Genomic DNA, 288358 nt, shown 5'->3' with positions numbered 1-288358 from the left:
CTCTTCCTCACCTCTGGTGATTGCTGTCAGTCTGCATCTCTCTTGTCTCTGCCTTCGTCTTCACAGGCCTCCTCCCTGAGCGGCTGTCTTTACACAGCTGTTTCTGACAAGGACACCGCCATGTTGGATCAGGGCCCGCCTTAAGGCTATGGCCGCATTTTAACCAGTTACCTCTGCAATGACCCTGTCTCCAAAAGGATCACATTCTAAGGTACTGGGAGTTTGGACCTCAGCATATCTTTTGGGGGACACAATTCACACCATAGCAATGCCTTATAAATATCTGGTTAGCGAGTGAGAGAGACAGGTGGGCACAGGCTCTTGGCAAGATTTGGCCATGAGGAGACTGACAAGGAGATCAAAGAGAGAGAACCCAGAGGTGATTTTCAAATCACTGCTGCTCCTTGGGAAGACACTGCAGTTACCCTCCTGGAGTTACTGAGTCACGGGTGGAGAGCAAGGCACATGAATCTGGACTAGCAAAGCTTTCACGTACCAACACGAACAAATGAGATCAAATGGACGTCGAGCCGTCCGTGGGCCAGGCAGAAAAGGCAGGAGACCTACTGGGCCATATCCTTAGTGACTGACAGTTGTGACATGGGTTTTCATCAGGTGAAATTCAAAGATGTCCTGCTTGATGAGACGGAAAGGTTCTCGATCACTAACCACTGATTTGCGGGAAAGGACTCTCTCTCCCAGCCTTATTCTTTGGAGAATCTTGATCAAAGAAAGAGAGGTGCGATAAGGGGCAGATGAAGGGGTGTTGAGCTTCTAGAATGTTCTGGGGACCCTGCTGGTAGGCATTGACTTGTGTGAGCTTGTGAGGAAGGGAGGAACAGGAGTTCAGTCACTTGCCCCTGGTCTCCCAGTGGCCAGGGCCCCAACCAAGATGGACACCTGCACTGTTCTGCTTGTCCTTCCAGCTGGCTCAGGCCCTCACTGCAGTCGCCACTAGAAGAAAGTGTCTGGCCAAGGCCCTTGTGCCCCAGTTCTACAGTGTGAAGGGTCAGAGTAGATGCCTCTGCCAGAGGTCAAGGAAGGCATCATGGGAGGACATTCACCCCACTTCCTGCTGGCTCAGCTTCTCTTGCAGAGGAGTTACTAAGCTCCCCTGGGAGGCCTAGAAAGGACATCGGCAGCTGGAAACAGGACTTTGCAGTGCAGCAAGCTGAAGCCCAGCTTAACCCTAGGCAGAGTGCCCATGGGTTCAATTCATGCCACCCTGTGCCAAGGGACCCCGAGTCCCCCACACGGTTAAAATGGAGAGCCAGACCCTGCTCTGCATTTGCAAATGGCGCATGGTGTTTTCAGTCCTAGTGGGAACAGGAGGGGAGGGAAGTGGAGAAGAAGAGGGTCCAAGCCCAGCATGCACTGTACTACCACTCTTGTCCACATGGGGCTTGCTAAACTAGGGACACAGAGCCCCAGCACCAGGGGTTGCAGGGATCCAGTGGCCTGGGGCTTCCTAGTGGTCCCAGGTGCTGGCCAGGTAGCACCCAGGACATAGGAAGTCCTTTGACTCAGGAGTGAATCCAGAGAACCAACAAGAAACCAATCCCAGACTCCACCTGCCATACTTTTGGGGATGCTGTGGGCTTGCCGGAGCACTGTCTGGCTTTTTCTTGTAAATCCAGTTGTTTGACGGTAAAGTTGAAGCAGAGAAAGTTGGCGTAAGTATAGCAGAGGCAGCCTTTTGTGGAGGTGGATCCAGGATCCAGGACTGCTGATTTCCTGCTGCTCTCCTATAAAGTGGAACAGAATATTTCTGGGGCAGGATTATTTCCCAGCATGGCATCCAGGCCATAATAGAGACCCCACCAGAGAAGTCGCTCAGAGATGCCCAAAGTGCATTATTGCCTCAGTCTGAAAGTAGAGGTGGGCACCCCAGCTTAGCCTCCTTGGTTCCATCTGTCCTGTGGATCCCCCAATCTCAGAAAGAGGAACCCTCAGCAATGCACACAGGCAGGGCTGGCACCTGTCCCTAGGGACCAGAAAGGAAGCCCAAGGGGATGGAAATCCCAGCTCCAGTACTACAAACCCTTCCCAAATAATCCAAGTAGGACAACTATTGTTGTCTAGGTGCTATTTCCCCCCAGACACTGTGGGATCCTTCATTCAAACTGGGTGGATGCATAGATATCCAAACACGTCCACTGTGTAGCGTGTGGCGTGGGTGTTTGTGCAAAGGGACTCATCAGGAGAGCCTCCAGCCACCTCCAGAGGAGATTAGGCAGTGGTGGGTGATCATCCATGGGTGGGTGGGGAGGGCTTGCTGGCCAGGGAGGGTCTGCTGCTGCTCTCCCTGGGGATCCATCCCTCTTCTCCCTGTTCTGGATGCTTCCTTGTGCCTTTTCCAGATGCAAGTGCTCAGTGGACCCAAGGAGTTTGGTCTGGGTGACTGAGCCAAGGCTGTGCCAAGTTACAGTGTATTGTCACCTCCGTCACTGCCCTGGGGCTCTGAGGGCAAGGGATGGGCGGTCCCTCAGAAACCTCCTTTCTGGCCCTGTGCTAGATTCTGTGGACAGTAAGATGGGAAAGACCCAAGTTCCTTCCCTCCTGAGCTCCCCACCAAAGAAAGGAAGATGGAAACATGAACTGTTAATTACAGCACATGAGGCTGCTGCAGGGCTTCCTGAGGAGATCAAGGAGGACTTCATGGAGGAGGACACTTTTGAAATGATTCTAGAAAAAAAAGTTTTTTGAGGAACCGGAGATTGAACCCAGGGGTGCTCAACCACTAAGCCACATCCCCAGCTCTTTTTTTTTTTTTTTTTTTTGATGTTGAGAAAGGGTCTCTCAAGTTGACTGGGCTGGCCTCAAACTTGCAATCCTCCTGCCTTAGCCTCCCGAGTCTCTGGGATTATATTTGTACACCACGATGCCTGGCTAGAAATTATTCTTTTGTTGTTTTATTTTGAAGTGACTTTAGACTCAAAGAAAGTTGCAATGATACTAGAAAAAGATTCCACACATACTTTATCCAAATTCCTCAAGTAACCTTTGCCTTATCTTCTCTACCTACCTACAATTAAATACAAATGAAATTGACGTAGATAGGATATCATTTTTAAAACCCACAGACCTCATTCAGATTTCTCCAGTGGCCCCAGTAATGTCCCTCAAAGCAAACAAAAAATGCAAGATTAAATGTCCCATCTTGTTAGTGTACTTGAATCTGGAACAGTTACGTCCTAGTCCGTCTTTGTAGTTTGTGACCCATCAGTGTTTGAAGGCTGCAGGTTGGTGGTTCTGTAGATTGTTCCCTGATCTGGGCTTGTCTGGTATTCCCTGGGCTTCCCTGCAGGTCACACATTTTTTCAGGAATTGCCTCAGAAGGGATGTGTCTTCATGTCAGAGGGCACCTGGTGGATCTGTCCCACTGATGGTGATGCTCATTTTGATAACGCGATTAAGAGAGTGTCTTTGGGATTTGTCTACTATAAAGTTACTGTTTTCCTACTCAAAATTAATAAATGGGTGAATTTTTTTTTTAAAAAAAGCGAATCCATACTTATTCTTGATAGCAAATTCAAATAAAAAGCAAAGGCAGCTCCTCCAATCCTGCATCTCAAAGCGAACAACAATTTGTTGTGCATCAATATTCTCCCTGTATGTATGCATATTTTTTTTAACAAACAAGAAGGGTAGCCTTATATTTGTAACTCACTTGTTATGCTCCTTACAGCATAAAATTCTAGTATTTGTTGTTCATCATAGATTTTTGGGGGGTGGTGGGGTGGTGGAGATGGAGCCCAGGGCCTCGTGCATGACAAGTTCTCAACCAGTGAGCTACACGCCAACCTCTGTTCACATCATTCCTGACGACTTGTGTTTCCTCATGACTGCTCAGTATCTCTCCCCAGCATCTCATGGTGCCAGTAACCATGTCCTAAAGGACAAATGAAAGTTAAAGAAAGGACTGTGTCATGTGGCTATGGAAGGGTCCATGTGTGGACCTGCCCAGCTGGGCTTGAACTCTGGAAGGATTGGGAACACACGGAGGGCCCTGGACCAGCGAGCTTCTTGCAAACCCAGAAGTCAGTGGAGGCCTTTCAAAGTCCCTTTCATTTGGGGGAAGTTTCCGGTGGTGGAAAGAAAGTTCTGGAAAACTCCAGAACTTCATTGGAGCCAGAACTGGACTCCGGCCCTAATGGGCATCTTTCATTATCATTACCCCCATTAGCGCTTTATTGTATTAGTTATAGCTAATTTACATTTTACTGAAGCATTGAAAACAGATTGCAGATGTTTGGAAACAGATGTTATCCTAACGTTAAGGCAGAACCATGAATATTTATGACGATTATTGCCTGGATCAAATTACCTCGCCTAAACCCAGAGGCAGGCGTGTTCTAACAACTTTGGCTGGCAATCCGGTGGGGAAGACAGAAAAGTATTGATGAACTTTTGGGCGCACTTCAATTTTCCTTTACGTGGGATACATTTTTTTTCTGCCTTCCCAGGGACTTGGGAACAGAGATTGGTTGTTAGGGAACCAATTTAGGGATTTTCCTGCAGCCCCTATACATTGGCCAAGTCAGGATTTTCCATCTGGCTTTTTCCACCCTCTCCTTGGAGAAGGGTCTGCCAAGCTCTCTCTGACCTCCGTGGCCACAGCCACTTCCCAAGTGGCAGGGGAAGAGCGGGGCTCTCCCTGCCCACCTTCCAGGGGGCTGGGGGGTGGCACCAGAAGCTAGTTGGGGCTTTGGGGACAAGCAGAGTTGGCAGATGTTGTGCAGGAGGCCAGGAGGGGCTTTCTTCCCTTGGCACCCATGCGGGCACGATTGCTGGGAATGGTGCGGTTTCTTGGCTGTCATCGGGAGACCCCACCTTGAGCCTAGGAACAGTGTTGAAGAGCCTTTGCGAAGTGTCGCGGGTGAGGTGATGCTCCTCCCAGGCCCCCCAGAGTCCTTCTACCATCTGGGTACCCCCCACCTTGTGCATTTACCTTCAGCACCTGCATCTCTTCTTGGGCAGCCTGCCTGCCCAGGTGCAGAAAATCAAGGGCCAGGATGCCGACTCCCTACCTCACCCTCTTCCCCCCACCCCACCTCTCTCTCTCTCTCTCTCTCTCTCTCTCTCTCTCTCTCTCTCTCTTTTTGGTACCAGGGATTGAATCCAGAGGCGCTTGACCACTGAGCCACATCCCCAGCTCTTTTTTATATTTTATTTAGAGATAAGGTCACACTAAGTTGCTGAGGCTGGCTTAGAACTCGTGATCCTCTTGCCTCAGCCTCCTGAGCTACTGGGATTATCGTGCCCATCAACCCTCTTCTCTTAACAGATGGTTAATTGGGCCTGTGGTGGGCAAGCCTAAGGCTAACTCACTCTCTAGAGCCCTTGAAGGAGCAGTCTGAAGCCCGGGGCCAGACTGGTCCGGAGACTGGCCCCTCTCAGAGCATCCCTGCCAGGTGGGTATCATCAGCTTCCTTTCCTTCCAAAGGAAACTGAATCTGAGAGGGGTGGAGGAACTCACCTGGGGACATTTAGTCATCTAATCAACCTTTATCAACGCCTCCTACGGTGTCACCGGCTGCCCTGGGCATTTGGGAATTAAGAGCAGTCAGTGGATACTGTCTCTGTCCTCCTGGTTAGACTTTATGGGATAGAGCTGTTGACACACATTTGTCCCTCAGTGCTCTCAGTGGATGGATCAAGGAAGCCCTGGAGATACCTGGATTCACAGGGGCTCACATCCCTCATGTGAGATGATGCAGCATTTGCTTCTAATCTGCATGAACCTCCCATGGACTTTAAGTCATCTCCAGATTACTTATAGTGCGTGATAAGGGAAATCCTACACGTAAAGAGTTTTTATAAATAGTTTTAAATAGTATTACTTAGGGAAGAGTGACAGGAAAGAAGTCTGAATATGTTCAGTACAAGCACGTTTTCCCCCAAATGTTTTCAATCCACAGGGGATTGACTCCAAGGACACAGAACCTGCAGATACACTGGGCCAACTCCTCCCTTTCTCTCTCTCTCTCTGTCTCTCTCTCTCTCTCTATATATATATATATACACACACACACACACACACACACACACACACACAATACTGCATGCATACTTCCTGAGACAGTGTAAATACAATATAGACAGTATACTATTCCAGTATATGTTATGAATATGGAAATGTATAATAAACATATAATTCCAAGTTATGGTAAGTGCTATGGAAATTCCCAGGCTGCCCAGGTGAAATAAGTGGAATAGAGGTCTCAGGGACAGGGACAGCATGTGCAAACAGCCCTGGGTGAAGGAGCTCAGGGCATTCTGGGAACTACAGCAAGACTGGAGGGGGGCCAGATGGTGGGGTGCTGGAGAGGCTGGCAGGGGCCAGGTCATGAGGGCCTTGCCCTGACACCATGGGCAAGTTCTCATTCTGAGAATCATGGGCAGCCACTGGCTGGAACTGCTCATGGTGGAAGAGGCCAGATATTGAGGCAGTGCACGATTTATTGCCTCTGAGGACAAGGCTCTGGGGCAGGACCCTGGATAGGAGAGAGTGTCCGAGAGTGCGTCTGACCTGGCCATCTCACAGGGACTCAGCCCAACCCTCCCTGAGACCTTGCACAGAAATCATAAGAGGGCCGGTCTCCAGGTCCCCTGAGAACAATGGTTCTCTAACTTAGTTACAGAATAGGTCACCGAATTTCCAGGAATGGGCTGAGTATGTGCATTTCTCACAAGTTCCCAGGTGATGCGGATGCCGCTGGTCTGGGACCAACTTTGAGAACCATTGCCCAGGGCCGTTGCTGACCCCCACCCTAGGGAGGCAGCCCCTGCCTGAGGTTCTGCTCAGGATCCAGCCATACCCTGGGGTCATGAGCACAGCAGTATCCCCCAGGGGAAGGCAGATCTTTTGCTAGAGTAACACTTAGAACTGACCAGAGATGCAGAGACACAGAAGATGTGTATATGCATTAAGAGGTTTACTCCAATTAATTGGCTGTAAGTGTGGAGTCCAGGGGCAGGAAAGCAAGCAGGCAGGATCAGTGAGCATAAAGGGAAATGGAAAATCATGAGAAGCGTCTTGTGGTGGCCTTCCATGACAATATCAGATCCTGCCAGCAGCCCCCTCCTCCCTGAACCTCCTGCCAACTCCAGCCAGGGAAAACTTTTTGATGTTTTGATTGTTTGAGGCAAACAGTCAATCTGTTCAAGAGATAAGTATCTTTTCACCAGATAAATGAAGGCTTTGGTGGATGATCCCTTCCAAACACTTAAAGACCCTTGGTTAAACAGGCCTGCAAAGGACTGACCCTGGGAGTGTGAGAAGAACTGGAGCAGGTGGCTGTGTAAATAGAAGCAGCAACTTATAAAGTGGCTTAGGGCACAGCGCTTCCCTTTGAGAGCTGTTTCTTTAAAATAAAAGCCAGCACTCTATTTGCAAATCATACAACTAGAGGCCGAGTTCAGGAATTTCATGTCATACAGCCACTAAATAGCTTGGCAAATATGGTGCCTTGTACGAAGTTGTTTGTGTTAACACTGTAAATATACAGCTAGCTGCTATAGTTACACAGCAAGTAGAGGCTGCATGTTGATAGCTGTACAAACACAGTTCCCTGAAGTGCCTGTTTGTCCAACTTCTGTATTTGTGTAGCTAGCCCCTGTATTTTCCTAGTAGACGATTCTCTGAAATGTTCACATAATTTGAGAATACTTGAAACAGCCCTGGGCAGCTCTGCAAATACAGTCATTCATTGATTTTTACAGGTCACTATTATTTGCAGATTCTGTATTTGTCAATTCAACTACTTGCTAAAATTTCTTTGTAGCCTCCCCCGCAATCAATACTCACAGGGCTTTCCTGGTCATTTGCAGACATGTGCTGGGTGGCGAATTCGAGCCCTGGGGTGTGCGAGTTCCCATCTGAGATGGGACACTCTGCCTTCTTGCTTCAGCTCTTGAATGGTAAACAAGGGTCCTTCCCACAGTCTATTTAATGTTACGGTCTCCACACTCTTCGTGCTGTTTTGTGTGTGATTTTACTAAATAGCTCCCAAACAAAGCTCTTGGGTTCTGGCTAGTGATCCTCAGCACAAGACTGTGTTGTGCTGTTTGGAAAAAATATGTGTGTTAAATATGCCTCCTTCAAGTGGGAGATGAGCACAGTTAGCCATGGGTTTAATGCCAATGGGTCACAATATAGATTAAATAAGGTCACTTTAAACAGAATCACTCAAAGAGTGAGTCATGATTGGTTGACAAAGCCTTGTGACCAGAAGTGATCAGAGAGCTAGCTCTGTATTTCCCACTGGAGTAACTCTTGGAAACCATTAATTCATGACAACATAGACCACAGCTACTGAGAGACAAAAATCAACTGTATATAGTTGATGTCATGCATCATAACTATATTAACATAATATAACTGTGTATTATAACCATAACTTCTCTGTTTTATTTATAACTACTATAATATTGTTATATATTAATTACATTATTATATATTACTATATGTTATGATTATAATATATTATTAATTATATCATATATTAATTATAATATATTGATTATACTGTAGTTACATATTAATGATATTATACTATATTGTTTTATATTATAGCTATAACATATTAATTCTATATTAATACATATTAATTCTATTACAACCATAATACATGGTTATATTTAGTAATAAATTATCCTATCCCACTTGCTATGTGACTGGGTTCAGGGGCAAGAATTGATCCAATCAGAGTAAAGTTTGATTTAAATATGATTTCTTAGTGGTAGAGTTATCAAATAAATTACAACAACATCAAAATCTCACAAAAAAGATGACCCAGGATGTCCAGTGAATTGTTTCAATGTACAACAAATAATTTTTAGTGTAAGTATATCTGAAATATTGCACATGATATTCTAAAAGTCATTTCTTGCATGTGAAATTCAGATGGAACGGGGCTTACCATTTTTTTAATTTATTATTTTCTAGTGTATTTTTGCCAAACTTGGCAACTCTGTCCAGATGCAGCCTGGCAACAATGCTTCCTGTTCAGGTGTCTTCTCAAGAAAGTGCCCCTTGGCGAGGCTGCAGGGGGAAAGGGGGCAGTTAGGCTGGGGGTGATTTCTGGGAGAGCCTGAGGAGTCTGTTGCAGGGGACAGCTGCTGGCACAGGGCAGTCCTTCCAGGGCAGTGTCGGGCACAGGCTGTTAAAAAGCAAGCTGCACAGACTTAGTAGAAAGGCTCCAGCATGCTTGGGCAGAATACCTGCAGTGTCCACCTACAGCTTCTGTCCAGTAGCAGGAGAGAGACCCGATAGTGACCAGGGCCTGCATCCTCATTTTCTGCTGCTGTATCTGAAATGACAGGCACCTAGAATGAAGAGTGGTCCTCAAAATTCCTGTCCACTAGAACCTCAGAATGTAACCTTAATGGGTACCATGGACTAAATTAAATGTTCATGTCCCTTCTGAATTCCAATGTTGAGACCCTAACTTGTTAAATTGATGGTGTTAGGAGGTGAGGCCCTTGGGAGGTGATTAGGTCATGAAGATGGGGACCTCATGATGAGATAAGTGCTCTAATCAGAAAAGACATGATAGTGTTTACTTCTTCTTCTTCTTTCCACCAGATGAAAATATGAGCAATCTATTAATCAGGACCAGGGCCTTCACAAGGAACCCAACCTCGCTGGCATTTGATCTTGAACTTCCAGCCTGCAGAACTGTGAGAAACCAGTGTGTGTGCCCAGCACTCAGTCTATAATATCTTGCTATAGCAGCCTAAACCAAGACCTTAGGACAATAGGGTCTTTGCTGATGTACTTTGCAGAAATTAAGAGTCGGTCACAATGGACCAGGGCAGACCCTTCATCCCATGATTGTCCTGTAAGAAGGAGACAGACATAAGGAGAGACAAAGAAGGCCATATGAAAGACACAGAGCTCAGTGTCATGTAGCATGATCCAAAGAGTGTCAGAAGCCTCCAGCAGCTAAGAGAGTTCCTCCAGAGGAAGCAGGGCCCTTGATTTTGGACTTCTAGCCTCCAGACCTGTGAGCAAGTATGTTACTGTTGTCTTAAGCCACCAAGTTTGTCCTTTGTTGCAGCAGCCCTAGAACATGGAGGCACAATCAAGGATAAAATTGCCAACCAGTGAATTTTGTTGTTTCAACAAGATGAAGTTTCTCTCATAGCAGAAGTGGCCCAGTGGATACCTACTTTCCAAAGTACTATTTCTGGGGAAGGTGCCAGAGCCAAGTTCATAAGTCAAGTGCCAAACAGCACATGGCAAGTTCATATCACTGTAGTACCTATAAGCTCCATTGGTACAGAGGGGTTCCCTCCTGGGGGGGTCCCCTGCCCAGGCCTGAGACATGGAGCAAAACCCTCCTTCTACCCACTGTGAGAGTCTTGGGCTCACATAACTCTTCCAGTGTCTAATTTTTATTGCATTAAGTAGTTGATACCATGAGAAGCCAGCAAGGTATTTTGTTTTATTATTGGAAACCACAGGCTTCTCTTTACAATTGGTCAAAGCACGGGGTTTAGGTGACCTTGAACACTCCATCTCAGAGTGCCCCCACCTGGTGCCTTCTTCCTCTTTCCTGGAGGTGCCTCGGATGGGTCTGTAACCTGGGCTCTAAGAGTGGCCACATTTTGTCAGAGAGGTACTGGGAGGGTAGGTCAGGGTCAGAACAGGAACTCCAGGGCACCCATAGCCCTGCCTGGGACTCCCTGCATCAGACTCCTGTGAGCAATACATGCTGGATTCTACCGTTTCTTTCCCTCCCAGTTCATAAGCAACTGTATCAAGAGTCTGCAATGCGTGAAGTCATCAGTGAGTACTGAATTTTAAATGACATCTCTAAGTAACAGCCACAAAGCACCTTAGCAGGTAAGGAAGCCTGGGTCAGTCCTGATGGACTACCTGCATGCTTGCTCAGCCGCCCCAGGAGACAGGGCAGGAAGCCCTGATCAATCACTGGTGGAGACTGTTCTCTTGCCTGGCAGCACGCACCTGTGAGAAGTCCCCAGCGCCCTGTCCACGGAGACCCAGAACCCGTGCATGGAAGCACATGAAGGGAGATTCTTTTCCTTTTCCTTCTGTAGGCCTGAAGAGTCTGAAATATTTATACCATACTAAGAGCAAGAGACTTCAGGGGAGGGAAGGCAAAGAGATCTGAATTCCAGGTGTGGAATAAAACATGCAAAAAAGATGGAGAGTTTGCATGGGACCAGTGGAGGCTTCATTTGAGAAATCTGTTTGAAGTCCACAGAATGTAATCAAGAGATTTGAAAGTTGGGGGTCTTGACATTTTTTTCTCTTAGAAGAAAAGGTTGTTTAAAGAGACCTGGATGTTTTGGAAGGGCATGAGAGATAGAGCTTCATTTTTGCTTCGGCTTCCTGTTAATTACATAACCTTGGGGAGGTTAATTACTGCCATGGAATCTGGTTTATCATCTGTCAAATCAGGATAATAATTCCAGTATCTGGATTGCTATGCAATTGGAGGAGCTAATTAGGGAGTATCAAGTCCCTGGAGGGGTTAATCTTTCCAGAAGCTTAGGATCGGGAGTTGTATTGACTTTGTATTTGTAACCGGGAGTTTCCCAGGGTCTTGCCTTGGATTTCATCCACTCTTTTTCATTCTAGAGTTGCACAAACAATAGGAGTTTAATATAAGGAGTTGTTAAAAAAAATATAAGGAGTTGTTGGGTTGGGGATGGGGCTCAGTGGTCTAGCTTGCATGAGGCCCTGGGTTCCATTTCCTGTACTGCTAAAAGGAAAAAAAGTTGCCAATTTCTTAGAAGAGAACTTTTAGAAATCTTTTCATCCAACAGTCCAAATAGTCATTTCTTTTAAAAAGGCCATACAAATAACGAACAAGTATATGAAAATATATTCAACATTGCTAATCACCAAAGAAATGCAAACCAAGCCAGGAGTGGCGGTGCAGGACTGGAATCCATGACTTGGGAGGCTGAGGCAAGGGAATCACAAATTCAAGGCCAGCCTCAGCAACTTAGAGAGACCCTAAGCAATATAGCAAGATCCTGTCTCAAAATAGAAAGAGCTAGGAATGTGGCTCAGTGGTTAAGCACCCGATGGGTTCAATCCCCGGACGAAAAAATAGAAACACAAAAACCTCAATGAGATATCAACTCATCCCAATAAGAAGGTCTACTATCCAAAACCAAATAACAATGGAGACTGCTAAAGATGTGGACAAGGGACACTCTCAGACACTGTTGGTAGGAGTCTAAATTTGTATGGTTACTATGGAGAATAGTACAAGAGCTCCTCAAACAACTGGAAGTGGATGTACCAATAGACCCAGCAATCCTGCCATTGAGTATTGTTTTTGTTGACTTTTGTGTTGGAGTGACCAAAATACCCAGCGAGAACTTAGAGGAGGGAAAGTGTATTTGGGAGCTCATGGTTTCAGAGGTCTCCATTGTAGAAGAGTTGGCAAACTCCATGGCTCTGGGCCCAAGGTGTGGCAGCACATCATGGTAGAAGCACCCTGCAGAGAGAAACTGCTCAGCTGGTGGTGGGATAAGGAAGCAGGAGGAGGGGTAAGGAGCCACTGGGAAGACGCACTTGTACCCTGTGACCTGCCTCCTCCAGCCACATCCCACCTGCCTACAGTTACCACCCAGTTAGTCCATTCAAACCAGGATGGACCCATAAGGTGACAGCCCTTGCAATCCAATCATTTCATCTGAACATGCTTGCATTAATAATGTAGGAACTTTTTGGGGGTACATGTCCAGAGGAAATGAAATCAATGTATTGAAGAGATATCTGCACTCCCATGTTTATTACAGTACTAGTCACAACAGCCAAGATGTGGAATCAACCTAGTGTCCACGAACAGATGAAGGGATAAAAGAAATGTGTTCCATATACACAATGGAATACTATTCAGCTATAAAAAGGATGGAATTCTGTCATTTGTAGCAACGCCGTTGGAGCTGAAGACATTACATTGAATGAAATAAGGGAGACAGGGAAAGACAAATACCACCTGTTCTTCTGTATATGTGGAGGCTAAAATTGATCTCACAGAATTAGAGAGCAGACAGTGAGTGCCAGTGAGTGCCTGGGAAGGGTGTGGGAAGGGGCAGCGGAGGTAGAATGGCCAACAGGTGCAGGGTGCAGCTGCGTGGGAGAAATGGCTTTGAACGTTCTGGAGCCTGGTAGGAAAGCTATGCTGGACAATCGTTAATTTGACTGTTTCAAAATAGCTAATAGAGAGCACTTTGAATGTCCCCAACACAAGGTAGGATAAACATTTGAGGCAATAAATAGGCCAAGGACCCTGATCTGATCAATCACACTGTATCGAAATGCCACATTGTATTTTTTAATATGTGCAATTACTATGTGTCCATTAAAAAATCTACATGACTCCATGGTAGAGGCTTGCTCAGGGTGCCTGCATCACCATCACCCCCATCACACGTGCACATGAAAAATAAATAAAATAAATATTATCAGGAAATAAAAAAAAAGAAGTCCTTTTGCAGAACTGCCTGCCTAACAGCGTGTCTTTCTTTGCAGTCTGTGACACAGGGCTGCCGTCCTGGGGCAAGCCTCCGCACAGTGATGGACAGTGAGGAGCTGACAGTGGCCCTGTGGCTGCCGACATTTGATCCTCTGAGGAGGCAACACAGACCCTTTTGCCACGTGCCAACTCTCCAGCTCTTTGAAGCCGTCATGATGACTCCGTGGAGTGTTCTCTGTTCAGTGTGGCTCCTGAGCGTGGTCAGAGGACCCTCCTCATCCTCCTGGGGGGCTGATGAAATTCAGGCTTCAGGAGTGGAATTTTGTGCTTTCAGATTCAAGGACACCATGCAAAGATCCATTTTTGGAGCCATTCCATTTACTTCCTGTTCCGTTTGTCACAGAAAATGGATCCAAGTTACTTACAAGTGAACTGAGTCCAATTCAGTGATTTCTTACCATGGTGGGTTTAATTCAGAAATCAATTTATATCCTTGGTGGAGAATGTCCCCTGCCCTCCAGTCCTTGGGACCAGGATAATTTGGAGAGGGGAGGGGGGGTGGGAGGCACATGCTGAGGGAGGGGGGTTCCACTTCTCAATGACCACGTGGGTTGGGCCTGTATAACACCTAAAACTGCCATGTCCTGTCCTGCCTTCATGTAGCCATGACCAATGCTACTTTGCCACTCTATGCAGGGTCCTTACTGACCTCCTCACATTCTGGGATAGAGCTGATCCCTCATTCTCCTCCAGGCCATCCCTCTGTCGCAGCACGTCTTACAGGCTCATCTTCTCCGCCAGCAGGACCTCCTTGGGGCTGTCTGTAACCCTCTCAGGCCTAGATGTCACCCGCCACTTTTCCACGTCCTACTGTCACGCCAGGACCTGTGGGATTGTGCTTCTCTGGACCTGGCTCCCACTGTCCCCTGGCTCACAAGAGGATATACTGAGGAAATAGCTCTGCTGTGCCAAGAACTGGCCCCAGGGAGTCCAGGGCAAGCCTAGCTTCCTCTCTCTGCCCATTGGTCAGCCATATTGTTCATGACTGCATTCTCAGACAAGCCGGGGGGGGGGTCACGGGGGGGGGGGGCCCTGGCAATGGGTGTGCGTGAGCAGGGGACAGTGAGTATTTCTGCTACCCTGCTTTTCTACCACACTACTTTAGAAGGGCACTTGGAGGAATCTTGCCTGAGGTTACTGGGGACTGGGGACAAGTGTCAACACACACACACGTTTTCATGTGACCCTCGGCTGCTGCACCCGTGACTACATTTGCTGTCTTCTGGGCAGAGCAGCTCTGTTGATAAATGGCCTCTTCTCCATATCTGAGCCTATCGATGAGGAAGTCTATTCCAGGTCACTTTTGCAATGACACTTCCCTCCGAGCCCAAGGATGAAGCCCCTACCAGGCTAAAAGTTGTTCATATGCAAATAGTCTTCTCTGGAGTGGCAGAATGCCACTCTCCAAGGGCTTTGAGAAAGGACAGTTCCGGGGGTTGAATGGCAGGTTAATTCAGATCCACAAATTAATTTTGTCTCTTTGTATATCAAGGGTGTGTGAGACTTATTTAATTCGAAATAAATGTAATTATAGAAATGAATGAGCTATCAAAAATTTAAACATATGATCCATCAATATTGGCACGATGTGAGTGGCTGGTTATTATAAATAAAACGGGTCTTTGGCAATATGGAATTCAATTTCCCTCACAGTGTGTCTCATTTCGTCTTGACATCTGGGTTAATGCTAAATTACAATCCTTAATTTCCAGATTGGAGCTTAATTTGTAAACAGGAGGTTAACGTAAATAACCCCTCCAGCTGTGGGGTTTCTGGGAGCGCTGGAGGAGAGACTTCAAGGAGCAGCCGTGTGTGGTTCTGTGGCCCTCCAAGGTCTCTTGCCTAAGTCAAGCACTGAAGGTGGGGATCATGGTGGCAGTGCCTTCTGGGAACCAGGTGTTTCTAGTGCTGCATCTGTTGGGTGTGACCGACGGAGTCCCAGGCAGTGGGGAGGAGACAGTGGTATCCCAGTGCCCTGGGGATAGGACTGGGCTCTGGGACCTGCGACCCACACCAGGTGGTCACTCCAAGTGGGATTTACATAGTGCCAGAGCTCTGCAATGCCATCCTGCCCACTGACCCTCAGTGAAGGGGACTTCATGACCCCACTCAAGGGCAGGTTGAGACCAGCCAACTTCTTGATGGGACCTATGGAAAGACACTGCAGAGCAAGAGAAAGGCAAGTCATTCTGAGGACTCCACAGAGGAGGGAGAGGGCTCCTGAGAACTGTCTAATGCAAGTCAGGATAAAATCTCAGCAAACCATAAGCAGTCCCCAGGAGACGCCAAGGGGGCTGCTCCAAGGAACAAGAGCAAGAGAGAGAAAGCTGGGGGAGAGGGAGGCGGAGGCCGAAGTCAGCAAGGTGTGAGGGAGGGCAGGAAGGGACCCACATGCCAGAGGGAAGGAAGGTCCCCACCAGAGACAGGAAGGACAGCACGAGTTAATGACTGGAAGATACGTTTAGCAAGTGACTCCAGAGAGCTGAGAAAAAGGAAAAAATAGTTGCAGATCCTACAAATAACAGAACTGAGAGCACTCCTGCTCTGGAGAATGGCAAGTTGAGGCCAGCCTGGGCGACTTAGCCAGACCCCATCTCAAAATAAAAAATAAAAAATAAAAAGCACTTCGGATGTGGCTCAGTGGTAAAGTATCCCTGGGTTCAATACTAAGTCCTGCTTAATAATAAATAATAATAATAATTAGTAATAATTGTTATTATTAACAATTATTATTGTCGATGATAATTAATGATAATACTAATTAATTAAACACAACAAAATAAAATAAACAAATAAATAATCTTTAAAAAGACATTCCTAAGGAAAGAAGACCCTTCTGCTAATATTCTATGTACCCCTTGGTCAGCTCTTCCCATCTCCCCATGCTGTTTTATCTTACCCATTGACCTACTGGCAGCTGCCATGTTTATTGTTGATCCTTGTTTATTGATTGCTTCTTATTAATCTGTAAGCTTCCTGCAGACGGGAATTCTATCTAGTTCCCTATTAGATCCTTCAGGTCCCTGGAGTAATGTGTGATTCTCAAGAAATAGTTTTTGAGCAAATAAAATAACGTGGAACTAGCAATCAAGTGTATCATTAAAAAAAAAAATTTCCCAGCCAAAGAACTCTGTATGTGGCTCAAGAAAAAGTCATCTGAAAGCAAAACCAATCACGAAAGCCTGTTGTGAATCTTTTTGGATCACATTTTGAAGAAAAACATCCTTAAGCACTTAGGCAGAAGAGGAGAAGGGTTACATTTCAGGGAACAAGAATCAGGCTGGCCTCGGAGTGCTCTTCTGCAGTGTCAGATGCCAGAAGGCAACAGAGGTTGAGTAGGCAATTTTGAAAACGGTTCCTATGCAGCCTGACAGGTCACATCTAGACCCATCATCTGCCAAGAGTAAAGACAACTCAAAGAGTGCTTGTAATGTGCAAGAGATATAGAGGGTTGGATGCAGCTTCGCAAACTGAGATAGTCAGTCACAGACACACCATTGAGGTTACCCCCCAAGCAGATTATTTATCAAACACCAGGGGATCCCAGGAGGCTGGGAAAATCTGGCTGCAGCAGGGCACCACCGTGGCTTCAATAACATGGTAGAGAAGGCGCCCCCTTCCATAAGAGCGTCTGAGTGACAGGTAAAGCAAGTGATGTAGTTATGCTGGTGAACATAGACATCCTGGGGAGAAGAACTGTCTTAACTGACTGTAATATAACCCACTGGAAACTCCTCTCCTGGGGGCAGGGTTTAATAGCACCCTGGGAAGTTCAACTGATGATGATTGCAACATAGTAACAGTAATAATTATAATCATGATAACAAGGAGTGAAAGTGGGAGAGAACAGGTAACACTGAACGGGCTGTCATCGTGCTGAGAGCTTGTTTTCTCATTCTCATTACAACATATTTAGATCCATTACTTATCTTTTATTCCCATTTTGCTTTCAGGAAAATTGAGGCTCAGGAAAGTTATATAATATGCTTAATTCACATGACTGGAAAGGAACAGACTTGGATGCAAGCCTACAGAATCTGCAAAATGCATGTTCTTCCTAAGTGCATATGAAATATTTATGAAGATAGAACAATTTGCTAGATCATAAAATAATCTCAATAAAATTTTAAAGATGAAAATATCATAGCATGTTTTCTAATAACAATAGAATGTAGTTAGGAATTTTTTTAAAAAAGGAGACTATTCCCAAGGATTAGATATTAGCATATTTGTAAATGGCCAATAGACTACAGATCAAAGAAAAATAAGAAGGAAAAATTTTAAAAGTTTTTGGACTGAATTATAATGAAGATATAATATATCAAAATTTGTGGGAAGCACCTAACCTAGTACTTAAAGCCAAATTTCTACTAGAAGAAGCATAAAAGTACTAGAAACATGTTAGAAAAGAATTAAAATCAATGATCAAATTAGTCACCTTAAGTGTTTTTCTAACTTAAGAAGTTAGAAAAACATTGATTCTTTGACAAGATAAAATTGATAAAACACTTGCAAGAATGATCAAGGACAAAAGAGAGAGCAAGTGAAAATTACCACCATCAGAAATGAAAAAAGCAAAAACACTGCATATAACAGATGTTAAAATGATAAGAAGGGAAATAATCTGAACAACTCTATATTAATAATTGACAATAGATGAAATGAACAGATTTCAAGCATGTCTTACCAAAACTGACTCATTAAGAAATAGAAAATCTAAACACTCCTATCTCAAAGAAGAACATTTATAATTTAAAACTCTCTCCACAAAGGAAACTCCAAGTCAAGATGGTTTCACTGGGAAATTCTATAAAATAGTTAAGGAAGAAATAATGCTAATTTGACGCAAACTTTTTCGGGAAAGAGAAGAACAAGAAACACTAAATTGTTTTATAAAGCCAGAATAACCCTGATACAAAGGCTGACATTTGACATGAAAATAAAAAAAATTGTAGAAACAACTTTCCTTATGAATTTAGATACAAAAAATTCCTTGCACCTGTTTTCTAAATGCCATTGTGGCTAATCACCACAAATGTTGGCAGCTTGAAACTGTACAGGTTTACTCTCTTACAGTTTTGGAAATCAGAGTTGGAATTCAGCTTGACTGGGCTAAACCCCCAACAAAGGATCCAGGGGAGAATTTTTCTTCCTTCCTTTTGCCAATTCTAGGGCTACCATCTTTGTTCTTCCTCCTCAATCTTCAGAGTTAATCAGCCAAGGAGTCTCTTGCTTCAATTCTCACCTCGCCTTCTCTTCCTCTGGGGTCAGGTCTTCCATCTGCCTCCTACTTGTGAGGTGCCTGCCTGGATAATCCAGGATTATCTCCCCATTGCAAGATCATCAACCTAATCCCATCTTCAAAACCCTCTTCGCCACAGAAGGGAACAGAAAAGGTGCCAGGGATGAGGATGTGGGCACCTCTTAAGGGCTATTATTCAGTCATGTCTTACCAAAACTGACTCATTAAGAAATAGAAAATCTAAACAGTCCTATCTCAAACAAAGAAGAACAAAATATTATCAAATCGAATCCAGTAATATATCAAAAGGTACTAATCATGGTTAAATAAAAATTGATTCCAAGAATGCACAACTGGTCTGACACTTGAAAAATCAAACAATGTACAATGAGAGAAATTTCTGGGGTGATGGAAATACTCTATATTCTGGCTGAAGTGTTGGTTATACAGGTGTATGCATGTGTCAAAACATATCAAATTTAACACTTAGGATCTGTCCATTCTGCTGAACTGAACATTACCAGAAACACAGCAACAACAAAAAATAAACAGAAGTCAGAGAATCATTCAAAACATTGGAGTACTGACAAGTAGGTGAATAATGGTGCCTTCTGCATCTGTGAGGACAAGTGGAAGAGAGTCAGGTTTGGAGGAAACCAAGACTGTCCTTGTGCACACGTTCCATTAGAGGAGAAACCACGTAAAATGTCCATCAGGCAGCTGCCTGAGGTAATACAAGAAGGACAGATGAGCTTGTGGCTGGGTGTGTGGACTGGGTGGAGGCCAGGTTGATTGCAAGGCTGACAGATTCTTCTGATTAGCCAGTAACAGAGGAAGGTGCTCTGCTCCTCCCTGAGCTACTTCCTTGTCCACCTCTCTTGCCCAAGGAAATTATGGATAGTGACCACTGAGCTGCCCTTCCCTTATCTCTGACATGGCTGCTTTTGGTGCCACAGGGAACCACAAAGCTCACGTCTCCACCCTGGTTCTTCACTCCTTACCCCATGTGGTGTAGCCATTGGGGAGACCACTCCCGTGAGCACATCTGCTCCTGTGAGCCCACCCTGGTACCACCACAGCTCTTTTCCTCACACCAGCTCCCCATTAAACTTAAAACATGGAGGGTTGACACACTGATCAGATATGAGACTTTGTATGTCAAGTGGGTCCACACAACCACTCTTTCTTTCAACACTTTATTTGGAAATAGTTTCAAACTTAACAGAAAAGTTGCAAGAATATTACCAAGAATACTCATATTCCCTTACCCAGAATCACTCTTTCCCTTTGCTTTCTCACTTTTGCACATTCTTTCTCTAAATGCAGAGTCCTTGATCTTTGTTCTTGATGGTTATGTTATATAACTTCACTGTGACCAATGGATGCATGCAGAACTAGAGCTCTGAGGAAAATACAGGATTTTTTTCATGTAAGCTTCTGGTTAATATATATATATATATATATATATATATATATATATATATACACACACACACACACACACACACATATATATACATATACATATATATATACATTCTGGTTATTTTATATATATTCTTTTTTTTTTGTCAACTGATCAATCCATAACCTTGTCCCCCCCCCCCCGCCCCCCGTGGTGTTGAAATTGAACCTAGGGCCTGTGCATGCAAGACAAGCACTCTACCAACTGAGCTATATCCCCAGCCTGCCTTATTTCTTTTTGAAAGATATCTTGTACTTTATATTATGGATTCATTTTCATTGAACTCAAGGCCAATCGAACTACAGTTCATGCCTGACCAAGTCCATCCCATGCACACATCTTCTCCATGAGGCACATCACAGCCTTCCTGCACTTAGGAACACTAGACTGCACCAGAGCGCGATGCTTGGAGGCTGCGTTAAAGAGTGAAATCACCAACAGAAAACATAAAATGTGTAAATAGACCATGGAAAGAACATTTGTTCATAGCACGAGAGTGAAAACAAGAAGGCCTTGTTCTACTTCAGCTGAGAATGTGTACCTTGTGCCAGTCACATTTTTCACCACTGCCGTGCACACTGGTAATGACCACAAAAGCCCCTGAGTATTGGTTTAGGGGTTACAAAGAAATTTCAGTGAGTAGAATATTTTGCATGAATGATGAAGATCTACTCTGTGTGCGCGTGTGCACACATATACACACGTACATGTGCATGTATAGGTATCAGTTTTCAATGACTGCTATAACAAATCATCACAAACTTTGTGGCTTAAAACAACACAAATTTATTCTCTTAGAGTTGTGTAGACCAGAAGTCCAAAATCAGTTTCATGGGGCTAGAGTGAAGGGGTGAGCAGGCTTGTTCCTTCTGGAATTTCCAGAAGAGAATTCAATTCGTTGCCTTCTCTAGCTTCTGGAGGTCACCCATGTTCCTTCACTTGTGGCCCTGCTATAAATTTGGATTTGGAATGTCCACCAAAACCCAATATCCCTGGCTTTCTGCTTTTGGAAGATGTAGAACCTTTAAACAGTGGGATCTAGTGGGAGATTTTAGGTCACTGGGAACATGTTCTCAAAGGGGATTGTGAGACCCCAGTCTCTTTCTTCTCTTCTCTTTCTTTTCCCTGCCACAAAGAGGGCAGCTTCCTCTGTCACGAGGTGCTACCTTGCCACAGGCTCAGAAGTAATGGGGCCAACTGACCGTGGACTGGAACCCCTAAAAATAGGAGTCAAAAGAAAACTTCTTTCTTGTTAAGTTGATTTATCTCACGTATTTGTTACAGTAACGGAAAGCTGATTAACACAGACCCCTACCTCACATCTCTACAATGCCTAGTGTCGGTTGTTACATCTCCTACCACTCCCTCCAATTTCCTGCCTCCCTCTTAGAAGGCTCCTTTTAATGTGATGACATTTAGGGCACACCTGGATGATCCCAGACAGTCTCCCCATCTCAAGATCTTCAATTTAATTGCATTTCAAAGTCTCTTTTTCCATATAAGGTAAGATTCACAGGTTTGGGGGACTAAGATGTGGATACTTTAGAAGGGTGTGATTTAGCCTACTTTCTCTCTCTCTCTCTCTCTCTCTCTCTCTCTCTCTCTCTCTCTCTCTCTCTCTCTCTCTCTCTTCCTTTAGGTAAGTACATGTATACATACACACATAGATTTTTTTTCTGATCAACCTGAGGGTATTGCATATATCCTGCCCCTTTGCCTATGAATACTTCTGTATGTGTTTCCTGAGAACAAGGTTTTTCTCTTACATCACTGCTATGGTTTGGATCTGGTCTGAGTGTCCCCAAGGGTCCCCAAGAGTTCATGTGTTAAAATTTAATCCTCATTGTGAGGCATTAAGAGAATGAAAATTTAATCTGACTACAGTGTTTGCAGATGGGGGCCTTATGGGGTGATCAGCATAGACAAGATCATCAGGGTGCCGTCCCCAAGATTGAATCCTGGTGGCTTTATAAGAAGTGGGAGAGATCAGAGGATACACATAGTCCCTGTCTCTTGTCACAAGACACCCCATGCCACCTTGGGACTCTGCCAGCAAGAAGACCCTCCCCAGAGGTAGCTCCTTGATCATGGACCGAAACCATGAGTCCAAATAAACCTCTTTTCTTTCTAAGGTTACCCAGCCTCAAACATTGCATTCAAGTAATGAAAAGTGGACTAATACGATAGCTATAGTATAATTAGCAACGTGAGGAACTTTTTAAAAAATCTCTTTATTTGGTTTATTTATTTTTATGTGGTGCCGAGGATTGAACCCAGTGCCTCACATGTGCAAGGCAAGCGCTCTGCCACTGAGCCACACTCCCAGCCCTCAGGAACTTTTTAAATAGACAGAATATTTAATCTACCATCACATGCCAATTTTGTCAGTTGTTTATAGCTGCATTTCTCCTTCATTGTAGGATCCTGCCTCGGATCACATCTCTTTGTCTCACATACATTAGAAGATATCCACAGCTCTTATTTTTCATGACATTGGCATTTATGAAAGATACAGGCCTTTTTAAAATAAAAAGAGGGGCTGGGGATGTGGCTCAAGCGGTAGCGCGCTCGCCTGGCATGCGTGCGGCCCGGGTTCGATCCTCAGCACCACATACCAACAAAGATGTTGTGTCTGCCGATAACTAAAAAATAAATATTAAAATTTAAAAATAAAATAAAATAAAAAGAATCTTAGAACGTTCTCATTTTAGGTAAGATTCAGGTGATGCCCTCTGGCTGGAATACTGCACTGATGGTGTTGGGTTCTTCTCATTGGGAGGGCACATTGTCGGCCCCTCCTGGTGATATTACTTTCCATCATGCCAAGACGTGGCAGCAATTCTCTACAAGTTTCTCGCCCCTTGCAACAAGTAAACAATCTAGGAGAGATGTTTTAGATCTTGCAAAACTCTTCTCCTTATCAAAATTACCCACCCTGGATTTAGCATCCAGCAATGCTTCTTGCCAGCAGCAATCTTTACCATGACAGAATCATGATTTTCCAGCTTAGGTGCCTCCAAATCAATATGCAGCGGTCCTCTGTAAGCAAGAAGCCTGCACCCTACTCACCACCATTTAGTTATTTCATTTCTTTTTAATTTCTTGTCAAATTTTTCTTTTTGTAGTTGTAGATGGACAGCATGCCTTTATTTGACATTATCCAATGTCCCCTGGGGGACAAGGTTGCCCCTGGTTGAGAACCCCTAGTGTAGACACAAAGGTTCCTATTCCAATAGTTCATTCATTCTGGTGCCCAACCGGTCCCTGATTTGGCCAGCAGGAGCCCCATCAGGGATACTCCTGGGTTCCTGTGGATGTCCCCTTCATTTTTTCCAGCCCTCTCTCCCTTCCTGCCACAGCAGAGGTGCTCCGGGCTCAGCTTGTGGCTTCCCTGTCCATCTCTGGCCTTGGTCATTTCTCCAAAGAGACTGACACAGTTGTCTTGACCCTGCTTTAAAGCTCTGGAGAAATGTCATGAAGAATTTCAAACTGCATCTGGGGACACTCAGCTCTGCCCCTCGGCTCTGCCCGAAGAACTCATCTCACATCCTGCATCCGGCCCCTCAAGCCTGGTCTCTGGCCCAGACCTGACTCCTGCCTTGCAGATGGGCATTGCCGATACGCTGGGATTGGGCTGAGGTCTGTTTCGGGTCATGCTTGGTGATATTTTTGAAAGCGGTAGCCTTAGTGTTTATTTTTTCCCACATATTTTTTTATTGGTGCATTACATTGAGTGTTTGTTTTTTAGGGATCTATCCAAACAACTCATGAAAGCCACTGTGTTAAAATGCCCTGAGCCTCAAAATGAGAAGTGCTCCCCGCTAAATTTGTAGGTAAATGATAGTTACTCACTTAGCTTGTCTCAGCACAATCTGCCTCCGCCCTGGGCAGCCTGAGTCCTGGCTGGCATGTCCCCTAAGCATGCCGGGCCTCTTTCCTGTTCATCCCAACCCAATTTACTACCATTTGGAATTCTTCTGTCAGAAGTCAGAAAACAGCTGTTCTACGTGGTAGGGTCTCCCAACCTGTCATTAGCACATCCCGGGGGCTGAGTTCCCTGTTCCCTGTTGTACCAGTGAATATCTTACAGAACTCTCTAGATTCTGAGTCTCTTGAAGACAGGGTCTCTTGTCTTTTTATTTCCTTAACATTTTACTATTAAAAATTAAAAATGGAAAACAAGTGGGAATAACGGTACAATGAATACCTGCAAACCTTTCTCCTGGATTTGAAAAGTGTTCACCGTCTGTTCTATTTGCTTCTGAAACCTGATCAAGGATCAGTAGATATTTTTTTTTATTGTTGGTCGTTCAAAACATTACATAGTTCTTAATATATCATATTTCACATTTTGATTCAAGTGGGTTATGAACTCCCATTTTTACCCCGTATACAGATTGCTGTATCACATCAGTTACACTTCCATTGATTTACATATTGCCATTCTAGTGTCTGATGTATTCTGCTGTCTATCCTATTCTCTACTATCCCCCCTCCCCTCCCCTCCCCTCTTCTCTCTCTACCCCCTCTACTGTAAATCATTTCTTCACTTGTATTATTCTTCTCTTACCCCTCATTTCCTCTTATATGTAATTTTGTATAACCCTGAGGATCACCTTCCATTTCCATGTGATTTCCCTTCTCTCTCCCTTTCCCTCCCACCTCTCATCCCTGTTTAATGTTCATCTTCTTCTCATGCTCTTCGTCCCTACCCTGTCCTTGGTTACTCCCCTTATATCAAAGAAGTCATTTGGCATTTGTTTTTTAAGGATTGGCTAGCTTCACTTAGCATAATCTGCTCTAATGCCATCCATTTCCCTCCAAATTCTATGATTTTGTCATTTTTTAATGCAGAGTAATACTCCATTGTGTATAAATGCCACATTTTTTTTTATCCATTCATCTATTGAAGGGCATCTAGGTTGGTTCCACAATCTTGCTATCGTGAATTGTGCTGCTATGAACATCGATGTAGCAGTGTCCCTGTAGCATGCTCTTATTAGGTCTTTAGGGAATAGACCGAGAAGTGGAATAGCTGGGTCAAATGGTGGTTCCATTCCCAGCTTTCCAAGAAATCTCCATACTGCTTTCCAAATTGGCCGCACCAATTTGCAGTCCCACCAACAATGAACAAGTGTACCCTTTTCCCCGCATCCTCTCCAGCACTTGTTGTTGTTGGACTTCATAATGGCTGCCAATCTTACTGGAGTGAGATGGTATCTTAGGGTGGTTTTGATTTGCATTTCTCTGACTGCTAGCGATGGTGAGCATTTTTTCATGTACTTGTTGATTGATTGTAAATCCTCCTCTGAGAAGTGTCTGTTCAGGTCCTTGGCCCATTTGTTGATTGGGTTATTTGTTATCTTATTGTCTAATTTTTTGAGTTCTTTGTATACTCTGGATATTAGGGCTCTATCTGAAGTGTGTGGAGTAAAGATTTGTTCCCAGGATGTAGGCTCACTGTTTACCTCTCTTATTGTTTCTTTTGTTGAGAAAAAACTTTTTAGTTTGAGTAAGTCCCAATTGTTGATTCTAGTTGTTAACTCTTGCGCTATGTGTGTCCTATTGAGGAATTTGGAGCCCGACCCCACAGTATGTAGATCGGAGCCAACTTTTTCTTCTATCAGACGCCGCCGTGTCTCTGATTTAATATCAAGCTCCTTGATCCATTTTGAGTTAACTTTTGTGCATGGCGAGAGAAAGGGATTCAGTTTCATTTTGATGCAAATAGATTTCCAATTTTCCCAGCACCATTTGTTGAAGATGCTATCCTTCCTCCATTGCATGATTTTAGCCCCTTTATCAAATATAAGATAGTTGTAGTTTTGTGGATTGGTTACTGTGTCCTCTATTCTGTACCATTGGTCCACCCGCCTGTTTTGGTACCAGTACCATGCTGTTTTTGTTACTATTGCTCTGTAGTATAGTTTGAAGTCTGGTGTCGCTATACCGCCTGATTCACACTTCCTGCTTAGCATTGTTTTTGCTATTCTGGGTCTTTTATTATTCCATATAAATTTCATGATTGTTTTATCTATTTCTACAAGAAATGCTGTTGGGATTTTGATTGGCATTGCATTGAACTTATAGAGAACTTTTGGTAATATCACCATTTAGATGATGTTAGTTCTGCCTATCCATGAACAGGGTATATTTTTCCATCTTCTAAGGTCTTCTTCTATATCTCTCTTTAGGGTTCTGTAGTTTTCATTGTATAAGTCTTTCACCTCTTTTGTTAGGTTGATTCCCAAGTATTTTATTTTTGGGGGGGGATATTGTGAATGGAGTAGTTGTCCTCATTTCCGTTTCAGAGGATTTGTCGCTGATATACAGGAATGCCTTTGATTTATGCGTGTTGATTTTATATCCTGCCACTTTGCTGAATTCATTTATTAGCTCTAATAGTTTCTTTGTAGACCCTTTTGGGTCTGCTAGGTATAGAATCATGTCATCTGCAAATAGTGATAATTTAAGTTCTTCTTTTCCTATTTTTATGCCTTTAATTTCTTTTGTCTGTCTAATTGCTCTGGCCAGTGTTTCGAGGACTATGTTGAACAGAAGTAGTGAGAGAGGGCATCCCTGTCTTGTTCCAGATTTTAGAGGGAATGCCTTCAATTTTTCTCCATTCAGAATGATGCTGGCCTGTGGCTTAGCATAGATTGCTTTTACAATGTTGAGGTATGATCCTGTTATCCCTAATTTTTCTAGAGTTTTGAACATAAAAGGATGCTGTACTTTGTCGAATGCTTTTTCTGCATCTATCGAGATGATCATATGGTTCTTATTTTTAAGTCTATTGATGTGGTGAATAACATTTATTGATTTCCGTATATTGAACCAGCCTTGCATCCCAGGGATGAATCCTACTTGATCATGGTGTATAATTTTTTTGATATGTTTTTGAATCCGATTCGCCAGAATTTTATTGAGGATTTTTGCATCTAGGTTCATTAGAGATATTGGTCTGTAGTTTTCTTTCTTTGAAGTGTCTTTGTCTGGTTTAGGTATCAGGGTGATGTTGGCCTCGTAGAATGTATTTGGAAGTTCTCCCTCTTTTTCTATTTCCTGAAATAGCTTGAAAAGTATTGGTATTAGTTCCTCTTTAAAGGTTTTGTAAAACTCTGCTGTATACCCATCCGGTCCTGGGCTTTTCTTAGTTGGTAGTCTTTTGATGGTTTCTTCTATTTCCTCTATTGTTATTGGTCTGTTTAGGTTGTCTATATCCTCCTGACTCAATCTGGGCAGATCATATGACTTAAGAAATTTATCTATGCCTTCACTATCTTCTATTTTATTGGAGTATAAGGATTCAAAATAATTTCTGATTATCTTCTGTATTTCTGAAGTGTCTGTTGTGATATTGCCTTTTTCATCCTGTATGCTAGTAATTTGAGTTCTCTCTCTTCTTCTCTTCGTTAGCATGGCTAAGGGTCTGTCGATTTTATTTATTTTTTCAAAGAACCAACTTTTAGTTTTGTCAATTTTTTCAATTGTTTCTTTTGTTTCAATTTCATTAATTTCAGCTCTGATTTTAATTATTTCTTGCCTTCTACTTCTTTTGCTGTTGTTTTGCTCTTCTTTTTCTAGGATTTTGAGATGAAGTATGAGATCATTTATTTGTTGGTTTTTTCTTTTTTTAAGGAATGCGCTCCAAGCAATGAATTTTCCTCTTAGAACTGCTTTCAATGTGTCCCATAGATTCCGATATGTTGTGTCTGTGTTTTCATTTAACTCTAAGAAGTTTTTAATTTCCTCCTTGATGTCTTCTAAAACCCATTGATCATTCAGTAACCTATTGTTCATTCTCCAAGTGATGCCTGATTTTTCCTTCCTTCTTTTGTCATTGATTTTCAGTTTCATTCCATTATGGTCAGATAAGATGCATGGTATTATCTCTACTCCTTTATATTGTCTAAGAGTTGCCCTGTGACATAATATATGATCTATTTTTGAGAAGGATCCATGTGCTGCTGAGAAAAAAGTGTAACTGCTTGATTTTGGGTGGTATATTCTATATATGTCAATTAAGTCTAGGTTGTTAATTGTGTTATTGAGTTCTATAGTTTCCTTATTCAACTTTTGTTTGGAAGATCTGTCCAGTGGTGAGAGAGGTGTGTTGAAGTCTCCCATGATTATTGTATGGTGGTCTATTAGACTCTTGAACTTGAGAAGAGTTTGTTTGATGAACCTAGCTGCACCATTGTTTGGGGCATATATGTTCATGATTGTTATGTCTTGTTGGTATATGGTTCCCTTGAGCAGTATGTAGTGTCCCTCTTTATCCCTTTTGATTAACTTTGGCTTGAAATCTATTTTATTTGATATGTGTATGGACACTCCTGCTTGTTTCCGCAGTCCATATGAGTGATATGATTTTTCCCAACCTTTCACCTTCAGTCTATGTATATCTTTTCCTATCAAATGCGTCTTCTGTAGGCAGCATATTGTTGGGTCCTGTTTTGTGATCCATTCAACTAGCCTGTGTCTCTTAATTGGTGAGGTTAAGCCATTAACATTTAGGGTTATTATTGAGATATGGTTTGTTCTTCCAGCCATATTTGTTTATTAATGTTACTAAACCTTATTTGTTTTCCTCTTTGATTACTTTCCCCCCTTTACTGTCCTTCCTCCCACTGCTGGTTTTCATTGTTGTTTTCCATTTCCTCTTCCTGAAATGTTTTGCCAAGGATTTTTTGAAGAGATGGTTTTCTAGCTGCAAATTCTTTTAACTTTTGTTTATCGTGGAAGGTTTTAATTTCATCTTCCATCCTGAACCTTAATTTCGCCGGATACATGATTCTTGGTTGGAACCCATTTTCTTTCAGTGTTTGAAATATGTTATTCTAGGATCTTCTAGCTTTCAGAGTCTGTGTTGAGAGATCAGCTGTTATCCTGATTGGTTTACCCCTAAATGTAATCTGCTTCCTTTCTCTTGTAGCTTTTAAAATTCTCTCCTTATTCTGTATGCTGGGCATCTTCATTATAATGTGTCTAGGTGTGGATCTCTTATGATTTTGCACATTCGGAGTCCTGTAGGCTTCTAGGATTTGGGATTCTGTCCCATTCTTCAAGTCTGGGAAGTTATCTCGTATTATTTCATTGAATAGATTGTTTATTCCTTTGGTTTGGAGCTCTGTGCCTTCCTGTATCCCAATGACTCTTAAGTTTGGTCTTTTAATGTTATCCCATATTTCTTGGATGTTCTGCTCATGGTTTCTTAGCAGACTTGCTGAGCTGTCTATGTTCTTCTCAAGTTGAAATACTTTGTCTTCATTGTCTGATGTTCTATCTTCTAAGTGATCTACTCTGCTGGTAGTATTGTCAATTGAGTTTTTAAGTTGGTTTATTGCTTCCTGCATTTCTAGGATTTCTATTTGTTTGTTTTTTATTACCTCTATGTCCCTGTGTAATTGATCTTTTGCTTCCTGGATTTGTTTATGTAGTTCCTTGTCAAAGTGATCTTTCATTGTCTGATTTTGCTGTCTCATGTCTTCCTTGAGACTCCAGATCATCTGAAGCATGTATATCCTGAACTCTTTATCTGACATTCCATCTGTTGCAGCTATTACCTCTTCTAGGGTTGAGTTGACCTGCATTGCTTGTGGTCCTTTCTTTCCTTGTCTTTTCATACTGCTCGCGTTTCTTTCTGCTTGGTGAAACTGTTGTGTTTTTGAAATTTTCCCCCTATTTATTTATATTGCTCTTGTATAGTTGGAAAATCTCCCTTGCATGGCGGGTAGTGGCTGTGCTCCTCCTCTAATTAGGGTGATCTGTCTACCACGCTGGTCGGTTGCAGGTCTTCCCACCCTGCAGGCGCGGGTGACAGCTCTGCTCTGCCCCACTCCAATTGTGGTGATGTGTGACGTGTCTACCACGCTGGCAGGCCTCTAGGCCTGTTCCGCCGGTGGGTTGCAGGTCTGCCTACCTTGCAGGCTCGGGCGGCAGTTCTGCTCGGCCCCCACTCCAAATGGGGCTACCTGACTGTCTCTCCAACGGGTCGCTGGGCCTTTTCTGGACACAGGCGGCAGCTCTGCTCCACCCCCACTCCAACCAGTGTGACGTGACTGCCTCGATGCTACGTGTCCACCATGCTGGCAGGCTACCGGGCCTGTCCTGCCAGTGGGTCGCAGGTCTGCCTACCTTGCAGGCTCAGACAGCGGTTCTACACAGCCCCTACTCCAAATGTGGTGACTTGGCTACCGCGCTGTCGGGTCGCTGGTCCTGTTCCAGGAGTAGGCGGCTACTCTCTTCGGCCCCAGCTGCAGTTGGGGTGTCGTGATACCACGCCAGCGGGTCACTTGGCTTGTTCTGGGCGCAGGCGGCAGCTCCCCTCTGCCCCTCTGGCCCCCACTGCACCCAGCAGGACTCGGACCGAGAAGCAGTTACCGCGGGGTCCCCATCCCTGGGCCAAAGCCGCTCAGGGAGCCAGAACCCAGCCTCTCCGAGCCCGGTGCACGCTCCGCTAGAAGCAGGCTCCAAGGAGCGATCTCTGTGGGTTCCCCAGCCCTAGGCCAAAGCAGCTCCGGGAGCCAGAGCCCAGCCGCTCCAAGCTCTCCAAGCTCAGTGCACACTCTGCTGGGGGCAGGCTCAAAGATGCAGACCCCACGTGTTCCCCAGCCCTGGGCCAAAACTGTTCCAGGGGTCAGAACCCAGCCACTTTGAGCTCGATGCACGCTCCACTAGGAGCTGGCTTCAATACGCAGTCTCCGCGGGTTCCCCAGCCCTGGGCCAAAGCAGCTGCGGGAACCAGAACCCGGCCACTCAGAGCTCGGTGCACGCTTTTCTAGGAGCGAGCCCCAAGGAGTATTCTCCACAGGTTCTCTAGCCCTGAGCCTGAGCGATCTGTCTGCGAGATGCAGGCAAATGCCAGCCTGAAATCACCTGTTCCGTAGCTGAATGAGCTGAGATCAGTAGAAAACAGGGATGATTCCATCAGCTCTCCAAGATGGCGGCCGCTGTCCTCCTCCGTGGTCTGACCGGTGTCGAGAACCGAACTGGACCGCTTCTCTCCTCCGTCTCAAAGCCATAACTCAGCACTAAGCACGGCCATTACGTCGCTGGCAGGAGCCCCCAGAATCTGCATCGCTGCACCCCCGCTCCGGCACCTCGCCGCTTCCCAGCGCGCGCCGCAGACTCCAGCCGCGGGGTTATCCGCCGATCAGGCAATCGGTATTTTTTAACTGATCTTTTAAAGTGACATCAGGACATTTCTCACTGAAATACTTCAGTGTGTCTCCTAAGAATAAGGGCATTTTCTCATAAAGCTATTATCCCACCTACAAATTGATAGCAATTCTCTGGTATCTTCTGACACCTAGCCCTCATTCAGTTTTTACTGAGTCAGGACTGCCTGTTTTTGTCTGGATTCAGTCCAGATGTATTTGGTTGCTGGGTCCCTTTGGTTTCTTTGGATCTAGAACATTCTCTCTGCTTTTCTGAGGATGTCAGCTTCCTGAGGAGCTAGGTCAGGTGTCTTGCAGGAAAGATTTGAAAAGTTCTCATCTGGATTTGAAAAGTGCATGCGGGGAGCTGCAGGCTGGTGCTGGACAGACAGACGCTGTGGGTAGACCCTTCCCCTGGAGCTAGGCTGAGGCTGCCTCCTGCTCACCCAGGGGCCTTCGGCTGTTCAGCCAGATACCGACCCACTGTCTCGATCCCACCCACTGTGCCTTCATGACCCCCGGCGAGGCTGCTTGGTGGTCCATGCGTTCATTCCTTGGGAGATTTAATCTGTTTTATTGAATTTTCAGATTCTAAAATCAATAGCCATAATAATGCCCAGCAGAAATAAAATCCCGCTCCAGGTATTTTGCCAAGCAGAGCTGATAGTTACGCAGAGCAGGGTTTCCCCTGACGGCTTCAAATAGCTTAATAACTCTGCACAGGCAGTCCATTACCCGGAGCCGTGCAGCTTGGGCCTGCTGGGGATTTGCTGCAGCCTGCATGCAGCGGGAAGGACATCTGGGACGGCAAGGGCCTGGGTCTCAGAGCATGGGAGGCCCGGCCTTGGTGCAAGTCATCAAGCCTCTCTCTGATGTCCTACTTTGTAAAATGAGGGTCATAGTAGTATAGGACCTCTCCTCATTAGACCGCGAGTCCCCTCTAAACTGCCAGCACACCACTGTCTCAAAGGTCATTGTGAGTTGGAGATGACATCATGCCCAGTGCTCAGCTCAGAGTCTGGCCGGGAAGAGGGCTGTGATTTTAACCCTCCGCCACCTCCCACCCTCATGGTACCCCTGGAAGTGGGGTGAGCGATGTGCTTTCCCCACAGGAGGGCAACGTCCAGGTTGCTGGGATATCAAGCCATTTTGTGAAATTCCTGTCACCTAACTGTGACCCCTCTGGCCTCTGCCCTTTCCGTCAGCAATACCAACCATGTGGCTGGCGCTGGGTGCCATGGAAAAGGTTCTGGATCCTGAGGTCCTCCCTACATGCACCTTGGGGTGGCTCTGTGCAGGACAAACAAGGACCTGGCAGTGTGCAGGCAGCTGGCCTTACACACCTGCATTGGAAGGATGATGGGGTAGCCAGCACCCTGAAGGACGCAGGAGGTGAACTGGGCCCTAGACAGCAAGGGAGGCACAGGCTGAACCGACAGCCCAGGGGTCCTGGGAATGGTCTGTGCCTGGGAGCAGGAATCTACTGGAAAGTGGGTCCTTCCAGATGGCCGGAAGGGGTCCTTGCTTTCATTTGATCACATGGGCAGTAGATGCTGAGATGGGAACTGTGTTGAAATGCTAACAGGGGTGGTGAGATCTCCCCCGGATACAGGTGGTTTATGGGTACATAGTCTATGAAAAAAAACACAAAATAATACAACATGAACCAGAGTGCTGGTTGAGTGGCAGAGCGCTTTCCTACACGTGGGAGGTGATGGCTTTATCTCCAGCAGCATAAAAACAACAACAAACCAATAAAACAGGAAAAGCTGATCTGCTTTGTATTGTTAACAATTCTAAAGGCCAGCGGAAACATTTCCCTCTGTGAAAGATTCTTTGGTTGGTTCAAGATCTGAACAATAACACTGGTTGCATTTTTACAGTACATAGCTAAGCTTCAGAGGAGCAAAGTTTTATTTATTTATTTATTTAAATATTTATTTTTTAGTTGTAGCTGGACACAATACCTTCATTTTATTTGTTTTTATGTGGTTCTGAGGATCAAACCCAGGGCCTCGCACATGCTAGGCGAGCACTCTACCGCTAAGCCACAACCCCAGCGTCAAAGTTTTATCAATTATTCTTTCACCAACGTTGGGTTCCACATGGAAGAGGATTTGCAGTCTCCTGGTTGGACAGTTAGCTTCTCTCTGTTCCGACCCCTTTCAGGTGCGGTTCCTGTTTCCGGTGGCCTTTGGCCATGAACTCCTCGTGATTCCAAAGACAAAGACCCAGAACTTGGAGAGCAGTCAAAATTGAAAACAGGGATTCCAGTCCACGGCGAGATGTAATGTTTTCACTGGGGACGTGCAGGCTTTAGTTCAGACAGGAACGATTTGAAAGTTCAAAAAAAATACCTGTAAGGTCTAAATGTATATTTTTGGTGGTAAATTGGCTATTTCAAAATTCCATAATAATAAAGTGAAACAGTACCTCACTGTATGACTTAGTAAGTGGCTAAATTGTACACCTCACAGACATTTTGGAAATTCACTTATGAAGTAGGAGACAATTAGATACATAAAATAGTAAGACCTCAGCCTGTCGTTTGAACCAAAGTTCGAACTGGTGGGTGAAAAAATCATGAAAAAAAGTATTGAATAAATAGTTGAGTTTTTTCGTTTTAGGTAATATAATATTTTTTTTCTTTTCTTTTACTTTTTTCTTTCCCTGAATGATTGCATGTAGATGATTTGTGTCATACAATAGCAAATATAAAGCTAATATATCCAATATCCATATACAGAACAGGATAATGTTTATGGCAGGGGAGGGCAGGTGACAAATGGCCCACTTGGTGACAGACACAGTTGGTCCAGCACATGTAGGCCTTAAAAGGCCAGCTCCCGGGTTGGGGATGTGGCTCAGTTGGTAGAGTGCCTGGCCTTGGGTGCACAAGGCCCTGGGTTCAATCCTCAGCACCACCACACACACACACACACACACACTCACACACACACACTCACACACACACACTCACACACACACACTCACAGACACACACTCACACACACACACACTCACACACACACACACACACACTCGCACACACACACACACACACACACACACACACACAAGGCCAGATCCCTGGGTGTCTCCTGTGCTCGCTGCAGGACCTTGGGGAAGCCAGGGGACCTTGCTGAGCCTCGGTTTCTCTGCACAAGGCTGTTGGTGGCACCTGCAGGCATGTCCCTGAACCCTGCTGGCTCGTGGTGGAGGGGGAAATTGGGCTCTCAGGCCCTGGCAGGAGAGCGGTGGGGCTGACCAGGGCTTGGGCTCTGGCAAAGGGCAGATCTGGTTTCTCAAGTCCGCCCAAGTGACTGTGGGCAAATATTTATCCTTTTAGAGCCTCGGTTTTCTCAGCGGGAGAAGGAGGACGGAGGAGGACGTAGCAACCTGCTTTGAAGCTCGTGGTGAGGGGTCATTGGAGTAACTCGTGTGGGGAGCCTGGCCCAGCCCCAGGCCCTGGCAGGTGAGCAGGCCACACTTTGGGGGACAGAAGCAACTCTTTGAGGAGTGATGGGAGACTCTGGGGGAGGGGAAGCAGGGAGCAGGGTCTGACTTCCTAAGGGGTCTCCAGGGAAGTCCTGGGAAGAGGACCACCCCACCCTGTCTGGACCCGGCTGCCCTTCCCACACGTACTCTACCCTTCCCGCTGTGCGCCAGGCTCTGTGGCCTCCCAACAGTACATCCTGGACCTGGCCGTCCATCCGCATCTCTGAGCATTCCAGCCCCTGGACTTCACCTCTAGAGAATCTGATTCCATACAGATGACTGGACACCAGGATTCCCTGTTGTTTGCTATGGAGGTAAAATTCACGTAACATAAAACAATTTATTTTAAAGCGCACTTTCACCTGGTGCAATGGCCTACACGTGTGGTCCCAGCAGCTCGGGAGGCTGAGGCAGGAGGATCGTGAGTTCAAAGCCAGCCTCAGCAAAAGTGAGGTGCTAAGCAACTCCGTGAGACTCTGTCTCTGAATAAAATGCCAAAAAGGTCTGGGGATGTGGCTCAGTGGTTAACTGCCCCTGGGTTCAATCCCTGGTACCTTCCCCACCAAAAAAACTTTTAAATGCAATTTATTATACCCATCATTTATATCTTGTTCTAAAATGCTTCTTTTACCTTAAAAGAAAACCATGAGCAATCACTCTCCATGTCCCTTCCTCTCAAGTCCCTGGCAATCACAAAGCTGATTTCTGTCTCTCTGGGTTCTTCTGTTCTGAATAGTTCCTACAGGACAGTGTGTAACCACTTGTGTCTGACTCCTTTCACGGAGCATAATGGTTTCAAGATTCACCATTGGTAGCATGAACCAGCACGGCCGGCCTTTCTTTATTTGGCTGAACACTATGTTGTAATGGATAAACAAATTTTCTTTTTTTTTTTTTAAGAGTAGAAGGGACAGTGGGAGCTTTATTTTATTTTATTTTTTTAAGAGAGAGCGAGAGAGGAGAGAGTGAGAGAGAATTTTTAATATTTATTTTTAGTTCTCGGCGGACACAACATCTTTGTTGGTATGTGGTGCTGAGGATCGAACCCGGGCCGCACGCATGCCAGGCGAGCGCGCTACCGCTTGAGCCACATCCCCAGCCCAAACAAATTTTCTTCATGCTTTCCTGAGTAAACAGAGGTTTGGGGTGTTTTCATCTCTTGGCTATTGTGAATGATGCTGCCGTGAACATTCATATGTAAATTTTTGTTTCAGTACTTTTTTCCTAGTTCTTTTGGGTCTATGCCTAGGAGTGAAGTTATTGGGTCCCATGATAATTCTCTGTTCAACTTTTTGAGGAACGGCCAAACTATTTCCAGGGAAGCTATTTCGTTTTATATTTCCATTAGCAATCTAGGAGGGTTCCAATCTCACTATAGCCTCACCAACACTAGTTATTGTCTTTTTATTCTATTCATCTTAGCGGGTATGAGATGGTATCTCTCTGTGGTTTTGATTTACATTTTCTAATGACTAAGACATTGAGGATCTTTTGTGTGCTTAATGACTATTTGTGTATCTTCTTTGGAAATGTTTGTTTGGATCCCTTGCCTATTTTTAAAATTTGTTATTGTTGAGTTGTAAAAGCTCTTTATATATTCTGGACAATAAAGCTGTCTTAGTCCATTCTGGCCATGATACTAAAATGTTAAAAACTGGGTGTCTTGTGAGCCACAGAAATATAGTTCTCACTATTGAGACTGAAAGTTCAAGATCAAGGAGCCAGCAATGGAGTGTCTGGTGAGGGTGACTTTCCTGGTTCACAGATAGTGCCTTCTAGCTATGTCTTCATATAGTGGAAGAGGTGGACTTTGGTCTCTTTGGCCTCTTATAGAGGCACTAATCTCATTGATGAGGACCCCACCCTCATGACCTAATCTCCTCTCGAAGACCCCACCTCTAAGACCACCATATGGTGGATTAGGTTTCCATAGGAGACTGGGGAAGACATAAATATTCAGTCTACTGAAGGTCCTTCTCAGATGAATGGTTTATATATATTTCTCCCATTCAGTGAGTTGTCTCCACTTAATTGTGTTCTTTTAAGCACAAAAGTTCTGAATCCAGATGAAGTCCAATTTATATATTTTCTCTTTGGTTGTGTCACAGCTAAGAACCCAGTGATAAACTCAAGGCCTTGAAGAGTCACCCTGTATTTTCTTTTAAGAGCTTTATAGTTGTAGCCTTTCCAAATACGTCTGATTCCTTTAAAAATATTTTGTGAACTGTAGGAACTAGTGTCATTTTGGTTTTTTTGCCTGTGAATATCCAACAGTCCCACCACCATTTATTGAAGAGGATATCTTTTCCTCCTTGAATAGTCTGTTAAAATGCATCGACCACAGATGAATGGATTTATTTCTGGACTCTTAATTCTATTCCACTGATCTACTTTTACGCCAGTACTCCTCTGTATAATGCCTGTAGCTTTGTGGCAAGTTTTGAAATTAAAATGTCTGCATTTCCACCATCCCCAGGAACAAGATGGAGAAGAAATGACCTGGTGTCAGACCATTCACCTGCTCTTGTTCTGGCTAAGATGAAGTTCTACCTGTTGCAAAGTGACTCATCTTACCCACGATCTCCCCCATGTTGCTCCATCCCATTTCTGAGTGCTTCCAGCAGGGCCTGTGTGGGCCAAGATGGCGCATCTGTGAATGAGGGGCTCTGTGTCTCCTGGGGAGGTTGACAGGAGACCACTGCGGTGCCCAGGTGGGAGACTTGTGCTTCCAGCATGGATTTAACAACCCGGGACGGAGCCTCTCTGCTAAGGTGCCAGGCGCAGTCTCAGCCCACCCAGCCAAAGGACGCGTGGTCCAGTTTGATTTGGCAGGAACCATCACTTGTCACCTGCCTCTCCCCCAGAACTTTATGGTCAGTGGGTGACGTGAGGGCCCTAGCCAAAAGGAAATGAGTCATTTTATTTTATGTCATTTTTCTAGCCAACTTATTTAACAGGGCGATTCCTGTTTTCCAATACCTGGCAGGTCAGCAGGCGAGGCTGAGCCCGTATAGCCATAGTTACACGTGTGTGCGACACACACACACACACACACACACACGCACACACGCACATACATGCACGTGAGCTGTTTTCTAGCTTTCGGATTTCTTAAGCGTGAGGTCATTTGCCTCCCTGGCCCTTGCTGGGTGTGGAGTGCTGGGGCGGCCCATAAATCGTCCCGCCCGTAATATAAAACACAGCCCTCATTGACAGCGGCGGGCCTGCTCCTTGAGACCACTGCCAGCTCATAAAGCAGAGCCCAGTGTCACACCCGCTGAGCAGAGGCAGTAAAAGGCACCGGGGGAATTACCTCAAGCCCCAGCAGCTGGCTGCACGGTGGGGTGCCGGCAGCGGGACCAATGGGCCCCCCATCACCTTGTAAAGCATTGCATTTGGACAGAATGCACCCCCTCCCCCTGCCTCCCTCTCCCTCTCCTCTTCCTGGCAGCTTCGAGAAAGTTCCTCCCCACTTGCTTTCATCCCCCACCTCCCACACTCCTCCCTGTCCTTCACTACTCTCTGCTCCACCACAGGCCAACACGACGCCCGGCTCCTGTCACCCGTGAGCTCATTCAGCAAGTGCCAATCACACAGGGAGTCCCCCGGTCCCAGGGCTGGGGATGGAACCCAGGGCCCTACACATTGCACGTGCTAGGCAAGTCCTCTTAGCCACGTCCCCAGCCCGACACGGTGAGATTGAAGCTCAGCTGTGCTATAGGAAAAGAAGTACAGCCCGTAAGAAGGAGGGGTGGGGAATTATAATTTTACATAGGGTAGTTGGGATAGCAAAGAATGGAAGGAGGTGAGGCGTGAGTCCTTTGGATAGCTAGCAGGAAAGCATTCCAAATCATAGGAACAGCCAGTGCAAAGGCCCTGGGGTATACTGTGCTGGGTGTATACTTGGGACAGTAAGAAGTTCAGATGGGTGAAATGAAACCATAGAGGAAAGAAAGGCACTGAGGTCTTAGATGGGGATGGGACTTGAGCTGGGTGACAGAGGAGCATGAGGTGGGTGCTGAGTAGAACAGTGACACCATTGGAAAGGATTGCTCTGGTTGGAATGAGAATAGACCGTGGGAAACAGGCCAGGGGTACAGGTGGACCAGTCAAGAGGCTCAGGATGAGATGGGGATCCGGCAGCGGCACCTTCCAGAGGGTGCCGCATCATGGTGGAGACAGACAGACGCAGCTCACCTGTGTCTGAACACCACCTTGTGAACTGGCTTCAGCCTAACGTGGAACCCCGGGGGGGTTAGGATGGCAGGGGACGGGTCCCTGGATGTTGTCTGAAGTGACAGCCAAGGACTTTCCTGAATGACTGGACGTGGGATGTGAGGGGAAGACCGGGCTCCGGGTGGATGCTGAGTTTGCTCCGACTCCTGGGATGCAGGTGTCTCTGCTGTCACCAGCCTCCTGGAGATGCCACCGTCCCTCGGAGCCTGGGTAGCTCCCACCCTGCTCTCCTCCTCTGTGTCCTGTGCCTTTCTCAGAAGCCCTGGTCTGGTCCCTGATGGGGGGCTGTCTCCAGGCCTGCCCCCGCTGGGGCTCCACACTCCCGGGTGAGCACACCATGCTCCCAGGTCTCACACACAGCTGCGTCCCGGCCCCAGGCTCTCCCTGGACCATGACAGCCCATCACCCAAGTCTCCTCCGGGTGTCTCAAAAGCACATTCAGATGCAGCTCTCCAGCATGAGCCTTAAATGTCATTTTCTGTGACAGCCTCTGTAACGCTGTCTGGCGCTGCTCCCTCTCCTGGAGTCTTGCACTATGGGCTTCCTCCTTCCCCAGCCCCTCTCACATGGGGCCCTGCCCTGCTAGCCACAGGGCTTTCTTTAGCTACTTATCCTTCCTGCCCCAGGACCTTTGCACAGGCCCTTGCCTGCATGGAATACCTTCCCTGCCCTGTGTGGTCATCCCTCAGACCTAGGCTCAGCTACCACTTTCTTGGAGGGTCCTCCCTGGACTCGTGTCTGACTCAGGGGTTTGATGGTGTCTCGTGGCAGCATGAGCCTGTCCTGTGTGGACCTGAGAGCTGCAGTCGTCCTTCGTTGGTGCCATGATGTGACCAAGGTCAGCTGTCCCCGTCATTTAGGCCTGTTTGCTCACCACGGTCTCACCATAGCCAGGGGAGGACTCGGACCCTCCCGGCTCTCATCTCTGGCTGCCACTGGACAAGGTCACTAGAGGTGATGTGGCTCCGACCTGTTATGGTTTCCATCTGGAATGTTCCCCGAGGACGCGCGTATTTAAAGGCTGGGTACCAACAGAGCCGCGTGCAGTGGTGGCCATCCTGTGTGCCCCGAGGGCTCGGACCTCATCCGTATATGGCTCATCTGATGCAATAATAACCTGAGGGGATACTTGGGGGAGTGGGGTGGGGATCTAGCTTGCAGGGCCCAGGGAGTGTGTCCTTAGGGACTGTGTCCCCCGCTGGCCCTTCCCCACCTGCTGCCTCCTGGGGCCAGGGGCTGACAGCTTGCCTCCTGACACCCTCTCGGTGATGTTGTGCCTTGGCGCTGATCCATCATGGGCTGGACTCTCTGAGACCGTGAGCCAGAAGGAGACTCTCCTCCTCTAAGTCGCTTTTCTCGGGCGTCTGTGACAGTAACAGAAAGCTGACTAGCAATCCATCTTGTAGGGCTGTCGTGGGAATTCCAGAACCCAATTAGTGCAACGGCAGACACCTGTGTGTGTGCGTGTGTGTGTGTGTGTGTGTGTGTGTGTGTGCACGCGCGGGTGTGTGGTGGGAGAAATGCCTGCTCCAACTCGTCACATGCCCGGCCTTGACTTCTCCATGGGTACAGTGAAACCCCTGGCCCTGGGACTTGAATTCTGGCCATGTCACTTGCTGTGGTCCAAAGGATGGGACAGGAGGGACCGGGCACGGTCCAGGCCTCCGGGACCCTGCCAGTTCCTGTTGATCCTCTTAAGCCATTGCCATTACAATTGCCACGTTCACTGCTGCCCTTCGAGCTTGGCCCCAGGATGACTACCCACGGAGCAGGGCCACCGAGCCAAGCCCACCCAGGCCAGCCAAGCCCGGGCAGCCCTGGAGGTCAGTGCCAATGAGCGACCCTTGTTGTAAGCCCAGGAGTTGGGGATGGTCTGTTTCCAGCACTTTGTGGCAATAGAGGACCTGTCCTGAGCACAGCCCCTGTGACACAGGAAGCACTCCTGACAGTTCCCCGTCGGCAGAGGCTCTGGCACGTGCCCAGGCTGCCTCTGGAAAGCTGGGCCAGACCTGCAGAGCTGCCTGCCTCTCACGAGGCTCCAGTAGGGACGAGGGACCACGGGGACGGATGGATGATTGACAGGTGAATAGATAGACAGGTGATAGGAGGAGAGATGACAGAAGACAGGTAATAGGTGACACAGAATATAGATGGACATCTCAAGGGTAGACGGGGAGCCTACAGGAAGGAAGGAAGGAGAGGTAGAAATGTGTCTGTGGCCGGCGTCTGGCCTTCTGTAGGGTGGGTCTGGTCAGGGGCCCTCTGCGAGCCTTCGCCTGTGTCTGAGGCTGGCCCTTGCTGGAACCTGGCATCTGCACACGGGCAGGTGGTTTGGAAGGAGGGTGGAGGAGAGCTGGAGACAGCCAGGACAGGCCGAGTCCCTTCGTTTCTGTCACCTCTGGCCTTGGTGGACTGGGCACCTGAAGCCAGGGCACCCCCGGGGCTAAACACGCACCCTGACTCCGATGGCGGAAAGAGGAGCCGGGGCAGGAAGAGACATCACCGCCCAGCTAGGGGCACCTGGCTGTGCCTCCCGGGCCCCCACGCCAGGTGCCCACTGGTGTCTTTCTTGCGACCGGTTCTAGCCAGAAACACAGAGGACCCTGGATTCCTGTGACTGCAGTTCAGCTTCACCAAGTTGACACATCACAAAGCCGACAGACCTCACCTGTACCCTCTGGACCAATTCTGGGGACAAAGTTACCGACTAAGTTCTGCCATGATGTGGCTGATGGCCAACTTCCAGGGGAATTCCTGTCCCAAGTCTACAGGCACAGGAGTGTCTGCGATGGTGGCATCTCAGAAGGAGAAGGAGGGACAGACACACCTGCAGAGGTGTGCCATTTTATGAATTGGTTCTCATTTCATCTTTGAAATGATATTTGGGGTGGACAATTTTTCAGTCTTATCTAGCAGATGAGGACATTGGGTTCATGCCTCTTACCTCTTCCTATAGGCAGGGTCCGTATAGAGAAGAGCAGATGGAAAGCAGAAGTCTGTGGGTTTGTCTCATTGTGTTTAGATTCACGTTGCCCTAACGTCTAATGATGTTGAACATCTTTTCATTTGCTTATTTGCATCCGTATGTCCTCTTGACTGAAGCATCTGTTCCAGTCTCTTGTCCATTTTAAAAGTGCCCATTTTCTTACTGTTGATTTCCAAGAGTTCTTTATATATTGTGGATCCAGTTTGGTTGAAAATGTGATGAAAAAGATTTTCCTCCAGTTGATAGCTTGTCTTCTCATTCTCTTAACTGTGTCTTTTGTAGAGAAAATACTTTAAATTTTTATAAAGTCCAACTTCTCAATTTTTTTCTTTCATGAGTCATATTTTGGTGTCACGCATATGGGATTTTTGGTCTGGGTCATAAAGACATTTTTTGCTATGTTTTCTTCTAAAAAATATGATTTAGTATTTTTAAGTCAATGTTATAGTTTATTTTGAGGTGATTTTTGTATAAAGTCGAGGTCAAGGCTGTTTTACCTGTGGATATCCAGTTGTTTCAACACCATTTGCTAAAAAATCTATCTTTTTATCACTGTCTTGCTTTTGTATTTTTTTTAAAAAAATATTTATCTATTTTGGTTTTTGGCGGACACAACATCTTTGTTTGTATGTGGTGCTGAGGATCGAACCTGGGCCGCACGCATGCCAGGCGAGCGCGCTACCACTTGAGCCACATCCCCAGCCCCCTGCTTTTGTATTTTTGTCAAGAATCAATTGTCATATTTTTGCAGGTCTATTTCTGGATTCTCTGTTCCAGAGGTTGGCAAATGTTTTCTACAAAGGGGAAAATAGTAAATATTTTAGGTTTTGTGGGTCCTGTGGTCCCTAATTAATTTTTTTGTGATGCTGGAGATTGAACTCAGGACCTCAAGCAGGTTAGGCAAGTGTTCTACCATGGAACTCTATTTAAAAAAATAAAACACTTAAGAATGTAAAGACCATTCTAAGCTCATGGTCTTCCCAAAACAGAACATGATCAGATTTGGTCTTGGACTACAGATGACCTGTACAGTGTCCTCCAAAAACTCGAGTGTAAGACAATGCGAGAGAGTTGGAGACGTATGTGAAATGACTGGGTTATGAGCCCCGTGGCCTAATCAGTACCCTAATCTGCTGATAGGGATTACCTGGGTGGTGACTGTAGGCAGGTGGGGTGTGGCTGGAGGAGTGGGTCACTGGGGGTGTGCCTTTGGGGTATATATCTTGTCTGTGGCCAGGGGAGTGCGCTCTCTCTCTCTCTCTCTCTCTCTCTCTCTCTCTCTCTCTCTCCCCCTCCTTCCTGATGCAATGTTCTGAGCTGCTTCCACCACGATGTCCCGCCTCCCCTCCAACCCCGAGGAATGGAATCATCCATCTGTGGACTGAGACCTCTGAAGCCGTGAGCGCTAAATAAACTTTTCCTCCTCTAAAATCGTTCTTGTCAGGTCTTTTGGTGACAGTGATGGAAACAGCTGACCGAAACAAGCCCTCCTCTGCTCGACTCTATTGATCCACCTCTCTGCCATCACCAGTATCCTCCTGGCTTGTCTCGGGCAGTTTTATAGGAAGTCTTAAAACCAGGCTGGGTGAGTGCTGCAGTTCCACTCTCCTTCTCTTAATTGGGGGCTTTTAGAGCATTTGCATTTTATGGGATGATGGATAGGTTTGGACTTGGTCTACCATTTGTTTTTTGGATTCTCTCTGTTTCTTTTTGCTGTTGCGCAGACCTTGAAAACCCCGCTGGACCACATGCTTTTTACTTTCAACTGCTGAATATATGTTTGACAACTCAAGAAGAAAGAATGGTCAAGGACTCACTGTTTCTGTTGCTCATCCTTCAATCCTGAAGATCTGACATCTTCCTTCTGCCACTGAGAGCAAGTCCACGGGCAGCGCATCCTGGGGTCTTCCTCGTCTATCTCTGAGTGTCGGTTTCACCTCCACCCACTGAAGGATGTTGTCCTGGATTTGGAGGGCTGGGCTGGCATTTCTCAGGTTTTTTTTTTTATTATTCTTAGTGCTTTAAAATATTTCACTTTTTTCTGGCTTCCATGGTTACTGAAGATGAATCTCCACTCCCCTCCTGCAGACTCCTATCCATCCTTCTAAACCCATATCAGATCGTATTTCTCATTCAAACTATGCTAATTTTTTTAATATTTACTTTTTAGTTTTTTTTTAGGTGGACACAACATCTTTATTTTCTTTTTAAAATAAAATAAAGGATCGAACCCAGTGCCCCGCACGTGCCAGGTGAGCATGTCACCGCTTGAGCCACATCCCCAGCCCCAAACTATGCTAATTTTTAAGGTCCCTCCTTTTTCCTTCATAGCTGATCCAGATCACCCATGAGAAGGGGGAGGAAAAGAGGGAGGGAGGAGAGAGAGAAGGACGAAGAGGAGGAGAGAAGGAGGAAAACAAGAAGTCAAGACTGACCACATTTCAGAAGCCTCCGATAACCTCTGAGCTCCGAGAAGGTTCCTGGAATTACACTAACTAGTAAACAAGGGTCCCGTGTATGGAAGAAAACCCACGTGGAGGGCTGGGGATGTGGCTCAAGCGGTAGCGTGCTCGCCTGGCATGCCTGCGGCCCGGGTTCGATCCTCAGCACCACATACCAACAAAGATGTTGTGTCCGCCGAGAACTAAAAAATAAATATTAAAAATTCTCTCTCTCTCTCTCTCTCTCTCTCTCTCTCTCTCTCTCTCTCTCCTCTCTCACTCTCTCTTAAAAAAAAAAAAAAAAAGAAAACCCACGTGGAGCCGCACTGGGTCTCCCAGGCCCACCCTGTTTTGCAGGAAACTCCCAGATGGCTCAGTAAACAAGAGCAAGGAAGGAGAATATTACTGCGGCTCATTCAGCCAACCAGTTGGACAGGCTTGGGTCGCATGGGCACCTTTTCCAGCAGACTTCAATGCTTGTACCCAAAAAGAAACATGCTTCCGTGATGGGGCTTCTGGAATGGGCACAGGCCAGTGGAGTGCATCTGGAGCTGGAAGTGTCCCCAGAGCCTGTCAGCTCTTGGTGACAGTGGCTTCACTGTGGGAATCTGCTCTGAGGCCTTTGGTTCCTGCTCAGTCCCCAGCCTGCCTGAGCAGTCATGACTGGATGGATCCCAAGGTGCAGCAGAGTGCCAATCCCAAAACTGGCCTGCAGGGGACACAGGTAACAAGGCCAGAGAGATCCCATACACCGTCTACCAGGGGGCAGTGTCACAGAAGAGACGCTACCAGGGGGCAGTGTCACAGAAGAGACAGTGCGGGTTTGGGAGAACCGACAGCGGTGTTTAGGCACAAAATCTTCTTCGTGGGTATGTCCCTATCCACCTCTTCCTTGTCTCTGAGGAGGATAAGAGACACATCATTCTGATCATTCCTCCTCTCACAACATTTCTGGGCTGCAGTTCACGTGGTGTCGAATCTGAGATTGTTTTTCAGACTCTCTTCTCTGGCCTCTGGCCTGTGCCCTTCTGGTTGGTTGTAGAAGTGGCTGAGGGAGGGTGGGACAGGGAATCTCAGTGGGGCTCTGGTCTCCTGCTCCCAACTTCACGGGATGAATTCCACTTTCAACTGTGTTCTTTACCTCGTATAACCAATTCTATGAGCCCAAGTTTCCATGACTTGTAAAGTTTGGAAATCACCTGACTAGATGACCCAGGTAGCTATGCCCATGGTCCTCTGGGCTCATGCAATGGATTCTATGGACATGCAGACTTGGAAAAGACCACTGGGCACACCAAGCTGTTGGAGACTCACAGTACTTGTGGACTGCTGCAAACTGCTTGATGATCATTTAGCTGGGAGTAAGGAAGGAGAAGTCCTGATTGGTACTGCCAGCTGATTCTCATGCTGTAAATTCTTCCAACACAGCCAGTTTCAAGGTGTCAATGTGAAATCTCTGAATACTGAGGCAGGAAGAGTCGCACACGTGATCTGGCTTTGGCACGTGGCTGGGTGGGAGGTTGCCATGTCAGTCTTATTATGGGATGTGGAAAGTTGCTCAGATACCGGAATTCCCTCATCGTGGAAGTGTACTTTGGGTTCTATTGAGATTCTGGAACTTACTCATGTGACTTGCTTCCTGCTCCCACCTCAGGCCTGAAGATGTCCAGCAATCCTCCAGCCCCACAGAAGCAAGAGCTGAACTGGCTTAGCAAGCCCAGCCCAGGTAAGCCTACCTGGGTGATCTTGGAGATTCCTGAGCTACATTGCTGCTTCTTGTTCTGATTTTATTAGATGACATTAGTTGTTAATCAGTGATTAACTACTGATTCAGAAATTGGTACCTAGAACGGGAAGCTTCTGTTCCTAAAATATGTACAGTGGTTTGGAACCAGGCAAAGAGGAAATTTGGTGGAAGAGGGAAAAATGGTGCCCTGTGTTATGTGGTGAAGAATTGCTCAGAAAAATTATTATTTATCTGGATGGCAGCTATGCTAACCACTATACCAGAAAGCTATTAATTTGGGAGGGAGAAGATGGATCCATAAATTAGTGGAGTTGGGCAGGATGGTTTCCAGACAGAATAAACATCAACTTCTTTGGGCTGTGAATAATAAGGTACTACAAGCAAGAGATGAATTCAGAAAAGGAACTGACCAGTTTGCAAGCACAATTTAGAAAATGGAACTATTTCCCTAGTCTCTTTAGCCAGTAAAAGATTCTTAAATTATGATCTGACCTGGGAAGCAAAGACCAAATGCAGAGAGTGCCAATGATACATGCCTTAGAATAAAAGATAAAATATGGGTGTGCTCTTGATTGTAATGTCCTGTGTCTTAAGGTTCTTGAAATGAATAAGGTGCTATTTAAAATGATATTTTAGCAAGAATAAGGTGCCTAGAAAGCATAAGGACATGGTTCACAGCAGCCTGATGTTGGGACATCAGTCATCAAATGTTAAAGGAATTGTAGGTACAGCTTTTGGCACATAGATTCAACTGAAATCAAATACATAGGAAACCCACATGATGTTTGAGAGAACACAAGGCAAATGCATTGCTATTGTGGACTACAAAGGGACCAAGACTTTTTGAAACAAAGAATTGCAGGCTCCCAACTTGTTACACACAGGCAGGAAGGGGTTGAAAGTTACTCCTCTGCCAAAGGGCACATTTTTTTCTCCACCCATTTATTTTTTAAAAATTTGTTCTTTTTACATATACATGACAGTAGAATGTATTTTGACGTATCATACATACATGGAGTGTAACTTCCCGTTCTTGTGGTACATGATGTGGAGTTACACTGGTCATGTGCTCATATATGAGCATAGGAAAGTTATGTCTGATTCATTCCACTATTTTCCCATCTCCCTTCCCTTCTCTTCATTTCCCTTTGTCTAATCCAGTGAACTTCTGTTCTCCCCGCAACCCCCAGTTATTGTGTGTTAGCATCTGCATATCAGAGAGAACATTCAGCCTTTGGTTTGGGGGGATTGGCTTATTTCACTTAACATGATATTCTCCAGTTCCATCCATTTATGGGCAAGTTCCATAATTTCATTCTTCTTTATGACCAAGTAATAGTCTGTTATGTATATGTATCACATTTTCTTTGTCCATTCATCTGCTGAAGGGCACCTAGGTTGGTTCCATAGCCTAGCTATTGTGAATTGAGCTGCTATAAACATTGATGTGGCTGTGTTACTGTAGTATGCTGGTTTTAAGTTCTTTGAGGATAAACTGAGGAGTGGGATAACTGGGTCAAGTGGTGGTTCCATTCCAAGTTTTCTGAGGAATCTCCATATTGCTTTCCAGATTGGTTGCACCAATTTGCAGTTCCACCAGCAATGTATGAGTGTGCCTTTTGCCCCACATCCTTCCCAACATTTATTGTTACTTGTCTTCTTGATAATCGTGAAGGCACATTTCCCAATGTCCCTTTCAGAAGTTGAAAGGGTGATGGAAGATGATCGTCTCAGCAGCGGAAGCCGGAGTGTGGAACACTATGGGCTCGGTGTCACTCAAGGGGATGTTCCACTCCCAGAGCAGGACGCTAGCCATATGTGATTAGCAAAGGCCTCCCCTCTTCCCCTCCTCAGATGAGCATGTCCCCTGGTTATCCATCCCACTGGGTGTTGGGTGTGGCATGTGCAGGGTGTGTGGGTTGGATAATTTGTCTTTTTTAGTTTGCATGTTTCTGGATCAAAAGCCACATCCAGAATGGACGTAGACCATTCACCATCTTGAACTTCAAGCCTGAAGCTGATTGCACAGGCTTTTGGAATCTTGAGCATATTTTACAGGTGGGACATGAATAACCATCGCTGAGGGCAGACTGTGTAACCTGGGCTATTATTGAGAAATAGCCCCTCTTTCCCCTCATCTCAAACTTCCTGGCTTCACTGATGGCACGTTTGGCCCTGGTACTTACTTTGGCCAGTTCTGAGCAGAGATCTAAAGAGGACCCACTTCTGCCTGCGTGCTCTCCTCCTGTGCTTCTGCTGGTGTTCTGCCCCTTGGGGAGGATGAGAGTCACGTGGGGCAGAGCCAAACTGCCCCAGCTAAGCCATCTAGCTTAGCTGACCCCAACCAACCCCAGAGGCAGGAGCCACATCAACCAAGTCCGTTGGGATCAGCCAAGCCCCAGAAGACCCAGGTTCTTGATCGAAGTCAGCGTTCACTATTGCGTGGTGCTGGGTGGGCTTCCAGGGACAGTGTCTAGTGGCACCGTGGTGTCAGAGTTAACAGATACAAAAGAGAGGGCTCCGCTGAATAATCTTAATGGGCTTCTAAAGACTGGGGGTCACCCCATCTCAGGCAGGACAGAATATTAGGGGGACCTGCTGCTCTTCTGCCAAACCACAGCACAGATGCTTCCAAGGAATAAGTAGCAAAGCAGAGAGTGTGGGCCCAGCCACGCCAGATGCGGTCCTCCCACCAGCCCAGCAACCACTCTCACGGAGAAGCAGGGAGACGGAAGAGGGAGGAGCAAGGACGGGAGTGTGGCTCTTGCTGTGTTCTTTCTTTCTTTTTTTTTTTTTTAATTTTTAAGCACTCTCTGTTTTATTCTTTTTTTTTATTGGTTGTTCACAACATTACAAAGCTCTTGACATATCATATTTCATACATTAGAATCAAGTGGGTTATGAACCCCCAATTTTACCCCAAATGCAGATTGCAGAATCACGTCGGTTACACATCCACAATTTTACATAATGCCCTATTAGTAATTGTTGTATTCTGCTACCTTTCCTATCCCCTACTATCCCCCCTCCCCTCCCCTCCCATCTTCTCTCTCTACCCCATCTACTGTAATTCATTTCTCTCCTTGTTTATTTTCCCATTCTCCTCACAACCTCTTATATGTAATTTTGTATAGCAACGAGGGTCTCCCTTCATTTCCATGCAATTTCCCTTTTCTCTCCCTTTCCCTCCCATCTCATGTCTCTGTTTAATGTTAATCTTTTCTTCCTGCTCTCCCTCCCTGCTCTGTTCACAGTTGCTCTCATTATATCAAAGAAGAAATTTGGTATTTGTTTTTTAGGGATTGGCTAGCTTCACTAAGCATAATCTGCTCTAGTGCCATCCATTTCCCTGCAAATTCTATGATTTTGTCATTTTTTAGTGCTGCATAGTATTCCATTGTGTATAGATGCCACATTTTTTTTATCCATTTATCTATTGAAGGGCATCTGGGTTGGTTCCACAGTCTAGCTATTGTGAATTGTGCTGCTATGAACATCGATGTGGCAGTATCCCTGTAGCATGCTCTTTTAAGGTCTTCAGGGAATAGTCTAAGAAGGGCAATAGCAGGGTCAAATGGTGGTTCCATTCCCAGCTTTCCCAGGAATCTCCAAACTGCTTTCCAAATTGGCCGCACCAATTTGCAGTCCCACCAGCAATGTACAAGTGTACCCTTTTCTCCACATCCTCGCCAGCACTTGTTGTTTGACTTCATAGTGGCTGCCAATCTTACTGGAGTGAGATGGTATCTTAGGGTGGTTTTGATTTGCATTTCTCTGACTGCTAGAGATGGTGAGCATTTTTTCATGTACTTTTTGATTGACTGTATATCCTCCTCTGAGAAGTGTCTGTTCAGGTCCTTGGCCCATTTGTTGATTGGGTCATTTGTTATCTTATTGTCTAATTTTTTGAGTTCTTTGTATACTCTGGATATTAGGGCTCTATCTGAAGTGTGAGGAGTAAAAATTTGTTCCCAGGATGTAGGCTCCCTATTTACCTCTCTTATTGTTTATCTTGCTGAGAAAAAACTTTTTAGTTTAAGTAAGTCCCATTTGTTGATTCTTGTTATTAACTCTTGTGCTATGGGTGTCCTATTAAGGAATTTGGAGCCTGACCCCACAATATGTAGATCGGAGCCAACTTTTTCTTCTATCAGACGCAGAGTCTCTGATTTGATATCAAGCTCCTTGATCCACTTTGAGTTAACTTTTGTGCATGGCGAGAGAAGGGGATTCAGTTTCATTTTGTTGCATATGGATTTCCAGTTTTCCCAACACCATTTGTTGAAGATGCTATCCTTCCTCCATTGCATGCTTTTAGCCCTTTTATCAAATATAAGATAGTTGTAACTTTGTGGATTAGTCTCTGTGTCCTCTATTCTATACCATTGGTCCACCCGCCTGTTTTGGTACCAGTACCATGCTGTTTTTATCACTATTGCTCTGTAATATATTTTGAAATCTGGTATCACTATACCACCTGATTCATACTTCCTGTTTAGAATGGCTTTTGCTATTCTGGGTCTTTTATTTTTCCATATGAATTTCATGATTGCTTTATCTATTTCTACAAGAAATGCCATTGGGATTTTGATTGGCATTGCATTAAACCTGTAGAGAACTTTTGGTAATATCGCCATTTTGATGATGTTAGTTCTGCCTACCCATGAACAGGGTATATTTTTCCATCTTCTAAGATCTTCTTCTACTTCTCTCTTTAGGGTTCTGTAGTTTTCATTGTATAAATCTTTCACCTCTTTTGTTAGGTTGATTCCCAAGTATTTTATTTTTTTTGAGGATATTGTGAATGGAGTGTTTTTCCTCATTTCCGTTTCAGAAGTTTTGTCGCTGATATACAGAAATGCCTTTGATTTATGCGTGTTGATTTTATATCCTGCCTCTTTGCTGAATTCATTTATTAGTTCTAGTAGTTTCTTTGTAGATCCTTTTGGGTCTTCTAGATATAGAATCATGTCGTCCGCGAATAGTGATAATTTAAGTTCTTCTTTTCCTATTTTTATGCCTTTAATTTCTTTTGTCTGTCTAATTGCTCTGGCTAGTATTTCAAGGACTAAATTAAATAGAAGTGGTGAGAGAGGGCATCCCTGTCTTGTTCCAGATTTTAGAGGGAATGCCTTCAACTTTTGTCCATTCAGAATGATGCTAGCCTGAGGCTTACAATAGATAGCTTTTACAATGTCAAGGTAAGTTCCTGTTATCCCTAGTTTTTCTAATGTTTTGAACATAAAGGGATGCTGCAAATTCTTTTAACTTTTGTTTATCATGAAATAATTTTATTTCGTTGTCATACCTGAAGCTTAATTTTGCTGGATACAGAATTCTTGGTTGGCATCCATTGTCTTTCAGTGTTTGAAATACATTGTTCCATGATCTTCTTGCTTTCAGCGTCTGTGATGAAAAATCCGTTGTTAACCTTATTGGTTTACCCCTGAATGTAATCTGTCTCCTTTCTCTTGTAGTTTTTATATTTTCTCTTTGTTCTGTATATTGGATATCTTCATAACAATGTGTCTTGGCGTTGGTCTACTGTGATTTTGTGTGCTCGGTGTCCTGTATGCATCTTCAATTTGTATATCTGTTTCCTTTTTTATTTCTGGAAAGTTTTCTGTAATTATTTCATTCAGCAGGTTACTCATTCCCTTGGTTTGAATCTCTGTACCTTCTTCTATCCCGATGACTCGTAAGTTTGGTTTTTTTATGTTATCCCATAACTCTTGGATGTTTTTCTCGTGACTTTTTACCAGCCTTTCTGAGTTGGCTAGACTCTTTTCAAGATGATATATTTTGTCTTCATTATCTGACATTCTGGCTTCTACTTGCTCCACTCTGTTAGTGATACTCTCAATTGAGATTTTAATTTGGTTTATCGTTTCCTTCATTTCTAGAATTATTGTTTGATTATTTTTTATAATCTCTTTCTCCTGATAGAGATGCTTAACTTCTTCTTTTATCTGTTTATGTAATTCATTCTCAATGTGTTCTTTCGCTGCTTGAATTTGCTGTCTCGTATCCTCTTTAAGGTTCCATTCCATCTGTCTAAGGTGTTCCTTGAGTTCTTTATATGACCTTTTTCTGGTGACTCTAGGTCATCCTGAATATTTAGGCTGTCCTCCATTGTTTGTACTCCTTTTGTTCCTTGCTTTTTCAAGTTGCTCATGTTACTTCTTGTTCTGTTTGACTGATGAATTACTGTTTACTCCTATAAATTTATTTGATGCTTGGGAGGAAAGGTATTAGAAGGGAAGGGAAGAAGTCACTAAAGAGAATGAGAGTAAGCAGGTAGAATTCAAGGAAGGGGGGATGAGATAATTGAAAAGAAATGAAAGACAAAAGAAGAAAAAAAATAGGAAATAAAAAAAGAAAAAAAATTAAAAAAAATAAAAAAATTAAAATTAAAATTAGAAGAAAAAAAATTTAAAAAAATTGTAAAAAAATTAAAAAAAACAAGAAAGAAAAATGAAAATGAAAGAAAAACCCAAATCAAAAAAAAAAAAAAAAAGAGAGAGAAAAGAAAAAAAAAACTAATAAATGCAGTCTTAGAGTTTGATTAACTTCTCTTCCAGTAGGTGGCGCTGTGCCCACCAGGTCAAGTTTCTCCTGTCAATACGCGGGAACCAATCACTGTGCAGCAGCTCCTCCCAGACTGGGCGAGTCTCCGATCCTGAGTGCCTAGGGCCTCCTCTTGTGTCTAGTCACTTCCCACTTTTCCTCTAGCCAGGCCCCTCTCACGGGTGCCGCTCACCACAATACTGGCTACACGCCAGGTCTGCTGCTCCCGGGAGCCCTGTTTTCATGAACGACTGGGCATACTCTTCCAGTTTGCCATTCCCTCAGACCCTAAGTTTGTAGAGCTTGGGGCTGAGAATCCTCAGCGAATTTTACTTGCCCTCCGGTAGCCACGCCTCCGGTAGCTGGTGCAAGAGACCTCAGCTGTCAGCACTGGTGGGAGAGGTAGTTCCGCGCCACGGGTCCCGCGCCACCTCTGATTCCCTGGGTCTGGCTATCGTGCTCACGGGAGAGCTGGGAGGTGCCCTTACAGGAGAGTTGGGAGGGGCCCTTAAGGTTTCCCCGATGTGTGGAGAGGGAAGGCTAGGGGATTACACACCTGTAGCCGCAGGTTTTAATGAAGTTATCCCCTCTGCCGCAGTCTGATGACCTTGCTGTGTTCTTTCCACCAAGAACTTTGGCCACAGAAGAGGTGGCTCCTTCCCTGGGCACACAGTGATAGCTTTGGTGTGCTCTTAGAGAAGAAGCCAGCGAAATTCTATTCCCCCTGGGTGTCTCCTCCACTGTTTGACCATAAGACCTTGCTGCATCCCATCCGTTTGGATCTGAATGCCCTCTAAGCCAGATGATGTCCCATGTGGTTTTGGCTTCGAGACTGCCTGACCTGCGGCTAAGGTTGTTCTCAGGGAGAAAAGGAGGGAGTTGAAGGACCTGCGCTGGGAGATCAGAAGCCTGATCCTGCAGGAGGTGCCCTCTTAGCCCTCTACCTCAGGGCTTGCTCTCTCCTGTTTTCCTGCCACAGTTCCTAAATCTGTCCCACCCCCAGGCTGGGCCTCATACCTCCTTCTGGATTCTCTGGAGGTTATTACAGTGGTTCAATGGTTCTTTATGGCTGACTGCTACTCACGGCTGCTCCCCATGGTCCCTTCTGCCCAAGGTGGCAGGTGGGTATCCGGGTTTCACCTGCCTGCCCTAACTCTTTCCTTGGCCTGCACCAGGAAACACCGCTTGCCCAACACGGGGCCCGATTATCTCCTTGCTGCCACCCCCACCCCGGCACAAATGGGCTCCATCATGCTTACCCACCACGGGGAGGTGTCTAACAGGGGAATGCTGGGCCCACACCTGGATCCCGCAAAGCCGCTTAGAGGTGCAGACCAGCTCGCTGGAAAAACAGCTAGATATTCATCAACCCTGCCCACACCCACCCCAAAGGGACAGGCAAACAGCCCGTAAATGCCTCAGAATTAAACATCTCTTGGCGAAGGTGGGAAAGTCAATTTTGACACTGTTAAGAAAAAATACAGCCTAATTTCCGTTCAATTGCACCAAATTTACTGCCCAGATTCTCATTAACGACTGTCAAGGGAGAAGCAGATAGACAAGATAAATTATGAAAAAATTACTTTTTTAATGTACAAAAAGACTTATTTACAAGTTGAGCGTGTCATCTCAATTCATAGCATGTAGAAAAAGCTAAAAATGTTTTGGAGATATAAATCTGGCCGGACGACTCACCTACAGTATATTCAGGGACGACGTTTTCTTCACAAAATATATACAGGTTGGGGACGTCGAGCACCGGCCTATCCCAGGAAGGGAGCCTACGCCACCAGAGCCACACAGCCCTGGCGGAGGCTCAGGGCTGTCATTTGAAGTTGGCCTCATCTCTGGATCTTAACAAGGAGTTTTGCTATCCTGGGAAACAGAGGGCCCAGTTAATCAGCGCTGGGCCCTGTCCACAGACTGTCAAGAAGTTCCTCTCAGGAGCCAGGGTCACAGCCAGACTGAAGCTATGTGGCACAGTTGCTTTGGCTAGGTTGCCAGGAATTCAACACGAGAAGGTTTGCGGTGCGTGCGCACAGCGGGAAGAGGCACCGGTTCACCCTATGTATGATCAGGAATGATGTCTTTTTGGAGTCACTTCCAAATTCCACTTGCAGGTGGGGTTTGGTCACACTGAACAGGGAAAGTCTGTGACCATCCCTCAGGGTCCAAGAGTCAACCCCTTCACCCTCCCATCCCCACCCAAACACCATGCAGGACATCATTTCTCTGACAAATAACCAGGGAGGGTAGAGGTCAGGGAATTCAGAAGTTATAGGGGGTGCTTGTTGTGGCCTGGCGTAGACCACTGATTGGGCTGCTGGTGACTACTCACCAGCATGCACCACGTGCAGGAGGCTGGGCACGGCTGCCCCTGAGCCTAGAGTTATCCATGGTAAGGTGGGCAGACAGTGCATTGGAGAAACAGGACTAGGTAAACATGCAACTTCTTCCTACCGGGACACCTCAAGCTGCCGTGTGCCCTGGACTCCTCGAGGCCCGGTCTTCCTAACCCACAGCAGCTCCAGCAACCCCGAGGTATTTAGAGACAAGCGTTCCGTTAGGAAGGGCTACATTCTACATGCATGAACACTGTAAACACGGAGGGGACAGGCCGGAGCAGCGTGCTCCAGGTAATACACCTGTTCTCTCCTTTTTCCTGGTGACACTTACATATTCTATTCAATCATATATACGTGGGCAATCTGCCGGTCCCAAACATGGCTGCAGCAGGTAGAGATTCCAGCTCTACCAAACCTGGAGTTAAGATGTGTTTCCAACACATTTGGATGGAATGGGCTTTTTTTTTTTTTTTCCTCTGTGGCAAAGGAACTCAGAGACCTCAAGGCTGAAGTTTATTAGAAGAATCCGGGTAGGCAGGAATTCCTTTTCCTTACAGGTGGCAGAATGAGAAGCCCAAATTCCTTGAGTAGAAGATCCAGTATGGCTTTCAGATTCAAACCCCACTGTGGCTCCCCGACCCACTTTCTGCATGCGCTTGGGAAGCCCTGGGCCGATGGAATCCCCCATTAGGCAAATGACAGCGGGGAGCAGCGAGAACCCAGTGGGTCTCACAAACACCAAAGGCTGACAAGCACTGTGTACAAGAGTTTTTCATTCTTTTCTTTCCTATGGAGACCTTTTTTTTTAGCATTCAGAAAAATAGTCCCAAGGACCAGAGGATACTCACGAACTTTCTCTTCACACATCTTTAGTCTAAACCATTGGCAAAAAACCTCTCAGCCCTATTTAATACTTTTTTGGAAAAAGAAAAACATGAATGCCATTCCCATACTCCGGGGAAGTGAAGAATCCCTCTAGCTCTGCTCTGCACCAGGGTCCCGGGCCTTAAGTCATCATGTTCAAGAACTTGTTCTCCTCGGCCAGGCTGGTGAGCATGGAGCTCATGTCCCCAACGGCCATGTTGCTGATGCCCGTGGGGATGGAGGGCAGAGTCAGGGAGTTCCGGGGGGTGGTAAGGCGGGAGGAGTTCTGGGAGAGGCTGTGGAGGAGGCTGGGGCTGAGCGCACCCGAGAACAAGCTCGAGTGATCGCCGTCATCCATGATGGCGTCGAAGTCGATCTGGGGGGCCTCCAGGAGCTGGGAGTCCACGGTGCTGGACACCTGGTTGACCCCTGGGGAGGGCAAGGGCTGGGGCTGGATGCTGTCCGGGCAGGTCTGTGGTGCTGGTGGCTGGGGCCGCATGGCTGGGCAGCCTCCGTGGCTCTCCAGGCCCCCATTCTGTTCGTACATGTGGATCTGGCCATAGTAGTGGAGAGTGCTGTGGTCCTGAGCACCGCCTGCATCCTGCGGAGGTGGCTGAGGAGGCAGGGTCACCATGGTGCCCATTGCTCCCTTGGGCACAGCCTCTGCTGTCTCCTGATTGACTGACAGGGCAGCCATGGCCTGGCTAGTGGCCCTGGCATAGGCCAACTGCTGCCCAGCACGTACCCCCCGGTGGCGGCCGACGGGGCTGGGCTCGAGGGGTGGCCGGGGTTGTACTAGGCCAAAGTTGGATGTGGCCACCCCCATGGTGCTCTGCTGGGACTCCAGGAAGCCGGGTTGGTGGGGAGGCAGAAGGCTAGAGCCTTGGCGGTAGCCCTCCTGACTCAGGGGGCCTGTCAGGTGGTGGCTCTGCTGTGGATAGCTCTGGGCTGGGTGAGGTGGTGGTACCCCAGCCAGTGCTGAATTGGGGACCCCAATTTCCCTGTGGTGGCCGCCCATCATGGAGGGGTTAGAGGCAACTTCCATCTGCTGAGGAAGCCCCAGGTGGCCTGGCTTGGCTGCCATATTGCTGCAGGATTGGGGGAACTGGTTCAGGGCCCCACCGGCAGTACTGGGGCTCAGCTGGGGGTGGGCTTGGCCATAGTTGGTGTGGGGGCTCCCTGCAGAGGTCATGCTGAGACACTGACCACCTGTGGCTGGCTGTCGCAGTGGCTGCATGTAGTTCACCCTGGGTGCAGACGGGGCTCCACTATGGGGCTGGAGGTGTGGCTGGGTGCTGTCCAGGCCCCCAGGGCTGGGCTGTAGACCTTGTGGACTGTACCCCGGGTACTGGCTGAAGGCTGGCTTCTGCTGTACTACAGCCAGATTGCCCTGAGAGAAGTGCGGAGGCTTCACCTGGCTGGGCAGGGGAGCATCCATGGTGCCAGAGCTCACCTCATTCCACTGGACAGGCATGTTATTTTTGTTCAGGTTGGAGGGTGCCCCATAGCCCAGCTGGCAGCCTCCCATTGCGGGGCCAGAGGGGCCCCCATTGGAGTCTGCAGCCACTAGTCTGCGATGGCCATGCATGCCTGGGCTGGGCAGTTTGGGGTTCTCAGGGAAGCTGGTGCTTTCCGTGGGGTACACCTGCCTTGTGCTCTCCTCCAGGACGCCACTGGTGTGTGCCTTGATGTATTGCACCACGTCATCCGGCAGCACCAGGTCATCCTCCGGCAGTCCCAGGTCGGACTCGGGCCCTGTGCCGTCCATCCCCGTGGCCATGGCCTCCATCATCACGTTCTCGCTGATGCTGGGTGGCCTGGGAGAGTAAGCGGTATGAGCCAGGCTGCCGTCGGTGCTCGGGTGGCTGGGCAGGCGGAGGCCTCGCCTCTCGGTGCAAGGTGGCAGTGTCCCCGGGCTGACGTTGTGGGCGCTGTGGAAGCGCTGTACCCGTGGCAGAGCTAGGGCATCAGGCCGCCGCACGGGGTCGCTGGCCCGTCTTGTGCCGCCGCCTGGTGCTTCATGGGGGAAGGCGGGCAGAGCCCCCAAGTGGCCATGGCCATGACCTTGACCGTAAGCCGGTCCGTCGCTGCCACGCCGGGGCCCTAGTGGGTGTGGGAAAGTGGAGGGCAGCGCCCGCTCAGGTGCATCCAGCAGCGCCAGCCTGGTCCGCAGGCTCATGCGCTCCAGGCCGGGGAGCGGTGTGGGTGGTGGCCCTCCGGTGGCCGCCGCGTACTTGGCCCGCAGGCTGTACTGCTGCGCAGGCGTGAGATTGAGCAACCCCGGGCCGCCGCCGCTGCACTGGCTGGCCTCGCTGGACCTCCGCGAGGCGTCCGTGGAGATGGGGTCGTAGGAGTCCGCGGAGCTGGCGTTGTGGGGGCGGCCGGCGCCCAGGGGCGAGGCCTCGCTGGAGCGGCGGCTGGAGAAGTAGGGGGAGATGCCCGAGGAGCGGCGGCTCACGGTGTAGGCCGAGCTGATGGTGCTGGTGGAGCTGTCTCGGCGCTCCTGCAGCTGGCTCAGCATGGTCACCTCGTTCGCTGCCAACTCAGACAGCCGTGGGTTGGGCAGCAGCCCTGTGGGCCCGCCACCCCCAGGGCCGCTGAAGTTTTCCAGGCTGGAGCCTGTAGGGGAAGCAGAGGGGTCAGTTCTGGGGCCCAAGAGCAGGGCTCTGCCTACTTGGGTGTACCGAGACAGTCTGCTGAGCCTGGAGCCCTAGGAGAGGGTGTGGCATACAGTTGGCACTCAATAGAAGATTTGCAAATGAAAGGGAGGGTAGGAATGATAAATGAACAAATGGTGGCATTTATTGCCAGGGTGAGTGAGTGAAAGCTAGGAGGCCTGCATCTTAGCTCTGTCACTGCCTGGCTACCTGTGGATTCTGATAACTCTGCTCTTATAGATAATGCACCTCTTTAAAGGATTGCACCTCACCCCAGCAATGGGGATTGAACCCCAGGGTGCTTTACTGTTGAACTATGGGGCCATCTCAATAGACAAGAGTAGCATTTTTTTTTTTTTTTTTTAGACAGGGTCTTACTAAGTTGCAGAGGCTGACCTTGAATTTGCAATCCTCCTGCCTCAGCCTTCCAAGTAGCCTGATCACAGGCATGTGCCACCTTCCCTGGCTGGGACCCGGTTATTGTCTAGAGGGGATTAGGGCTACAGTCTCCTGTATCATCCGAGTCCACAGATGGGGGTTGTGAGTTGGGAACCCCCCGAAGGCTACTTATAAGGAGGGCCCTGAGATCCATACCTGTGAGGGGAAGGAGAGAACGTGGGGGTAGTCAGAGGAACAGTGAGCCTAGGTTGATCTCAGAGGAAGGTCAGGATCTCCAGTGGCTCTTTAGTGCTGCCCCAAGTTGGGCCAACATGGCTGGTCCCTTACACTCCTGCAGTAATCACTGATGGATGTAGCTACTCAGGGAGGGGTGATCTTGGCTGTCCATAACTCAGGAAATTCCATAAGAGTTCAAAGTGAACATCAGCAGTCCCTCCAATAGTTGGGACAGCAAATATTCCTTAGGATGGGTGTATCACAGTGTCCCCAACAAGGGGCTGTCAGTTCCTGGAGGGCTAGGGGCCTGAGTGCCCAGTGCCTAGTGCAATGCTGGGCATGCAGTTAGCACTCAAGACTTGCTTGCTGAAGATCTCTTCCATCTCAAAGCACAGTTCGAGCAGAGTGCCACCTCCTCTAGGAAGTCCTCCTGCTCTTGCCCAGCTAGACAGGCTTCTCTTTCCTCTGCACTGCTCTATACTTAGCTGTGTCTTTGGTGTCCCTCTGTAATACAGGGGTAGTCCAGTGGCAGGGCTTGCAGTGGTGGGGACTTTAAACGGTGAACACTGTCTACAGCAGGTGCTTAATAAATGACTGGAAAAGGAAGAGGATGATGTGGGCGCCCAAGGTCTGCCTCTTTTTAGGGGGCTGCAGGGAAGCATCATGGTGCAATTGAAAGAGCATAGGACTTTGGAGCCTCAGGGCTAGATGGTCTGACCCTTGAACTTGATTCAGTTGGGGACGTTTTTGGCTTTCTCAGTCTCCTTCTGTGTGCAATGTGCTGGTGAGTGCTGGGTGGGAGTGGGTCTAGCTGGTGCAGCCCCAGGTTCTCTCCCACCCCACCCATAAGCCCCGGGCATCCACTCACCACTTGCTGGGAGGGGAGGCAGCTTGGTGTTCCGGGTGTGTGGAGCTGGGCCAGCCCACGAGCAGGAATCCTTGAGCGACTTGAGCTTCTCCCTCTTGAGCTGCTCGAAGCGGTGCATGGTGGTCCTGTGTTTGCGCAGCTGCAGGCCACCAGTGGAGGGGGCAGCCAGGGCTGGGGCGTCGGCCCCTGGAGGTGTGTCATCCAGCGATGTCAGGTCTCCCAGGCTCCCGGGCCCCGTCCCCGGCATCTCCACGCCACTGTCATTGTTGGGGGCACTGCCCAGGGGAGAGGGCTCGCTGCTGCAGGATGACTGAGCCCCGGGACTGGACTGACACAGCTATAGGGAGGAGGCAGAAGTCAAAAGATCAGAGGGTATGCAGATACACCTCGTCCTGCGTCCACCCTGCATCCACACCACACTCAGGCATGCTGGGACCGGGGGCGTGGGGGGAGGAAGGACAACATCTCAAAGAGGAACTTGTAGACCATCGCTGTGGGTCTACGTGAGATGGTCAAGTCACTTCGCTTCGCTTAACCTTGGCCTTCCCAACTACAAGATGAACCTGCCTGCCTGCTGGGCACCTGGCATGTGCACAGGTCCCCGGATGGCAATGAGAGAAGGTGCTGAAGCAGCCCCAGTACCAGCGATGTACTCAGGATGAAGCAGAGGACGAGCCAAGAGTTGTTCCTTGTACTGGCTGGGGCCATCTCAATAGGCCAGAGGCAGGTGTTAGAAAGGGGAGGGACACCTAGGATGCAGCCTTGACTGAATGGCCGCTGCCCTCCCTCTGTGTTGAGGTGGAGTAGGGCAGAGAGCTCATGACCAATGCACAAGTCAAGAAAGACAGAGAACTCGGGCTGCACCCGCTGGGGCTGGGGATGGGACCCGGATGAAGCTCACCCTCTCACCCTGGATGCAGCACCTCAGGGCTCATCCGGACCAAATGCCCCCAAATCCCAGCCCTTTCCTTGGGAAGCTGTGATGCTTTCTCCCATTAGGGCCCAAGTTTCCGGCAAACAGGGTCCTTCTAGGTCTTCTGGCCCATGGCACTCCTTATTCTCCTGTGGCTGGTCTTCAAGACCCTCTATGTTGGTGCACCCCCCTCTGCAGCCTGGTCTCCCCCCACTCTCCTCCTGGCCAGTTGTTCTGCAGCCACTGTTCCCCCAGCCCACTCCTGCTGCCAGCCTTTACCTACTCTAGTATTCCCACGAACAGTGCCCTGCCGTCTGCCTCTCCAAACCCACGGTCTGGGCCCAGGAGGCCTGGACTGACAGGTCAGTGTCCACCTGGGCAATGGTACCCACGAGAACCCCGGCCCACCCTCGCTCACCCCTGCCCGCCCCCACCCCCACCCGAATCCTCTGCTCACCTCAGTACCGTCTATCCTTAGGGGAGGTACAGTTGGGAAAGAGGCGGAGACAAAGAACAGGTGGTTAGAACAAAAGGAGCAGAGGCCAGAGGGGAAGGACGCAGAACAGGACAGAGGGTTGGGGACCCCCAGCAGCCCTCTGGTGCGGGTTGGAGAGGCAGACACGCAGAGACCACCCCCACCCGGCACAGCCCAATGTGGGGAGAGGGCATCCTCAGCCCCGCCTCCAGCCCTGCCACAGCTGCCCAGCAGGAGCGAGGTCACAGAAAGGGACCTGGACAAGACAGGCTCCATGTGAGGCCAAGGCAGTTAAGGGCACAGAAAGCTGAGTTGGGGAGAGGAAGGAGATCATCTCACCCTTAGGTGGGGGACCTCGGAGCAGAGCCCATACCCTCGCTGGGTCCTGGGTCCTGGCCCAGCTGTGAAGTACCCTTTGCAGCTGGGTCGCCGGGCTCTGCTTACCCCGGAGCTCTCGGTCTTGATGGCTTTGATGTGCAGGCAGTCTTCCACTGCCTGGCTGCTGCTGCTGGCCTCAACACTGTCCTCAGACCCCCGGCCACCAGGCTCAGTGCTGGCCTCGTTGTCTCCGTTCTCCTTGAGCAACGGGGCACGGAGATGCACATCGTTGCGCTGTTTCTTGGTGACGTGGGCGTCTGGGCCGTGGACCGTTTTCACATGCTTCCGGAGGGAGCTGGGGTCGGTGTACCTCTTGGTGCAGCCTGGGATTTTGCAGATGTAGGGTTTCTAGGAGGAGAACCAAGACTGTGTCATGGGTGGGAACACGAGGACAAACTCCCCAGGGGTGCACTCCCTGTCCTGAAGCCATCCCAGGCCATTGGATGACCTGGCTGGCACCACAGGTGGGCACTCTGCTGCATTTGCAGCCAGTGCCCTGTGCCTGGAGCATGCCAACCGCAGGCCCACAGCAGCCTGGCCCCAGCGGGCTGGGTACCACCTTTTCATGCAAATTAAGTGCATGGTCAAGGGTGCACTTTCCATAAGACACTGGGGCACTGGTGAGAGAGAGACTTTGAAAGGGACACACATGCCTCCCTTGGGAGCCAGCACCAGCACCCTGAAGAGGGGAGATGGGTTCAGAGAGGAAAAAAAAAAAAAAAAAAAAAACACCTTACTGATAAAAGGTAAAGACTGGGCTCACAGCTCCCCTATGAACACACCCACATACAGGCACACCCCAGCCACACCCACACCACTCTAAGTCCCCTCCCACCATCCCCGCCAGTTATACATTTACAATCACGCACATCCGCCCCCATTCATACCTACACATACACACTTGAGCCCACATACACACAGAAATACACACACACACACACACACACACACACACACACACCCTCCTTTTCAAGGCTGGTTCTTATTTGTAGATGCCTTGCCAGGTCCAGAGGCCGTTGGGAATTCCTCTTAACTTCTTACAGGCATTGAAGCAAGGTCCATTTGGGGCCTCCACCTTATCTAAGCTATTAGAAATGCTCTTTATAAAGTCTGCCCAAGTCACAATGATTGTATGGCTGGGCCGGAATTGGGACCAGGGGTCGAAGACCCTGAAGGCACCTGCTGATTTCCCACCCTGGACTCTCTCAGCCCTGCCAGGGCTCTGGCTACCCAGGGACAAAGACTCTACCCTGGGCCCCAATGACAGGGAGCTCAGGGTCACAGCAGACTCAGGCAGCACTAGCGGGTAGAACGTGTCACTATCAGCCACGGGGGCTGCTGGAGCAGGAGCAGCTTGTGGAGCTCAGATGGCATCACCACGGCAGCTGCACCACTGCAGGCATCTTCTCTTTCAAAAAAGAAGATAAAGCACAGACAGGGAGCCTGGCGCACCCAGGTCCCTGAGGGGTGGTCTGCATCCAGGGATGTGCAGCAGGTAGTGGTGGAAGAGGGGCCCCCGGCACCTGGCTACCTACTGCCCACAGATAGCTACACATTGCAGGCGGCGCTTTCAAGCGCTGGTCCGCGGGCCCCAGTGCGCAGGCGCGGCGTGGGTACCTCGTTGGAGTGGGTGCGGTTCTGGTGCTTGGCGCGGTCCGAGGCGTTGGAGAAAGCCTTGTTGCAGCCCTCGTGCTCGCACACATAGGGCTTCTCCCCAGTGTGGGACCGCAGGTGTGTCTTCAGGTTCTCCAGGCGAGAGTAGGCCTTCGAGCAGCCTTCGAACTGGAAGGAGGTGGGGAGGTCCGTGAGGGCAGCCCAGGTCCAAGGCAGGGGCCTCCACCCCAGTCCAGTACCGCTCAGCTTGTGCCCAGAAGATGGATTTCGTCAGTGCTAACAGTTAACATGTCTTGCCAGAAAACTGGGAAAGGGGCAGAAATGTCTAACAAGCTGACTCAAAATGGATCAAAGACCTATTGGAAAAGCTAGACTATAAAACTAGTGTGTGTGTGTGTGTGTGTGTGTGTGTGTGTGCATCAAAATATATGTTTAAAACTATCAAATTCTTGGAAGAAAACGAAGGGGTAAATCTTTGTGACCCCGGATTAGACAATGATTTCTTAGATACAATAAAAATCTAAACAACCCATCATTAGATTTCATCAAAGATAAACTTTTGGACTTCAAAGGGAATTATCAGCAAAATGAAGACGACTTTCAGAATGGGAGAAATATTTGCAAATCATAGGTGTGAGAGGATCTATTACTTATATATATAAAGAACTCTTAGAATTGTTTTTTCCCCCCACTGGGTACTGGGGATTGGACCCAGGATAGGGGGGGTATATGATTATATGTCCAACCCTTTTTATTTTTTAATTTTGAGATAGCATTTTGCTAAGTTGCTGAGGCTGGCCTTGAAGTTGGGATCCTCCTGCCTCAGCCTCCTGAGTTGCTGGTGTTACAGGTGTGTATCACCACACCAGGCGAGAAGTCTTACAACTTATCCATAAAAAGGTACCGCACACTCACACAAAGAAAACCAAACCAACCAAGAATACCCCCCAAACTTAACCAAAGTGGTTTCTAACCCTTCATTGCTCAAATGCCTCCAGCTGTGACTCACCAAAGATGCTTTTCTGCAGGGTGCTATGGAGGTGGCTTTTCTGCCCAGTGTCCCAAGTTAATCAAAGTGGACTGTGCTTGGAGCTCACAATCAGATGGCCAAGGTGACATCAGCACACCTGTACCCCCGTTACCGAGTTCCTCGTGCCCAAACAGTGAATTTGCTAAGTTCTGGGCAGCAGTGGACCAGTGGCCTCCAGGACTCCAGCCAGGCAGAAAGCCAGGGTGGGGACAGACAGGATGACTCACTGGCCAGACCTGTCCCCATGCTGCTGCTGAGGCCTGTACCACTCAGTTCTGCCTGTGGTCTCCAGGCCACCACCCCCTGGCCTGGGGACGTGGGTCCTAAGGCTGCTGTGGGAGGAGGGTGCTCACCGTGCACTTGTGGGGCTTCTCGCCCGTGTGCCGCCGCATGTGGACCACCAGCATGTACTGGGCCTTGAAGGGCTTCTGCTCCCGCGTGCAGGCCTGCCAGCGGCACACGAACTCCTTCTTCTCCCCGTGGATGTGCTCGTTGTTGATGTGCTGCACGAAACAAGCCCCAGGAGCCGGTGAACCCAGATGCCCGCACCATGGACCCCCAGGGCCACTGCCGCATTCGGCTCCCAGACCCCTGAATTGTGGCTGGTTAAAAGTGCTGTGTGTGTGTTGTGTGTGTGTGGGGGGGTCTAAGTGCAAACTACACACTGGTTTCAAAGCCTCAGTAATTTAGTGAGGCCCTAAGTAATTCAGTGAGACCCTGTCTGTAAATAAAATACAAAAAAGGGCTGGGGATGTGGCTTAGTGATCAAACGCCCTTGGATGCACTCCATAGTACCTAAATAAATAAATTAGTACAGGCAAATTAGTACAGTTTTCAAAGACTTAGACTGGGAAAAAATGTACAATACTTGATTAACGTCGTTCTATATTGATGGTATTGGTGATAGGATAATATTTCAGCTATTAAGTAAATAAAATATATCACAGGGTAAGCATCCTTAATCTGATATCCAGGTACAACACTTTCTGAGAAACAACTCAATGGCACAAGTGGAAAATTCCACACTTGATCTCACGGGATGGGTCCCCGTGCACTAAAAATACTATATAAAATACTATATTAAATTACCTTCACACTGGCAGAAGGTGTACACAAAACAGAAGTGAATTTCATGTTTAGACTTGGATCCCATCTCCAAGATATCTCATTATGTATATGCAGCACTTCCAAAATACAAAAAAAATCCCAAACCTGAAACACATCTGGTCCCAAGCATTCTGGAAAAGAAAGGTTCTCTCTAGTTGTTTTAAAGTTAACTTTGCCTGTACTAATTATTTATTTAGGTACAAGGGCGTTTGATCACTAAGCCACATCCCCAGCCCTTTTTTATATTTTATTTACAGACAGGGTCTCACTGAATTACTTAGGGCTTCACTAAATTACTGAGGCTGGATTTGAAGTCACGATCCTTCTGCCTCAGCCTCCCGAGCTACTGGGATTACCGGTGTGTGCCACTGTGCCCAGCTTGCACTTTTTTTGGGGGCGGGGGAGGTGCTGGGGATTGAACTTGGGGCACTCGACCACTGAGCCACATTCCCAGCCCTATTTGATAGTTTATTTGGAGACAGGGTCTCACTGAGTTGCTTAGCACCTCACTTTTGCTGAGGCTGGCTTTGAACTTGCGATCCTCCTGCCTCAGCCTCCCGAGCAGCTGGGATTATAGGCGTGTGCCACTGTGCTCGCCTGTACTATTTTTAAGTGCTTATAGGAAATGTAAAATTGCATATATGGATGGCATTTGTGGCTTGCAGTCTCCTTCTCCCGGACAATGTAGCTTGGTCTGTGTGACCTATGAAGCTGAGCATCAGGCACGAAAAGCCATCAGGCACCTGTGCCCTGTTTAAAGGCTCCACTGTTTATTATACACCTCCACTGGAGCAAGTAAACTATACAGCATTTGAACTTCCAGAGAAATCCTCTCCTATTAGCCTCCCTTTCTATTTTTAAAGTCTTTCAAATGATCAAAATGCTTCCTGACAATGCCTTTCATTTTTTCTTATTGGTTTACTTAGCAACAAATTGTTAATAATAGAGTAGGGGCTCCCGCTCGCCCATCCATCTTCCCAGGGAGCACAGAGAGGCAGAGCTGGAGAAAGGGGCCCCTCCTCTCCCGCAGAGCAGCCCACTTTCTCCAGAGCCAAGTGGAGGTGGCCACCTGCAGCTACAGGGACAGTCCTGGGCCTACAGCCTTTCTTTCTAGGTGGTCAGGATTCTATGCCTATTCTTTGTTTTTTTTTTTTTTTTTTTTTTTTGGTACCGGGTATTGAACCTAGGGGTGCTTAACCACTGAGCCACATCCCCAGCCCTTTTTATATTTTATTTATAGACAGGATCTCCCTGAGTCACTTAGGGCCTCTCTGAGTTGCTGAGGCTGGCTTTGAACCTGTGATCCTCCCGCGTCAGCCTCCTGAGCCACTGGGATTACAGGCATGTGCCACCATGCCCGGCTTATGCCTGCTCTTTGGGATACATCTTTTGTGTCCTCACCTCTGCACTGTGGCTTGAGCCCCCTCCCATCCCGAGATGCTGACCCTTTCTTCCTTTAATCATATCTGATCTGTTCCACAAACCACAGCTCCAAGCTGCCTCTTCAACAGGGATCCCAAAGAGGTGGTACAGGTTGAAAGTTCATGTTGGAGTTTCAGAAGGGATTAGATGAGACCCTGAGTTGCAGGTTCTGTATCAGCTGCAATGGGTTTGGTGGTAAATTCTGGTGTCCTGGGTGACAGTGTTGGGAGGAGAAAGACACCTATGGTATTTGGGAACAAACCACATTGGAAGAAGCAGAGAGAGTTGGTGTGTTCTAACTGCCAAGTTCACATTACACCTGACTACTACCATAATGGATGCTGCTGTCTAAGAGTCTGAATGGGGACAAAGAGATATACCCTGAAGGACACACTGACTCTGTGGCCTTCTTTGCCTAAGCTGTTAGAATCTGGACATAGCCATCCACCTATACCCAATACACTGTGTATCTGCAAATGGTCTCCAAGAGGAAATTACTAACTCTTTCCTCCATAGGAGAACCCTTTCTCAGGTTTTAGAGTCAGACTTTATTATTAGAGAGCCTGGCTGGTTTAATTAATCTGATTTCCCTTCATGCATTGGCTGCTAGGACGCTTAGGACAGGAAGATGTCCGTGTGTGATCTCGAGCTCCGAGCACTTGATTTTAATACGAACTCTCCTCCTGGCTTTACTCTGTTGTTCCCTTTGTCCTGATTTTCTCATTCACTTATTCTTTGACTCTTGGGTTACACATGTATTTGGAAATCATCTTATGGGAAACAGGCAGAGCACAAATAAGTCATTATGCCTCCCACTCACAGAGGATGCAGCCCCGGATCCTCCTGGGGCCTCCCCCATCAGCCTCTTATTGCAGCAGAGGCACCAGAGGCTGCAGGTCCAGTGTGGCGGGGGCTCCGCCCACCGTGCGCAGAGGCTGGGACGTGGGGTGGAGGCTTACGTGCACCAGCTGCTCCTGGGTGTCATACTCCTTGCTGCAGTCCTCCCAGTGACAGTTGGTCTCGTAGATGACCACCTCGGCCTCCTGCTTACAGTCGTCCCTGTCCAGGTCTTCCTTGAGGTCAGCCAGCTGCTCCTGGGCGGGGGGGGGGGGAGCAGATCACACCCTCATGAGCTGTGTCTAGCACGTGATCCTATTAGCCTTGTGCAGAATGCCAAGGACCCTGAGAAGATAGAGGTGTGGACACACGTGCACACACACGGACATGTGCAACACACACACACACACACACACACTCATCGAGAAGATCCCCGTCCATAGCTCTTCTTATCAGCAGCTGTCCTTTCTCTAGTGCTGGCTTGTCACCACCAGGTATTCCGTCACCTCCTGCTTCTACTGACAGCCAAGGACAGCAGAAAGCAGGGCAGCGACTTTTGTTTATTTGGGTTGGTCTCCACTGTGGGGAGCTGGGGTGGGCTCCGTGAGCTTTGGGAGGAGGAACATTTTTTATTTATAATGTGTGCAGGGCCTGCTCCTGATGGAGGTGTCTGGCTTGGAAGTGTTACTCTCCTGTTGTTCCTCTCTGAAGGGCTCGGGAGGCACCTGGATTTGCACCAGGGCAGTGCTACTGTAGCTGCGCACTGCTCAGCAGAGGGAATGCCTCCAGAACGTTCTCCCTGCACCGCTCTTAAAACGTGGTCTGCATTCTCGTATTACGGCTGGGAAAACTGAGGCTCTGGAAAGGGTTGACCTCCTGGAACCCACAGCAAGACTGCAGCAGCCTAGACCTGACCTTGAGTTGCTCACGTTATTAGAGCCCAGGAAAGCCCCATTTCCAGGTGGGGCTTCCTCACCCCAGCTGGTGCTAACCCAGAGCTGGCCCAGGGGAGCCTCTGAGTCATGGGGACAGACCAGAGGAACCTGCGGGGGCAGGGTTGGGAGGGCAGGAAAGATGCCCCAGGCTGACACAGGGAGGGCCCAAAATGTCCTGTTGAGGACTTTCTAATACACCACTCATTTATCAGTCAGGCTTGGAACAAAGCCAGGTGAAGAGGGGACCTTACAAACACTTGCTTGATATTTCAAACTATTTTCAAAAACAGCAGGAAAAATGTTCTGTCTTTCCAAACAGCCTCTGGGGACAGCATGCCCAGTGCAGGCGAAGGGGAGCATCTCTTGCCATGGTCAAGAGCCCTAACGTACCCTGGCTCCTGAGATTTAGCCAAACTGAGTCCATTTCTAGGAGCACAGAAATCAGCAGAAATGGCTCCCGGCTGTGGGGTGCCGATCACCTCTTGGCCTGACTTTTCCACAGGGGACTCAAAGAACTCTTCCTAACAAGGCTCTCGGCTGTTTTCAGGGTAGCTTTAAATAATGCACTCTCTGAAAGGAAACCAGCACTGTACCTGGGCTGCATGGGGACCACGGGACAGGACCCTCAGGAATGCCTCCTCCTGCATCTTTAGCAGCGGAGGGCTGCTGAAGGGAGACCGTGGAGAAGGGACCCCCGGGTCTCCTAATGCCACTCCTAATGCATTTGAAGGAACACTGGGAGTATTTTGCCATTTCCAGACACTGAAGCCTTGGCGCACTTCAGACAAGACCCAGAGAGGCTGGTGGGCTGTCAAGTGGAGGGAAGCTCCCAGGACACGACCACAGGTCCCTTGGCGACGCTGGCATCATCCTTGCCTGCAATTCTGAGCGCTTCGGCAGAGCAGAGATTCATTGTGCTGCATTTTTCTGCCAAGGCAAAGCCACCCGTCCACCTTGCTGTGAATCAGGACTCGGAGTGACAGGAGGACCACCCCCTCGTGATAAAATGCTTTCCTTCCACGGACATCCCCAGCAGCTGCTGAGCGGGGAGGGGGCTCTGTGCGGCCCACCTGGACTGGAGGGCGGTCCCAGGCGCCCCCCCACCATGGCGGGTGGGACATGGGCCTCCCAGGTGCTCAGAGCCTGACTCCCACCCCGCCGGCCACTCCAACCTGTTTATCTTCCCTGGATATGTGCTGTCTTCATCCATTTCAACGACCCCTTATGATGGCCAGCCTCGTGAAAGCCATGCATCATGTAGAGACTGGTTTTGGTGTCAGCGAGGGGGAGAATTTGTCACCAACCCCTGTTTGTCTGACAATAACAGTGCCCGATATTTCATGAAAATTAAGTGCCCAGAGCATGCCCGATGGTTTACAGTAGTGATAAAGGATGGTCCAGCAGATGTGGGGAGACAGGGATTAGGAGGTACCACGCATCCTTGGTGGCCGACCTGGGGATTCTGTAGGAACAGATGGCAACTGGGTCACTGTGTGAAGGCTGGGTGGGCCAGGTGGATCACCTTCAAGGTCAGCAAGGCCCTTTGCATGACTGGCTCCTGCTCCAAGAGTATGGATTCTCTGTCTGCCATCTTGGGGCATTAGAATAAGTGGCACAAAGATCTTGGCCATCCAACAGGCCAGCCCCAGGCTGTAAGCTGCTGGTTCTCACTCTTCCTGCCAGAAATCATACTTCCTTCCCTGTCCCAAGATGATCCAGGAGCTAGGCTGAGTGTCTGGGCAGATGAGAGTCCAGTGACCTCGGAAAGCCAGTGGCAATGAAGGCGACGGAGCGGGGACGGAGTTCCAGGATGAGGGCAGCCCAAGGAGCCTGGGCCATTCAGGGATGTAAGCAACACATTTTGGCTGAGGCTTTATGCTGCTCAAGATTGAGGCATGGGGAGAAGTGGCCATAGCAGGGGACAAGGTGGAAGGGTAGGTGGGAGTTTGTTCATTCATTCTTTTATTCATTCATTGATAAACATGTGGTATGTACAGGTTGTGAGGCAGTCATGGCTCTGGGAACCATCTCGCCCTCTCTGATTGGTTCGTTCGTTCGTTCATTCATTCATTCATTCATTCATTCATTCATACAGCCACCCATCTACCCACCCTCCATTCACTGGTCCATTCCTTTTCATCCACAGGTGAAAGGCCCAAAGGCAGCCAACCCAGGAGAGCTGGCCTGGTCCCAGCTCAAGACCAGTGAGAGTGGCCATTGGGTTACCTGTGTCAGTCCCACTGGGGAGGCTGGCCGCAGGCCCTCGGCTTCAGTCTTGACCTTGCTCCGCTTGTGAATGGTGATGGGGTTCCCGGTGCTGCTCACAGCCGACTCACTGCTCTGCTTGTTCTGAGAGAAGGAGCAGAGGACAGTCTGTCACACAGGTGCAGGATAGGACACCCTGAATTCGGATCGGACTCTACTTCTGACACCTCCCTACACAGAACACATGGGCCAACCCTGTGTTTGAAGCAGCACTCCAGCACTCCAGCCAGGGGCACTCCCAGGAGAAGGCCAGACCTAGGCCACCACCACCCCCCTTTCCTTGAGCTGGCACCTCAGCTTTGCAAGGGGTGGGGGACGGTGAAAAAGAGACCCCTTTGGAGAATGCTGGAAACCCTTGCTCGTGTCCTGATGAGGTTCAACTTCTCATATTTCCAGAGCAGGGGACCCAGGGCCTGGCTTCTCAGCAAAGGGCCAGGGCTGCAGTCTCAGATGACACTTCAGAAGCCCATTGTAACTGTCTGGGGAGGTGCTGGGCCATCTGGAACCCTGGGATGTAGAGGGAGAAGACATGTGGCCTGGGATGGTTGCTTCCCCTCTAGGATTGTCTTCCCGAGTACCACACAGGACCCAGGGTCCACGGGGTGTTGTGTGCCCACAGGAACTTGTTTATATGCGGAGTGGCCCAGCTTAGGTGACAGGTCCCTATGTGTTGATGAGATAGCTCAGGCTGAGAGAGGTAAAGTCGTTTGCTGCAAATCAGGAACCAGGCAGGGTCTGACAATTCCAAAGCCTGTGCCTGTCTGTTATACAGCCCTGTCCTTCTAAAGCCACATCCCTAGCTGCAAATTAAGACCTCACTGGCTGCCAGATATTGATGGCACCCAGGGGTGCCAGGTACCTTGCTAGGATGCCCACGCAAGGCCTAAGGCCGATTAGAGAGTCAAGGTGGTTGAGAACATTCTGGAAACAGATGCTCTAAGATGAACCTGCACGAACATCATTACAGTTGGTTCATTCTTTCATTTCACACGCGGTGCGTGGTGTGCCTACACAGTGCCGGACCCCGTGAATTGGAGGGTTCTCCATCCACTCATTGTGTTTACTGGACCAGAGACAGCAGACCCCAGAGGTTGAAAGCTTGCCATGGACAAACCCCAGGGTTCTCCCATCATTCAGCCCCTTGTATCCAGAAGACATCTCACCAGCCATCCCGGGTCCCAGAGTCCTTTCACCAATTTCCAGCATGTGTGGGCACTGAATGGCCCTTGCAGGGCCAGCTGAGTATATGGTGGCCACCTCTGCTCCTTGGGCCCACCTACCTGGTTGGCATCGCTCACACAGTTGCTGCCGCTGCTCAGCTGGGTGGACACAGCACTGATGGAGGTGAGGGCCATGGGTTGCTGAGCCAGGAAGGTGGGCGAGGGCTGGATCAGGGGTGGCGTGTGTCCGAAGGCGGAGCCCAGGCCTCTCTGCTGGCTCAGGATCTGCTGGTAGGCCACGGGGTTGATGGGGTGGGGGAAAGTGAAGGCTGGGCTGCAACGGAGAGGAGGTGGGGGGATGGGGGAGAGGCAGGGGCCTCCGTTAGGCTGAGACTTCCTGGACAGAGAAGACCCTGCCCAGGGCATCGAGAAGGGCATGGTACGGGCTGCACCATCCCCAAACCAGCGGCGGCTCCCCTTTCTTTGCTTGTCCCTTGGGCCTTGCATGCTTAGCTTCTGGGGTGCAGCCTTCACCCCCCTGGCAGGTTGTCCCCCTGCAGATGCCAGGCTCCATTTCACCCCCACATCCTTAGCTGTCATCGCCCTGGTCTGTAAGCCCCTCTTCCCAAAGCAGGACACTGAGGAAATGCTGGTGACTCTGGACAACCAGGCCATCAAAGACATGGTGGTAGCCTCCTGTTTGCTCCTTCTAGCACCCTAGGGCCGGGGAGCTGCTGCCCTGTGTGAATCCCTTGTGACAGTGCTGTCCGTGGTGACAGTCTCCTCTGTTGGCACGCTTGGTCACCTCCTGACTTCTTCTGAAGTCACAAGTGCTGATTCACAGATCAACCTTTGCTCCTCAGGTTCGAAGTGCCCACTGAGAAGCCAGACCCTCCCCTGGGGGACCCCAGCCCAGCTCCCCGTTCTCGGTCCTCGGCCTGCCAGCAGGGCTCACCTGAGGGCACCGGCCGACAGATGCCCGTAGGAGCCGCTGGCCGCGGAGCTGCTGCGGGAGTTGTTGATGTAGGCCACCAGGGAGTTGGGCGAGGTCCGGATCATGCGCTGCAGGTCGAGGCTGGCATCGGAGAGCGGGGAGATGGACAGCGCTCGCTTGCGGCTCAGCCGGGGGGTCACCCGGGGGCTGGAGAATCGCGACACTGTGGAACAGCCAACAGGAGTGAGCATCACTGGGATTGGGGGAGGTCTGGGAGCGAGGCGGACATACAGGCAGGGGACAGGAAGAGCCCACGAGGTGGTCTCCTGGGAATCTCAGCTCTGCCCACCTTGCGGCTGTGGGTTCTTGGATGGACTCATAATGTCCCCCAGTCTCGGTTTATTTATCTGTCAAATGGAGCTGACCAGATTGGGGTGTTGTAGGGAATGGAGAGGTGGTTTCTCCCAAGAAACAGGGCATGGCCAGTGTCTCCAGCCCCCTGCCCCTTCCAGACCCACACCAAGGGCAGTGTTATGATCTGTGGTGAGCTGTCCCCCCAAAGCTCACGTGTGAGACAGTGCAAGAAGGTTCAGAGGAGAAATGATGGGGGCTGTGAGTCTTAACCCAATCAGTGAATTAAACCCCTGAATGAATCCCCTGATTAACTGGGTGGTAACTGCAGGCAGGTGGGGTGTGGCTGGAGGAGGTGGGGACTGGGGCATGGCTTTGGGTATATATTTATATCTGGAAAGGGTCTCTCTGCTTCCTGATCACTGTGATGTGTGAGCTGCTTCCCTCTGCCACTCTCTCCCACCATGATGTCCTGCCTCACCTCAAGCCCAGAGAAACGGAGCCAGCCTTCTATAGACTAAGACCCTGAAACCATGAAGCCTCAAACTTTTCCTCTCCTCAGTTGTCCTGGTCAGATCTTTTAGCCACAGCAGCAAAAAAGCTGATTAAAATCGTCAGCCACAGCTATGTCTAGATCTGTAGGTCCCCCAGAGGGCCAGGTGGTAAAGCCTTGGTCGTCCCCAGTCTGGCGTCACTGGGAGGTGGTGGAGGCTTAAAGAAGTGGGGCCTAACTGGAGGTCTTTAGGTCACCAGGGGTAGGCCCCTGAAGAAGGAGTGAGACCAACCTCTTCCTCTCTTTTACTTCTGGGACATGAGGTGAATTGTTTTGCCCTGCTATGTGCTACCTCGCTACAGGCCCCAAAGTAACGGGGTCAGTGGGTCATGGACTGAAGCTTCTAAAACTGTGAGCCAAAATAAACCTTTTGTTTTCATAAATTGATTATTTCAGGTATTCGTTACAGTGCCGTGAAGCTGACTGACACAGTTGCTATTCTGGTTTCTAACACCCGGCTTAGTGTTGCCTGATTTTGAGTTTTATGTGAGTGAATCATAAATTCTCTTTCATGCCTGGATTCTTTCATCCACATTATGAGCTTGTGAGCTGTCTCCATGCCATGGCAGTAACTGGCTCATTCCCGTTGCTGTAGAGCAGCCCAGGGACAGGAGAGTGAATGGAGGTAGGTGTTCCAAAGTCAGATTATGCTGCAACTGGGATTGCACTAAAATTGGCCCCCCAAACACACCCTGGTAGGCCACTTTCTAAGCTGGGCCCTGGACGGCTACCCTATGCTCCTAGCATGATGCCTGGGCTCTTGGCTGGCTCTCTAGAACCTGTGGGGACAGCAGAAAGGACATGTGCAGGAGCAGCAGGCAGGATAGCATGACAACACATGAAGCTCTCCATGCTGGAGTCCCCAAGGCTGCAGGGACGTGCTGCTTTGAATGTGCACACCACACATGCATGCCCCAGCCGTCCCTCCTGTCTGCTCTGGCCACAGGGCACACTCGGCTCAGCCTCCTGCTGGTGTCCCAGGGCCTCTTGTCCCTGCACTCCTGTGACACAGCCCTGACCCACTGGCCCCGGGGCTATGCTTGCTTGTGCATGTGCCACCTGCTGTCCCTAGAGCTGTGGGGGTAACAGGGGTGATGCCTGTGAACCTCCCCCTCCCCCTCCCCCCAGAAGGTGAGGAGACTGCACAGAGTCCACATCTGCCAATGGAGAGGCTGCAGCCCTGGGGTTGCGGATCCAATGGGGGATGGCAGACACGGGGGACCATGCACCCCAGATTGGCCCCCATCCTAACACGTGTGTGAGTCTCTATGTCGTGTACTTTGTTTTCTTTTTCTTTTCTTTTCTTTTATTGGTCCTTTTTAGTTATACATGACAGCATCATCCCATTTTGGTATCTTTAGACAAGCAGGGTCTATATTGTGCTCTAATTCAGACCCCAGGGTCTCTCCTTCCCCTTCCCTCTCCACACCCCTGCTCCCTCCCCCTCTACTGATCTTTCTGGAATTTACCATATTTACTTTTTAGATTAATTTCTTGGGGCCGTACACTGCGGTGGGAGTCACTGTGGTACGTTCGTATAGGGACACAGGAGAGTCATGTCAGATTCATGCACTGTCTTTCCTTCTAGAAGGAGACGTGGTTTTGGGAAAGCACCCGTTGCAAGTAAAAGCTGAGCTACTCAGGAGACTCTCTCTCTACACAATCTCTACCTTTGCTTTTGTCAGCTCAAGATTTTTTGGTTTTGGCTATTATTTTCCCTATGGGGACAGCTATGGGGGTGTTCTGGTTAGACTGTGTTCTCAGAAAGCTTATATATTAGAAACTTAATCCCCAAATCCATATGTTGGTGGCATTGGAAGGTGGGACCTTAGGGAGGGAATTAGGGTGAGATGAGGTTCTGAGAGTGACCCTAGCTAGTATGCAGGCTCTGTCCGGCCATCTGAGGCCCTTTACCATATTATGATTCAGCAAGAAGACCCTCATCAGATGCCAATACCATGCTCTTGAACTTCCCGACTTCCAGAACTGTGAGTTCAATCAACCTCTATTCTTTATACATTTTCCATTCTCAAGTATTTTCTTATAGCAACAGAAAATGACCAAGGATGAGTAAGTACACAAAAGGTGCTCCATAGATGCTTCTGGGGACGCTGCTTGCTTGGGTCCCACAGAAGGGCTAGAGCACAGCAGGTGGAGGAGAGCAGGAAGGATCCCAGGCCACACATCTGACTTAGAGACAGGGAGCACAGGGGACCAGGGAGGCAGTCGCACTCCCCGGCCAGCTCTGAGGCTGGGCCGCAAACATGACCCTTCCATGTTTGAAGGAGGTCCCCAGACACCAAGCAGACACCCTGGCCAGTCAGCATTCAGGGCCAGCGTGCTCCTTGTTGTCAATTCTTGAGTGACTAATAGCATACGGGCCGCCCCTATCCAGCGACACTGAAGCCCATGGTTTCATTTAACAGCCAACACCACCCTCCAATATCAGCTTTGCAGATAAGGAAACGAGGCTTGGGAAGGTCGTGACTTGCTCTAGGTCCCTGAGGATTTGAACTGGAGTCCAAAGGAACCCTGCTGTGGGGCTTCCCTGGAAACACTGCCTGTCTTCAGCAGGTTTGGGAGAAGGCCAAGGTCAAGAGGACACTCCTCCCCACAAACTCTCAGCAGCACTGAACAGTGAACTTGTCAACAGCGGGCTGCCTGCTTGTCCTCTGCTGTCTGAATGGCAGGTCTGCCGCAGCGGGTCTCCACCCTCAGCCTGCTCGGCCCTCACGCCCCTCTTGCAGGGCTGAGCTTGACAGGCCACAGCCAGGAAACCCAGGCGTTGGCTAGAGGCCTCCTTTCTTCGTGCACAGCTCGACCTGCTGAAGTGACCTCCTGAACCCCTTTTTAAATCCCCTCTCTCTTGAACTCCACTCCCTGCCCAGGGCCAAAGCTTGCTCGAATCATTCCAGAGCCTCTAAGCTAACTGCCATTCAACTCACCTTCCTCACTTTGGCAAAAGAGAGCTTTTCAGCTTGCAAAGCAGATATACCCTAACCCTCCCCCTAAAACCTTCCAAAGCTCCCTAGTGCAAAGTGGCCCTTGGGGCTTGGTCCTATCCCTCCAGCCTCCTCCTCCCCACTCTTTCAGTCACCTGCTCAGGAACTTGGTTCACGCAGCATCTTCTGCCCACCAGTTCTTCCCTGCTGGGCGCTCAGACCTCTTCCAAGGGGTCACCTCCCCCAGGAAGCCTTCCCTGATCTCCACAAGTGGGGCAGCTCCTCCCTGCAGGCAGACCCTTCAAACAAGGGCCGCACAGGAATCTACACCGTTTCTGTGGTTGACAGCTTGCTTCTGTCTCTCCCCCTTCATGAATCAGGGACTCAAGTTCCCCCCTGCCACCAACATGGAATCCCTGACACTGGAAATCCAGCTGGCCCACTTGCCACACAGCCGTGGCGTGTTGAGGGGCAGCGAAATCACATCACCCAAACTCAACCCTTCCTGAATGGCTCCGTGGACCGGCCTAGGTCCTGCTGCAAGCACTTGAAAATGTTGAGCATGTTAATCCTCACACCTGCCCCTTTAGGAAGGGGCCCTTATTGTCCTCACTTGACAGAAGAAAAACAAAGGTATCGGGAGGCTAAGTAACAAGCCCAAGGCCACACAGCTACGGGGACAGAGACCAGGACTGAGACACAGGTGCCTGGGTGCCCAAACCACCTTCCTATGCCCAGGGTGGGGACCAGAGGTGTCTTAGGGAAGGGATGACTATGGAGGATGGACAGACAGACACACACACTCATACACACGACACAGAAACCCAGACAACCTGGGCTGCTGGCCCCCAAGCCTGTCACTTCCTTGGAGCACATCACTGAATCTCCCTGGGCCTCTCTTTCCCCATCTGTACAATGGGAACAGCGTGGCTTATTGTGGCAAAGAGTTGCCTACGACCCTCAGATGTTCCCAGATGAAATGGCTAATTAACATAGCTTCTTCCAGGGCTCAGAGGACTATCTGGATGGGCAGCGTGAGTGAGTCCACAGTTAATGACGGTGGAAAGAACAGAAGGTCTAGAAAATGATGAGTAGCCACAGCCGTCCCTCCACACCCACTTCTCGGCTTCCATCTGGGGGGCCTCTAAGTTTCTCACTTCTGATTTCCGGAGTCTGCTCCTGACACTGCTCACTTCTAAATCAACACTGGATCCTCCCCAGGATTCCTGTTACTTGCAAATGGGAAAACATGAGAGGGACACAAAAGATCTAGTGTCTTCTAAAATAAGAAATACACATATCTTCATCATGCATTTAAAAAAAAAAAAGATTTTGCTGCTAATATGTGGATTCCCACCCTCTCGGGTGCCCCTAACAAGAGGAAACAGGGCCAAATCTGACAGTGACATTCATCTTTGCTATTCCCCCCCCTCGAGGGAAATGTGTTTATTAATGCGCTTCTTCCCTTGATAAATTACTAAATAGGAAGAAAAGCCTGGCACTCATTTCCCGTGGTTTTGCCTGTGATTTATGGTGAGGGGCTGGCAGAGCCACCGCATCCATTCATCTGTGGGTGTGCCTGTTCCAATGCTGGTCAGCCAATGGGTGATCAGCCACCAGCCCACCCCCAGCTGGGTGGATGCCTGATACTCCCTGTTCCTGTCGGCACCTGTCTCTGGGCCTCGTCCCCCCACCCTTTCCTTTGCTCATTCATGTTTTGTTCATTGAGTCACCAGACCACAGGGCAGCACTGCAGGCCAGGATGGCCCTGCTTTCAGGGAGCTCACTGTCTAGGTGGGAGATGAAAATGGTACCCAGGCAGGAATCACAAGATACCACCTAAGCAGGATCACACTAAAGAATCCCAGAGTGCTCCGGAGACAGGGTTGCTGCTTCCCTGGGGGCCACCGGAAAGGCAGGAAATGCAAGATCCAGGCCCAGGCAGACCTGGCTCTGTCTCTCTTGATGCCTCCGCACAGGGTCACTTGGGACCAACCGTCTCTGAGCTAATTCTTCAGGCAGAACATGGGTGGGCACCCACTTCAGGGCTGCCGTGGGCTGGTAACCAGTGCATCCTCTGGCTTGGGTGGTCTTCTGCGGAGCCAGAGCTGGGGATCCCCTGGAGACTGCAGACCCAGGAACCTGGGTGGATGGGCAGCAGGAGGGAGGTTTGTTCTGCACAAGGACATAGGAACCTTCTCTGGTCTCCATGTCATCGTTAGCATGGGGCTGAGGCACCTTCTCATGGGGGATGGCAGAAAACATCCTTATGGTAGGGATGTTGCAGGATGGAGCTCCTTGGCTAAGGCGCATTCCCTGCACGGCAAAATAGGTCCCCATCCAGATATTTTCTAGACTCACTGGGGACATTTCTAAGGAATGCACCTTGAGGACCTCAGCCCGCCCCACAGTGAGTGGCAAATGGGGAAATATGAGAGGGACACACACCTCCCTTGCCCCCTCTGCTAGGGGAGCCTAAGGAACCCAGGCTGGAGCCCAGAGGCTAAAGCTCAAGGCCACCAGAGCCATTTCCTAGTTATGTGACAGAGGCGAGAGAAACTCAGGCTGTGCACTTCGGGCTCTCAGGGAAGTGGCTCCACAGGGCTGGTCTAGCAGAGCTGTGCGGGTTTACCAGATGACCCATACCCACGTAGCATCTTATAGCAGCCCTGGCCTCTAGCAGCTCTGCCCTCTGGGACCTGTGGCCTGGTGTCATCTGCCCCGGGTCTCCCCTCTGTCCCAGGCTGGGCATGCACTCTCTGCCTGACTTGGGTCCCTGGCAGCCCCTCTGCTGCAACTCCTACCTCTCTGTGCTATGATCAGTGTAGTTGGTTTTTGCACACCACACCCGCCCCCCAACCCCACTGGATTCTCCAGCAGCATAAAAAAACTGGTGTCAGAACGGAGGTGACATCCGAGTCAAATTAGTGTCAATATGACAATAAAATATACAGCTCAGAGGAAATATGGGCTGTAAACAGGCAGCATTTCAATTGGAAACAGTTCAATCTCCTCCATGTGGTGGGGGTGGGAGGGGAGGAGGTGCGTTGAGCGGCTGTTGTTAAATCACCAACATTCAACAGCATGACTGAGAAAACTCCATCTTAGGGCCCAGGTGACAACCGGTGCATTCCCCACTCTCCAGAGAGCCACTCCACACCAGGATAACCTTGGCTTCCCTCTCTGGTTCCCTGTTCCCTCCCGAGTGGCATGGCTTTGGTCTTCCTGCTGTAAATCAGGTCCCTGAAGAAGAGGGGAAATGGGCCTTCCCCTCCCCACCAGGGGCTGGGGCCCTGCGCCTGCACCTCGGCCCAGGAAGTGCCCTTGGCCTGGCCCCTGTCCTGGGCGGAAGGTGGGGCATGGAGTCTGAATCCCACGGGATGCCCTCAGGGAGGCCTCACTGCCCGCAGCCTTCCCTGACCATGGGCATTTGCACAACCTAAGTGACATCATTGTAGGTCCAGTGGAGACGGAGACAGGGACCTCCCCCTAGAACATGATCAAGGCTCCTGCTTCAGGAGATATGATGCTTTTACCTTTTTGTTTTCACATGGTTCTGGGGATTGAACCCAGGATGATATATCACTGAGCTACACCCCCAAGCCTTTTTTATTTTTTAATTTTATTCTGAGACAGGATCTAAGTTGCCCAGGATGGCCTCACACTTGCCATCCTCCTGCCTCAGCTTCCCAAGTCAGTGGGGTTACAGGCATGGGTCACCATGCCCAGCTTGAAGTTCCATTTTAAGATCTATTTATTGAACCCCCAAAGGTGAATTTATTGAAAACATTAAATATGCAATCATGCAGACAACTCTTGGTTAAGATAAAAATGGTGCTATGGTTGACACATGACCCTTCCCAGACCTGCATGCCTGGGACCCACTGAAAATCCAAAAGCAGGCAGGGCCCACCCTGGCTCCCATGGATCATGGAAGGGGAGGGGGCTGGGGGACACTTCAGAGGCAGATCAGGGCTCAGCGGGACTTGTGCCTGGGCTGTGGGCATCAGCATTGTTTGCAGCATCTTACAGACATGCACCCGAGTGACACTTCCACACAGACATTGGGGCTGAGCAGAAAGCCTAAGACATTTGAAAAGGTGGAAGCGAAAACTGTAGCTCTGGCTTAAGCTGGCTTGAAAGGGCTGGGGTAGGGTTGGTGGCTCAATGGTAGAGCACATGCCTGGCACGTGTGAGGCACTGGGTTCGATTCTCAGCACCACATGTAAATAAATAAAATAAAGGTCCATTGAAAACTAAAAAAATATTTTAAAAAAGAGAAAGGGTTGGGGTATAGCTTAGTGCTAGAACTCAGTGAGTTCAAAACCCTGGGTCCAATCCCAGCACACACACACACACACACACACACACACACACACACACACATATTGAGAGAGAGAGAGAGAGAGAGAGAGAGAGAGAGAGAGGGAACATGAGAGCGAGCTAGTTTTTGGGGAAAAAAGTGCATTAAGTACTGAAAGACAGAGGAGATAATTAATCCCAGGCTGCTTTGATTTCCTGGAGTTTTAATGGTTTGGGAATTACAGGAAGGAGTCACCTGTTCCTGAAATCCACAGTTATGAGCTCAACTCCCCCACCCCGCCCTCCCCGTGCCTGAGCCAGAGCCAGGGACACCCTGCTCAGGCTGACTCTGGAATCTGGAGGTGCCTCCCGCTGCATCTTCAAGCTAATCAAGTTCCCAAGGCGGATGTGGAGGGGAGGAAGGAGCACGGGGGCGTGTGGCTGTCCTGCGGCCCCTGACGTCAGCCAGCCGGGAGCTCTGAGCTCTTCCGCCCACCCATGAGCTCACCTCCGCACTCCTCTGGCCTTGGCCTTCCTGTTTCTCAGAGATGCTCAGCCCCCAGATGCTGCCCAACTCCAGGCTCCCTGGAGGACAGAGTTGCTCCCCAGCCCCCTCCAGGCTGCCTGCCAGCCCACAGCTGCCCTCCCACCGGAGCCGTTTCTGCCCTAATTAGCCTGCATCTCTCTCTTCCAGGCTCTTTGGTAACTGCCACTCCCTTCCTCCCTGGTCCACACACAGAGGGTCTGCTCCCTGTCCAGTGTCCCCCCACCCCCGACCTGCTGGGGCTTGCTGCTTTGCTAGGCCAGGTGCCTTTGGGGTGCCTTGGGTCCCTCCTCGGCAGTAGAGCTGGTGGCCCAAGAGGGTTGGGATGGATTAAAGGGAGAGAAGTCCTAGGACACTCCCAGCCTGCAAAGCAGTAGGGCCACAGTGGGGAGGTGCTGGGGAGCCAGGACAAGACCCAGGGAAGTTGTGCCAGACAGTCCGAGTCATCGGGAAGCTGTGCTGGGAGGGTGGCAGGTGACAGACTGCCTGGGGAGAGGAGACTAGCTGCACTTGGCACACCTAGGGGCCAGGATGGATGGGGAGATGGCGAGGAAAAGCCATCCGGATGCCTTCAGCCTGGGCTTATGCACCAGAGGGGGACAGAGGTGCTGTAATGATTACAGAATTCTGCAAAAGGGGGTGGATTTGAAAGAGAAAAGGGTGCTGGTGGAAAGAGATCACAACTAGCATTAAATGAGCACCTACTGTATGCCGGGCACCAGGCTATGTGCACACATACCCCTCACTCAGGGGCCTAATGTCATACGGCCCTGACCCCATGCGGCTACCACTACCTCTGGCTATGTTAGTGATGACCAGGTGGCGAGCACTGGCCCGGCCCTCCTCGCCCACTGCCTTACTCAGCAGGTCAGCTGTCCTCTGCCTCGGCCCGGACTGTCCTGTGCCTCTAGACTGAGCCCTGGCACAGTGAGCCCAGATGCCCGTCCTGAGGCCAGGGCTCGGGGACTGGTTCTATGCTGTGTCGCAGGGAAGAGCAGATGATTCTGTCAACAGCAGGGCTGGGGATTTCAACTGGAGGCTAGGGACATGTCACCTGATGTTAGGACCCAGATTGCCTGTGGTATAGTAGGGAGCCTAATTCCAGCCTCAGAAGGTGGTAAGGGAGCTACCCAGGAGAAAATGCATGAAAACAAAGTACAGTTCTCACTCCGATTCTCACTCTTCCTACTTTGCATACGGCTCACATGAAGCAGGTGCTCAGGTGGCTGAAATGGGCAGACAAGCCTGGCTACCCATTTTGGCCTTTGCTGCTTTTTGGGGGATACCTGCTTGACTTGACCCTTCTCAGCCATGGTATCTTTGCCCGTCCCCTTTCCAGCTGGCCGAGTGCCACCCTAGGCCTTGGAAGGAGGGGATCTGGTGTTTGGGCGCACCAGCATTGGCTACCTTTGCGCACGGCGTTGCTGTGGTTTGGTTTCTGTTCGGGGGGGGGGCGGCAGCATGAGGTACACCTGATCCCCCAGACCCTCACCTGCTGCACCTGGAGGGCTGGTTAAGAGAAGGCAAGATACAGATGACATGTGTGTGCCCAGAGGGGCCTCGTGATCTTAGAGAGCTGCGGGCGTTCCCACTCTATGCTGTGTGCCTGGTCCTGGATGGCACCCACCCTGGGGAAGGCACAGAGGGAAGGGATCAAATGCAGGTGGCATCCCTGGGGCATGCTGTGGCCTCTCCGCAGGGCATGGCAAGGATGGCCTGGGACTGTGGTGCTCGTCCCCAGCAAAACTTTGGCTGGGGGCTCAGGAGACACTCAGGGTGGCTCATGACCCCAACCATATCATCTCCAGAAAGACTGGAGGTGAGATCTAAGCTCAGGAGTAGTGTCTCCGGGAGGGCTCAAGCCTGCACCTGGACAAGGGACCACCTGAGTCCTGCAGACCACCCTGGCCCCACAGTCCACTGCCAATTGGATGCAGTCACATGGCCCTGTAGGCCCCAGAGCTGCTCTCAAGGATGGCCATCTCCCACAGGCCTCTGTCTTCCTCTATTATGGACCATTAGGGAGAGAAAAAGCCACCCTAGGAGGGCTTGAGGAGACCAACCTGCAGGAGCCAGCGGCCTGGCCCCAGCTGTGACTTCCTGCTCCTCTGCCTGGCCTGGTAGCTCTGGGCAGGCTCCAGGAGCAGCAGGTGGAGTGACTCTGACAGAGGAGGGGTGGGCACCGAGCCCTTGGACCTTCCTTTCTTCCTAGCAGAGGCTCATGGCATCTGATAGGCCAGACAGGCACCGAAACCTCATCTATGCAAGACCCCTGCCTCCCTCCCTGCCAAACAGGCCCTCCAGCAGCCATGGGTCTCAATGACTGACAACTCCAGCCTTCCGTCACTCAGGCCCAAGCCCCTGAGTTGATCTCCACTGCCTTCTCTTTTCAACACAATTGATCTGGAGAAAACCTGTGTCGGCATTCATAATCTATGGGACCCCTGCTCCTGCCTTTCCCCAAACCAATTCTCAAACCTCTCTTGACTCCTCTGGGCAGCCTCTGCCTACTCTCAGGGTCCCATCTTACTCGAGTGAAAGCCAAAGTCATCACCAAAGCCTCACTAGGCAACACAACCCACCCCAGAACACCAGCCTCATCTCCATTCCTGCCCCTCCCTGGCTTCCCACCAACTATAATGAACCTATGACCTCTTGGCTGTTTTTGGAGCTCAGCAGGCACATTGCTGCCTCGGGCCCTTTGCACATGCTGATCTTCTGCCTGGATTGCTCTTCTCCAAGAGTTGCACACAGCTCATCTCTTCCGATTCTGTGCTTCCTAGCAGGCATTTCTCAGGCTTTCTTTTTCGAAATGGCACCCTCACTTCATCCCAGCATTCCTGTCCCTGTTCCCCACTTTGTGCCTCTGTTTCATTTCTAACTGGCCATTTCAGCACACTGATTCCTAGGAGCGGGCAGGGTCTGTTTCTCCCATGACTCTGCAGGTTCCGCAGAGTTATGATGTCCACCATGCCTGACACCATTCCGGATCTTGGCCACTCAGTGTCCCCGTGAACTGCAAGTGTGGCAGGGGACTGCCCTCTGCAGTGTCAAGAGGACCCTGTCAGGCCCCCCGGTCCTGCCTTGCCTGCTCCCCCCCCCACACACACACCGTGGGTCCACCCCACCGGCACTCACCGTCCACTGGATTGAGGTAGTCGTGGAGATGGGGCGCGCTGGTGGCACTGCCGCTCTGCATCAGCAGGTCCCCGTAGGGTGCGGGGTGGCCCGCCATGAGGGTCATCTGGTGGTAATAGTCGGAGGGGGTGGTGCCCGGGGCAGGGAGGCCAAACAGCCCCCTCTCCTTAAGGTGCTCGTGGGCTACTGTGGGAGCGAGGGAGAGAGGCGCCGTCAGAGTCGGGTGCTGGCCCCGCCTTCAACTGCCCACCTGCCAGAACACTCAGGGTGAGATGGCCACCAAGAGTCACCATCTGGACAGCACAGGCTCTCTGTCTGCCAATGCCCGCCAGCTCCCTGTCCCCAGCGCCTGCCTCAGGGCTAACTGCTCCCACCCTGCAGTCAGCTGTGCCCAGGGTGAGGAATCAGGCAGGGAGGATGGGATTCAGACTGTGGGGGGCTGGCACTGGGCGGGGGGTGGCACTGGGCAGGGGGTGGCACTGGGCGGGGGGTGGCACTGGGCGGGTGGCCCCAGCAGGGAACAACCTAGAGCAGGACACCAACAACAATCAAGGGTCCTGATTTTCCTCGATGTGCAAAACCCGAGGTACCAGCTCTGAGCTGGCTCCGTTTTTCATCAGTGACATGGGGGTGAGAAGGCCCCCCACTGATACTGCTGTGGATGACAGCTTGCTGAGCACCTGCTGGGACTGCAGCAGGCCCGGTTCTGAGGGCTCATGTGCATTCTTTAATCTCAACATTAGGGTCCAGGAGGGTTCTGTCGTCCCCACTGAGCAGACAAAGACTCTGACCCCTGAGCAGCTTAACAGTGTGCAAGGTCACATGGCAGGGAGGTGACAGAACTGGGATGGGACTCTTGGTTGGAATCTAAAGCTCAAGATCCTAACCACTGTGCTTCACAGCCTACTACTAGTCTTGGCCAGGACCCCCACGACATCTCGTAGGCCTGTAATGAAGAGATGAAAGCAGCCCGTGGTAGTTGCCATCTTCCTGTCTCCTCCGGAGAGTCCTGGCCTCCTGCTAGGCTGACTGCCCCATGGCCCCTGAGCATTCCAGGGCAATCTGTCCTTTCTGCCTCCCACTGAGGCCCCTACAGAGCTGATGGCTTCTGCCTCTTCCTAGGAACCTTTTATGGTGAGTATTAGTATCTTGGGGCTGCTATAACAAATAGGCACAAACTTGGGGCTAGTTGTGGTTAAAACAACATGATTTTTTCCTCTTACAGCTCTGGAGGACAAAAGTCTGAAATCCAGGTGTCAACAAGGGCAGGTTCCTTCCAGAAGCACTTGGGGGAAAATCTATCCCTTGCTTCTGGTGACTGGTGGCTTCCTGGGCTTCTGGCCACATCTGTCCCATCTCTGCCTCTGTATTCACATCACTGTCTCCCCTGGGTGTCTCGTATAAGGACACTTGTCACTGGTTTGGGGGTCCATGTAGGTAATCCAGGATGATCTACACATGATGATCTACTTACTGACATGCACAAAGCCCCTTTTCTGAGTGAGGTGACACTCAGAGGTTCAGGGATGCAGATATGGATATATCTTTGGAGGGCTCCATTCAGCCCACCGTGCTACATGGGAGTTTCAACACAAAGGTAGCATCTGGAACCTGGCCTGCTTCCTCACGATCCCACCAGGCCACCACCCGTGGGGTCATCAGGAGCAATGGGCCCACTGCCCCACAAAACAGCAAACGGGGGTGGAGACAGCACAATCTCCAAAGACCCCAGCTCCCCAAGGCCACACAGAGGACCCAGGCAGAGCTGAAGGCTGGGCTTTGATCCTGAGGGACCATCCCAGAGATGCCACACTCTGGATGGCCGTTTCCAGGTCCAGTGGCTGCATTCATTCACCTCGTGTGGTTTGTCCTTGGGGAAGGACAGGCAAAGCACAGACTTCCTTCCTCCTGGAAGATCAGCCCGCAGAGTCAGGACGGAAGCCTCATTTTCACTGTGAAATTCCAGCATCTTCTCAGAGCCAGGCCTTAACGTAAGTTCCAGGTCACACCCCAGAGGTGGGGGGGGACATATTCTTCGAGGGGAGAGTGAAGGTAACAATGGCGGGACCCCTGGGACCATGTTTCCCAGATCCTTTGCCCACAAGGCTTACAAGTGTATACTGCAAATGTCCTTTGGCTTGGAAGTGACTCTGGCCTCAGAAGTGATGTCTCAGCTGGACATATTTTGAGCAGCTTGGCTGCTCTCAAGGAGGGGGACCACTAGAGGGTAGTGAGGTAGTGAGGACCAGTGGGTAGCGCCCACACCATGCTAGGGGGTCAGTGCACTTGTTAGGAACACTGCATGCTGCATGAGCAGGGCCAGCTCCATAAGGTGCTTTTTACTTTCCTGTGTGTGTGTGTGTGTGTGTGTGTGTGTATTTGCACGCACATTGGTGCATGTGCGTTTGCACTTATGTAGCAATGGGGTGGCGGGGGGACAAGAAGTACACAATTTTAGGTCTGAAAGACATATTTGTACCTATGACCCTGATCATTTGGGAGTGGCCATCTGATCTCTGACCTGGACCAATCTATCCTCTTTCTCAAGCATCTGAACTGACCAATGCAAAGTCACAGGTTCATTGACAGAGTGTCGGGGCCGGGCTACCATTTGCAGGCCTCCTGTGTTGACTTGCAAAGGGCACAGGAAACAGAGATGCCGGCAGCTGCCAGCCCCGCTCTGCCTCTCTTCTGCTCTCTCTGGGGTTCCAAGAGACACCCCTACCACAGCCCGCTTTGCTTCCTACCAGTTTCTGCAGCAGGGGCCTCACCTAGGACAGGACCTAAATATTGTCAAGGTTCAGCACACAGGGGCTGCACACAGGGGACTCTTTAATGAGCATGAAAAACAATGGACCCCCAAATCTCCAGGCTTATTTACTTAAACCATCCATGTTCAGAGGTAGTGGGGAGAAAGTTGAGCCTGGTCACTGTCCCAGGGGACTGAGGCTGGAGAACCCAACATAAGTGATGCATTGACAGAGCCACCGGGTACCCACCATACCATGCCCCGATGCCACAGCTGCTCCTCCCGGCCCCCAGCCCCTACTCACCATCCGCGGGGCTCAGGCCCCTGGCTGCAGAGATCATGGAGAGGGTGGGGCTACTGTGCACAGACCGGAGGTAGTGCTCCATGTGGGGGTTCACGTAGGGGTGCGGGGCATTGAAGGGGGACTCCCCAGGGCCAGCAGGGTGCGGGGAAAGCCGGATCAAGGAAATGTCAGAGATGACAGGACTGCCGCTCAGGGTGGGAGGCCTGTGGATACAAAGGACAAGGTTCTCAGCAAAAGGATGCACAGGGAACCCTGCCCAGAACCCAAACGCAACCCGAGCAGTCTTTGATTCTCAAAGGAAGACTTTCCAGAAAAAAACTACACTTTTTATTTTATACGCTGACATCCTCTGGTTGCCTCCAAATAAGAGTTGGAACACTTAACCAGTCAGCAGCCAGTGAATGCAGACCTCAAGCTGCATGCTGGTGCGGCCGCCCACCCACCCATCCCGTGTGGGCGAAGGGCATCTCTCTGCATGCTCAGCTGGGTTTGCCGAGCATGCACTCTGCTGGCCACACACGTCTGAGCTGTATCTCTGCCTCCCCGGTGCCTGTCCAGGCCAGCGCACGTGCATGCACATGCACATCATGTTTGGAACACAGAACATGAAACACTAATGCCAGGCATAAAGTGCAAGTGGACCCCATGTTCTTAGCAGAACGTTAGAAAGAGGGAGGGGATTGGTGATGTCCTGCAAGTGCAGAGCTTTGGGTCCAGCTGGACAGCCACAAGGGACACACTCTGCCACAGGATGAGCAGGGAGAGAAAAGATCAGGAATCAAGATGAGTTTTGAAGCTGGTACGATGAGGAAGGTTTGGAACAGCGTTCTAGCTCTGCCTCCTTGGAAACAGGTCTCACGCTAACAGAGTCCCTGCCTCGAATGTCCACTAATAGTCAAGGAGGCACCTGGCTTGGATCCTATAGCAGGAGCTGGCTCTGGCCAGTCCCTATGTCCCCTGCTGTGTTCTCCAGGTGACATCTGTTCCACTCAACATGATGACAGGACTCTTTACCCCCAAGTCTGCTGGCCCAGGGCTCCATGAAGCTAAGGAGTACTTCCAGATTATCTACTGCAGAACTCACACCTTAAAGACGAATCAGAATTAATGGGCACGTGGCTGCAGGATCACAGTGAAGTCAATGGAAACTGCATTTACCAAGAGCTCCTCTTCAATTTTTTTCAGAAAATTGGGAGTCTCTGTGATTTACATAGTGGAAAGACGAGTAGGTGGCAAGACTCAGACAAACCTGGGTTAGGATCCCAGCTGGATCATGCTGAGCAAGTAGCCTGATCTCTCTGAGCTCTAGTTTCCTCATCTGTAAAATGGGGATGATGATGTGTCTATTTCATAGAGTTGCCATGAGAATGAGAGCCCCGCCAAAAAACAACAACACTGTGCCTGAAACCCAGCAGGGGGTCCCTAAATGAGAGCTGTTTTGGTATTAGAATTACATTCAGAGGAGAAACCCAGAAGCTCCTGGGAGCCCGCCACATCTCCACCCTGGATCAGTCCTGCACGTGTGAAAGTCACGGTAAGAACTGGTTACTTCAGGGAAGGAATGACCCGTCTGTCGGCTGAGCAAACCACAGATAATTACTGATTATGTTTGATAATAGTGCATAAAAACTGGGCTGACATCCGTGTAAGCCAGGACCCAAACAGGTGACATCCAGATGTCTGCACATCTGGGCTCACCAACTTCCCACTTGGAGGCTGCTCTGCAGGGCCTGGAGGTAAGCGTTCCGCTACATTCTTTCCCAGCTTTTGCAAATGGGATTGCACTGGACGTGCAGATCCAAAAAATCTGTCCAACATGTTTGTGTTTCTCCCACATCAATCCCTGCCCTCAAATGCCTGCTGCAGCCTGTGGCTGTCCCGGAAGCCCCTGCCCCGGGCATGAGTGCCCGTCACCTCTTTGCCAGCCAAGGAGCACTCTTACAGCCTCAGCGTGGTGTATCTGTCACCCAAGGTCCCTGGGTTCTGCCCAGGAGCAGGCTGTGTCTAGAGTCAGTGGGAAGCCCATGCCTGTGTGTTGGGCAGAGACTGAGCCCTGCAGAAGCAGCCCATGGAACATACCAGAATCCCCCGCCACTAGATGTTCTTTCTCAAAGGCCACCTCTAGAAGCGGCAAGGGACTTGTGACCAAAGTGGTACGGGCTTGAGAGATGGCTTTATTCCGGCAGGCGTTGCTAGGTGTCCCCAGGAGAAGAAGATGATACACTCTGGCCAACGGCAGACCCTGCCGGCTCTGGCAGGTGACAGTGGCAGGATGGACTCTCACATTCCTGGCACAGGTGTTTTGTGAAGAAACCACTCAGAGAACATCACCCATATGGCTTCAAGGGTCAGGCAAAGGGAGAAGGAAACAAGTTCTGAAAGGTTGGGTGTGGTGTGATAAAAGGCAGGTGTCCACTAGCTGGGAGGACAGTTGGAGAGTCCCCTGTCCTCAGATTCCTTGGTCCTTCTCAGGCAGGGCAGTTTTCCAGAGCCTGCAGGAGGCCACCTGGGCTTTAAGGACACGGTGGCCTGTGGGTACTGGGGCCAGTGGTCCTAGGTGGCTTGTCTGCATCCCAAACCCAGGAATGCTGGGCTCCCTGGTACAGAGGCTGGACTGTGGAGTGTGCCAAGCACAGTGGAGGCCCTGAGACACCTGGTGACCGCATGGGGCTTTTGAGCAACATGTTGAGGCCACATGGCAGCCCGGGTCCGTCTGTCTGAGGTGACCCAGATCCCACTGGTCACTGGAGCTTCCCCCAAGCAGGAGGCAGGAGTGAGATAATATGCACACCACTGTCCATGTGGATAGCAGCTGGGTCCAGAAGTGGCAGGCGGCACCTGTGTCTCCACACGGAGGAACTGGGATTTCCGTCTCCACAGAGCAGTGGCCACCACTGGGGGGAAGGGGGTCTCTGCCTCCCCTTTTCCATCATTGCCGAGGAAACAGAGATCCAAGGTCTTCCAGGGCACTGTCCTCTCCCAGGCCTGGCCTTAGTGGAGTGCCTGGGACACCCTGCAGGATCGTGCCCCATGTGGTCACAGCACCCCCAGGGAGGGAGCACCAGTAGTGTGTCCGACTCCAGACCAACGCCTGCACATCACCAGGAGGACCTGGCGTCCAGAGACAGAGTCACGTCCCCATGCCACACAGCAGAAACAGGCAAGCAGGGGTCTACAGAGTTGACTTCACTTCCAAGATGGCGCCCTTGTCCGGCAGAGAACCGCCAGGCAGGACCCTTTTCTCTTGGTGTGGCTAGGAAGGATGTTTGGGGACCGTGGGGAGACAAGTCAGGCCCAGATAGCAGTCTGATTAAAAGTGTGTAGAACAAGCAGTGCTGGTAAAAACGCTGGGCCCAGAAGGCCGGGCCTGGACCACAGCCCACCCAGCAGAGGCAGAACCAAATCCTCTCCTTGGCATGAGTAAAGCAAGACGGGATTTGGTTCTAGACGTTGTGGGTCTGTGAGGTGGGACCTTGCATCTGGGCATGGCCTGCCCTTCAGGACCACTGGTTCTCTCTCTTCAATGCATGGTACCACCCAGGGTTCTGCATGCACGCTGGGGACATGAGCAGAAATCCGTGCCATAGGGACTGCATCAGGAAAGACATCTCTGAGTGAACCTGAGCCCCTGCTTCAGGCCAGACCTCAGCCAACTCCAGACCAATGCCTGCACATCCCCAGGAGGACTTTCTTCCAATTCCACACCCTTGTGCTGCTGGGGCCCCTCCTTGGTCCAACCCATGGCCTGTCCAGGCCTTGAATCATGGCAGAGCCAAGGAGGCAGTCTTGGGAATGGGAAGAGGAGCAAGCTGTCTAAGGTCAAGATGGCCACAGTGTCCTGTGTCATAGGTACACACGTGTGCACGCTCACACTCCCAGGCCACGAGCAGGCGACAGACCAAGGAGCTGGCCCATGTGCAAACAGTCTGGGCTGCCTGATGCTCCCTCCATGGCCTCCTCCCTCTCTGGTCAGTTCTGTGCTCATCTGGGCCTGCTCCATCAGTGGTCATCTTTCCCATTGAGCTGTCCTGAGCACTCGCTCTGTGCCCAGGGACTCGTTCAGCATTCAGAGCCCAGGTAGGAGAAGCAGACCACGAATCAGGGAAGCACAGAGCAGGGCAATGGAGTCTCTAGCAGAGGAACAATTCTCTAACTCTGTCCCCAAGCTTTGGTATCCTTTGCCTGCAGCCTGTGCAATTGTGACATGAGATGAGCCAAGTGCGGAAAGTGTGATGTACAGCACCAGATGCTGGATAGGTGGAGGGAAGCTTCTCAAAGTAGGTGATATTTGGATAGGGTTCTAAGGGATCAATAGGAGTTCACTAGGAAGCACATCACGAATAAAGGAAGCAGCGTGTACAAAGCAAGGCTGGAATGTAAGACCATGATCATGCCCTGGGTGGTGGAGCACAGCCGACAGAGTGCTCTGGGCTGGGGCTATGTGGGACATGTTTCCTTTCCTCTGCTTTGTGCAGAAAGCCATGCAACCCAAGCCCAGGTGACCAGAGAGATTTATATCCCTGGGCACCATGATTAGTTCAAAGATAGACATGTGCCCAAGACAGCCGGTTTGGCTAGAATCACGGGGAAAGAAGTTCTCATTACCCACAGGGGCTGCTAAACTGGTCAGAGGCCAATGTGGAGCTGGGAGTGGGGGTGGGGGTCTTAAAGGAGAGCCCAGGAAGGAAATGCAGCAGATAAGAGCTGAGACACAAGAACCCGTTTCTTGATGTGAGCCTCTGAGTCTGGATCCAGCCTTGCCTAAGGCTGGTACCCCTGGCTTTTCCAGTTACCCGAGCGGAGGCATGTTTGTGTTTGTTTAAACCACTCTGAGCTGTCTTAGGCAACTGCCGGGGCCCGTCAAGACAGGCTTGGATCAACACACCCGACCCCTGACCTGGCGCTCCTCGAGGCAGACCTGAGCCCTAGTTCAGCGTGGGGCCCGAGGGAGCAGGGAAGGGGGCCTGGGGATAAAGCAAGCCGAGGCCTAATTGGACAGCACCATGATCATGACTATGTCAAGTCCACTGAACGCCTACCACGTGCAGCACAGCTGATGGCCGGCAGGCTGGGTAAATGACTCCAATTGAAAGATGAGGAAACTGAGGCTGAACGAAGCCATGACTTGCCCAAAAGCTAGACTGGAAGCAGGCCTCCCGGCCTCTGTGAAGGCCATCGGCATCTCTAACGGTCCCCTTCGACACAGGCTTCTGCTCTCCTCTGCCCCGGAGAAGCTCAGCCTGTGTGGACATCCCCTCGCAGGTCACCGAGCTGATTGTGGGGCTGTGCAGGCTGAGGGGGCACTGACCACGCTTGTGGCCAGAGCCTGGACTATGAAATCTGACAGATAAGGGTCTGAATGGTGGCTTTGCCCAAACTGTGACCTCCGTGTTATCTGCCCCTGAGCCTCAGTGTCTCCAGCCTGCAGGGGAGATGGGAGGAGCCAGGCACGCAGTGTGGCTGGTGCCGGGCACTTAGTGAGTGCTTGGCCAGTGCTCCCCACGTTTTGTGTTTAGAAGATGGAAACAGAAGCAGCTCGTGGGGTAGAGAGGACCCAGCCCACACCTCCGGCTCCACTCCAGGCCCCTTCCTCACATGCTGGCACAAGATTTTTGGCAGGAGAAAAAAGGCGAGGGCCAAGGCCATGAGAACCCTGCACGGCCACGCGCAGCTCGGCAGCCCCGGCTGGGCCTGAGTGAGCACGCCCAGACCCTGGGAGACGGTGCCACCCCCGGGAGCTGAGTGCCGGGGTAGGCGTGCACTTCTAGAAGGCTGGAGGGATGAGTAAGGCTTTGATGGCTGGGGAGGGGAAGGAGGGCGTCTGACCCGCAGCTCGGCACAGCCTGAGACGGGCACCGGGGCAGGAATGGACGTGTTCCTTAATGCAGTGGGAGAATGGGAAGGAAGAATGGGGATTGGGGCCCCTGCACCCCACCCATGCTGTTTGTGGAAGTCGAACAACGCAGGACTGAAGGTGCTGACTCACTCAGACTTGGTATGAGGCATGGGGTGGGCTTTGCGACTCGGGTGGGTCCCAGGGAGGGACCCAGGGAGGGATCCACCCTTAGCAACCAGAAGATGGCTTTGTTCAGAGACCTCCTGTGTGGCTCAGTGAAAGCAAGCCCTTTGTGTCCCATTCCACAGACCGAAAAACTGAGGCCCAAAGCAACAGATATGGCTTTTGTGAGGGCCCCTGTTGAAGATGAGAGAGACGAGGTCCAGTCCCTTGGACTTCCGTGCCTTACCTCTGGGCTGCTCCTTGGGTGAGGTATGGCCTTAGTGGCAGGTAGAAAGGCTGCAATCAAGTGTCCAGAACCAGCCTCTGCCCTCTGTGACCTGTGCACCCCCTCTGAACCTGGGCACATGCCAGGCTTGTTGCTCCCAGCTCTGTCCTGGACATCGGCACCTCCAGCCATGTTCTTCTCTTCAGCGTCCCCTTCCCCAGTTAACCCCTGGTCTCCCCCGAGGGGGATCAGCACACTGCAAAGCCTCCCAGCCCCAGGTGAAGGTCATCTCTGCTCCTTTGGAAGGTGGCTCCTTCCCATCACGCTGAGCACGTGCATCTCAGCTGACGACCAGGCACCTTCAGCAACGAGCTCACAGCACCCAATCTCCCATTGCTTGTGCAGTGTCCAGCGTGGTACCCAGGGTGTGCAGGGAGCATACTTGGTCTGTGTCAGCTGAATGAATGAACGAACGAATGAATGAATGGATAAAGCAGGGCACGTAACCAGTGAGGAGCACAAAGATGGTTGCCGATGGGGGCCATCCATCAGCTCTGCTAGGCTCACTCCTGGCTACGGGGCTGGGAGCAAGCCATGTGCCTTTTTCTCTGAGTCCGTCTCTGCACCTGCAAAGATTCACTGTAATGGTGACCTTGCAGATCAGTTGGGGCACACACAGATGACTCCCAAAGATATATGTCCACACCCTGTGAATGATCTTATTAGGAAAAAGGGACCTGGAAGATGTATGTCGGCAAGGGTTTTGAACTGAGGAGGTTATGGATTATCAGCGTGGGCCCCAAAGGCAGAGGGAGATGTGCCATGGAGACCTGGGGACAGAGGTGAGGGACACCCACTGGAGCCAAGGGATGCGGGCTGCGCCCAGAGTCAGCAAGCTGCAGCTCCCCCCAGCAGCCTAGGGGTGGCCGGGGCAGTGTGGGCAAGTGCAGCCCTGCCGACAGCTTGATTTCAGCCAAATGACGCTAATTTTAAACTTCTGATCTCCAGAACTGGGAGAGAATAAATTTCCACTGTTCTAGGACACCGAGGTCACGTGACTTGTTGCAGTAGCCCTGGGCAACTACTGCAGCAGGCGAAGCACCCTGCACCCGTGGAGCAGGCCCTCAGGAGGACGGGCATTACGTCATCCTTACTACCACCTTTCTTCTGGGACTATAGGCTCTCGGGCTGCAAGTCTGCATGTTATTTCTTGGGATAATCCCAGTGCAAGTGGGCACTTCCTCTGTGGCAGGATGGCAGTGAAGGGGAAACCCCTCCCCATTCTAGGGTGCTCTTGGCCGCGGCGGGTGGAGGGGCGTCTGAGCCCTGCGTTCCAATCTCCATGCTCACAGGGCTCGGGAGCGTGACTTTCCACCCGCTGCTGGGATTACTCGGTCCCTGACTCCCCATAGCTGGAATCTACCCCAGCCTTCAGCCCTAACACGCCAAGTCCCCCTGCCCTGGGGACTGCTGGCTTGCGTGCACCAGCTCTGTCTGTGGGCCAAGATGCCTACCACCCACCAGGATCACAGAGCATGGGTGGGTCAGCCATGCTCGGAAGTGGGTCAGCTGCTGTGGCTGAGCTGCTGGGGGCTGGCACCCATATTCTCAGCAACGCTGGGCAGTGTCCGATTTCAGGCTCCTTGGCAGGGCCCAGAGGATGTCCGGAAAAGAAGCCCCATTCTCCAAAGCCCCAGCCTTGCTGCTCTGGGCTCTCTTTCTCCCTACGCTGGGACTTCATGCCAGGGTGGGTGGGCGGGGCGGGCCTGTGTGTCCTCACCAGGGCGTGGATGCAGAGCGAGTGTGGCCCGAGGCCCCACCGACGACAAACAGAAACAGCTCCATAAAGCGCTGCTGCCCGGAATCCAAGCTCCTCTCCGGGGTTTTCCTTTGTTGGTTTCTTGTTCTGTCTCGTATGTGAAATGGCCCTTTCGAAGTTTTCACCCCATTTTCCAGACATCCACATAGAAACCACCAGAAATCAAGTCCTTCCCAAAATGGACCAAGAGGGTTTGCGTTTTCGGAGACGTAGAGCGAGTTCTTTGGGAAAATACCGGAGCCCTCTCCCTAGACTGGAGCCCAGTTCATTTTCTGTGTCACTGTGCACTTGCCTGTGCATCTGGACAGAAGGCTGTCCCCTGGAGGGGGGTCTGCAAACAGGAGCGTGGCCTTCATCCCCTGTTCCCGGGTCTGGGTGGCATTCCCATCTTTAATCAATGGTCTCTAATCGTGCATCTCTTATGGCCCTGGGTGGGCAGCTGGAGATCCAGGACCACTTGGTCAGGACCCTCAGTGGGGACAGTGGCTGCAAACCCATGACAACTGCCACACCAGAGGTGTGCCAGGTGGACCCCACCTTTCCCAAGGTCCACCCAGAGCCCTCACAGGCAGAGTGTGTGAGTCCCTGTGAGACCATGATCGCACTGAGCCTGCCAGGTTGCTGGCCCATGCAGGGACCTCTGGGGGTACAGAGAGTAAATAGTGACCACAGGCCAGAGACAGTACACCGGGCACTGGGGGGGAGGGAAAGAATCCATTCACCCTGCTGGGGCAATCTGAGAATTCCTGCAGGAGGGGGCACCTGAGACCACCCAGACTCTGACGGGGGAATGGAAAGGAGGCTGTAGTGGTACAGTCCTGGTGCTCTGAACCTGGAGAATGGGTGAGAGAAGGACAAGTCTGTCAGGGATTTGCTATAGCATCTGGAGGTTCAAGGTCTGAACTGCTGGCTGGGTAGGAGGAGAATGGGAGGGGAAAACCATAGGGAAATATCCAGAATCCGAATCATGTGGCCAGAAGAATGTCTCCTCCAAACTTGCCATCCAGCATGGGAAGAGACCAGGCACGAACGGAGAGAGGTTATTTGCAACACATAAGACTAGAATGGAACACATATCCTTAATATATAAAATGCATGTTCAAATCAATAGGAAAAAAGATAACTCAGTTGAAAGATGGGCAAATTAGCAAAACAGATATTTCATAAGAAGGAAACATTAGAAAATAAACATATTAAATCAACATATGAAATCAACATATGAAAATGTCAAGGAGATCACCTTGGCAACAAGGATGTAAAACAATCCCAGTTCTCAAACCCTCCTAGTGGGAGCGAGTGTTGGCAAAGATCTGGCTACATCTGGAAGAGTTCCAACAGACCCTGTGACTCAGCAATTCCATTCCCTGACAGGGATTTAGTCTAAAGAACCCACCACTCCGGGAGCCCAGAGGATGGAGGGAGAATGTTCCAGAAGTAATGTTCAAAACAGCAAAGACACAGATGCTCCCAAAGGCTGGTCAACAGGCGGCTTCAGAGCAGTAAGAACAAATGAATGAAGAGCCCACGTGTTCAATGGGTAAATCGCCAGAACATAATGCAGAATGTGCAAAGCCAGTTCCCAGAGCATACACCGGCACTGATTTTGTTTATATAGTGCACAATAAAACAAAAATAAATGATGCATTGTTAGGAAAGGAAGACAGAAGAGGTAAGGGCATGGCTAACCCAGAGAATGGTCCAGGGACAGACCCGGGGCAGGGGCTTCCAAGGTGCCTTAGGCTGTCAGGTCCGAGGAAGGGTGTATGCGTCGCGCTTACTTGTACATCTTAAGGAAGCCTTTACTATTCTTTGTAGCATCCCGAAGACTTGTTAAGACCAAATTTTGTAAAAAAAAAAAAAAAAAAACAAAGGCTGAATGGAAGCCGGCATCTCAGCTGGCTGAGCGGACAGGGATTCAGCAGAGTGACCACAGGGTGAGGTGGCCAACTCCTGTGGGCTACTAGAAAGCATTTCAGAAATCCATGGTTGTCCCCAGATCACCCAGAGGGCCCAGGGTGGCTGCAACTTGTGTCTGCTGCTCAGATTGTCCCAGGCCAGGGCTGGCCCTCTTGGTCAAGCCTGCTCTGTGACAGACGCACATCTGTATACACATCCAGGCCGCCTGACCCTCCGCTCACCGGCTCCCGTTCCAGACCCGCATGCTCCACCAGACCCAGCCGAGCCCCCAGCCCTCGCCCGTCACTCCCTCCACAGAGCTGTAATAGAGAAATCAACGTTTTCGGCTGACGAAGTGCAGATTTCTTACTAAGTAAACACTGATGTTTGGGTAGGGAAATTAGGTTTTAAAATTGCGCATACAAAGGAGGCCATACAGATGGACTTGGTTAGGGTGAGCCCACAGTCAATGGTGGTTCCTTCAACGACCCCCCCCTTTAACCCGTCCCCCACCCCAGCAGGACAGGAGGACCAATTTAAATATAAAAATCCAAAAGCAAAAGAGGAACCTATTGGGGAGGCTTCTTCCCCCAGCAAAAGGGGGACTTGTAAGGAGGGGGGGTGGGATGGGGTGGGGGATCCTGGAGGTGGTCTTGGACTTGCTCCATGGGTCCAAGGACACGGCTGGGCTGGGAATGACATCTCAGGGTAGCGGGGCTGGTTGGGTTAGGCCTTCTCCAGGTGACCCGGGCACTGGTTAACCTCTGGGCATGTGGGATCTTGGACTGTAACAGGAGCCGCCCTTGGCTGAGCACTGTGGAGCCGAGAATCTTCCAGAAAGTGAATGGCTTCAAGTCATGGGTAGGAGCGAGACGAGCAGGGGTCTGGGTAGTGGGAGGGAGCCGTCAGGGGAAGAGGGGCTTTGCTAGCCTTCCCCAGGGGCCTGGGATTAAGTGGTGAGAAAGGGCTCGTGTGGATGGTGGTCTAGACACAGGCAACCCCTCCACAGGGAGAATTCTTAAACTCTGGCCTCGCTTGCCAAAGCGCCGTGTGGAATTTCCTTTCCTCTGTGCCTGTCAAAAACGAGATGGATAATCCGGAATAGTTTAGATAAACCTCCTCACAGAGCTGGGGGAGCTGCCGTGCGCCCATGAGCGTGTGCTTGGAAAAGCTGCCCCTTCTCAGAGGCACCAGCATCTGCCGGGGAGCGGAGGCCCCTGGCTATAGCAGGGGTACCCCCTGGGCTGGGCCGGGGGAGAGGCAGGCTTCCCATTGATTAAATACATCCCGTTCCTGGTCTCCCGTGTTTTGGGCTCCCTCAGCCCCTCTGGCCACTCTGCCATGGCCCAATTTCTGTTTCCTTTCCAGCCAGACCGTCTCTGTGGACAGTTTGTGCCTCTCTGGGCTATGTCCCCACTCCCCGGCATGAGGCTGGCACATCATAGGTACGGGAGGGGAGGACCATGCACTGAGAACGCCCCCACTGAATTAAATAGCAATTTATCTCTTTCTACTCTGTTGGGTGGGACAGGCCACAGTCACATCTCAGAAGTACAGCTCTGGACGGACAGGAGGACGGGGCTCCCACGGGAACTACCTAGTCCTCCTTCCTGGGCACAGGGACACAGTCGATGCCGGCCACCAGCCTTTTCCAAGCACAAGGGCTCAGGAACAACTCAGAGACTACACCTTTCCTCAATGTGTTGACTGAGGCTGGCAGGGGTGGCCCCAAGTGACAGCACTTAGGACACAGATAAATCTAGCAACAACGAACTGGGCTGCATGAATGAATGCACTCTGGGCACTAGCCTAGGCTCTGTCACTGAGGGGACCCTTGGACCTGTGTAGTCTAAGAGGACTTCCTACCTTGAAGGCTGATCCACCTACATCCTGGGGGTGTGGAAGGCAAATGTCCAAGAGAGCCCCCAAGGACAAGAGAGGAGTCAGGGGGTCACTTCCTGACCCTTGCAGGACCCACCGGCTTCCAGCACCTCTCTGCAGCTGCCGGGCACACCCTCTCCCAGTGCAGACCTGTCTCTACAAATCAAGATTTGCTTCACTCCCCGTGGGCCCTGCACTTAGCTGACCACATGGGGCGTTCTCCAAAGCCCAGGGCCAGGCAGCTCCTCTTGGGCGAGGGGCAGGCACTCAGCAAAGATCAAAGACCAGGCCGCCTTATCAGACACGCTCCTCATTAAACTTTTATAGGCCAGATTCCATTATAAATGAGCTGTCTGTCCCTAGTGCTGGGAAACTGACACTCTCAGCCAGGGGCCGCTGTAATGGGGGGCACCCCTAGGGTCACACTGCCTGGGTTCAAATCCCAGATGTGCCACCGACGAGGAATGCGTCGCTGGAAAGGCAGTAAGTCGTCCTCTGCCTCCATGTCCCCACCTATGAATGGGGAATCGCCTCTCAGGGCGGGTGACGTAATGTGAGAAGAGCTTATATCATGATAGAAGATACTAAGGCTTCTTAGCTGGACTGACACCAGGGTCCCTGGGCCCAGAGAGGTCACGGGCCCTCCTGAAGGGGCCTCTCCAGGTTGTTCATCCTGTGTTGAGGCAGGTTCCATATCCATGTGTCACTCGGCCACCAGGCGGTCACAGAGGAAGGACATGCGGCCCACACACTGCCTAGATGAGGCTTTCTGGGCTTCCTCTCTACCTCACTCCAGTCCCCTGAAGAAGTTCTTAAGTGGTCAGCCATAGTTAGGTTTTTTGGTTTTGGTTCTTTTTAGTTATACATGACCGTAGAATTCATTCTGAGATCATGATACACAGCAGGTTTTTAAAGAGAGATCCGGAAGAGAGGAGGGCCATGTGGGTGGACCCCTGTGAAGCCGGGGGACAGGCCCTTGGTGGGTGACCTGGGTCCACCCAGCATCTCAGCCCAGGAGGCAGGCCGACATGCCCTTGAGAACACTCCTCCTTCCACGAGGCTCTGGAAAGAACACGCATGTTTGCAGAGGGAGGAGAAGGTTCTTCGAGAAACACAAACAGAGCCAATCCTCTCTAAACCGTCAACTGGTGTCTTGAGCCAAGAATCAAGAAAATATCCAAATTTCTTTTCGGCCCCAACCCCCGCCTTCCGTGAATGGCTGAGGACAGAGTCATAAGGTCCCGGGACGGGCCAGTGCTGGTGAATCACAGGCTGAGCGGGCGGCCGTGTTTACGAATCTCACGACGAGCCGGTGCCGACTTTATGGAACACTGACCTTGGAAAAAGCTATCTTCCAATCCCCCAGACTGGAAAGCCGTGAGCTCAGCCCAGCAAGAGCAAAGAGCTACTTTTTAAAGGGCAGGCACACCAGCGTCGGGCTAAACGGCCCCATTAACACGCCCTGGCGGGGATGAAGAGGGGACTGGATTCTTAACTGCGCTCTCAGGGGGCTCTGGGGAGTGTGCACCACACGTGACTGGGGGTACAGAGGACGGGAGGAGGCGGCCCCCACACCCACCAGCTGGCATTCCCTCTGTCCTTCACGTACCTGGGCCAGTGTGTTGGCTATTCATGACATGTAGCTACAACCCAGAGCCATCTGTCCCTAACAAGAGCCCCCTCCTTTCTCCTTATTCATGCAGGGTGGCCTTGGGCCTTGATGGTCAATGCCATGCAAGCCAAGTCCAGCTCAGGTTCAAGTGATCCGCAGGGAGCAATTAGCCGTGGCCAGGCCTCTCATCCATGCTAGCGCTATGAATCCAACGAAGCCAATACACAGCCCTGGGCTTCTTGGCCAGATGTTGAACAAGCAGGGTGGCCTCTAGTGGTCCCCAACTAGGACCTATGAGTGCTTGTGAATAAGCCAGATTCCCAGGCCTCACTCTAGCCCAAGGATGCAGAGCTTTGTGGGCTGGAGCACGGGAGTGAGCATCCTTAAGTCACACCCAAATTGCTCAGGTCCGCAGGCAGGTTTGGGACTGCTGCGTGTGACAGTGTTCTGAGCCCTTCTGGGCTGAAGGTAGCTGGAGTCAGTCTTTTCTGAAGCCCAAGGCAGGGCAGGGCAGGGCAGGCCTAGGCTCGACCCACCAAGCCACATCAAAAGCTGAAGATCGACCCTGAGCCAGGAACATGGACTTCCATTGCTCCTTCCAGGACACAAGTTCATTCTGGCCAAGTCAGCCGGGACTCATCACATACCAGGACATGGGCGCAGAGGAGCAGGGTGTGCGTGTCTAGAAACGAGCCACCATCAGGGCTGGGCTGCGTGGTGGTCCCTCGTTCAGCAGCCTGAACATGGAGAGCGGGGTTGCCAACCTGGCCCTGCGCCTCGTCTTCGTGGGGCTACTAGAACTTGCTGGCAGTTCTCCTCGCCATGTTCTCTGTCCTTCTGTCCATCCCTTAACTGTTCTACAGTTTCCCTGAAAATAAATCTGGCTCTCCTTCCTGTTCCTGGGAGCCAAAGGAGGTCATCCCATCTTTCCTCCCTCAACGGTAACTTCTTGGCCTCATTTCCCACCATCTTACATCCCAGCCATTGGATGGTCTCTTGGTTTTGCCACACACGCCCCACAGCCCGTAACGAATCTCCGTCTTTAGAACAGGCAAGCAGGGAGATCAGCAGTACCAATATGAACCACCAACCTCTATTGAAGGCTTCTGGACTGTTCTCAATGCTTGCTCCCAAGGTCCTATTTTACTCTCAGAATATTTCAGTCGGTGTGTTATCTGGATTATCTGTGAGATCTGGCCCCTTCACTGATGAAGAAATTGAACTTGGTTAATTTGTTAATTTCTGTCAATCTGCTCTCCCACAGCCGGTGGATTCAGCTCGGGGTTCAAGTGCAGCCAGCCCAGCAGGCTCTGGGGCACTGAGTGGAGCACTTTTGTGGGCACAGGGGAGGCATGAGGGGCCAGCCCTAGAGCCTGCACACCCTGGGGTGCTCCATCCCTAGAGATCTCAGGATCCTGAGAGCCCTGGGGAGAGGTCTTGATGCCAAAGCAGTGGGGGGCAGGAGGGGACAAGGGCAGACTGGTGGGCGCACCCTTGATACTCCCAGCAGCAGGCAGAGGCTCAGACTTGTGACAAGAGATGATGCTGGACCTCATTCGCTGTGTGACATTTGTGTAATTAGACACACTTGATGCCCGCAAAGAGGAGCAGGCCACAACATGGGCTGGATGGATCGGGGCGCTCCCCCAGGCTCCGACCACATTGATCAAGGCAGCCAGAGCCACAGAGCCATGTTCTAGGAGGCTCTGTGTGGTTCCCACCTGAGGCACTGACGGGAGGGCAGGGGAGGAGCTGGGCTCTCCAGAGCTCAGGGCCAGTCCCCAAGGCTTTCACTGTCTCACCCTTTGGCCTGAGTGGGACCCTACTGTCCCAAGGAGGCCACCCCTAGCAGGACAGGGTCAATGGGGGCTTGAGCAGACCACCCCTTCCTGTCTTGGGGAGGGGAGCTGTACCTGAGAGACTGCTCTCCCCAGCGCTGAGAGAAGCCAGCACACCCACCATGCAGGCATCCTGTGGAAGCCACCACCCCTCTCTGAGCTTCAGGACTGTATCTGCAAGACCAAGCTTCTAACCCCATCTCCCGGGGCAACCGGGAAGATTAATATGCATATCAGGCTCACTGCGGTGCCTGCTGCAGATCTGTGCAAAATGATCAACACCCTTTATGCTACTGGATGGAGCCAGACTCCTCACTGGGGTTTGGTGATCCCAAGTGTACCAGGTAATGGTCCCCCAGGATGACCATGTCCTAATCGTCACAGCCTGTATTACCCTCAATAGCACAAGGGACTTTGCAGTGTTAAGGATCTTGAGATGGAAGGATGATCCTGGATAGCTGGGTGGGCCTTAAAAACAATCACAAATCCTGATAAGAGAGGCAAAGAGAAAACTGCTTCAGAAGAAGAAATGAGAAGACAAAGAGAAGAAAAGGTGGTATGATGTGACCTCAGGGTTGCAAGCCAAGGAATGCAGGAGGCGTCCACAACTAGTAAAGCTAAAGAAACAGATTCTCCTCATCAGCCCCCAGGAGGAACCAACACTTGATTTTAGCTCCATCAGAGTGAGTTTGAATTTCTGGCCTTCTGAACACTGTGATTATACATTTGTATTGATTTAAGCCACTCAGTTGGTGACAGTCTGTTATAGCAGCCACTAATAACTCATACTACCATTCAATCTAGAGAAACAATTTGTTTTAGCAGCCACTAATAACTCATACTACCATTCAATCTAGGCTGCCAGTGGCCACCATGAGCTTTCTCCTGCCCCAGGCTCTGTTGGCACTCTGTCTTCCCTGGCCAGGAAGGAAGCAGGTCCAGACATGGCATCTGACTGTCCAACCCAGCACCAGAGAAAGGCAAAGCCCAGAAAGAAGCCCCAGCCCATGACCACCTGCCTGCCTAGTGAGTGTCAGCACTGAGGGACTTCTCATTCAGTGGCAGGGCTCTGTCTACAAGCAGAGCATTTCAAGACCCAGGCTTCAGAGCATTTACCTGAGAACATGTTAAACAGATTGTGGATCCCACCCCAGAGATCCCTCAGCATTGTCCACACTCTGCCCAACACTAGGACCATGTGCAAGCGACACTTGGCTTGCTGTGTCCAGGATGGGTGCCCCTGAGCCAGCCAAACATTTCTCAAGAGCAGGAAAATCAGCAGCACAAACTCCATCTCAGGTTGAAACTGAGCTCCTAGGATTTTCAGATGCCACCAAATGTTCAATTTTCAGGTGATTCAACTAGTTCCAAACATTCGCACTTTCCAGAAGCTGCTTGGGCTGTGGTCACAGCCACCTGCACCTGGAGCATCCCTGGAAGGGGTCAGAGGATAGTAATGGCCTCATCACCTACAGGTGCACCGAAGCAGATCCTAGTCATTCAAGGACCACGTACATACATCAAAGAAGCATGGTAAGTTTTCCATATGTCAAAAGGACACACAGGACCATTGGAAAAGACTCCCAATGGCCAAACGTAGGACAGTCTGAACAATACAATAAATACTGAGTATTATCCATAGAATAATATGTGTCCAATGAATAATCAAATAAAGAAAACATGGAAGGAAGGATAGTTCTTCCTTACAGTAGAATTCCCATCAATACACACTGATGGAGCGACGGAAACAGAACACCATGTGCCAAACACTAATCATCACAGTTTCTGGCAAGAATCTTTCATGGATATTTAAGTACGTGCATAAAAGTGATAAGAAATGGGGTATACACACAGTCCCCAAGTATTGTCCAGCCAGACACTTAACAACTACAAAGGTAACAACTTTAGAGCAGATCATCCCGAAGACACTGCCTTAAGCAAATGACCCACATTTCCGGTGCCTCCTGATACCATGTGCTGTAAAGCACGCACAACATCACTTTTACGATATTATTTCCTCCAAATGCATCATCTGAACAAAACTGTGAGCAATATCAGCTTAACCCAAACTGAGAGGCAGATGCAGTAACTGGTCCACCTTCTTCAAAAGTGTCAAAGTCATAAAAGACAAAGAGGGTCACCAGATCCACCCAGACGAAAGATGGTGGAGAATGTACAATCACCAAAGGCATCGGGGGACCTAGGGCTGGCTTCCAAACCAGGAAAAAAGACGTTCGTGGGCACCCAGCCACATGTGGATAAAAGGGGTAGGTTCGTGCACAGCCTTGTGTCAGTCTTTGGTTATGTAAGATGTTTACATTTAAAGAGCCGGATGGAGTGCATACAGGAAATCCTTTATGATTTTTTGCAACTGCTTTTGCATGTCTGGACTTATTTCAAAGTAAAATATTAAAATGTAAAAAAAAATATTTTAGAAAAGAAAATAAAAAGTCCCAGGTTTGTTCCATCCTGGGGAAGCAATAGGTTTCCCCAAACAGGTGACGTCGAGGGCTGGCTGTGTACTTCTTGGGCACAACCCTTGGAATGGAGGGAGCATTCAGCAAATGCCTCTTGACTTCATTCCGACAGGAGATGGGAGAGGTAGGAGGACTTGCCTCCATGAGGTGCCACACGTGGAGAGGGCTGTCAACTCAACTAGCATTGACCTGCTGTATGCCAGCTGTCAGAAGTCCAAGGGAGGCTCAGAGCCTGCTGGAAGGCAGCTAAGCAAGCGGCTCACTCTGGGGTGATAGTGTCGAGGGAACCAGCCTGGGGCCCCACTCAATGTGGGGGACCCAGTAACCCCTGCAGGAGGTGACTCCAGAGCTGAGGCTTAGAGGTGGTCAGGTGGAAGGGATCTTCTAGATGGGATGGGCAAGCAGGAGCATGGCAGAGATGGGAGGCAGGGGGTGTGTGTTGGAACCAGGTAAGGTGACTAGAGGGGTGTGGTCAGCAGGGCCTTCGGGGCCAGTTGATCCTCCATAGAAGCTCCCCTTACAGGTAGGAGTGGGGACAGTGGAGACATTGGCACCTCTCTTCTAGAAGAAGAATGAATGGGGTAGAGAGGTACCGAGCCTCGAGTCATAAAGACCAAGAAAACGGACATGAACCAGGGGCTTAGAGGTCCCAGGTGGGAATGGACAGGAGCAGGGCTGGACTTCCTGAGACATGCCCCTTTGACCTGGAGATCTCAAGGCTGGGGAATAGGAAGAGACCCCAGAGCATTGCTTTGAGCTTGCCTTTATGGCTGGGTGCCCACGAAACATACTGTCCCAAGTAGAAGAGTTGAGATAGTAAAAGGGAGTCCTCTGAAGCTTCTGTTGGGACAGCATATATCCAAGGTCACCTTCCTCATCCAGGTTTTTGAGCCTGGAAGGGACTCACGTCGTGGCTGGGAAAAGCAGGGAGGTCCCCTAAGGAAGTATATAGAGTCTGAGAAAGAATGTCGGGAGGTGAGCCAAACTTCCTTCTCAGGAGGCACCAGAAGGGTGGCTGGTGGGTGTGTACCTCCGGCTCACAGGTTCCCACTCATGGGTGGCAAAGGTGCATGCCCACTGGGTACTGCACAGAGCAGGAACTCCACAAAGGAGGACAGAGGCAAGAGTTGACAGCTGAGACTGCTGGGGAGGGGGCCTCCATGGAGCAGCAGGACCGAGGCAGGACTTACCCGTGCACGCTGTGGACAGAGTGAGGTTCGTAATGGTACCTTCCCTCTTGATGTCGCATGTCAATCGGCAAAGGTGCATGGAACGGCGGCAAGAGGTGCTGTGGCACTGCGGAGGGGGAGAGAGAGAGAGACAGGACTTCAAAAACTTTTCCCCTCCCTCGAAAAGCAATGTTCAAAGGGCTTTAAGCTCGATGAATTTCAGAGCAAGAGTAGCCAGGACAAGGGGTTGCGTGGTGCCCGTGCTATCACACACCCACCGAGGGGGATGAATAAATAATCAAAGTCGGCCCGAGAATCCTACATCTTCCACATAAAAGATCCCCAACCGCGCTCTTGACAAAGACAAGCAGCTCAGCGCTCTTTGAACTCGGGGAGATTACAGGCAGGGCCACGAAACCAGGCTCAGCCCGCAAATCAGGGCTGACAGAGTTGACAGGCTCCAACTCCGCCAGCCTCTGCCCACCCCGGCCTCAGCTGCGTGTGGCTCTAGCAGCAGCACCGGGTGACAACATCTGGATGCTGCCACGCACTCACACAGGCTGCAAACGTTTACCTAGGACCATCTGCGGAGGAAGGGCCCGCTCCGAGGGGACAGCCAGGCTCAGGAAGGCCACATCCCACCCACCTGCTTGCTGCCTGACCCATCTTGTGGGCAGCATAGCGCAGACGTCTGTGTGGATCTGTTCATTTTCCAGCTCTTAATATTAATTATCGACCCGTGCGTACTGGCGGGGCCTGCAGGATTGAGATCGCCAACACGTGCGTGTCAGTCTGCAGAGCTGAGTCAGCCTGCTGTCTGCCTTTGGCCTGTGCTCAACAAATCATCATGATAATTGTAGGATGCTCTTTGCTTATTTAAAAAAAAATGCCTGGGTATACCCTGGAGGCAAACATAATTATAGGCTTTAGGGAAACAGGGCTCTTTAAAAAGTAGTTAGACTGGGAAAGGAGAGATTTCTCAGTTGACTTTCCCTCAGTCTGAAGGCCACAGGCCAGCGGAGCCGTGTTGAGTCTGGATGTCTGAATAATTGAAAGAGATGGGATTGGTCTATTTTTTTTCTTTTTCTTTTTTTCGTATGTGCAGGTCAGCTGACGACTAGGCATCCCGTAGTAATGTATAAAAATAAGGCTGCCGTTTCTCTGCAAATAGATTCTAACACTGTACTGTAAACACTATAAATTCTTTCCTTGTATTGTGTCATAGTATGTATTAAAACACACATAATATAGAACTTACCATTGTAACCATGTTCAGTGGCATTAAGGACAGCCATATTGTATGACCACCCATTTTTAGAACTTTCTCCTCATCGCCAACTGAGACCCTGCACCCATTAGACCCCAACTCCCCCTCCCCCACTCCTGGTAGCTGTCATTCTGCCTTCTGTCCCAGTGGATCTGTCTACACTGGGTGCTTCCTCTCGGTGGAATCGACAGTACTCGTTCTTTAGTGCTTGGGTAATTTCACTGGGCATAATGTCCTCAAGGTCCAACTAAATGGTAGCAAGTGTCACAGTTTCCTTCCTTTTAAAGGCTACATATTATTCCATTATGTGTAGATGACATTTTGTTTGTCCATCATCTGTCAACAGACCCTTGGGTTGGACGCTATGGGTTTTTAACAGGAGGAAACTTTTCTACTGAGTCTCGACTTTACTTATCGATGTATTCAATTTTATCTTCATAATTCCACCATTCTGGTCCTTTCCACAGGGACTAGGAAAAAATTAAATCTTATCCCTGTGCTTGAATCAACTTGCCAACGTCGGACTCAAGAAGGAAGTGGTCAGCAGATGTAAGGGCAGGCATCCGGCCCTCTGGCCTGGCTTTGCTTTGAGAACCGCTGACTTCTGGGTGCCTCCTCTCACTCTGACCCCAGTCTCTGAACAGGTGAGCCTGAGAGTGTGACTGTGACTCAGCCACTGTGACAGGACAACCAAGTGCTGTGGAGGCCGTGGACCCTGGGATCAGAGATGGCCTCCAGGTGCATGCTTTGGACAAGCCTCAGCACCTGTCCGAGTCCCCATCTGCTCATCTGAACATGGGGAGCGGCGGCTACCTGGAAGGCTGTGCAGGTGCACAAAGCTAATGTGAAGGGGCTCTGCCCGGAGCCTTTGCAGTAAGAGGCACTCAACAAGTGTCACCACTGACAACGACAATTCGCCCTAGTGTTCGGAGCACTCAGGGTTCACAAACTATGAATTTACCTGCTGTGAGGCAAGGGATAAGGCCCTGGGGAGGCTGGAGAGTCAAGGGTGGGCCAGTCTCCACACCAGGACCACTTGGACTCTCCTGCATCTCCAAGCAGCCAGCAGTAAGCAGTGCCCACTTTTTAAATGTACAGGAAAGTGCCTTTTAAAAAAATGATGCTAGGATGGAATCCAGGGCTTTGAGCATGCTAGGCAGATGCACTGAGCTACATCCCCAGTCTTAGAAGAGCCTTTAAGAAACAAAACATCACAACACATCCGAGGAGACCAGAATACAGTATTACTAACAAAATAAAAATTGCTTTCACGAACAGAATTTCTGAAGCAGCTGGAGTAGGTGCTACAGTGCCCTTTCACAGATGCAAATAAAGGTCAAGGGCGAGTCAAGGTCTTGCCCCAGGTCACAGAGCTGAAAAATGACAGCCAGGAAGTGGATCCATTTGCTCCTAGGCTTTTCTCTCTGCCTAGCCACAGGGACACTCCGGGACAACTGCAGGGTGGGTGTCGCTGATCCCCAGGGTCCTCCCTTCCCGCCTTGCTTACGGACTATGGTTAACAGATAGTGCTTTGCAGACACCATCTCCTCATGGCAACCCCAGAACGCTGCATGAAGCCCAGAACTGCCAGAGGTCATCCCCTCCCCAGCTCCCCAGGGTGCCCCATCCTTCCCTGTCTTCCTTCTGCAGAAGCTTAATCCACCAGAACCCAGACCATCCCCAGTCCTGCTGGGAGCTGAGATGATGCTCTGCTCCGGATTCAGGGTCAATGTGACTTCGGCCAGGTCCAAAGAGCAGCCAAGAGCCCGAACAGCATGAGCTCTAGGACTTAACCAGACCCACATATGGAGGGAGGGTGAGGCTACTCTACTGCCTGCCCCACAGGACCATCCTGTGTGTGAGTGTGTGTGTGTGTGTGTGAGAGAGAGAGAGAGAGAGAGAGAGAGAGAGACAGAGAGAGACAGAGAGAGACAGAGAGAGAGAAGAGAGTGTATGCATATAGTTTGTGTATATGTATGTGTGGGTGGTTTGTGTATTGTGTGCAAGTGAATATGTGGGTATGTGTGTTGTTCCACACATGTGTGTGTATGTGTTGTATATGGATATGTGGGAGGTGTGTGTGCATGTATAGTATGTATGCATGTGCTTGTAGGTGTGTGTACGTTGCGGTGTGTGTTGTGTGTGCATGTGTAGTGTGTTCGTGTATTGTGGTGTGTGTATGTGCGTATGTTGCAGTGTGTGTTGTGTGTGCATAGGTCACACTGTGTGTGGTGTGTGCATGTGTATGTTATAGTTTGGATCTGGAATGTCCCCAGGCTCGTGTGTTGAAGTCTTGCTTGCCAGTGCAGCAATGATCAGAGGCGGGACTTTTGGGAAGTGGAAGGTCAGGAGGGCTCTTACCTCATCAATAGACTAATCAATCCATGGATGGGTTCATAATTGAACGACCTACTGGGAGGTAGGTCCACAGCCCCTTCCTCTCTGTCTCTCTACTTCCCAGCTGCTGTGGGGTGAGCAGCTTTGCTCACCATGCCCTTCCCCCATGATGTTCTGCCTCATGTCAGGTCAAGAAACAACGGAGACAAGTGACCAAGGAATGAAACCTCTGAAACCCTGGGCTAAAACAAAACTTTTCTCCTTTAAGTAAATTCTCTCAGGTATTTTGTCACAGTCACAGAAAGCTGACTAACACAGTATATGTGTGTGTTGTTGTTTTGAGGGTGTGTATGAGGTGGGGTGGCTAAACCTTCTGGGAAGAGGTATGAGGGACAGCTACCTGGGGGGTCTTGCTAGAGCTGGCCTGCTCCCTGCTCCCTGGCAGGTCCCTGGGTGAAGGCTGTGGATGACAGGGAAAGAGGCTTTCTCCTTCTCAGGTAGGGCTCAGGGTGGCTCCTCCCACCAGCCTGGCCCTCTCCAGGCAGGAGCCCCCTCAGCAGGTGCCGGCCATGCTCCACATCCACCCCTCCCTCACCCTACGCCTCGGCCTCCTCAAGAGGAGCCTGCAGATGTGTCAGTGGCTCCTCCTGTCCTGGGTCTCATGGGTTAGGCTGGCCAGCAGCAGAATGACAAAGTCAATGACGTTAGCTGCCTCACAGGGCCTTGCTTAGACACCTCCCTGAATGTCCCCATCCCCCCTGATCTGGACCCCATTGTTCAGGAGGTAATACTGAGGCTCTGCATGATGAGCCTGACTCCAGGCGAGCGATGACCGGGCAGTATGGAGCTGGCTGCACTGTGTCTCTGTCCAAGTCCCACAAGGTCCCTTAGAGCCCAGCCCCGAGTCTAGCCCGCGGCAAGCCCTGGGCAGGTGGGGCCTCTGCTCACTCCAGTGCAGCGCAGCGTCTGCCCCAATGAACGGATGGAGGGTAGGTAAACAGGCAGGGGAGGGAGCCAGGCGTCGACCCAGGGACCCCTTGCTCAGGGCCCTCTGGCCGACCAGAGAGGAGACCTGGTCCACCTGCGTCACCTGAAGTCAACCGCAGCTGCCACGGGGGTCACCACGCACTCCTGCACGAGGCCCACAGTCACCATCACCTGAGATGAGCACCTGCTGCGTGGCAGGCACTGTCGGGGCCCTGAGGACAGTGTGTTGACAAGGTGGCCGGAACCCCAGCCCAGAGACAGAAGACAGGAGGGACACACTAGCAAATGCATCTGCACCGTGACCAAGGAGGGGACAAGGACAAGGACGCTGTGAGGGGGTGGGCAACGTGAGGGAGGCAGTGAGGCCTCTCTGGAGGAGAGGGGACTGTGGCAGAGGCGACCGCGACCGCACAGGCCCGGCGGGAGGGAAGAGCCGGCGATGTCAGCATGAAGGCTGATCTGGTTGAAGCAGAGGGATGGGTGGAGGGAGAAGAGGCAGAAGTGAAGGCCGTGGAGGCCGTGGAGGCCGGGCTGTGGGGAGAGGCTGTGGAGGCTGGGCTGTTTGGAAACTTGGGGAATTTTTTTTTTCCTGAGCAATTTGGGAAAGCCCTGGGAGGCTCTGAGAAGGGGCTCATCTGCTTTGAGAAACTTTTCAAAACGACACACAAGGAGAGTCCGGTGCTGTGGGGCGGGGGAGGACATCAGCCAGGAATCTTGTCTGACCCTGTCACGAGGCGACCATGGGGCTCTGGGGAAATCATGGCTCCTCTTTGGGTCCCACATCACCCCTCTGTACACTAGGGGTGAGCAGCACAATCCTGTTGTCTGAGAGTGGTCACCTTCTTCCCGTAGAAAGGGCCACGCTCGTTCTAGCTGGTGACACCCCGGGGCTGCTGGAGGTATGATATGACAGTGCCCAGTCACTGAGTGGGGCTGGACAGGGCTAGGGCTTCCTATGTATGATTCACTAACCCAGTGGCCCTTCCAAATGCCACCAGCCCCAGCCCCAGTCACCTGAGCCTGGCTGTAAAGGGACAGCACCCAACACACACACACACACACACACACACACACACACACACACACAAACACACAGTCTCTCTAGACCCCAACTTGGACACAGGGCAAACTGAGGGATGCACATGGATATCGGCTCATCTGAGGTCTCAGGACATTTCAGCCTAGCATGAATCATCCCCTCATGCCCTGATGGAAGCTTCCAGAAGTGAACTCTTGGCTCAGAGTCTCTCCGTCAGGCTGAAGATGAGGAAATTTACTATCAAATCCTGAAAGAAGTGGCTCCCTGCAGAGGCTCAGAAACCCCCGAGGAACATGGAGCTGAACATAAAGAACTAGAGCCACCTTCAGGTGACACATGCTCCAGCTCCTTCCATACAGTTTTTATTGTGGGCTCTTTTTTTTTTTTTTTTAAAGGGGAAATAAATCCAAACTAAATCATGTCCTTCCGGCAGAGGCGGGGAAAATACACACATACACACACACACACACACACCCACAAACACACACATACCATATGCCATTTCAAAGAAATACCTCTCTTTTTAAGTTTCTAAAGAAGAAACTAAGACGGGAATTTTCAGTGCCTGCCCCTCCCCTGCTGAAAAAAAAAAAAAAGATTTGTTTTCCTTCCCAGGGGGAAAGACTCCCTAAGCAGCTGAGGCGTTTCAGTGCTCAGGTACACACCAAATCCTCCTTGGTGGTGGCCAGGGTTGATGATGTCCCCGTGTGAGTGGGGAAGACACCCAAGGGGGAAAGGACAGCCCTCCCCTGGACGCCCAGCTCAAGTTAATGCCCATTAATAACGACCCCAGAGGGTGGGGGTAGGGTGGGGGGGTCGGCAGAGTTCAGACAAAGAACAGGGAAAACAGGGAAAACTGGGTCATCGAAACGTGACCAGGAAGCCGCATGGGTTGCAGGAAGAGTTCTTGGGACAAGTCATGTGTTGCCACAACAGAGACGCTGCCCACCCCACCCCCACCCCATGGGCTGAGCTTGGAGCACCCCCTCCCCCCACCAGAGGCTGTTCCATGGCTGGAGGAGCCGGAGAGGTCAAGAGAAGCTGGACAGGGTAGGGGGACTATCCTAGGCTGTCCAGACCCCAAGGACTGTCTCCAGTTACTACAGTCTCTCTGAGCAGGACTGCAGGATGGGGGCTGGGCACAGTGGCACATGCCTATAATCTCAGTGAACCTGAGGCCCGACGATGGCAAGTTCAAGGCTCGCCTGGGCAACTTAGCGAGAGACTCTTGTCTCAAAATAAAAAACATGGGGCTAAGTGGTTAAAGCACCCTGGGTTCAATCCCTGGTACCAAAAATAAAATAAAATAAAATAAAAATTGCTGAGGACGTAGATTCCAGCCATCCAGAAGCAGAGAGAGACTAAGCTCAGCTCACCAAGTATCTGCCCCAGAGCCACGCCCCCAATGCCCACCTCCTCCAGCCACACCCCACCTGCCTGCAGCCCCTACCAGGTTAATCCCATCAGAGATTAACTCACTGATCGGGTTAAGGCTCTCACAACCCAATCATTTCTCCTCTGAACCTTTTTGCATGGTCTCACACATGAGCTTTTGGGGGACACCTAATAATCTAAGCCATAATATGAAGGTTCTGCATGAATTTGTTCCTGTGTGGGACAAAAAAAGACCCACAAAGAGAAGCTCCTTTGGGGTAGCTGCTCTCTGCACCCAGTAGGCAGGCCCTATGCCAGGACCCTGGCTCCCCATGCCCTTCCTACCTGGCACACCCCGGGAATAAAAAACACCTGCACAGCCTCTAGGCCAGGACACCTGTGCCTCTGTGGGGGACAGTCACTACCATTCACCCACCAAGCGCTCCTGGGACACCAGCTCCGCTAGGGACAGTCTGATTCCCAGTATGAACAGCGGAAAAGAAGGCATTTCAATTGAGAATGGTTTCAGGGTACCAGGAAGGATTTTTGAACCCCCATCTCTCTCCTGCTATAGGTGACTGCTTCAGACTCCCTAGTTCATGATAATTTATCATGTCCCTTTAGCTTAGAATTCTCTGCATCTTAATTAAAATCCAGTGCAGTTGCTTCAGTATTTTTCTTCAAAGCAAACAGAACTTGGCAAAGTTATGGAGACGAATTCACGCTCATGTGAAGATGGTTCACTGAGTCATTTTCCTCCTAAGAGAAGGATGCAGGTAGCAGGAGTCACCTTTCTTTTTGGCAAAAGAAGGTGGAGAAAAGAAACAAAACTAAACTAAAAACCAGCAGAGGGGGTGGACTGGAAGTCACCCATGGCAAACCTCTCAGCCAGATTAAAATAGGTTTGCTTCTGAGTGGCCCGTCGGTCAACTGGTGTCCTGTGGGATATCACCTGTTTCCATTGGCCAAAGAGCTTGGGATGGAAACAGGAAGGAAGTGAGCCATGAATCTGCACAGGTCTGGGTTTAAACCCTGGATTTATCTGCTAGCAAATAAATGACAAACCTCCACAGCTTTATTTTCTTCATGTCAAATAGGAACAACATCAGCCCGACTACTATAAGGAATATTTGTGGTGTCTGCAGAATGCAAACCTAATAATTGGTGGAAAGCTCAGAGCAGACGTGGAACAGGGTTACAGCACATGGTGAGGATGGGAGCTTTCCCTCTGACCCCAGGTGGAAGGGACACTGAAATGCACGGGACAGGAATTCTCAAGTGGCACCCACCATGAGATGTGCGCCTCACGAAAACTCACTGCCCTCCACCACTGCACTACAGAGTCAGGACAGCGGAAATGTGGGAGTGTTGAGTGGGAGACCTTGCAGGAAGGGTCTTCTACAGATGAACCCCGGCTGACTGCTCCCCATTCCCAGATGATCAATCCCCAGGAGGCTCAGACCTGCTACTCCAAACATGCTTCTCTGCTCTCTGTACCCATGGTTGCTAGGTAACATGAACAGATGAGGGAATTTGCAAGGTCAGGTGGCCTCTGAGTTCGAGTGGACGGTGCTGTGAACTTTGTTTAAAAAAGCAGAGGCTCTCCCAAACCTGTCTTTATTTACCTCATATAATGGCGTGGCTGCTGGGGTAATTGACCTTTTGGAGAAGTCGGCTGCAGGAGAAGCCCCAGGCAAAAGAATGTGCCACCAGGTTCCAGACCAAGGCCACCCTGGCTAGTGCATGCTGGAGAGCAGAGGTTCAGAGGAGAGGATCCCCCTTCAGGATCCAATTTTCTTAAACCAAACCCAGCGCTGCCTTTCAGGAAGGGAGGGAGATGGATGGCCTGGGGTAAGCTGGGCGGTAGGATCGGAGCCTCTTCAGGGGCTCTGCAGGCTCAGGGGGGCTGTACACATACACCTGTCATCTCCAGGCCTGGACCACACTCAAGTTGATCAAACAAGGACCCACGCAGTTCTGAGGAGGACCTGCTGGCTGCACAGTCAACGAGGACTTTCTGATCCCAACAGGGAGAGAGACGGCTACTCTCCCCACTCCACCCTTCATGTCTACCTTGGCAAAGGAGCCCAGTTAGCGCTCTGTGGAATGGGGGATGTGAAGTCACTTTGTGAAGTGACAAACGTTAATCTGGTGGGGAAGGATGGGGACTGGCACTGTCATTATACCCTGATGAACTCAGAAGATCAGCTGGCCCTTTAGTCCACTTTGGCCATTTATTCTGGCCTTGTTGAAAATCCCACGGTGCAGGTCCCTGTTTGCTCCTCTGTTCCTGTGGAGATGCCAGGCCCATTCCTTGGGGAACTTGGAGATAAAGGTTTCCCAGAAGATACCAGGAATGATCCCATCAGCCCCAAACAAGGGCCTGGAGGCTCCACCACTCCCTTCCTTAGCTGTCTGGGTCTCATGGAGGGACACAGTGTCATTCAGACACATTGCTCCCTCTAGCATGACCTTGCCCTCCATCGGCTGCAGATGCCACCTGGCCCAGCTCTGCAGCCTTCTCTGGAGGCCACAGTACAGCTGTCTACCTGCCAGGAAGGATTCTCAGTCCCTGGCTGACAGTGGTCCAGCAGACAGATGTGACACCCTCCGCCTGCTGGCCACCTAAGCCACCCCCTTCCACACACACAGAGTAAGGTAGAGAATGCAACAGAGTCCACCAAGAACTAGAGGCACCCTTCCTGCCCTCAGGGAACAGACACACAGGGACACTTTCACGTGGGGCGGCTGCCAAAGCTGGGGAGTCAGACCCCAGGTACTGGCATCACTGAGAAAGAATCCAGTGAGTGTATCGGTGGGATAGACCGTGTGTGCCGGGGCTCCCAGAGGCTGGGCAGGTTCAAGGCTGACCCTTCCAGCAATGTGGACTCAGATGACCAGGTACTCTCGAGTTTGGACAAAGTCACCAAGCGTTGGGGCTAGGACGCATGGAAAGAGCTGGGACTGGAGGAGAGCCATTCGTCAGAGCCTCAGGTCCTTATGTTACTCCCAACCACCAGCCACAGGTCAGACGATTTCCAGAGGACCCTCCTGATGCCCAGCTACCACCGACAGGAAGTGTTCAGTAAGAATAATAATATCCTGAATGGCCACTCCAGAGCAGGCAATTGAAAACTGTTTCTGTCTCACTTGGAGGAAAAAAAAAAGGTGGGGGGGGAATTAAATCAGATGGGAAATTGCAACACCACAAGCTGGCTGGTGTCCGGCAGGCTGTGGCCCTGGCCACGTGTGAAGTCAGACCTGTCCCCATACCCCGCCAGCAGGACTGTGCCCCCAGTGAAGTGTCAGTGGATAAACAGCTGCTGAAAGACAGGGTGCCCTGGGCTGTAGCCCATCAAGCCTCTCCGTGGTGGGCGGTGCATGGGACTGGGCTCTAGAAGAGGCCAGGGCGGGGAGGGACAGCTGAGTGCACTCCAGCAAGTGCCACTGGGAAAGGCCAGCCTGAGAGCCATGTGGTTCTTGCCCCGGGAAGCCTGGGTGGTGGCGGAATCTGTCCCTTTAGATGGTGGTCCTATGACAACAGGGGGACAGCACATAGGAGGCAGATTGGGACCTGGCCCAAGTTGCCGGCCATGATGGACAGTGTTGAAGCTAGAGCAGGTGCTGCGACTGCCTCATGGAATATTCCCGAGCCTCGGAATGAGAGTGGTGGCAGGGCCACGTCAGAGGGGGACTGGGAAGCATGGAGTGTGCGGGCAGGCTCCTAAGAGTGCCGGGGTGACCATCTCTGTGGCCTGCACTTTAGCAGGTGGCAGGGGACAAGGGTGACTCCAAAGGGACCCAGGGAGATCCCAGCCATTGCTGGAATGGACAGACTGCTCTCCTGTCCTGGTTAACAAGTGGGCCCCTGGCTACAGAATCTGAAGGCTAGAAGAATCCTTAGGGATGGTCAAGCCAGATGGAGGTTACAAACTGCCCTGGACACAGACACTCTCACAAAGCACCGTGAAGGACTCCAAAATCAACAACGGATTCGAAACTCAGAGAAGATCGTGGTTTCAAAGGATTTCAAAAATATAATGTAGAAAGCATGAACCCAGCCCGGAGGGCCAAAGATTGGCTGGAGGGGTCTGGAGTGACCTGAGAGTTGGTGGCCAGGTCCCAGTGTTCCTTCTACCTGTTGCAGAGGCCAGAACTGGGCCAAGTGGCCTGGCGTGGACATGGGCATTCCCCTGTCTCGCCACCCCTTGAGAGACCCACTTGACCAGTGATCCCATCAGCTGGGAGAGACCTGGTCAGTCTAGAGCTTCAAACTGTCTGGTCACTGCCTAAGAATTCCCCTTGTCCTGAAGCACGTTGGTCTTTTCAGAGGACACCTCTGCCTGGTGCCCACTGATCCTGAAGGTGTCCTGTGCCATGATACTTACTGTACTGGGTCCGTCCCTTTCCTGCAGAGCTCTGACTGAGGTGCCCTGGTAATGCTTATGTCCCACCTCCTGCCCTTTGAGAGCATTTGACTCTGCTCTTTACTCTGCTGTGGCTCTCTAGGGGACAATGAGGCCACAGCAGTTACTGGACGTGGCTTTTCAGGCCGGGCGGAAGGTACCCCTTTACGGCAGGGTGCATCCTGAGACAGAGCCTGCCAAATCCAATCAATAGCCTTTAAAACAGGGGCTGGGGGTGGGGGTGCGCTGCTCTCCAACAAGTAAACCGCCTTGGGCTGCACTTAGTGTCTTCTTTGCAATCGATGGCTGGTTACAAAATGTTCTTTCTTCCTTCCTTGAAGCAGATCCTCAAAGGGCCACTTCCTGGGATCCCCTTAACTGGTAGAGTCCTCATAATTGTATGTGACTCAAAGGGATCCTTCTCTTTACAACATTCTCCACCTTAAATTAGTCTCTTCTCTAGGAGCCTGGCCATCAAATGCAGCCCAGCCAAGAGAAATGTCATGTGAACCACGTAAAGCTATTTCATTTTTTCTATTAACCACATTAAAAAAAAAAAAGTTAGGAAAAGAAAATCATTTAAATAATACAATTTAAATGACCCAGTACATAAAAAAGAATATTCTCACTTCAGCTGGGATTTTTGTGGTGCCCACCCCGTAGTCCCAGTACTCAGGGTTGGGGGTGCTGAGGCAGGGGGATCAAACCCAGCAGCTCAAGATCATCCTGGGCAGCAGCAAAACCTTATTTCAAACAAACAAACAGTAACAACAACAACAACAACAAAACCCACTTCAACATGTAGCCAATATAAAAATCGCTAATGAGGTTTTTTTTCTATTCTTGTATTCCTACTAAGTCTTCAAAATCTGGCCTGTGTCCTGTACTTCAGCAGAGCTCACTTGGGACCAGACAACTTCAAGTGCTCAACAGCCAAATGCAGCTCGTGGCTACCCGGGCCAACAGCTCAGCCTAACTGGTCCCCACGGCTGACTTCATTCTGCCGATGGGATTCTCGTTCAGGTTAATCCTAAATTACGCTGATGGACGTTCTTGGCCTCCTCACCTCTCTTCTCTTCTGAAACCTGGCTCTGGGCAGAGTCCCCTTTGATGATTTAAATGATTAACAAATGGTCATCATTCCTTCCTTCCTCCCTTATTTCCACTCCCTCAACTCCCAAGGCTCCCCAGGGACCCTACTTGGGTTAGTCAGTGTGGTGACCCTTCTTCCACCCTTCCACACCCCTGACCCCATCAAAGCCGAGCTGGTCAGTGGCGCCTCCCTTGATCCTGCTCTGGATGGCTGCCCATGGCCTTCCCAGTAAGCTCGGGGTGTATGCAAACAAGATGGTGGGCGTGTGGGCTCCTGAGACCTCCTAACAAATGAGAGGGTCCGCAGAGAGGAAGGCTATAAAGGGGGTCATCAAGGTTGGGCAGCAGGGCTGTGGAGAGATGTCAGCCAGCCACATAACACTTCCAGAAGGTTGGGTCCCCGACCACGTCACTGTGGACCCCATTCATTGAACAATGAGCACACACCATTCCCACGGTGTCTCCCCACACCCTGGGGCCACCCCATCCCACCACCACAGATGGAAATGGGTTCCCTTTAGCAGGGACAATGGGGTCCACCAGTGGGATTGGAGGTCAGTCCACAAAGTCCTGGAGAAAACCCACTCCCCCTATTTTGCTGGCAGAGAAACTAAGATAGAGAAAATACGGCCTGGTTCTCAACCCACCAGCCCTGGCTGTGCCCGGAATCTTGCTTCCTAGAATAAGATGGTATAAGAAAGGCAGGGGAGGGGTGGGGAGTACACTCCAAGGCTTCCTGGACATCAAAAAACCTCTTGCAAAACAATATTTTGATGAGCTAAGTGTGTGAATTAAAAGCAGACGGAGTCTACTTCCTTTAAAATAAACAGGGTTTGAAATCTAGGGGAAAACTTCCACACACAGTGTGTTTCAGGGCTGGAGGGACCAGGGCTGCCTTTCCACAACCCCAAGAGCAGCCTGGTCTGTTTCCTCTCCATCAACGGTTCTCGGGAGAAGGTTCTGCTCTGGGGGTCGAGACTTGGCAAAGCGTCCCTGGAGGGGGATTGGGGGACCTGACAGGCGGCCAGCTAGGCTAGCTCCTGCGTAGCACTCAGTGCTCTCCAAATCCTGCCCACACGTGCCTTCATCCCAGGATCAGACCCTCAGCCTCTCAGGAAGCCCTTCCCCGCCACACCCGCGCCTGTCCCATCAGGAGGATTCACCCGGGCCTCTGCAAGTCCAGGTCACACACGCCCTCTCTGTGCAGCTTCCTGGAACTTTCTTCGGCCTTCTCCCTCCCAATCAGGCAGGAGACACCTCGTCCACACCACTCCCTCAGAGCCAAGACGAGCCCAGGCCCTGGCACGGGGGTGGGGGGGAATGGCTGTCCAGAGAATGAATGATGATGGCACAGGTGGCCCGGAGCAGCCGAGGGTCACTATAAGTTAATTTATGACCAAGGAGAGAGCCCTGCTCCTGGCAGTACGTGGGGGCGACCATCCTCCGGGGTCCCTCAGGGACACTGAAGGTGGCTCTGTCAGCACACGCGGGCTTATGACCACTGCCCCCCACCCCCAGCATGTCCATTTATTAGCCCATTTAATCCTCACAACACTTGGTGTAGTCAGCTTTGCATGCGGTGACCAAAACCCCCGATGACAACATCGTAGAGGAGGGAAAGTCCATTTGGGGCTGAGGTTTCAGAGGCCCAGCTCCGCAGACGGCAGACTCCACGGCTCCAGGTCCCAGGTGAGGCAGCCCACCATGGCTGGGGAGTACACACCCCACCTCACAGATGAGGAAACCGAGGCGCAGAGAAGGTCAGTAACTGGCTCTGGGTCAGTCAGGCAGCTATTCAGTATAATAGCCAGGCCTCACTCTGGTCTAAGGTGATTCTGAACATGTCCTTCTAGACATGTCTTCTAGGACCATGAGGATAAACACTAGGACCTGGGGTGGCTCAGGCTGCTGTCATTACCCCACTCCTGGCTCTCCTGGGGATCCAGCTCCCCCAGGGTGTCCTGGGCCAGGTGGCAGTGGGATAAAGACCACTGGCTGAGGAAGAGGCCTCTGCCACCCAGGCCACCCCTGTATACGGAAGAGTCAGAGAGCTAAAATCCCCAGGAAACTCAGGGCTGGAATTGGCATTTCCACTTTATCTGTGGCCTTTCCAAAAGTAAATGTAACCTCCCCCCAAATAAAAAGGGTGTTCCAGGCAGCAGCTTCTAAGTGACGCTCAAGTATCCAGCAAAGTCGGAGGCAAGTCCAAGAGGGACCCTGGGGAGGGGAGTTATCTGTTTTCCCCAGCTGTGCTCCTGGTACCTGCTAATAACCCCCATGGATCATTCTGCCTGGCTCAGAAAACCTCCTGACTGGCGTTAAAAATGGGCCCCTCTCCTGCCCGTGGCTGGGCGCCCCCCGAAGCCTGCGTGGGATGCTTGTTGTTAGCATGCTGCCTGTGTAATTAGGGCACCGAGGATGGCAAAGGGCCCACCCCAGGTCCCCAAGAGCGATGGCGGTTCAGAAAAAGCACCCACCTGGTTTTGTGCTGATTAATGATGGGCCCCGCTAATAGCCCCCTGCTTAACACAGGAGTTTGTCAAGATTAAGTAATTGCCTTAAACAAAAAGTGTATTATCTTTAAGGCACCACTGATGAATGACTGGTGTGGGGAAACGGGGTGATGGATGTCCAGGATCCCCTGCCAACAGCCCTCCTCCATTTGCATAAATTAAAACCCAGCCCTTGATTAGGATGACGCCCCGGCAGACCCATCGGAAGGATGGGGAGGGCCCAACCAGCTTGAGGTCAACACAAGCATCTAGCATGGGCAGAGGCCTCACTGGGGTAGACCAGATGGCCCACGGGGATGGCCCCTGGGACAGAACACAGATGATGCTTGTACCTCTGTGAATGTACCTCTGATCATTGGGTCCCCAAGCCATGAAGCCCATCTCCCTTCCCCAGGCCCCTCCAGCATTTCCTTCCAGATGGTTCTTTGCTGGAGATGATTCACAACAATGTACAGATCCATGGGGCCGTGGGGATGGAACTGACAAGGGCAGGGGCTGACCAGAGGTTATGGCCATGGGTAGGGAAGTGAGGGGTAGAGGTGAGCTTGTGTGTGTGTGTGTGTGTTGGGGGGAGATGGCTGGCCCAGCCAAGCTGGGAACACAGGGGAGTCTCGGAACTGGGGAGCCTATCTCCCCCGAGCCCCATCCAGGAAGAGGACTTTGAGCAGGAGCATCCCCCTCCCTAAGCCTACAAAATGTGGAGGGTGCCTTTATCCCCCAAAGCAACCCAACGATCCTGCTGCAATCTATGACTTCTGGTGACTCAAGACAGAAGCAAGGGGACAGGAGTTGGGGGACCCTCACGGCCTCTCTTCTGGGGGTTAGCTCTTCGGTATATGCAAGGACCTCGATTCCCCTCATGGCTCAGAAATGCTCATTCCAGGCCGAGGGGTGGGGTGGCCAGAGCCCTGGCCTGCGTGCGTCGGCTTCTCAGCCACAGCAACACAAGATCCTCCAACCAAACCACCCACCCGACTCTGCCTCCAGGCCGGAGTGGCACCAGCCAGAGCTGAGAGCTGCTCCCATAACATGGGTTTCCCCCAAACCACGGCGTCAGGGCAGATGCCACGTGCGGCTCATGATGGGAGCCTGAGGCCAGGGAACCCGTGCGTGGTCAGGCCTGGGTGGGGAAACTTCCCTCCTCGGAAGGGGACGTGGTGTCTGCTCCCACTTCCTAGCTGAGTGGCAGGGCCCTCCCTCTTCAGGGTCCTAGGTTTCTTTTCCTTTCTGGGTGCTTGGAGGGACCCACAGTGAACAGTCCATGCTTCTCCAGTCGGCAGAGGACAGACCAAATGCCCTGATGATAAGGGCCCTGACACACAGGGGGCTCGGGAGGGGTCTTTACATAGCCACCAGCCAGGGCAGGTGGAATGTTGTTCTCGCGGTCTCCCCTAGTGCACCCAGACGAGTCACCCTGACACCCTTGTACCCAGTCCGCGATGCTCAGGTGGAAGCCAAGTGCAGCCTGGGTACACCCCCATTGCTCTGGGTGACAGAGCACATACTGCAGGAGAGTCCCCCAACCCACACTCCCCTGCCCCCAGGACACCGTGGAGCAAGTTCATCATCTATCCTTGGGGGTCCATGCGGGGACCCGGGAATGTCAGTGTGGATGGCACATCACCACCAAGAGCATGAAAGAGGGTAGCCAGTCACATTTGTACTGTGCACGTAGTCACAGCGTCTGTCCATGCCCAGAGCTCCAGGGCTACAACCCAACGAGTATCTACTGAATGGTACAAAGTGACAAAAAATGGGACCCTTCTGCCAGCACGGAATAGTCACATGGTGTGACCTGCCCCATGAGGAGGGCTTACCACTCCCATTCTACAGGTGAGCAAACTGAGGCTCGAGTACATAACTTGCCCAAGAACGGCCACGGAGGAAGAACCTGAACTCTTGTCGGGGATCCTAAAGGGTGTAGGCCTAATCACCCCCCACCTGCCCCTTGGGACACGGGAGAGAAGGCTCTTTTAAGGGCAAGAAAAGGAGCTGTTTGTGACACGTAAGGTTTCTGATGCTATGGAACACCAGGTGGCCAAGTCCAGGGACCAGGAGTAGAAAGGAGGCCAGAGCTGGAGGCCAGCTCTGGGGGGAGGCTGTGGTCTGGGAGGCTGTGGGGAATCACTGCCCCCTTGAATGAGGACGAGGCTGCACAGGGCCAATGTGTGAAGCAATGGTGTGAGCCAGAGCCAGGTCTGGGGAACAGGTGTCTGCCGGAGCTGTGTGTGGCTCCCCTGATTCCTTGAATCTTCTGACCCTGAGGAATCATCTATTGGGCCGAACCAGCTGAGGCCAGGTCTGCCAGTGTGGCATCCATGCGGAAGTCGGCTGACCCCAGGGTGTGCACCCAGCACCCACCCTCCACGCTTGACATGAGCCTAGTACAGACAAGGACAGGGAAAACCAGGCCCACGTCCCCCTACTCCCCTGCTTCTCTGAGAGTTCAGGAATCCTGGTCACACTCAGGCCCCACCCTTCCTATTGAACACATTGCCCACTGGGCTGCCTGGGACCGGGCCCCTGACCGTGCGGACACCTCCCACCCATAGTGCACCTCCTAGAGAGAGCCACCAACCTGTGTCCTGCCAAGAGTGAACTAAGCAGGGGACCAGAGCCCAGCAAGGGACAAGCTCCCAAACAGAACTCATGGCATAGGCGCTGGATGTCCTGAATGGAGGAGGATTTGGTGTCCTAATCCTGCCACTTCACAGCTCTGTGACCTTGTGCAGACCACAGCCGGAGTCTCAGTAACTTTTCCTGTGTGACTTCCTTCCCTGGCAGGTCACTGGAAGGCATCAGCCAGATCACACAAAGGTAACCTCATGGCCTGGCCTCCAAGCTGGTACCCTGAGGATGCACATGGTACAGGACGTCGCTTGAACAGTCGAGGTGCAGTGCAGAGGATCTGGCACTTTCCCCACCAGCGGCAGGCTGAGTTTTGGCTTCCCCTCCCTCTCCTCCTGTCCCTCCCTCCTTCCTTCTTTGCAGGAACTAAGAGCCCCTTTTTACAGCCCCTGACTGCAGGCCCCCAGGGAGCCTGGGGCTGGCAGAAATGGCTGCTAATACTTTCAGGCACATTTACGGAAACCTTTTGACACGGAGGATATTTTTATGAGATAAGTACCCTGTGTCGGTATCAACTGGCAAGTTTCATTGCTCACATTTCAGTCCTGCAAAAAGCCTTTTTCAATCACTGTCCGTGGCAACGATAAACTTTAATGGCTGAGGGAAGCCTGCAGCTCGGGGGCTCTGTGTCCTTCCCGCCTCCCCGCCCCAGTCCACCAACCTCCTTCTCTTTCCCTGCTGGGCCAGAGGCCAAGGCAGAGCCAGAGACAGAGGCGTGGGTGCCCCCAACCCAGGTCTCCCCAATTTCTCAGCACAGGGGACTGGAGAGCTAAAATACGCCAAGCCCGGCCCAGCCTTAAACTGTTGACGCCATCTCCGGGGTGGCCCATAGGACCTCCATATTTTTAAAAGCTCCGAGCCTCTGTGGACTCTGGGCATTGAGAACAGCTGTACCTCCTTCCAGGAAAGGTTAGTGAGCCATGGTCCTTTGGGGTCACTCCCTGTCTCATGCACGATGCCAGGGACCCTGGTGCTGTGCCAGGAAGCGCCAGGCAGCTGTGACATTTGCTACTTGGTAAGAGAAGCAACACTCAGTGATCATGAGGTCACACACAGAGCTAGGGACTGGCGTGTCCTCGGGGCCCAAGGCCCTGCCCTTCTCAACGGAGCAAGTCATGTTTGGAAGAAGCATCTGGGCTGCAGAATGTTCTGGGGCCTCCACATTGTGGATGCAAGTTAGCGCTCAAGAATGGGTGAATGAATAAGTGAATGAATGGATGGATAACTTCTACCCATGGGGGTTGGTTCAACCATCTCAGTGTCCTGCAGGTAGAATGGTGCTTGGTGTTTCCAAAATGCTCACTTTCCAAAAGACCCTAGAATGTTCCAGAATGTTCTAGGGTCATTTCCAAAAGACCCTAGAATGTTCCAGAATGTTCTAGGGTCTTTTCCAAAAGACCCTTGAATGTTCCAGAATGTTCTAGGGTCTTTTCCAAAAGACCCTTGAATGTTCCAGAACTCAAGGCAGATAGGGCCTCCCTACCTCCAGGTCACTCCCGGCACCACTTACAGAGCCATACTTGGTGCCTCTGTCCCCATGGATGAACATGGGCCAGAAATGAGGCAGGACAGCTTCCTCCAAACCCTGGATCATCCACCCCAACTCTCCTCCTGCCTCTCCCGCCCTCCCCTCCTGTCCCCTGAGGAACTTGATGTTCCAGCTCACATGGGATCGCCCGTCACTCTGTCCTCTCTGGAACATCCACCAGCCCTTCAATAGGGTCTTTTGCCACCACCCCCTGGCTCCTTAGAGAGGAGCGGATATGGGGTCAGTGGAACGTGGCCAGAGCTGTAGTGGGCGCAGACAGGGAGAGTGCGGGGCCTTGGAGGGCTCCTTGTCCCTTGGTCATTCCTACCCAGCTCTGACAGCGTCTACTCCCTCTTGAGAGGGAGGAGGGCTCTGCCACACCTTGAACTGGGCGCACCCCAGAAATGAAGATCTGAAGTGAAACACAGGACTCTCAGGTGCTGAGCCTGGCTCTCGGGGCCTGGCTGGTTTTCTTGCTCAATCTGTCTTCTCAGGTTGTACCAAAGTCAAAGGTCCTAAGGCCAAGGATCCTGGGGACAGAACTGAGAGTGGGAGCCCAGGCCTGCCTGGGGGCTTGGAGGGGAATGGTCACCAGCACCCGCTGTCAAGGGTCTGGTAGGTGGTTTAAAGAAACTGAATTGTCTTCCCCCCAACCTTTCTTTAATTTGAATTTCTCTTCCCTGGTTGTCTGGCTCCAGATTTTGTTTTGTAGAACTGGCCTCAACGAACACCCGCTGCCATTCATTTCTGCAGTCTTCCTCCCCTCCGTCTCAGCCTGACTCGTTTATTTATCACACACCGTTTCAAAACCAACAACTTCTGCAACTTCCAAATATACTCCCAAGCTCCACCTGTCCTTCCCCCATCCATCAAGACAACAGGACTCATTTCTCCCTGGGAAATGGGGTGGGGGGGGGAGCCCAGCAAGAGGCAGCAATTAAGCATTTCCTTTGAAATGCATGTGCACTGGAGATGGCTGAGGGTGAACTCCAACCCCTGACAGAATCAGAACCAGATGCCAGGATTGGGAGGAGCCCTGATTCCCGCTGATCCGTCCTCCAGGAGAGGGGCAGCGCAGCCTCCACAGGGGATCTGGTTAATGTCAAAAGCCCAACTTCACGGCAGCAGCTGGAATTCTAATGTGGCCATCGCCTCTGACAAGGAAGGAGTACCTCCCACAGCCTGAGGGGCACAAGGTCCACAGCCCCACCCCTCGTGCCCCCCCCATTCTGCACACTCTGTCAGCTCTCTCCTCCTGCCAAAGCCTCCCCAGAGGGCTCCAGGCCCATCAAGGGCAAGAAATGCAGGGGAGGTCCCAGGGTGTCAGTCACCAAGAGCCACCTTCTCTACTTCTCTAACAAGACTCCAGACTTTTCTTATGATGTGTTTTCCAGGCACGGTCTCTGTAGCCTGTTGCTAATGGATGCCGTGGTGTCCAGAGAAAGGCCAACCACTATCTCTTGCAGGACGGGATCAGGAGTGACCCTGGCTTAGAGCACTTTGCTCACTTGTGGTGTAAATGTTTGTAGCATTTACCAGTTTCCACATTGAATTGCTCTCATGGTGGCCGATTTCAACCCACCAATGAGATGGAGAGGTGCTGAGTGTGGGGTTTGGAAGAGACACACTGCATGGGCCAGTGTGAGCTGGTAAGGGCTGGCTGCAGCCTGGCCCCACCCACGCAATGCCCACGGCTCCCCCAAGCAAGGACTCCCTTGCCTTCACCGAAAGGGGATAGGGTGGAGGGTCCTGGTCTCCTCAAAATTAAATAGTGCCATTTTCTACCTAAAAAAAATTACCATTTTTTTTTTCTAATGAGCATACCTAATGCTGTAAAGAGTACTGCAAAGAACCCTGTTGGAAATCATTTGAAAGTAAGAATCCACCTTTGTCAGAACCCCCGTGCCCCTAGTATATTCCAGGGTAAAAATCTAAGGGGTTTACAAAGAGTCTGGTCACAATGGAACTTCCAAACCAAACTGTAGGCAATCAAAATATCCAACAGGAAGATGTGGTTAGATTAAGTCTGGAGTCGGCCTTTGAGTGGATATTGCAAGGATCCTATCACAAATAATAAGAACAAGAATGCTGTGTGGTTTGTCCCCAGCAAAACTCAGGCTGAGAATGAATTGCCAATGTAATGGCATTGGGAGGGGGTGGGTCCTTTAGAAGGTGTTTTGGACACAGGGGTCCTTCCCTTGTGAAGGATTGACGGAAGTTCCCATGAGTGGGTCAGTTATCATGAGATCCCCTTTGACCCTTCCCTCTCTTTGTGCCTGCCTGCTTGACCTTCTGCTTTCCACCATGCATGAAGCTACACCAGGCCCTCATTATAAGTTGAGCAGAATGTGGCCACTTAACCTCCAGTCTCCAGTGAGCTAAAGAAAACTCTTATCTTTATACATTACCTAGTCTTGGGCATTTTGTTACTGCCACCAACTAGGACAGTTGCATTCCCTGTAGAAATGGGCCCTTACTGTCTTCTTTCCCCCAGGGGTCTGCGCAGGCTCCCGTACCACTTGGTACCCACCAGAAATCTAGCTGGGGGTTGGGACCACGAAGACCCTCCGAGACCACCGAGCAGCACCCCCGCCCCCAGCAGATGCTGCCTCTCCACCAGATGCCTGAAGTAATGGGTTAGACAAACTGACGGGATAAATCAATGCCAAGGATGCTGTCACCCCAGGCAATCCCACTCCACTCAATTTTCATGTGAATTTAGCAGCTCTGCATGGTTTTTAAGAACCCAATTGTATCCTGACACTTTTTAAATGATGCCTCTTTAGATCCTGCCATAATTTATCTTTTACTTAGCTCTACTTCCAGAACCATTTGGAAGAGGGAGGAAAAAAACACCGCGCACGCAGCGACTTCACTTAATTTACAATAGCCCACACTCAGTAAAACACGGACGACAGAGGTTTGCCAAATGTGAATTCCATGTCAGCGGCCCATTTTGGTAAAAGTTAAGTGCCTTTATTTTGAAAGAAAATACACATTTAAGAGATGTTTACAGACGTGAGTGGGGGGTGAGGCTAAGTGTGTGGGTGGGTGCGAAAGAACACACACTGGTACGAGAAAACCCCCAGAGCTGAGATTTATACCCATCTGGCAAAAGGGCTCTGTTCTCTCTTTATACTAAAAAAAAAAAAAAAATGATTTCAAATTCTTAAAAACCCTCAGGAAAAGCAGAGATCACACAGATTCCATACCTCACTCTTAGCTCTGAACACTGAACCTTGAACTTGGACATGGAGCTCGGTGGATGTGGGTCCGCCCCCAGGAACTCCATCACCTTGCTGAGCAAGCCACCTGACATCTCTGAGCTGGGGGGGGGTCCCACAGGACAGTCTCCACCCATGATCCTTGGCTATTCTATTCCAGAGGCTGGGAAGGTAAACACACCCAGAGGAAGTTCCCGTTTATCCACACCCTAAATGGCAGAAGCGGTCACTTCTTGCTTTGTCCACACAATGCTCAGGGGGCCAGATTTATGATCTCCAAGCTCCAGAGGGGAAACTGAGGCAGCAAGTGGTCAGATCCTGTGCTCAGGGCCAGTAGGCCGGCTGGTGAGCCCCTGGTGGAGAAAATATAGCAGTTGAGTTCACCAAACAAAGTGACTTTAAGGTTTGGACATTTTCTGTTTGAGGTCTTCCCACCCAGTACCAGCAACACCAGCATCACCAGGTGTGTGTAAAATAAGGAATCTGAGCCCGTTGGGCACCGATGGGTTCAGAAGCTCCCTTTGAGAAAGGTCCTGGGGTGATTCTGTGACATACTGAACTCCAAGAAGCACTGGTTTAAGGACTATCGTGTGTCAAAGAAGTAAGCAGAAGAGGCTGACGAGAAAAAGAACAGGAGTGATCTTGGCATGGCAAAGTGGGGGCAGAAAAACCAGCCCCCCCCCCCCCCCCCCGTGCAAGCAGTCCTCTGGGGCTCCTGTGCTGTCTCACTCAGAACTCAAAGCCAAGCCGACATTTTTATTTTTTATATTTTTGGTTCCAGGGATTGAACAACCCAGGGGCGCTTAACCATGGAGCCACATCCCCAGCCCTTTTTATATTTTATTTTGAGACAGGGTCTCAACAAGTTGCTTAGGGCCTCACTAGATTGAACTTGCAATCCTCCTGCCTCAGCCTCCCAAGTTGCTGGGATTACATGTGTGACTGCCACCGCCCCTGAGTCCCGGGGCCAGCAGCCTCTGAATCTCCTGGAGGTCCTGTTAGAAATGCAAATGAACAGCACCAGCCCAAACCCAGGGAATCAGAAATGAGGGATGAAGCTCCGTGCGACATGGGGCCTCGGAGAAGGCCACTCACCCCGCAAAGCGCCACAAAGCGCCCCTGTCTGCTGGTGGAGCCGTTTACATTTTACTGCAGGTCCACACCTGGGCTGGCCATCGGCAAGGAGAAACAGCCTACGTTTGTACTCGCTGGGCAAACCTCATTCCTAAAGCATATTTTCATCTGTCACCTCATTTAACCTCTCACAGCAGCCACAAGTGAGAGGCTACTGTCCTTCCTGTCCAGCAGAGGTGACACTAGGCCCTGCGACCGACGGTTCCAAGCCAAGGTGGAATGGAATGTGGGTGCTAGGGCTGCAGGGGCCTGGTCTTCCCAGGACCTGCTCAGCTCGCACAATCGCCCTCAGTTCACTTCAATTGCACCCACACAGCCCCCCAGGCTGTCTGAACCCACGTGGGGCAGGCAAGGGTCCTGCATGGGCCCAGCCAGGAGCAGGCTGGGGATGTCCAATCCATTCTCCCATCCTCCCTGTGGCTGGGACCTTGGTCCTTGATCCACAGCTGCAGCATGGGAAATTGTCAGGCTGTGTGTGTGTGTGTGTGTGTGTGTGTGTGAGAGAGAGAGAGAGAGAGAGAGAGAGAGAGATTGAGATGGGGTGGTGGTGCGAGGGACATACACTTCCAGAACAGGAAGGCCTCAGAAGCAAACCCCTAAAGTGAGAATGGTGCTCTCTTGCCTATCTGGGGGTGCTTGCTTCTATATGAGGGGGACCTGCAAAAACTCATCTTCCTCCAAGACACTTGCTTGTAAAACACGAATATCTACAGATGAGGCCCCACCGCAGTCTGGCTCACAAGGAGCTGGCTCTCTGCAAACAACCTCCCAGGAGAGAGCTGGCTGGTGGGGTGTATGAGGCTCGCCCTCCATCCCGGGGAGTTCCCAGTAAGGCCCCAGAATTTGATAGGGAGGCACAGAGATGTGAGCAGCGAGGTACCCTCCCAGAGGCAGAAGGCAAAAAGGACTCTTGCCCCCCTCTCCGCCCACCCTGTCATCTGTCCCCTGCACTCACAGAGCCACTGTTTGCATCTAACCCTGCTTCTGGCTTCAAGAAAGTATTGCCACCAACACGTGTGCGTGCATTTGTTCAGTAACTGCTCTGAGTGAGGGGAAGATCTAGCTATTTTAGCGGTAGCTGTGTCATTTTGGATGGGTTACTTGATCTCTCTGAGCCCAGAGTAACTGGTAGTAATACTTGTTACCACCCAGGGTTGGGCGGTGATCAGACGAGGCTCTCTTTAAACAGTGGGTGCTCCAAAATTTTCCCTCCTAAAGCCTCGCTCTCCACTCCTCACAGCCAAAAGAGACAAACACACCACAGTTGTGAGCAAACACAGCAGCACCAGGCTACAGTCAGGGAGCCTCATCTACAGCTGTCTGCCTCTCCTGCAAGCGCTCTGATTTTACAAGCTTGAGAGTTATTTTTCCCTGTAAACACAACATATGTTTACAGAGATATTTATTTTTCTCTGTGAACACAACAAATGTCTGGGGAAAATATAATCCCGGACTCACAGGATCGCAATGGTTTTCTTGATGGCAATGATTTTGGGTTTTCTTGGTTTTTAAAAATCCACTCCAAGCTGGGCGCAGTCGTGCACACCTGTAATCCCAGCAACTTGGGAGGCTGAGGCAGGAGGATGGCAAGTCCAAAGGCCAGCCTCAAAAATTTAGCTGAGGCCCCACGCAATTTAGCAAGATCTTGTCTCAAAATAAAAAGTGTTAGGGTCTGTAAACAAGTCAAGATGGCGCCTGGCATTTTGCCAGGGGGAATGGTTTGTGAGGTGGCGCCAGGGAGCCATTAAGTGTGGAGATTCCTTATTGGTTGACTGCTGTATCTAGTTTAAGTTAATTAAGATAAGCTGTGTGGAATGTATATATACCCCTCCAGTCCTACAATAAACAGCTCCCACTCCAGCTGTATCAATGTACACAAGTTGCTCGTCACCCCCCGGTTAGTTTGCCCAGCCAGCCGGGCTGCGGCAAAAAAGGGTGGGGGGTGTGGCTCACTGGTGAAGCACGTCTGGGTTGCATCCCTAGTACCCACAACAAACAAATAAACAAAACCCCCAAACAAACAAACAAACAAAATCTCTACTCTCCCTGTTCCTTTATGCTACTGCATTTTACCTATTTTGGAGGGAGCAGGGAGGCAAAGGGGACCGATTCCCATAATAGCAATATGGAAGGATGACAGGGGAAGGAGTTGTTCTTGGAAAAATGAAATTGTATTTATGCCTGTGAATGGCCACGTTGGACAGGAGGAGCTCTCAGGGATCCACGCACTAAGACATGTCACTCATGTGTCACTCATGGGGTAGCTATTGTGAAACAGAGCGAGATATAAAGTTCCAACAAATTAAAGCTATGACCAAGTGATGTAAGTATAAAATCCAAGAGTCAATCGGCTCAACGTAAGACACTGCCAGTCAAACCCATTGCACAAGCAGGGAAACTGAGGCCCCCAGAGACCTTCAAGCTTTTCAGAGATCATCTGTACTAATGATGAAGCCTAAAATAACACATTTCTCCCCCTGCCTAGATTGAGAAGTCGTGGGATGAAGCTTGTCTGAGAAAAACAACAGTGTCCTTAGCTAAGTATACCTAGCTATGATTACAGCTAAGGAGTTACAGGTTGATGGTATCATCAGAAAATACTGGAATCCAACACAGCCCCTGCCCACCAACAACCCTGCACCCACAGTTATTACCCCCCACCTAAAAAATACAAATAGTGTAGCCGGGCATGGTGACACCCACCTGTAATCCCAGAAACTCAGGAGGCTGAGGCAGGAGGATTTCAAGATCCAGGTCAACCTGGGCAACTTAGAAAGACTCCGTCTCAAAGGGCTGGGGATGTGGCTCAGTGGTAGAGCTTGCCTAGCATATGCAAGGCCCTTGGTTTCATCCCCAGTAAGAAAGACAAAAAAAATTGTTGATTGCCTTTTTTGATTTGTATCAGATTTTATTTCTACCTGTCATTAGGATCTTGAGCATGAAGAAGTGAAGCCAAGAGGGGACAGATTCCCTCTCTGACAGCTAGGGGCGAGGGAGGGAGCAGGGTCCCCACCCCTGCAGTAGGGAAAGAGAGAATTAAGACCCTAAAGAGGAGTCCTATTTCCCCTGGTAGAAACAGAATCCAGGAAGAAGCCAAGTAAGAGAATTAAAATGCATCACGCATCGCAGAAGCCAGATCGCTAGACCAGACCACGACATATTTGTGCAGGGTCAAAGAGTAATGAGCCATGTGGTTTGCTCCTGGTTTGTTCTCTGGTGTTAAGGCCTTTAAGCAGGCGCTTGGTAATGCCAACGTCTTTATTAGAAAAAAAAACCACAAACAACCAACCACCTAATTCAAGGGTGGAGAGGATGTGTTTGTGTTTCCCAGATTCTGGCTTCTGTCTCTCATTTGAGCCGCAACATTAGCCATTCCCGAAGAAAAGGGGTTGCGGAAAGTATCACGAAGAGATAAGAAAAAAAGTGAAAATAATTTGATAAATGTCAGGCAGGCTAAAATGAATTCAATTGACATTAGAATAAAATAAAGTGAAATAAAACTATTTTCTGCCACCTCCAAGAAAAAAGAAAAAAAAATAAAGAAAGCAATGGAATCCGGGGAGCAGACAGAGACAAGATCTGCTAAGACACATGTGTGATTGACAGGTGGCTGTCAGGGTCTCTGGACAGGTGTTGGAGAGACAGCATCTGCATTTTGGGTCACCCAATGTGGGAGGTATATTCTCCAGAGTGTCCGTGGGCCCAGCGCCACAGTGCAGGGTGGGGGCTTGTTCCTACCCTTTGTGCTCTGTCTCTCTCATAGGCCACCCAGGCAAGCACGGGCCTCCATGTCACCTCCTCATTTCTGTTTAAGGACCCCCTTTGGCTCTCCCCTGACCTCCTCTCTTTTTATTTGGCTCTATTTGGCAGCATGCAAAAATTAACACAGGGACCTTGGCAAGACTTAACTCCCATGACTAACGTGCACATGTCAGAGGAAGCACTTGTTGGTGATTTACTCACTCTTCTTCTTCTTCTTCTTTTTTTTTTTTTTGGTACCAGGATTGAACTCAGGGGCACTCGTCCACTGAGCCACATCCCCAGCCCTATTTTGTGTTTTATTTAGAGACAGGGTCTCACCAAGCTTGCTTAGGGCCTCGCTAAGTTGCTGAGGCTGGTGTTGACCTCATGATCCTCCTGCCTCAGCCTCCAGAGCCACTGGGATTACAGGTGTGCACCACCACACCTGGCTGACACGCTCACCTTTACAACAAAGTGGCAGCTCTTGCTAGAGTCGCTCTGCCTGGAAACTTTTCCCATTGTCACTGTGACTCTGGCACCAGTGGCCTTGAGAGTTCCATCCTTTGGAATGCAAGGCCACCTCCTTGATTTCTATAAGCACCTCCACCTGACTGCACCAGCCTGGGTTACACATCTCAAGATGCCATTCCCCTGTCTTGGAGCCTCAAGTGGGGAAGACATGGCTCCTCTGTGTTCCCTCTGCACCCCAGATGGCCTTCTGAGGCCAGGACCCTGTGACTCCCTGCAGTCCTGATATGCTGGACTTTCCCACTAAACCAGCTCCTGGGGTCAAGGACCGGCCTGGGGTGGGGCTGGGGGCCACTTCCAGGAAGTCCTCAGTGGGGGACAGAGGAGAGGATGGGAGGAAGAAGAGAAGAAGGTGGGAAGAAACTGGAGCCACACCAGGGCTGGGAGATGCACCGGGCAGCAGGGCAGGTGAGTCCAGCTTGCCCATCTGGCACCGGGAGGACAGCAGGTGATGGGAAACTGCAACACTTTAACCTTCTGGCTTGATGGAACCACAACCCTAGAACATTCATAAGAGTTCCACAACCCCCGTGACCAGCATCTCTGAATCTCAGTTTCCTCATCCAAACAAGGAGAGGGACAAACTCATCTGTCCTCCAGGAACCAATAAAATAGGGAGAGACTCAGTGATGTCAGAGCCAATAGCAAATAGGCAGGTGTCAGTGGGGAAACCTTAGCAACCGCGCAGGCTCAGAGCTTCATCTCAGAATAGGAGCAGAAGGGGCGGGGTGGCCAGGAAGTCTCCGTCCCAGGCCCCCAGCCTCCAGGAGGCCCGTCCTCCCACACAACCTCACTGAGAAGCACAGATTTCCTATTGATCAACCTTTCCCACCAATTCTTAAATGGACCCTGCTAACTCCCCTTCCTCTCTATTTGGCAGGACCATCAACTTCACCCATCAATTCATTCAGGGCCAAATCCAAGCAAAACTTTTTCTGCTTTATATTGACCACTGAGTTCTCCCCATTTCCAAAGAAGAGAGACTCACTGGCCTCGAGTTGAAGTGGGGTGGGGGGAACATCTGGAGGTGTCCACAGCCTTGTGGCCCAAACCCTGGCCCCTCCCTGAGGGGAGCCCCTTCCCTCACCATCAGCCAGGTCCAGTGGGAGGCGCCCACTGGAGTCTCCCGCAGAAAAACTGCGCCCTCCACTCATTCTGGCGTGATTCCGGTGTGCACCTGAAACCACCCCACGCCTCCCCCAACTTCTCCACTGCCAAGGTGCTTCCTCGTTTGCAGACCTCCTGACAACTGGCCTTCCTGTCCCTCCCATCCCCGCCAGAACACAGGTGCACAACCACGAAGACGGGAGTCAGGGGAGCCCCTGGACCCCACCCCAGCAATAAGGATGGACCAGTGCTGTTGCTCTAGGAAGAGAGTGTGAAGGGAACAGAATACACAGGAGGGAAGAGAGCAGGGCGCTCCTGAGAGCCATTGGCCAAAGGGCACAGTGAAAAACAGGCTCTGTCAACCCAGAAGCCACGTGGGCCCCAAGCAGCTATCCTTTGCCAGGAAAACAGGCACCTGTCACAAAGACATTAAAAAATAAATAAATAAGCACGGGGCGTGGTGGCACATGCCTGTAACCCCAGTGGCTTGGGAGGTGGAGGCAGGAGGATTGCTGAGTTCACAGCCAGTCTGAGCAACTTAGTGAGCCCCTGAGCAACTTAGCAAGACTCTGTCTGCAGATAAAAATATAAAACGGGCTGGGGATGTGGGGTCAGTGGTTGAGCCTCCCAGATTTAATCCTTGTCACCAAAAATAAACAAACAAACAAATAAATAAATAAATAAGCAATTGAATTTTGCTTTCAATATGTGTCAAGATCTAGAGCTGGGCAGGCACCTGGAAAGAACCAGAAAAGCAAACTATTCTAGAATAGTACTTTCTGGCAAGTGAAATTTTCAGACTAGCAGCAAAAAGAAAGGAAACAAAAAAATGTGAGCGCCTCTCCAACTCGGCTGGATCTACCACAAAGCCCCGGAGAACCCCGACTGTCCCCAGAGTGGGCCTCTCTTGGGCCTCGGCCCTGAACAGTGATTAGCATGCTGCAAGCTGGGAAGAATGAGCCGGGGGTCAGGGGCCCATCTTTAAATCACGCTCCTGACAGCCCCACACAATCCCCTCCCCTCTGCAAGGGTTGTTACTCCAGTTTCTGCAAAATAAACAGCTCTGCTCAGTGTTACCCCAGACCGGGCCCACAAAGACCCCAGCTAAGGGGAGAGAAAGTGGCAGAGACCCAGCAAACCATCTGTAACTGTTGGGCAGGGAGGGAGTGTGGAGACCTGTCCATCTTTTCTTAGTCTGCGGAAAGTTTTTCTTCTTTCTTTCTTGTTTTCTTTTGGTAATTCCTTCCAAGACACCGCCATGAATACTGTCCCCTTATTCCCGTCTGGCTGTGACCCACTCCCATCACTTTCTTTCTTGAACTACGTAAGACTTACAATTCCCAGTTTTCTATAGGGGAACTGAGCCATGAGAAATCTCTTGTAAATGCTCCCAAAAAGGAACCAGTTCTCAGAAGATCCTTCAAGGCAGGCTCAGTGGTGGGGCTGTGGGTGCCCAGCAAGAATCCTAATTGTCCCAGAGCCACACACAGGCCCCAGGCAAGGGGGGGGGGGCACGGAGAGGCAGGGGCCACCAGCCTTTGAAAACAATTCTGTCTTTGGGGGCTGGGTTTGGCAATTCACCTTGAGCCCACCCTTGGCCCCACTACTTCTGTCCAACAGGAACACAAACTAAAGCAAGAAATGAGAAAGAGAAGCCCCAACGATCCCCCCCCTTGGGCACAGGCTGGGCCAGGACATTGAAGATGGTCATTTAAAGAAACTTTGGTCATAAAAAAGCAATAACTCTATGTGCTGTGTGGCAGGAGCACTGCTAGGTGGGGTCATGGTCCCCATTTGACACAGGAGGTAGCCAGCTGGTTAGCCCTGGTCAGTCCTGCTGACTTCAAACGGGAGGAATCTGCTGGGGGGGGGGGTGGCTTCAAGCCCACCTGGCTTGGGTCCCCAGAAGCAGATCCAGACACAGGATCTGGGTGCAAATGGTGTGTTTTGGAGAGATCAGGACACCTGTAGAACACTGGGGGAGTGAGATTAGTTAGCGACAGGCAGACGTAAGTGGCTAATAAGGGGCACTGGCACACCCTCCACTTCTCTGGGAAGTGGCAGGGAGCTGGGGTGTTCATACACCAGCTTGCCACAGCCACTGGCTATGAGGTTGCTGACCTGGAGTGTCAATTTCTCAGTATCCTGGCCGGCTACCCAGGTAGCAGCAGGGGCAGCACCTCAGACACTGACGTGCAGGTGCCAAGATCCACTGTGGTGGTCAGGAGGTGGTGGCACTGAGTGTGACAGCTTTCTTCCACCAACACTAACAATCCAGGCTGGCATTGGGCCGACACCAGAGTGTCCCCTCTGCACCCCTTTGCTAACTAGGAGGCATAGAGAGGGCTTCATGCACCCATGTGCCCAAGGGACCAACAGAGGCCTACATCCTGTCCCACATGCCCCAAGGCCTTCCTACCTCCATGCCCAGCAAGGCCACCATTGAATGGACCATGTGGTTCCTTGGCCCAGACCTCAGGCCTCCCAGGATGGGGGAGCCATGCCCACCCCCTGCAGAAGCCTCTCCTGGAACAAAACTCTTGTGACCTAGAAGAACTGTCATGAAGTCCAAAACAAGGAGGGGACATCTTGGTGACTTGAGCAAGCAAACCAAATCTTCCTTTTTCTTCCCTGCGAGACTAAGGAGAGATGGAATGGGGTGGGAGGGGTGAGACCTAAGTGACAGAGGGGCATTACTTTTCATGAACCCTGTTGGGATGTCAGGCGTTGTCCAGAGAGTTGGGTTAAGAGCCCAAGGGGGTGACAACTATCTGCACAGCTGAACAGGAGACCTCAGGGCAAAGAGGGGCCCCCGAGGGTGAGGAAGGGTCTTTGGCACTGCGTTCAATGTGGTCCAGTGTGGGTCACATACAGGGTGCCGTGGAAAAGGGGGGTCTTTATCCAGGGAATCTTGTCCACCCAGCTTCTCTCAAATCTCCGAGGTGTCTGTCCTCTAGAGTGGGGACAGCATGGTGGGCCGCTCTCCCTGAGTCAGGATGTCAAAGGGGGCAAAGAAAGATGAGGGGAGACACAGATGCAGTCCTGCCTCCGGAAGCAGTCGGGGAGCAGGAGCCAGTGGCTCCCTGGGGGAAGTCAGCCTGCCCTCCTCCCGATTCCTCCCTCCCGGGGCTGGGCTTCAGTCACATGTAGCAAGACCCTCTACCCATGTGTCCTGCCACCAGCCCTCCCTGTCTGTGGCTTCTGCAGCCCCAGATTCAACCACAGAATGAAAATTTAAAAACTGTTTCTGTACCAAACATGACAACTTTTTTTTTCCCTTGTCATTGTTCCCTAAAGAACACAGAATAACAGTTATTTTCACTGTATCAGGTATTAGAAGGCATTCAGAGTTGATTTGAAGCATACAGGAGGATGGCATAGGTTCTCTGCAAATACTACATCATTTTATATAAAGGGCATGAGTGTCCCAAAACCAACACCCCACAGATAGCAAGGGACGCACTTCCTACTGCACTCACTTCCCATTGAGAACTGACAAACGTCCACTTAGTTGATTCTCAGAGCAATTTCTATAAGGTAGGTCCCCTTCTTGTCTTCACAGCTCAGAAAAGGAAAGTGAGGGAAATGTTGAAGAGTGAGAATACAAGCCCACACAATCAATCCTCAACCTCCAGGCAACACCTCCTCTCCAGAAATTCCTTCTCTGTAACACCCATGTGTTCTTCCAAAGTGCCTGGAGCATCACCTCTCCTCCAGGAAGGCTCCCTGATTTCCTCCTCCCTTGCCTTGACTCCTCCCCTGTGCCCCTTCCTGGGTGAAGGTCACCTGCCAATCTCTGCCACAGACCTTATCATGCAGCACTGATGACCCTGCCTGCTCCCTGACCCTGCCATCAGCACACTGATGCTGAAGTGTCTAACTTTTCCTTTCTGTAGGCCCCATGCTGGGTACCAGTGGGTCTTTAAATCCCTGCTGACGGATGGATTAACTGATGAATGAACCAACAGAGAGATACACACAATCCTGGGAAGAACTGAGAAGAAAGTTGTCTCCAAGAAGCAAACTCCTGTACGTAGAAATGGCCTCCAGCCAGCTTCATGAAGCCGAGCCTTGGGAGACCCTATCCACCTCCCTATAGCACAGAAGAACCCAAAGAGGCCTGGCCCCTCAGGAAACAGCATGGCTTTCCTCCTTGGGGAAAGTCAGAGAAGACACATGACAACCTACAGTGCCCTTACTTAATTAATTTTTTTTTTTTTAATTTTTGAGATGATTTTAAAGTCAGGTGCAAATGTGCTATGGTTTGGATCTTGAATGTCCCCAGAGGCCCATGTGTTGGAGGCTGGGTGCCCAGCATGGCACTATTGGGAGGTGGATCCTTTAAGAGGAGGGGCCTAGTGAGAGGTCTCTAGGTAGTAGGGGGCGTGCCCTTGAAAAGGATAGTGTGGGGGGGTGCTGGATTTGTGGCTCAGCAGTAGAGTGCTTGCCTAGTACATGCGAGGCCCTGGGTTCGATCCTCAGCACAACATAAAAATAAATAAATAAAATAAAAGTATTGTGTCCAACTACAGTCGAAAAACAAATATTAAAAAAAAAAAAGGATAGTGGGACCAAGCCCCTTCCCCTTCTTCTCTCTCCTTCATTTCCCAACCATGAGGTAAGCAGTATTCATCTACCACACGCCCTCTCTGTGATATGCTCCCTCACCACAGGCCCAAAGCAACAGGGCCAACCCATCAAGGACGAGGACCTCCAAAACTGTGAGCTAAAATAAATGAGACATTTCTCCTCCTAAATTGGTATTCATTCTCGTGATGGAAAGCCAAGCAAGCTAGGAGAGAAACAGTGGGAGAGGGGAGGTAAAACCAAACAAACACAAAAGAAAATTCTAAAAAGAAGAAAAGAAAGAATTGGGAGATCCTCCATATCTTTATGTAGATTCCCTAAGCATGTCTTACCAAACTACAGTGCACCATCAGAACCAAGATACGGATATTGACCCAGTCCCTTCCCCTTGTTCCATTTCTCCCAGTGTTACCACTAGGAGTGTCCAAGTGTGTTCACTTTTAAGCAACTTCATTACAGGATGTGGATTTATACATCTACCACCTCAGAGAAGATGTTGAACAGTTCCCTCATTACAAGAACCCTTCATGCAGAGCTTCCTCGAGATTCATCCAAAAACTTGATGCACATAGAAAATAATGCATTCTGTTTGGGGCTGGGGATGTGACTTAAAAACAGAGCACTTACCTAGCCTGTGCGAGGTTCTGGATTTGATCCATAGCACCGCAAAACACATACATTAAAATGAAAATTGTTCTTTTTTTTTTTATTGCTGAGTAGTATTCCCTGGTATGAACGAATCACAGTTTATTTAACTACTTGACCACTAAAGGACATTTTGGTCATTTCCAGTTTGGGGTTATCATCAATAAAAGTCTTATAAATATTTGCATACAAGTTTTTGGGTCAACATAAATTTTCACTTCTCTGGGATAAATGCCAAGAGTGCAATTGTTGGGTCATAGGCTGCACATTTCATTTTACAAGAAACTACCAAACTGTCTTCCAGAGTGGCTGGACCATTTTACATTCCCACCGGTGGTGACCGAGGGATCAGTCTCCCTCATCTTTCTAGCAGTTGATGTGGTCACTGCTTTTTTATTCTAACCATTCTGATATGTATGCAGTAATATCTCAATGCGGGTTTAAGCTGCCTGTCCGTAGTGGCTAACGAAGCTGAACATCTTGTCCTGAACTTATTTGCCATTTTCATACAACATTCTCCTTGGTGGAATGTCTCTTCCTGGTTTTTGTCCGTTTTCTCATGGGATTATTATTATTATTACTGTGAGTTTCAAGAGTGCTTTATGTATTCCAGATACCAGTCCTTTGTCAGAGGGGTGGTTTTCAAAGAGTTCCTCTGAAGAGTTTGACTCTTCATCCTCTCAGCATTTTAAACGTAGGTGAGGTCCAATTTGTCAGTTATCCTTTTCTATGGATCATGCATGTGACGTCAAGTCTCAGACTCCTGTTGCTGGCCCCAGAGGTGGAAGACTGCGGTGAACAGTGTTCTCTACCTTTACCTGTCCTCTATGGTGTGAACATAAGCACTGTCCGGCCCACAAGGGTTCCTGTGCTTAAGGTTTGGTCCCCAGGGTGGCAGTACGGGGAGGTGCTGTGGATTTTCAGGAGGTGGGGCCTCATAGGACGTCCTTGTCATCCAGGCATGTGCTCTTGCTAGGATGTGCTGATATCTCATTTGGCCCTCATCAGAGGCCAAACCCATCCTCCCCCTCCACCTGGGCCTTCAATCTTGGACTTCGAAGTTCCAAAACTGTGAGTTAAATAACTCCCTGCTTACTTCACAAGTGGCCTGGGTCAAGGATTTTGTTAATAGTGATAGAAAGTTGACTAACATCGCACCCCTCTTCCCTATTCCCTGAGGACCAGGTATGAAATACACTCTAGTCCCTTAAACCCACTGACCTCGCCGAGGAAGGTCCCTTTCTAGGCTAAAGCCTCGAGCTGTTTGGCCTGGTCTCTTCATTCCACCTCCACAGTCCCAGGAAGAAGGGTGACGTGGAGCCCTCTACAGATGAAGACGGCGCTCAACTGCCTTCATTGCAACCATCCAGAGAGAACTAGGAGCACGAGTCTCCATTAATGGAGCAGCACATGAACTGTTGGGTTCTACTGAACATGAGGATTAACCACGGAGACTTGAGGCCACCCTGGCTTGCTGGGTCACCTTCTGGGAATCTCAGCCCAGACCCAGCTGTGAGGCCTAGCTTGGAACTGGCACCCTCCAATTATCAGATTTGAACTTCAGGCTCATCATAGCAAAACTTTCATCTTCAACAACAGTCATTGACTGAACTCAGGGACACCCAACACCCAACCCCTGAGCCACATCCCCAGCCCTATTTTGTATTTTATTTAGAGATAGGGTCTCCCTGAGTCGCTTAGTGCCTGGCTTTTGCTGAGGCTGGCTTTGAACCCGTGATCCTCCTGCCTCAGCCTCCCAAGCTGCTGGGATGATAACCATGCACCACCTCCCCGGGTGAGAGTCGATTTTTATCATACATTTCTCCACAGAAGAAAATGCCTCATGGTTCTGAATTCTGATGTTAATTTTTTAAAAAATCAAACGCAAACCAGCAGACCCCGATCTGTGTCAAACATGAGGTATTTCAGGACGTCCCTCCTGGGCTGCTGCCTAGCCCTCCCCTGCACCGTGTGCTTAGGACATTTTTCATCCAGAGAGAGGGCGGGGTGAGAATCATGAAGATAAAAGCAGTGGCCGTGCCCTTCCAGAGGAGAGAGGTGGAAACCTTGGATTTTGTTTCTACTGCTCAGCAACAATGTGTCCCATCGAGTGAAATCAACAGGTGTTGCAGATGTCCCAGAAAAAAAGAAAAAAAAAACCACCCAGAATAAAACCCCAATCACCCCTGCCTCACCAAAAAAGAGCAACACCAAATTGCAGGGTGCTTTGGCAACTGGAACAGGAGCAAGAGGCTTCCTCCTCCCAGCCTGCCCGCCTCCTCCCTCTGGGAGCTTCTTTTCAGCCTCCAGACAGACACAGAAGGCAGGTGACAGGGCAGGGGCTTAAGAGGGCCCACCCAGGGCTGCGCCGAGGAAAGGCCACTCCAAATCACTTTGGCAAACTTGACTGAACCGCAGGCCACTGTAGCTGGCAAAACAAACAAGGCCCTGGGGTGAGGCCTGAGGCTGCTCTCCCTGCCTCCCCCTGGGCTCAGCAATGAAAGGGGCTTGAGAATGTGCAGCCCAGGCCTCTCAGCCGCGCCTGTCAGATTGATCTAGCACCACGTTAGGATCCCCCGGCAGCCCTCTCAAGGACCTGGGAGGACGGTGGGTTACCGCCCCCCTCCCCTCCTACTTAAAAGTTTACAGAGGAGCCACTCCACTGTTTCCCAAGGAGGAGCCCCCCCCCAACCCTGACAATGTGTCAAGTGAATGCAAATTGTGGCCTGGACAAAACCAGGCAAACAGCACCCCTGTCCCCAATAATGGCCCGTGTGGGAGAAGGGCACTTACGACAATGATGGCTGTGTACACATCCACTAAATGCTCCAACTTCTGATTAGCCTCTTCGTGATGTGTGTGGGTATCCGCCTCTTTTGAACCGCTCCCAAGTCCACCGTGCAAGTTGATTCAAGGCGAACCTCAAACAGTGGCCTTCCCTGACTTCACAAGCAGCTCTCAGGGCTGCTAATGACAAGCCTTTTGGAAATCCAACACCCAGCCCAGCAAGAGGAGAGCACTTTGAGGGTGTGATCACGACGGGGTCGATGCTGCCTGTCGCTGCTGGAACGATCTCATGGGGGGAGCATCGATTCAGGTGTGAAGGGATAGTCCCGGTCCCCCCCTCCCAGGCTGCATATTTACAAGGTCAGATCAAACATACCGGGAATGGGGTGTTCCCTCCGGCTGGCAGGCTGGGGACTCTGGGGGAGCCTCTGTGGTTTGCAATGTCTGCTACTTGCCATGTGGTTGTTTTTAGCCAAGGCATCTGGCCATCTGCTTTCAATGGCCACAGGCATGCAGAAGCCAGGCATTTATTTTCCTACAGTGTCACCTACAGAGGAACGTGTGGGTGTGTCACGTGGGTGTGTTTCCCCGTGGCTCTGCCTTTGTATTTTGGGTCCAGACGCCTCTTCTGAGCACCGATCTCGGTCCAGGCCTCACATAAGCCCCAGGTGTCTTGGGTATGTCACATCCTACAGACAGAGCTGACCATGCTGTCCCAGACCCCTGCGCCTGCTCCTCCTGCTGGCACCCCTGTCTTGGTGAAGGGCTGGCCAGCATTGCCCTGCATGCCTCGCCACCCAGAGGTCCACCCGCCAGAAGTGGTTTGAACCAGCGTGGAGAACACGCTGCCCCACGTCCCCTGTGTCCCTCCCCTAGGTCCTGGAAACTCCTACAGCTTCCTAGCCTGGCCACTTCTGCCCCAACCCTTGTGTGTCCCTCAAGAAGGCCAGCAGTGTCCCCAAAGGTAGGTCTGACCCCATCACTCCCCTTCATAAACTCTTTCGCAAATAGGAATCGGGATTTCCCACCTCTCGAGGGCAGGGAGAGGCTCTCACACCATCTGGGGTACAGGAGTCTCCCCTAATCTGAGGGGGACACATACCAAAATCCTTAGAGGATATCGGAAACCATGAGCAGTAGCAAACCACATATTCACTTCTTATAAATACCTGTGATGGTTTGATGTATAAATTAGGCAGAGTAAGAGATGAACAGCAGTCACTAATAATAAAGAGAATAATTAGAATAATGTACTATAATAGAATCGCCAGCATCACAGCTCTGAAACCTTGGGGCCATTTTTAAGAAAAATAAGGGTCACTTGATTGGGATACCAAAGCAGTTGATCTGATAACAGGGAGGACTCTAAGTGACCAGCCAGTGGGTAGCATGGATACGCGGACCCAGGAGAGACCCGTCCCGGATGGCAGAGAGCAGGATTTGGTGATATTTCATCATGATACTCAGATTAGTGAAATTTAAAACTTATGAACTGAATCGTTCATTTAACATTTTTGGACCACATTGACCTCAGATAACTGAAACTGTGCATGGGGGGGGGGCGACTATCCAAAGACCTGGAGCTAGTCCCCTTTTTTGTTTGACATTACAGACAGAAGAACACAGTTTGAGCTCCGGGGCCGTATGACCGTGGGATGCTCCTGCAGCCCTGACCTCAGGGAGCTAGAATGAGCAGATCCTCCCTCCGGGTCTGGCTGTGTCTCCAGCTCAAGGTACAGAGGTCTTGGGCTTCCAGGGAGCCGAGATGGTTTTCTTCTTCAACTCTCCAGCCTGAGTCACTCCGCTCACCTGGCAGGCGCCTCCTGGGCCAGCAGCCTCCTGTGGCCGTCGGTCCAAATGGGCACTGGACACTGACTCAATCTACAGCCTCCACCACAGCCAGCAAGACAAACATGGGGACAGGAAGGGAAGGGCCAGGAGACACATGCTACCTTCCAGGGGAGTGGCGGGAAGCACAGCAGGTACGGGGGAGCCAGCCTCAGAGGCCGGCCCGTCGGGACCCTGACCCTCCCCGGGACCTAAGAGATTGGAGCCTGCACACTTTGCATTTGGGGGGCACTTTCAGAGCCAAATGAAGCTGACAATGGACTGGCATCAGCAATCTCTGGGGGCAGGGGTCTGACAATGTGGCCCTATGACCATGACAGTGTCTACTCATCGGGTGTCTTCTGTGGACCAGTCCCAGGTTCAAATGGAGAGGCTCACCCTCAAGAACCCGCCGTCTGCCTGGGGGTACGGATGCTGTGGGTTCCGTGGGGTTCCCCAGGCCTGAGAGGCTCCTCCGCTGGGGGCGGAGTGGGGGGGAGAAGAATCAGGGAAGGTGGGGAGCAGCCAGGCTCAGCACAGAGGTGAATCAGAGTGGGCCCAGGCGTGCGGCTGGCAGGACAAGCCCTGGCCAACTCCGTACAGCTGGACCCCACAACTGTCCTCGTGGCACTGGGCTCAGGGGGCGGGTGAACTGCGGGGACCCAGCCTGATTAAATCCTCGGTCTCCACCCGGGCCCAAGCTGTATATCTCCAACCTGGGGGAAGTGACACCTCGCAGCCTGCACACAGCTTCATTTCCGAAAGGAATGTGTGAGGGGGAAGGTCAGGAGACAGGCACAGCCGTAAATTTGATGGAAGGTTTAGCTGGAAACCCCATTAAAATCCACACACGGCTTGGTGCTGGGCAATGTCCTTCCTCCAAGTCTGCTGAATGGGGCCAGGGAGGTGAGGGACTCACTAAGTAATGTCCTCATTTTTTGGTGTCTCCTATTACCCAAGGGATGAAAAACCCATTACCCATAAGGTTTAGTGGCACTTGGTCCCAAGACTGCGATATTGTCCTTTACCCAAGCTTTCCCCTTGGCGGGCATGGGCAGCGCACAGCCTCTGTGGGTCTCTCGGTCCACTCCGCCATCTGTTCAGACAGCCTCACTGTCCCTGAAGCCCAGACCCAGGTCCCACAGGCCCTGGTCCCCATTCCCCCCAGGGGGGTACTTTTGTTCCTGTATGACCGGCCCCAGGCTGTGAGTCAGGGTGCATGTGACCCAGGTCAGTGGGACCTGTGTTTTGCAGCTGCGACTGCTGGCACCCCTGTCTAGTGCTGGGTCGGCCATGATTCTCCAAGTGTCCCCCTGTTGCTGGGGCTGCCCTAACCCCAAGTAGCACATGACAGAAGGGAGCAAATCCCCATCCCTAAAAGTCATGCCTTAAATGCCCCTCCCAGGAGGACTTGAAGTACACACCACTTTACCTGGAAGGGAGCCTCCCTTAGAGATAGGGACTGAGGACTTGGATCAAAGAGGGATTTTTTTTTTTTCCTGCCTCCTTTCTAACTCACCCCCAGATGCCAGAACCTTATCTGTCACTGGTAAGCACCTTCTGAAAGGACCCAGCTCAAGAATTGCACAGAATAGTGAAGATGATGTCACTGGGCTCGGCTGTGTGATCTTGGTGAATTATTGAGCCTCTCTGAGCTTCTATTTTCCATCTATTACATGGGATCACAATGATCCTACCCTCATAAGACTATTGAAGGGATTTAAGGGTTACATGTAGGAAATGCTCCACAAACATCTATGAACATCACAGCCTCCTTGACAATGAGGGCTGGTCCTAGGGCATCTTCTCCCAGGCCCTGAGAAGAGAGTGGGCTCTTCATTAGAGCAGGTGCAAACGGAGGTCTAACCCCCTAGTCAGGATTGAAGGGGCCAGGTCTCCCACAGCACACGCTGCCCCAGCCTCTGTGCTTCCTGATGTGGCACAGGTAACTTCCGGGCTGTGTCAGCCAGGACGGGGCATTTGGGAGTAGGACCTGGACACATCCCAAACACATCCCATTCAAGGTCTCGGGACCTCTGTATGCCTAATAGGGTGTCAGACGTTTCCTATGACTTGGCTCGGTGGATCTCATTAACCACCCCATAGGGTCGGGTGACTCACGCTCATTTTACAGATTTGGAAACTGAGGTCTCAAAAGATCATTTTCCTATGGTCACACAAGGAGCTGCCTTCAAAGGACAATTTAAAAGAAAGAGACAAATTTCATGTTTTTGCTCCCTGCTGTGGGGAAAAATATTTGCATTTCCATCCACAAATCTGCTCTGGGTCTGGCGTATAAGGGCTGAAAACAATTATTCAACATCCCAAATTAAGCGCAATATAGCAAAGTTTTGATTTTTCAAACCCAGCTCAAATCATAATTCTGCTGGAGAAAGACATACTTTAGCCAGGGGGCATACGCTGATGATCTCTTTCATGTGCAAATGACTCAGTTGTCCAACTCTACCCTTTAGCTTTTTTTTTTTTTTTTTTCCCTCCCTGGCTTTTTCTTGATGTCTGGAATGTTCCAGGACACGGACAGAAAAACAGCTTTGCCTCTTAGGTTGTGTCTGTTTATTAATGACCACGGATGTGACCTGGTTTCCCCTCCTGAGAGCAGGGCCGGGGAGCGGGGCAGGGTAGTGGAGTTGGAAAGAGAGCCAGCATTTGTAGGGACAGGAGGGAGAGAATAAGGAGGGTGGAAACTTCAGACCTGGGGATAAAACCTCAGAGACTGGACCTCGGCTGGAAAAGATGGGGGAACTCAGCCCCCTGCTTTAAACTGGGAGACACAGTCATCAAGTGTGCCCAGTTCTCTTATTAAAATTCCCAACTAGCAAAACCCCCCCGATGCTGGGCGCTAGAAATTCATGCAAAGCTCAGAAAGGAAATGAAGTGTCTGGATGGCTGATTCAAAGCTGGCAGGCGCTCAGCACTGCCTGTCTGCAGGGGAACCTGTCTCTGCTGCTTCATCCCTCACACCTCCCGATCCTTAAAGAAAACCCCTTCCTTTCTCCCACCCCCCCCCCCACAGGAAGGTTGAGAAGTCAGACACATGTGATCGGTTTAACATCACGCACAGAGACGGGAGTTGGGAGCTTGAAGAGACATCTCTGCCTGCTCCTGAGACGCTCCCCTCCCCCCAGCACCATGCCCAGCAATATGAAAACACACGTTTCTCGACGTGGGCATTTAAACCGGCACTTAAAATCCTCCATGATGAAATACAGCCGGTGGTTGGAGCTCTCTGCGAGATGCTGAAGGAAATGACTGGTTTGCTCAGTGGGCTGCAGGGTCCCCTCGCCCCTCCCCCTCCGGCACAAAGGCTCTCCTGGGTGAAGGGCTCCTCATCAGAAGGGGCGCGTGGAAGCGCAGTTTAACAGGCTCGATTGGAATCTGCCGGTTTTCATGCGGGAACTCCTAAAGTAGTAATTATGGGTTACTGTGAGGTGACAGCCCAGCCATTAAATGACTCCAGCCTGAGAGTCGCACAGGCGTGTGGCCCATGGCAGGGCCCAGGCCAAAGGCGGAGGAGCAACTGTGCGTCCCCAGGGCACGCTGGCTGTCCAGACTGCCACGGCCTGGATGGCTTTTGTCCAACTACTGTGTGCACCGTCCCTCCCCTAATGCCATCTCTCACCCTGTGCTGGAGAACCACTGCCCTGGATTGATCCCTTATCTCAACCTCGAAAGAAACCCCAAGAGCCTCCTAATGGGCCCCTGCAAGGCTAATCTAGAGCTCCCCCTGATTCCAGCATCCCACTGAACCAACGCCACACTCGGAAGCCAGGCATACAGCCCCCCAGAACCTAATGCAGCTAACTAACCCTGGCCCTTCTTTGGAGAGGGCTCAGCTCCAGCTGCTATGAGCCTCCAGGGAGGCCAAGGCCCATCACCCGGGGGGACTCCTCCAGAGCTCAAGGCCCCCCGTCACTTAAGCCACAGCGCGGGATGGACAGGGAGGGAGCATAGAAATCAGAAGGTGTGAAATCTGCAGCCTTCCTGGACAAGGAGACAGCTGCACCCCTGAGACCCACCAACGAACACCAGGCCCAGGCCAGCAGCCCCCAGGAGCCCCTGGGCCACCCCTCCTTGCCTGCTGAGAGGTAGAACTGGGCAGACCGGGCAATAAGGGGTGCACTCCATGGGCTTTGAGCAGAAGAAAGATTTTAACACCAGAAAAATTAGATCAAGCATGTCTTTTTTTTTTTTTCTTTTTGCTACATGAGTTTTAGGAATGCTTCATACTGTATAATTCTGTACTCTGCATTTCCCTTTGCATATTGTACTGTGTCTTTAAGATTCTTCATAAATATCATTTTAGTGGATTTATACTATTTCAGTCCAGAGCGGGGCTCTCATTTACTTAAACTTTTCCCCCTTATTCAGCCAAGTCTTTAAACACCATAAAGTGATTTTACTACAATCATCATTCTGCCCGGGCAGTTCTTCTTGGACCTAATTATTTGTATAAAGAGATGGACTTACTCCATTACAGCCATTATTGGCAACAAGAAATAGCTAACACATTTGACACTCTTTATTTCTTCTCAGGCTGCACACATTGAATATTTGTGGCTGAAGAAAGAACAAGTAGGTGAGTCTATATACAGGAGAAAATTCTCCTAGGCCTATTTCTCTGATATTCAAAATTCTTCAATATTCTTTTAGGGACTCAGGCTCAGCCAACACACTGTTCATCCATCTTGATCTTAATGTTTTTTTTTTCTAGATGTTAATAACAAATTTTAAAAAAATAAGCAAATAACTATCTATGGCCTATGCTGGTATCAAAATTGAGACCACTCGTACGACCCTTTTGGACATTTTGCGGTATGCATCAAAGTGGACCATGTACATGTCTGAAGATTCAGCAGGTCCGGGCTCAGCTATATTCTATTCCCAGGAGAAAAGCAAACATACCAAGACTGTATGGATGTGTTCATAAACTGCACCGAGCGGCTCCTAATTGGAAACAACCCAAACATCAATCAACGTGGGACTAGATCAGCATATTGTGCTCAATTCACAAAAAAAGGAATAAGTACCACTCAACAGAACAAACCAACCACAACATGTAGCAGCAGGAAGAGATCTTCTAACTGGAAGAAGGAATCCAGACCCCAAACTGCTCACACTGCGTGATTCCATTTGTGTAAAGAACCAAAAGAGAACACAACTAAGTCCTGTTCCCAGAAGTCAAGAGAGTGGTTATGCAGAGTGAATGAGGAGATGGCTAGTGACTGACAATGGGCATGAGGGGACTCCAGGTCACGGTCACTGTCGAATTCTTGATCTAGGTACAGTTTACATGAATGTGTGCAAATGACAAAAATTCACCAAACTCCACACTTAGGATGTGTGCTCTTTTCTGTACGCATGTGTGGTCTGGCCATGGTTTGCGAGTGTCCCTCGAGGGTCGTGTTGGAAGCTTGATCCCCAGTGTGCTGATGTGGGGAGTTAGTGAGACCTTCTTTTGTTTTTTTGTTTTTGTTTTTGTTTTTTGGTGAGGGAGGTAACTGGGATTGAACTCAGGGGCACTCGACCCCTCTGCCACATCCCCAGCCCTATTTTGTATTTTATTTGGAGACAGGGTCTCCCTAAGTTGCTTAGCTCCTCGCTTTTGCTGAGACTGGTTTTGAACTTGCAATCCTCCTGCCTCAGACTCCTGAGCTGCTGGGATTACAGGCTTCAAGAGGTGGGGGCTAATAAGAGGGAATTAGGTCATTGGGGGTGCTGCCCTTGGATAGGAACGATGTTAGTCTGGCAGAGCTCGTTATTTGTGGGGCAGGGGTGGAGGATTTGTTGCAAAGAAGCAAGCCTGGTCTTTGAATCCCACTCCCATCACTCCAAGTAATCCCTCTCATCTGCATTCCCAGCAAGATGCCCTCTGCCATGGGGGCCTTCATCAGAGTCCAAACCAACAGGGTCACCTGTCCATCACTGTAAACAACATCAACCCCTTTTCTCTATAACTTATGCAGCCTCCAGTATCTTGTTAATAGCAACAGAGAATGGACTAATACAGTATGGACAACATGTTACATTCAAATGCCTTTTTAAAAAAATTTTGAAAGGTGGAGGGCCATTTTAAACCACATCTAAAAATAGTTCAAAGATTTTCTACATGTGAGGTCTTGGAAAAACCAATATATGACACTGGGTTTTTGCAAGAGACCCACAGTCTAGTTTTGGAAAGTTCCAAGTGAGATGAGTTGGTAGCCAAGCTTGAAAGAGACGGAGGCATGGAGACTGTGGGGACAACAGGACAGGACAGGAAAGCAGTGTCGGGTCACACTGAGGGGACCTGGGTCCAACCTTGGGCAGAGGCATCATCTGCAGACCCAGCCCCATACCTTGCCAGGAGTTCTCCAACCTCTTGCCCTCCCACCCCTGACTGCCTGCTAAGTGAGGAGAGGCTGGCCCAGGCTCCCGGAGGCCCCAAGCTACAGGAGACCTTTTATGCAAAATATCAAATAATGAATCTACAATTAAGCACAGACCACAAAAAGATCCAAAGCCTCTGGAGCGTCCCCTGCCCAACCCGTGCTACCACCCTCACCCTGTGTGTCTAACTCCACTGAAGGTCCTGGGTCTCCCTGGGGCCAGAGCTGGGGTCAGCAAAGCCTTGCATCTCCCTGCAGACCAGTGAGCTCTGAATGGACCTGTGGGGGAAGACACTGCGGAGAGGACCATCTCCGCCATCAGGCCCCCTCCATTCCCCTCCACAGCAAACCTTTGCAAGAAAAGCCACCCCCATGCGTCGTCCCCACTCATTTCCCCAGTGAGAATTTTAAACCAGGTGATTTGTAAGTCTTCCTCCTTGGTGAGACAGGATCTCATCTGTCTGGATGGCGGGGATAATATCTATCAGCCCCAGGGCGAGATGTTGCTGCCGGAGGCGCTGAATGAATGGAGGAATCCACTGTCAGAATTTAGATTGTGTTAAAAACTCAGTTCTTGGGTGTATTTTGGATTTATTTTTGGGTAAGGCATATTGGGCGAGGCTTTAACTTTTGCCCTCTATTAAGAAATTGTCTTAGCACTACTGCTGTGTCCAAAACGTACGTCAAAATCTAAGTGCCACTGTTGGTCGCCGTGACAGTGTTCTGAGACGGGGTTGGACCACCGGGACACCATCCTGAGCAGTGGATTACGGCCAGGGGTTAGGTATACAGGAGGGGAGCCCTATCACCCTCTTCCTCTCTCACGGTGCTGCCACCATGTGACATGGCCCACAGGCCCCCACCAGACGTAGCCCACTGACCCTGGACTTGGCAGTGTCCAGAACCATGAACCAAATAAACCTTCATTCTTCATAAACTTCCCAGTCTGGGCTAGGCTGTTATCCCAGCAGAAAACCGACTAGGACACTTATCTACCAACAGCCTAGTCTTAGAACCACCCAATTTGAAGAGCCGTTCAGGTTAATAACAGGTTAAATTCCCAGATGTGCCTTTCTCTCTGCCTGGATTCTCCATTCTGCCCCAACGCGCTGTGCCACCACTACGGCTTTCGAATAGGGTTTATTCTCTGGTGGGCAGACCCACCCCAACACACCTCCTCTCCAGCCACTGTCATCTCTTGTCTTGGCTCTCTGGGGTCTTCCCTGTGAATTTCACAGTCAGTTTAGAGAATCCCACTAGAATCCTCCTGGGATTTGAATGGCGACTGACCACCGAGAACGTACAGGTGATCACACATGCAGAGTGTTCTGAGGAAAAGAGGAGGGATGGAGTCTACAGAGGGCCGAGACCACAGGCAGGAGCCGTGGTGACCACACTGACACCACTACAAGCAGAGTGTGTGCCCAGGACAGGCTACATGTGCTGCAACTTCTCCTGCAAACCCTTCTAAGCTGATCCCTCCCCTGCCTGGCCTCATGGGTTATTTCCCCCACAAAAAAGACTCAGCCTCTTCAGCTCCTTCCCCATACACTCTCTTTCAGGTCAGCAGAAGCTCAGTCTCCCTTGTGCTCAGGACACTAGTCCCCGAGGTTCCAGAAGCCGAACTGAAGTCGTGTATTAGGCTGCCCCTCTCAGTTTGGTCCACTTGGCCAGGCCCCTAGTCCACACAGGGCTTGTGAACCCCTAGAACCATCCAAAGGCACTGCCCACCTCCAATCAGCTCTGGGCAGCTGCAGCCCATCTGCAGATTCCAGCAGGTAAAAAGGCAGGTGCCACCCACACGGTCCCTGCTGCCCTTCACCCAGCACAGACCCTAGGCCACTGGGTCCCTCAACACCCGCAGAAGTGGGGCTGCCCCCCCACCCCCCACTTTATGGATGGGGAAACAGGATCCTGGAGCCTTAACAACTTCAGATGGGAAATGTCTGAGAAGCCAGGACCCAAACCCAGGTCTGCCTGGATACCCCTTAACCCATCAGTCCAAATAATGGCTGGCGCTGGATCAACCATCCTGCAGACAAACACTCCTAGCATGAGTCACCTGCAGGACAGAACTTTGACTGAGCGGAGGCTCCCAGGTGCCACCCCCCCCCCCCCCCCCCCGGCACCAGATGCTGCTTCTCTCAGCATCTCTCACTCCTTTTTCTTCTTTGCCAGGACAGCAGCTGCCACCATGTACAGCTGTTGACAAACTAGTCAGCATGCTGCGAGCCGCCTGCATCCTCCTGTGCAGAGAGATACCTCATTAGCGTGCTATATTTCAGCCCCGAGAAAACAATGCACGCCCAGAGACCATAAACAACAAGTACAAGTGCTACAGGTCAGGGATGATAGATGCCACCCGTAGCGATCAACATGGGCCCTGCTTACACAGACAGGCGCGGGGCCTGCTCCCGGGCACATCTGTCTTTTCCCAAATGCTGATGCAGGGAGAAGCCGGCACCGTTGGAGTCCCCCGCACGGGGACAAGGGCCTCGACCTCCCCCGCTCCACAGCTCCGTAGCCTTCCTCCTGACAGGTGAGCATGCTGTTGGCGAAGACTTTCGGCATTTCCAAACACGCACTGCTCTACATTGGCTACTGGGATTTCTCCCGCTTGCCACAGATCCAGGGATTTTTATTTTTTAAAAAATGAAGTTTCAAAACATGCCAGGCAATTTTTGGAAAAGGCCGGCCAGGCAGTTGAGAAACCAAGGCCAAGGCCAACAGGGGCTCTTGCATGGACCCACTGAGCCCTCTCAAATTGGGCTCTGTTGGCTGTGAGGTGGGTGACCTTGAACACTGTACCTCTGGCCAGCTGGGGCCCTGGCCTGCCTGTAGGCAGGAGCCCGTGAGGCCAAGGTAGGAGTTGGTGGTTTCCCTGTGGCCAAGGTCTAGCAGGATGAGCTGTATCCCCACACTAGGCAGATACCCGTCCTTAGAGGCAACAGATCTTTCATGGAGCAGGTTTGGTTCAGACATGGGGGTATCAATAATACCCGGTGATCTGGGCAAGATGCTGGGCCCACAGCCTACCCAGCTGTCTACCCCAACAGCCCGGGGATTAAAAAAAAAAAAATGCTCTCCAAGGTAACAAACTCCACAATCAAGATTTTAGTTTGGTCCCTTCTTACAGGGAGGGGGATGGGGGATAAATACTTTATGGACACAGATGTGGTCAGGAGGCCCAGAGAGCCTGGGTCACTGCAAACTTGTTCCCAGCCCTGATGGGACGGTCAAAAATAGTTGATAAGCATTAAAAAGGGACCAAAGTAGAATCTGACAACACATATGAACCTTTCAGGGTGCCTGCTGTCAAAACTACTTTCCTACTAAGATTTTATTTGCCTTTTTTTTTTCTTCTTCTTTCTTGGGTGCATAGTGTGGGTTGCTAGAGGCTACCAGGCGAGTGACCCAACCCAGAAGACAAGACAATGCCACCTCTACCAGCCCATTAGGGGAAGAGATGGACAAGTTCAGAAAATAATGTCATCCTTCCATTTTTTTTTTTTTTTGCTGTTGTTTCAGAAAATATTTTCCTAAGAATAGTTATTTTGTTTTTTTGAGCTATCTTTAACAAGAAGTGGTTTTATTATTTTTTAAAATGAATTTAACCTCTTTAAAATTTCTCAGTTTCAATTTCAAAACTGGTAAATATCAATCAATACCCACCACCCCAAGAAAAGCCCTTTGGAGCTCTCAATGATTTTATCAGCATGGAGGGGTCCTGACACCAAAAATTTTGGGAACAAGGACTTTAAAGAGAAGGGGCCAGTGAGTGGACAAGATACATTACTGGATGGAAATATTACAAAGGTGTAAGGATAATATGATCCTATTTTGTGGGAAGGAGATGGACGTACTTGTGCATTGTCCTGTGCAGGAATGATCACACAGAGAAAGACTGCGGCACTGTGTTCCACAGCTTAGCACTGGATCTTTGTGGGTGGGCCTAGGGGGAGACCCCTTCATATGTCATTCACATCCATGACTACTTCAGTCCAATGCAGTGACTAATGAATGTTTCACATTTAGCTCATCACGGTTAGAAAGCCTACAGACTGAACAAGTGAACTCACTGACTGAGTGATGTTTCTGAACCCTTTCTCTAGGCGTGGTGATGTGTTGAGCATTCAAGGTCAAGAGCTCATTTTATCTCAGTAATGTTCACAGATTCTCAGTCCCACTAGACAGAGAGAAACTAGGATCAGAACGAAAGTGGAACATACTCGTCCACAATCCTGCACTCGGCATGTAACACAGACCTGGGACTCCCATCCGGGCTGCTCTGTCACCAGGAGCCTGTGTTCCTGGCCACTGGGCAAGCTCAGGCCAGTCCTTCCTTGGTGCTGACTGCACATGGCCAGTTTGTGTATCCTGCAGTGTGAAGTTCATTTCTGGTGGGCAAGGACCCAAATAACATACGCATTCTGCAGCCCCTGTGTCCACGCCTAGTCTGAGCAGGTGACTACGGGACAGGGCCAGGAGGTGGCAGTCCCTTTGGCAAGGGACTAGCAGAGGGTACTCACCCTGGGGGAGCCCACTGTGGGCTGGTGAATGCCAGGCCCCACTCGTGTGGCTGGGACTGAAACTCTGTAGAGGGCTACTTTTGACATAAGTCTACCCCGCCCACTTCAGCTCTGTGACCACTGCTGAAGGCTTGGAGCAGGACATGGGGGCAGCTGTCACAGATTGAGATTGTTCTCAATCTGCCCCCACTGACTGGCATAACAAACTCTCTGTTCCTGGGGCTCTCTCACCTGTCTGCTTCTGGCACAATATCATCATCATCATGGGCTCAAACCCCGTGGGTCCCTCCGAGCTCACCCTGGGAAGGGCTGGAACTCTCAGCTGATTTCTGAACTGGTGTGCTTGCAGTGGGAGTTGAGAAAAACATAATAAATGGGCCCAGCTCCGTTTGCGGCACCTAATTTGCAATAATATTGAAGTCTCCAACAATAACTCATTTACTCTTATAATAAATATATAAAAAAAGACAAATTGCTACATTGAACATGCATTTTCTTCACTGCAAGTAGCTGCTACCCCAGGGAGAAAGCCCTGTGCTTCTAACTAATAGTAAATCCTTTGGAAAATCATGTGTCATAATGATGGACAACCAGGGAAGGGGTATTAAATAGATTTAGAGGTTAGCTATTCTAACAAGAACAAAAGACGTCCTTTGCAAACCCGCACCTATAAGAACCCAGATCGGCCTGTGATTAGCACCCATGTTGACAGTCACATGTGCAGGAGAGAAAAGTTCTGTCCTGAGTGGGGTATAGGTGGCCAGATATCAGGACAGAGGTAAAAGAGCCAGGGAGTACGGGGAGGCTGGGCATGCACAAGTTCAAGTTCCAGTACACACTGCAGACCTGACAGTCTGACTTCTGTTTCCCAGGGTCAACAAGCCCTTGCAAACAATCACAGAGCATTTGCCGTGCTCAGCTCAGGGCAGGCATGAAGCATGCAGAGAGTGCAGCCCTACTTTTAAGAAGGAAGGGGGGCTGGGGATGTGGCTCAAGCGGTAGCGCGCTCGCCTGGCATGCGTGCGGCCCGGGTTCGATCCTCAGCACCACACACATACAAAGATGTTGTGTCTGCCGAGAAGTAAAAAATAAAAAAAAAATAAAATTAAAAAAAAAAGAAGGAAGGTATGATTTGGGGTAAGGGAGGCTCCTGTGGCCTCTGGGATAGGGGACCCTAGGAGCCCAGCTGGCCTTGGTTGTGGGGACTTGGAGATGGTTTCTGCACCACTGGGATCCTCTGTAGGCCCAGCTTCTTGCCTGAGTTAGTGCCAAGGCCCAGTGGCCCTGGTCTGGAGAAGAACAGGCTGAGGAGCTGACTGCTTTGTCTTCGTGCTGTTACCATGAGATTTTAGGGACTGGTGAGGCTGTGGGTCTTTCTAACCTGTTTATCCAAATCTTGGGATCTGCCTTTCCTCAATTTGGGAACCCTGAGGATGACAGATGTGTTCAAACTCCTGAGTGGCCCCTGCATTCCTGTCCATCTCTTGTCTACCTTGGAGCTTCTGTGCAGAAGAAGTGGGAAGGCGCTGGTCCCCAGTTGGTACCCGACAGCTGCTTCCTGAAGGTGGACCTGGGGGTTGTCATGTTCAACGTGCCTGCTGCCTGCTGGGCTCTGTGGGAAGTCTCCTGTGTCACAGGGGAGGAGGGTGGAGCTCAGGGTTTCATGACCCACATACCCCCACAGGGCAGGGACAGTAGTCTCACCTTAGGCTCCATCTCTGGGAGCTGGGCTCCACTTGGGAACTGGCACAGGATGGGCATGTAGCAGAGCCACTTGAAGGAATCAAAGCCAAGTGGGTCACCTCAGCAGTACTGGGAGGGGCCCCTGGACCCATCCTATCTTGCATGGGCGTCAGGACTGCTCTGTGACATGCTACCCTCCGATGATGAGCCAGGGGTCAGCTGACACAGGTGTGACCAATGCTAACTGTGGAGCTAAAGTGTGGCAGATGTCACTGAAGTGGCACCAAGGACACCGTTCTCTTCACTAGCTCCTTAGGAGTCCTGAGCCAGGCTGCTGCCTTTCCCTGACACGGCTTTCCCACCCATAAAAGGAGATCGATCCTCAGCACCACAGAAATCAATAAATAATAAAGTGGTCAAAAATATTTTTTTAAAAAATGAGATTGTCAATCAGATAAAATTCCAGATCTTTTACAGCTTTTCACACTCATTCATTCATTCGTTCATTCATTCAATGAAGAAAAATGTTCCCTCTTAAGCTGACGACACAAGTAATCTACACTATGAAAGAACTCCTCCACACCAGAACAATCCCATGAAAACGATGCTCCAGTCCTTGCTTGTTTTCCCCCAAGAACTCGTAGGTCAGTCTCCCCAACACCAAGGAACACTCAATGGCTGGGAATCCCAGATCTCCCGGCCTCCAGCATCCATCTCCCCCCACCCCACCTCCTGCCGCCTGCCACAGCCCAGGGACAATGATTCTGTCTCTTCCTGGAGCATGCATCCCTCTCTGAGGATGACCACCTGCTATGTCCACATGTGGCTCTGTGCTCTGACCTCCGCCCATTTTTTGATAGACCCTGCTTTAACTTTGTAGCTACATGTCAGCCCAACATGCTTACTCCTATTAGAGACTGGGAACCTTTCCAAAATTGTCTAGAATGAGAAACAGAACACTATACCAACTAGGAAGAGACCCCTGCAGTCTGGAGTCCAGGAGAGGATGTCCTTGGACCTTGGAGATGGGGTTTACCTGCATTTCTTTTCTTCCTGGGTACCCTGCGCCAGCCCATGCCTCTGTGTGCAGAATACAAATAGGAAGGTTTGATTTCGCTGTTGCTTTATGCCTTTGGGATTGCCCAATTGTTCCTCCGCTGGCCTCTAGCGCCTCACTTCTGGAAACCTTTCTATAGTTTAAGCAACACAGCTTGGTGATGGATGAGGATTTCTGCAGCTGCTATCAGTTTACCATTTTAACCAATATATCATAAATCAGGAAGAGGAATGCCGGGCCCAACTGGAGGGTGTAGCTTGCACTCATTACCTGGGAGGATTATAGCCATTTCATAAAACCCATTATCTAGGAAAAGGATCCTATTGGCGGGGGCCAGCAAAATTCATTTCATGCTTCAAAAGTTTGCGATGGGACTGGCTAAGGGGAAAGGAAAAAAAGAAACTAAATTGTTTGGAAGGTGTGGGATCATGATTTGTTTAAAAACCACACGCGGCCTGGACTGAGCTGTGTCCATTCTATCAAGTGGCACTCGGTACTCAAATGCATGGGCACTGCCGTCCCAGGGCCCAGGGCCCTGGCCACAGCCTTCCCCAGTCGAACCCCTCTCCCTGCCCTGCTGTGTTCTGACCATTCCTGTCAATTCCAGACCTAGAAATGATATCCTCTGTGGCATCCCTATTTCCAAGCTTATCCCTGTCTCCACACACCACCTGGTCATGTCTTTCCCACTGCCCTGAGGATGGGAATCCCAGCTCTCCCGGCCTCCAGCACCCATCTTCCCCCATCCCACCTCCTGCCTCCTGCCACAGCCCAGGGACAATGATTCTGTCTCTTCCCGGAGCATGCGCCCGCCTTCCCTCTCCGAGGATGACCTCCTGCTATGTCCACATGTTGCTGCCTCTGCCTGGAATGGTTTTGCCTCCACGATGCCTGGAAAAGTCTTTCTGGCTGGCAACCGCCACCTCCCCCTTATTCAATACCTGTGGGCTTCCAGCCCCTCTCCTCAGCCTGTTCAGCCCATGTGTCACCATGTTGTCAGGCGCAAGAAGACCTCACCTCCTTACCTAACTTTGTTTCTGAATGTCCCCGAGGTCAGCAGGATCAAGGAGGGTGGGGGGGGGGGGTCTTCTGCCCCTGCTGTCCCCTACTCCCAGTTGCAAATAAAGTCTCCTCTATACCTGGGAGCTGCCCATACTTAGTGGCATCAACTTTCAGTGGGACAAGTCCCCCCTTAACATCAGGACCCCGAGGACCCTGAAGGCAGGGCTGGAAGGTGCTTTCAGACAACTCAAAGAAGGAAGAGTCGAAAAGATGCTAAAAAAGAAAAGAGACAATGCAGGAAAAGTTGTCTCCAGAACTTTTTCCTTTATTGCTGAACTTCTAGAACATTCGTTTGTGATATGATTTTCTTTCCTTCCCTCCCAAACTCCACTTTCCCCAAATTCGTTCCTCATGTGGAAACGGCACGGTCCCTGGGGAAGCTCAGTTTTAACACACACATGTTTTTCTAAGTAACTCGGAGCTGGGGCTCGGCAGACAATAAAGATTCCTGTCTGGAGTCCTTGCTGCTCAGACCACCGGGGAATTGGAGTGGCAAAGTCTGAACCCTCTGAAGCTCAGCTCTGCAGGATCTCAGAAGAAACTCAGGCTCACAGTTGTCAGTGGTACCTGGAGAGTTCAAGGGGCTCGGTGCACCTCTGGGGGCTCGGGGACTGGGAAGAGCGCTGTGACTGACACTGTGATTTCCCTCCCCACCACTCCACCCCTGCACTTTATTTTCTTGCGCACAGGTTGCTTTTCTTTGGGAGAGGAGGGGTGCTTTTCTGCTTTCCTCCCCCACAGCCCTGAGCTCTTCTCCCTCCAGGTCTCTGTCCACCGGGTTCTTTCCTTCCCTCCCTCCAGCCCACCCCAGCTGCAGAGCCCTCCCCTCCCCGCCTCTGGGTGCCTACTTATTCTTGCTGGCTTCAAACTTGCAGCGCACCAGGCAAAGGGAAGGGGCGCGGGAGGAGAGATCTGCAGGGCAGGCGTGTGTCAACAACAGCCGCTGCCTCCTCATTTCCACTTGAAGTGATGCGGGATCAACTGCCTTTCTGCTTCAACTTCCCCAGGGCCCAGAGAGAGGAGGGGTGGCACGGGCGGGCAGGGACGACAGCCTAGGACAGGGACCACAGCCTGGCAGCATCTCGGCCAACTTCAAGGGGCCACGCAGGAGGCGGGCACATGAATCATTCAGGACCAGCTTTGGGGTGGGCGGTTCCCTGGTCCCAGGACATCAAGGCCGGCTGGACCTGGGGGAACCACAGTGGTGCCTCACCCAGGCTGGGATGCGTGAAGTCCTCTGGCACAGAGAAGCTGCCAACCGCATGCCCTCCAGGCGCAGGGGCTATCCCAGGGCAGGACTCTGGAGGTTGGGGGCCATAGAGCCTCAAACTCCTGACTCTGCAACCCCAAGACTAAATGAGGGACCTAGATGGGACCTCTTACCCAGTGGGCCGGCTAGGTAAGAAGGGGCAACTGAGGCCCAAGAAGGGACGGGGGGTTGCTGAAGGTGCTCAGCGAGGCTGTCAAAGAGACACGAAGGGCCCCAGGCCATTGTCCCTGCCTTCCTAAGAAGGCTCCCTGTCGGCAGACACAGAGCCACAGAGCCAGGGTGTGCAGTTCCTGCCAGCACGGTGGCCCTTTTAGTCTTTTGAGTGTGGAAGGATTCTCAGGCCGTGGAGGGGACACATGGCAAGATTCTGGGGACCAGGAGCACCAATCAAAGGGAAGGCTGGAACCTCACCCTCTCCAAGGTCACACACACACACACACACACACACACAGCCTCTCAGCTGCTGTCGTTCACCCCCATCTGCCAGACCAGGTGGAGCAAAGCTGTATGTTCTGCTAAAGGGAGGGGACATGCAGAATGCAATGTGGGGGCCATGTCACTGCCCCTTCTCAAGCCACCCAGAATATGACTATTTGCCTTGGGATCCTTAAGGAATGGGATCTAAGGTAAGTACAAGATGCTCAGATTTACCCCAGGACAGGAAGGGAAGGAAGCAAGACCCTGACCTGCAGGAGGTGGTGCTAGAGTCAGGTCCTGTCTCACTTCTCCTTAGAGGTCCGTAGCCCCATGTCCCCACCCCACGTGACCACCCACCCCAGCCCCACCCAGATGTCCTCCTGTGCACTCCTTCAGGGACGCACCCTGAGGTTTGTAAGACAAGATACACTTCCTGCACAGGAGGTGGGAGGCTGTGGGGACCCTCCTCAGCCTCAAAAGCAGCCCAGGCCAGCATGGTGGCCCTTCACACACAGCAGTCACTGGCCTGAAAGCAGTTTTAGTCTTTTGAGTGTGGAAGGATTCTCAGGCCGTGGGGCTATCCCAGGGCAGGGAACTGTGGGCATCCTTTGGTGCAAGGAGCCAGGAGTCTGCCCTGTAAACACGAAGTGCATCCCTGGCTCGGTGCCTGGGCAGTGCTGCCCATACCCACTGCAGGTTGGGATCATTAGCTCTATCTCACCTTTGATGAGGGGCCCCAGGCCCAGAGTGGGGGGTCCAACCCACCTGGGGCACAGCAGAGCCCAGGTCACACCACACACACACTACCAGGGCTGCATGCAGGGGACCAGGGCAGGCCAGGCCTCTGAACCTAGGCCAGCACCCCAGGGTCAGGGGTTCATTTCCATCTATCACACCAAAAAAACTCATCCCCAAAGCTCCCGGATCAGCAAAACTGAAAAGCAGATCCCCTTCTTGGGTGGTACTGACTCAGATGACACCGCAGAGGCCACAGAAAGAAAACAAGGAATGTGAACCACGTTTCCCCTCGGCCCCAGGGGGCACCAGGCAGGGGGATGCAGCCTGAGCCCTTTCCTGAGGGCCCTTCCTGCCTGGGGGGGGGCTATGGCAGTGGGGGCAGGTGGGGCACGCAGTCAGGAGCTGGCGACCAGCACAGTCTCTCACCCACGGAGATTCCTTGGCCCTCAGGGCACCTGGCCATTTTGGAGCTCCCAGGAGAACTGCAGTCACACTCTCGAACATTCTAGAATCATGACCCCTTGCGCACCCCAGATGCACACAGCCTGACTCTGAGCTGGCTGTCTTCGGCCAAGTTAGGGGATAGGGGTTGGGGTTTAAAGAAATTCCCTTCTATGACTTCCAAGTGCCTCCTGAGAGCAGAAGCCCATGCTGTGTCCAAGGCCCACCTCAGTAAGAGGGTAGGCACCGCCTCCAGGAAGCCCACCTCCAAATCCCATCGCCAGGCCCCCAGGCACACGTGGCTGGTCACAGAGCAGGACTCCTAGGCCCCAAAGCTGGTGAGTGGATCAGCTCGGGTTCGCTTTGGCCCTGGGAAACCCCTGCAAGACAGCAGCTGGACTGCAGAGAACAGCAGCTACGGGCAAGCAACAAGACCACAGCCCACCAGTCCTTAGGCTCTTCTCCAAGGCAGGTCCCTCCCTGGAAGCAGCTCTGCCCTGCTCTCTGTCCCCCCAGAGCCTCCTCCTACGGGCTCACACGAGGACCGCCCCCACTCAGAACCCCCTCTGACTCCCCCAAAGCCCAGTCCTAAAAAATGTCCGAGTCTAGCTACTGCCACCTTTGGAAACCTGTCTCCTTCTCCAGCTGCCCCATGAGCCCAAAGACATACACCCTGCCTGCCATCCACGCCCCTCCTGGGCCCCTGGACTCGGCCTCTTCCCAGCATGAGCCTTCCCAGCTGGACCGCAGCTTGGCACAGGGCTCGGCTTATCTTGTGCTGTTCCTGGGACACATCAGATCCACGATTTTATTCTGCAGACAGTTTGTTCCTCTTACAAATGAGCTGTGTTCTCAAAGTCGACATTTTATAAATCAATGATTTGTAACTCAAAGGCTTTTCTCCCATTAAAAAAAAAAAAAGTAATGTAATAATAATACAAGTAGGTTTCCAGGCTAGCCCGCCACTGCCCAGGTCACTCACAGTGTGGCTGAGACACTGCCCGTTTGCAGGTCGAACCTCCCTTCTAAACGTACAATACCAGAAATTAAGCAGACGGAAAACCATTAAGCATTTGATGGAAACAGAGTGAAGAACTGCGTGTTACTCACATGGTGTCCTAAAGCTGGAAGCAGTCAACCTCCCCTCATAAAAGCAGAGGGGGACCGTGGTGTGTTGTGTAATCACAGGGGCTGGTATGGGGCTACAGCTGGGAACAGCCAGGCACCGACTGGGTCAAACAGTCCTCAGCCGGGGGGCAATGGGAGTACTGGCTGGAGCCGGGCAGGCTGGAGGTACTAAGGGGCAGCAGGAGGTGCCTGTAAGTAACTTTTAGGGAACCTCGATGCAGTCCTAATGTTTCTAGGGCTCCTGGTGGCTCTTCTGAATCCACTGGCATGCTGTCTTCTCACTGCTCACTAGCTGGTTGACCGAGGCAGGAAGGGCCTCTCATTCTTAACAAGGTCAAGTTACCAGTGGTCTAAGCTGCATCCTCCAATCGCCCAACCACAGCAAAGGCTACTTCTATGAGCTCCTGTCATCTTAGAATCCTACGAAGCAGATGCTGTTAACATAGACCAAAACCCAAGGCTCAAGTCTTCTCAAAGCTAGAAAGTGGCAAAGCTGATACTGGCCTCCTGATGCTCTCAAACTTCATACTCCCAGGCACCAGAGGAGAGCTAGGGTGGCCTCGACTTTCTTCCACGTGGGGAGGGAAAACATGAACTGTGTGTTATCAAATGCATTTTGGATCAAACTCAGTTTGCAACACGTCTCCTTAGCTGGAGGCCCTCCGTGAGCCAGGGCCAGTCCTATACCCCAGCCTCCTCACCAGCCTAGCCTCACCTCCTCTGCAAGGCAGTGGTGATGAACAAGAGATCGTGCATTGCCTCAAAGATCTGAGAGGCCACAGCCTGGCCCCGCCACCTGCCTGCCCAGCACAGCTCTCTCGCTCTCCCGCCTGCGTGCTGAGTGCTCAGGGTGGACCTGCAAAGGGCTTGCGGTTCCCATCTCTCTTGCCAGTTCACCCCATGGAGGCAGAGCCAGGATGACACTGCCCGGAATATTTTGCAGATCAGTAAACAGAGGTGCCTGAAATCCCAAGGGTACCTGGATGGCAAGACAGATGAGAAAGGTCCTCTGGAATCCCCCAAGAGCAAGGACCACCATGTCCCTAGAATCTCTCATAATACTTGGCACACGGCAGGGGCCCTGTCAGAGTGGTGAGTGAGTGTACTGCACCCCTCTGTGCAGAGGAGAGTGGTGAGTGAGTGTACTGCATCCCTCTTTGCAGACCTTTGTTCAGTCCACAAACATTTAGAAAACGATTCTGGGGTCAGGGTTTGCCCCAAGTTCATTCTCCAGGTCTCCCTGCACAGACATCTGCTCTCTCTGGGGTACTTGGCTTTGCCATCAGGCCACCTCCCCTTTCCACCAGCAGGCTGCGGGTCACCCAGGCCTTGCTTAGCAAAGGAAGGCACAGTTTCTTGCTTGTTTCCTTCAGGAAGAAAGATAAAAGATTCACACACAGGGCCACGTCACCCCTTCCGTGGCAGCTGCACGCCTCCACGTCCCTCCTCCCCATCTGGGGAGGCTCGCCCCTCAGATGTATAATGAATCAGGCGCTCTCTCATTAATAAAAAATGACAAGCGATCATCTCATTGAAATCCGCCGAGCTGCTGGAGCCTGCAGACACAATCCCTGCCCGGGCTCTGCAATTCCTCTGTGGTCAGGCGGTAATGAATCAGGGGGCAGACTGGCCAGCCAGCGGGCACCTCAGTGCTTAACGTGCGGGCGGGAAGTCACCTTTCCACAGCGGGTGGCCGTGGGTCCACAAGGTGAATGCCTTTTTCATCTGTATTAACAATGGGGCTCAGCTCCACGGGCCCCAGGTCCCCCAAGGTCAGGGAGGCCACGTGGCACTGGCCCCAGAGCAGGAAAACTCTCCCTGATGATTAGCAAGCCACACCATCCAGAGCCCCCCAAGGCTTGAGCACAGGCTAGAGACTGAGAAACCACTTCATGGTTTTTGTTTTTAAAACAGCAAGTAAAAGAGCAAAAGGCTTTGACGGAGCCTGATGGCTACAGGGTGGCCGGCCAGCAGCTCTGGGAGGCTGAGTCATGGGGGAGCCGGTGACACTGCAGAAGCCACTTCTGGGGAGCCTGCAGGGAGCCTTGAGGCTTCTCCCAGCAGCAAGCACCTGACTGTTCTACAGGCACTCGGCATCGGCCCCCTGGGAAGTCTCAGGAGCTGGGACACAGCCCAGGATGGAATTCAGGCTTCACCACTCAGACCGTGTGGCTTTCAGGCCATTGGGAACATCAGGTTCCTGTGCAATGGGGTGATGGGAAATAGGGTGTCGATGACTCTGGCACAGAAGACGAAATGAGCCGCTAATCCATCATCTGACACTTGGTTGCTCAGTAAGCGACAGCTGTCATGATCGGGGAGCAGGAGTCTGGGGGCTCCAAGATTTGAAAGGTTCAGTAGTTCAAGCCTCAGCCTTGCTTTTTATCGTTGACATCAGTTGCGTAACTATTGCACACCTACTGTATGCAGATGCTACAACAGGGGCGATCATGAACCGCCTTTTTGGTTTTCACAGAAATCCTGGAAGGCAATCTGCCTCCTCCTCCTGCCACGTGTCCCACCTGTGCTGCTTCTCAGAACCCTAGAACCCTGTGTGGCTCCCTATTAGCCATGAAGCCAAGCCCAGGCTCTATCATGAGCCCTGCTTGACAAGACCTTCTCCCAGGGCCTCATACCAAGCAAACAAGTGACCCCCAGATCCTTCATGCAGGTGCCTGAACTGGGTGGAGGGCCTCTCCCTGGGGTTCCATGTAGCAGCCCAGACCCCACCAGGTTACAGTGACAGCTACTGAGTTCCACTCCCAGAGTCCTTACCGCTAAGTCCCAGGGGCCCCTGGAGCTTCGACATTGACACTGGAGCCTGCCTGAGCACAACCATCCAGCTCCAAGGCCTGGGTCAGGGCTTACGTGAATCTTCAGACACACAGTGAAGGCAGGTGAGGATCGTCAGCCCACTGTGCCCCTGAAGGAGCCTGTTAGATAAGATGGGACGGGAAGGCACACACCCTCCTGACCACTGCCATGCCCTCTGGGGAGAAGACAGGACGGGGTGAGGCGTGCATTTCTCCAAGTTAAAAGTACTGTTTGCACATGTTTTATCAAATCTGTATATAACTTTTAAACTTTTATTTCTTGGGTATTGGGGATTGAACCCAGGGGCACTTAATCACTGAGGCACATCCCCAGCTCTTGTTGCTCGGGGGCTTCATTAAGCTGCTGAGGCCTGCCTTGAACTTGTGATCCTCCTGCCTCAGCCTCCAGAGCCACTGGGATTACAGGAGTGCGCCACCAGGACAAAGGCAGGAGGAAGTGGAGAGAGCTCTGGACCTGCAGGCAAGAGGCCTGGACTCTGCTTTTATGACAGACTCATGGTATTGACTGGGAGTGGCCAGCTCCCTCCTCAGAGCCTGAGTAAAAATGACAAGGGCCCTCCCATCTCCCTTTCTCTGGTGCTCTGGGGATCCTGGGACTGGATTCCACAAAATAGCAAGTAACTTGGGAAGCCCAGCCCCAGGCAATCTTCTTTGGAAGACTACTTAAGAAAGTCCTTGTGATGAGGCTCTTACCCAGGGCTTCTTGGGGCGTAGGCAGGCAGCGCCATGCTCTGCAATACCCAAAGCCCGGCTTAGGAGGAGGCCCCTCCAGGGCGGGAATGCTCTGGCCCTGCCCGGGCCTGGAACATGCAGGCAGGAGACGAAGCATTGCAAAACCCATGGCCCCAGGGGTGGAGTCTGCCCTACATTAAGAACACTTTCCAAATGAGATAATTATTTAATAGGTAATAAATGGAGTCCGGGAGAGAGCGGTGGGAATTCGGCTCATTAAACACCTGTGGCCCCAGCACCGCGTGCCATCCCCAGAGCCCCCCTCCGGCCCCTCACCTCCGAGGGCCGTCTTGCGCTCAGCTCACCTGCACCATGGCCTGCGGCCGATGACCAACGTCCGACCACTGGCTGCACTGAAGGCCCAGTCCAGAGGGACCACAGCGAGGCACCAGGCTCGTTCTAAACCATCCCGTTGGCCAGCAGCTCAGCAACTTGTCTCGTCCCCTGTCCTGTCCTGGGGAGTAGAGGTCCAGGGACTGAGGGACAGGACAGGACTAAGATGGCAGGACAGCAGAGGGCAGTGGCCAGAAAAAAATCAGAGGCTATCCATTACTGCTCACCAGCCTGGCCCTGGCCCAGGAGTCCTGTGTCCCCATCAAGCCTCATCAGGTTGCTTATTCCACCTTAACCAAGGGGCCTGGATGCACCATCAGATCCATGGACACAGGAGAAAGGGAGGTCAGTGCCCACCAACCACACACCAGCTGCCACAAGGACACGTGCCTTTGGTTGCACAGCTGCGTTTATATTTTGTTTCTTGACAAAGAAGAATTCTGAGACGCAGAGAAGCTGAGTGACTTGTCCAAAGTCACACAGTTGGCATCATCTCCAAGAATCAATCCCCTCCTTGCTTGTTCCAAAATGGGCTCCTTCACCTAGTATGGAGTTCTGTCCTTCTCCTCCCACCCCCAAGCACTTGGCAGGAGCTCACCAAATGTGACTTCCATCCCACTTCCACCACAGTAGACAATGGCGAGGCAATCCCACTCTGAGGTAACCTTTCCATTGACACATAAAAGGGGCACTAAGTGCCACCTCCAAGGAGAGCTGTAAGCAAGAGAGGTACAGACAACCTAAAGCAACTGTGACGGAGTGAAGCAGCTGACACTCTCTGAGTCAGTCACAGGAGAAACCAACGGAACCACAGAAGGGTTTGCAAGGGCCGGGGGGTTATTAGCCTGTGAATGCAAAGGAAACCAAAAAAAAAGTGAGAGGGCGATGGGTCCCTGGGGGCTACACTGAGGTGGGACCTGGATGAAAAGTAGGGGGTGAGTAGAAAATGCACAGCATAGCTGAGTGGGCAGGGAATGGATGGGTGGAGTGGTGGGTGGGCAGGTGTATGGGTGGGTGGGTGAGTGGGTAGATGGATAGATGGGTGGGTAGAGAGATGGGTGACTGAATGAGTGCGTGACAGAATGGTAGAAAATAGATGGGTGGGTGGATAGGTGGATGCTTGGATGGATGATGGATGGATAGGTGGGTGGGTGGATGGTTGGATAAATAGATGAGTGGGTGGATGGATAGAGGTTGAATGGGAGGACAGACAGATGGAAAAGTGAATAGATAGGTGGGCAGATGGATGGTTGGATAAATGGATGGATGGGTGGGTGGGTGGATGGTTGGATCAATAGGTGGGAGAGTGGGTGGGTATGTAAGTAAATGGGTGGATGAATGGATAGATGGATAGATAGATAGGTGGATGTGTGGCTGGATATGTAGGTGGGGGGGTGGATGGGTAAATGGTTGAACAGATGGATGGATGGATGGATGGATGGATGGATGGATGGATGGATGGATAGGTGGGTGAGTGGATGGTTGGATAAATAGATGAATGGGTAGATGGATGGAGGTTGGATGGACAGACAGATGAATAAACGAATGGATAGGTGGGTCGATGGATGGTTGGATAAATGAATGGATGGGTGGGTGGGTAGAAAAATGGATGGATGAGTCGATGGATGGATGGATGGATGGATGACCAAGTGGGTGATTGGGTGGATGAGGGGATAGCCAGGAGGTTGGGTGGTTGGAAGGATGGATGGGTAGGCAGAGGGGGCTGACCCTTATCAGGGCATCTGTTAATCTCAGTCTCACAGCATTCCAGTTCAGAGCTCCTTGGCTCCTGAATCTTCATCCAGCCCTGTGAGTCTTGGATGCACCACTTGGTCTTCTCTGGTCCTCAGCACAGCCAAGGCACAGACAAGGAGTTGCTCTCCCTGGCTTTCCCCGACCCCATCTTCCACCAGCTCCAGCCTACATGTCTGTAAGCTCTGCCTGCCCAGGCAGCTCCTGACTTGACACAAATCAAGGGCCTCAGGGCCCAGTTTTACCCAGAGAGGGCTTATTCCCTCCAGCCCTGAAAACGCGCCAGGCACACCCACGGCCCAAGCTCCCATCAAAGGCCCATCTATCTTATCTCCATTCCAGTCCCACAGTTCCCTCCAAACACCCAAGGAATGCACTGAGGCAGCTGCCAGAGATGATCCAGGGAAATGCTGGTCTGCAGGACAGTGAGAGGAAGGGGCAGGGGGTGTAATGACACTGGCTCAGGACTGCAGTCCACAGAGCTCCAGATTGGAGGTCTCTGCCCTGGGATGTCCCAAGGGCAGCTGAGCTAGTTTTCTTATATGTTGAAGGTCCCAGGCCAACGCCAGACCCAGGCACTGCCAAGTCCACAGGCTGCCGAGATCTGGGGCAGGGACAGGTCCACTGTAGTCCTCCCTCTTGGCCACCACAGCAAGAACTCCATTCAAATTCCACCCCCCCCCCCAGTGCGATCCTGCCTCCAAGCCACAGAGACAGCCCAGACCTGCCATCACAGGTGGGTGGCCCTGGTCCCAGCTGGAGCCCTCCAGGATGGTGCAAGGATGGATGGTGAGCTGAGCGGTGATCGAGCTCTGACTGCAGGAAGAACCCACCCCCAGGCCCTCAATACTCCCTCCCAGGCGCCATGATGACCAGGGCTGAGGGGGCAGAGTGGAAAGAGAAAGCGGGTGTTCACCCAGCTTCTGGTCCTGCTGCTGAAGCAAAGAAGTCAAGAAGTCAGCAGGAAGAACTCAGGCTCGGGAGTTGAACTCCAGATGTGCGGCCTGTTTAACAACCAAGGCTTGTAAACTGAGGCCAGCACAATGACCTTGCTAATAACAAGAGGACCCTGGGTGACAGGACTCCCTGGCTCAAAGCACAAGAGGAAATGGTGCCAGTTAGTACTTCAAATAAAGGGGTTGACTTTCCTGAATGAATTTCATAGATGGTGTGCACACAGCTTTAACGAGTAGACACGTGATCTAGCACAAAGGTGAAGAGCAAGGGTCTGGGGTCAGGCGGCCACAGTTGGAGATCTGGCTCCACCACTTCCGAGCTGTGGAACCCCTGGGTTGGCCACATGACCTCTCTGGTCTCCACTTCTTTAACTGTTCAATGAGGATCATATGGACTGTCTCCTAGGGCACTGGAGGATAAAAATAATAATAATAATAATAATAATAATAATAATAATAATAATAATAATGCCTATAAAACTGAACAGGGCCTGGAACTCTGAGAAATGAGAGCCCCAGGTATTTTTATCATCTCAAGGCACCTGGAAGTTTCCACCCCTTCTCTGGATGCGGCCTCAGACACAATCCAGCCTTGGGGGCTGCTTCTAAGTCTCGAAAACAGATCCATGATGGAAAATGAGTGACGAGGCGCATGTATTTCCCTTCACCTTCACCCATCCTGTCAACCCGTGGAGCGTGGAGATCTAGGATGCTGACTTCCTAGTCCTCACCTGGGCCCTGTGCTGATGGACCAGTGGCTGGGTAGGTTAATCCTCTGGGTCCAAAGCAGAGTGTGACTGTGAAGCCACCTGACCAATTTTCTGGAGTGGCTTGCTCACTGGCTTTGAAGAGAACTGCAAGAACAACCGCACTGCACAGAAAGGGCCATCTCCAGGGTCAGCTCAGAGCCTGCAACCCCTCCTGGACTCCCAGGGACCTGTGCTCTCCCAAGAGCATATCTGCATGAGGTCCTTCCCACAGCATCCTCTCTTGGCCTCTGTGACCTGTTATCCCTGGCAGTTGGCAGGCACCGTGGGGCCTCTGTTCTCTGCTCACCTGCTGTGAGTTCTACGATTCTGGCCTGTGTAGATGTCCTCCCAAATATATGAGGAAATCTGGGTCATTCCCTGGTGGCCTAAAGGGGATGTGCTCTGTGTGGATGGGGCTGGGGGGCATGTCCTGTCCCAAGCTGGTCCAGCACTGGGTGGAGCCCAGTGTTCTCCAAGTGTGAACTCCTCCATCATCTGGGACTTGTTACAAATGCAAACTCGCAAGCCCCGTTCCAGACTAGTGAGTCAGAATCATGGAGCCCAGAAACCCACATTTCACAAGCCTTCTGGGTGGTTCCGGTGTCTAGAGAGTTCAAAAGTCCCCAGGCTGAGCAAATGGCGGGCACGCTCAAGATCAGTTCCGGTGGAAATGTCTTCCTTCCGATTTCTTCTCATCCCCACGTGTGGCCCAGATGTGGGGAACAAAACTCACGACAGGCACAGTGGAGTCCAGACCAAACGGGGTGACACAAAACACAGCCCCTTATGGAAGGTTCGTTCCTAGGGATTCCAAAGAGTTTTCCAGGATGGGGATTTTATCTGGTTGTCACAGCCTGCCCAAGAGGACATAGCTCCCACGCCCAGCTGGTGGCACTGTGAAGACCACCCCCTTAAAACCGCATGAGCAGCGGACTGGGTGGCAGAACGACACATCCTCTCCAACCTCAGAGAAGCGCCAGCTGCATGCAGCTGGAGTTGGCAGGCAGGACTTCCTCCTGGTGGGTCAGAGTGGGAGCTGGGGGACCAGGGTGGTCACTCCCCCTGCCTAGCCTTGCACTTCTGTCCTGTTGGTCTACATGCCTGGCTCTGGCTAGCCCCTCCTCCTCCTCCTCCTCTGAGACTCAGGAAGCACCTTCTCCAGGAAGCCTTCCTTGATTGCAGGTCCTAACCCCGGGCTGTCCTTTTCTCCTGCTTTGTTCTTACTTCTCTGCACTGTTACTTTCTGCAAAATGAGCTCTCCCCCAGCACAAGTGTGAACCCTCTGACCGGGATCTGCCTTATGCCCCATGTTTGCCCCTAGTACCCAATAGGTGAATAAGTGCTGATCAAATGAAGAGGAGGGAAAAAAAATGGTCTTGGGGAGAAACACAGGCCACCAGGGGCAGATAGCAGCCATGATGTCACTAATGAGCTGCTCACAGGGGCCACACATGCTACCACTGCCACCACTGTGCATTGCAGCCCCTGAGACACCATCCCTAAGCCAACCTGCGCCTGTGACCATGACACCCAGAGAGCAGCCTTCACAGATGCTGGGAGGGGAGAATCAGAGCCTGTGTCCTGGGAGGGACCCTGCCCCTGCGGCCCGCTCACAGAGAGGCTCAACACACCATGCACAGAAAGCGTGCGCCTCTTCCTGTTGAGAGCAGCCACTCAGAGCACCAAGCAGGCGATCTCGACTGGAACTAAGAACCCGGACCACACCAGGTGACGGATTTTGCTCTCTCCTTTGACAGAAGGCCTGGTGATTTAGCAAAAATAAACAAAACTCCCCAAACAGCCAGAAAACACAAGCCATCCCTACAGACTAACTCCAGGGTCCCCACTAGCCAGGCCCTAAGCCCTGCTGGCCTCAGCCTGTCCTAAGCCAGACTCAGCTGAGGTCACTCAAGCAGGAGAGGAATTTTCCATCCAGAACCAAAGGTGGCACAGAGTCACCGAGTGTCTCCGCTGAGACCCCTTGTCTCCCCCCCTCCTCCATCCCCAGGCCTTGGTTGTCCCCGCCCAGATAGATGGTGGCTCATTCTCTGAACTCAAAGCTCCAGATCCTGTCCTGGATGAAGGTGCCCTGCTCTTGACAGCCCCGGGACCCCTGGTATGCCCACCTGCTCTGTGCCCTGGAAACCTGGGCCTTCTCTGTCCCCTCAAAAGTCAGCCTTGGCCTTCTCTGTCCGCTTGAAGGCCTCCAGCTATCCTGAATCCTGCCTCCCCTGGAGAAAGCCTGGGTTGAACACCCCCAAGGGTCATCACTGCGCTGGCTCCCCAAGTCCCTTGCAAAGAAGGCACCGTCTCTCCCTGAATGGCCATGTGGGGGCCAGAGAAGGGGTGGGGATACCTACCAGGGCATACGGAATACGCAGTACCAATGACAGCACAAGGGTCACGGGAACTTTTGTATTCCCAGCCACAGGAATGAACCTATAATGGTGGAATTCTAGGCTTTAGACCAGATGGGCTGGGGAGAGACGTGGGTCTCTGGGCCAAGAAATCCTGCTTAAGCTACCTCCTCTGTCCATCTCTGAGACACTTGTCCCTCAACCTTGTGTTGGCTTCACTGGTACCCGAACAGCATGTCATCTGAGGCTGGGTGCCGGGGGGAGCTCTGGCTCCTGTCAAACAGGACTCACCCAGCCTGGCAGGGCCCGGTGAGAGGGAGGTTCTGTATGTCCCAGGGCCTCCTCTAGCCTGAAGTGTCCTCCACCCCCAGGCCAAGGAAATGGCCTCAAGCCTCCTTGGAACCACCTCTCCCCCTTGGACTCACCCCTCCCCGTTGGACCCATCCCTCCCCCTTGGACCCACCTCTCCAGGGCAGGCCCATGTTTTAATTGACTGGCTTCTTTCTCGAGGATGTGAGAATGAGACCCCCATGCCGACCAGCTGCCCTGGTACCAGTCACCTGGTTGGATTTTTCGGGGACCCTCTTCCTAGGGCTCACTCCACCTTAGCTCTGGCTCTAAACCACCTCCTCAGGGAAGCCTTCCCCTGCCCAGTGGGGAGCAGCCCCCACCCATTACTGTCTGCACTCAGTTCTGTTTCCCTCCTTCCTAGGGCCTCTTGCTGAAAGGGCCCCCTCCCTCCGTGGGTTTCCTTATAGATTATCTGTTTCTGGAAGCAGCAGCTCCTCTGGTTGAGCCAATGCCCTGCTGGCACCTGCTGCCCTCTGTGCGCTTGGAGACTATCAAGATCTCTGTAGGGGGACGCTCTTGCTCCACCTTGAGCCACTCTTGGTTCAGTACATGACCAGCCCCAAGGACAGGGATCAGGCCCATGGCAACTCTGCAGTTCATCCCAGGACCTAACAACCCCTAGGCTCAGGGCAGCCCCAGCGCAGGCTTCCTAAGCAGGACTGTGTCCGAGCATCAGGTGACCAGCCCAGGGGCCACTACCATCCACTGGCTCTGATGGCCCAGAGGCTCCATTTTTGCACAAGTTTTTGCCAAATAAATAAATCAAACAAAGCAAACTCACAGTAGTGAAAACGCCTCACTTGGCAGCCTGTTCCAATCAGTGCCCAGCCTGGCCTCCGTGGACTCCCACCAAGGTGACCAAGCCTGCAGTACTAGGAGCACCATGAGGAGCCAAGAGAAGCTTGCAGGGCCCGGTGGGGCTCCCCTGAGTCTGCCCCAACAAGTTCTTGTTGCAAACTGGGGCCCCTCCAAGTTGTTTCATTTTAACATGATTCTTTTTTTTTTTTTCCTGGCATTGAAAAAAAAACACAACAACCCGCAGTCATCCTGCATATGATTAAAAAAAAAAAAATCAAACAGCACAGAAGGACTTATAATGAAAAGCAACAGTCCCCTCCCTGCACCCTGGAGGCAACCACTTTTAACTTTTTAAAAAATCTTCCTGCTTTTAATTCCTCTGGCAACTATCTGATCTATGTAAGGAATATATTAAAATAGCGTATTTTGATTCTTTAATCCTATGAGTGCAATGTTTCTGATTCATCAGTTATTTATACAGAGGAGGGCTCCGTTCACTCAGACCTCCTCCAACACAGACAGAGTGCTGCATACAGCCAAGTCCTGCCTCTGTGCAGGCACGACACTGTCTCTGGCTCTTTTGGGGCACCAGGTAGCATGTCAGCAAATAGTGTGATGGTCAGTTTGTCTCATGCTGCCCAGGGAAAGAAAGTTCAGTGTCTGCATGCATTCACTGTGGCTGACCAAAAGGAGGGTATGGTTTACTTATATCCTTCCTTTGTAGATGAGCTGAGCTTTCGAATCAGTTGTTTTCACTTCTCTAAAAGTTGTTCAAAATATTACTTTGTTCTTGGTTGTCTGAAATCTCACAATTACATGTCTAAATTGTATTTTTATTTTAAAGTGCTGGGGACAGTGAAGACTGTTTCAATGTGAGGATTTTTTTTTCTCCTGATTTGGGCCATTTTCTTGTATTAATTCTCGTATGATTTTCTCCCATCTGTTTTGCATTTCAGTTTCTGGAGCTTCCATCAGTCATATGGTCCCTCACTTGTCTTCTTATTCTATTTTTCTCACTATCCTCTCAGATGTTCCTGTCTTGTCTTTGTATTCTTCTTTCCATGAGAACCTCACTTTCCACCCTTTTAATGAACTTTTTATTTCGACTATCATATTTTTCACTCAGAGCTTTTTGACTGTTCTGTGATTGTTTCGTAGCATTCTGTTCTTGTTGTATTGATGCAATGCTTTCTTGGACCTTTCCAGGTCACTGGTGAGAAGCCTTTGTCCATGGACATTTTCCTGTCCTCTGGAATGCTGCTGCTGTGGGGACCACACTTTCCCAGTCATTCATGTTGATGCTGCTCTTTCACATAGTAGCCTTTCTTGAGATGCCCAGCAAATGGTGGATGTCTTTTTCACCTTTACAGATGAAAGACTGGAAACCCGGCTGAAAGTTCTACAGAGCTGAGTGGGGTTTGTCCCAAAGTAGCTTCAGCTATTCTACAGGGGATCTCTAAGAGGCAGAGGGCTCAAAGCTTGGATCCAGGGCCCAACACCCACATAGTCTGCCCTGGTTACCCATGTGGGTTAGTTTAGTTGCTCTTCAAAAGTATCCAATTATTTGCATTGTCACCATTGCCACCATCATCATCATCACTAATGGCACAAAAGATAAATATGTGGATACTAGTCAAAAGATAACAGATACACCTCTGGGTACTAGAAGGATCGAGAGGAAGAGAGAACTCAACAACTCCTATTTAATTTTTTAAAATCATGGCGTAACATATATAACACAAAATCTACTGTTTTCAATTGTCACAGTTCAATGTCATTAAATGCATTCACACTGGTGTGGAACCAGCCCCTCTAGAATGGCTTCATCATCCCAAATAGAAATCCCACATCTGCCAGACACTAGCCACTCACCCACGCTCATGCCCATGACCAGCATTCTACCTTCTGTCTCTGTGAGTCTGACGGCTCCAGGTTCCTTGTGTAAGTAGCGCCATGTGTCCCTTTGTGTCTGGTTGATTGTGCTCAACATCATGTCCTGAAGGTTCACCCAGGGTAGCAGCGGGTGTCAGAATTCCCTCCCTTTTTTAAGGACGGATACTACTCTATTAAACGCCTAGGTTATAGTTGACTCACCCATTCATCACCCACTTAACCTTAAAGCAACCAAGAGTCACACCTGGGCAAAACCAGACCTGTCACGGCCACACCAGGCAGGGGACTCCTCAGCTCTGAGGAGTGACTCCTATCCCTAGTGTGACACAGGAGGGATGACATGGGGCCCCTTCCCCTTTTCCTTCCCTCCCTCCCCAAGAAAGCATCCATCTTGAACTCCCAGGCCTCTGCACAGAAGGCGCAGCCCAAGGCCCCTCTCCTTCCCCAGCCCCCACCTCACCAGTGCGGGTGGCCCTCTTTACAGAAAACTAGCTATTTTTAGTAGAAATCCAGAACTGCCACCATTTTTAGCAGAAAAAGCCAAGGAGCCAAGGAGACCTCTTCCCCCTCCAACTCTTCCCTCCTTAGTGTCCCCTTCCTGCCAGGTCCTTTTGCGAAAGTCACCAAGAAAAGAACAATGAGAACCAGACCTCAGAGCTCGTCCCTATTCTGAACTCCCTGCCTCCTCCCCAGAGTCAGAGGGAGGCTGGAGGGGGAGAGGCAGAGCAGGGGGACCGGGCGCTAACTCAGTGTGACTGTCCCTGCTCTGATGCAATGAGGAGTGGGGCTTTGGAACTCCAGGAGCCCCAGGCTCAGGGCTGGGCCTCTGCCTGATGTGCCTCTGTGGCCCCTTCCTGGGGCTGTTCCTGCAGGAGGCTGTTTGGGCCTTTCCCCCAGGTTTGGAGGCAGGAGCGTTCACAGTCCTCGCTCAGGTGTGCAGGGTGCAGTGCGGCAGCCTGACAGGCTCCATCAAGATGCAGCTTGTATTATTCATGCCTCCTCCTTCTTCCCCGTGGCTTCTGAGGGAGGCTGCCACCAGGGTCCGTTTGCTAGGAAGGGCTGCTCTGAGCACAGCCGCTGCCTAAGTGCCTGCCATTAATAAAAGATAAACAAGAAGCACTGAGCAGGGAGTGCAGGGACGGTGACATCTGCTGCACCAGCCCCCAGCGCATCTCCCCCTTTCTGGGCTTCAGAGCCACATGTGGTGGGGGGAGGGGGCTTGGCAGGGACCCAGCTGCAGTCTTGAGTCTCCACACTGGGGCCAGGCCTCAGCTGGATTAGATCAACTCCCTGGCTCCAAACAGGAACCCCCACCCCGCCCCCCACGCAGCAGCAGCAGCAGCAGCAGCAACAGCAGTGCAGGCAGGAACATCTGAGAGCCAGAATCCCCCAGCTCACTCTGGGAGGGCAGGCACGCGCTGACATCAACCCCCCAATCAAAGCGTCATCGACCCCAAAGTTCTAGAACTTGGCCGGCCCTGAAACAGCCATGGCTCCACCTACTTTCCATCAACAAGAACTCAGGGGGATGCCCCCTGCTCCTGGTGCCTGGTGGCTCTGTGGATCCTTCACCTTCACCTTCCTCCTGATGCTCAAAGAGACCTGGAGGGTGGGGGTGCTGGGGAGCAGGCGCCCTCCCCAGAGCAGCACTGTAACTCAAGTTCCAGACACTTTGGCCTTGTGGGACGCTTCCTCCATAAGACACGTTTAAAGATGTATTTTGCAAGTGTGCTGGTTTACAGAGAAATGTAACCCAGGTTCCTGGGCCAAATGATGGTCATCTGTTTTCTTCCAATTAGCCCTGCTGCACCGAATAGAGAAGCCAATGCTGTTCTTTCCTGTGGAAGCCCCAGAGCCATCTGTCCTTAGAGTGACCAACCCATTCAAGTTCTCCTGGGTCTGCCCCAGGAATATCCCCAGGCCTGAGCAAGCCAGATATGGTGGTCACCCTCCCTGCTTTCCTGATTCAGGCTCCAAGTCCCCCCTGCCCCAAGCACAAGGACCAAGATTGTGTCACCATCACAAGCCCCAGAGCAGAGCAGCTAAGCTAGGCAGGACTTAAGTCTTAGGAGCTGGAGAGACCTGCTAAACTCACTCCTGTTCCCCAGAACTAGCCCCAGGGATGTCCACTGCCTATTAACACTGCCCTGTGCAAATTCTCGGCTAGGAAAGTGGTCACTGTCCCTCCTCTGAGCATACAGACCCTTCCTCTGCACAGAACCTCCAAGGTGCAATTATGAACAAGGAATTTACAGGTGAGGAAAGTGAGAAGTCAGGAAACTCCCCCAAGCACACCAGCTTTGAAGGAGAAGGGTCAAGGACCAGGCCACAGACTGCCTGTCCCCAAGCCTGGGCTGTGGCCTTGCTGGGGCCAGACTCAACACTGCTGCTTCTTGACCTGGTACAGTGGGGTGACCTGGAGCAGATGGGCAAGATAGATGGGTGCTTTCACACGAACAGGGGGCAGCAGAGGGCAGTCTGAAGAGGTGCCAGCCCCAGACGGCCCCTGCAGAACAGGTATAGTGACATCCTATGCACTCAGCCTACATTGAGCCTCCAGAGGCCAAAGCCCTAGCAGCTGTGAAGCACCCCGTCCCCAGAGTTCTCTAAAAAGAGGGAGCCCAGGGCCCTCCAGACCCAGCCAAGTACAACAGAGGCCTGCAAAGATCTTTACAAAACTTCTGTGTGATTTTTGTTGAATACCCAGAAACAGAGAGCCCAGAGCCTCAATTCTTCCTCTGCAGACAGAGGGCCCAGGGAGAAGGATCGAAGTTTAACTGAGTCTGTCCAGCAACCTGGAGAATGTAGGGGCTTCCAGGAAGGTGGAAGGGAGGCTAGCCCAGAGCAAGGAAGCCTAAAGGCTGGCAGGGAAGATTTATTTGTCCTCAAATGACAATACACACACAGGTAGAGTCCCTGCTTGGGGAAACACCCGTGATATCCTCCAGCTGACCTGGGGAAAGTCAGTGTGACTCAGGGACATCAGAGGATAGACCCAGATCCTGGCTGTGTCTAACCTTAGACAAACTCACTTAGCTTTGGTGTTCTAATGTGTAAAATGGAGAGGACTGTTGTGGGAGGATCATCCGAGCTTCTCTCTGTAAAGCTCAGCCTGGTGCCTGGCAGTGACAGACCCTGCCATGTGACTGAGATACCTACTACAATCCCAGGCACTAGGCCTCCAGCCGGATTCATAATGAGTGTTCACTAAATGGATGATTCACCATGGAAACCTAGGTCTACACTGAGGACTCCATGCAGGCACCACCCAGTCCAGGATTCCAATCAGGAAACTGAGGATCCAATCAAAGCCCAGCGTTCCTTGGTAGCAGAACAGGCCAAGTCAGCACAAGAAGCCGCCTGGAACTCCTGTCTGCTGGGCTGTGTGCTTTCCAGCTCTCCGAGGGAGTATCCCGCCAGGCCCAGGGCCACCCAAGGCTAGGCAGGATGTCTGAGAAAGAAAGTGGAGGCAGCAGACTCAGCCAACTGGCAGCGCTGGGTGGGTGAGCACCTTGGAACACCCAGGCCAGTGTGGGCGTGTCTGGGCCTTGGCTGGGCTGGAATGCGGGAATGGTCTGATCTATCTGGCTACCTGGCCAGTAAGGACACCTCCTCCTCTTACGGCAGGCTTGCCTTGGAACAACCAACCACAAGAGGCAGCCCTAAGGAAGCCTTGGATGTTGTGTTCTGAAGCACTTCTATCTCCTATTTTTTCTCCCTTTGCTGCTCCCCAACCTCCCAGGGATTGGAGGGGCAATTCTAGGTGGAGAGAAGGAAATTAGAGAGGTCAATCTGTTCCTCACCTGGGATCACATGGAAATCCGCAGTGAAGGCTTCTTTGCATGTTACATGGGCCAAAGAGGCACTGAGGATTGCTCCTGAAGATTTGGGGTCTGCAAAGATGGGGTACCTCGGAAGGTCAGTGGCCCTTGGGATGCTGATTACGAAGCAAAATTACCATCCCTACTTTGTTTTGGGGGACTGAAGACACAAACTGAAATCACAATCTCTAGAAAAGAAAACATTGATTTGCTTTGAGACAGGAGTCTGACCTTCCCATTTTGCAGATGGGAAAGTGAGGTTCAGACCAACAAAGGCTGCTCGTAGGTTACTCAATCAATTATCGGAGGTCCTTGTCCTTCTCAGTTGGTGCTTCGCCGCTGTGTTTGGGAATGAAGCCTCAGAGAAGAGAATGGAGACTCTCCAAGCCTCCCTGGCACCCTCCCCAAAGACACAGGAAATGGGGTTTGTGCCCAAGTAGGAATGACGTCCCTAATTTTATGCAGATTTGGTGTAATGCCATTAGTGAATTAGAGTAGGAGTCAGCAAATCTGTCCTCACTTGCTTTACCAGGACACAGCCCTTCTCCATCATGCACTTAACTGTCTCTGCCACCCCTGAGTTACAATGTCAGAGGCGAGTGGTAGTGACAGAGACCGTATGCATGGCCTGGAAAGACAAAGACTTACTATTTGTCTCTTTGCAGACAAGTACACTGACAGCTGACTGGGAGTCAGGGAATATGTCAAGCACACATTTGGGAGCCAAGGCTCTGGGTGCCATCAGACAGGACCCTCCCCCGTGCTGTGTTCCAGCCAGAGGTGAGTCCTGCCTGGGGTCACACCACAGGATTCACAAAGCCACGCTTTTTCATGCTTCAAGCCCCCGACACCCACAGAATCACCACTGTCCCACAGCCTCACTGTGCCAAACCTAACAGGGGCAAGTATCTGCTTCCTTTGCAAAATATGTGTGTGTGTGTGTGTGTGTGTGTGTGAGATATAGATGGACACAATACCTTTATTTATTTATTTATATGCAGTGCTGAGAATCGAACCCAGTGCCTCACACATGCTAGGCAAGCGCTCTGCCACTGAGCCACAACCCCAGCCCCTTTGCAACATATTTTCATGGAAGAAGGGACATTGCATCCTTAAACAGCACCCCTTATTACTTTTGTAATCATCTATTTGGAATTTGTTTCATGGACTTCAAAACTCGGTCTTGGCATAGTCTTCCAACAGGGTCACACCTTGACACACCCAGTGTAAGGCACAAGCACTGGCTGCACCGAACCCATGGGACATCCTAGCTCAGTGGCATGGCACCTGTAGAGGGTCCGTTGCTTCCCCTGGTGATCGTGGGGCTGACTGGGAACGTGGACAGAAAGCATTGCTGGCCTGGGAGAAGATCCAAATTCACTATTCAAAGTACAGTTTCTACCTGAATTGCTTATTGCTTTCACACCATTGTGAAGCTGAGGAAGAGTAACATCAAATGTCCATCCATCGGACAGATCCTGGTCAAACCTGCTGCTTGGTAGTTCTGGTTGGCCCTAAGTTCAAATGCACCTGTGTAGTCACAGCCTTGGGGCCAGGAGCCTGGGCGTGAATCCTGCTAAGGGACCTTGGCCAAATTATTTGCTGCCCAGCTACAGCTGTCTGAAGGTGGTGATAACAAGGCTGTTGGAGGACTTAGGAGAAATTCCCAGTGAAGAAAGGAACCGGGCTAGCCCATAATATAAGCTCAATAAACACTGATCAGTAGGCTTCCCTTTGCTGAAAGGGGTGCTCTAGTACACAGAGCAGCTTGTAATTAAAATGCCTTGTCTTGTGTTCACAAGGTTTCCACCAAATGGGACGCTGCCACTCCTTTGGCACCCTGTGTCTATCACTGTCTTTAATCCAGTGAGCCAACTTTACAACACAGAGAATGGTCTTCAACCACACTTGTACCTGGACCACGAAAGGTCTGATCAAGGGGCTCTTGTAAAATGTGTTGATCTCAAAAACAATTAAAACCCAGTCTTTGAATCTATTTCCAGACAGTCTATAAAACTGACAAGTCTATTTCCCATGCCTACTGCTAACTGCTATTTCTCTGAAGTCCAAATATTTTCCATTCACTCATTCAACAAGGACACCTGTATGTCCTCAGATGAAGGTCTTAGGAAACTTCCTATAACTCCAGGTGCAGCCCAAATAAGACCCAGGAGAAAAGACCCAGGAGGCCAACACCAGCCCTCCCCCAAGCCAGGCAGCTTTGACAATGGAGCACTGGTTCTCACCCTAGAAAATCGAGAAGACCTGCATGCTGCAGTCTGTATTCTACAAATCCCTTCTCAAATGTGTGAAGTAAATCGGGTACAAGACGATTTCATGGGACATTGTTTGAAAATAGCAGAAGATTGGAAATCTAAATATCCATCAGAGGGGGACTCGTTAAATAAATTACAGCCTGTCCATATAATGAAATACCAGACAGCCATAAAAACGAATGAAGAAGCGCTTCAGGTCTGGCACGGAACAATTTCCAAGATGCATTGTCAAGCGAAACAAGCAAGATGCTGACAATTGCATTAAAAAGCATATATATGTGTGTATGTGTGTAATTTATAGATAAGCACATATATAAATATTCAAAAATATGTGTATTAGTTATGTGTGCACATCTAGAATATCTCACAAAGGATCTGGGAGAAACAGGTAGCACTGGTGCCCCATGGAGGGGAAGGACAGGCTGGCTGGGAGACGGGACTGGGAGGTGGATTCCCCTCCAGCTGTTGAGTTCTTCTTTTCAATCGGAAATCACTGTTTAGTGACGAAGTTGTTTTTAATTGACAGGTATGCAACTACAAGCTGACTGTCCCTTATCCGATATGCCTAGGGATCAGAAGTGTTTCGTATTTTGGAATTTGGGGGATCTTGGAGTATTTGCATATACACAATGGAAATAGAAATACATTTAAATATCTTTCTGATATTTAAACTCAAATTTCTGATATCTAAACTCAAAGTTCGTTTAGGTTTCATGTTAGACACATAGCCTGACGGTCACTTTACACAACATTTTAAATAGTTGTATGTCTGAAACAAAGTTTCAGATGTAGAATTTTCCACTGGGGTGTCATGTTGGAGTTCAAAAGTTTTCCAACTTTGGGACATTTGGGGTTAGTGATACTCAACCTGTTTTGAATTTTGAACCCTGTAAGTTACTTTAAAGACTGAAAATAAGTAAAAACTTAATAAAAAGCCAAATACTTCAAACAATTCAAAAGAGTGAAGTGGAAGATTGGAGAAGGGGCTACATTTATCTTTCCAAGATGCTTGCAGTACCACCAGCAGCACACACACACACACACATACTTACACACACACTCACATACACACACACTCACACATACACACACATACACACATTCTGACACACACACTCACATACACACACCCACACTCACGCATACACTTACACTCACACATACAGACACACTCGCATACACACACTCACATACACATTCACACACACTCAGACACTCACAAACTTGCACACACTCACATACACACACTCTCACACACTCACATTACACACACACTCACACATACACTCACACAAACTCATACACATACATTCACACACACACACAATCTCAACTACACACACTCTCACACATACATACATACACACACTCTCATACACACAGTCACACACATTCACACACACTCACATCACACACTCACATACACACACTCACAATCTCAACTACACACAATCACACACACACACACACCTTCCAGACTGGGTGTCCCTGGGCCCCTTCCTACTGGCATCGGCACAGCCCTGCTGGCCGCTGTGTCTCCACAGGGGTTCTTGGTGACGGCCCCCCTCTCTCTCCCCCATGTTTTCTGTCCAGGTCAGGAGGTACTTCCAGTTTTCTCCTCTGGCCTCCTGGCACCTGGTGAGGGGGAGGCAGACAGTGCCCAGAGCAGCACCCAGGGCTCAGCAGTCCCTGGGTGAACACTGTTTGAACGACTGAGAGCCGAGCAGAAGTTCAAGAAGGAAGAATCGAGCAGTCAGCCATCCTGCATTCAGGTCACCTTAGGTCTCTGAATTTGGCATCGGGGGGGACTGATCTTTGCAAAAGCATTAGTTTATAAATAGAGACGGGCTCACAGAATGGCCAAGTGACCTAAATCAGGTCACAGCAAGGCAGTGTCAAGGTGGCCCAGCATTAGGTTGAAAAGAGATGGAACGAGCCTCCCCCCAGCCTCTCTACATCCATCACCCCAAACTCCATGCCTTCCGTGGAGCACGCGGGCCTTGGTTCCCATCCAAGAGGGCCCAGTCAGAGAGCACCCCAGCCAGGGGAGTTTGAAACGAGGCACACACTAAGGATTCTCTTCTCCAACCACTTCACGGGTCTTTTGCCTGGAGTGGATGATAATTATAGTTCTTTTCCAAAATATGGGTTTCTCTTTCCATCCACTTTATCTTCCACCTTTAATCTTACATAAGAAGAGAGCACAGTGCCTTCAGCTGACTAGGTGACTGACAGCCTTCCAGCCTAGTAAATGTGACGGTCACCTGTTCAGATGCACACTGCAGCTGGCACAAAAAGAGAGATCACCTGACAGCAGAAAACAAGGGGACCCTGAGGACTGGCACAGGAGGCCCTGGGCTGCAGCTGTGGGCCTCAGAAACTTGGTGATTCTGTTCTAGTGACCACACATAGGAACCTGGAGCCCATGAGAGATGAGTCCTGGGAACAGAGGTCCCTATGGGCAGCCCAGGCCCCAGGTGGCTGCTGCTCTGATGGACGGTCAGATACTCCTCAGTGTCCTCTAGCGCAGGACACTCAGAGGAGGCTGGGTGTTCCTGCCTCTCTGGGAAATGAGTGGAGGCTGTTAAAAGTCCTTTCTGAGTGTTTGCAACCACATGCTTGTCTCTTCACCCAGTGACCATTCAAATTGAGAGTCCCACTGTGGTCCAGGACCCTAAAGTCATAAAAAGAATATAAGATTAATCCCACCCCTGAGCTACTCCTGAAGAACCTGGCAGGCATATAGAGAAGAACCTGGAGGAAAGGTGTCAACGGCGGCCATGTAAGTTTACTAGAGATAAATCTCTACTTATTATCCGAAATTACAAAGTGCACGCACATATGCATTTACACACGCTTGTGTTGTGAGCAAGAGCCGGCAGATACAATAAAGATTATATCAAAGTCAGCTTAAGAGAGGATTAGTGAGGGCCTAGCAGAAAGATAAAAAGATTCAGAGGAGAGAAAAAAAGACAAAACCAAACCAAACAAGTTGAAGAGACATGGAGAAGAGAAAGTTCCAGAATGAGAAAACAGTGAGAACAGGGGAAAGGCATAATTTGAAGAAATAATGAGTGAAAAATGTTCAAAACTGAAGGAAAACACGGATCATAAGACTTAGATGTAATAAAATCACTATGCATCAGAACTCGTGGGGTGTAAATGAAACATGAGTTAGATATGTGTTTACATCGTAAAGAGCAGAAGAGCAGGAAGACTGAAATCCATCATATGGGTGTCCTGCTCCAGGTAGGAGAATAAAACCCATGCAAACCTCGAGAGGGACGAGAAGGACTCACACGAGCAGAAATGAAGGGGAAGAGGATCGACCAGCTCCCAAGGCAGATCTTTGAAGAATCCTCTGTTAAGGGTAGCCAGGAAGGGCTGGGGTGTGGCTCTGTGGCTGAGCACTTGCCTGGCATTAGCTAGGCTCTGGGTTCAATCCCCAGCACCAGGGAGTAAAATCTAACCAAGAAACAGAGAAAGCATCAATAAATAAACGTGAGCACTGCAGAAGCAGGGCTAAGGACAAGCACGCTGATCATTTGAAACCAGGAAAAATGAATACATTCCTGAAGAGAGATGGATCGACTTCATGAAAGGCAACTCAAAAAGAAATACGGAGCTGGAATGACCTCTAACAGTTAAATAAACTGAAGTATTAATTTTTAAAAATATATATATTTTTCAAATAAACCAATCAAACCGAATTAAGGCAGGTTTACAGTTTGGGTTTTTCCAAACCTTCAAGGAATGGATAATTATGAACATATACAAAGATTTGAAGACAATCCTTAACATGCATTTGACATATACAAATACGAATAAATACAAATACATAAACAAGCAGATGTTTAAAGATAATGCTTAATGAACACAAATATTCAAATATTTGAAAGAACATCGTTTAGCACATCATGAGGTTAATTTAATGGAAACTTTCAATATAAGGACCGAAGAACATTTATAAGCCAATCTCACTGATGAACTCAGGAAGGCTTAACAACACAAAACAAAAAGGAGCTTTCTAAACCTAATATAGGAAATCTACTGGAAACTATTAGACATTATTCTTGTGGCAAAGCTTCAGAATTATTTCCTCGTTTAGAAAGGGAGACTCACACACCAAACTTGTGTGCAATAGCTCATGGAAGATTCTAGAGTTGTGTAGTGTGATAACGACAACTGCTTACTTCTCCATTCCATTCCGAGATGGAAAAAAAGAATGTAAAATTTCTCAGTCACTTTTTAATATTGACTGTGTGCTGAGAACTTTCAGATAGATTGGATTAAATAAGCTAGATTATTAAAATTAATTTCACCTCTTTTTTAAAAATCTTTTCAAACACAACCACCAGAAATTTTTAAATTAAACATGTGGGTCATGTTGTGTTTCCATTAGACGGAACCAATCTAGACACAGAGTAAGGTGCAAAAAAAAAAAAAAAAAGAGTTAAACATATAAGAATTGGAAATGAAGAGAAAAAGCTTTCATGATTTGTAAATGACATGTTTAAATAAAATATCTGTAAAATCTACAAGGGCAAAATTTAAAATTAGAAAGACATCAGCACCGTTGCTGGAAAAAGGATCAATATATAAAAGTTGACTACAGGCCTAGAGGCTAGCAATGAGGAATTTAAAATGATAAACTGTTAAGTGTATATTTATCATTTACAATAGCAACAAAAACTTCAGGGTATTATGAATAAGTTAAACAAAAAGTGTGTAAGACTTTTATGATACAAATTATACATATATGTTTATGTGTATATATACATATATATGTGTGTGGTATGTGCGCATGTGCGTGTGTGTGTGTGTGTGTGTGTGTGTGTGTGTGTGTGTCCCCATCGCCTTTGGGCAATGTTGGGAATTGAACTTGGCCTTGCACCTGCTAGACAAGCGTGCTAGCACTGAGCTATATCCCCACCCCTTATGATGCAAATTCTAAAAAATTCTAAAACTGAGTTAAAAGTCATAAAAGAAGGAAGGAAGGGAGGGAGGGCGGAAGGAAGGAAGGAAAGAGGGAAGGAAGGAAGGAAAATCGACCCTGACCATGAGTAGAAAAAAAATCTTCTTCCAATTAATCCATAAATCAATTCCAACCAAAATCCCCAAAGGGATTTTCTCAGACTCTAACAAGTTGATCCTAAAATTCTCAAGGTGAAAGGCCAAAGAAGGGTCTCTAAAGAGGAATCAATGGGAGGATCCCCCAACACATATCACACTTACTCCAATACTTCAGTATAGGAGCTGAGACAGTGAGCACCAGGAAAACCAAACAAAACAACAGAGCAGGTTACGTGGCATGGAAACCACCTATACATAGAAGGGAAATGGACACATAATTGGTTTTGCATTTTTAAAAAATCATCAAAGATTTAATGCTACTGAGACAAACTGATTACGTAGAAAAATAAAACTAAATTTGATCTCTACACTTTACCAAAACAAAACAATTTCAGCTAGGATTAAAAACTACATATTAACATACAATTTTTAAATTTTTAAAAAATAAAACATGGTAGAATAAGACACAAAGGAAAAGAATACCACCTCGACTGTGTTAGAAGGTGCAGCCGTTGCCCCAATTAACCAAACCCTACGCCAAGATGATGAAAACCCACCAAACACTGGGAGAAATTATTTACAACGCATCTAAGCGGGAAGTTATTGGTATCTCTTTAAAACTTTTTCAGAAAAAGGCAGCCATACAGTAGGAAGCTGAACAAGGAGATGAATATGCAAATCAGGGGAGAAGAAACCCAAATGTCCAATGCATTGCAAATGAGGGGAATGCAAATTAAAATAAAATCATCCACACTTATTAGATTGGCAAAAAAAAAAAAAAATTCAAGTCATTAATCAACCATTGTATGAAAAGTGGGGGTGTGGAATTTGTCCAGCAACTTTGGAGAGCAATTTGGCAAGATCTAATAAAGCTGAAAGTGCATTCTCCACAACTCAGCAATTGCACTCCTACTCTATGACTTTAAACTGTTCACTGAGATGCAGACGGGGGAAAAAAAGTTTCATATCACATGTTATCCACATGTGCATGCATACACACAAATGAGAAAGATTGACAAAACTTTACTACTTGCAATGCACTGTGATGAATTTCTATTTCATCTTTTCAAACGTTGTTGCCCACATAATTGATTTCATAACCCCCTACCCCAAAGAACTGGAACCAGGCGAGGTGTTCCACCCACAGCAACAATGTCTGCAGTTATAAAAACTGATAACCTCAGAACCTTAACGGCAGATAAACGGGAGAGGAGATAAATAGGTTGTGGATTTTTCCATTCATCGTGGTGTCTACAGAGCTTTCAAGGAGCAGATCAGAGCTCCAGGTAGTGATCTGGATTCTTCAAAAACATAATATCAGGTGTAGATACACACACACACACACACACACACACACACCCATACATCTTCCACATGCACACATATAGGTAAATGTATGTACATATAGTCATCCCTGGATATTGGGGGAGGATTGATTCCAAGACATCTGCACAGATATCAAAGTTTGCAGCTGTTCAAGTCCCTTATATAAAATGGGATAGGATTTGCTTATAACCTACATATCTTCCTGGATGCTTCAAGTCATCTCTAGCTGATTTATGATACTTGATACATGTGGATGCAGCATAAATAGCTGTTACATCATATTTTTTTAGGAAATAATGACAAGGGGGAAAAGTCTCCATGTTCAATCCAGACGCAATTCTACGTCCCCCATCTATTTTTGATCCTGGGTTGGCAGATGAGGAAGCTTAGCTGCAGAAGGGTAGGTAGAATAAAAATATGGAAACAGGCCTGAGTAAAAGAAACACAGAGGGCCCTGGTCTGGGGTGGCCCCTGGGTGGGAAGGGGGAAGGGCAGAGGGAAGAAGGTAATGGTGTCAAGGAGGGGTCCAGAGACGGGCTTCTAATCCATGGTTTAAAAGGAGGGAGGACCCTGGGATCAGTCTACCCAGTGGGGACTACTTTGTCAAGGATATAGTAAAAGTGGGCTGTTAGCCAATTTGAATTATCATTTTAAAATTCTCTACAGACAACACACATTCTCTGTCATCTTCCTGGGGTCCTGACTGTCCGTACCTTGCAATCTCACAGATCAAGAGCAGCCCCCTCCAAAAAAAGTCAAGATATGTGCAGTTATGGGCATTAGTTACTTTTTATGTGCTTAAAATATCAAATATTTAAATATATTTAGTCAACTCTTCCCCACAGATGAGAACCCTAGATAGAGTTCTGCATCCACAGATTCAAACGAGACCATGGACTGGAATTATTTGAAAAGAAAACTGCATTCTGTACAGGATACGTACAACCTTTTTTCTGGTCATTATTCCTCAAATGATACCATATCACATCTCATTCACATCATATGAGGTATCATAAATAATCAGAGATGATCTCAAGTACACAGGAGGATGTGGGTAGGTTCTATGCAAATACTAGGCCACTTTATATAAGGGACTTGAGCATCTGAGGATTTTGGTGTCCTCAAGGGGTTCTATCCAATCCCTTGTGGATACAAGGGACTATGGTGAGTGTGGGTGTGTGTGAGTGTGTGTGTGTGTGTGTGTGTGTGAGAGAGAGAGAGAGAGAGAGAGAGACAGAGAGACAGAGAGAGAGACAGAGAGAGTGTGTGTGTGTTCTCCAAAGACCAGACATGCCAAGATAAAATACTCCCAGAGCCAAATGCAGAGTCAAAACAGATAATCTGGAGACTGTCGCTAGCTAGGGCCTGGGAGACCTCAGGGGGCACGTCACCTGAGGCCAGGCAGGCCCACCCCAAACAATCACCTGGTCCCACAATCCTTGCAACAATTCAAGAGCCAATGTTTCCCTAAAGATCTGCTCCCACCAAAGCCTCTGTTGTTGGGCTTGGCTCCCTGGCAGCTCCCTGAGTCTTGGTTGTGGTTTCTCTTTCCTGACTCAGCCTGTCTATCAAAAGGGTTCAGCAAGGTCCCCAGTGTCCCACAAGTAGGGGGCAGAATGCAGGGACGACACATATGAAAAGAACAACGTGAGGCGTGGAGTGGTCCGGTGGGTGGCTGCTGCTGACCAGGGGGCGATGAGTCCACGCTGGGGACAGGACAACACTCATTGAGGTGGCCCAAGAGACCCACTGCACAGCGGGCGGGTTCACACCATCATCCTCATTACAGATGAGGAAACATGCTCTAAGCTGTTTCCCCATGTCACCCAGATAAAGTGTCACAGTGACCATTGGAAACCAGCCCTCTGATTCTGACTCCAGATCCACTCAGCCAGAACTACTAGCAGCTAGAAGACCACCCACAATGTCCTGAAATCCTGGCCTCCACCCTCTGATGACCACCTTTCTTTCTTTAGAGAGAGTCTCTTCTCATCATTTTGATATGCAGTCAATCTATCAAAATATAATGCTTGCTCCAAAAAGTGAAAAGGCCAACTTCCTGGTCACTATGGCTCCCTGTGTCACAGAAAAACAGTGAACAACTAGCCAATGAGGCAGAGCCTATGCAGATTGAACCTGGGGCTCAGAGACACTGGAATGCCTACCGAGGGTGCACAGCAAGGTCCTTCCTTACATATTACCTTGCAGCCCTGGAAACCAGGACAGCACCAAGAGTTGGCAATGGCTCACACAGCACAGTAGCCATCACTGCGTGGGACTGAGACCCCAGAAACAGTGTGCCAAAGAAGTCCAGGAAAACATCTGCAGGCAAGGGGTCTGCAGAGACCTGAACCCATCTCACAGCTCCCAATTATTTCTTATTTTCTTACATTTCTGTATTCTGCATGCTCTAGCATCCCAAGCCGCTCCTCCGGGGACCAACCAATTGTAATACACCTGAATTCTCTTCTAGTCACCGGGGAGTGAGCCTTTTTATATGCAAGCCTACCTGCCAACCCACCCTCCAGCTGGTTCTTGTACTCTGGGAAGCAAGAGTGCTCTGACCAGAATATCCCAGGGCCAGATACAGACATCTAGAGACAGCCCAATACCCCAGGCCCTTCTGAATACCCAATACCCTTGACCAGCCAAGCCCAAGCTTGCAGGTCCTGTCTCTCCTGCAGTTTCCCACAAAATGCACAAGAGGGGCTGAGGCCTAGCTCAGGGGCAGAGCGCTTGCCTCCTGGGTATGAGGCCCTGAGTTCCTTCCCAAGACCACAAGACAAACAAACTGTGATAAGGTCTCCTCCTTCCTTCACTATTCCTTTGGTCCCTCTATCTCCTGACCAGATCTGGTGCTTCCCAGTAGCTCTGTATGGCATGGCCGGTCCCCTCCTCTTGGGAACCATAAAAAACAGACATTTTCAAATGGCCATCATCTCCTGATCTCTTGGCCCTGCCACAGATGAATGACGATAAACCCTGCACTTTAAAACTCTGTTGTAGGGACTGGGGGATGGCTCAGTGGTAAGGTGTGTGCTTAGCATGCACGAGACGCTAGACCCAATCCCCGCACGAAAAAGAAATCTTATTACACAGAGGACCAGGGCATGGCATGGGGCTCAGTGAGTGGCTCAGTGAGTTATGCACAGGTCACTTTGAACCTGGGCTTAGGCCAACGTGCTGGGTACACTGACTCCAGCTAAGCCAGACAAGCCGACTACAGGCCAGTGTCGCTGCTCCCTGTGAGTCCAGGATCTGCACTGAGATGACTCTGGAAGGCCTGGTGATTGGTTTCCAACTGAATTTTAAACTTTGGTTTGTGGATTCTATTGAAAGAGAATCATAAATTCAAATGCCAAGTGTCCCTAAATGGCCTTCATGTGTCCCAACTGCCAGAGGAGACGTTTGGGGAACTGAAGAACCCAGCTCCAGACCCAGGCATATTGGCAGTCCTCAGCTCCCCGTTGGTGACAGCGGCTGCCATGGTGTCTGAGCACTGATGTGCCCAGAAAGCAAAAGGCTCAGAGGGCAGCAAGCTCATTTAGGGGTCTGCTCCCCATCCAGGGTCGGGGGCCAGCCTTCCAATCAATCCTCATGACAGCCCTATAAAGAAAGCCTCCTTCTCTGGGTGCTCTGGATGGGAAAACCGGTCTCAGGTAGAGCGACTTGCCCAGTGTCACACAGCTAGGGACCAGCAGATGTGGGAAGCCATTCTCAGGATGGTTGACCCAGTGCGCAGACTTACAGAACCCGAGTTCCTGCCCCCACTTCAGGTTCTCTGCTCAGGGAGTGGAGACGCTGCCCTCGGAGGGAGATATTCCTGGGACTCCGGATCCATGGAGGCCCTCTGTAGAGGCCAGGCCTCCAGCCATGCTGCCTCTGCAGCCTTAGAATCCCCAGTGTAGAAAAGTCATCTCCAAGCCCCGTCTCGCTGTTTCCCAGCATGACCGGTCTTCCCCAGGGCTCAACAGCCCGAGGCCCAGGGCTGAAGCTACCTGCCGAGGTCACATAGCCAGCAGGACAGAGCTGACCTCTAGCCCAGTCCTGTCTCCTCTCAAAGCAGAAAGTCATGATTTTCTAACTGTCCAAATGGCTCACTGGAGTCACAGCCAGCCTCCCCGGGCAGCCCAAGGGCCCCTGCTCTGCTCTGCCTCTCAAGGAAGACACAGAAGCCATCCCTCAGGCAAGCTCAACACAGTTTTTGCCCCAAAAGGTGCCTAAAGGAGAAAGCAACAGAGGTCCGCCTGCCCAAGGTGCCCAGGCTCAAGCCACATCAGTGCAGCACAGACCCCCAGGCCCATGCCAGGCCACCCCAGCTAGAGCAGCTCCCGTGCACACTCTCCTGCCTCTGGGGGACCTCTGTGACCCTTTGCACCTCTTCCTGTCCTGTTCCTAAAATCCTGGATCTGGGAAAGAAACTTCATTCCCTGCACTTTGAATCCCAATTTCTCCTGGGTGTCAGCCCTGGCGATTGGCAGTGGCAGGCAGGGCACAGATTGAAGACTGACAAGCTCTTAGGACACAGAGACAAAGTGTTCAAGAGCCACAGTCCCTGATTCCTTGTGGGAAGAACCTCCCCATGCTGCATGAGGGTAGGCACAGATTGAGGCCCCAAGTCCCTCTGATTCCTCTCCGCCAAGCAAATGCCACCCCAGCTACCTGCTCTTACAGCAGTGCCCAGATGGGGAGCAGGTACAGCCAGCAAGCCAGTCCCACGGGCCACTTCTGCAGCTGTGACTCCAGGCATAATAGTCAGGAGACCCCTGACACTGGTAGCACTCACTAATCCTGACTAATCACAGGCTTTCTTCACACAGGGCCTCTGTAGTAAGTAGCCACGAGCAACACTTGTGGTTGGAACCCTGAGGAACCCCATTTGCAAATGAGACCTGGAGAGTTAGGTGACTTGGTATGTTATCAGAGCAGGCTCCAGCCACCCTCCAGCCACCAGAGAGGGCCAACCACCCTTCCTGACCCTCTCTTGCAGCTACAGAAGGGGACAACAGCATGCACCATCATGGGCTGTGTGACAACCAGAGACGACACAGAAAACATGGAGGAGACCCTCAGAATAGGAACTATCTGAGTCATGCCTTGTATTAGAGGGGATCAGCCAGGACCCTTTTTGAATCCCAAAGTCCAAGGATACAGAAGCCCTTTATATAAAATGACATAGTCTTTGCATATAACCAAGCGCATCCTCCTGTATTCCTTGAATCTCTACTTATAATATCTAAGACAACGTAAGGGCAATAGAAGTAGTTGTTAAACTGTGTGGTTTAGGGAATAACGACAAGAAAAACAGTCTGTGCATGTTCAGTGCAGTTGCAATTTTTTTCTTCTATTTTGGATCCATAATTGGTGGAAGCCACACAAGAGGAACCTGAGGACGCACAGGGCCAATGGTATTTCACTGAACAACCGAGAAAAGTCTGAAGAACACCCTGAGCCCAGATTTATTTTCCTGGGGACAACGCCCTGCTTGCTAATGCCCGTGGCCTTTCTCTTGGGAAAACACAGGTGCCTCCCCGGCCTGACGTCAGCACCCTTGTGGGCACTCGGCCGCCCCCGAACACCTGTCCCCATACCACAAGCCCTGCCAACTCCGGGGAGGTCTGTCCCCATGGCGGAGGCCACTGTGCAGTGAGGTTTTCCACAGGAGGGGTGCCAGGCCAATTGCCTGTTTGGGCGCGTTAGCAGGGCGAGACGGATGGCCCTGGAATAAATTTGAGGCTAGTCTCCCTGGGGAGGCTGGGCCAGGCATGGAGATGGGCCAGCATCTGTGTGCAGAGAAAGGGACGGAGGGACAGATGAGGGGAACAAGGTGTTGGGGGAGACTGGTAGGAGGAAAAGAGTGATATGGCAAGACAGAGATGGAAAAGGGAACCGAAGGAGGGACCAGGAACCAGGGAGCCATCAACAGAGAGGCAGAGAGCATCGGAGGGAGGGGAGACACAGGGGCGGGGCTCCACCCGAGAAGCAGAATGACAGGGAGAAAGGTACAGACAGACAGATGGAAAGAGAAACAGCAACAGAGTCTTCAAACAAAGTTGGACAGGGACAGAATGAGAGAAAAGAGGTAGAAACAGCCACCAAGAGGCAGACAGAGGGTGACAGGGACACAGACAGCCAAGGAGGTGAGAGTCTCAGAGGCCTGGCAGGAAGGTTCCAGGCAGAGCACTCTGACCCACTGTGTGCTCATGGGAGGGGCCTATAGGTTTTATCTGCCCGGCTGGAGCTCCAGGGGACACCCAGTGTCACCCTCTGTCCTGAGATCAGTCACTTTCCCCTGCCACTGCCACATGGGACACATTTCTAGGACTGTGAACCCTCCCCCAGATGGGCTCAGGGACCCGCGGACCCAGTGTTGGTCTCTGCATGTGTAGATCCACTCACCCGCACACGGTGGCAGCGTGTAGACCCAGGGACATCACCACAGGCGCTGCAGCCATCTGGACCTGGAGGGGCCCTAGAAGGAGGGCCTCCCAGGCACCAGGCACCAGGCCTGCCGGGGCTGGGACATAACCAGGAAGGCAGGGGACAGAGAGGCCCTCTGTGGGCAAAGGGAGCTGAACCCCTCAAACAACAAAGTTGCAAAGAGGGACCCAACACCTCGCTGGATGCTGGCACTCCACACCCACATGACTGCCCAGGATCCTGCCCAGGGCTCACCCCAAGCCAGCAGAGCACTGACAGAGCAGAGCGCACAGCCTGCCCAGGGTCTTGTGCACGGTTAGAAAACCACCACTCACCACCGGACTCCCACCAACTGGACAGTGGGGGCCAACCCCCCTCTCTGCCAGTTTTCACCCAAACCTCTTCCACTCAAAGCCACCTCCTCTAAGCATTCTCCACATGCACGTGTGAGTGTTTGCCACACGCACAGAGGCTCCCCTTCCCTGCCTGCAGCTAGCCAGGCATGCTCAAAGGAGCCCCTGGTGCAGAACCTGTCTCATAGTTGCTTCAGGGCACCCCAAAGCCCCAGGAAACTCCTCCCTGAACCCAGAAAGGAGCCCCTAACATCAGGGTGCTGGAGAGCGTGCGGGAGCTGCAGGCCCACACACAGCCTCCTGCATACCCGAAGAGCCAGGGTCGCCTTCTCCCCAGGTCCTTGACACCCGGAGAAGGAATGGGACACCAGCGTTTTGGGATGGTTGATGAGGATGACATGGGACGACTTGGACAAGAACCTCCTGTGGTAACCTCACCTACTCCTCAAATGCACCCTATGAGGTCCGCACTTGGTTATCATCTTTTAGAGATGGGAAACTGAGGCTGGGGACAGGGCTTGTTCTGTGACACAGCTGGAAGGTGGCTGGAATGGGGCTCAGCCCCAGCACTGTCTGAATCCCAGGTCTGAAATCCTGTCGGTGCTGTTTTTGTTTTGCCATCTTTTATTATTCTCGTTTTTAGACACATCATAATTGTGCATCGTTACGAGGTACGATGAGATGTTCTGATTTAGGTACACACTGGGTAAAGATCCAATCAGAGTAATGAGCATATCCATCACCTTAAAAAATTCTCTCCTCTAGCTAACTGGGGATAGCCAGTGAACCACTCTTGACCCTATGTCCCGGTCTGCAGTGTTACCCAAGTCCCTTTGAGCCAAGGTGCCCTCGCAGACATGAGCTGTGGGCAAATAGAGACTCCTCAATGTACCAACTGTCAATCACGTGGAAAGAGGTGGTCATGGGCCTGATTGCCTGCTATGAAGCATTCTCCCTGTTGGGCTCTGCACACAGTGGTGTGGGGTGTCATCGTGGGTGACTGTGTGTGTGCATGTGTGACTATGAATGAGGGATGGCTGTAAATGCATGGGTGTGCATTTCTGTGACACAGTGAATGCCACGTATGTGCAAGATGGGGGGGTGTCGATGTGGTTGACAGAGTGGGAGTGTGCAGGAGCAGGGGCGGGGTCTTCCTAGGGTCTTCCCAGCCTGGTGGGGTGAGGGAGAGCTTTCAGAGCCATTTCAGGGAACAGTGGCCATGGACGGTGACTCTGGGGGCTGAAGTCACAGCCTCAGCAGAGAATCCGTTTTAGTCACCAGAGTAACAGGATGACGTGGCAAATGACAGAGTCTGACCAGATCAATTATTCCTTTCATTTAACGTTGTGTGGGGAGATGAGCTTTAAACCTCACCCCCAAGCACATTCGCAAGCACGGGCTGAGAGGATTTGGCTGTAATTAATATGAATTTAACTTTCTTTTCTTTCCCCAGGCACGGAGAGGAGGAGCTGGGCAGGGAGAGCCCCTGGGCTGGGGCCGGGTGAAGGTCTAATCGCTCCGCAGACCTGTGCACACTGCAAGGGCCGAAGGGAGAGGAAAATATGAAACCTTTAATTGCTGCTTCCCAAAATAACCTCAGTCCGTCTGCAATAAGCTCAGGCTGGATTTCAATTCTTTTCACAGAGGAGGAAAGAGAATCAGATTTAAATTTCTAAAGCCAACGTGTTTTCCACAGGTTCCACCCTCCGTGGCCGCCCAGGGTGGAGGGCTCATGTGTCCAGGAAAGAGACTGGCCTCGCAGTCACTGGGAACAGGAGGCTGCAGATCCAGAGGGATATTTCTTCAGAACCGTCACAGCCCAAGACCCAGCCAAGCCAGCTCCCCTGGATAAACCGAGAGCTGGGCTGAACCAGGGGATCTTGGGGTCCTCAAACCTTTAAAAGTCCTTGGATCTTTGCACCTGTCCCCCCACAGACTCTTTTAATTATTTCATTTTTAAAAATTGGGATAAAACACACAACACATGAAGTTCACCATTTGAAAGTGCACCGTCCAGTAGTCTCGAGGACCTTCCCATTGCTGGGCAGGCCCCCACCCCATCCATCTCCCAGCGGGAACTCTATGTCCCCCAAACACCAATTTCTTCTTTCTTCCCTCCAACCTCTGGCAACTACCATTCTGCTTTCTGTCCCTATGAATATTGTCACGGATCCCTCTGGAGACTTCCTCCAAGTGGAATGGTCTAGTATGTGTCTTTTTTTTTTTTTTTTTAGTACCAGGGATTGAACCCAGAACCCAGGGGTGCTTACCCACTGAACTATTTTTTTAATATTTTAAAATAAAATTTCAGTTGCTTAGGGCCTTGCTAAGTTGCTGAGGCTGGCTTTGAACTTGCAATCCTCCTGCCTCAACTTCCTGAGAAGCTGGGATTATAGGCGTGCACCACTGTGCCCTGCTACTATGTATCTGGTTTTAACTGGTTTATTGCACTTAGCAGAATGTCCTCGAGGGTCATCTATATTGTAGCGCATGTCAGAATTCCCTTCCTTTCTGAGGCTGAGTGATATTCCACTGCAGCTACAGACCATGTTTGGTGTATCCTTCATCCATCAGTGGACACCCCCATTGCTCCCAGGTCTCTGCTACTGTGAATACAGCTGCCACACACATGGCCGTGCAAAGACCCCCTCAAGGTCCTGTGTTAGATTCTTTGGGGCACAAAACCAGAAATGGAATTGCTGGATCACGTAATATACTGCATTTAATTTCCTTGTTTTCCAAAGTGGCCGCACACGTTTGCATTCCCACCAGCAATGCACAAGGGTTCCAATTTCTCCCCGGCCTCATCAGCACTTGTCACGTCTTCTAGATTTTTAAATAGTAGCCTCCCACACTGATAAGCAGAGGCCCTGCGGCGGGGCAATGGGGAGGGGTACAAGGGGTATGGGGGGCCGGACTCACCACTTAGCAAGAATCACCAGCAGAGACTCAAGTTGGGGTGGTAACAACTCCACTATCCAGAAAGAAGACAACAGTGGCTCCCTAACAAACAACATGGTTGTAGTTTTGCGTTTCCAGGCTGGCTCAGCAGGAGGCATCAAGGCCCCCAAAGCACTCACAGATCACATATACAGTCAACAAATTGTTTGCCTGGACTATACCTGGTACTGCAGGAGTTGGGGACACAGCAGTCCTTCTGGACTCACCAGGAGTTGGCATGGTGACAGCAAGATGGCAGAGCCCCACTTGTCCTGGGAGCCAGGGGGTTCTGGATGGCTAAGGTACAGGCACCAGCACATTGGATGGGAGGAGAGGACAGTGGACACTGGCTAATCTTATCTGGGCTCCGAGTGGTCATTGGGGATAAAAGCTAGTGGGAAACTGAACTGCCTACTTCTCACATCGTTCCCTTGAGTAGCCTGAGTGGAGAGGCAGTGGGCTTTGAAGCCCCAACAGGTCTGGGTCCAAATGCACTTCTCGCATCTCTGAGAGCAGAGCGCTTGCTCTCTCTGGGTCTCAGGTCCCTAATCTATACAACAGGGACACAGAGAATCTCATCTTTTGCAGGCATTGGATGCTAAAATCCATGCCTAAGACAAAAGTCTCCACAGCCAGGGGCAGTGGCACACACCTGTCATCTCAGCAGCTCGGGAGGCTGAGGCAGGAGGATCGCGAGTTCAAAGCCAGCCTCAGCAACTTAGGGAAGGCTTCATCAACTGAGCGAGACCCTGTCTCTAAATAAAACATAAAAATGGCTGGGGATGTGGCTCAGTGGTTAAGGCCCCTGGGTTCAATCCCTGGTGCACGCGCACACGCACACACACGCACACACACGCACACACGCGTGCGCGCACGCACATCTCCACAGTCCATATCAGCCTTGCGCAGCTCAAGCCAGGACACAGAGTGGGTACAGATGGACCCACTTCCTCGTGGAGACAAAAGCTGCCTCCTGAACCAAACAGCAGGGGTGGGGGGCAGGCTGCGTGCAGAGGCGGGTATATGAAAACTCTGCCTGGATCACCCCCGAGGATGGGAGGGAAGACTCCACTGAGGACTGCCAGGGCAGGAGGCACAAGTGACCCCATGCTGCCCCGTGTCACACTCAGCCAGCACCATGGGTGAGGGCGCTGCTTCGGCTGCACGTCCAGGGCCTCCCTGCCTCCCTCTCTCCCCTCTCCTTGTTCTCTCCAAGTGGAATCCGCTAAGCAGGGTGCAGGCACTCTCATGCTGGCCACAGCTCTGGGCCACCCCGCCCAGCCGGGCTGGCTGCAGGGACCGCAGCTGTCTCTGGACAGGGCCTGGCCGGGGCCCAAGACTCTGCTCTGTCATAACAAAGGCAGCCGTTGGCAGGCAGCCGCCCGTAGTGCCCAGCAGCAAGGGCCTGTGGGGTTCTCACCCCCGGTGTCCTGCCTCTCGCTGGGCCACAGCTGGCGCACAAAGATCTGAACAGCAGAGTCTCGTGCAGGGACATCTGTGAACCAGCAGATGCAGGAAGGACCGTGTCCCTGTGATCCCCAGCCTGGTTATCCAAACATCCCCTGGCCTGGGGAAGGGGCAGCCCTGGGTCAGGACAGAGCGGGCTGGTGGGGGAGATGAGTCATCGGGACTGTCTGGCTGTGATCCAGGAGGGCTTCCTGGAGGGGGCGAGCCAAGATAGTGGTGCACAGGCAACAGTACCTCCACAGCTCGGCTGCTTAAGGTGGGAACGGCAAGGGGCCACAGAAGTGGACAGGGTCAGCCTGGCTCTGGCCTTTCCCCTGAGAGCCTGCGTTCCCCAGCCCAAGTGACAAACGGTCTCTAGATTCCAAGCACCAGCTTCCAATCTCCCCAGACTCCCAAATCGCTGTGGGTCAAAGGTGGTAAAAAATGCTGTGGGCCTTTCTCTCATCAGAGCCTGTCACTGACCAGGGACTTCAAGTTCTGACCCACAGCGGGCCATGGGGACAATCTATATGAGAGCCAGGTCCCCCAGAGTGTGCTGAAGTTCTCAAAGACCAGACGAGGGGCGGTGGCACACACCAGTCATCCCAGAGACTCAGGAGGCTGAGGCAGGAGGACGCAGGTTCCCAGCCAGCCTCCGAAACTCAGCAAGACCCTGTCTCAAAAAATAAAAAGGGCTGGGACGTGACTCAGTGATAGAGCACCCCTGGGCTCAATCCCCAGCACCAAAACGAAAACGTCTCCAAGACCATGGGGAACACCTCCTGGGAGCCAGTCTGGGAGGAGCTCTGGGGACCAAGAGCCGCGTTTTGGCCACCTCTGAGCCCCAGCGTACATGGCTCAGACCCCCTCCAGGTCCTAGAGGGCAGGGACAGTTGCCTATTGGAGCAGGGGCTCCAGACCCTTTTTAGGGAAATAGGATACTGCTTGTCCACCACCCCAAACAGCCACCTCTGGCCCAGGGGTGGTCTGTGACAATCACGACTGACATGGGGAGGGGGTAGACATTGCCTCTGAGCTCAGGGGAAAGACAAGTTATGTTCTCAGTGCCCTCCACTCTCTCCCTCTCTTTTGACCTAGTCACCTCCCCCACCCACAGCCCAGCAGTGAACCTGCTTATTTGTTTATCTTCTCTCATCTGCTGTGTGACAAAGGATAAATGATCCAACCTCTCTGAACCCAGGTTCCCGTCGTGCTTCTGCTGAGTCACTGTTTCCCCGCCGCTATGGAGGCATCCCAGAGTCAACGACTCAAGATATGAACATTTCAATCTCCAGAGCCAACAGATCATAAGAATCTGTTTTCCCTTATTTATTAAGTAAAGTTAACTCAACACTAAATGCCATTAATTAACGAACAGACTCTGTGCCCATAAAATACAGATCATTTTGATCTGTGCATGGGAAGCTAAGGGCCACCCCATGTGCAGATGGAGAGGAGAGCCTCCAGCTGAGCCTGCATGACTGGCACTGTCCCTGTCCCTGCCTGTGAGAACCCCACAGACCTTCACTCCCTCCACCTCCAGGAGCTGTGGACCCCCGAGGGAGGGGGAGGGGCCTTCCATAGACAATCCACGCAAGCGCGGCTCACCCTGCCCCCCAACACCAGGAACTCCCTAGATGTCCCCAGGCCACCTGCTCCCGTGTGCTTCTGACTCACAGCACAACTGCTACAAGGGGCAGATCGGAAAGGATGTCACACTCACCCATTCATCCTTTTCTACAGCAGTTCAAGACCAAAGCCTCCTTAGTGTCACAGCGGGCTTCAGCAACTACTGGGCAAGAAGTGTCCCCTTCCACTCCCCCATGCCTTTCCAGTGCCTGAAACCTGCCCCCGGAAATGCAGGTTGATTTAATGATGGGGGGGTCTCTCCACTGCCCCCCACTTGGTTCCAGTCCTTTCCCCTGGCCAGCACGGCTCAATTTATAGATTTGGGATTGCTGTAAATTATAATGTAATTATACCGCCCCAGGAGCAGCTTCCCACGGCAGAAATTAAAAAGCCATCCAGGTAAATGATCTTTAGCTACAGTGGAGCGGCCCTGCAGAACTCATTAAGCCCAGGGACCAAACGGCATACCAAGGACAGTGTGCGGCCACTGCATGTCAAACACAGCCTGGCCCGCGGAACACATGCGCCAGGCCACCAGCAGGGCCAGGAGTGGAGGCAGGTTGCTCCAGGGTCACCCGGCCACCCACCCTTCCCGGGCCTCTGACACCACACACCTGCCTAGGTGCCTCCCCCATCGCGCCCTCAGCCTGCCACTCCCAGCCCATCCAGAGGAGATGCCCACCGGGAAGGAGAGGGGGATCTGCAGCCGCTGTAGAGAAGGCAGGGAGACAGGAAGAAAATGGATTCGGAAGGTATTAAAGGAAAACCAGACAGGAAATGAGCCACTGGAGTTGCGTCTCTATTATTCCTTGGAAGCGCTGAATTCCAAAAGCCTGGGGAGTGGTTTTTGTTTTCATTTTTAATTTCCTTCCTTGAGAATGTCATTGGAAAAGGAAAGTGTGACACAAAAAGAAAGAACTGAAAGGAATCCTGCTAACCCGTGCCGGATGGTCATCCTGGGGAGGTGGGAGGAGGGAAGACCATGAGGATGATCTTAGCCCTGCTTTTCTGCGTCCATCAGATCTCTCATTGCTTTAATAATCAGGGAGCAAAGTTTGTAACTGGCAGAAGCATTTTTGTTTGCCATCCTCATGAGCTTCAGGCGTGTTCCAGGGACAGGTGGCGGATGGTGACATTTCTCTAGGTATTCATTGCAGCAACTCCATGCAGGGAGACTCACGGTCCATCAGCCTCTTTCTTCTCTCTCTCTCTCTCTCTCTCTCTCTCTCTCTCTCTCTCTTTGGTCCTGGGGATTGAACCCAGGGGTGCTTAACCACTGAGCCCACATCCCAGCCCTTTTGTTTGCTTGTTTTCTAAAGACAGAGTCTCCCTTAGTTGCTTGAGGCCTTGCTAATTTGCTAAGGCTGGCTTTGAACTTGCGATCCTCCTGCCTCAGCCTCCCGAGCTGCTGGGAAGACAGGTGTGCACCACCACGCCTGGCCAGGCTGTTTCTTAACATGATTCTGGAAAGGTCCCTTTGCCCTCGTGCCTTGAGCCGCAGTCCACAGCCGCAGCTGCCCGCCGGACACTGTTTCAAGTGCTTTGCAGATAATAGCTCCTTTAGCCCCCGCCATAATCCCTGCACCCATGAGGCTGCTTTGCAGAGCAGAGCACAGAGGCCCCGCATGGCCAGGTCACTGGCTCCAGCTCCCATCCAGCTGTCACAGGCAGAGTGGGAAGAGGATCTACTCGGCCGACTGCCCGGGCCTTCGCCATCGCAGCTTCATCTCCAGATCAGAGATGGGGGACGCAGCAGAAGCCGGTCAACATGCAGCCTGCTCCCCCACACCACCAGCTCCTCCGGCCCGTGGAGTCACAGGCTTATGGGAACATCCACTAGGGACAGCAGGTGGCAGCTCACCCAGGGAACAGGGCAGCTGAGGCCAGGGAGGTTCAGTTTGTCCCCCAATCTGCTGTCCCCCAACTGGCCGGCTTCAGAGTGAAGAGCTTTGGCCTCCTCATCTGCAAAATGGGCCTCACAGCCTCTGGGGCACTACCCAGGCTTAGGTAGCCTTACAAACGGTCACCTGGGCACAGTAGGGACAAGAGCCTTCCTGAGCCGATGTCCTAGTCTCCAAGGCAGGGTCCCAGGCACAGGCTCCTTGGGCACTTGTTAGATGGGAGGAGGGGCACGGAAGGGGGTGTGGGCCAGGCGTCACCCTGAGAGTGTGTGTCCCCTCCACAGGACCCACAGGCCCTCTGCTCCTCATCCGCCCTTCAGGTCTCTTGGTACAGCTGGGCCAGGGGTCAGGCCCACCAGGCGCCAGACACTGGTTCCCAAGCCCCTCACCGCCTTGAGGTCCTGAGCCACAGCAAGGCCACACACCCTCCCCAGACTGGCATTCCCTTCTCCGTGGCCTGGAAGTATCTGTGGCACTTGCTAGTTTCTTTACAGTGGAAGTTCCCTCGTCCTTCTGCCTGGCTAGGCCACAGCCTGTCCCTAATTTGGACATTTTTCTCCCAACATCCAGTAGAAATAGGAACCCATCCCCCACCGCACTTCTTGTCATCCTAGTAAAATCCACCCCTGGAGCCCAGTCAACAGTGAGACCACCTGGCAGGCTTGCAATCCTCCCCAGCGCAGGCGTCCCCCAGGAAACACCATCCCTGTCCCAGGCTGGTGGCCACAGTTTTGGCCAGCCACAGCAAGACAGCTGCCGGTGAGGCAGGAGTGGGTCACCCTGGATTTGATGTTCTGGGCCCCCCAAAAACACGTCTCACATTTCCTCCGGGCAGGGGCGCCTGGGTCTTGGCGAAGGATCGGAAACCACGCAGAGGCCACACACCGGTGGCACATGGCAACCCCTTTAAAACGCCTCTTGGTCACAAACAGTTTGAGAAAACATGTACTTAAGCCGCCTCAGCAAATTGCTCCTTGGCCACTTGGGACTGCACACCAGCCCTGAGGCAGCGGCCGGGCCATCCCTCCCAGTCCAGTGGCCTTGGGACACTTGAGTGTTTGTTTAAAGAAGAGTCAGTCCCCTCCCCTACTGGAAGGGGGACACTCCCCTCTGCAGCGCCCATACCCTTTCCTGGAGTTCTGGCCATGACAGAAGGAGGAGGCTCACCGAGAAGCACACAGTCACAGCCTGCCACGCGACACGTCTGCCCCGCGCTTGCCCACGTCTCTGCGGGTCATCCAGGTGCTCCTGCATCCACAGCCAGCCTACCTGGGCGGCAGGTGCAGTGCCAGCCCAGGAGCCGCTCTCTGCCTCTGCCACCAGCTCCTCCATCTCCAGCATCAGCCTCTGGTGTCATCGCCTGGACAGGGGAACTAATGCTGGCCAGCTGGCTGGACAGCTTGACCCTCGCAGGCCTCTGGGGGACTCTGGCGTCCAACAGGGATAAAAGAGCACAGTCCCCCTGATAACCCCCACGTCCCCAGAGCTGAGGGGCAGCAAACACACAGACAGGAAGGTGACAACTGAGAGACTCATGAATACAGGAGAAGGGAAACCCATCCCCCAACCTGGTGACAGTCCACTGTCCTGATTCTCAGGGAGCCAGAGAGGACTCAGAGGAAACCAGGCAGAGCAGAAGAGATGAGCCTGAGCCCTTCTTTCACCTGCCTTGGTCAACCAGGTCTTTTCTGGGACAGGACGGTTCAGGCGAAGCCTCTGGAAAAGGTTCCAACAAGGCAGACAACAGTCCCCAGATTCGCGCAGTCTCAGCTGCACCCATCCCTTCGCTCGCAGTCACAGTCTGCTCTCGTGGCCCACTTTTGGGCCCACTGAACTCCTCTGCATCCCTCAAGACCCAGCTCACACACTCCTGCTCCAGGAAGCCTTCCCTGCCTCTCAGAGGCCAGAAGAAGCATCTGTAAATGCCTCCTCTGGGAATCCCTTCCACACTAAGGTGCCTCTTCCTGGTCGGTGAGCTCCTGGGACTTGGATGGAGCGTCTCTGTCAAGCACAGTGATAGGTGGGTGGATGTGTCTGCACTATTTTGGAGAACAAAGCTCATGCAGAATGCTCTGTGCCCGCCCCTGCGCACAGAATGGCAAAGGAAGAAAAAGAGAGGGGAGGAAGAGAATACATAGCATCTCGGTCACCAGCACCCCTCACTCTGAATCATCCACCATCTGTACGTTAGTTAAAGTGAAGCGCAGACCTCTCCCATCTGGAGGTCACTCATCCCTAAACACAACTTCTCAGGCTGGGGATGCAGCTCAGAGGAAAAGCAATTGCCCAGAGTGTGCAAGGCCCTGGATTCAAACCCAGGACCACAACACACACACACACACACACACACACACACACACACACACACCCCTTTCTACCAACTTTAGTCAGGCATCAAACAAGAGTCAAGAAGCCCTAGAGCCCCCAAAACCTATGCCACAGAGGCCTGGCACTTGATAGTGTGTGACTGAAGGGCCCCTGAGGCCCTACTCAGCGCCCTAGATTCTTGGTTTCCAAACAATTTTAAACCAGGTGCAGTGGCACATGCCTGGAACCCCAGAAACTCAGGAGGCTGAGGTAGGAGGATCCCAAGTTAGAGGCCAGCTTGGGCAACTTAACAAGGCCCTGTCTCAAAATAAAGAAAATAAAAAGGGCTGGGGATGTAGCCCTGAGTTCAATCCCCAATACTGGGGTGGGGAAAAAGAGAGAAAGAGAGAAGAAAAATTCTAAGAAACAGCATGTGTTCCCAGCACACAGACCAGAAGCGGGTGTAAATTACCGAGGGCAGAGGTCGTGGCCACTCCAAATATGCAGGTGATCAGCAGAAGGCAGAGGCAAGCGGCAGGGCTCTGAGGAAGCAGCAGCTACACAGAGGAGGCTCCGGCAGACTCAAGTTCAAATCCTGGCTAAACCACTTGATAGGCGGGTGGCCTTGGCAACCGGCTGACAGAGTCGGCCTTCCATAAACATCGAGATGCTTTTTGAATTAAACAGAATTGACTAATTGGATCTGGCCTGGAAGGAGCCAGGATTTGGAGAGGCCCAGGGCCTCGGGGGACACTGGCGGGTCCCTGCAGAGAGGCCAGCCTGCAGGGCTCGGATGCACTCGGGCTCCCCATGCTTAGTATCTGCGTTGGGGGGTGCAAGAGAAGGAAGCGGGGGACAGGCACAGTAGGTTGCCAGGCCTTGCTGGCCCTGACCCCTGCTTCCCCCTGCAGGGCCCAGCCCCCACTCTGTCAGGACCTAGCCAATACCCCTGCCTGGCCTGGCTCAGCTCCGCCTGGCTCTTGACTTTGTCTGCCGCCGAGGCCCCGGGCGGGATCTGGCCAGTTGAAAAGGTCAGCACACTTCATTTATCTCTGCTTCTGGCCGCTGGCACCCACGCGCTCCTTCCTGGGGGCTGCTTAGGGAGGCTGAAAGTATTTTCTTGTTGGATGGAGAACAAAATCCCTGAATGTATCCACTGGCCATCCCGGATACATTCAGAGGCAGACGCAAGTGTCAGAGCCAAGACTGTCACAGGCAGTGCTGTCACCCACAAGCGCGCACACACACACACACACACACACACACACAGGGGCTTGAAGAGGCACCGCCACCCCATGGGGATGGATATGGAGAATTCTTGGAGTTCCCCGGCTCTTGCCACCCTCTCTCCACAAGGTGCTGCTGGGCCTTGGAGCTTGGACCACTCTGACCTTAACCAGGGACAGGTATGGGTCAAAGGGTCCCATGAATCAAGAGCTGGATACTCAGGTAGGTACAGAGGAGAAGGAGCACAGGTTTAGGGCCCAAGACCCCACCCAATCACAGTCTTCTGCTTCCTGTGGCAAGTCCCGGCACATCTGGGGACCCCCTGCATCAGCCTGGTGTGGAACAGCAAGACACCATCCCACAGGAAGGTCACAGGAGGATCACAGGGGGTCCCGGGGAACCCCTGCCTTTGCCTTAGCATCCTGGGTCTCAGGCCATCTAGGGCACTAGTCTCTTACGTGTGTCTCGTATGAGTAAGTGGTTGACGATGCTGCGCTCCTGGGGGTGGGGAAGGGGCAGGAGGCATCAGATATGGAGCCTGGGGGCATGAGCAATGGCAGGCAGGCCACTGGACATGCGGGATGAGCTGGGGTGCGCGTCGGAGACCCGGCGCAACAGGGCAAGCAGGTCCTGAGTGTCCAGGTGCACATGTGACTGTCCAGGTGCCCAGGCAGGGGCCAGTGGGGGGAATTTCCAACGAGAGAAGAGCATCAAGCACAGAACCCTGGGACCTTAAGTCAAAGGACAGGGAGAGAGGGGACAAGAGCATATAAGGAGGAGTCCAGAGTCAGGGACGGGAAGGGCAGGGGTGGAGGGCTTGGGCACAGATGGGACGGTGACAAGAGAAACAATGAAGACCATGCACTGGCCCAGGGGACCCTCAGCAGGGCCATTCGGGTGAAGTGACAGGGCTCATCCTGAGCGTGTGTGCCACCAGGGGTGACAGGGAGGAAGTGATCACAGCCAGCAGCTTCCAGGAGTGAGAGGCACCCGGGGAACAGGGAACTTCAGGGAGAGACCCCAGGGCAGCACTGGGGGTGACTGTGTACTGAAGTCACAGAGCCAAGCTGTCACCACGCTTCCAAGAGCTCCCTTCCTTCCCAGCTTGGTTCTAGGTTAGGGTCACCCCAGCAGAAACCAAGATCGGGAGGCAAGAGAAGAGGAAGCGGTGGCCTTCTTTGTAGGGACAGAGCAAGAACATTTGCATGACATTTGTCTTCCTCATAACTGTCCCTCCCTGACTCGCTGTTTTCCACCTCACACTTGGAAAATCCACAACTCTACGAGCTGAGATTTCCAAACAACTAATGCACAGTGCTGCAAAATAATGCAAAATAAGGTTAAATAAATATACTCAATGTGCAAGAGAGACGATGTTGTTTGCAAGAATAGAATGTGAGAAAACCTTTGCTGTGCTTCAGGGTCCTCATTCCAAATAACATTTAAAAAATAACCACCTGTCGAGTTTTGGTGTAGTACCAAAAAAGAATATCCCGATTTGCTGAAAAGCCTTTGAAAATATCCCTCTTTTCGAATTCTCTCTCCATGCGAGGTTGGATCTCCTTCACACACTTCAACACAAACAACCTAATGCAACAGAGCAAACTCAAGAAGTAGAAATAAAAACCCAGTGTCTTCCATTAAGTAAGAAAGTAAAGACATTTGCAAAGTGTGATCCCACTCTTTCTAAATTTTCATTTTGGAAAATAGTTATTTTCATAAAAATTTTAGGCCTGTTCTTGTTATTTTCAAATGAATTGAAAGAGAAGTCTTGACCATTTCCTCATTTAAATTTTCAAATGGAAGGAAAGACAGTGGAGTGAATGGGACAGAACTTTCCTGTTCATACATGAACACAGGACCAGGGAAACTCCACATCATGGCCAACCACAAGAATGGCAAGTTACACTCCATGTACGGATGACATGTCAAAATACATTCCACTGTCATGAATAACTAAAAAGAACGAATTTTTAGAATTGCAAAACAAAAATAAAATAAAATAAAACTTCAAATGAGTTACATACCAAAAAATAGAATTCATGTATGCAAAAGATTATCAGAGTCTTCTTAGTGATCTTTAAGCACATAGGGATCCAGGGACCAAAACCCTTGGGAACCCATGATTCCCAAACGTTCTGGGGCCCCAGGTGGCCCCTTGGCCCAGAACATCATCCCTGACCTGCAGGGAGTGGACTTTCCACTCCCAATGGCCCCAGGAGAGGACACGGCAGCCACCTCCTGCACATCCATCCATCAGTCATGGCGCTGGAAGCCCAGGGAGGCAGATAGAGCTCTCACTACCTGCATGGGTTCTAGCTGGTCACTGCCCTCCCCAAAATAACCATTAGGAACTTTTGTCCAATACCAGGTGCTGAGCCCTCAGCCTCTGTGAGTCTTCACCATGGTACAATGGGGAGGGTCTGGCTCTGTTGACCACCCCTGCCCCTTTTCACTCTGGGTGGTCTTGCTCTGCTGGTTACATTGTTATGGTTATGGGGACAGTGTCCAGGGAGCATTCGCAGGAGGCAGGCAGAGGAGGGCACTCAAGGAGAACTAGGAAGCCAAAGAGGTGTAAGAGGGCCATGTGGGAAGGACCAAATGAGACTAGGGGAGGTGGTGGGGGCCACAGTGCCTACAGAACTCAGAGCCACACCCAGCATGGTGGAAAAATCCCAGAGACTTGGGAGGCTGAGGCCGGAGGATTATGAGTTCGAAGCTGGCCTCAGCAACTTAGCAAGACCCTGTGTCAAAATTAAAAATAAAAAAGGCTAGGGATGTGGCTCAGTGGTTAAGGCTCCTGGGTTCAATTCTTGGCACTAAAAAAAAAGAACTCAGCCTCGACCCTTTGGTACCTGGGAGCCACAGCAGACGGTTGAGCCAGATACAGAGTAGCACAGATGGGAAGGAAGGAGGAAGGGGGCTGGTGGGATGGGTGATGTCAATCAAAAGGCAGAAAGTCAGTTTTTATTTGTTTTGGTACCAGGGATTGACCCCGAGGTGCTTAACCACTGAGCCACATCCCCAATCCTTTTTACATTTTATTTAGAGACGGGGTCTCACTGAGTTGCTTGGGGCCTCGATAAGTTGCTGAGGCTGGCCCTGAACTTGAGATCCTCCTGCCTCAGACTCCTGAGCCACTGAGATCATAGGCATGCACCAGCACCAGCACCTGGCATCCCCAGTCCTTTCTATTTTTATATTTTGAGATAAGACCTCACTAAGTTGCTTAGGGTCTTAGTAAGTTGCTGAGCCTGGCCTCGAACTTACAATCCTCCTGCCTCAGCCTCCCAAGTGCCCGGGATGACAGGCGTGCACCATCACACCTGGCCAGCAAGCCAGATTAAACTCTCTCTCCTATCCCCAACTTTTGGACGGGGTCGACCAGCGGCCGGTGGGTGATTTGCAGCTCCTGCTCCAAACGGATTGCAGCACCATAAAAGGGTGAGGTGCTTTCTCTCCCAGGCCTCACTGTGCCCTTTTATGAGTAAACATTTCTCGATTAAGACTTACTGTCTGCAGACACCCCTTTACACCCCAAAGGTAAGGGTTTAAGTGGCCTGAAAACTGCCGTTACTTATCTTTACAACAGCCGGCAAGTGTCTGCTCAGTGGCAGAGGTGTTGATTTCTCTGTATATATTTTCAGTGACTGGTTATAAATCAGGCTCATCCCCAGGGCTTGGGGTCTGGGGTCTCTTCCATTCTAAAAAGCCCAGCTGGGAGAACCGTTACAGTCCCTGTGTCCGGGGCTCCTCCAGCACAACAGTTCTCACAGAGACCAGGCACAGACCCTTGTCGCCAAGGATGCACCAACCGGATCTTCAGGACCCTCATGCCCATTTGTGCTCTGTGGCTAAGCAACAGGCCCCTGTCTTCCCGTCCTCAGTCCTGCCAAACCCTGCCCTCAATGCACAATCTGATCAGCTCTTTCCCACACCCAGAGGGCTTGTCTCCTTGCAGGAGACACCCGTTGTACCACATCCGCACGTTCCTATCTTCAGTGATGAAGTCGTGTGGGACACAGAACAGGATTCCCAGACTCCTAGAAATCAGTGCCTATAAGCACTTGCCACTTGGATCTCTGGGTAGTAGATTTCCTTGGTTCTCATTCAATCTCAAAGCCCAGTCCTCACCCTTCAGTGCAAGACACCCATTTCCGGTCACCAACACCCGTGGGGTTCATTGTTAACACTTGTCTCCAAAACCCACTTAGCCAAACCACGCCATGGAGACGCACACCTGAGGTGCTGGAGCAGCCCTTAACAGGTGCTGTAGCAGCCCTTAACAGGTGCTGTGGGCAGTGGGTGTTCAGACCAGCTCCCTTGCTCCTGGGGAGGGGTAACTCCCACGGGTGGAGCTCTGGTGGTACCTAGCTTGCAAAGGTCCCCTGTACCTCCCGCCTCTGCACCCCTCCCCTCTGCCCTCCCCATGCCTCCAGAGAAACCACGGGCCTTGGAATCCTCATCTAAGGGCACCTGCTCCCGAGAACTTGAACTTAGGAGTTTCTGTGCATCCTACAAAGTGCATCCTACAAAGTGCATCTTCCTACTGTGTGCTGCCAAGATTTCCACCACAGGGCAAAGAAAAGCACCCTTGAGCTTCCTGGCTGGCTGGCTGTGACAGACAAGATTGAATAGAGCCACGCAGGGAAAACGGTAGAAGGATTTCTGCCACTCAGGAAGAAACTTATAACCAGCAAAGAGCCCGTTTCACTCTAAAGAAGACCTGACATCGGAATTTACAGGAGTGTTGGAAAATATCTCCACCCCTCCACACCTGGTGGGTGACACCTTTTAGAGCTTTTTAAAGATTAAAACTAAAAGCAAGCCAGGGACTTTAAAAAATAATAATAATAATGAGCATCTCCGCCACTCCCCCAAGTGATGGCACAGTCTGGGACTTCCTCAGAAAGGACTGGAGTCTTCTCGGGACAACCAGGGCCCAAGGCTGTCACCAGCCTGGTCACAATCAGACTGGGACCAAGACTGCACACAAGAAAGGCAAGAGGTGGTGGAGAAGCTGCCGGGGACAGGCCAGCTGGAGGGGACGCGGGGAGGGAGGGTCCTTGTCAGGAGGACGGTCCCTCAGACCCATGGGGTGGCACCCATCTGCCCCAGCAGCCACTCCACTCAGAGGGCAGGTCCTCGCACAGGCAGGGCCTGGAGTCGCATCAGACCCCCGGGGTGGCTCTTCCCTGCCAAGATGGGCTGCTCCCGTTGTTCCTGGGAGGATGGTGCTGGGGGACATGTGGCAGCCATGCTGGAGAACTGTGAGTCCATGTGGTACCCACCCCACCCCCACCTCCTCTGGGAAGAACTTTCAAAGGCCGTTCTGGTCCCTCTCCGGGTCCCAAAGCCACAGAGCTCTTAGCATCGTATCTTGGGGAAAATTCTGACTCTGCTTTTTTTTTTTCCCTTGCTTTGGTTTGTGTTTCTAATTCCCAGAACCTTCTGATCCCTCCCTGGGGAGATGCACAGAAAAAAAATCCCCGACCACCCACAGCCCTGCCAGGACGCTGGCTCGGTGTTACTGAGGCTCAAGGGCCCAGCGCCGTCCATTCCAGGACCGGCTGCGAGTCCCCCAGGCCCCTCTCACAGCCATCCACCGGGAACCTCACAGTGACCCCAGGGGACAAGAGGACCCGCACTTTCCACTGCAGCTCAGCAATCTTCCCCTCCCCAACAAAGGCTCCAGGGCATGGCCAGGTGTCCCCCACCTGTGGCACAGCCTGGCGAGACAGGGAAAGAACCCAGGACGCTCACCTGCACCCGGCATGAGAACTACGGAGGGCGAGACGCACACCTGAGGGAGACCTGGGTCAAACAGAGGTGCAGAGACCTGGACAGTGTGGCCTGCAAGGACAGGGACAAGGGAAAGGGGCATCCCAGAAGCTAAGGGACTAGGAACGGTGGCTCCCCCAGACAGACACCATGGGCTCCCCGAGGTGGGGAGACGGCTGGAAATGCACCCAGGGACAGCTGAGCCTCCCGGGTGGCACTGTGATCTGTCCTCCCATGGCCCCCGTGAGGATGGCCCTGTGTCTCAGACTCGCCTCTGGTGTGGCCCTTGGAGGGAGGTCATTGTCACTCCTGTGTGAAACTCAAGGACCCCAAGGAACTGGCCCAGCTCCCACAGTGGGTAGAGGACACAAGGCACCTGCCCCCAGAGGGGTCCCCTCCAGCTGCTTCTACTGAACTCTGACTCCCTGGGGCGGCACAGGGACCCGGTGGTGGCCCGTGAGTGTGACACTGGTGTGCCACACAGATGAGAGCCAGCCTGAGCCTACAGCTGTCTCTGGGGTGAGCCCTGTCGTTTCCCTCGCCGAGGAAGCGGTTTTCCATGTGCTTACCCAGCACATCTGAGAGAAGCTGTGGTTTCAACAGCCCTGGGAAACGCTTCCCCCCACGGTGGAGGCTGGGCCTCCAAGCCACGGCCTCTCCCTGCCGAACACAGGCCACTCCCCCTCTCAGGGACCCTCCTTAGTCATGCCAGCCCTGGAACCTTCTCTCATTTCTTCTCCAAGTTTCAAATCTGACTCTTTTCAGGGGGCATTTTGTGTGTCCTCATGGGGAGCAATAAGGGACCAGCAGGGAAGACGGTCAGGCTGGGTCAATCCAGGGGCCTGGAGAGGACACTGACCTGGTCCTCAGGCCAAATCAAACTCCGGCCTTCCTAGGTAGGGGTCAGGGACTCCAGGCAACTCAGAGTCTAGGTGGGTTTCTGTCACCTGCCACCAAGTGTCCGGACCCACGTGCCAACTCCTGCCAGGCCAAGGCACTGCCATCTTCCTGGGTCCTCATGCACCCCAAGGGTCCCTGGCAGGGTACCCCACAGACAAGTGTCTGTCCATCTCCAGAGCTGGGATAGGGAAGAGTGGCCCTGGAGGGCACCATGCTCTCTCCAAGGACCAAGTGAGGCCATGCAACCAGGGAGGGAGACGGTGTCAGGTGGACACTTCACTGGGAGTTCCCACAGGACAAGGAGGGGCGCACCGGGCAGCCAGAGCCCCCCTCCCCATGCTGACCCCGGCCAATGCTGCCACTTCCGGAGGGCTTCCCGGGGCTGCCAGGTGCTGACGGGCAGTTGTCCCCTTGTCACCAGATCCCATCAGTGTTCACTGTGTGGCCTTGGAAAGACCACTGCCCTCTCTGAGCCTCTGCAGACCAGATATCTCAGAAGCTCAAAAGAGTCTCACCTGTCCCTGCTCCACAGAGTCCTCCCCAGCTATAGCCAGCAAGGTGGCCAAGGCCAGCACTGAGCCCAGGCCCATCCTGGCACAGCCTCACCCTGCCCCTGGGGCTCATCGACCCTCAGTCCCTCCCTGGCCTGCTGCTGCGGAGCTCAGGTCCCCGCCATCAATTATCCCAAGTCCGAGGGAGGACAGCGTTGGTGAGCAGGGGCCTGCAGCTCTTTCTAGAGTGATTTACTCAGCGCCCCTCCAAACTCCGACGCTGAGTGTAATTATTTACTTTGTCATTAAACACACTCCTTCCACTCCAGTTATTTTTAGAGTTCCTGGAGCCTATAGAATTGGCTGGGGAGGCTGCTCATGGGCCAAGAGGGAGGCCGGGGCCTCCCTGGGGTAGCGATGCTCCTGTGGCCCGATGCTCCTGCAGATGGGGGTCCCAGGAGGGGCTGCGGATCCAAAATAGGGCCAGGCCCAGGCACACAGCAGTGCACACGGACGCCCTCCCTCCCGTCAGTGCCTTCCTCTCTTCCCTCCTTCCACCAGTTCTTCCTTTACCCATCCCCCACTTCCTTTTGAAAACTGAGCTATAATTCACATACCATAAAATTTACCATCCTGAAGTCTACAACTCAGTGGGTTTTAGCACATTCAGAGCGTGCAATCGCCAACTGGGATCTAATTACCAAATATTTTCATCCCCCAAAAAAGGAGCCCCCATGCCCATAGTAGTCATTCCCCATTCCCTTTTCCCCCCAGGAACTTATACATGGAACAGAGCAATATTTGTCTTTTTGTTCTGGCTTCTTTCACTTAACAAGGTTGAAAACAACCGTGTATAGCATTTACCAGTACTGCATCCTTTTTTATGGCCAAGAAGTATTTCATTGTATGGGTATACCACATTTTGTGTATCCATTCATTATCAGCTAGATATTGGGGTTATATCTGGGTTGTTTTCTTTCTTTTCCTTTTTTTTTTTTTTTGCTATTATGAATAATATTGCTTTGAAGATTTGTATAAAACCAGAAATGACTGGTGCATACCTGTAATCCCAGTCACTGGGGATATTGAGGCAGGAGGATTTCAAGTTTGAAACAAGTTTGGGCAATTTTGTGGGACCCTGTCTTGAAATAAAAAAGGGCTGGAGTGGAAGCGCCTCTGGGTTTAATCCCCAGGAACACTAAAAAAACAAAGTTTTTGATCGTGGGCCAGTGTTGGTATGAGCACATGTTCTCAGTTGTCCTAGAGCAGACTGTGCATGCGCCCTTCCACGGTCAGCCCAGAGACGGGGAGGATGAGAGTCTGAAGGTGGGTGCTGTCGTGACCTGAGGTCAGCTGGAAAGTTCTGCACTGCTCTGGACACGAAGGATACAACCAGGACTTGTTGCAGGCCCCCTCTGTGGGCTGAGGCGACCTCATCACTCCTTCACATGAGGCCAGGGACCCCCAGTTGCACCTGGCTGTGAACTCACACCTGCCTGTCCCTCAGCCAAGCCAACTGCTGCCTTCTCTGTCACCAGCAGGACAGAGAAAGATGTGGCCAGTGTGGAGCCCTCCCAGTCTGGGCCCCAGAAACAGGACACAGTTTGGGGCTGTCATGAGCCCCAGCCACTCACGGAGTCTGCAAAGTGCCTCTCTGGCCCTGTCACTTCCCCCCTGACCTTCACCTGCTGGGTTGCTCCGCTGTCCTAGGTTCTTCAGTGCCCACGGGGCTGCTAGGTCCAGTGTCAGAGTAAATAGTCGGAGGAGAAGGAGGGACCCTGGGCTAAGTATCACAGGAACACGGCTCTCCCCCTGTGGGAAGGTTTCTCCAGACCATCCTCCGCATCCAGCAAGGCAGGGACTGGTGAAGGTGTCCGGTGCCAAACCCTAACCTCCCCTCAAACACCGCCACTGGAAACAGGACACAGACCCAGATGGCCAGGGAGCCCTCCTCCTCTGCCCAGAGGCCTGGCTGCCCGGTGCCAGGGTTGCAGGCTGTCCAGTTGCCCAGAATATGCTCAAACAAAAGAGCCAAAGGCGGCTACTCAGACCTGGGCCCCCTCCCTCCTGTCCACCCAGCGGGAGAAGTGGGACAGGGGTCCAAGTAAGCCATGCACACCAGGGTCCAGCTGAGCTGCCAGCACCCACGTCTGGCCAGAGCAGCTGGAGAACATATTCCAGGAGAGGCCACCAGACACAGCCTGAGACGTGAGCTCGTGCCAGGGCCTGGGAGCAAAAGGAGCCCCTTGCCAAGAGCTGACAGAAGCAGTGCTCTTTGCCAGCAGTTCCCACTCAACACCACTGCTGGCCACCCGTACCCCTCTCAGGCCCCAGGACCTTTGCACGTTGTCACCAAGGCCCGGCTTCCTGCCCTTTTGCTGGACCATGTAGCAGGCAATGCCCACATCCGCATGGCAGTTGGGGTGACTGATCTCTCCCTGGGGCAATATAAGGTTCTAGGGGACAGAGACCGCAGCTCTGCTGCTGGGGAGCCTTGCACCCCATACCTCCTGCTCCCTCTGCAGTGGGCACTGAGCTTCAGACCGAGTTTTCCTGCCTTAGACGAGGCTCTGAGGAGCCGCTACCCCAGCCTGCAAGGTCCCGCCACCAGGCACTTCTTGGGACACCCAGCAACACCGGATCTCACCCCAGGGCCATTAGGAGGCTTGTCCTTCGGGCCCCACACCCCACCCTGGAGTCACCTGGGCTGCCTGGCCATCCTCAACCCCTCAAGCTCCCAAGGGGCTGCGATGCTGAACCTTTCCAAGAACCACCACCCGTTGCCTCTTTCCACCTGGAGAAACCCTGGACATCCCTGAGGCCCAGCTCGGACTCTGCCTCCCGGTACAGTCCCCTGGGCAGGATTCAACACCGCCTCCTGGGTATCACCTCCAATGAGAAATCCCTAGAGGGCAGAGGCAGGGTCCCCAGCATCACCACGTCTCCGGCCCACATTCCAGAACCACCCACAAGATGAACACGGAGAACCCAGAAGCGCCCAAGCCACTTCAGACATTCATGGTCACCCCAAACACCAGGCTTGACTTCATTATCCTCAAAATGCTCCCAAGATCAGAGGCGGTGAGACCTGGCCACAGACATAAAATAAATTATCTGCCCTCCCCCAGCTTCCCCACCAATGATAAATGGTTCTATTAGCAATCCAGATTGTTAAACCCCGATATAACAGGACGCAGGGAACCGGGGCCCATCCATTCTCCCTCCAGCACAAACTGAGTTGTAAATAGGTTATTTTGTGTGTAAATAACACATTAAAACACAGCATTAGCTGTGTCTTTTGATAGGGCGGAAATTGTTCCAAATAAATAATTCCGGACAGGAATGTAAAATAAGCCAGATTTAATAGTGCATGCCTGGCACAGCCGTGTTAAACATGACTAAAATGATAAACCCCAGAATATACTAATAGTAAACTATGTACTGACATCAAAGTAATGAGGCCGTATTTTTACCAAGCTTTAGAAATGCTGAAATTAGTTTTGACAGAACCAAACGTCAGAAAAATGTTTCCAACATAAACACCGTCAATTTGGGAAGCCGAGGTTTGGGCTGGGAGGGAGGGGGCTGGGCTGGGTGAGGGACAGCTGTGTGTCCCAATTGATGGGACGTCCCTAGGGAATGGGTTGTCAGTCCTAACGATGTCACCTCGGGTGATCATTTGTGCTTTCTATCTCTGGACCTCAGTTTTCACATCTGTGAAATGAACGGATTCAAAGAATTGAGCCCTGAAGCTTCTTCCTGTTCTGTAACTTGCAGAGACCTCAAAGCTCTCCCCAGCTCTGCATTCGTTTAACATCCATGATGAACCTCACGAAACCACAGAGTGTTGGCCAAGGTCAAGGCCAAGGACCCAGGAGCAAACAGGAGCAGAAGGAGCCCCCAGTCTGCCCTCCAAGGCTTCTATCCAGAAGGGCAGAGGTGACCAGCTGGAAAACAGAGATTTGGGTGTGACATGAAGGAGCCAGAGACCTTTGCAGAACACAGATACTGGGCTGGGCCAGAGGCAGGGACTAGGCCTGCTATGCTGGGGCTAAGTGGGGCAGCTGGTCTGACTTCAGATGTCCACTGCTTTAAGCAGCATTTAGAGCACATCAGCCAGTGTGAGGTCAGGGTGGGCAAGGGAATGCTCAGGTGGATGTCCTTACCACTTCTCTGCCCGGGCACTCTGCTAGGCAACCGACAAACCTTGTCCTGGTAACTTCACAGTAGCCGGAAATCACTACCATTATCACTGCCCCTCCACACCCCACTCTTCTGCCATGTCACTTTACATAGTTTCAGTGACCTGTGGTCAACCATGGTCCAAAAATATTCCATGGAAAATTCAGGCTGGGGCTGTAGCTCAGTGGCACAGCACTTGCCTAGCATGCGTGAGGCACTGGGTTCAGTCCTCAACACAACATAAAACTAAACAAATATAATGAAGGTATTTTATCCATCTACAATAACAAAAAAAATAATTTTAAATATTAAATGGAAAATTCCAAATATAAATAATTCATAAATTTTAAATGGCATGCAGTTTTGCATAGCATAATAAAATCTTGGGTGGTCCTGCTTCATCCTACCCAGAATGTAAATCTTCGCTGTCCTGAGTATCCATGCTGTATATACTACCCATCTGTGAGTCACTTAGCAACCATCAGATCAACCGAGGCAATATCACAGTGCTTGTGCTTAAGTAATTCTTATTTTTACTTAATAATGACCCCAAAGCACAAGACTAGCGATCCTGGCAATTCAGTTGTGCCAAAGAGAAGCCACAAAGTGCTTCCTTTAAGTAAAAAGGTAAACATATAAGACATTTTGAGACAGAGAGAAAAACTGCATTCACATGACTTTTATTACAGTCTGCTGTTATAATTCTTCTGTTTTATTATTGCTATTGTTAATCCCTTATTGTACCTCATCTACCAGCTAAACTTTATCATAGGTATGTACTTATAGGATAAAACCTAGTATATATAGGGTCTGGACCATCCTAACTGACCTCAAGCCCAGAGCCTGGAACCCAACAGAAATACACCTGGGTGCCCCACTGCGTCCCACCTCCTGGGTGAGCCAGGCTCTCAGGGGGAACTGAGATCCACTCTCTGGACAAAGTCTGGACAAAGTCTGAGGCTGCTCTATTCTGCTGGGCCACAAAACAAGCTTAAAAGCAGTGTCAACAGCAATCCTGAAAATCACTTAAATAAGAATAATTGCCCATTTAGTCACACCTGAGTGCATCCGGGGGCCAAGGCAAAGGTATGTGGTCCCAGCAGAGAAACTTGGGTAAGCAAGAGAAGCTGCCCTACTCGGCAAGATCCCTGCTGTCCAGGGGCCCTAGGGCGGGCATGGGGGTGGAAGAACAGGAGACCAAAGAGCAGGGCCAGCCCCAACTGCCCCTCATTCCCAGGGGACCTCGGGCCATCAGGGGCAGCTGACCAAGCCAGCCCACTGGGCACACATCTAGCATGGCAGCATCAATTCACTCGGCAATCATTTATGGGCTGTCTGTGGCTTGGGGTTTAGGAGGGAGAGGACAGAGGTGAGTGAACAAGGCCCTGCCCACTCGGGCATCCCAGGGGGCACAGAACCAGATAAGGGGCAAAACCACCAGGACTCTGAGGTGTGTATCCATGAAAGGGCATCAGACAGATCCTAGCAAGGCAGAGTGGGTGGGCAGAGGGCCTGTAGCCTTGGGCTACAGTCACTCAACTATTCTCCCTGGGATTGCACACTTCACACAGACACAGGTGCCTTGCTCCAAAACCAATGGTACCTCAAAGGAGCTTTCCAGAAAGCCAACAGGGCCCGTGAACAGGTAATGGTGACCAGTATGAGCAGTCAGCAGGCTGTGTAGACCTCCCCCATCACCAAAGCACTGTGGCGAGGGTCAGCAATGCCAGGCCCTGATCCCACTCAGGTGAAGACCCAGGCCCTCAGCACCATTATCACTGCCCCATACCCACTGACCTATAAAACCTGCTAACCATATCCACACCAGGCCCCGCCCTGGGGCAGCCTGGGGGCTGGCATTTCTTACAGTGGTCTCAAGAGGTTCTCGGGCTTAGCTGACTACAGCACCCCTTGGGCTGGCCCCACGCTGTGTACCAGGTAGAAGGCCACATCAAGAGGCCAGGGTACCACGCAGGTCAGCACAGCCATGCACGTACGAGCCCCAGTCTGACTGCCAGCCAGGGCTCCTGTCGCTGGTATCAAGTAAGATGGCACCAGAAATCTGGGCTTCCCACCAGACATCCGGCCTCAGTGAGTCAGTGGGCAAGGATGGCCAGGTCTGGGGTGAGGCCCAGGAATTAGCAATCCCAGGGCCTGGGGATAGAGTAAGGCCCCAGGTTCCATCCCCAGCACCAACTCCCAGGAGACTTTGGGAAGAGCATGCCGGGAGGAGGCCAGGCCTGGCACCAAGGAGCTGCTCGGAATCCGAGTTGGGTGTTAGCCCTGCAGCTCTTCCCAGGGTTCCCAAAGCCTGTTTGGCTGCTTGATTTCAGACATCGGCAAAACCCTTGAGATCAAGACCTGGCTCCGAGTTTCACGGTTCTAGCCTTTGCAATCGTCCCTGAGTCTGATGGTGGCTGGGTCCACTGAGGCCCACAGAGAGGTCCGGTGATATTTTTGGAAAGCGAACCCACGGTGGAAGAGGAGGATCCAACAACATTTGGACGGTCTCAGTGTAGAGCAACAAGAAACATCTGAATCAAATTGCCTTTAAAATTACACTATTTTAAAAATTAAAGGGGCGGGGGGGGGGGGGGGATTCCTGGCCAAAATGTGTTTTTAAAGATTTACGGCTTTCAAAGTGTGAGTCCAACAGCTTGAAGGAGCTGGGAAAAAGCCACCCTGCCTGGCTCCTGTCAGCGGCTCCCCCTTTTCCCAGTCTGGGGACGGTGGTGCTCTTTCCTGGGGCCTCCCTGTCCTGCTCTGCAGAGACACTTCCAATGCACATTTTGGCTCAGAGAGGTGGAGACTGATGGACACCCCCAGCTTCCAGCAGGTCCAGCTTCAGAGACTCCTAAAGGAAGTCAAGCAGCAGAGGCCCGGTAAGACAGGGGACTTGGCGGATATGCCATGGTCCCCCACAAACCAGGGAACTGGTATCTGGAAGAGAGTAGGTGTTGCCAGGCTCTGGGACAAATGAGGGCCCTACTGTCACAGGGAGAGGGTGCAATGACCCATGGAGACTTTTCCAAGGCTGGCACTTACCCCAGAGTATAGAGTTGGGTCGAGTCCAAATGAAGGCCCCAGTTACTCCCCAAAACTAAAGTAATCATCTAAAAGCAAATACAGGGGCTGGGGCTGTAGCTCAGTGGTAGAGCACTTGTCTATGATGCCTGAGGCCTTGAGTTCAATCCCCATGTGCCACAAAAACTTAACTTTTAAAATTAATAAAATAACATGCAGTCAGCTCCCTGGATCTGGGGATGCCACATCAGCAGATTCAACCCATCACAAGTCGGAAACCTTCAGCGAATGAGGAGGGAGAATGCATCTGTACTAAACATGCAGGGTTTTTTCCCCTTGCCATTATTCCCTAAACAATATACTATAACAACTATTTACATAGCATTTACATGTATTTGGTATTATCAGCGATCGAGAGATGATTTTAAAGTTTGCAGGAAGATTGTGTAGGTCATGTACAAATACTAAACCATTCGACATAGGGACCTGAGTGAGCATCCTTAGACTGTGGTATCCTGGGGTCCTGGAATCCGTCCCCCATGGTCACTGAGGGACAACTACACTTGAAGGAGACTCCCCTCATGTAAGAGGCAGGAGGGCCACACCCAGACTCAGCTCTCCCTCAAGGCAGCTGCTGTCCTTGGGCAAGTCCCAGGCGTCTTGTCTACAACACAGGAAAGGCTGTGCCCACCGTGAATCACTCCCATACCCAGAGCACTGGCCAGGGTTCCCATCGTTGCCTGAGGGGCCTGCTGCCTCCTCACTCAGGCCCTTCCTGTTCTTTCTCACTCCTAATGGGGCCTGTCATCAGCTGCATCCCACTTCAGCCACTAGTAGAATACAGGCCTGACCCCTCTCGAGCCTTCATGAGGGCTTGATAAGCACTTTCAACAGATACCCAACAGCCAGGCACGGTGGTGCACGCCTCTAATCCCACCAACTGGGAGGCTAAGGCAGGAGGATCGCAAGTCTGAGGCCAGCCTCAGCAATTTATCGAGAACCTCTTTCCAAATCAAAAATAAAAAGAGTTGGGGATGTGGCTGGTCTAGGGCCTCGGGATTCAATTCCCAGCACCACCAAAAACACAAAATAAAACAAAACAAAAAGGATATCTAACATTCCATTCCAGATGTTCCACAGTTGGATCAACCAGTCCCCGATCACCGAATAGTTAGGTTAGTTCCAATATTTCAGATGTGGGCCACGTGGAAATGAACTCTTATCTGGCTGAAGGTAGGTTCCCTGCTAGAACCAACCAAAGGCATTTGACTCCAGGGGAGGAATGGAAGCATCTGGAAGTGGTGCCCGTGTGGGGTGGGGGAGATCAGATAGCCGCAGCCACACCCAGCCGCATGCCCACAGGGGCTAAGAGCAAGAAGGGCTGCTCCCTACTGCTCTCCTATCCAGCCCCACTCCTTGCCCATCCCTACACCCCAAGACAGCTCGGTGCCCCTCCTGTCGAGCCCAGCACCAACCACTGAGATCAGCTGAGCACAGGGGCATCTCCTCACCAGGGGCACCCGCACCAGCCACCTGCTGCCTCCTGGCCTCTGCAGCCGCGCCACAAGCTCCTTGGAGCTTTCTGGGAGTCCAGTGTGCCTAGCGCTCGTGGAGTCTGGCCCACAGCACCCCTGCCACCATCCCGTGAGATTTAAGAAGATAGAGGTCCTGAGACCTTAAAGTCTGTGGATGACACCTGTCAAACCCCTCACGACGTGGGTCAGGAGGGGCCCAGGCAGCACCCTCTGGATGCACCAATGGGCCTCCCTGTCCCTACCCTCAAGTGCAGTCACATAGCCTACCAGCATAGGACACCACCCCATGGTGACCACTTTGCTCCAAGCAGAAACAGCTGCTCTTCCCTGGCTCCAGGGCTTTTCCCAATAAACTGCTCAGGGGGAGGTGCAGGGAGCAGGGGGAGGTGCAGGGAGCAGGGGGAGGTACAGGGAGCAGGGATGATGAGGACACCCCGAGACTCTCCAGCACCACGGGCACCCGGCCCAAGACTGCTGCAAAGAGGGGGAGTCCAGCACCACAGGCACCCAGCTGCCTCCTGCTCCTGAGGGGGAGTCCACCCTGTGCGAAGCCTCACCAGCCACGCTCCCCTGTGCCAGCCATCAATAGGACGTGCACTTCTGCGGTGGGCAGGGCAGGCGTCCCAGTGGGCAGAGTGGGGGCAAGGGCTTTCTCTGGAGCGGCTGGGCTCTGAACTTCCCCTCCCCCCTTGAAATTCCCTGAAGCATTTGTTGTTACTGCCCCAAGAGTGACAGCCAGGTCTGGCACTACAGGGGCTTTTCCCTAGATTGCATCCTAATTACTGTCTAATTGCTACCTCAGTCTGTTTGCTGCTGCTAGGACCCAGCAGTAAATCTGCGCTGCATGCTACACCAAGGCAGACCAGGTGGGTCCCTTGGGCAGGCCAGAGATATGCTGAGGCCCAGCTCCTAGGAGCTCATTCAGCCTCAGAGAACCAGACAGAGCGACGAGTTGAGGCATCCCCATAGACACTGACCCAGGCAAGGAAAGGAAACATGGCTAGGACTCTGGCTCAGCCACACCCGGTCTCACTCTTTCCTTTCTCTGGCACCAGATGCCACGGAGGCTTCAGCTCCTCCCATAGCATCTAAGAGCTCTGCCTCTATGCCGACAGGCAGGCTAGGAGAGTCCCTGTTCAGGGGGGACAGGAATCTCAGGACATCCCCAGGTCAGGATGCCAGATACCCACCTCCTACAGGGAGCCCCAAAGTTAACCTCAGATCTCCCTCCTCTGACCTGGACCCACATCCCCCAAATGAGTCCAACTTGGAATCACAAGGAAAGTCAAAATAAATAGAGAAACAAAAACCAGGAAGTCCTCAAATTCACTCTTAGGAAAAGAACTCGAGATTGGGGGTGTAGCTCAGTTGTAGAGCACTTGCCTAGCATGTGCAAGGCCCCAAATTCAATTCCAAGTACCTGCCAAACACACACACACACACACACACACACACACACACACACACACACCCCTGGATAGTCTTTCCGTCTCCCAGAACTCCAGCCCCAGCTATACCCGCTGCAGCCCACGGACCAGCGCGACCCAGCATCAGCTCAGCGCTTGAAAGAAAGGCACAATCTGAGCCCCGCCCCGACTCGCTGAGGGGGCGGGGCCTGCACTCCAGCCACACCCCCGCGATTGTGCCCGCCCCTCCCTGCGCTTTGAGCTGCTCTTGGGCGGTGAGAGCAACAGGGCATGACTAAATCCAAATGCACTTGAATAAAAAGGGAAAGAAAGGAAATCTCAGACTCTCCATTCCTCAGAGACAGAAATAGTTCTGTGGCCTCCAGATGGACGGCACAGTCACAAGGGGAGGTCTCGCCTTCCCGCCAAACTTTCCCAACGGGATGCTGGCACGGACCCGTGGAAACCAGAAAGCCTTTCTCTTTGGGGCAGTAAAATAAGAGACTGTGGCTCGTGTAGTCCCTTCTGTTATAATTAAGTTGGCCAGAAATTCACCTAAGATACTCACTTCCAGACCTGACCCTCTAATTACAGCCAGAAGGCATCAGGAGACAATTACTTTCCAAAATAGTCCGCGGCAAGAAGTTCTCTGGGCACCTCTCAAACGTGCCAGCTGAACGGATCCCAGGGTCGCCCAGAGCCACAGAGCCGGCTGCTCTCCCCTTCCCCCTCCCCATGCTCAGGCCCCGCCCACCCACAAGAATCTGGGATGTCCCAGTCCCCCAGGGTTTGAGGTGGCCAGAGCTCCAGGGAAACCTGCAGGCGACTGTCCTCACCCTGCCTGGGAGCAGGGGCGCCCTCTCTGCCACCCTCCATAAACCCAGCATGCCTCCCTGATGACAGGGGCCACCACTCTCATTAAATCCTAAATGGCTAATGAAAAACACCCCCGCGGCTCGCTAAGTGTGCAAAACAGAAAGTACCTCCTTGGGCAGCGACGGCCGCCGCGGCCACCGCCAGAGGACAGGCCTTTTTACCCGGGTCCGGGAAACCGCTGCCCTCCAGGATCCCACTTTTGACGTCTTTCTTCTCGGCAGCCGTGGCTGGGGCCGACGACATCTCCATCTCAGCCGCTCATAGTCCCGGGTGGCGACCCTGGAGGAGACGACAAAGACGTTCACCAACACTGCACCCAAACCAGCCGGGAGCCGCCGACCCAGATTCTCGCTGCCCCTGGCTTCTCCAGCAACCAACTTCCTCCTCACTCTCTTATAATTGGGAAGGAGGGTTTAATTAATTTTGAGAATTATTCATCCTGAGATTCATCTGGTCTTTGGAACAACCACATGGACAGCAGTCTAGCGTTTTCATTGTCTTTTATCCAGATTTTTAAAAAAATCTAAGCAACAAGTTCCCACTGATGTAAGTCAAGGAGAAAGAAAAAAAAACTACCAGGAGAAATGAAATCAGAAAGAATGAACTTCAACTTAGAATGGGGGGGGGGGGTGGGATGAAAATAAATATAATGACAACAACTGAGAGGTCCTCAAAGAAAGGGCTTAGTCATCTCCCTGCACACAGAACCCATCCTTGATTTATTCACTTGTATACTTATTCATCATTCACCTGTGCACTGCACAGAATTTCACCATTATTGACTCCCGGGCACTCTGTTAAGGTTTTTTCCCTTTGTTTTTTATTTATTTTGTGGTACTGAGGACTGAACACTGACTGAGCTTCCCACATACTAGGCAAGCACTCCACTACTGAGTGACATCCCCAGCCTTTTTTATTTTGAGACAGGGTCTTGAGACAGTCCAGGCTGGCCTCAAACTTGGGATCCTCCTGCCTCAGCCTCCTAAATAGCTGGGATCACAGGTGTGCACCCCGATGCCACATAGTCCGTAGATTCTCAAGTCCCTTTTATGATCAGTCATCGTGTCTGATACAGAAGATGTTACATGGCATTTCCAGTCTACATAAGGAACAAGTAGGGGGGAGGAAAATGAAGGTTTGATTTCAGCTAGCACGAGGTGGTGTTGAAAAACAAAGCAGAGCGGGTGACCAGGGCAGAGAGCAGGGCGGTGAGGGACAGAGAGGTGACAGGGGGCCACCGGGGCCTGACAGAGACACAAGCCAGATGAAAGGAGTTTTTGCGCAGAGGAGGAACTGGATACAAGCCACGGCATGAGGGGATCCTTCTGCTGGTACTCGGGAAACAATCTGGGGTCAGATGGCACTACTCCAATAACCCAGAGAACTATGGTGGTGGCGGGGTCTAGGTAGTGGCAGAGAAGCTAGTGAAATGTGGGATCTTCTGAAGGCAGAGCCAAGAGCCAGCCACAGAAGGGATGTGGCAGGAACACACCGTGCAACACAGGGCACAGGTCCCCAGCCATGGGTGGGTCCATAGTGCGCACTTTTGTAAGATGCCGCATCACAAGCAGACACTGCTGATACAATATTTATACCGAATACTACAGAACAGAATTTGAGAGTGAAGAATTTTAAAAGGAGGGTGGTATCCCGGGCGATTCTTGTTTTCTGCTGAGCACTTGGATGAATGAATGATGGTGCCATTTACAAAGATGGAGGACAGCCCAGAGGAACAGGTCACTGGGCAGAAATGGGGAGCTCAGTGGGTCAGGTGAAGTTTGAGGTTGTCTGCAGAGACCTGAAGAGCTGGCAGAGGGTGCAGACTGTCGGGAACACACATCTGCAGCTCAGGGGGGAGCCAGAGGCTAGAGGAGGGGATATAGCAGCCACTGGACCCGAGAACCCAGAAAGGGGGTGAGGTAGAGAAGGAGAAGTTCCATCAGGGAGATGCCCGCCAAGAAGAGTGAGCAGGGTTGGGGACGGGGGAATAGAAGAAAAGTTAAAACACTAACAGAGAAGTGGGGGGTCCTGGAAGCCACCCCGGGAAAGCGAAGCTCTGGGGAGGAAGAGTGAGGCACTCCATCACTGGCCACCGAGACCTCCATTGTCACAAGGCAAGCCACCAGGGCCTGGGTCGGTGGGGGAAGAGAAGGAAATAGGTACAGGCACCTGGGTCAGGAAATTTGTCTTCCAAAGAGTCAGGGAGACAGGGCCACATTTTGGGGGGACTGGGGAGTCCAAAAGGTTCAAGGTTGCTGCCTATGGAAGGAGGGGTTGCTGCAGGGTCTGTGGGGTAGCAGACACCCCAGGCAGCCGTCAGTTCCACTCCCGCCGCCTCCACACTAAATCCACATGGGTAAGCCCCAGAATTTTATTTTTTAAATCCTCACAATATTCCCACGTCCTTCTAAACAGAAAAGAGCGGGTACACAAGAACAGAGTGGGGCGCGTGAAGGACAGGCAGCAAACCCTGCAGTTCCTAGTCCTGTCTGCAAACCAGCTCATCCATGTCCCACGATCTTTCGAAACTCCCTGCCCAGAAAACCCAAGCAGATGGGGAGAGGAAAATTTCCTTGAGGATTGTGGTGAGTTGTGGGGTTCCCTCTGTCCTGTCTGCTCTTTTAACACATTTTTTATACTCTGTTCCTTTACGTTCCAGCTAGGGGAATGACCTCCAGCCATGTGCCCTGACCCAGGATCACCTTCCTTCTCCCCTCTCATCCTGCATTCGATGAGCTACAATCGCCATGGCTGCATCCCCAGAGCATCTCCCAGCGATGCCTCACCTGATGGTGGTTCTGTGTCCTTCCCTGCTGGGCAACGTTCCTGTCTCTGATCCCTCTCCAGATCACCCTGTAGCCAGGCACCTTCCCCCAAATCAAGTCTCACCACAGCCCTGCGAGCCCCAGGGCCTTCAGGTGGAGCATATCTGTGTCTACCTGCAAGGTGGGCGGGGCCAGCTTGCACACAAACCACCCATAGCAAACCCCCCACCTTTTCTGTATTTGACCAACTCCTGCTCTGACTTCAAGATGCCACTCATGTCACCTCTTCCAAGAAGCCCATGGGTTGGAGTCAGCTTATGTCCCAGTCCACACCCATATTATATTCATTGCCACCTCCAGGTATGTTACAGGTGACACAAAGTGACTGCCCAGGAATATCTGTCAAAGAATGCCACTAGTGAATCTTTGAGGCAGAAGAATCAATTTTCTTTTTTCTTTTTTTTTAAGAGAGAGAGAGAGTTTTTTTAATATTTATTTTTTAGTTTTCGGTGGACACAACCTCTTTATTTTATTTTTATGTGGTGCTGAGGATCAAACCCAGAGCCCTGCACGTGCCAGGTGAGTGCGCTACCGCTTGAGCCACATCCCCAGCCCAAGAATCAGTTTTCTCAAATGCAAGTGATTTTGTAGATGGCCTAAATTCTCCTCCCAACAGGTCTTGGGATTTGGATTTGGAAACAGGACAGAACTCAAAATGACAGTTGAAACAACAAGCCTTTAACCACATTTACCCAATGCCAGGCACTAGGCAGAATAAGCTCATTTAATCCTCAAAACATTTTATATAGGAGAAAGCCAACACTAGGCTGAGTAACATGTCTAAAGACACATTCCTCATAAGTGGCTATGCTACACCTTGAACCCAGGCTGTCTGACACCAAAGCTGTCCCTTGAGTGAGGATTCCCCAAGTGCAATGGGATTTACCTCAGAATTCCTTTTGGGGTAGGAAGCACTGGGCCAGGGGCCCAGCAGGCCCAGAGCAGGATTAGGCATGGCCCCTATCCTAAGGTCACACCGAGACGGCCAGGCTTGGGCCATCTTGGGCAAATGCTGAGGCTCTGGCTGGGGCTGTACCTGGCAGTCACTGTGCTCATGTGGGTGGCCCCATCTGGAGAGGCACAACTGGGGGGGGGGGCAGGGGGGTGTAGCCGTGCATTCATTCAAACTCTTCACTGGTGGTTCACCGACGGTGAGCTTCATCCTTCACTCTGAGCTAGGCTGGGGGCTGGCCTGCCTGGCAGGAATCCTACCCCTCCACCACCCCTCCCCAAATAAACTGAGGGTCCTTCCCTTGGATCTCGACGTTCCCTGGACCCATGCCACCTCTCCTGCAGCCTGGTCACATCTGCCATGTGCCCTCCTGGCTCGCTGCTCACCTGTGACTTCCTTCAAGTCAAAGTAGGACCTTCACCCCTCCGGCCCAAGCCCACCTGAGCAAGAGTTCAGTCCCCTTCCCACGGGGACTGGGAACCACTCTGTGTGGCCCAGAAACCTGAAGGGGACGACTTGAGGCGCCCCACAGGCTGAACACGCGACCAAACCCCAAGGTCTGGGTGACCAGGCCCCACAGGGGCTGAGGTGGGCATCGACCTGCCCTCACCAAGTGCAGATGGGGGGACTGAGGCCCAGCAACTCAGAACCCCTGGACTTTAGTGTTGGGGATGCCTGGGAGGAAAGAGTAGAGCTGTGGCCACTTCCATGAGGGACAGAAGGAAAGGGCAGCATCCTTGGTAGCAGCATGCTACAGTCTGACTGCTATGTCCCCCAAAACTTGTATGTTGAATCCTGACCCCATGGGGATGGTATTAAGAAGCGGGGCCTAGGCCAGGTGTGGTGGCACCCACCTGTAATTCCAGCAACCTGGGAGGCTGAGGCAAGAGGAGATCAAGTTCAAGGCCAGCCTCAGCAACTTAGCAAGAGCTGTCTCAAAAAAATAAAATAATAAAATAAAAGGGCGGAGGCTTCAGTTCAGTGGTAAAGCACCCCTGGGTTCAATCTCCAGTTCATAAGGAAAGAAGAAAATTAAGGAGTAGGGCCTTTGGGAAGTGACTAGGCCATGAGGAATCCACCCTCATGAGCGGCATTAGTGACCTCATAGAGGCTCACGGGGCCCTTCTGCCTTCCACCATGTGAAGACCCCCTGGTGTTGAGGAACAGGCCCTGGCCAGACCCAGATCCGCTGCGGCCTCCATCAAAGACTTCCCAGCCTCTGGAACTATGAGAAATAAATGTCCACTGTGCATGAACTGCCCAGGCTCTGGCTTTCTGTTTAGGATCCCAAACCAGCAAAGACCCTGCCGGGCAGCTCCCTCACACCAAGGTCCCCCCATGTCATCCCAGACTCAGGAGGAAGCTGGGGCCCCCAGGGGGAAGTAAAATGCCCAAGGTCACTTGGCCTACTGTCCCCTCCTCTGCTGGACCTGAGGCCTCACAATGTGGTCGCTGCAGGAACAGGACGCAGGGAGCACTCTGGCGGGTAGGAGATTCACTGGGATTCCCGGTCCCCAGACTGTGGCGGCCTGGATCTGGGGCTGGGGAGCAGCTGTGCCCACAGAGGCACCTAGAGTTCCAGGCACCCCCCAGGGGGCCAAGCAGAGGAGGCAGGGCCCAGGAGGTGCCCACCGCCCCTGGCCTCCCTTCCACACATTAGCTGCTGCCCTCCTCTTCCCAGAGAGGGAGGCAGGAGACAAGCCAAGAGTCTGCGTAAATCACGGGAATTAGCAGGATTAGCACAATTTCTGGGTAAACACCAGGCGCCCAGGGTCTCAGGCAGCCACTTTCACTCCCTGAAGCTGCTCTGAGGCAGCCTCAGTCACAGGCCTCACCTGGGCCCCAGGTCCCCTCTGGGGCAGTGAGGAAGGACACGCTCCAGTTCTGGTTCTGGATGCAAAGCTGTGCGCCTCCCCGTGGTCTGTCCTGGGGCAGTTCCCACGGCCTCCTCTAAAGCTCTCGCAGGGGCGGCCTGGGAGCACAGCAATCCCCAGTGGGGAGGAGAGGCCACAGTCTCCCTTTACCTCCAGAGGTCACACCCGCCTGACACCCAGGAAAAGAAACGTGACCACGTGCTCCAGTTCCTACCCAGCCAAGAGGGGGCCCCGGACCTGGGGCTGTGGGATGTCCCTTTCCATGAAGAGACGTGTCCAGGTCACATGCCCTCTGGGGCCACAGCAGGATGCGTTCTCAGGAGAGTCTTCCCCTGGAGAGTCTCATCCACAGGCCTGGATGGAGGATGGGGAAAAAACACCCCAATTTTTTAAAAAGCTCTACGAATGTTTCTGATGCACAAAACCAACTTCTAAATCATTTATCAGTTCCACACAACCTAAGTGGGGAAACATACATTGTTATCTGGGCTGTCTTGGAACTGGAAGTTGGTGTCTCCTTTGGACTTGAACATGGGCAATAGGCCACCGTGTCTGGGCTGTCACCAGCACAGGCCACAGCCATGTCCATACCATGCCATGGAATGTCACCTATCACTGAGCGTCATTAGATGCCAACTGCCAACCTCAAATTTGATGTGTCAGCAAAGAAGCACGTGTGTTACTATGTCACAAATATGGCACTTCTGACATTTTAGTCGTGGCAGTCAACATACTGGGTTTCTTTCATTCCTGGATCTCTTATTCTCGGCAATGACAGCATTATTCTGCAATCATAAGTACACCAGTCTGCTAAGGGGACCACGGCACAGAACAGGTTAAAAACTGAATTCCAGGAGCGGCTTGAAGAAGAGATTAATAATCAGATCAGAATGAGGGAATCGCCCTGAAATCTAAACTCCCAGTCACCCCCCGCCACCTGGCTGCTTTGAACTCCTCCAGCAGGTGACTTGTAGGAATCAGAGGGCACAGCCGTCTCCAGGAAGAGATGGAGCCTCGCCTCTCATGGATCGCGGCCACGGCTGGCCACTCCTTGACCTCAACCGGGCGGCACGTGTGCCCACAACCCACACTCATGAGCAAGCACGGGCACACGCACACTCTCGGGCTCATGTGCTCATGCAGCAGCACGCACGTGTACCAAATGAATGAATACTCTGGGTCCATGCAAGCACATACACAGCTGTCCGCATGCACACCCACAGACCACACACACACACATGCACACACCCACATACCACATGCATGAGGTCATATGTACAAATACAGACACACTACAAAGACTCGAAATGTGCATACACTGTACCTGTACAAAAACCTGTCCGTGTGTATTTTGTGCATTTTGTACACATACCTGTACAAAAACATACACTACATATGCTAGAGCTAATAAACACCCACCCTCTCTTGATCACAGACTCTTTTTTTTCCTTCTTTTTCCAGCACAGGGATGGGATGGAACCCTGGGCCTCTCTGTGAGGTGACTGTTCTCACCGAGCCGCATGCCCAGCCCCCTTATTTATTTATTTCAACTTTGAGACTTCCTAAGTTGCTGAGGTTGGCCTCCAAATTGTGATCCTCCTGCCTCTGCCTCCCAAGTCCCAGATATTACCACCGTGACCGTGCCCGGATTATTCTTAAGATCAAATGACATAGAACATGTGAATGTTCTGGAAGGAACAGCAGATTCCCAATGCAGGGCAGATACAGCATATTTAACACTCTGGGAGGCTCAAGAGCAGCCCCCCAAGGGGCTGGAGGCCTGGGGCCTATAGAACTAAGGACAAGGAGACTCATCTCCATCCACAGAGTGGTGCAGGGTCAGGGGACACTTGCCCCAGCTCCTCTCTCCTGCAACCCAACACTGCAAGGGGAACAGGGCACCAGGGGGCTGTTGCCAGGGCCAGGCTCCCTTCCACTCTCCCTGGCAGGGGTTCCCAGCCTCCACCCAGGGTCCCTGGGGAAGAGAGCAAACTCAGGAGAACCCACACCCACCAAAGACGCTTGAGACCCTGGACTGGTCAGAGATAGGAGCCAAGACAGGACTGCGGAGTCCTGAACAGCCTCTCGCCCCCAGGCTCTGCCACTCTGCCCTGCCTGCCCGCGCCCCCACCCCACCACCACCAAAGATAGTGAGGGGCCTGTATTCTCTAGCAAGGTTATGGGGAAACCTGACCTCCAACAGGTAGGTGTGTGAGGCACCAGGACTCAGCAGCTCTTCCTTATGCAATGCAGACCCTCTGTCTCTATGTGGACTCAACACATGGCCTACTGCCCAACTAGAGGCCCAGAGAGGGTAAGGAACCTCCCCCAAGGTGACACAGCCAACATGTAGCAGTGTTGAGGACACCATGCAGATTTCTTAGATTCTAGTTGACTTTTTCCATCATGGTTGAATTCTTTGGGTACAGAGATGCCTGCCGTGGGTAAGTATCATGGTGGGGGGAAGGGGGCAGAAGGAAGAGCTCAAGGTGGCTGCTGTCCGGGAAGCAGACATGCGTGGAGTTCACGGACTCTCTACCATGTGGATGCCAAATGGCAATAAAAAGGCCTTGAACTTGGCCTTTAGAGAGGAGAGGGAAGACTGGGGGTGGGGGGCATGAATGAGGGGAAGAGGAGAAGCCCTTGGCACATCCGGGGCAAGAGAAAATGACAAGGGTGTATTACCATGGGGAGAAGGAAGTAGGGATCAAGCAGGTGGACGGACTGTGTACCAGCCGGGTCTCTGGGAAGGGCAGGCTGTGAGCTGGGAGGAAACCCGCACTAGGAAGGCTCAGGGTGAGCCTCCTGGGTTGCACTTCTGCAGCACAGCCCGGCTGTCTGGCCTACCCATCCCTGCAGCTCAAGCTGGTGCCCTGGGACCTGCAAACCCAGGGAGAGGGAAAGCCCTGGCACTCACAGTCTGGCCAGAGGCAGGCACCGTGCAGAAATCACCCCCAACGGCTGCACCTGCTTCTTTATCGCTCCTTGAATTTATTTTTCCAAGTACAAAAGCTCCCTAATTTGCCCAGCCTCTGGGCTTGCTGGTGTTCAGGAAAACAGATAATTAACCCTAATTCACTGACTTGCTGGGCTGGAACAGGCCGCGCGGAAGCCCAGTGGGAAATGCGGTGCCCTCCTGCGGCAGCTGCAGATCGGAGGAGGAGATGGGTATCGGGAGGGCTCTCTTCTTCAGGGAGCTGTGGGTAAGACCTACTTCCCTCTTGACACTTTTTGGACTGCCCGCTTCTCTGCCCGTAACACACCAGCTCTCCACCAGGACATCATGCTTTAAAACCCCAGAACCGGGCCTTCAGGCCTCCGACCCAGAGTCCCGGGCGGAGCCAACCAACCTCCTCCTGCTGCAAGAGAAATTTTGACACCACCATCACCATCACCAGAGGCAGCCCAGGGCAGCAACTGGCCCCTTCACAGGGAGGACAGCAGATTCCAGAGAAAGGACAACCACGTGGACAAGAATCAACTTTTCAACGTTTTTTAAGCCTCGGTTTCCTCATCTGTAAAGTGAGCATGCACTACACCTCCTGGGTGTTATAGCTACAAACTGAGCAGCTGCCCATTGTCCTCAGGGCCCACTCTCTTCAGGGAAAGCAAGACCCCACCCTCCCCCACCTGCCCGTGCCAGTGCATGTGGGGTCTGACTGATAGTCTCAGGGTAGCAGCTTTTTGTCCTTCCCCTTCCTCCCCAGAGAGCCCTAAAGCCCAGAGAACGAGGGTCTCCCCCTGCACTCCCCATGAGCAGAGGGTGGGACCATGCTCTGAGGTCATCGTCTGCAGGAGAACCAGGGGCCCACTGCATGGCCTGCCAGCCAGACCCAAATATTTTAACAGCTGCCTTGTGCATTTGTGAGGTGCAGATCCTGAGCCTGGAGGAAAAACAAGCCTGGCCTCTGCCCTGAGGAGCAAAAACAGGCTGCCCAGGGGAGGCTGTGGCAGGGGAGGAGGCCCCCTGCAGGGAGGACTCAGTGCCAGAAACAGGTCAGCACAGAGCTCGGGCACCAAGACCCCCTGAATCCAGGGACAAGGACCAATAGATGGAGAAAAGCCCCAGAGTAGGCTCTGAAAAGGGGAAAGAGGGATCAGAAAGGTAGCAAGGGGCCCGGGGGAGGAGGTCTGAGTCCCCACTGTAGGACCAAGCTCAATCAGGAGCCACACCAGCCCCCCTGGCTCACTGGCCCACTCATCCTCAGCTGACCCTGGTCCCCTCCAAGTCATGCTGTTGGTGACTCTGGTCCCTGTGTTCCCTCCATCTGGAATGCTGCTGGGCTGGGGAGCGGCAGACTACCTCTTAGGCTGGGAAGGTGGACTAAGCCACTGGGCATGTCTGCCACAGGACGTGTGGTCGTCAATGCTTCGCCCTGTAGGTGAAGAAGGACTTGGGGAAACTGCGGCTGGCCTAAGAATGCATCTCCCCTTAGAGTCTAAACTCCTTGAGAGCAGAGATTGGTTGTGCACTGCGCTTAGCACGGAAGGCCACATACCTGCTGGGTATCCTTTGTGCCCTTGGATACATCCTGATTTTCAAGATGGATAAAAAGGTAAGCGCTTATTACTCAAAAAGCAAGAGACTTTTTGAGCCAGGCTCAGTCCTCTGCTTTCCTGGGCCTCTGCCAGCAACCAAAGACCAGCACCAGGCTGGCCTCAAAGGGACTCTCTTCTCCTGGTGGAATTGCCGGAGGGAATGGTGTACTGGGGTCTCTGATCGGAACTCAAGTCACAACCTCTTGAGGAACTGGGGGACTTGAGTCATTCATGGTTCTATGGGAGAGGGGTGGGTACAGACCTAAGGCAAATCTCACTCTCACCAGAGTGACACCCGTCACAAAGGTTTTCCTAAAAAAACCTTGGCCACCTGGGTCTCTGGCTGGCTGCGGCAGTTCTCCCCTGGCTACAGCCAAGAGGACCCTTCCCTACTTGCCTACCAAATGCCTCCTAGAACCCAGGGTCAGGATTGGGGGTTTGAGGCAGGGAGAAGCAGGGTGGGATTCATTGACCTTCCCCTCCTAAGATCCACTTGGAAAGGAGCCGCCGCTAGGCCCAAACCCCCAGTCCCTCCCTCTGACCCTCAGTCTGGCATGCAGAAAGGTCCCCAGTGGTCATCTCCATCAGCCCCCTGCCCAGGCAGCCCAGGGCTTGTCACAGGGCCCCCTGATCTAGTTTATGCCACAGCCAACTGTCGACCTCATCCCTCCCTTGGCCTGACTGGCTGAGCAATTCTGGAGAAGTGCTCCCCTATTCCTCGGCTCCTGACCCATCCGTGAGACAGGCAGGCTGGAGCACCAAGGAGCTTGTGCCTGCCATGATTGGACGGAAACTGGAATTTGGGCATCATCTGCATAAACCACCAACTGTCTAGGGGCACCAACCCTCTCGAAGGTCTGAGGTCACCCTCCCCCGACAGGTGGTGCTGGGCAGGGGTGGGGAGCGCTGGTGGCAGATGCAGCACGGCTCTTCTGCCCCTCCAGCTCCAGGGAGACTCAGGTTGGTGTGTGGCCCTGGCATCTCCGGGTCCGGCTCTTGCTCTGACATGCCGAGCCACGGCCTCTGCACACCTCCTGGCCAATGCCTGCACCCGACTCTTCTGTGGGAGCCTCCGATGGGTGCCGCCTCTGCCAGGCCCAGCCCCCTGACTTTCCTCACACTCTGCCAGCAACCAACGGCCACACTCTCCTGGCAAGTGGATCGCCACCTCTTTCTCGTAATGAAGCCAACGGGCTGGGATCGCCGTGCGTGGAGTACAGGAAGAGTGCCAGCCAGCCTGCTAAGCTGTCCCCAGAGAAGCCCGGCCCTGCCCAGCCCAGGCCTCTCTCCCAGGTCCCAACCTTCCTCTGACATTCCCAGGAGGCCACATGCCTCACACGCATGCCCTGTCTCCTGGGGCCACACATCACAGCCCAAGTTGGATATATGGGACCTTAGCCCAGAGACCTGGTGCCACCCCAGCCTGTGGGTCAGCGGCAGCAGCAGGGGCACCTACAGCCTAGAGAGGCCAGAAAGTCCTGACCGCTCTGTGACTCAGATGAGCCCAAGACTCTTCTTCCAGGTGGCACAGGTTTCCAGAGAGCCCACGTGTCCCTCCTGGGACCCACACTTGGCTCCAGAAGTGACTATAACAGTACTGCCATCCCAAGCTCCCAGCCCCGAGTGGGGACAGACCATGCCAACCCGGAATAAGCCTCCCAACAGAGGTTCCCTGGGGGGACTATGGGGCCTCTGCTAGCCTGGGGCTGGGGGTGGTGCAGGGAAGCTTCCTGGAGGAAGAGAGAGACCGGCATTACCAAAGGGAGAACAGGGCAGGCGAGAGGGGACTGCTGGAGCCCAGGGGACCACGACAGAGGGAAGGTGACTTCCAGGGTCAGCAGGAAGCAGCACCCGCCACTCAGACCTCTCCCTTTCTAGGAGCCTGCATCCCCCAGACACTGTCTGTCAGGCTTCAAGTCCGACTCCCATCCCACCCACCACACAGCTTGTCCCCTAACTCCTATAAACTGATGTCACCTCTTAATCCTGACAGGGCATGGTGCTTCCTCATGGGCCCCCGTTAACACTCAGTGAGTTTCCAACTCTGTCACTCCATCCCTGGGTGGTTCAGCTCATCTTTGACTCTCAGTCCCAGGCCCTGTCAGGCCGCCTGGTATCCAGTCGGTGTCTAAAAAATGGACAATGAGTGAGAGCATCAGCGTGATCCCAGTGTTCTGAGGTCAGCCGTCTCCTGAACTCCCAGTCTCCACTCCCCCAGCCATGTGCACACAGCAGGAAGCTGGTGACAGTTTTGCTGCAGCCTAGCTAGTTTGTGACTACCTTACGTAGAAGGTGCGGGACAGACCTCATGGGCTACAAGCAAAATCAACATCTCCCCACCTGAAATTTCTCCATTAGAGAGTCACTTCTTTGAAGCTTGTTAGTTTTTTTAAAAAAAAGAGTCTATCAAAATGCAAACTGTTCTGGAATAAAATCAGACTCCAGTGGTTTTTGTATCAAAAGACCAATTGTCTAGTAGAGGGGGACCTGGTACAGAGAGGCGGGAGGGAGAGGAACAAGATGTCCCCTTTGCTGATGCCTGTCCTGGGCTCGCTGCCGTCCACACCCTCCTGATGAGGGCAGCAGGTCTCGCTGGCTGTCCCCGCACCCGGGCTTTCTTGGCATGGCACCATATGCAAAGCGAAGGGCCACGCAGTGACTGCGTGGTTCTTTCTTCTCTCCTTTGCAAGAGACTCTCCAGCCACACTCAATCAAGTCCCTTTTGTTTGCTGGGTCTTTCGAAGGCTTCCGGAGAGGAAATGAGAGTGTCTTTTACAGCCCATCTGCACGAAGCCCCGAGGGTCAGCCTCCTGCCAGTCCCCCACCTCGGGCTTGTGAGTTGGGGTGCCAGCGGCGGGCTCCACTCTGGGATCCCTGATAGGGACCATCCCACAAAGATGCACAAGGATATCCCCAGACTGCAAGAGGGGCCAGGGTGCCACATGGGACTTTCTTGTTCCAGGAGAGTCCTCCAAACTAGCAAGAAGCCAGAGAGGGGACATGAGGCTCAGGGGCTACTTGGTTACAGAATTGCCACCTACTGTCATCACCAGCAGCCAGGCTCCCCTCCCGGGACACAGCTGACAATGCCAAGGCTTCACACCCTGACTTGGGACATGTCCTAGGACAGGAGCCTGGGGCCTTTCCCTGTGCCTGGATGTACCAGTGCTCACATGATGGCTCCATGCCAAATCTTTCCAATCAATCACCCACAGATGGGGACACAGTCGGACAGGGGAGCCCACCCGGCATGGGAGCCCCGTGAAGCCCTGTCTGTCACAAAGGATCTAGTAGTCAACCTCTTACCCTCCCCAAGGATCTCCTTTAGCAACGGCTCTCAGAGGCCAATTGTCCCCCAGGGGATAGTTAGCCATGTCTGGAGACATTCTTGACAGTCTCCAAATTATGCTACTGTCAGACAGTGGGACGGGGCCATGGTCACTGCCAACCATCTAACAACAACCAGGACAGCTCCCCATAACAGAGGGTTATCCAGCCAGAATGTCTATGGTGTCGAAGTTGAGAAGCCCCTGTCCAAGGTATTCTGGACAATTGGTCATCCAGTCACCACTTACATACCTGTAGGGATCGGGACTCACTGTAAATGCTATAAAAGAGCAGCACAGTAAAGTCCCGGATCAAAAGCCGACAAGTGACCCAGCTTCTCCTCACTTTGTATCGTTCCATGAAAAATAGCCAATAATTCTATATTTCAGTACTGTCACCAATCAAGTCACAACCACATCTAGCACAACACCTCACTGCAGGCACTTGGACCAAAGCAGACCTGCTCAGTGATTTTCTAGTTTCAAAACAAACCAGAGAGCCCAACAGCTCCCCAAAGACTGTTGGAGTCCACCACCTGCCACAACATCTGCTGGGTCCCCAGGCTGCCTGGCTGATGCTGTCACAGATAACGAGAAACACGTAAGATGCTCACTGCAGGGCCAGCAACCCTCGCCAGACCCAGGCGACAACCTAAGTGGGTTAACGGGAGGGAGATGGTCTTTAATCTGTTGCTATCATGGCAACATAGTGGGATGATGTTGTAGCAACTGAAGGTCTACAAGCTACAAAGACTTGGAGCTTGTGTGGTAAGTATAAAAATAAATAAATACATACATACTATCACCAGCGCTCGGAAAATGAACGATATGTACCAGAGAGATGATATATAGAAAAGAACAGATCTTGTGTTCATTCTGATGCAGGGATTTGGGATGATGCTGGGTTTTTGGTAACACTCTTTATCATAAAAGTCATTCTGGTTTTTCCATTAAAGTGCTGTGGACATACAGTAGTAGGAGAAATGACGCATCTAGCCTTACTTCTGACCATGAAGGGAAGGGGTGAAGAAGCTTCGGAAGGTGATGATCCTGGGCAAGTTCCCAGGGGCACAGGTTCCCAGAGGATCAGAAGTGGGCAGGAGGGCTGCTAATCCCAGGGCTCTGACCTCAGCAGGAGGAAGATGTGCCTTCAAGTGCCTGGGTCACCTCCACAGCCCCAGCCTCTCCCCTCTGGGGAGCCATGAATGCCCATCATATCAGAGGCTGTGTCCAGTGTTCCTTCCACTCATGGACGGTCCTCAGTGCTGGACGAAGCAGGGATCCTCTCGACTCCTCTCGCTTATCCTTCCAATGATCACACAAAGGCAAAGAAAGGTTCCTGGCAAGTGCCATCATGGAGCGGACGGCATGGCATGAGCTGTGTTAGTCAGCTTTGTCCCCTGCTGTGTACAGACCTGACCAGAACAATTGCAGAGGAGGAAGTGTTTATTTAGGGGCTCATAGTTTTAGAGGTCTTAGTATACAGAAGGCCAGCTCCCTTCCTCGGGGGGTGAGGCAGAACATCATGGAGGAAGAATGTGGCAGAGGGAAGCGGCTCACATGGTGATCAGAAAGCAGAGGCGGGGGTGGGGGGGAACACCAGTCTCCAGATACAAATATGTACCCAAGGCCACGCCCCCAAGCCCACCTCCTCCAGCCTCAGCCCAGCTGCCTCCAGTCACCACTCAGCTCGTCCCTCGGGGGTAAGTTGACCGATTGGGTTAAGGCTCTCATAATCCAGTCATTTCTCCTCTGAACCTTACCCATGAGCTTTGGGGGACACCTAATATCTAAACCATAATATGAGCTCACACAATGAAGTGGCCCAAGACTCGGGCACACAGGGGCAGAGGGTCAGTCCACCCCAGTCTCCGGGACAGCAGTGGGTGTCCCAACAGCTGACAGTTCTGGTGTCTGTAAATGGAGGTGGCATGGGGTCCCCGCTAGCCCCGTGACACTGAGACGCTGCTCAAAGCACAACATGAGCCTGCTGAAGGGCAAGGGCAGGCTTTGATGGAGACGGGAGGACCAGAGGTCTAAGGGCGCGTGTCTGCAGGCAGCAGCCCCCCTGCGCTCTGGGTTCTGTGCTGGAACAGAGGGTTAGCTGGCCGGGCAGCCAGGGGACGTGGAACTTCAGGGTTTGAAGCTACACATCATGGAAACCAAGGGTCTCTGCAACAAGCCACCATGGGTGTCATTTAGACTGGGGGAGCCCCCAACCCCACCAACTCAGACCCAGTGGCTGAAGAACCCAGAGAGAGTATGTCCACCAGAGCCCGGCTGCTGGTGCTCCTTCTGGCTCTTACTGTCCCCCTCCATTTTCAAAGAGCTCATGTGGCCAGCACTTGTCAAAGAGGACAGGCCCGAGGATGAGAAGAGACCTTAAGGCCTGCCCTGGGAGCAATCACTGAAGAGTAGCATGAGACACGGCCCATGTCCATGTGGAGAGAAACTGGGGGCTGGGACCCCTGATCCCAGGGTGCATGCAGCGTGAGCCTGGCAAGCAGTCTGACAGGGCCTGAAGGTGAAAAGGGGTGCTGCGACCTGCCAGTAACAGGGGATCTCCGCAGCCAGGAAACAGAAGAGCAGGGCCCAGCCAGCGCCTGGGACACGGAGACAGCCTGTTCCCAGCCAGGAGCCTGGGCTGGAACAGGAAGCCCTGTGGTCCTGAGAGCCAATGAAGGGCTTTGAGCAGAGGGAATACATCTGTCACAGACCTTCCATGGCAGGGCTTGGTGTCATGGTGCAAAGGCCCCGGCACTTTGTGAAACAATGGCTTATCGCAGATGCCCTCTGGGACCCGCCCAATCCCTAACTCGCTGGGCCCTTGCAGTTTCTAAACCCTGGAGGAGGTGCTGGCTGTGAGGGTGCCCTGGAAGGCAGTCCCCTCAGCAAGCTGCACTGTCACCATCCTGCCCCTTGAAGGAAGGGTGGGGACAGCTATTCCCGGGTACTGGAGGCGGACTCCTCCTGCTCCTTGCTCATTGCTAAGACACCCCCTTGCTCACTGCTAGGACAGTGGCAGGATGGGATTTCTCTGCAGACAAGGTCACAGCTATGAGCATGTGCTAGTGGCCCCCTGAGAATGACCTCAGGGAGGGCAATGGGATGCCTGCGTCAAGAGCAGAGCATCCTCCTGCTAGGAGGGGAGAGGACACTTCAGTCAGGCTCAGACAGAGGGGGCAGTCAGTCTCTGCCACTTAGCAACCGAGGGGACTTCGGTAGAAGGCTTAACTTCTCCAAGCTGTTGTTTGCTGTCTGTGGTTGACAGTGAGACCGTCCATCTGGGAGAAGGACACTCCCCCGCCCCCAGTCATCCCCTCAGATCCCACCCCACAGGGTCTGCTGGCATCTCGGCTTCTGCAGGGGGAGGGGAGTGAATGACAGTCACCCCCCACTCTGCTGGGAAACCATCAGGATCCGCCCTGAGCAGTGCTGAGCCACCCCTACCTTTCTGTTTCCCCTCCTTCCTTCATCCTTTCACCCAGGACTGGGTCAGAGAGCCGGGCCCCTGATGGAGAAGGTCATCTGCTCACAGGGAAGCAAGAAGGGAGGCCGGTCTGCTCCAGGGGCCCAGCCTTGAGGCCTTGGCCGGGCTCCCTGTCTGGGGCTCATCCTTCATGGGTTCAGCATGCCTGCCTCATCTGTATGCAAGCATCTGTGTGTGTGTGTGTGTGTGTGTGCGTGTGCATGTGCATGTGCGTGCACACGTGTGTGCCGTGCTCACTCCAGCCTTCCCTTTTTAGCCGTGACTGCTAAGCAAGACCTGATTGATAGAGGCCTGAGAACTGAGAAGCCCAGAGGTATTTACACCCTCAGAAGAACCTGTTGGGCCGAATCCACATGCCAGCCCCATGCAGTGATGTCTGCCGGGCACTGAGGGTGCGGGTGTTGTTTTCTTTCCCTGTTTACCTAAACACAACACCATGACACACACACACAGACATGCACACTCAAAACACGCATGCACGCATGCACGCACGCAGGCACGTCTCTGTTCCTCAGCCTAGGCAGCTTGGATCTGCGCTCTCCGGTATGGAAAGGAGAACAGAGCCCAGGGCAGCCAGTCCTGGCCCAGAGACAGGACAGGCACAGTGTCAAGGAGCAAGGCTTAAGGGTCAGGTCACCTGAGAGTCTAACCTCAGCACTTCCTTTCTCTAGTATGCTGTGTGCCCTTGGGTAGGCTAGGTAATGTCTCTGTGCCTCAGTTTCTCCCGGCACAGAAAGTCCTCAGCAAATGTCAGGCATTATTATTATTGAAGCACCCTCTTCTGGGCAGGGAGGGTGGAAGACTTTCCAGGTCCCAATCCTCTGAGCAATAGCTCTGATCTCCTGGTGCACCCTCATTCCTTCTCCACAGGGACTCCGTGGTGCCTGTCCCTCCCAGTCACCACTGTGCTCAACACCTGCAGCTCTAAGGCTGCCATAAAGGGTCCTGGAAGCCAGGAACTAGGTCCAGGTCCCACTGCCCCGCCCTGCCCTGTGCTCACAGCTCTATGCAGGAGGATTCTTAGGTGGCAGGGACATCAGCTGGCCCTTCCAGACATGGAGAAAAGTACTCCACCTTCCTGAGCTTCAGTGTTCTGAAGACACATTGCTCAGTCCACAGGGTGAAGGGATGTCCATCTGTCTGTCCATCTGCTAATGCTTCCCAAGAGCCCTTGCACCCGAGGACTCAGCACGGCTCCATATGCCCTGTGCATATTACCCTCCCTGGCTTTTCTTTTTCACAGGAAGGTGCGGCCATGTGATGCGGGCAAGTTCACGCTCCTCCCTATGCCTGATGCCACCCTGGCAGCCAGGCTCCAAGACAGTCACTCGGGGCCCCGGAACCCAAATTCTCCACTTTTCAATTTGCCCTGAAGAATCCCTCATTCTGTCCCTTGCTCGAGCTGGTGGCCTAAGTGCCCAAACACAGTGTGACACCCAGGGTGACACATCTGTACTTCAACCCAGCACTTCCGCTAGCAAAACCAGGAAAAGCTTCTGCATTTCCAAGTCAAGTCGGTGGCTTCCCTGTTATAACTCCCGAGAGCAGAACAAACAACCAGAGGCCCTTGGTCCCTGTGTGGGGGGCCCCAGGTCCTTTTGCATCTCAGGGAGCTGTGAGGAAGTCCTCTGTGCCTCAACCACTTGGACACACCCCCAGCCTGCTGTATACCCTGTGGACACAGGCGCACGCATCCTGAGACACCTGCCTGTCCCCAGACGCCCCAGAACCTAGCAGAACACCTGCCCCTGCTATTCACACACCTATCACAGGGACCAGGGCTCAGCTCAGTCCTGGGAACCTGGCAGGTAACCCAGTCTGCTCCCTGATTATTTTCTTTGGCTGTGTGGGCGACAGCACGGGCTACCAGGACCAAGTCAGGACTGACGGAGGGGGACCTTGAATCACAGAAGAGGAGGGCCACTGCAAAGGGATGAGCACATTCTGAGCCATGACAGAGCAGGGCAAGAAGCCCACAGGCTGCTAAAGAAGAGAGTGTCTCTCAGCACAGGGAGGAGGGTCTGGAGCAGCACCAGCCAGCCCCAGGCTCTGACGCCTGTCAACCCAGGAGGATGTGAGGCCACTCGAGGGGAGCCCAGCAATGGGGTGGCAGCAGCTCTGTTTACAGTGAGTAAATGCGTAGCCACCTTCCCTCCTCTAAACAGCATCAAGCCTGCACCCTGGCAGCCAAGCTGTGACGGACAGTGTCCCGCACAACACGCCAAGCTCAGGCCCCACCCAGTGGAAGCGGCCTGTTCACTCCCCCTGGCACCCCAGAGTCTCTGTCCTCCCCACCTTGTCCATGCTGGGCTCCACACTCCTTCCTGGGCTTGGACACCTCACATCTATACCCCAGAGGCACAGGCTCAGTGGCCAGTCTTGGGCAGCAGATGTCCCCTACCACTCACCATGGTCCCCCCAACAAGGCATCCCTCAGAGGAAATGTCTGCCAAGACCCCCAAGTTGCCTCTCCCGCACCTGCCGCTGCTCCCCATTCCCGCTATCCCCCAGGCTGCGCCAGGTGAGCGTCCGCAGATCCACAGGGTCTCCTGGCCCTGAGCCCAGCTCAACCCCGACTCTGGGAGATGAAGGTAAACCAGCCGCCTGTAAGGGCACACACTCATCTGCACCTAATTACACACTCATGTGTAGTTTCATGCTTGCTTACACACGCACACTCATGCACAGTAGCACAGGCTCACACCCACACAAACCCCCCACTGGTAGCACTGACCACCAGCAGTGGCCACTCCCTTGCTCACTGCTGGGACAGTGGCAGGATGGGGTTTCTCTGCCGACAAGGTCACAGCTGCAAGAGGAGAGGGTTGCAGGTGGGACGGCCCTGGCTCAGAGTCCCTGGGCAGGTCCTGTCCCCTGCCTCACACACCCAAAGCTGACCCAGAGGCAATCTCCAACCAGCTAGACCCTCCCTCACACACACTCAGCGTTCTGGGACCCCTGGGGAGACCACCTGCCAGGACATCTTCACCCAGCTCAGCCCCCAGGCCTACCTTGAAAGCCAGGAACCAGGTCAGGTAGGACAGAGTAGAACAGAGCAGGACCCAAAGCTGTGACCAGAGTAGAACAGAACAGGACCTCTTAGACACTGTGTAGCCCCCTCTCTGAGCCTCGGGTCCCCAGCTGGAAGGGGAAATGACATTTTCCATGGCGGGAAGACAAATGTGTGACATGGGCCAAGACCTCCAGTCCAGTAGGCTCAATGCCGCAGCCTCCTGGATCCCATCCTTCACCTGCTTGCACACCTGGTGGGCGTGGCCTGGGTGCAGGGCCTGCTGTGCCTGGGAAAAGAGCAATTAGCTCAGTCCCCATCTCAGAGGGCTTGCTGGGGCCCTGCCTCGCTAAGGGGACAGTCCTAGCCCCTGGGCAGGCTGAGTCAGGGAACGAATCGTACCTGCCTGAACAAAGCACCTTGAAGGAGTTCCAGCAGCACAGAACCCAGAGAAAGGGTCCGGGCCACCATTCCCTGGCCTGGTGTGCCTCTGTCATACAGCATGTGCACACACTGAGGGCTGGGTCTGCCCAGCCTCGCCTTGTTCCGAAGGAGGGTCTGCTCCTTCCATCTTACACATGAGAAAGCCGAGGCAGCCCACCCACCTTCACACTTAAAGGATGAGTCCATAGAATGTTCTAGATCTCAGGCTCTCCATCACTGTGCTCTCCTGCAAATTTCTTAGCTAGGAAGTCCATTCCCCGGCTAAACCCACCAGGACTTGTACCTACTCTGGCAGCAAAATCCAGGCGGAGAGCCACGTGGGAATGAGTCTCTCTTCCAAGTGCCTTGAGTGGCGTGTCGCCCACCAGCAGAGCAGAACTGTGCACGGGACCATCACCTGCTACCTCCGGATGGACACCGCCAAACGGCACAAGAGAGCTAAGGCTACATAAATAACACGAGCGTCACGGAGCATAATTATTAAATGTTGTCATTTCAGAAGAAAATTAATTAGCAATAGCTGTAGCTGTCTTGTGTCTGCTTAAGCAGTGTGCATCTCAATTAAAATTTAATTGCCACAGCTTCAATCACAGCAGGTTAAACGGTTTGAAATGCTGAGCAGGTTCATGTCGACACAAAGCTTAAATTAGCGTGGAGTGCAGGCGCTGTCACAGGAGGGGAGGTGGCAGGCAGGGAAGCGCGTAGGATGGCGAGGGCCCATTTTCAAGGATGGAGTTGTAAGGGGAGGTTCCTCAACCCCCCACAGAGATCCACCCTTGGGAACACAACTTTTAACCCTGGCATGAATCAGACGGGATCCCACATAGCTGAATAGGGCCTGGGACAGAGGTCAGAAAACAGTTGATAATGTTGAAAGCATCATTAATGTTGAAAGTACCATGGGGAGAAAGTAAAAAATCTAGGGCAAAGATTACCCATTCCCATACCCACAGTCACTCGGGGCAACAGGCCAGGCCTGAGGCAATAGGGAGTGGAGAGGACTGTGGCTAAGGAAAAGCCAGGCCCTGTGGAAAGCAGGCAGGGTTGCTCTCTTCTCATGAGAGGATGAGGGCCCCCTGTGCCACACTCTCAAAAGAGTCAGGGTTGGGTTTATTTTAATTTTGGTGAGTTTTAAAACAGAGTAGTGTAGCCCCCCTGCTAAGGGTTATCCATTTTGACCCATTGGGCCATGTTTGCATAGATATACACACACACCGAGGTATCATCTTAGGAGGGGGAGTAGCAGGTCCAGGTTTGGTTTGACTAAAGGTTTCTCTTGGGGATGATGACACTTTTCTAAAATTAGATGGTGGTTATACAAAATTGTGCATATTCTAAAAACTGCCAAACTGTCTACTTTCAAAGGGTAAATTTGACGGCAGGTGCATTACATTCAATAAAGCAGTTGTTTACAAGAGAGAGAGAGAGAGAGAGTTGGGTGGGGGTGCAGCTCAGTGGTCAAGTGTGTGCTTAGCATCGGGACATCCTGGGTTGCATCCCCAGCACCACCCCCTAAAAAGTGAACCAAGGCAGAGGCATGGTCTTTACCCCACCCCCAAGGTACCCAGCAGCTGCCAGCTTTGTCACAAAGCCTCAGATCTTTCCCCTGGGGGCTGAGGGTCGGCACAGGCAGGCTCTGGGTTAGGACCGACAGAAAACAGGGTGCTAATGAGGTCCTTCTGATTCATCAGGTTGTTGCGGGGAAGTGACTCCTCATCTCAGAATTAGGATGCTTGCAGGTGACAGGTGGTGGCAGTGAGAGGGAGGGAGAGACAAAGCCAGGAAGGAAGGAAGGAAGGAAGGTGGGTAGGTGGGTCCCTCTGGTCAGGAGACTGTCCCCAGCGAGCTCCTAATGGTCCTCCCACATCATCCAAGCTCATCTCTCCTTCTCTATGTCCTTGGTGAGCAGGTTGATCTCCTGCCCCCTGGGAACCCCAAGGAGGGGGCCACCTGCGTCACGGCCTTTAGGAGCCCCCTGCATTCAGCTCTGCTGACCCAGCCGCTGTCCCCACAGCCACCAGGAAGCAACCTGCAGGCAGATGCCAAGCTGTGCTATGCCCAGGAGCAGGTGGCTCATCCCGGATGAACAGCAAGTGGGTACAACATTTGTCACCTCTCTTTAGCACCCACCAATGCCGGGCCTGGCACGGAGAGCATCGAGAGACTGGCACAGCACCCAGAAGCTGGCACAGCACCCAGAAGCCTGGCAGCTCGTCATACTGAGCAGCCTCTGCAAGGAACCCCAGCGGCTTCCCTTCCAGATGCAGCACCCGGCGGAGCTGCCACAGCTGTCCCCAGGGCATGACGGGATGGTGCACATAATGGCGGGATTTTTCTAGGATCAAGAGGCAGGGCCTTTCTTGTCTCCTCCAGGATCGCAGAGCCTCAGAATGTCACCTCCGTTGGGCACACCAGGGTTCTGACGCAATAGGGCTCTGAGGTGTACCTTTGCACAGCAGCCTCTGGCCCCCAAAGTGCCTCGACAAACTTTGTTCAGGTCTTAATGATGCTCCTGACCCACTTGTTCCACTTGGAGCAATCTACCCCTCAGAGAGACCTCAAACGTTGTCACCTACAGAGCTGTTTGTCGCAGGGTAACACATAATGTCAAAAGAGCGGAAACACCTCCAAGAGCCAATAGGAGGCTGGGGAAGTCATCGCAGCCTATGCAAATGACGGGATATTCGTCACTGAAAATAACATTTACAGACACTTCTATAAACCCAGGGAAGAGCTTCTGTTAAAATATCAAGGAAAAAACCCAGGATGCCGAGTTGCCAGCGCAACACCGTCTTCTCCGGGCGGTGGCATCCTGGAGGAGGGCCCCGGGAGGAAATGAGTCTGCCCCAGTCCCTGCTGTGGAATCACGACATGGCAAGAGCTTCTTTTCATCTTCATTTAGACTTTCCTGAACTTTCCACGTGAGTGCTCTAAGCACCGCTCGTTTGCTTGTAATTGTTTTAAAATATGCTCTCAAACATTTGTTCACGGCAGACGATATTAAGTCCCCCCAAATCAGCCCAGCCGGTGCCAAGTGTGGAGGACACAGAGTTGGGAAGCCTCGGAGACTCTGGCTCAGCACAGCTCCTCCCTGCAGCTCAGCTTGAAATTGGCCACCCTGGGTGCTCCTGGGGATGCAGAACTCACAGTTTCCAGTAAAACATTGCTTTGCCATTGACAGAGTGTTCCCTGGGTGCTGAGCCCCTGAGCCAGGCCTGTGGGTAGTAAAATGGCTGAGCTCGGTATCTTTGTGCCCTCTACCCTCAGAGGCTTTGTTAAATGGAGACCAAAAAAAAAAAAAAAACGAGACCAGTAATGAGCTGTAGAAGAATGCGAGTGGCCAGGGCAAGGGAGGTCTCTAGTACGTCCTTGTAAAAATTGAACAGCATCCTGTCCTAAGGTTGGAGTGGGACCAATGGGGCCAACCAACCCCCTCCCGGACCATGCAGACCCTGTTAATCAGCCACAGCACGTCTCTCCCAGCAATTCTTGGGGCCCTTCTCATTCAGAACCTTGATAGCCTCTACCAATCAGCTGCCCTGGCATGGAGGTCAACCCACCCCCATTTGTGCCCGTGGGCAAGAGGAAGTCTAAGTCAGGGAGTGGACAACCACAGAGCATTCGATCGTAGAAACGGGGGTGGCCTGGGAGCAGAGAAGCCCTCGGGACACAGCTGTAAAACACAAGGGCGAGAAAACACGTGGGTGCTGTCTGCCAGTCACATGGGTTTCTGCTGTGGCAGCCTTCCTCAGGAGGGGACAGAGAGGAAAGGGAGCAGGGCAATGCCACCCACCCAGAATCCAGCATCTACCCCTCTTAAGCAAGCCCGAGGGATGCTTCTGGAAGGAAGCAGGGACTGAACTCTTGACTGAGCAGCTGAGTGCTGCTGGTCACGGCCCCCTCTGGCATGAGATCTGATGGGGCAGCCTAACACTGGGGTGGGCAGAAGGCCCCCAAGTCAGCTCTGGGCCCCTGAGGCTCCAAGACCAGGGCCTCCCTGCCAGAGCAGCTCTCTGACCCACACCGAGTCATTCTGCCCTTCCAGAGCATGTGGCTTCCAATAGCATGATCCTGTCCTCAAGGAAGAAGGCAAATCTAAGAAAGGAAAGGCCCTGGGTTGACCCCTTAAGATGACAGGACTCTAGTGGGAAGAAGAATCCTAGACAACAGCCATCCTCCCCAGCCATTGTACAAGTCCTTGAGTCCAGCAGGAGACACCCACTCAAAGTCTGGTGAATGGCAACGGATAGTCCACCGCCTGAGGTCCACCCTGCCTTCCACGCCTGCCCTCTGCTCCAGGATGCCGTCTCCCCCGAGTGCGCATGAAGAGGACTAGACCTTGCAGAGCGTCTCCACAGAGCTGTATGTGGGCCCTGTTGGTCTGGGCGCAAGCAAGCTGGGGGAAACTGGCTGTCACGAGCAGGGCACGGGCTTGAGAAAGAGTTAACTCAGACTCAGCAGGTGGGAGACTAAGGTGTAGCCAGGTGTGGCGGGCTGCAGAGGAGTCAGTGCCGGGGACTGAGCCCCAGTGACAATGACCGTCCTTAGATGCCCACCAGGCTCCTGGAGTGTTGGGGCACCTTTAGGCTGACCCACGCGACACTCTGTGGGCTATCAGCCCTGATTTCAAGATGAGCAAATTGAAGTTCACACGATTTGCCCAAGATCAGAAAGCAGGAGAGGACCGAGCCGAATTCTCAGCAGGTCCTGTCTTGGGTCATTCCCACCTCAATCACCTGCTCATAGAGAAACAGGCACAGTGTGGCCATCCTCCGGCAGCAGCACCCAAATCCCAAATGCAGAGCGCCTTCCCTGACACCACTCAGTCCTACAGGGACAGCTCCCAAGTGCTCTGACCTCCACACCAGGCACAGAGCCAGGACACACAGCCAAGGCTACTCTCCACCCTCAGTGTGGTCCTCTTCCTGCTGGGAAGATGGACAGGAAATTATCATTGATGCTGGAGCTGTGCCCAGAGGGAGCTGGGAGGCCCCCAAAGGGGATGTAGAGGGGGAGGAGACAGGAACAGAAAGAGCTTTCCAGCAGGAGGGGACACCAGGCAAGGCCTGGAGAGGAGTGGGGGAGCGGGAAGGAGCAATGGGAGCCCATCACCAGGGAGGCCCCGTGCAGTGGAGGAGGAAGAGGGCTGGGAACCTGGAAGTGAGGGTCAGGGATCCCCAGGCAGGGCCACAAGGTCGCCCAATTCCAGGAGCATACACACATCCACACACGCACACAGTGCACTCGAACCTCCACACACTCTCACACACTTAAAATCCTTGCACAACCCAACAGGCAGAGACACACACAATCAGAAATCCATGCACATGCACCCACACGCAGAGACACAGACACATCCCTCCATTGACAGATGCTTGTGGTTGGCTGCAGCCACACCAACGTATGCACTGTCTGTCACACAGCAGTAAGCACGTGAGCATGGTGGCACACACTGATACACAGGAGCCACACGTGGCCATGTCCTGAGCTTGACTTCGACAACTCTTGCCTCTGCAGAAGAACCTAGTGCTAAACCCTCAGCACCCAGGGTGAGTGGAGATGACCCCCGCCCCCCAGAAGCTGGGCCAGGTCTCAGGGCCTGCAGGGGGTCTTTGAACAGGGACAACTTCCAGGAGAAGAGGCCAGATGCTCAGGGACCTGAGGTTCATGGAGTATCCCCGAGCTCTGGTCACCCTAGAATCTTCCACCCTGCAGCAGAATGGGTCTGCAGGATGGATGTCCAGCGGGGCCGTGGGCTCCCCAAAGAGTGAGTGTCCTGCTTGCTTTTGCCACTCTGTGGAGGGAGCCTCTGATGCTGTGTGAACATCCAAAGGCCCAGCGCCTCCTTGATTTTCTTTCACTCCTATCTCTGGCTCAGCCCATCTACTCCATCAACGCTGGCTGTGTGTGTCTGAGCCAGACTGCAACTGAGTTCTTCCTGGGAGGCCCCAAACTCAGAGAGGATTTGGAGGGGACCGGGATGCAGCTCAGGGGTGGAATGGAGGCTTAGCATGCACAAGGCCCTCCCTGGGTTCAATCCTCAGCACCACGGTGGGGCGGGGTGGGGGGGTGGGTAAGACTAGATTCTAGAGGCAAGCAGCGGACTTGTGGAGAGCAGGGAGCTGCTTCCTGCTGTTGGGTCATTTCCAAATGGAGAAGTCTTGGTACAGCTCTCCAAGGAGAAGGCCGAGGAATATCTCCTGGAAAAAGCCCTCAAATTTCCTGGCTGAATGAATGAATCACTAAAAGAACAGGTCACCGGCTCAGCCCTCAGGCACTTCACCTGTCAAATGTGCCCAGTCCACCTTTCCAGAGACCAAGGCCCTCATGGCTGGCCCTCTCCCCCTCCAAGCAGGTGGGCAGGGCTCAGGGAGTATGTGGGAGGCCTCTCCTGGCAGGAGGCAGACCCAGGCCCTGTGGTCCTCAGAGCAGGGACACAGGAGCTCTGGGGCCCTAAGCAAGGCATGGGCTCATTCAGCCGGGGGCAGCAGAGGAAGAGGAGCTGACAGATCCACCCACCATCCCAACCCACCCTCCCCACGGTGGGCAGAGCCCCTGGGTTGCCTACTTCCCAGTTCCTTGGCAGCAACTGTCACCCACAGAACACACTGTCAGTCCAGGTGACCAAGGGCTATTATTTCATCTTTGTGGTGTTCCCCTGAGCATGAGCGTCTATGGTGGTACTGTCACTCCACCGCGAGAAACACCACAGCTTTCAAAAATATGCCAGATACGAGGTTGCACACAGAAGTCCAAGAACTTGGGGTGGAATCAAGGTTTGGGAAGGGTCAGGATGACCCCTGAGGAGCAGCAGCCGCACTGACCAGGGCAGCAGGGATGCAGGCAGCAGTGGCACCGGGATCACTAGTTGAACCCCAGGCAACGTGACGAACACCAGCCCAGCAGGCCCCAGATCCTAGGTCCCTCACACCTCCTCACACGTCCTGGGTGACGAACTGGCCAAGGTCCACCATAACTGGCTGGCTGCACCGGGGCCCAGGAGGTGGGGCCAGCACCCATGCAGCCTCCACTGATGGGAGGGTGACAGGTGAGGTGGTGGGGGCTGGGCACAGGGAGCGTGGACGAAGGGAGGGGGTGGGGGGAAGCCCCAGCCATTCTCCTGTCCCCATGCCAATTTGGTGAGTGTATTAAAAAGTTACTTTTCAATTACCTCTTTCTTGAAAAATTACTCATAGTGCTCTGATGGAGACACGATTTAATTTCCCAATTGGCCTGAAAACGAGGAGACCCGTAATTGTTTGACCCTGTCACCGACGGGGAAGGGGGGTTGGCTCCCCAGAGGTTGAGGATGTATAAAAACATCCCCGCTGAACGTGCTCACCCCCCAGGCACCCGACGGCAGCTGTGCCCTGCACCCTGCTCCATGCATCCAAGGACCTGGCCCCTCACTCTGTTCTAACCTTGGAAAAGCCATCAGTGCCTTGGGTCAGCTAAACTCACCTCCCCAGGGACACAAGCTCTGGCCCTCGGGAAAATGTCAGCCCTAAAGCAACCCAGGCTAGCTACTGCAGGCCAGGAGAGCAGCTTCTTCCAGGCTGGACTCCGGGCCCCTGCCTCAGGGAGAGGCAAGGGAAAAGGACAAGGAGCAGGCCCCCCATTAGGCCTGCTGCATGTTTGCATATAATGCTGGAAAAACCCCTAAAGTGTGTAGAGTCTTCCAAAAGACTCCAGAAAGTCTTCATCTCTTTTATTTTTTTTGGGGGGGGTGAGGGGGGGACACGTACCAGGTATTAATCCAGAGGCTCATTACCACTAAGCCTCCTCCCTAGCCCTTTTTTTCATTTTTTACTTTGAGACGGGGTCTCACTGAGCTGCTTAGGGCCTTGCTAAGTTGCTGAGGCTGGCCTTGAACTTGCAATCCTCCTGCCTCAGCCTCCCGAGCCACTGGTATTACAGGCCTGCACCACTGCACCTGGCTTTGGTCTGACTGTTAAGGCCAAGTTCTTTCTCTCCTGGCTTCCTTTCCTCCAAGGCTACCTTCTCATGGACAGGTCGATGCAAAACCCACCTGCAGTCAGGGCACCTGGGAATGGGCCTGAGGGAGCCAGATTCCCCCCTGTGAAGTTTCTGGACCCAGCCCCAGGAATTTTGTTGGATCTCTTTAGAATCCATTCATAATGATACCATGATGGTGCCTTCGGTTCACATGGATGCCTCTTCTGTCATGTCTCATTATCTCGGTGACCCAATATGGCCCTGCAAGTCTGCATTATTCTGTCTCCATTTTACAGATGCAGAAATCAAGGCACAGGAGACCTTGAAAGGCAGAGCCAGGGTGTCACTGGGCCAGTGTGAACACGGAGCTGCTGTCCTCCCCCATTGCCTTCAGCACCCAGCTTCTGGTGAACACAGGACCCAAGACTAGAGGGAGAGGGCCTTTCCCTCCTGTTTCTGAGTGCAACCCCTGGCCGCCATCTTTTCCTCTCCTCTGAAGATGGTTCCATAGCCCCCTATCCCAGGTTCCCCCGAATCCTTCCCAGCCCAGCAGGAAAGATGCTCCCGGAACTCCCACCCCTAGGTGAGAAGTTGGGGACAGGGGTCCTGGGGCACAATCCCCCTGTCTCCCACTGGGTCATCCTGCAAGGGCAGGCTGGCTGCTCCTCACACTGCAGGGGGCAGGGGGCGGAAGTGACATGCAGCCACATTTTCCGGGGAGACTGATGTGTCCACACTGAGGTGCCACAGCTGGACCAAGTCTTGGAGGTCACGCAGGGGCAGCCGGAGGAACAGCAGGAGGAACTCAGCCCAGCCCCGCCTGCCAGCATGAACCCCTGAACCCTGCCCCTCGCCATGCAAGGAAACATGATCCCAAGCCACGCGAGCAAGGAGCCGGGCAAGAGACCCAGACGTCCCTGAGACTTGTCCACAGAGGGACTTTTGTTTGCAAAACAGACGTTATGACTGTGACAAATGCTGTCTGGATTCCAGATTCCAAATCCTCTCTCCAGATGAAAGTGAGTTCCCTCGCTCCCATCTTACCCCTTGTCTCCTCAGGCCAGCATGAAGCTCAGGCCAAGAGGAAATCGGGCCATGAACTTCAAAATCTCAGAGAAACAGCAGCCCCCCAAGCCACCTAATGCACTACCCGCTCACCCTGTATGAATTCAGTGCAGAACAACGTGGCTAGGCCAAGCGGACCCTTCCTGCCTGCAGGATCTCCCGTCTCCTGGAACCCTTTTTAGTGGACAGGAGTAAATGGGCCCAGATGGACAGATGTCAGCTCCGAGTTGTCTCTGAAGGGCAGGCGAGGGGGAAAAGTGCTAGCACAGCCTCTCCCCTCCTTGTGGGACCAGCAGCCTCAAAAGACATTCCCAGTCCCTGCCTGAGCACAGAGCACTCGGTCCAGAGAACAAGGCTAGTCTGGGCTCCCTCCTTTGTCCCTGTGTCCACCTAACCTCTCCACCCACCTCCCACTCCCATAACTTTCTGGGCTCTGTTCCTGTAATTGGCTCCTCTGGTTTGATTGGCAGGATGAAGCTACCACCAAATCAGCCATGGGCCATGCAGCAAAGGGAAGCTGTGTGTCCAGGGTGCAGGGACAAGGTACGAGTTGTCCTAAGGCCCTCTCTGCCTTCCCTAATAGCATGCAGGACTGGGCCCAGGATGTGAGCCCAGGGCATGTGGGAGAAGCCCAGGGTTTCAGACTAAGATGTCTGCAGAGAGGGTGGGACTGGCAGTGGGGAGCCTTTGGCCACAGGGCAGGAGGAAGCGTCTTACTTCATTTTCTGTTGCTATAGGTGAATACCTGAGACCAGGTGATTTTTTAAAAATAAAATAGAGGGCTGGGGATGTGGCTCAAGCGGTAGCGCGCTCGCCTGGCATGCGTGCGGCCCAGGTTCAATCCTCAGCACCACATACAAACAAAGATGTTGTGTCCGCCGAGAACTAAAAAATAAATATTAAAAAAATTCTCTCCTCTCTCTCTCTCTCTCTCTCTCTCTCTCTCTCTCTCTCTCTCTCTCTCTCTCTCTTTTCTCTCTCTCTCTTTAAAAAAATAAAAATAAAATAGAGGTTTATTGGGCTCGTGGTTGTAGAGGTGGCTCGGGAATGTAGACACTGGGAAGTCTGAGAGCAGGGCACGGGCTCTGGTGTGGGCCTCCGTCTACCATCACAACATGGTGGGCAACATCACGAAGCAAGGAGGAGCAAATTACAATGGGTCTCCTCCTCTTCCTATAAAGCCCCTAATGCCACCTTGAAGCCCCACCCTCAAGACCTCACCTCCCAAAGGCTGCACCTCCTAATACCATTAGCATATGATTTGGGGGATTAAGTTTCCAGTACAGGAGGTTTTTTTGTTTTGAGGAGGGGTGCAGGGGGCACACTTAACACACAGCAAGGAGGTTCAAGGAAAAGCCCCTGAAGAACTAGACACAGGCCTCCAAGAGCAGCAGCCCAGCGCCTGGTACCAGGCAACACTGAGAACATACCGGAAGGAGAGGGACAGCCACCTCAGCTGCTTCTGCAGGGCATGTGCAGCATGAGTGAATGAATGCAAGCAAGTCAACCGGCCGCTCCAGTTCAAGAGACACTGAAGCCGGCCTAACAGCCACGTGAGCCCACGTACAGGCCTCCTATGGAAAAAACACCTGAACGCCCCAAGAAGTAACTGCAATCTCACTTTGAGGCAGATTCTGCAAGCTGAGTTTTGGAAATGCAGGATCAAGATGAAACAGTCTCTTGAGTGCAGGACTTCTCAGAGCCTTCAAAATGGCCACGTGCACTTATAGAATCCTAGGAAAGTCAAAAAGCACGTGGCTTCTCCCCAGCTCACCTGGGCACCAGCCCTCTCCACCCACAGCAGCTTGGGCAAAGCAGAGTTGTAAAAAAGAAATTCTAAGGAAGCCTCTGCCCACCCACAGCACGTGGCACAAGGCACCGAGCCAGGTTCACACCTGCAGCCTGGTGTCCACCCAACACTCGGCTACCATCCAGCCCCTCACTCCCACTTGGGCAGGGGGGTGCAAGTCCAGGTGACGACATCAAAAGGCTAACCTGGAAGTTTTCGGTTCTTTTTGAGATCTTTCTTTTCCCAGTGCTGAGGACCGAACCCAGGGCCTTGAGCATGCTAGGCAAGGATGATACCCCTGCACTACGTCCCCAGCTATCAGTCCTTCTCAAAAAAGAAAAAAACAAACAAACAAAAAAATAAACTAAAAATTCCATCAAATACATGTAGAGTCCTCACATTAGCAAACTGCTGGGGACACCCCTCTCTAGTGTAGCAGGAAGCCGGGGCCAAGAACTCCCACTCCTGACAGCTTAGGAGGCGAGTCCTGGACTCCTCTGCACAGTCTCCCCCGCCTGGGGCATCCTCTCCCCTTTGAAGGACCACAGAAGCATCCACTGCAGTTGGTCAAAGGCACAGCAGGAACCCAGCTGCACCACAAGCCCATGGATCCACCCTGGCGCCATGACTGAGCCCTTTTCTGTGCCAGCACCACTGGGCAGAGGCGTTCTCCTGCCCTTCCTGAAGCCTGAGGATCAGCACACAGATACAGGTGACAATACAGGAGAACCAGAGGGTCTGTCCAGCATAGAAGGTCTGGAGGACCCTGAGGGTCCACATCCCTGGGGCAGTTGTTCTTGGCAGGAAAGTTCTTAGAGTGAGATGTCCTCACGGGGCAATGGGATAAGCTCACCACATGGGAGATAGGCTTCCAAAGCCCTGCCGATAGGTTGGCTCAGGAAACCTGTATAAAAGGGCCCTTTGTTGACAAAACCCACTCTTTAATGGAAGCTGCCCCAAACCTTTTATAAAATGACCTGGGGCTTGGGCCCAACTCGCCTTCCACAGCCCCTCCCCATTGACTCATTACCAGTGTCAAATCCACGCTCCACCCCTTCAGGCCCCAAAGTCAGCCAAACTTCCCAGGGAAAGGGGCAAGATGTCACACACCCCACAGCGGCCAACATGGTTTCTTGTCACTGTGATGAAGCTGTAATTAGAAGGTAGGTCCCTCCACCTGCAAGAGAGCAGAGGGCTGACCCTCAGCCCAGGGGTCTGAGTAGACCCCTTCCTGCTACTTCCTGGAGAGCTTCCCAGGGGTCAGACGGCAGAACCTCCCTGAGCACCCACAGGATGCCCAGGACAAGCCTGCCGTAATCTCCATAAACTAGATTTGCCAAGAGACACTTCCCTGTACCCTACTCCCAGACTTTCTCTACCCAGCAAGCAGCCCAACCACTTGAGGGGGCCTTCAAGCCCCCTCAACCCAACAACTGTATGCATTCAACAAATGGCGGTCATGACCAACGTGGTCAGATGTCCTTCCAGGTAAACAGGACACAGATCTGAGACCCAGTGAGTCAATCAAGGGTGACAAGAGTCTTGACAAGAGTCTATCCTGGGGAAGGAGGAGGTACCAGGGAGCAACTGGCCAATGGGACTATATGGTGGGGGCCCTGAGACCAGATGAGTTGAAACAGATCGTGACACCAAGGCACAGTGGGAAAATGGCTGCAAAAGAGGTACAGCTAGACATCCAGACCTGGTGTGCTGGGTTCCAGAACCTTCCAGGGCTGTGCTCCTGTGGTTCCCGACCAGAACGCCCTACCCTTCTTTCCAGCTCATCAGCCCCTAATTTTGGCCTCAGCGCCCTCTCCAGCCCCTGGCCAAAAGAATCCTGGGGTCCCTCCAGCCCCAGAGCTACTCAGCCTAGGACTCCACTGCTGCCAGAGCCAAGGGCCTCAAGGTGTTGCTTTAGCCCACATCGTTGCTACTGGTGGAGACTCCATGGCCCCACGAGGAGCAGGCTCTGCTTCTCGGCTCACTTTCTTTTGGAGATGGGAGCCAGAAGCCTGTGTGTTGGTGCTGAGTCTAAACTAGCCACCAGTCCTGGGCACCTCCACAGGGAAGCCTCTGTGTCCCTCTCAGGGTGACTCCCTGGGCCACCTCCAGTGAAGTTCTAACCCTTCACATCCTGAGTATCCATGAATTCATCCATCGTCCCCTGACACCACCCCACCCTCACTGGGGGCTCCGTGAGGGCAAGCACCAGGTCTTGTTCTATTCTGAATCGTCAAAGCTCAGCACCATGCAGGCTCAATGCAGGCTCCCAGTGGTGCTCCATAAATGTTCACTGGATGGGTGAATGGATGGGTAGGTAGACAGGTGGTATAGACAGAGAGGTGAAATGGATAGGTGGGCCAAGCTCATGCCTTTTATACCTCAGCCACTCGGGAGGCTAAAGAAGGAGGATCGTGATTTCAAAGCCAGCCTCAGCACTAAGCAACTCAGTGAGATCCTGTCTCTAAATACAAAATAGGGCTGGGGGTGTGGCTCAGTGGTCAAGTGCCCCTGAGTTCAATCTCTAGTACCCGCCCCCAAAATATGGATAGGTGGATAGATGGATGGATTGAAAGGATAGACAATGGATGGATGAATGGGTGGGTGGACAGATGGACAGATGGATTGAATGGACAGACGGAGGATGATGGATAGATGGATTGAATGGACAGATGGTGGATGGATGGATAGATGGATGGATGGATGGATGGGAAGAGAGAAAGAAAAGAGGAAAAAAGAAGGAAGGGAGGGGTGGACAGAGGTAGGAAGGAAATGGCTGAGTTAGTCACTGCTGCAGAAAAGCTTCCCACCAACTGGGAAGAAGGGATGGGGTTGGGACTGTGCTCTCCCGAGGCCCTCATGTGGTTCTTCCCCTGCCCCCTTCTCATGAGTCTCCTGGTTCCTGTCTTGGCCACTCAGCTGGGCACTGTCGCGTGGAGGGAACAGGAAAGCCTCGACTCCAGGCCCTGGCGGATATATCCCCACAGCCACATGACCTTGGGTGGGCTCCTTAAGGAACTTTCATTTTTTTCCTCTCTAAAATAAGCCCACCAACAGGAACCACTGCATAGTTAGGTGCTGGGACCATTGCCCAGAGGTCAAGGTGTGCAACCGAGAGACAGGTAAGAGGCACTAGACAGATGTGCTGTCTGCAAAGACCACAGGAACAACGGGCACTTCCTCAAGGACCTCCTCCTGTGCCCTGACCATAAACAATGTCCCTACATGCCTCAAGTTTTAGAAAATGTCAGAAGGTTCAACTGGTGCCCCAGGGCCAGAGTGACCCTGCCAGGCCTGGAGGAGCAGAGAGCCAGGGCTCCAGGGAGGGACAATGGGTTAAAACATCAGCTTTCGGTACCTGCATCCAATGACTCGGGTCAAGGCCATCAGAACACCCAGGCAGACCTCACGTGATGGATCCACCCTGCCCAACACAGACGTGTCACCTTTTACGAAGCCAGAGAAGCAGGGTCCCCTCTCAGAGGACAGGCATTGGGCTAAATGTGTTATATAAAAACCTCCCTTAATTCTGCAAAGACAGACAAACAGACTGACAGACAGACACACACACACACACACACACACACACATCCAAAATGTGCCTGGCCGGTTTGGTAGACATCTGGTGCTCACTGAACAAGTCAGCCCTCTGCCAGGTGGGAACATAACCCAGAGATATGATGCCACCTGCCCTCAGGGAAGAGGGCACACGAGGGGCTGGAAACCAGGTGATCCTGGCCCACACTGCTCTTGCCCCTGAGCTGAGGAAAGGAAGCAAGCTCTCCTTGCTGGAGAGCAAAGCCCTGCGGCCAGGGCTCGGGGAGGCAGAGAAGGTGACTCCAAAACTGCACCAGAAGCTCCCCCAAACCTCGGTCTCTTTCCCAGCAGAACATCACCATGGTCCCTGCCCTCCAGCCCCCTGCACCTCTGCACGCCCCCCCCCCCCCCCACTGGTTCCAGTATCGTCCGTCCTCTGGTCTCCGGCTCCTGCTCTGGAATCCCAACTAGGCCAAGGCTGCCTCCTTGGTTTTTTCCTCCACTGGCCTCCAATGATCAACCCCACCTGGCAGATATTTCCCTTCCCTGGGAATCAATTCCCATCTCGCCCAGCTTCTAGCCTGAATGAGTTGCCGGAGTCCAGTAAACGAAATAGTCTTTGTCCTTAGCCATCTGGCTTTCTCCTGCCATCACGTCTCCTTCAGTTTGAAAACCCATGATCCAAACCAGGTGGGGCGTGGTGGCACACATCTGCAATTCCAGCGACTTGGGAGACTGAGGCAGGAGGATTCAAATTCGAGGCCAGTCTCGGCAACTTAGCGAGACCTTGTCTCAAGAATAAAAAAAAAAAAAAAGGCTGGGGATGTGACTCAGTGGTAGAGAAGGAAGGAAGGATGGATCGATACAAAGCAGCCATCAACTCAGGTTGATGATTAAAATGCAGTTACCTCCTGAGCATAACCTGAAGATGCATCCCCATCATAGTGGCCAAAGGGGAACAGTCCCCAAGTCTCCTAACATAACCTCAGGAAGTCACTCAGACCCATGGTTAGGGACCACTCTACCTCCAGAAAGCGTCACCCTTTCTGGTCCTAGGAAGAGTCTGGCATCCAGGCACCCCTCAAAGATACCCTGATGTCCAGTGGGAGGTCCTGGACATCTCAGGCCCCACCCAGGGCCACACCCTGGCCTAGCATACCAAGAAAGACCCAAATCCCTGGGCAAACAAGCCTTCGAGAGGTTCTGGAGTTGGGATGGGCCTTGGGACCAACAAGCGCATCCCCTTCCTTTGAGAGATGTGGCACTGAGGCCCAGGAGGCACGGGCCTCACAAGGTCATGTGGCTGGCCCATCTGACCCTGCCCTTCAGAAGCTGACCAACATTGCCAGGGGTTGTCTACTCCAGACCACAGGGGGCAGCCTAAGGACTGTCCCCCTCGGCCACCACACTTGGCTAGCCAGCCCACGTAGGCAAATCCAACTAGAAGCAGAGAAAAACTTGCCCGAGGTAGTGGAACACGAGGGGAGAAGTTCAGAACTGGGCACGGAAAGGGCCCAGTCCCCAGTCCCTGCACCCCTTTTCTTCCCCCTTTCTCCAGAGGAGACAGGGAGGCCAGCAGGATCTCAGCCTTGGATCAGGCTGTCTGTCCTTGGACAAGTCACAAGTGCACTTCCTCTTCTGTGCAGCAAGAGGCCTAGAGTGACAGTCCCCAAGGCCCACTGACCCTCACTGTGCCTCTCCCTCAGGGTTTCCAGCTCCACAGAGTGGCCCTGCTGGGCTGCCCTGGCCTTCAGAGAGAGTAGGCTCCCCAGAGCCCGCCCACAGCCCTCTCCCCAGGCCAAGGAGGCCGGGAAGCAGCTTTCCCAGCCTGCTGGATGATTTACGGCCTCCTCCAGCCACCCCTCCCAAGGTTGTGGACCTACAGATATTTTCCATGGCTGCAGCCGAGTTCAGCCATTACAGGGAGCCCCAGGTCTGGGCCTTGGGCCTAGCCCGGCTCCCCCTCTCCTGAGCACACAGGCAGGCCCAGGGGGCCCAGGCCAAACATCTGTGCCTAGGACCCAGCTCTCTGTCACAGGGGGAGGGGGAGACAAAGCCCCGGGTCTTGCAGCCAGGCCTGAGAGGCCCGGTGAGGGGAGGCAGCCAGGCCTCCCAGCCAGCACCATTCACACCAGGCCCTTCCCACTTCCGTTTTCCCCTTTCTCCCCATGACAACATCTTGAGCGAGTGCCTCTGCTGGCAAGCCCAAGCACTCTGGGGTTTTCTGCCCTGACGCGGCTCCCACGCTCGGCTGTGCACACAGCCCTTGGACAAGCTGCTGAGATGGTGTGTGGTTCTCAAGTAAAACACAAACCTGAGGCCCACACAGATGTTCTCTGGGGCCTGCACTCCTAGGTCCCTGGCCAGCTCAGCCGCAGCTCCTCCCCGGCCATCCCTTCTTAAACACTTTGGCCAGGCCAGACTCTCCTGTCAGGTCACAAACACAACCAGAGTGAGGACAATGGTTCTGTGGAATAGTTGACACCATTTAAAATTGGAAAGGTCCTTCTAGTGAGAAAAAATGCAAATTAAACCCTCTGATGCTGGCCAAGATGGAATAACAGGGAACAGATTTAGGCTCCCACCCGAAACTACCCAAAACCAGACAAAACAGTCGAAACATGTCAGGCAATTGGGGGGGGGGGGACAAATGAGGTGAAGCCTGCACTGCCCCGCTTACTGTCTGGAGAGAGTTCCCAGGCCACAGCCCAGGGAAAGGAAATCCAGGCACAAGTAGGTGGATTCCTGAGTTGGGGAGACAGTTGAGCAACCAGGGAGACCAGGATGGTGACAGCCTACAGGACAGAACATCAGAGAGGGGAGGGGGCCCGTGGGGTCCTGCAGAATGTAATCAGTACATGGTGTTCTCTCCCCAGGGCCAGGGAGAGAACCAGCCAAATGGTGACAGGGAACCGTGCCCAACACACACAGTGCCCATGCCCCCAGCCAGACTGGCAGACCTCAAAAGTCATGGAGCATTGGGTAGAGAATACAGAGGGCTTTGCCACAATGGAGATAAGTAATTTTATCCCAAGACTCTGGTCCCATCTAACAAATTTTAAAAGCAAGATTAAACTTTCCAAGTAAATCCACTGTAGCAATAAATAAATAGATAAATAAAATAAAAGCTTGAGAATATTTATAGGAAAACAAGAGTATTTACCACTTATGGTAAAATTCACAATATCAAATAGCCATTAAAGATTATCTAGTATGACAAAAAAGCAAGAAAATCCAATCTATAGTGACTAAAAGAATCAATCAATCAAAACTAAGCCAGAACAGGCACCGATATTAGGATCAGCAGAAAAGTGCATTAGTTATTATTATAACTGCATTCCATATGTTTAAGAAGTTTTAAAGAAGAATCATGGAAGATATAAGATATAAGATATAAGAATATAAGATATAAGATATAAGACATAAGAATATAAGAATATAAGATATAAGATATAAGAAGATGCATCAAACTTCTAGATACAGTGGCCCACGAAACACTGCAGAAAAGAGATTCCTGAAGTCAAAGAAACAGTAATAGAAACAAGCCAATGTGAAAGAGAGAAAAAAATGAATTAGAAAAAGAGCTTATGGACTATGGGACACCTTCAAGAGGTCTAACATATGTGTAATGTGTGGAGTCCCTCGGGAGGAGATGGGCAGGGAGAATAGAAAGAAGAAATGATAGCTTCAAACTTTCCAAATGTCATAAAAACTACAAATCCACAGGCCATCTTAAAAGCAGCAAGAGTAAAGAAAACCAACAGAGAGAAATTCATTTAATAGCACAATATATGCATGCATTCAATGTCTCATGGCATCCTATAAATAGGTGCAATTTTTTTCCTTTTCGTTTTCTTTGTTTTGGTTTGGGTTGGTGGTGCTGGGAATTGAACCCAGGGCCTCACACACACTAGGCAAGTGCTCTTCGCCAAGCTCCACCTCTAGTCAATTTTAAAAAAATAAAACAGAGCTGGGATTGTGCCTCGGTGGTAGAGCGCTTGCCTAGCATGTACAAAGCCCTGGGTTCCATACCGCAGCCCAACAGGAATGTTGGAGAGTTAACCCCACACGATTTCAAGACATATTATAAAGTGATAATAACCAAGAAAAGTTGGGGTTAGGTCAACACACAGAAATAGATCAAAGGAATAGAATACAAAGCCCAGAAATAAATCCGTGTGTATAGGTAACACAGACTTTTTTTTCCCCCAAAAGTGCAAAGGCAATTTGGTGCAGAAAGAATAATATTTTCAATCTACATTGCTGGAACAATTAAATATCCAAAAAAGAGAAAAAAAAGAAAAAGAAAACGAAAGAACTTTGATTCACACTTTGTTATATAGAAATATTAACTGGATTATAAATCAAAAATCTAAAGGTAAAAATCTAAAACTTCAATACTTCTATAAAGAAAACATAGCAGAAAATCTTGGTGACCTTGTTTTACTTCAGATACAATGCCAAAAGTATATTTATAAAAGAAAATTTTGATAAACTAGAATTTGTTGAAATTAAAATATTTTATGCAAACTATTTATAAACATAAACCCTATTAAGAAAATGAAAAGAGAAGGCACAGGCTGGAAGAAAAAATTTGCAAAGCATAGAATTCACAAAGAACTTGTGTCACAATATTTAAAGAACTCTCAAAACAAATAATCAGAACAAACTATCAAAACAAAAAAGAAAACAAACAATCAAAGTTTTTTTAAAAAAATGGACAGAAGGTTTGACCAGACACTTCACCAAAAATGATATATAAATGGCAAAAAAAGTACTCTAAAAGAAACAGAACATCATTCATCGGTGAATACAAATTAGAACTACATTGAAATACCACTGCATACCTACTAAAAAGACTAAAATCGAAAGATTGACTACACCAAGTGTACATGAAAATGTAGCAGCACCGGAACTTCCCTATTTTGTTGATGGGAAAGTAAACTGACACAAGTACTTTGTTTAACCATTTTGTGTTTCTTTAAAAACATACCCACCTTATGATCCAGACCCATCTACTATATGAGCCAGGTGTTTTGCTTCTTACCATGTATCAAAGAGGAAGAAAAGCACATGTCCACGCAAAGACTTGTACAGAGATGTCCAAAGCAGTCTTATTTGTAATAACCCCAAACTAGAAACCACACCAATATCTATCAGCAGGCATCTCAATACACAAGCCATAAGGCTAGTAGCTTTGTTCCACCAAGTACCCTCACCAGGATGTGCAGCCTCCCTACAGACCCAAAAGCAACAGGTACCATGGACTGAAACCTCTGAAATTATGAACCAAAATAAACGTTTCCTCTTTATAAGTTAATCATCTCATGTATCTGTTACAGTAACAGAAAAACAACTAACGAAACTCTCGATTGTGGTGATGGCTTGCTTGCATATATAAATCAAAACTCATCCAATTATACTTTGGTGGGGGGGGGGGGTTTGAACCCAGGGTCTTACACATGCTAGACAACTACCCGACCACTGAGCTACACCTCGGATCTCCTTACATTTTAAAAAAGAATCCTCCACTGAGATGTAGTTTTTCTCCCAACTATCAGATGGGCAAAGACCAAAAGACTCGGTAACTAACATGCCCTTGGGAGAATGGATATAGGCACTCTTGTTAAGTCGCTGGTAGGATTAAACCTTTTTGGGACATCGATTTGGAAACATCCATCTCAATTGCAAATACACCCACCTTTAGACCCAGAAATTTCACTTCTAGAAATGTGTCTATAAAGATAGACTCCTGAATGCAGAATGAGTCTGTACATTATAAGGCTGTTCCGTGCAACCTTGTTGATAGCAGCCAACATACCCCCACAGGGCCTAGATAAACAGGGGTCTAACCCTGCCCTGGTGCACCTGCCGGACAGAGTGGAGAAGCTCAACTACGCACAGGGAATGGAGAGTGGAAACTGTCAACGACAGACAGGTTACATAAGATGCTTCCATTTGGGAATAAAAAAGAGGGAAGAAGTTTATATTCATTTCTAGGCTCCTTGGCTAAAACTCGCTCCAGAGGGCCACCTAAGAAACTAGTATCACTGATGGGGAGAACCATGCAGGGGGGCCAGGCCACAGCAAATGGGAGGGAGACTTTACACATGTAGCCCTTTATGTATATGCAACCCTTTATGATTCTGAAATTATTAGCCACATGAATGTGTTACTATTCAATCAAGAAAAGAAATGTAAATGAAAATTAAATAGAGATTAAAAAAATGAGTGAGGTCAGTCAATGTGCAGGCCCCGCTGAGGGAAGAACACTAAGACATACCACTGAGTACTAGGAAAGCGATGGCTAAACACGTGCAGTGAGATCCCATTTGTGTAAAAATGAATAATGACGACAATAAAATACTGGCCTGTGTCAACTGAGAGGTGCCGGTGCACACGGCACACGAGAGAGGGGCCTTTCCAGCCACAGTGGAATGAATGTGTGGCCTTTTCTATCTGTATTTTTGTTTGTATCCAAAATAAATGAGCTTCATGGGCTGCCCTCCTCTGGGGCAGTGATGTTTTGAATTCCTGGCCTAGAAATATGAATCAAGAGCCTTGAACATGGCCTCATCTTTGATGGGGAATTCTAAATGTGGAAATTAATCCAAAGAATGCCGTCAGTCACCATCAGACATGTCTGTGGGGAAACGTACACGCTGATGTGGTACTCAATGGAGAAAACAGCTTACAAACAATACTTGTGATATGATTCCACGAGTGTAGAGAATATTAGTTAATAGGACCTGGTCTAGAAGGATGTCCACCGGGTGCTCAGGGGTGGCCCACAGAGAGCTCTGGGAATGGGCGGAAGATGTGGGTGACTTTCACTTCCTTCTTTTTAATCTTTTTCTTGTAGTTATTTTAGAAAACTTTTGGATTTTGCTTAAAGGGAAGCTAATTAGATATACTAATAACTTGAGTGTATTTATATGTAAAAGTGGTATTTTTAAGAAAATTACTTATGATAGAGGAAAAAAAATTATATCCAAAATTGAGGCGTCAATAAACACATGTTGACATGGCTCACGTAGCTTGGTGGTAGAGCACATGACTAGCACATGCAAGGCCCTGGGTTCAATCCCCAGCATCAAAAAAAAAAAAAAAAAAAAAAGGATGGAAACAAAAAGTATTCAGTGAAAATCACAGGATGCAAAACTATAAACCATACTATTATTATTATTATTATTATTATTATTATTATTATTATTATTACTACTACTACTACTATCATTTTGGTACTAGAGATTTAACCTAGGGGTGTTTAACCACTGAGCCACTTCCCCAGCCCTTTTAATATTTTTTTTATTTTTGAGACAGAGTCTCACTAAATTGCTGAGGACCTCACTAAGGCTTTGAACTTGGGATCCTCCTGCTTCAGCCTCCTAAGAGACTGAGATTACAGGCAGGTGCCACTACGTTCCGCAACCATACAATCTTTTTTTTTTTTAAGTGTGTCACATTTTTTTAAAGAGAGAGAGAGAGAGAGAGAGAGAGAGAGAGAGAGAGAGATTTTTAATATTTATTTCTTAGTTTTCGGCGGACACAACATCTTTGTTGGTATGTGGTGCTGAGGATCGAACCCGGGCCGCACGCATGCCAGGCGAGCGCACTACCGCTTGAGCCACATCCCCAGCCCCACACAATCTTAAATCTAAAATAAATAGGGGGTGGGGTGGCGAAATATTCACAGGGGAAAAAAAAGACAATTAAATAAACCAAAAAATGGAGCAAAACAGAAATGCAGAGAACAAAACTGTTCTTTCGTTCTTATAAAATCTGCATCATGATTCCTTAAAATGTGATAAAGACATGGAGGAAAGTTCATCTGGGACAAGGGAGCCTTCCGGGCATCGTTCCAACAGTCCTAGCCAGCAGAAAGCCCACTGAGCGGCCACACAGCCCCCAGCCTCATTAAGCCACATGTGCCTTCTCTGATCAGCCACGGTCACCACACCTCGAGCAGGTCTGAGGGCTGGAGGCCACCATCCTGCCTTCTGGAGGGCTCTGGCTAGTGCCCCACTTTGGAAAAGCCTCTCTGAATGTGGCAGAGGCAGGTAGCACTGGGTCCCCATCCTTATAGCCTCCAGCCACCTGAAAGTAAGATCAGGCTCCTCTTAAAAACACTGAGCTCTCCTGGGCAGAGAGAGGGGCACAGGGCACTCAGTTCTGGCAAGTGTAGGCTCTGCTCCCTGCCAAGACGTCTTTCAGCACAAACTGAGTTCTTGGGACCCAGCGAGATGGGGACTGTGCTGTAAAGCAGAAGCACGTGCTAAATGAGAGTCCGGATTTTCTTAACTTTAGCCTAAATGAGTCACTAGTGTGATGTGGCTGCCAAATATACCATGCCCACTTGGGCTGCCTGTTGAATAATAATAATCAAGATTTATTGCATGCTCACTGTGCTCCAGGTACTTGACACAGAATTCCTCTTTCATCTTCCCTCTGCCCCTCGGAGGTGGGTGCCACAGTTACCCTCATTTTAACACATGGAAAAACAAAGGCACGGAGCTGGATTTGCAGTCAATCTCCAGGGTCTGCTCTGAGCTCCTGCTCCAGCAAACCTCGTCCCCTTCCAACGAGATGATCTCTTTGGGGGACCACTGGCGGGGCCACACTGATGACATGTGCTGTGTGGGCATCCCAGACCTGGTGATGGTTGGGGGGCTACAGGTCTCCAAGGCCCCTTCTTCCATCCTGAGAAGGTGTGGCAGCATTTAAAGACATAAGCACGGTCCATCGTCCACTAAGTGGCCGACTAAGGTCCACTAAGATCAAGTACATCGGTGAAATGACTGCCGATGAATCTGAAAACCCTGAAGACAAACCTTGCTGATCACACACACTGTGATCCCAGGCAATGAGAGTCACGGCTTAAAGAGTGTCAGAAATGATCTTATCCAAGAAAGCAAGCAAGAAAGGCTCAGAGAAGGACAGGTCCTGATGGGGTCCCACAGTCACTCCCAGCTGAGAACTCTGGTTACCTCTCCATGTTTCCAGTGCCAAACATCCTGCTTCCCACTTACAACCCCCAAAGTGAGTAAAAAATATCATACACATAGATTATGTGTGGGGGGCCCAAACGAACTAGAACTCAGGCTTCGACTGGATGAAAACACATCTCCGTTAAAACGGATCATCAGTGAGCAATTGCTTTTGCTCCCAAACCAAGGAAGCCCATCTGGAGATTGCCTGGTTGGCTCGTATTTCTTAAAAGAGATGTCAAAGAAAAACAAATCCATTTCCTCCCATCAAATATTGTCCCCAAATTCACTTATCAACCACATTTACTAAGCACAAATAAACAGACAACAAAAAGACAGTATTGGTGAGTGACAGAAGCAAGAGAGACCCCAGGGACAAGTGAGAGCATAGGCTGGGCCAGGAAAGACGCCACAGAGGGAGAAAGGACCCTTGGCTTCATGGATAGGAAGAAAGCTATACCAGAGACCCACAGCAGAGGCCTTGAAACCCCGCGTAGTTAGGCAGGAGTGGAGGCACGCACCTGTAATCCCAGCTACTTGGAAGGCCAAGGCAAGAGAATCACATGTTCAAGGCAGCCTAGGCAACCTAGAGAGATCTGTCTCAACATAAAATAATAAGGGAATATAGTTCAATGGGAGAGCACTTGCCTAGCAGAAAGATCCCCAGCATAGGGCGGGGGGATCCCTATAGTCAATGAATGGATGATGGATGAATAGGTGAGTGGGTGGATAGATGGATGGATGGGTGGAAGGAATGATGGATAAATGGATGGTGGATGGATGGATGAGGGGACTAAGGATGGATGGAAGGATGGATGAATGGACAATGGACGAAAGACCCTAATACCACTCTTAAATCACAAAAGGTGTTCCTGAGGGTCACAGGGGAGGGTGTTCAGAAAATCCACCTCATTTTCCCCCTTTTCCACCAGTTATTCCCTCCAACAAGCCCAAGAGTTGACTCTGAGGATGAGTTATCTTTGGGGAGGGAGGTCAGGAACAGGTAGGGGGCTGACATACCCCAGAGAAGGATAAGAAGAAGTCTGTGTATATTTTCTGGGAATGCCCCCCCAAAACATACACACACACACACACACACACACACAGAGAGACACAGACTTGTATCTGGCAGAACAAAAAAAGAAACTGAGACAGTCTAAATCCAAGAGGGGAGACTGAAAAGGCAAAGGTGATAATTGCTTTGCTGCACTTCAGGATCCTAAGTGTCCCGGTCTGGTTCTGCGGCAGGTTTACATCTCACAACAGGGAGATAAACCACAGGTACACAATAAATCCGTGGAGTCACCCTTGGGAACACAAAGCTGCCCCTTTGAGACCAACTCCAGGCTGATCCCCATCCCTCCCCAAACCAGAAGTTCCAGAAGTGCCACACTCTGTCCAGCGTGTGTCCCTGTGAATTCCTCTGTCTGGACTGCCCTTCCTCCTCCTGTCCTTCCACTGGCGAAGTCCTCATCACGGAAGACCTAGCCTGGACCTCTGGGGGGAAGGCCATCCCAGAATGCTTAGCGCAACTGTTTAGTTAAATGGAAGACCTACTGCCAAAAGGCCCAACCAGGACCTCTCACCACACTGACCCAGGACTCTGCAGCCACTGACTGCGAGCTGCCAAGAGCAGCCCAACACAAAAGGCATCGTCCAGTGGGAAATGTGGCAGCCAGAGGCCAGGAAAATGGTCATATCCAGCTTCTCTCAGGGTAATTCCTGCTCCTACCAACGTCCCCACGTAGCCACCTTTCAAGGTCACGCTGGTCAATCTCTGGCTTTTACAAAGCAGCCCTCTCCCTGGGCCTGGAGGATGTCGGAGGAAGATGCACATTTGAGAAACCCACTGGGATTCCAGAGACGGCCAGCTCCGTGACCAAGTTAGCCAGGTATGCCTCCGCGGTGAGCCTAATAAGCGCCCAGCACATAACAGATGTTCCAGAGAGTTCCAGCTGATTGACTGATGGATTACACGAGGAATTCCTCTTGATGGCACCTGCCACACCATTTCAAATTCAAGGCACAGAAAATAAGGTTTATGATTCCAACCTGGTGTGAGCATGCGGTATATAAACGTATCAGGGCCTGCTGTGATCCCTCAGCCACCCCAGCCATAGCACCCTGTGTGTAGCCTTGGAGGGGAACCCTACAGCAGACCAGGGTCCCCCACTAGCAGCACCACTGACACTGTGGACACCTGAGCTGGATATCCCCTTGTCCGGGGGCTACTCGGTACATTGCAGGATGCTGAGCAATATCTTTGGCCTCTACCGGCTAGACACCAATAGCAACCACCTAAGAAAACCAAAAATGTCTCCAGAGATTGTCACATGTCCCCCTAGGGACAGATGTCCCTAGCTAAGAATCAGCACTATAACCCTGGATCATGGCAGGGCAGCTGTTCTTAAAGCAGCCCTCAGGAGCCAACATGGGACAGGGGCCTGATTTTAGAGTTGTGCCATGAACAACAGAGAGAGAGGAACTTGGAGGCATCTCCCCCGCCTAGCGGAGGGCTCCCTGCCTTCCCATGGCTTTGAAATGAGCCATTCAGGCATTTGTCTGAGAACTTGAACTCACATCCTCTTCCCCTATATATACATGAATGAGTGGACAAAGGATGGGGGAATGGGTGGTGGCAGAAGGCCAGATGGATGGAGATACACACACTGACACACTGCTAGTTCCCCCACACTCACACACACCTGACTCTACATTGGGCCTCTTGTGACTCGGGGACAGAGGACTGTCCTCCTGCCTCACCCACCTTCCCTGGATTTCTTGGTCATAAATCTTGGAACTTGTTTCATATTGTGTGATGCATGAATTTGCACCTTCCATGAGAAGAACCAGGGCCTCCCCAGAATGGGTGTCAGGAAGAACCCAAGTAAGATTCCGCCATGCCAGTGCAATGGTCAGGCAGTCCTAAACTGGACACCTGTCAGACAAGAGCCATGAGGATATCTGTCATTGGAAACAAACTTCCCTGTGAGGGAAACGTGGTTTCAGGCTAGACAATCAGGCATTAGGCTGTCAGTCAAGTAAAAGAAATGTCCTCGGCCAATTCCTCTTCATTTCCATTAGGACAGGACTACTAGCCCTCTGGTACTGGAACCCCAACTAAGCCAGGGGTCAGCAAGCCTGGCTCACAGACGCCCCACCCTGCCCAGGTGAACTTGAAGATGTCCTGACCATGGAGAGTCTGCAGCTCCCTCAGGGAGCTGACTCCACAGCTGGCCAGTAGATATCCACAGCAGGCACTGGGCTGGGAAATTCACCGTCCCCTCGTGAAATCACCATAAGCAGAAGGGGAGAAGGAAGACCCAGGAGCCCAGACACCAGACAGCCCAGGCTCCTGCTCCTGATGCCTCCTCCACCAAGCACCCAGGCAAGGCGACCTCTGGAAGCTGCAGACTGGAGGAACATTTCACAGGGCCACAGGTCTCTGGACGCTGAGCACACCTGCACAAGAAGACAGCACCAAGGTCTCCACACCAGACACCTGGGAGAGATGAAAACACCCTTATCCCTCACTCCCCTGCCCTGCTGGAGGGTCCCCAGTGCCCCTGAGGCTCCTCAATCTGCCTTACAAATCTTCCCTTGGGAATCTGGATGGAGCAGGGGGATTCTGTTACTATAGACAGGAACCAGGCACAGTGGTGCACATTAATGAATGCCTGTAATCCCAGTGACTCGGGATGCTTCGACAGGAGGATCGCAAGTTCAAGGCCAGCCTCAGCAACTTAGTGCAGCCCTAAGCAACTAAAAAAGATCCTGTCTCAAAATAAAAAAATAAAAAAATAAAAAAAAAAAAAGGCTGGAAATGTGGCTCTGTTTTAGAGCAACCCTGGGTTCAATCCCTAGTTCCCCTCCCCGCAAAATCACAAATCTTCCCCCCAAAAGCTGTCCCACATGAGCAGAGCTACAGGCATGTAGAAACCCAGGTGTCCTCCATCAGCAGGACCAGGTGACAGGAAGGCTCCATTCCCAGGACCCTGACCCTGAACTAGGGCCATGTTGGGGCTCCCACTCAGAGCCTCATCTAACACTAAAACACACCTGGAAAGCAGCTGTGGGGACACCCTGCCTCGGCTGACAGCCTGAGCCCCTCATGCCCTGATGTTCAGCAGCCCCCTGGTCCCCAGAGACTTCTTCCAAGCACCCCAAGTAACAGTGAGGAAGAAGACATTCTTGAAATATGTCAATGCCAGGGTGCAAGGAACAGGCACGTGAGCAAGGGACAGGGTGCTCGCTGGCCGAGGAGGACCTGAGCAGGGCAGAGGTGGTCCGCTCTCCATTCCCTCCTGCCTCTGGTTGAGCCTGTCCCACAGGGTGGATAGCCTTAGGGCAGAACCCAGACCTGCCACCCCAGGTAGGCCCATGAGAAGGGACATGGGATTTGGAGACTCCTCCCCACCCATGCAGCCAGGAGAGACAAAGCACAGGGAGGGGACACGGAGATCAAGTAGGAGAAGACATCAGTCAGACAGCACCACCCCTTCCCAGAGTAAGCCAAGAAAGCGGAAGGAGGTGGTGGCACCTCACGGTGGCCCCACAGAGCCAAGCACACACCTGCAGGCTGTGCCTCCCAGGGGTGGAAGTCTCCACTTCCTAGGCCCTCCTAGGGTGCGCCTGCCTGTGTTCCTACCCCCCATGGCCCCACAGGGCCCTGCTGAGCTGCAGGGGGCCTACCAGGGCCAGGGTCAGTCAGGACCAAGGATGACAACACCAACACAGGGACCCTAGCCCCAGGCTCCCTGATTCATGTGACCACAAGCACATGTCCACTGTCCCAACCACAAACAGCTCCTGCAATCCTCACAAACACCCAGGGGTGGAGAGGGGACTGAGGACACAGCGCTGGCTCAGAAAAGGGGCTGGGAACCCACATCCCCGACTCAGAGGACTGCGGTTCCCTTTGAAGCCCTCCAGCCTACACAGCTCTACAGAGGAATAAGATCATTACTGGGGGTGAGGAACTAAGCTCTGCGTCCTACTTTGTTCCTTTGGTTTGGTCCCTGGGCCTTTTACAGGATAAATGAGAATGACAGCCAATATTGACTCAGCTCCTGGTTTTACCCGAGATACCATGCCACGCACTTGTCACCAGCCACCTCCTCTACTCATTCCTACAACCTTTCAAAGGAGGCTCTGCTTATGATTGAGAAAAATCAAGATTCAGAAAGGTTAAGCAACCTAGCTAGAGGAGTCAAATCCCCCACACACTTCCTTTCTCTCTCTCTCTCTCTCTCTCCCTCTCTCTCTCTCTTGCAGGGCTGGGGATTGAACCCAGAGCCTCCTCATGCTAAGCACAAACCAGGCCTTTCTATGTGAAGCCTGAGCTCCTAAGTCCTACCCTCTCCAGCTGACATGGAGCTCACCATGGCCCACGTGCCTGCTCGACTTTACTGCTGACACAGCAGCCCGGAAGACGGATGCTAAGCATGCTTGGCCTTGAGCAGAGAAGGCCAGGGCACTGGAGGCATGGCTGTTAAGTTCACCTGAACGTGTGAATCACATTATGCTAATGGATTCTGCACCCAGAACCTACTAATGAATTCTGGACCCAGCACCTTGAGGAACCCCTGGAGGGGAAATGGAAGGACCCAAGCAGTCTATGGGACTCGGGAGACTTTTTCTCCACTTATACCAGCTAAGTCTCTGAACAGAGGCCTCTCCCTTCCTCAGGAGGCAGAGACCAAGAAAACGAAGTGGTCTGGGTTTCAGCAAAGGTCCTGAGACCCCACACCCATAGCCCAGGCTTCCTGTGGCCTGAGCAGCCAAGATCCAAGGACAGAGCCTGAGGTTTGTGGTAAGAGTCAGAGATGAGTGGGTGAATCAGGTCAGAGCTGACCTGTGCTGAGCCCCCTCTGCACTGACCACTAGAAGTAGGCTGGTCTGTTGACCCTCCTGGCAAGATCCTTCCAGCTCCCAGGCCCCCGTGCCACCAGGGCGGGAGGAGTAACAGCCCACACCAGCTCCTCACCCTTATCAATCTAGATCCTTCCTATCCTTCTTTGGGACAATAAAAATGTCCACAGGTATGTCCTTCAAGTGTGACTCAAACTTCCCAAAGACCTATTCAAACGGCCAAACAACAGTCTGGACCCAAAGAGGGTCCAGCTTCTAGCAACTTCAGCCATGGGAACAATCATGAAGCAAACACAGGAAAAGAGGTGTCATCCCAGGGACCTCAGGACAGAACCTACAACACATAAACCCAGGGGGGATCTGACACACTCTATCGTTTCTCCTGGCGGCCAGCAACAGCTGTGACCACAGAGCCATCATACAGTCTCAGCCAGTGTCCCATCAAAGAGACCCTGGAGTCCAATCTCTGTACTATTTGGGAGAAGCAGCAAGTTGATCCTCAGTTCATTTATTTGCCCCAAACTCCAGCCCAGCAATAGCTAATCAGGCCATTGCTATAAGTCTCACCACCTGCTGACATGTCAGTCCTGGGCCATTTCAGAACTGAGGGACATCCTAGTAATAAAATGTCCCTCCCATCACCCCACCTTGATAAAAATGCCTGTTCCTGGCCCCACTCAGTAGCAGTGCTCATTCAACGGGTTTCCTCTGGGGCCTGAGAGTCTGCATATTTGACAAGCCACCATCTGAACCTCATCTCAGAGGCCCAGAACCCCACCTAGAGGCAATTTTTGGAGGCCTTATTTATTATTTATTTATTTTTCCTCTCTCTCTGTTTGCAGTACTACAAATTGAAACTGGGGGCACTTTACCACTGAGCTACATCCCCAGTCCTTCTATGTATTTTATTTGTTCATTTATTTATTTGGTACCAGGGATTGAACCCAGAGGTGTTTAACCACTGAGCCACATCCCCAGTGCTTTTTATATTTTCTTCTGAGACAGGGTCTCGCTGAGTTGCTGAGGCTGGCTTTGAACCTGCAATCCTCCTGCCTCAGCCTTCCAAGCCACTGGGATTACAGGCGTGCACCACCGTGCCTAGCAGTTTTTCAAGTCTTGCTTTCATTTGCTTCTATTCACTTTAGTTCTCACCTTATTCTCTCTCTCTCTCTCTCTCTCTCTCTCTCTCTCTCTCTCTCTGCATCAGTACACCTCAAGAAAAGAAAAAAAAATCTAATTCATAAAAAGAGCTGGTGCTTAAAGCTTAAAGTTATACTGATATAAATGTATATCCACATAAATATACATATTGCACATCCTTCATTCACACTTAACAGAGGGAAGAGTAATCTTACATATTATATTGTGTGTGTAACATACTATATTATATATATTATGTACTACATCTTCTCTAGGCAAATGCATCTGAATTACAATTCAAAGCCTCCCATCCTGGAGGGGAAGAATATAAGTTCAGTGGATTAGACAAAGGGGAAAGGAAGGGAAGGGAAGGGGACAGGAATAGGAAAGACAGTGGAAGGAATCGGACATCACTTTCCTACGTACACATAAGATCACCTCACGGTGGATCTCCATATCATGTATATATCCAAGACTGGGATCCTAATTAGAATAAGATACACTACATGTTTGCATACACATGTCAAGAACAAATAACAATTAAAATAAAAAAGCCTCCCATCTTGTTTGACTCTTAATCTGCATACCTGAAAAGTCCTGACCCAGCAAAGTCGGACTCTGGTTTCCTCTTTTCTGATATAAACAGGCACACCCTGGACGCATGAACACCAGAGACGTCCCCTCTCCTTGATCTCTGCAGACAGTGAGGGCCAGCCCTAAATATACTGTCACTGTCTGGACACACACAATGTATCATGACAGCACAACCCACTACTGTCTACAGAAACATCTGAGTGATGTGCCTTCAACCTGTCACCCGACCACCGTGACCTCAATTTTTTGAGAAGTAAAGTCAAAACTCTATTCTTATCTTTAGAGATCGGAGACATATTTATGTATCAGCCCTTCCTTGTCTTCAGCTTTCTCGAGAATCTGAAAAGGCCGTCGGAGGTCAACTGCTTTTTCCTGCCTCCATCAGTGTCCCCAAGTCCACCACCACCACGACACTCATACATACTCTTCCTGTGACCACATCCCAGGCGCCCTGCCTACTGAAGCTGGCTAGGAATGGAGGCCACAGAGGAAGACAGGCACATTCCTTGCCAAAGAACCCACATTTCCTTAGACTCTGGCCCTCCCATCCTGCCTTCCCACTGACTCTTGTTTTTGGTGGGGGGGTGGGGGCGGACAAGTACCAGAGATTGAACCCAGAGGCACTTAGCCACTAAGCCACATCCCCAGCCCTTTTTATCTTTTGAGATAAGATCTTACTAAAGTTGCTTAGGGCCTTGTTAAGTTGCTGAAGCTGGCTTTGAACTTGCGATCCTCCATCCTCTTGCCTCGGTCTCCCAAGCCACTGGGCTCATAGGCATGTGCCACCACACCCAGGCCGACTGACACAAAGAGAGCTGTGCAGGGGACAGGATGTGCTTAGCTCCCTAGGCAGAGCTGAATGTGAAGAGCCTGAGAGTCCACATCAGCAGCACCCTTCTCCCAAGAGGTAAAGCAATTACAGGGTCACTCAGAGGTTGAGTATCTGGGGTTCGCTCTCCATGAGGGGCCAATTGGAAAAGGTTCACGTGATTTCTCTTCATACTGAATGGCATTTCTTATTCTCTTCCTCAACTTCTTCCGGAAGAAAACAGTTTGAAAAGATGCTGTATGTGTAAGTCTTCCCAGCAGTTAGTTGGAGGGTCTTCTGGACTAACTTTCTACACCAATGCCACTTTCACCAGTAGTTACTTAATGATCAACTCTTAAGATGATTTTAACTAATACCTGACAAAGAGGGGGGGGGGCGCCAGAGCATCAGAGCCCCTTCACCCTCCTTCCTCCACGTGACACTTATCCCTTAAGACCAGCTCAAATGGGAAGATTTCCTTAGCTCCCCAACCCCAGTTGGTTCATTCCCATAGAACACAGCCCGGGTGATGGCCATGTTGGAATTAGGTAGATGCATTTCTGTGTTCTCCCCCAGGTGAAGTTCAGTCACTCTTCTATCCTAGCTTCCTTGGGCCACTGCTTGGTGAACAGCAGATTCTCAAAGAACCAACAAATTACACACACACTATTTTCTGACCATCAAGATCTGCCCATGGTGCACATACTTGCATGCTAAACTCCCCATCGAAGGCTTAAAAATATGGACTTTTTTTTAAAACTCCTAACATAATGAATGAGCTTAAACATTAGAAGTTGAAATTATTAAATAAATCATTTCACCTGCAAAGCTTCTATTTGCATACCATTAATTCATGATGCAGCTAAAACAAATTCATCACATTCTGTATATTAGAAGCTGATTTATGTAGGAATTGAAAAAAATCATGAGCTCAAAATTATGTTGACATGATGTACGTGCTCAATGGAGAAAGATTTTTCTTTCCTTTTTCTTTTTCTTTCTTTTTTTTTTCCTTTTCTTTCTTTTTTTATTTATTTTTTGTAATCATAGGAACAACTGAATTATGGTGCGAAGGAAAAGGATTTGAGGAGAGGAAGGACCGGCATCTCGGAAATGAATAATACTGCGGCCTCACGTGTGTGGCGCGCTCTCGGCCGCGTACACACACACACACTCCGGTTATTAATGTCAAGTATGCCAAAGATACGCTAGAAAATCATTACCATTCATCGCCACTAACCGCCATTAAATTTCAATCAATTCAACTTAGCACAAGTGTACTTGAGCGGCCCTTACAGTTCCTTATAAATGTGGCTCCAAAGTCGAGCTGACTTATGGCATTGTCCACAGCACAAAGAAGCGCGCTAAGCATCCGCTGAAAGGGGGACTATTTTGGACCCTGGGACGATGCTCTTTTAAGCATTTAAAGATCTTTTTTTTTTTTTCTTTCTGCGTGCTAAGAGGTTTTGCATCCCTACGGGTCAAGACGATTGGAGGAGAGGACCACCCATCCTCCACCCGCACACCCCACCCCACAATCATCCTTGGGGTGGGGACCGAGCAGAGAAGGCCTTTCCCTGCAGATGCTTTACAGAAAAAGTTTCAGACGCCACAAAAAGTTTGGTGATGGGCCCTTTCTCTCTCTTTCCTGAAATGCTCTTTCTTCAATCTGGTCTCCAAACTCCAGCGCCCGTCCGGTTAACGGGAAGGAGGGCGAGCCACCGGGCGGGAGGAGAGGATGGCGCTTGCAGGCATCTTTTGGAATTGGCACCTCTCCGGGATGGGAGCGGGCTTGGTGCGCCCCGGCAGCGGCCCACCGGGCTCTGGCCGGCTGGCTTCTCCCGGACTTGCCACGAGCAGGGTCCAGTCTCCCGCCACCCGCAACAATGTGTCCATTGTTCGCTCGCCGCAAAACAGGCCGGCGCGCAGGTGGGAGGGACGCGGCGGCGGGCGGGTGGGCAGGCGACCAGGCACTGAAAGTTCCCCGGACGCCGCACACGCGACCTCCCCGAGGCCTGGCCAGCAAGTCCTCCACCCGGCGGGACACGATGGGGGGAAAGAGGGGACAGAAGTGGAAAGCAGAAGAGGGCGAGGTGGGGAAGGAAAGAGACGCGAGAGGGAGCGAGGAGAGACAAAGAGGAGCGGGGAGACGGAGGGAGAGGAAAGAAGGGAGTGGGGAAGAGAAAGGAGGGGGCGGGGAGAAAAGAGGGACAGAGAAAAGAAACCAGGAGGAGAGGGGAGGAAAGGACGCGGGAAGGGGAGACCGAGAAAAGGGGGAAGAAAAGAAAGGAAGACACAGGAAGGAGAAAGAGTGGGGGAGACAGGCAAGATCAGGGTAACCCAAGCTGATCTGGAAGCCTCTAGAAGGAGCAAGAGGTCACCGGCTTTCAGAGAACGGGCTCCAAACCCAGCCGAGTCAGCAACGCGTAATCACACCAGGGGCTTTGCTTAATTACAGGGTTGCAAGCTGGGTTGGAGGCAGGGAGATACTTAACTGCAGCGGGGAAGGCCCTCCCCTGGAATGGTTCTGTAGGGCGGAGAGCTACAAACGTCTCCCACCCTCCCCACCCCAAGCCCCAGAGCCAGAGCCCTGGAGGACAAGGCTCAGAGCTGCAGCCGATCGGCCAGGAAGGAGTTGGTGGGACACAGGCTCTCCTGCGGCTAGAACTCTCTCGAGTGTTCACTTGGGGCAGGAGTCCCCCAAGCTGGTCAGGAGGGAGGCCCCAGGCCTGGGGAGGCCCCGCCTTGTCTTGTAAACAGGGCCACCCCCTCTCCTCCCCCAGCTCTCTTGCTGGAGGCCTGCCCCCCCCCCTTCGCCCTGGGAAGGTTGGGGGGCGGGGGTTGTCAATCCCAATCCCGTGCCAATGAATAAAAAGTCTCCTTTATTCCACTGCTGTTTTTTGGTTCATTAAATTTTCCACAGATTTGCAGAGAAGAAAACATAATCAATAAAACCTTGACAAAAGTGAACATGTGAAAAAGACCAGAGAATGGAAAAGCGAGATAAAAGTGATATCCGATCACAGATTTCCGAGGCAGATGACCAGCTCCTGCTGCTGAAGAATCTCAATGGGCCATCGGCCTGGAGCCTCACTTTCCTTCCATTTGCTGCAACTCCTCATTCAAGACAATAGTAAAAGCACTAAAACTGTTTTTCTTATGCTAATGGTGAAACCCAGCACTCAGTTAAAACACACTTCCCAGGAACCTTTTTTTTTTTTTTTTTAACAACACACGTGCACAGACACAAAACCACATTAACTAGTTTCATTTAAACCCAAATCTCAAAAGCAGTTTAATATGTACTCTTTGGTCACATCTTAAATTAGTTATTCCCCACCCCACCCCCAAAGTTTTTTAAGAAACCAGAAAATAAAACTGAAACAGGGGTATTAGGGATTCTTCTGGTGATGAAAGAATTGGGCAACTAAAGTAGAGAGTATATTTCCATCATTGTGCACAATACGTAATATTAAATATAGTTACGTAGATTAAGAGTGCTTCGGTCATCCTGAAAACCAAAAAACAATGACCGACGTTTTGCTTTTTAAAATCCTTGATAGTCCACAGCAAACCCTGAGATTAATTTTAGAGGAAATAATTAGCACCGAAGCTGGCATTATTAAAAGTTTATTTGAAAACACAAAAGTGTCAAAGGTGTCACTAAAAGGTCCCTATTAAACACCAATGTCCATGACCCTTTCTCAAATCTGCTTTTAAACAAGCCTGAGAAAACAATCACAGAGCAGTTTCCCCCTCTTTAGAAGTGAGACAGTTTTGCACCCTGAAACGGCTGGGGCTTCCTGGTTCTTGGAATAATCACCAATCCTGCTCTCCCGAATTTTCTGGAATCTGAGAATACTGTTTCTCTCTTTGGCATTCTTCATGTGTTTCATTTGTCGGTGCCTCTGACACTTAGTGAAAAGAAGAAAGGAGGGAACTGCTTCCCTGGGGTTCCTTTTCAAAGGGCCCTGGCCCAGCAGGAAGGGCTGCAGCTGTCCACAGCAAGGTCCACCTGGCCTGACAGCCCCACGTGCACCAGGTAGATCCTCCCACCCCAGAGCCTAAAGAAGCAAGGTGGGTTTGCTCTACCACCCTGAAGTGCCCGGCACAAGAAAGGAAGCCCTGCTAAAAAAACTCTTTCCCCGACCAGGCCAGCTGCCCTGCCCACAGAGACACAAGGGTGTAGGACTCTGATTTTGAGCTTTAACAAGCCAGCTGGGTGTGAGGGGGTCACACAGGTTTTTAAAGTGCACACGACAACCTCCTGGTCTCATTTAAAGGGAATTGCTGGCATCTGTGCAGTGAAGTTTTCCCCTGGGGTGACCAAGGGGTTCCCTGATGGAAAAAGGGTGTTTATTAGGCAAATATCCAATTTTGTCTGCCTGCCTGCTGAATCCCCTAGTTTGCTAATCCAGCCCCAGGGGCTGCACTGTGTACAGGGCACTTGTAGGAGTACAAAAAGCGTGAAGTATTTGTGTATTTTTCAGTCTGTAGTGCAAACAAGCCAGCTACAGTACACAGCCCCCAAGACCCCCACAGCCCTGAGGCCCCCTCTCTGACCAGGCAAGTCAAAGGATTTCCTCTCTGTTCAAGGAGACTAGTGCATCCTAAAAAAGCTAAGGGAATTTGGTTAACTTCTTCAAGGTGGGCTGAGACTGAAGTTCCTTCTAAAGCCTCATTGCCACCTCACCCCCCCCCCGGGGGGGAGGGGGAGTCCTGTGAGTTTGGGAGCAGCCTGGAAGCCCAAGCTCAAGGAATCAGGACCCTGTGCAAATTCCCATCACATTAATTCCCAAGGGGATAAACCTGTCTGGTAGTACTGTTCCTTGATGAGCCCAACCATGGCTTAGGAGGGTTTTCTCCCTCTCGTCCTCATGCTCACCAACTGACTTTGCAATCCCACCAATCTGACCTGTCTCTAGATGAGACACTAGACTCAAGACAAGGCAGGTTCCCCTAAAGGCTATATCCTGGGTGAGAGGGCATCTCTGAATGCAGGACCTTCCCTGTATTCGTTGAAATTCCCCTAGAATCAGGAAACAACCTCATGAAATTGGAGTGGTTCTCAAAGCAAGAGGGGAAATAAAAAATCACCCTAAATCTTACAAAATATAATGGACTTTAAAACTCATTAGACAAGTGATAACTTTCCATATTGGCTGGGTTTGAGCAGGACTTGTGTCCGGGAGAGAATCTCCAAAATTCCTGGAAACTGAAGGAGAGAAACAGCAAGTAAAACAAATCAAAAGCAAGAAAGATGAAGAAAGAAACTGGCAGAAGGAGAGAGGCCCTGGGGAAGGGGGGAAGTGCATCTTCAGGGCCCACAGTCTACATTCTAGAACTACTGCCCCAGGACAGACCAGAAGCTGAGAGAAGTCTCAAAGGGCCTCAAAATTCAAACCAGCCAGACTTGGCTAGGGTGCTCTCTCCTCCACTCCCCTCCTCTTCCCTGGGGAGTCGGGTCCAGGTAGCACACCATGAATACCCCCGCGAAGAGCAACTGCAGAGCAGCTCCCAAGCCCAGGGAGGGCCTGCCCCCAGACTTACAGAAGCCAGAGCAAAGGAAACTCCCAGCCAAGGTAAGGAAATGGGCGGGGAGGGGGCTCTAGGGGAGGTGACTAGAACAAATAGATCGCATCAGAGAGACTTGTGACAAGCCCGCCTATTCCGCTGCTATCACTGGCTGTATATTTTGGATTTCACAGTTTATTTACTTTACTTTTTGGCACCAAGCCCCCTGAGCATGCCAATACGATATTTGTTTAAACACTATTTTATGCCGCTTGCGAGGGAAACGTTTACTTTCAAATTCTCCAACATCCCCCAGAGCCTCGTCTGCAAACAGCATATGACCGTTTTACAACTGCTCCCTTTATCCGAACCTGTTGGGATTAAACCCTCACACGCCCAGCAAGGGCGGCGGGGCTGGGGGCCCAGGACAGCGCCGTGGCCACGGAACTGCAAAGCCGCGCGCCCAAAAGGAGGCAGGAGCTGACTGAGGTGCAGGGAGGCGCAGGAAACACCCTCAGAGCACCGGACCTGACTCAAGGGAGAGGTCTCCTTCTCTGGCTGGGATCAATTCTGAGAGCCACACAGCAATTACCAAAAGAGAGGGCAGTGGGGATAGGAACCCTAAGGGGAACCCAAGGCTTCCGAGGACCTCTGCGGCGGGTCATCCTGGGTGAGGTGCGCGGGCTCCATCCCCAGCTCCCCGCTCAATAGAAGTCGGTTTCCTAGGAAATGACAGCAATTACAGCCGGGCTGAAAAGGCGCGGAGTTGGGTGGACTCCTTGGCGAGGCGCGCGCACGCGCGCGGACACACACACACACACACACACACACACACACACGCAAGCAAGCACACGCTCCCTTCCCCCACCCCGCCCTACACCCGCCCCCCCTCCCGCCCCCGTCGGGGAAAACGCTCCCCTCTCTAAACCCTTAATAGGATTGGCGCCCAACTCTCTCCGCGCCTCTCCCCATCCATCACACACAGATCAAGTTGCAGTAGTGGATTTTTCAAATTCCTCAGCAAATATACTTGTTGAGAGATTGTCCCCGGGTTGGGGGTGGGGGGTAGGAGGGAGACGGTGAGTTGGGGGGCGGGGACGAAAGTGAAGGGTGTGGGGGCCCGGACCCGTCAAAGGATTACGTGGGGGATCCCTTCGGGAAGTCAAACGAATCTCTGGGCCGAGGGCAGAAGAGGAGGAGGAAAAAGGCCAGAAAGGAGGCCGGAGAGGAGAGTGCCGCCGAGGGGGAGGGGGCGACAGGGCCAAGCGAAGGGGAGCCAGGAGTGAGGAAGAAAGAAAGACTGGGCTGCGGGACGCGCGGCGGGAGAAGTGGAGTTCGAAGTTCACAAGTGGCAAGCCCCTCAGTACACAGCACACTCCCGCAGACACGCTCCCACTGCCCACCTACGCGAGTTTCCAGGCATCCCAGCCTCCGACGCCACCCCCCAGCCTCCGCAAAACGGCTCTGGCTTCCGCGCGCGGCGAACCGGCAAAGGCCCGGTTGGCTGTGCACCCCACGAAGAGAGGCGCTTTCTCCCAGGTAGGGACGGAGTTGCCAAGTCGACCCACCGACCACTAGCACCCAGTCCAAGACCCCCCCTAAGTCCTCGCCCTGCTGCGACACAACCAGAAGCGGGGTCAGTCCCATTAGCCTCCAGTCACCCTAAGCCCGGTGTCATGATCCCGTACAGCGGCATCAGTCCCCGGCCGAGGGATCCTCCGAAGACGGCGCAGCATCCCGGTCGGCCTGGGCTGAGCCAGGATAGGAGGCGCTTTGCAAGCACAAGCAAGCAAAAGAAGGCCAAGGCAACTTTACCGAGGAGACAAAAGTTTGCTTCTAGCACGCAGGTGGCCTCTCGGGCGCCGGGCAGCGGTAGCAGGCCCCCATCCCAACTTGGCTGGCGCGGCGATCGGCCGCGGGCTGCCTTGTGCCGGGGCTCAGGATAGCCTGGGCTGGGCGGGCCAGGCAGAGGAGGGGACCCAGGCAGCCCCGGGCCAGGCAGAGCCTACCGCTGGCGAGCAAGCAGCTCTGCAAGACTCCGTCGCGCCGCGCGGCCCGCGCTTCTTCCTCCGGCTCCTCCTGCTTCTCCTCGCCTTCCTCCGCGTCCGCTGTCGCCGCCGCCGCCTCCCACTCCTCCTCGAAGTCTCATTGATGGGAGTTTGAAAAAAAGTCCGCGGAGCCGTGCTGCCTCGGCTGGCGAGCGCCGGCACTCCTGCAATCCATCAGCGCCGCCGGGACGGCGCAGCGCCCCCGCGCGCTGGGTTTTGGCACACTCGGGCGCCGATCGCCCGCCCGCGCCGCGCGCTCCCCGCCCTGGGAGACTGGGGGAGGACCAGGACACCACCCGGAGAGGAGAAAGGGGCGGCCGAGGACTCTCCCCCACCCCAGCACCGCAGAAAGAAAGCACCCCTACAGGAAAGTTCGCGCAGGAAACGAGACTACGCGCCAGTCTCCAACACTTTTTAAGGCGCCGGAATGGGGGATTGGGGAGTGTCTCTAACTCAAGTCAGATGAGCTCTGGGGCTTAGGCGCTGGGAGTGCTCTGTTTTCAATCTCTAAAATGCCCTTGCCCTCCCCACTCTCTCTTCCCTCTGCCGGGAGATGCCCGGGTCGTAGTTCCCTGGGCGCCTGTCCCGGCGCGGGAGCGGAAGCCCAGGACCTGAAGGAAGGGAGGCGGGGGCTGGGTCCAGGAGGACCCTCTTCCCGCGGGTAGCGAGCGCAGGTGCCAGGGGTCCCGGTGCGCCCCCCGTCATGGCTCGCACATGTTGCCTTTTGAGCGCCTGTTGGTGAGAAGCGAAGCAGCCGTCTAGGTTTGGTGCGTCTGTTTTGTAGAGAGGATTTTTGTTTTGTTTTGTTTTTTAAAGACTCCACTGGAGCTGCTGCAGCCAGATGGAAGTAATCAGAACCCAACAACAACAGAGGAGGAAGAAAAACCCTCACCGAATTTTCGGGCCAAAGTGTGGAAGGGACTGTGTGTGAAAGACCTTGCTTTAGCAGGGGCGAGGAGCCCTGCACCCTCAATCTGGGCCGCCTGACTTGGAGAAGCCCACCAAGCTCTTCAGGGTTCCTGACCCACCGACTGCCCCCTGCGGAAACTTTTTATATATTTCTTCCTAACGTTTGCAGAACACTTTACCTTGGGGCCGGGTGACATGTTCTATTTGCTTTGTATTATTTAACCTTCATACCCTGTGAGTTAAGATCTCTTCTTCCCTCTTTATAGGTGAGAAGACTGAGGCTTAGGGAAGTTGAGAAACTTGTCCAAAGTCAGAACACTTGAACCAGATCCTTTCTTGAATTCAATTAAATAAATATGCCCACTGAACACAGTTGTGCACGCCTGTAATCCCAACAATTCAAGAGTCTGAGGCAGGAGGATGGCAAATTTGAGGCCATCCTGAGCAACTTATTAGTGAGACCACATCTTAACATATAATAAAAAGACCTGGAGGGGGGTTCAGTGATAGAGTGACCCTGGGTTCAATCTCTAGTACCAAAACAAATGCTCATTAATCAGTTAATTAATTTAAAAATGCACCCGACTGAGGACTGTGGGAGCATCCTTCTCTTCATTCCCTTTTCCTATCTGTAATGCAAAGGAACCAATTCCACCCTCCCCCTCCCACGTTTTACCCTTGTAATCCCCCCACACACACACACACACCCCTACCCTTGCTCTACCGCTGAGCTACATCGCCATCCCTTTCTATTTTGAGACAGAGTTCCACTAAGTTACTGAGGCCAGCCTCCAACTTGGGATCCTCCTGCCTCAGCCTCCCAAGTTGCTGGCATTACAGGCTTGGGCCACTATGCCTGACCCATGGAATCCTCTTTTGTTGGTAGCTCTCTCCTCTTACCTCTGATCGCCCTCTAAGTCTATCTACTTTTCTTTCTTTCTTTTATTTCTTTTCAAAGTGCTAGGGATCAAACTCAGGGCCTCACACTCTACCACTGATCTATCCCCCAGCCCCTATTTTTCATTTTTGAACTAAAAGGGGAAGCGTTGTGACCCCATTTCTCATTCCTAATTACCCCCCTTCCTTTCCTTCTCCTGACATCCATTTATATGAGAGGAACCACAATTTCTTCTTGACCTAGAGGGGGAAAAAAATGCAAAGAAAAATATTAGAGCAATTTGATGCTAATTTTGTTTTCCTGAAGTAGGCTTTTCAGATGGAGAAAGAGAAAAAAAAAAAAACTGGCAGTATTTTCAAAAGCAGTACTTGTTGAAGCCAAGGCATTAAAAGGAGGTGAAGTCTGAAAGGGGCTTTTTCTTTAAAAATGATCAGATTCACCATTCCTCCCTGCTATTTGTTTAAATTCCTGCTGAGCTTTCAGAACACAGACTTAAAGGAGACAGAAAAAGTAAATCCTCCCTCCCTCCCTCCTTGGCCATATTTTAATGACCCTGTTCATAT

General features: G+C 51.4%; 1 protein-coding gene across 4 annotated transcripts; it reads right to left on the bottom strand.

Moving 5' to 3' along the window:
- Positions 1-54509: 54509 nt before the first annotated feature.
- Positions 54510-286314, bottom strand: GLI2 (GLI family zinc finger 2). 4 transcript variants are annotated; one of them, XM_081261901.1, is made up of 15 exons: positions 285950-286314; positions 232085-232224; positions 226327-226498; positions 107110-107215; positions 88173-88375; positions 85120-85305; positions 73311-73512; positions 72476-72689; positions 71157-71279; positions 68118-68252; positions 64983-65132; positions 63603-63767; positions 62052-62333; positions 60220-60556; positions 54510-58698 (listed from the first exon to the last, which is right to left on the bottom strand). In XM_081261901.1, exons 3-15 carry the CDS (start codon positions 226466-226468, stop codon positions 56222-56224), a joined length of 4722 nt encoding a protein of 1573 aa, XP_081118027.1. In that variant the 5' UTR covers positions 226469-226498; positions 232085-232224; positions 285950-286314; the 3' UTR covers positions 54510-56221. The 4 variants fall into 4 exon arrangements, with proteins under 4 accessions (XP_081118027.1, XP_081118025.1, XP_081118026.1 ...); XM_081261899.1 differs by lacking the exon at positions 232085-232224 and having other exon boundaries at positions 285756-286314; XM_081261900.1 differs by lacking the exon at positions 232085-232224.
- Positions 286315-288358: the final 2044 nt, after the last annotated feature.

Source organism: Spermophilus citellus (genome assembly GCF_964194105.1).
Source record: "Spermophilus citellus genome assembly, chromosome: 11".
Lineage (NCBI taxonomy): Eukaryota > Metazoa > Chordata > Mammalia > Rodentia > Sciuridae > Spermophilus > Spermophilus citellus.
Note: the sequence above shows the minus strand (reverse complement) of the source record. Positions and strands in the feature narration are given on the sequence as shown.

Bases quoted from the DNA above. Each gene is read 5' to 3' on its own strand.
- GLI2 (XM_081261899.1), bottom strand. From the start codon at position 226,468: ATGGAGATGTCGTCGGCCCCAGCCACGGCTGCCGAGAAGAAAGACGTC. The intron at 72,690-73,310 runs GTGAGCCCTGCT...TCTCCGTTGCAG, and splicing joins CTGTCGGCCGGTGCCCTCAG to CCCAGCCTTCACTTTCCCCC. The intron at 71,280-72,475 runs GTAGGTGGGCCC...TCCTTCTCTCAG, and splicing joins GTGTGAGCGATGCCAACCAG to AACAAGCAGAGCAGTGAGTC.